The sequence below is a fragment of the Scleropages formosus genome, chromosome 5 (assembly GCF_900964775.1).
Source record: "Scleropages formosus chromosome 5, fSclFor1.1, whole genome shotgun sequence".
Taxonomy (NCBI): domain Eukaryota; kingdom Metazoa; phylum Chordata; class Actinopteri; order Osteoglossiformes; family Osteoglossidae; genus Scleropages; species Scleropages formosus.
This window is the reverse complement of record NC_041810.1, coordinates 28,904,908-29,145,992: the sequence shown is the minus strand read 5'-3', so window position 1 is coordinate 29,145,992 and position 241,085 is coordinate 28,904,908. Positions and strand designations below refer to the sequence as shown.

Here is a 241,085-nt window from a genome sequence, read left to right as displayed (position 1 = left end):
CTGACAGTTTTATCATCGACATGGTTTCGCTGTAAAAGCTCGTTTTCAGCTTAATCATATCATTTTTTCTTGGTGTTTTGCTCTGTCCAGATCATAAAATACACTGTTCGTTAACTATCCATGTAGCCTCTTGTTCCAGTCAGGGCTGTGGTGGTCCAGAGTTTATCCTGGAAGCACATGGTACTAGGGTAAAGGAGGGACGGCCTGGACGGAACACTGGTCCACTGCAGGTCAGTCACACACAAACTATACTTTCTTTCACACCCCTTGTCCCTCAGACAGAGGTGGAGACACAGTCCTGCCCATCTCTCCCTTCTCTTTCTCCTCCATGCTACATTTGAATTCCGTGCCGTCTCCCGAGCTGCAGTCTTAGTCATTGTGCTCTATCACTGCACTGATCCTCCATGGTGATTCCAGTTCCTCCAGTCCTATGACCTCTCTATGTCCTGGTCCTCTGCCGCTCACAAGACTGTCAATCATCATCTCACTGGTATCTTTTCCGATACTTGTGGCTTCCCAGTCCCCCGTGTTACTGGGCTTCATGTTTCTGATCATCCCCTTTCAGCCGATTATCTCAGTTGTCCTCCTTGCATTACCGGAAGCTTTCAGTTGGATAGCGTTTCCTTCCATGCCTTGGTCCTCATTCTACTTGACCCCTCTGGAGCCTTTGACACTGTCAACCACCAGATCTCCAGAACAGCTTGGAATTGAAGGAACAGCACTGAATGGTTGTTATTGACCAGGTAGATCGCACCAGGGGGGTTTGGTGTGCCTGCTTGTCTACCCCTAAGTCTCTGTAAACTGGTGTAAACTGGTGTTCTGCAGGGCTTAGTACTGGGCCCCTTATTTTTCTCCATCTGCTCCACTTCCCTTAGCTCAGTTGTCTCTTAGAGGTTCTCCTGTCATTGCAATGATTTATCCATTTTGTACAGCAGGGTAATATTTGCCGTATCAATTCAGGGTTAATACCTCGAGCAAGGGTATGACAGCAGGGGACACTATCCATCTATCCATACCCGGGACCTTTGAATCTAAAAGGAGCAGCTCCTACCACTATACCACCCGTCGACTCTTTCATACCAGAGAAAATGACTTAGCACTGAAGAAGGCAAAGTATAAAATACTATATCTGGACTCAGAGAAAAAAAAAAAGAACTTTTTCAGAGAAGAATTTTATTCCTACTCGTAGTTATTTTAGAGGGGGTGCAGTGGTGCAGCGGGTTTGGCCAGGTCCTGCTCTCTGGCGGGTCTGGGATTCGAATCCTGCTTGCGGTGCCTTGCAATGGACTGGTATCCCATCCTGGGTGTGTCCCCTCCCCCTCCAGCCATCCGCCCTGTGTTGCCGGGTTAGGCTCCAGTTCGCCATGACCTTGCTTGGGACAAGCGGTTTCAGACTGTCTGTGTGTGTGTGTGTGTGTGTGTGTGTGTGTGTGTGTGTGTGTCTAAGTTATTTCAGATAAGGTGTCATTACTCCAGGGGGTGCGGTGGCACAGTGGGTTGGACCACGGTCCTGCTCTCCAGTGGGTCTGGGGTTTGAATCCCGCTTGGGGTGCCTTGTGACGGACTGGCGTCCCGTCCTGGGTGTGTCCCCTCCGCCTCTGGCCTTACGCCCTGTGTTACCAGGTTGGCTCCGGTTCCCCGTGACCCCATATGGGACAAGCGGTTCTGAAAATGTGTGTGTGTGTGTGTCATTGCTCCTTATATTTCCAAATTCTTGTTTAAGAGGCTGCATTGTGTTTTTATAACATCCGCACAGGAGGATCACATGAGAGTTTATCCTCACATTTGAACTCACTTTTGGTGAAGCGCAGCAGCGCCTTCCAGTTGCACACCTCGGCCGCCTGCCTTGGGTTGCTGGCTGTTTTTCTCGGCACTGGTGACATTTCCAGAAGGTCAGTCCCCACCTCATTTGTTCGCCGTGAAAGTGGCGGCCGGAACGAGATTGGTTCATTACCTTGGCTCCCGTCAATGCCGCCCATTCACGTGTACTGGCTCACAATTAAAAAAAAAAGAAAGGCGCAGGTCGCCCGAAAGGCCAGCCCCAACGTTTGCACGATTTGAACAAAAACGCCTCTTTTCCAAACAACTAATTTGCCCAGATACCTTGAAACTCATGTTTTTGTGTGTGTGTGTGTGTGCCTTGCATGCAATGCCACTTGAAATAGTTTACAGATGTGTTTAGAAACACATTGTAGTTAACAGCGCAATTACAGTGTTTGACCACATGCGCTGGACGCAAGTCCCTGGTTACATTGCTGCTCTTCGCGAGATGTCATTATAGCAGAAATAAGACAGCGGCATGGCTTTTTTCGGAGGGGTCGCTCATGGATTGTGACATCCACAAATCATAATTAATTTATCTGTGACTTTAGGTGTTCATGCTGCGCTCCTCTGCTGGACTGTATTCTCTCACACTGTCCAGAGGGGATGAAATTGACTCCGTCGTAAAGTTCATCGGCATAATTTATTGTTGTGGCATTCTGTGTCCCTTTACTCCCCTCCGAAGCGGAACTGACTTTTCTCTTACTCTTTGCGACAATCAATTATTCATTCAATTATTCATTTAACATTTGTCTTACCTATGTATTTTTAATACGATGTAGGGTTTGTTTTGCTTTTTCCATTTTTTTTTCCCCTGGTTGAGCAGCTCAGTTGGAAATCCATACCACATAAAAACTCTAAAAAAAAAAAAAAACAATAAAACCAACCAGAAACACCATTCTTTCCCATTCGAAGCTCGCTCCTCTCCATAACAAAGTCGTTCATTCAGAACACTTGTATAACCATGCATATATTGTATAAAAAAAAAAGTCACTCAGAAAAGGTTGCATAAAATCCAGCTGTAAATGTTGCACTGTTAATAAGAAGGAGACGCATGAAAGAATGGTTTATTTATGTGGCATCAGTTGATGTAAAAAAAAAAAAAATTATATATACATATACATTATGTAATTATATATATATTATTATATATTATATTTTTCACATAATCTCATATCATCTGAAACCGCTTGTCCCATGGAGGGTCGCGGGGAGCCAGAGCCTAACCTGGCAACACAGGGCGTAAGGCTGGAGGGGGAGGGGACACACCCAGGACGGGACGCCAGTCCGTCGCAAGGCACCCCAAGTGGGACTCGAACCCCAGACCCACTGAAAAGTAGGACATGGTCAAGTCCACAGCGCCACTGCACCTGGGGGGGGCGGGGCTATTATATTTTTATTATATTATATATATAGTATATTACATTATATTATGTATATTTCATATGTGTGTATATATACATGTGTAAAACATAGCACACCTTGGTCTAACTCCGGACAGGGTTTTTTATTGGGTTTTCTTATTTACAGCATGTCGTAAACACTCTGGCCAGGATATTTGAAATGCCTAAAATTAAAAACAAGAACACCGACTCGGCTCAGGCAGGTGCACGCGGCATCCCGGCTCGCCAAGGGGAGCGGCCGTCTTTCCCTTCTCTGCCTGTGATTGGCTCAGTGGAAGAGGGAAACAGTCTGAAACGCTGCTGTTGCCTCCCTTTGGGCAGTTTATACCCTCAGGTGAATACGGGAATCCATCTCTGGTGCGGTACTCCCAGACCGGGCGGGTTCCTGAAATTTTCGTTAAATTTATTCATCCCGTAAAGAAAGCTACGACACATTCCGCGAACACAGAGCGACACAGATATACACACACAATTCTCGAAAGTCCAATCACATGAACCCGACGGCACCGTTTTTGCGGGCACACTTTAAACAAGAGTGAGTCGGGACCAACTGCGTACCTCTACTGAGTAAACTGTGATAGGATCCTGTCCCTGACACAATCTGTGAGCGCGCGGCGTACATGTGCTCAGTCATGTCACGTACGTGTGCTGCATGGTATCGCTAACAATTTTTTGACTCCCCCGAATACCGTGCAAGTTGTTAGCAGCTTGCAATGAGTTTATTTCGGTGTTCCTGTGATTTGTAGGTGCAGCGTTTGTGGGTCCATGAATATATCCCCCCCACCCCCATAAGGAATAATGGTATTCTGAGCCCTGTGTGATGGTGCCCTGCTTAACTTGGTGATTTCATAGGATGAATCAGGGCTGAATTTGGGAAACCTGCAGGCTGGCGCAGATCTTGGTCATTGGAAGGCCGGTTTCTGTGTTGCACTGCCATCTGGTGCTCATGTCATCACTGTTTCTGGTTCTTCTCGGTCTGGAAAAGCCCTCCCCACAGTACACGTCACTGCTTTGTTTATTTATCTTAAGGAATTTTCCCATGGTGGCTAATAAAATGTGATTGTTATATTATTGTACTCATCCATTTACACATTTTTTGCATTGTATCAGTTAAGGGTTAGTACCTCGATCAAGGGCGTTACAGCGGGAGATGGGGTTCGGACCTGTGCCCTTAAGTGCAAAGTGGCTGCGCTAATGGCTACGCCACCTAGGTTTCATTAGGAAAAGTGTCAAGGATGGTGCTTGTGAGTGTGATGTTGACTGGCAACCTGCATGCGTCCACCGTATGTGCTCAGGCTTTCGGCCGCAGCGTGCGGACCATCCCGATACCTTCGAACCTTGGAGTTGGAGGACAAAGGCGCCCTGAGGCACCGTTAGCGTGTTCCAGCACATTCTTCATCCTCCCTGTGGACACTCCGCAGAGTTCGAACACACCCACATTTTTCACGAATGCTTCATTTTTTTTTCACAACGGTTCGTTCACACACACACCACAGGGAGATGGAGCCAACAGGTGTCGCGTCACGTGTTCTGGGGGCGGGGCTAATCCGCATGCCGGCGCCGCCTTCAGCGAAGTTATGTTGCGCACCAGCTGCTGCTTCCCCAGGACTGCTGTCCAGCAGATATATGTCGTGCGAACGTGTGAAACTTCTCCCCCCAAATTTTTTTTTTTTTAAAAAAAAAAAAAAAAAAAAAGTTTGACAACTGCTCCATCTCACTTCCGCCTGATACTCGCCACAGCGAGCGGCCAGCGCGTGCCGCTCCCGAGCTCCCTGTCGCCCCCTGGCGGCCGCGGCTGGGAAACTGCTTTTTTCTTTTTTTTTCTTGCGCTGCTTCAAACTCTAACAGCGTCGCCTAGCAACAGAGCGCGCGCGGACGCCATAGTTACAGTCTCCAACGTTCTATAACGGAGAGTTACGAGTGCGGTACGGGAGTGTGCGCGCTCAAAGCGGACAGAGCGAGGAGAAGCTCCTCACACACACACACCTCGCACACTCCTCGCACGTAGTAGCGCAGTGGGAAGGCAGGTGACTGAAGCGCACAGATGTAAGTAGGCCAGGCTCAGGCTGCTCCAGAGCAACTGCTCACTTTTGTGCTTTTTACTCTGTACAGTTTGTGGGGAAAATCAAGAGGAAAAAAAAGATGCCGCAGAAACGGCACAAAGAGCTGAGCTGGAGGTCTGACATCGGCCACAAGCAGCGGACAGCCCAAAAAGCAGGGAAAAGGGCGTAAAGTTTTGGGAAAAGTGTGTGTGTGTGTTAAAGATATGTTTTCCAAGTACTTGCTATTCCTAACACTTTTGTGCCCCTGAACTGTCCACTGGTCACCGATACATCATCGGTCCCGGGGCAACAAATGGGGCCCGAGATGCTTTAGGGGCCGCGGGCAGCGTGATGGACCATAGTAATCCCAGGTTTGCTGGGGTGAACTGGCACAGCAGGACTGGATGTTAGGCCAGGCGTACCATGTTCTTACTGAATTTTACAGTGATGTACCTCTCCGTGCAGCAGGGTGTCCTTAAACTGCATCGCACCAGGGTAGGTGCCTCGATCAAGGGTACTGTACTGGAGCATGGGTGTGGATTCAAACCAGGGTCTTTCGGGTGGATGGTGGTACCTCTAGACTATATTAAGTCATTATAAAATTAATAATTCTGAAAAAATCTGTCATTGTCTGTACTGCTCACATTGTTACATAGCTAGAAGTAATTCCTCTTGTGAACTGGAGTAAAAATGGTGTAAAATGAAGTAAGGGGTACAGCAGGCACTGGTAGTGATGCAGTGACCGACAACGGTGCGATAACGTTACCTTCACGTGACACTCTCCATACTGCTTGCTGCATGTAATATCACAACTGATAATTATATGGAAAATTGGATGGGAATATAAAAATAATTTCCAGTAAATTATTAACGTTTGTGTGTCTGATGCCTTGTGCAAGACGACTAAGTTAATGTGACATATCTTTACAGTCACTTATTTACCCTCTCGAGGGACGGACAGCAGTGTATTCAGTGATACTTTATTTTTATTATTATTATTATTATTATTATTATTACTATTCGTGTGTAAGGCCGCGACGCAGGAACTGTGTAAGTGCGAGTGATGTGTCGGCGCGTTCACTTGTTGCGCCTCCTTTGCCCACGTGCTCTGCGGGGGTCAGTGTGTCGCGCGCGGCGACTAAGAGACGCCGACGGTGCAGTCTGGGGGGTGACGCGGGGAGCGCGAGTTGCTCCAAAGTCACTCTTATTTGTTGACCCTGTTCTTGTCCCCCCCCCGCCTCTCGTGGTCCAGCTCGACGAGGGACGCGTCGCGCGGATGCCCGCGAGCGGACGTGTGCCGGTACCCTTGGAGACTCGCGGGAGGAGCACGTGACCCGCGCTCTCGCGGAGGCGCTCGGGGAGGAGAGGCGAGGCGAGGCGAGGCGAGGAGGAGGAGGGCAGCGCGAGACGCGCGGCGCGCCACACCGGTGTTCCCGCGGAGGGACACTGCTTCCCCGCTCGTCTCGCGCGTGCCCGGCCGTCCGCTCCGTCTCGCGTGCCAGACACAGGCGCGAGCGAGCAGGCCGGGATACAAAAGTTGAGGAACTTTTTGCACATCCTCGCGCACGCCATCTTGACTCCTCTCCGGAACAAGTTTGCGGGCTTTTTTTTCCCCCCTTCTCCTTCTCCTCCCCTCAGTTCCGTCGTCAGCAGCGCTCATCGCCATCCCCAGCGGACACCACCTCCATCATCATCATCCTCCTCATCGTCGTCATCATCCTCCTCATCGTCGTCGTCGTCCTCGTCACGATAGCTGAGCGCGAGCGGGCGACAGAGTGTAGCGTGAGTTGTAGCGTCTCCTCGGTGCACCTTCACACGTCGCACACCCGCTGTGTGTGTGTGTGTCTGTGAGAGTGTGTTACAGACACACACACACACACTCCGCGCTCCCAACAACAACGACAAAGTAAAGCAACAAGTGGCGGAACGAGCGGTCATGATGAGCTCCGCGCTGCTCTAGCTACTTTCGTTCAGAGCAGATGCTCCTCTCTTATTTCTCTCTCTCTCTCTCTCTCTCTCTCCCCCCCGATCAGCGTGTCCTCGTGCCACTCGCCCTCCCGCCTGTTTACGGCGCACCGGAGGCATCCGTGACACTGACGAAGTTTGCAGCATCCGCGCGTGTCCGTGTCTCGTGCCCGCGGCGCCCCCGCTCGTCGAGTCGAGTTGAAGAGGGTCGCGCGCTGTTGCGTTGCCGCGCGTGTCGTGTCCGCTGCTCGAAATACTCCTTTCTCATCATATGACGGCTCGTGAGTCCGACATGTTTTTACAGCGCGCGGGCCCACCCACTGGGCAGCAAAGTACACTCCGAGTGTGAGCGTTTGCGCGCGCATGTCCAGGACACTCTTCACTTGCGGGTCCCCGTTACTACCGGCAACGGGTTAGGTACAGGAGCGGGAGGTGCGCGAGTGGCTGTTGATGAGGATGATGCGTTTGTCGGGGGGGGGCAGATGGACAGTCAGAGGGCGATCGGGGAGCTGGGGACAGTAGAAAAGTTGGACAGGGTCGAAGGGTAGTTGGGGACGGGAGAATGTTGGATGCAGTCGGGGAGCTGGGGGACAGGAGAAAAGTTGGACAGGGTCGAAGGGCAGTTGGGGACGGGAGAATGTTGGATGCAGTTGGGGAGATGGGGACAGTAGAAAAGTTTGACAGGGTCAGAGAGCAGTCAGGGAGCTGGGGACGGGGGAAAAATTTGAACAGGGTCGGAGGGCAGTTGGGGACGGGAGAAAAGTTGGACAGCGTCGGAGGGCGGTTGGGGAGCTGGGGGACAGAGTTGGAGGGCAGTCGAAGAATTGAGGACAGAAAAGTTGGGCAGTGAAGGAGCTCTGGAACAGTAACCTGGGGGACAGTGAAAGGAGTTGGGCCACAGCAGCCTGGGACTAATGACTTGGGGGGACAGTGTCCACACCAAGGGGACAGCTGCTGGGATGTGTTGGGCTCCAGCTGGTAAAAACAGTTTGACACAAAGTGTATTTGGGTTACCATGGAAACATCTCCATTGCTGCAGGATGTGGGATGTCTTTAGGAGTCTCCACCGGTGGACAGGGCCGCATTACACACACTCTCTCTCTCTCACGCACACACACCTGACGGGGAGTTCCTGTTCTCCAGTGAGCAGTGCTCTCTGCTGTCACAATTAGGAGACTTAATTAGCCTCTTATGTTAATTAAAGTCACTTTTCACACCTTTAATTACATTTCATTGTCTTCCGCAGCCAGGAAGTGACATAAAAGCAACACTTAACGTTTTCTCCACTCCTGCACTACTGGATCTCTCAAATAAAATCGGTCAAATTTCATGTCTAGTAACTTGTAATATTTTTATGAAATAAAGTGGAAGTATTTGTCATTTATAATAGAAGTATTGAAGTATTTGAGCCATTACAAAGTTGTACTTTTTAGGTATTTATTCTCATAAGTGCACTGTAGTGTATAATATAATGCAATCTATACATGTGCATACAATTTACACCACCTCCCTCATTATGGTATGCATAAAAAAAAGTAGTGGTGTAAGTTGAAATAGTGGCACAGTGGGGTCAAATATTAATATGAACCACTTCATGAACAAAGTCATTTCCCGGGGATGTGATTCGTCAACTTTTCTGCCTAACCTTTAGTGTAGTTTCAGGAACTGCTGGAGGTCCTTCTCCTGCACGCCGCATTGTTGTCGTTGCCGCGGGTTACCACGATGTCGCGCTCGAAGACTTGTTTTCCAGATGTGGCCTTCGAGCGTAAAGGCTTTTTAATTCAAAGTTGTCGCATCTACGAAAGGGGACAATTTCGTAGCACGCGCTTTCCAATATTGTTTGGATCGCAAGTTCTTGCATGAATTTTATCATCTTCATACTTCTTTGCAGTATTTTTCAAGCCTTATTAAAAATTAAAAAAATTTTGTATATAAATTATATATATATATAAATATAATTAATGAAAGGATCTGGCAGAACTTGGTATAAAAGGTACAATATATTACCCCTGACAAAAGGGCAGAGCCACCAGCAGTTTGGGTGGGGGGAGGAGGTGGCAGGGGGGTGGAGGTGAGGTGGGGCGGCTCTATGGATGTTGCCCCCTGCAGCAGGGTATTTACTCTGCCCAGGGTGCAGATGGACCACCTCGTGAACCTACGGGCTATTTTTAACTATCCTGTTTTAGATGAGATTATGTTCCCCCCTGGGCTTCACTGTGTGTGTGTGTGTGTGTGTGTGTGTGTGTGTGGGAGGTACCATCCTTGTACCGGACCCACATTCCGACCAATCACAAGTGTCTAAAAGTGACATTTGCATCATCTCTGTCCTCCTCACTTCTGCAGGCATATACAGCCTCTGTGGTTCCTTTGTTAAAGGCCCAGGGCTGCAAACAGCGATGTGGTTAACGCTCTCGTCAGGGTGGGCTCTGCATGTTTCAAGTACTTGTTGTTGGAAGTAATTGCGGCGTACTGAGTACTTGTTTATATGAGTTTTCCAGTAAAATTTATGGGTTGCAACTTGGGTCGCAGTGATCTGGAGTCTATCCTGGAATCATTGGTCACAAGGCGGGAGGTGTATGTACCCTGGATGGGATTCCAGTGCATGGGATCTAGCCCCTCCCACACACACACACATCCATTCACACACTAAAGTCAATTTAATGTCACCAGTCCACTTGAACTGCATGTCTTTGGACTGTGGGAGGAAACCAGAGCACCCGGACAAAACTCGCGCAGACGCGGAGAACGTGCAAGTCACGCAGACTGGGCGGGATCGAACCTCGAACCCGCGTTCTTTCGCGCCAGCCAGGTGTGACCTCATTTCCTGTACTGCGTGTTTGGACCCCCGCACTACTGATACTGAAAGCAAAACACTTTTGAAACAAAATAACGATTAAGTGTCACCATTGTGTCATTACTTTCGAGTTGGAGTTGATAGCAAAGGATCCCGCCTCCACCACGTCGTCGGTCATCAAGGGTTCGGGTCTCACGGTGCTACCGTGCGTTCGAACCGGCGGTCACACACACATTCTTGGGTCGCGATGGATTCGGGAATACGGAACGTGATCCTTCGGGTGCGATAAATTAATTTTTCGAGAGAGAACTTAATTGGGGTTAAACTGCATGACCACCTTGTGTTGAAAGGGAATGAGTTTCAGTCATGGGCTGGTAAAGAATTTCTTAAGCGGTTTCGCTTCGCAATAAACCCATGATTGAAATTCATCCCGTTGCACATATTGGTGATTTTAAATGGCCAGAAGCGAGTGTGTGAGAGTGAGTGTGTGGAGGAAAGGGGAAGTGAGCGTGGGTAGTGTGACGGCGAGCAGCGAAGGCAGCGGTCTGCCTCTGTGTTGGGTTTGCGACCTCGGTGCCGTCAAGAGCACCCCCCGGTGGTGGCACTGCTCTAAAACTAGGATGCTCAGGTTTCCTCTCGCACTTCTCAGTGCTGCTGACCACTCGCCGATATGGTAAAGCCGTCCGTGCTCTTTTTTGGCATTTACGCACTCCCGCTTTACAGTCTTTTACTTGTCTCAGTGTGATATGACTAAAGCGCAAATCAGACTGTGGATAATTGGCGAAATTGAGTGATTTCACATTGTTTAAAAATTACTTTTTCTTTTTAGAATTTTTAGGGATGCTACTCAGTGCATAAGATAAACATAATTTTAAGGCAGCTTTGAGCCTAAAGGTTGCAGGTTCAAATCCCGCCTCCAGCCGTAGTACCCTTGAGCAGGATACTTACCCTAATTTCCTCCAGTAGAATTACCCAGCTGTATAAATGGGTAAATAATTGTAAGTAGATGATCACTGGAAGTTGCTTTGGAGAAAAGCATCAGATAAATTAATATATGGAAACGTATAAGCATTACGGGTAGTTTTCTCAGTAGGCCGCTGGGCAAAATGAAACGCGTTTCTTAAACGCACGCAACTCTAAATGCACACGAAAGAATTAAAATTGGTTGAAGTTTTGTTGCATGTAGTAGCGTTGATGTCGTGTGGAAATGATTTAAAAAGTGATGCCTCTGATACATTGTAATGAGGGGTGAGTCACGAGTCACATTATCAGACGCCCCCAACCCCCCGGAACTGCGGTCACGTGAAGATGACCTGTAGGTGACAAGTAGAACCATCGGCTCAGCAACCCCCCCCCCCCCCCAACAGTGTGAGGACTCGGCGCACAGGCAAACACTCGCCGGTGTGAAGCATTGCTTTGGCGTTTCATCCTCTCTGCAGCAAGACTCTTATTCTTCTTTCAGCGTGACCACGGAACTTTTACGAGTGTGTGTTTTAACGGCTTCGCACTTCCCCTCTGGAGCAGCGTGTGGAGCCCGTGCGTTGCGTGTGTCTGAGCCGGCGGGTTTGTGCTTCTGCTTATTGGATTCGTCTCCCATCGCGCTCCCTTTGCCTGTCTTGCTGTTGTTTTGCTGTGCTTTGAGACCTCTGTGTGTGTGTGTGTGTGTGTGTGTGTGTGTGTGTGTGTGTGTGTGTGTGTGTGTGTGTGTGAGAGAGAGAGAGAGAGAGAAAGAAAGAGAGAGATCGTTGATATTGAGATCCCTACCGTTGATCTGCTGGAACAGACTGCCCTCTGGCGCCCCCAAGAGGCCTTTTTCTGGGGGAGGGACCGGAAGACGCTTTTCATTCCCTTTAGTTCATTGTGGAAAGATACTTAAAATTGTGCTTTAATACACTCGTTTATTACCATGAAATGTAGTGCTTGAAGTGGGACGTTATACAGGCGCCTTCGGATCGGTACTGTGCAGTGGAATGAGCACCCTCTGTCCCTCACAGCTGCTGAATCCCTTTCAGCAGTCGACAAGGGTCTCGGACCTGTTTCTTCCAGAGGCACTTCTGTCCTGATCGGCGGGTCTGCTACATAAACGTCCACCCTCTACTGTGTTTACGGCTTACTACTCGTACCCGAGATCCCTGGGTGCGTTTATTGTTCTCGCAGCATGTCACACAGTGTCGTGGCATAGTAATGGCGGACTGAGGCCCAGCATGGAGGTCCCTCAGAGCTGCTCATCAACGTGTTGTGTCGTGACCTAATGGAAGTGGTGCGTTCTGGGTAATGTAGTCTTTTCAGCATGCCCGGCCCTTGACAGTTCCAGCACTTAAATGATGGGGGGGGGGGTGTTGGTGTTAGAACTGGACTGGGACGGTCCTTGGGGGTCATAATAATTTGGCAGCCTTCCACCAGTTTTTTCTTTTTTTCCCTAAACTCTTTTTTTTTTTTCATCCATGGGGTCAGTTGTTTCTAGTTGTGTAGTCACCTTTTCCCTGTATTCTGTGCAGACTCCTCAGTTTTTTTAATTTATTTTAAAAAATCTACACATCACTGTTACTTGGTCTTATGACATCCAGTTTTAAATTCACTTTGTATAGCCCTTACTTAAAGGGGGTGCGGTGGCACGGTGGGTTGGACCGGGTCCTGCTCTCCAGTGGGTCTGGGGTTCGAGTCCCGCTTGGGGTGCCTTGTGACGGGCTGGCGTCCCGTCTTGGGTGTGTCCTCTCCCCCTCTAGCCTTACACTCTGTGGTGCTGGGTTAGGCTCCGGTTCCCTGCGACCCCGTATGGGACAGGCGGTTCAGAAAGTGTGTGTGTGTAGTCCTTACTTACATATAAAATATATAAATATGTATATATAGAATATACACATTTATTCCCATATTCACTAGACCGTTCATGAATGAAAATTGTGCGAATAGCCCTACAGACAGACCCAGGATGTGTGCTCTATGGGGGGTCATAACACCATCGGCGGCAAATGAGAGGGCAAAGAAGAAAAAATAGCAATTCTGAAATAAATTTATTATAAGTAAATGAATTAAAATAAAACTGTTCCGTATTTATAATTTAAAGTAGAACAATTAAGAAGTTGGAACAAAATGTAATGGAACATGAAGTCAGTCTTTCAGGTGTAGAAAGGAGAGGGAAGCTTTTCAGATTCCAGCCCATGTTTAGCAGACCGCCTGTGCGATGGAGTCATTCACTTCAAAATTGTTTTCTGGGAACAAATGGGAGAAACTAAAACTGTACAATTTTCATGTGATAAACTTTTCCCTTATGATATTACGCATAATTTAGGGTGATTTTGGGGTGAACATGTAAAGAATTGGAATTCTGACTCATAAAAATTGGAATAAATGAATTACTTAATGTGATTTTTTCAATATTCTGTCGGTTTTCGTGAACAAGTTCGTGTCTAGTTAGTGGGGATTAGTGCACTTTACGGAGCGAGGACTCTCGTACCGCCGCCCGCACGCTGCATGCCGGCGGGACTCGTCCGCTTGCGCCTCTGTTCTTCGTGCACGCTCCTCTCAGCTCCGGAAAACTTGTTGGGGTCCCGTGAGAAGAGACGGCGATGCACAGGGTAAAATTGGCGTACTCACTGTATACGCATGCCTGTTGAAGGTGGCGTGTAGCTGCGTGTTCCTCTGTGTGTGTGTGTGTGTGTGTGTGTGTGTGAGTGAGAAAGCAGTGGCCTAACCCAGAAGAATCGCTCCCTTGTTGGAGTGTTTCCCCTTGCGGCAGCAACAATGACACTTCTTATTGGGTGCGCTCGTGGGGGGCGATGCTGAGCAGTGCAGTGGAGCACACATCACATGTGTGTCTGCACTCGTGCGTCATGGATAAGCTCTGCTGCAAGATCTGGCTGGCCCTGCCTGTCCCTCCCTCTCTCTCTCTCACACACACACACACACACACACACACACACTCAGCAGCCTCCCTCTGCTCTGCAACATCATTTGCTGCCTCCTGATTGGCTGAGAGTAGCAGTCTTGGGGGAGGGGCCTCTTAATGGGCGGGGCTGAGCTGTTTGGGGCGGTCGCGGTCCACGCACTCCATGCTCTGTTTGGGTAAATTAATGAAGGGGAAATGCCTTATGATAATCGATGTTAACTATCGAAGTAACTGCATGTTTTAATTGGATTTGGTGATGTTTAGCATGAATGGATGTTTGTTTTAGAGCTTTGTTTGGCAGTAACCACCTCGAATTGCGTTTTGCGTTATGAAGGTTTTTGTTTCAGAAGCACGTTGCCCTCAGGTGGGGAAGAGTGTCCCAGAGAGGCGGAGATGCCGTTCACACTGCGACGCAAACGGCTCCACCGCGTGGCGGTTAGAGGAGCAGGCCGGCCGCATTTGAGCGAGACGCCGCACGGTGACTTCCGTCCGTCCGTAGTGTGGTGATGGGCGGGTTCGGTAGCCTCCGACAGGGGAGGAGCTCAGGCTGCCAGCCAGAAGAGACACGTGTATCCTCCTATGTCAATGGTCACTCGGTGCGGCCTCAACGTTAACGATCAGGCGTGCCTAATAAAGTGCCCGGCGTGTCCCGCTCACTTCCCCTTCACCAGCAAAATCCCGCAGAAGGCAACGGAGGGTGTGGCGGTGCGGTTCCGGCCCCCACGCGTCTGTGTTTCTGAATCACGCGCGCAGAGCGAGAGACCGCGCGCTGTCGAGCGCAAAGGCACGCTCTCCTCGTGGCGTGTGTGAACACGCACGGCGTGCTTCTTTTTTCGATGCTTTCCCTTCCATGTGTTCAGGCTCCACCCCCCGTGACTTGGTCCAACTGTGGAGCCGCAGCCAAACGTGTGTTTAATCAAAACGCTTTTTCTCTTGGTCTCCATCGTGTCCGGTGCATCCTGCTGTTAGCGCTGACATGGGGGGGGGGGGGGTCTCAGAGGAGCCAACAGCTGCTCCTGTCACACGCACCTGCGAGCACTCGCTAACGTGTGTCAGAGCGACATGCTCCGCGCCGACTTTGTGTTGTCGTGCTTTTTTTCTTTTCGAATCGGTCTTACGTTGGCCAGATGACTTTACCGCGCGCCATCTGGGTACAATCGGGGTAAAAGAGCATCTCTTCAGCCGGGTCGCCGCCCACCGCCAAGTTGCATACGCTCGACGCTCGTAACGGGGTCCCGCACGGCAAAAACACACTACGAACAGCTTATGAAAAGACATAACTATTTTTTTCATGCAACAAACTTACGATTTGGCGCAATGCCACTTTCGTTTTACATATTTCATATAAACAAATGCATATACATTATAATACAGTGCGTGTTTTATTCACTTTCTACTATGTTTTTACACACACTGATCGCGTGAACCGGTCACAACCCTCGATGAAGGTAAAAATAATACCACAAGCAAACTAGCAGATTGAACGCTAACGTTACTAATTTGTCCGGCGCTTTTCTCCAAAGCGACTTTCAGTGTTGGGCAATGATTTACCCGTTTGGCAATGGATGAAAATGTAGTGTAAAAAGACAAACTGGACACGGTAAGATTCGGTGGCGGTGTTGTTGCGCTTAAAAGTAGCCTCTATTTTGGCGCCCTGTACTCCTGTACCATGTTGCACCGTGGTGTTGAACTTGATTTTAATTAATCATAATGATTAAAAATGTTATTAAAGATTAATTTAAAGATGATCCAAGAGAAGATTACTCCCCTCCCCCCCAAGAACATGGTAATTCGACCTCCTCGCAAGAGGAATTCGCCAAACCTGGATTTCAGTGGACGCATTGAGCGCGTTACGGAAACTACTTTGCTTCGGGGTGTGTGATGTACCGGCCGGTTTTCCCGGGGGGCCCAGGGTCTAGCTGGAGAGGCGGGTGGGGGCACCGTCGGGGGACAGCTGCGCGCAGCCTCAGAGTCAACTCGTCGCACACATCCGGTCCCGTTCGTGTAACATGTTGTTTTCCATTTTCATAAATCACTAGTCCTACGTGGGGCGGGGCGGGGGGGGTGGGGTTATGTGTTCCAGGTCCCGTAAACACAAGGCGCGTGAGACCAGGAGCACTTGCGGACAGCAATCCGGTCATTTGCAGCACTTTTTATTTCTGTCCGTTTGTGTTATAGGGATTTGTATTATTTTAAGCTCAACATTCATCAACTTGTGGCCATTTGCTGTGTGCTTTATTATCTGTACAGTCAACGAAAGGATTATAATAGGCATGTACCTTGATTTATTTACTGTTTAGGTTCTCTAAAAGTCTTGGATATCCATCCATCCATCCATCCATCCATCCAGTCTTGGATATAGCTTTTAAGATAAAAAATATGCCGTAAGACTTGACATACTAATTAACTTTGATGTTCATTAAACGCGAGCCCAAAATGACTGAAAACGGAAGCACTTTCTGTCCACAAACTCATATTTAATGCCGTCCCTTGACTGATTTAAGCCACGGGCACGTCCAGGGCCCCCTGTCACCGACCACCGACAGTCGGGGACAGCAGGGGGTGAACTCAAACGCTTTCTCTTAAGGGCTCTCGTTTCCCAATAATGGGAGCACGAGGCTGTGTAACCACATCCAGACTCTCTCTAAGCAGTCTTGTGTGTGTGCGCGTGCGCAAAGAATTGTCAGAGGGGGAGATGCGGTATGAGAGATGTACAGTAAACGGGAAAGTTTTATGTTTGTTATGCAGAGCATCTACAGTAGTGAACCCACAGCCTGCTCCGCGCAGGGAACCCCCCCCAGGGACCCCCCCCGTGCAGCGCAGACCAGTGACTGTGCAGCTAAGCCCTCCCCCACTCGCCTTTCCCATGCAACACAAACACACTTAGTCTTTTACCCCATGGTGAGGTAAAGAGCGGTGCGGTTCTGCTCTCCACTAGCGAATGGGGACCGTCGAGGTTCCCCAATCTGGACAAATGGGCCCATTGTTTCGGCTGTGTTTCCGCAGAACCCCCCCGGTGGCCTTAAGGGCTCTGCATTTGATGATGGTGATACGCTGTACGTTGTTATAAATTTCACTTTGGTCGGAGAGCTAAGATGCAGTCTTGCCTCTGTTCGCAGGGATGACGCACAATAAGACCGGGCGGGAATGCGCCAGGAACTAGGTGTGGTTTCATGGGATGGTGGGCGGCGCTGGGACTGACGGGGCTGGGAGTGCACGGAAACCACACCGGCGTGCGTTCGCTTCTTGCTGCATCAACAGCAGCTCATTTGAGCATTTGAGAGCTCCGTTGTCGTCTTGGCATCGGTTCCGAAGCATCGGCTCTTTTCCGATTGGTCCGCTGGCAAATGGGCGGATCCGTGTTCCGGAGAACTCGCGCGCATTTTACCGACGCCAGGGCACGGAGGTGGACGGGTTGCAATATAGTTAGTTATAAGCGACAAACTTTGTTTCCTGCAGTGCATTTTTAAGCACTTTGCGATGCGATGAAACGCTCCCCCATGGGCCTTCCTCGAACCTTTCCTTCGTTTTCTTTACCGCCACCCTTATAGGTCACGTAGTTTTCCAGGACCATGAGCCCAAACTGCTGCCTTTGCCATCAGTTGCACGTTTGCTGTCGACAGTTAAGATTTTATTGAACTTGCGAAGGAAGATGTTGCTGTAACCTTTTTAAACGGCAGGTTAGCGATTTATACGTGTTTTTTGTGCATGTGTGCTGGAAAGTTTGTTTGACATTATGTAAATATTTACTTATTATTAATCATGTTTTTTTTACATCAAAAAGTGGACTGCTGTCTGACGGTACTCGGGCGGTCCGGCAGGAGTCACGCTGCTGGGTTGTCTTGCAACTTATGTGGCATGCCTGCCGGAAGGACAAGCCGTAGCGACGGGTGCGTTGTGCAGTGTGTCATCTTGAGCGTATTATGAGCCGGTTGCCATTAGCAACCGAGGGCAGACCCCCGGAGTAAGTGATGAGCCCTTGCGATAAACTTGTACAAAGCGTCCTGAAAATCCAAGTGCAGGGTGGTTCCTGTGGGGCAGGTTTCGGTGACGAGTGGCAGGGCTTGCATTTTAGCGAAGTACAAGCGGGGCACAAACAGGACGCAGCTAAGCCGGGCCGGACGGAAAGACGGGGAGAGTGTCAGTGAGTTGATGGTCGATCACTCGCCCGTTCGACAGTCAAGAGTGTGAAATTGCAATGGCCTCTCTCTTTGTTCCACACCAGTCCGGACGTTTACGTTTATTCGTTTATCTGACTTGCAGCGTTAAGCGACTTGCAGTTCGTTGACCGTGTGCACAGCTGGGTTTTTTTGAGCAGAAACCTTTGGGTCCGGTTCAGCGGCTCCGGTCGCTGCGTTACCGGCCGGACCTCTGAGTGCTCACTCTTTCTCGTCCCACAGAAATGGAGAAGCTCGGAGGAGAGGCGCAGCTGGAGGAAGCGGACAAGGAGTCTGCAAAGGACCGAGAGATCATCACTTCTTTGTCGGTGGACCGCATAGGTAGGGCCCGGTGCCGGAGCTCCGGGACGCTCTTCCTTTATAATGTTTCCAGTGCGAGGCAGAGGAAGCGGACTCCTGTGGGCGCAACGGGATGTTCTTCACGAACGCAAGATGAGTTGAACGTTCGGACATGTTTCCGGAGCTGAGCTCTTCGGTGGAAGGGAGGTGCATGAAAGCGGCCTCGTTTTTTTTCTCCGGGTCTATACTTTGTATGAGTGCATACCCTTTACGGCCAGCTAATGGTGCCACGCGGCAGTGGGTGGTGCTGCCACTCCAGCAGACGAATTCCGGAATGTGGAACAATAGAAAATAAGTAAAAAAAAAGAATCTGGAAAGTGTGTCTTCAAGAATTTGTGACCCTAAAATTTGCATCACGAGGCGCCTGTTGTATTTCACCGTGAACTTGGTTGTCATTATTTGACATGGAAAAAAAACTGAGGACAGGATCTGATTTTGCCGGTAGGGAAAAATGGAGATGCCAAAGAGGAACGTGGAGACCGAGAGGAGGAGGAGGGCAAAGTGGACACTGCTGACCTGTCTTCCATTAATACCATAATGTCGACCGTGATGAACGCGGGCCACCTCGACCAGGGCCCCCCCTCCACCACAAATGCCAAGGCAGCAGCCAGAAGTGCCGGACGGAGGAACCAGTCACCTAACCAGGTACCGATGATGCCACTCGTGATGGAGGGAACCAGTCGTGGCTGCCGAGTTCAGTCGTTCGTCGTTTCATTCTGGTACCGCTGGATTATGAGACACTTGAAATTAAAATACACGTGGCGAGAAAGACATAGCAAGGCTGATTTCCTCTTTTGTAGGATTGAATAGTTTGGTTATGCTCAGAATGTGGGAGCACGGAGTCCCCAACTTAACAAGTGTAGTTGGGACTGGAATTTAGTGACTTGGCCATCAAGTTTCAGTCAATAATAGCTTAAAAAAAAAAGAGATTTTCCTCCACTTATAACACGTCGTTTCCTGTAAAAAAAAAAAAAAAAAAAAAAAATATAAGGATGGATGAAATAGAGTAATTATTTTATGTTTTTTATTTATATATTTTTAATTTCTATTTTTTCATAAAAAGAGAAGTATTTTTATGGAAATAAAATACTCCATTACGTCCATTTATTTATGATTATTCACGACTTATCCAGGGCAGGATGGTGGTCGTCTTTACCTGAGAAACGGCACAAGGGTACACTGTGGATGTGACGTTACTACATAGCAGTGTAGCACTTCTGTTGTTTTTCCATTAACTTCAGAATACGTTAAAATGAAAACTACTGAAATTAAAAAAAAAAAAAAAAAAGGCAAATTTACGGAATGAATTTACTCAGAATAAAAATGTTTGTCACTTTCAACTTGATGTAAATAATCAATAAAAGCTTAAGACAGATGCGCCTTGATATATACATCTAAAGGTATGTTTACAAAAATCTCAGCAATAGCAAATAATACTCTAATACTTTTCATTTAAACATTATTAAATTAAAAAATTATTTAAATTCAATTCATAATAGTGTAGCATGAAATATAATTCAGTACTGCGTTTATATTATTATTCAGTGTTAGTAGCATTTTAACAAGAAAAATATGTGAAACTAGTTTTAAAAAAAACCCGTTATACATTAAGAAACATATTTGTGCCTTATGATGAGGTCATCGGTACAGAACCCTGCTGTTAGTCAAGAACCGCTCGCGTGAATCATGATGCATATGATTCATGGCAAACTCTACACTAGTTTTTAATCAGTCTCGCTCGACTTAGAATCTCGTCGTTCTTGATTGTTGGATATTTATGTAATGCCTTTTAACGCGCTACTCTGGAAACGTACAGCACGTACCACGCGAGCAAGCCGATGCGGGGCTGTCCTTTGTGCGTTCTCTCAATTTAATTTTTTCTGAATTCCTTGTTTTTGTTGGCAGCCTGAAGCCAAAGAGCAGCAGTGGACGTTCACTTGCCCCCTGTGTGAGAAAAACTGCCAGACGCAGCACCAGCTCACCATGCACATCCGCCAGGTAGGCAGCCACCACACACCCCTGTATAACCACGCAAATCAGTGTTTGCACCGATGAAGAGATTGAGTTTTTCCCACAATGCTTTATTGACACCCCAAAATAACAGTGGGCTGCAACAGTTCATCACGTGGTGCTGGGAAGTCCTGGATCCTCAGCCTATAACCTGAAACTGGAGGTCCTTTCGTAGCTGTTTCATCTCCTAACTCGAACCAGTGCGTCACAACCAATAAAAGCATATACAGGCACCCCTCCGTTTATTGACGGATTAGCTTCTGCAAAAAACCAAAGTTAACGCTACAGTGAGTTTAAAAATTCACTGTAAGGCTAATTAATTCAGGACACTTGTTGACAGATTGTAAGGCAGGGTATATAATGTATGGGAAAACAGTCCATTACAGAACTTTTTTTTTTTTTTTTATTATTTTAAAAATTAAAAAATTTTTTAGTAACTTCTGCAACATTTGGTCACTTTCCATTAGCTTATATTATCTGTACAATCAATGAAAACTCAGTAAGAGAAATGCCTCTTTTTTTCATTTATTAGTTTCTGTAAAAGTCTTGGATACAGCTGTAATACATTAAAAAGCTGTAAGTTCATTCTTGCATTTACTTGTTTAGCAGACGCTTTTCTCCAAATCGACTTCCGACGAACTCTAGTGTTATCACGGTGTATAATTCTTAACACTGAAATGTATCAAATGCACAACAAAATACATGGTCTCCGCACCCTCCTATTCAGTGCGCATTGTTTACGTTATTGCACCATAAATTACGTGCGGCTTTTGTAATTTGAACGTGGGGCTCCGCAGCTGGAGTGGGCAAATCATAGTCGGAAGGAAGTTCTAGAGGGGTGGGCCCCCCAGCTGCTGCAAAATGATTGCAGTTCCACTGTGCATTCCACATACACGCCATGGGGCTCAAGATCCAGACCGCACCAAGTCTTACACCACTCTTGACTTTGCCCTCGGCTTAGGGATGACTCGGTCACGGCCTTTGCCTGGCTATAACTAAGTCATCCCTAAGCTGAGCAGCGTGTGGATCGGTGACCCGTTCTTCTCGCTCCTCCAGCACAACCTTGACAACGGAACGACCGACCACTCGTGCAGCATCTGCGGCAAATCCCTGAGCTCGGCAAGTTCTCTGGACCGACACATGCTGGTGCACAGCGGCGAGAGGCCGTACCGGTGCTCCGTGTGCAGCCAGACGTTCACCACCAACGGTAACATGCACAGGTATGTCTCCCGCACACAAAATGCAGCTGTTGGACCCCCAGGATTACACCTTTTGAAATACGATGCTTTTGCTCCTTTTTGTGATATTAATTTACACAGTTATTTTACCTTACTCTTTACCTGCTTCTGCAAATGGAATTTTAAGAGAAAACTGAGTACAACAGCAGTTTCCTCAGTGATGTCAGCATGTGAGCAGCGGGTCCACCCGAGGTTCCAGCAGCTCAGGTCGTCAACCGGGGAACGCCGCTGGGTGTGCGGCCGGCATCAGTTGCCACGCCCTGGTCTCTTCTAAAGCCGAGTTTTGAGAACTGCAGAAGCAGAGTCGTTTGTCTGTTAGAACCACCATCACATCTGACCCTGGGCATCGGTCCTTAAGAAGAAACGTGGTATATATAGGGTTCGGTACTATCCGCGTGTTCAGGCATCCGCTGGGGTTTTGGAAGATGTCCCAGAGTGTGTGCTGGCAGAGCAGCTTCTCTCCCCCCCTACCTCCATCCCCCTCGACCGCAGATAAGGGGGACTTCTGTACACTGTTAATAACCACCAAGCTACAGTATCACATGTGAAACCAGGGAAGCAAAGCTGGCTGGCATTATGTAATGCACACACACAGTCTCTTTCTCTCTCTCTGACACTTTTCTCCAAAGAGACTTGGAGGTGTTAGCAGGGTAGCCTTTACCGTATTGAGTACTGTAATAATGTGAGGTCATTCCTTTTTGTGGAATGACCTCCTTTGTACAACACCAATGAGATGTTGTTGGAAGGATCCTATAGAGATGTACTGGAGTGTAAGGTACAATGTGAGGTGGAGGTTTCTGTGAATCAACTTGGAGTATAAAGGGGATTCCTTTGAATTGAAGTGGCAGTCCTTCTATTCTTGAAGCTCAAAGAAATATGGTGAGACCTTACCAGCCCATTGCCTTTCAAGTTTGAAATGCACCATTGAACAGCCTATTTTTTTCCCTATACTTAAAAGTTGATATCCCAGGTGTCAGGCAGACACTACTTCAGCCTCTTACTTCTCATCTCAAGCTGCACAGTTGTCCAGAACCCACCGTGAATAAAATGAAAACACTGCCCAATAGCATGGTAAAGCCCAATAAAAATGGAAAACAAAAAGGAACGAAAGAAATTCCAGTCTTTCAGGCAAATGTTCCCTTCATGCAAACATCTGAGTTGGGCGTGATGAGGATTGGATATCTACCACTGTAAATACTGCACAAGGTAAAAACTTAAGTTGTGTTGGTAGGCCCACAGCAGGCAGATTGGGGTAGAACTGCAGATGGGAACCTTGGAAAGTGATGGTACTGTGATGAAGTACCTTTGAGGCAGTACAGACCTCAGGGAGGGGTCAGTTGCGTGAACATTGTCAGTAGGCAAAATTTCTATCGGTTGCTGGTGAATCGGCACTTAAGGTTTGAGTCACTCAGAAGGGCGACCCGTCTTGCGGAACGGTTGAGTGCAGATCTGTTTAGCGTTCTCAGGTAAGCCCACCTTTTCAGGTCATCGCACCACTTCTTCCTTTCAGTCTCGTCCGCTGTCACTCGGTTCAGCGCAACTTTTCGCTCCAGGCTGCGATTGATTGATCGATTCATCCACATTTTCAGTGGCATGAATCCCATATTGAGCTTCAGCAATCTGATTTTGAAAGCTATTGACATTTAACATGTTTCTGTAGCCACAACGCAGAAAACAGGCTTTGTTTGTTCAACGTTGGTAGTTTCTGCTCAATACCCCCATTTGGCCACGTGCTTCAAGCTCTGGTACTACTACACATAGAAGAAGCAGCCGAAATGGCACTTTCTTGAAATGCCTCCAGACTGTGGTCCTCAGCTGGATTTTTTTATTTTTTTTTCCCCCCCACGTTTCCTCCTCTACCTCATTGACCTTTCTGAGAGCGTGATGTTGAGAAGACCGGACCTTCCGTATTGTCCTTCCCCTGAGACATTGAAAACTTGGAACAACTCTAGTTTTAAAATCAACACGGGCAGAGAAATATCAAAATCGTGTTTCTCCTGTGGTTTAAGCTGCCATCTTTGATCAAGACTACTTGACTGTCTCGTTCCTCTTTCTGCTAAACAGCACTGGAAGTGAAATAAGGTGATGTTTAAGAATCTATGCGTGTCCCTTAGACACATGAAGATCCACGACAAGGACCTGAGCGGTGCCTCATCCAGCCCACCCTCCCCCACCAAGCGCAGGCGCTCTTCCACCAAGAGGAAGTCCAGCTTGGAGGCCGACGGGGAGCGAAGAGACGAGCCGCCCTGCAAGAAGGTAGACAGTGTCTCGCCACCCTCCCCCAATAATTTACTTTCTATGTAATGCGTGGTTAACCCCAAGTTGTACCTAGTTGGTGGACCTAGCTGACCCCCACGTGTTATACTTGGCTAATGCAGGGTTAGGTTCTGTTTGCATTGAACTGCAACCTGTTTTCTCCCCAGATGGAAGAAGCATCAGCAGACCAGCAGGACTCAACCAGAAGCAATGATGCTCAGCTGCCCTGCCCCATCTGTTTCAGGACCTTTGCCTGCAAGTACAACCTGGAAGCCCACATGGAGACACACCCTGATGCCAGCTTTAGGTAAGGGCACACATTCTGGCACCCAATAAATATGCTTAGTGCAAAGCAACACTGGAGAATATCCTCTTATCATGCTGAGAAATGTTACTTATTTACCCATTTATACAGCTGGGTAATTTCAATGGAGCAATTTAGGGTAAGTACCTTGCTTAAGGGTACTTAAGCCAGAGGTGGGGATTGAACCTGCAACCTTTAGAGGTTAAGTCAGCAGCTCAAACCACTACACTACCAGTTGTCTAGAGGTTAAGCTTACCATTATTTACCCATTTGGGTAATTTTGCTGGTGCTCAATGGGTGGTGGCTCAGCAGCTTTGTCCAGCACCTCACTGTTTGGTGGGTCTGGGGTTCGAGTCCTGCTTGGGGTCCATGGCAGCTCCACATTTCACCCTGCATGTGCCTCCTAGGTCATGAGAACCATGTGAGCCACCACCCTGGGTCAGGTTTGACTTGGAGGCACTGACAGCTGTGCTCAAGGGTACTACAGCCCGAGGTGGGACTCGAACCTGCAACCTTTAGAGCCAAAGGCACCAGCTCTAACCCCTACCCTAACAGCTGGCTAGAGGTTAAGTGACTTACAATTATCACAAGCTTGCAATTTAGGGTAAGTATTTAGAGGCAGAGGGGGGGGTTTGAACTTGTGACCTTTAGCTCCAAAGGCAGCAGCTCTAACACTACCAGCAGGTTAAGTGACCTACAATGTTAAGGTTACAATGACCACAAGTTTATCCAGCTGTATAAATGGACAAATAAGTACCTTGCGCAAGGGTACTAGAGGGAAGCGAACCTGCAACCTGTAGCTCCAAAGGCATCAGCGCTAACCACTAGAGCTCATGGTATTAGGGAAAATGTAGAGAATGGAGTTATGTAGCAAAACAGTGACTGGTGAGGGATCACAGTGAATTCCTTCCTACTGCCTCATTGTCCCCCTCCCCAGTTCCCAGGCTTGTGCTTTCAGAGCCAGGCATACCCTCAATCATAAAAACACGTTCAATAACTTAAAATTCCTCACACCAGTGTAAATAATGCCTCAATTTCACAACCAAATGAAAGCGTAAGTTGTTAATATTTACACAGTAGTAGTGCGGCATCACTTAGAACATTATCAGCTCCGGATAACAACTTACTTAAAAGGACCTGTGGTATAACTTACAAAAGGCTTCACCGCACCACTACCTGCTCTCCTGTTCTTCCAAGAAAGCCATAAATGTTGGTTCTCCTTGAAGTGCCGCTAGGCTGCATATCAGGTACTTGGCGTAATTGAAGCTGTTAACTATAGTTCTGTGAACCTTCAATAGTCGCATTGATTTGTTCCCAGTCAATGTGGGCAGCAGCTGGGCAGTCTGAGCTTTGTCATCATCATCATCCTTCTCCCATTGACTCACCTTTGTTGTGCACTGTACAGCTCTTACCTTCACTCTGCGCTGGCTGCTGGTGGCATTTACTGTGTTCCAAGGCCTCTGACACTGAATCGATGGCTTTGTAATCCAAGGTGTATTTTTACACTTTCCCCATTTCACCCTTTCCCACTGCGATTTTATTGTAAAATGCAAGTTACTGCAAGGGCTATAGATACAGCACAAGGTTTCAGAGCCATTCCTGTAGGTAGACCATGAAACCACAAATATTTCCACAGGTGTTTCTTGGTACAGAGGCTGCTATGATTTGATGTGTTGAAGGATTGACTTTGTGCATTTCTAATGGAGGAGTTGCCAGCTACCAAACGATAACCTGAGTTAAACGTGAAGGAATGATGTCAGTGTGATCCAAACTCTTGTGCTTGGCTGCGTAGTCCTCAGGCTGGTTGAGTTTTAGCCCCTGGCCCTACCTCCACGCAACCAGTCCACTCGGGTTTTGGTCGGCAAGCTATTTCCCACAGCCAAGTGGGAGTGGAGTAGGGAAAGGAGCCAAGGGGAAGCTGGCCCAATGCTAGCCTCCTCCAGAAATAACTCATGCTCCAACACTCTTGGGGCCACAGTTAGACATACGGGGCCCATTAAAAGCTTAGCGGCATGAAAAAAGGTATTTGTGTCAAGAGGAAAGGAGGCTACCTAGGACTAACACTGTATTTGAACTCCCAATATTTTAGGAAGAGCTTCTAAATCAGTGCTGATCCTGTTTCATAACGGTGACAGTGGAGTCTGTTAAGTGAGTATCACTTACAGTTCCTCAGGCCTCTCTGAGCCAGTCTTCTAAGAAGAGGAGGGCCGGCCCGGTCCCAGCTGAGGAGGGTAATCTAGTGGTGAGCCGCTTGGAGGGATTAGACGTCAGATATAATCCTGGGAAATAGGGAGTCAGACGTGTCCTCAGTACACCCTCCCCTAACAGGGTCCTGTAAAAGGGAAAGCTGCTATGACGGCTTACGAACCCTCAGTTTCACAGTGCAAGCAATCAGAAAACTTAAGTACGGTAAATCTAACTTGCAACTAAATTAGCAGATTTAATACTAACTATTGGTTATAATCTATATAGTTGCCTGAGCAGTGTTAAGAGTTTGCTGCATGACGTGCTTTGGCTCGTGTGGGATGGAGACATTAAAGTATTTGTTGACCAGCTGCTGAGTGTTTCTGTTGTTGGGAACATCAAGAAATGAGCGCGAGGGTACAGGAACCCTGCCGTCTAACCCTTCCTGCGGCAGGACGATAGTGACCGTGCAAGGTGTCAGATGATAATCACCAGCTGGACCAACTCGACACTCAATGAGCACAAAGTTGCCTCTTGCGTCCTTTGCTGTGAGGTTATCGCTCACATTCCCAAAGAGGTATCTGCAGGGCTGAGAAAATCAGGGTGTAGAGAAGAATTCAGAATATGTCTGTCACTTTCATTATGCTGCATTCTGTTCTCATATTTCGATGTTTTAAATGCAGTTGGTGTATAGGATATTGGCCCATTTCCATACATACTATGCATTATAAAACATTATATGGATGCTTGGTGATAAAATTTTTTATACGGTGGTGGGATTCACTGCAGATGCCTTTCTACAGGTGCGATCTGTGCTGCGTCACTTTCCGCACACATCGTGGCCTGTTGCGCCACAACGCCTCCATTCACAAGGTGCTGCCTACAGACCGTGCAGGGAACCCCTTCATCCAGAACAACCCCTCTATCCCCCTGGGCTTCAGTGAACTGGCCTTCATCGACTTCTCCTGCCACAAATTCCCTCAAATTGCCCAGGTGAGTATTCTGGGGAAAAAGCACCAAAGCAAACACTGATCGTGGAATTGGCCGTTGCGTTAATGCCTCACATCTCCACTTGGCATGTAGGTCTGGTGCGAAACGAACCTTCGGCGGTGCTCTGGCAAATTTCACCGGTTTGTCTGCGAGGTCTGCAACAAAGCCTTCCCCTTGCAGACGGCTCTCAACTTGCACATGACCACACACGGCGACCCCAAGGAGCCAGAACCCAAGGACTCCGTGAACCAGCTCAGCCAAGATTCATCTGCGGACACAGAGAAGCTGGGCTTCATGGCATCCCTGGGTTTGCAGCCAGTATCTCTGATGAAGCCCGTCCCCTCAGAGGACGAGGTCTGGCAGGCGCAAATGGAAAGAATCCGGGTCATTCGTGTCCAGCCAACCAAATCGGACCTACCTCAGGAAGCCTGCCTGCCTCAGCTGGATCCAGCCTCACAGCACAAGCTGTCTGTGCAACCCTTCCAGAAAGGCCCAATTCTTCAACCAGACAGTGGCCTTGTTGTCAACCCCATCTGCAGTGAGGGTGGCATGGAGCTAGCAGACATTCAACAGATCCTTAAGGTGGCATCCAACCAAATCACCCTGTCACCCTCTGCCAAGGGACACTGTAATGTTGCAAATTCTGGTCATAAGCAGATGCCACAGCTCAAGCCAAAGCCCCTGGTGGCTCCCCGTAATAGCATGGCAGCCTCTACTCCACCTCCACTTACAAGTGGCCACCAAGCATTGCCAGGTTCTATAAGTCCCAACTTGCCTCCCATTGCCAGTCATTTAGTGAAGAATCCAGGGGATTCTTCTCCCACCACCTCTTCCAGCAACAGCACTTCCATGGAGACAGTGCAGATGGAGGCAGATTGCATGGGGGATGCATTGACTCCCATGGATGCAGACCAGATTAAGCAGGAGGAAGAGGAGGGCAGGGAGGCTGGCAGCACTGGAACTCCCAAGGTAGGGGAGCGAAAGACCACATACCCCTGTCGTTTCTGCAGTCAGTCCTTTGCCTTACCCGGGGTCCTGCAGGCCCACGTGCGTTATCATCTGGGCATTGCAGCTCACCGGTGTAACATCTGCAACTACGTGGCACCCGAAAAAGCTACGCTGATCCGGCACCTGCGCACGCACAGCGGCGAACGGCCATACATCTGCCGTACGTGCAGCTGTCCATTCACTGTCAAGGCCAACTGCGAGGGCCATCTTGGCAAAAAGCACATGACGAACTCGAGAACTGACAGCGAGAAGAACATTGAGTACGTGTCTGCTGGAACGGAGAACGCTGTTGATCCGCCGGACTGCGGTTCCAGTGGGACTCTGTACCAATGTTATGGGGAGGACTTGAAGAAATACCAAGCTTCGCAGGTTCATCTGCATAGCCACAACGGCTGTCTGCACAAGGTCTATGAATGCCGCCAGTGCGGGACACTCTTCATAGCCAAGAGTGCCTGTATCCAGCACCTGCTGGAGAAACACACTGAAGTTCAGGAGCGGGAAATTGAAGAGCACATCACCACCATTCTTGTAGGCACAGCCTCTCAGCCCAGTGGGCTTCCCCAAAATGGGCTGGTTTCCAGCCATTGCCCTGATCTCATCAAGGTGGAGGAGCGATGCGCTAGTGACCCGGATGAGCCTCTCGATTTCTCTCACAAAAGCCGAGGTGTCAGCAAGTCTCAAAGCTTGGATGGCATCGAGGGGATTAAACCCGAGGGCCTCCATTCTCCTCAGCTTTTGAATAACTGCTCTGTTCAACCCATTGACCTTTCGGTCTCCAAGAGCCCAGTGGGGAATGTGAAGCAAAGCAGTGACACCGTGTCTCTGGGCCCAGCCACCAACGAGATAAAGAAGGAACCTGCCTTTTCCAGAAATGTTAACGTTCTCCGTAAACAGGAACTTCAAGGCAAGTGTGAGGCCGGTAAGCCAGCAGAAGAGAACTTGTGTCGGTCGACTCCTTGCCATCGATCACTTTCTGCGACCTCCCCGCTCAACGGTATCCCTGCTGGCACTGCCCGAGCCACGAGGCTAAAGCCACTGTTGCCCAAGCCAGATTTATCCTCGCTCAAGGAGTTGCCTCCACTGGCCTCCATAGCACAGATTATCTCCTCAGTATCTGCTGCCTCCGACCTGCTGAAGAGGGACAGCATTGTCAACAGCCTTGGCAAAATGACAGCCTCCATAGGTCTCCAAGCAGACTCGGATAAAGCTGGCACACAGCCTCTCGTAGTTGAGAGCAACCATGAACCCTCCAAAGAGTCTACCACAGACAAGTCCAATAAGAGAGGAAGGAAGAAGTCCAACCGCAGCAAAGAGAGACCCAACAATAATCTGACTAATTCAAGCAGTAGGATTGACCTTGAGTCCAGTGGAGAGTTTGCCAGCGTGGAGAAGATGCTGGCCACAACCGCCGCCAACAAGTTCAGCCCATACCTGTCTGATCCAATGGTGCTGGCAAAGGAGGAAGCGAAGGAGGACCAGGACAATAGGCAGCAGAACCGGCACCAGGTGCAGCAACCCAAGGGGAAGAAAAACGCCTATTCAAACTCTGTCCAGAAGATGAACTGTCCGTTCTGTCCACGAGTCTTCCCTTGGGCCAGTTCCCTGCAGAGACACATGCTCACACATACAGGTGAGGCAGCAGTCTTTTGGGACTACGTCTCCTCCGTCAGAGTGTTACCGAGACACGCGCCGCATCGTTCATGACCTTATTTCCATTCTTCTCTAGACTGGTGCAGTGATGGCATCACATAGCCACTGCATTACCGAAGGTTACCCGTTAGCTCATCTATATTTTTGTTTATTATTTTTGAAGAATAAAAACCTGACACAGCTATCGAGTTTAATAACTGCATGCAAAGGCAGCAGAGGCAGAAGGAAAACATCCTACAGGTGCTCTGTAGAGTAGCATTTCCACTGCCATTAATTGCCACTGACTGGTACTTCTAACGGATGCTTTTTAGCCATGTAATTTATTACTGATGATCATCAGACACTAGGTACACATCATCAAAACATAATGTTTGGCGTTGGGAAGCCTGGGAAAAAAAACGTTCCAAGTGATCTCAGATGGTCGTCATTTTTTGTTTTGATCTTAGAAAATGAGATGAACGCTGCAGTGTATTTACTGTTATCAAATTAAAGCAGAAGTGTATGTCGCAGTGTCATTTACATGGCACTGCCATTGACGAGAGGTATTTGTTTCTCTGGCCTAATCTAACATACTAAAATGGTCTTTAGCATTTCAGTAAATAATTTATTTTCAGAGACATGCCTTAAATTTATGTGGTTGTGTGGCTTGCAGGTCAGAAGCCGTACCCTTGCCCCAACTGCGATGCCGTTTTTTCCACCAAGTCTAACTGTGAGCGACACCTTTTGCGCAAGCATGGTGTGGCCAATCGTGCCATGCGACGCAATGGTGCTATAACCAAGCCCAAGGATGCAGACGAGGGGTCGCCAGAGAGTGCAGGTTTGGCACAGTGCAATCCATGTAAATAGAATGGTGCTCACTGGGATCCTGCGCAAGACACTGTAGAGACCTTTTTGTATTTTGGTCTGTACCACCTTCTACGGGGAGGGCATTTAATTAATTACGTGACAATTACAGTCATGCGCCGCTTAACGTTTCCACTGAACGACTGACCGCATATACGACGGTGGTCCCATAGATAGCGAGCTGAAAATTTCTTATTGACTAGCGACGTCGTAGCCGTCTTAGCACAACGTGTTGCGTGTTCGTGCTGCTACTGTAAACAAACCTGCTGTTACACATACTATTATGTACAGTACATGGTACTTGATAAACACCTGTTACCGCTTTATGTATTTGCTATGCTGTACTTTTATCGTTATTTTAGAGTGTACTCTAAGCACGCTATGATGTTCACACGACGACGAAATCACCTAACGACGCACGTCTCAGAACGATCCCGTCGTTAAGCAACGCATGTCTGTACTGACAAGTTCTCTTAGGACCTGGGTACCTTTTCCCTCTGTGACTGCTGTCTTTCCCCAGACTCGGGCCTCCCTACCAGAGCGTGCACGTGCGCACACACATTTCTGTCAAAAAGCACAGTCTATTCACAAGCACATTCTACAAAAGTTTGATGGTCAGTCTTCACTTGTCACTTATTCACTATGGGGAACAACGATGTTATAGAATTCGCATACCAGAATCAGATCAGCCGAGTGCTGCAAGAAGGCGAAAGAACAAACCTATCCGATCTGAACTTGACGTCTAGGCAGCATATGAACCCACCACAAAATGAGCGACACGGCAACATTGCAACATTTCCCTCGTTCCTTCAGTGGCTTTGCGCCAGTGCACGACGTATGCCGAAAGCCACATGGCAGTCGTGCTGCACTGAGACTAAACTCTTCTAAAACCTGCCACTGGCTCAAATAACATGAGCAAATGGGACCACTGTTCTATCAGCCCTTTTTATTGGTCAAAATACCTGTTTAGACTTAAGACGGCATAGTGGTTAGAGGCTCCCCTTTGGGACTTGCAGGTTTGAATCACGCTCCAATGAAAATTACCGAGCCATAAAATACGTAAAAAGAAAATTGTATGTAGTCAAAAATTGGTGAAAATGTTCAGATAAATGAATTTTGTATGAAAAAGGGATATTTAATACGTGGTGTGATTTTACACTGCAAGGAAATCAGTTATGAGGCCCGAGTATGTGCGCGCATACATATGTACTATAATAAAAGCGGTGTATATATAATAGTTTTAGACGTAACGTTGGCAGTGCTGTATTGATAAGGGAGTTCAGCCAGTCGTCTTTTGTGTTCCAGAGAGCATGTCGGAGTCGGAGCTCCCTCCAGCAGAGCCTGCGGACCTTGTCGGTGCCGAATCTGCAAAGGAGACAGCGGACCCTCCGGAGCCTTTCCCCGAGGAGGTGAAGTTGCCCGAAACCAAGCAGCTCCCTCAGAACGGGGAGACGGAGGATGGTCACAGCCAGGAAGGGGCAGAGTCTGCCGACAGCAACGTGATGGACGACGATTCGCAGAGCAACCAGAGCCTGGACCTGGACTTCGCCAGCAAGCTCATTGACTTCCGGTTCTCCGAGAGCAACCAGCAGCAATCGCCAGCGCAGGGGAGTGTGGCGCCAGAAGAGCCCAAGCACTCCTGCAGGAGCTGCAAGAAGAGCTTTCGCTTCGCCGCCACGCTGGCCCGCCATGAGATGGTGCACGTCCACGAGAGCCACGCGGAGGCGGGAAGGAGCGCTAGGTTCCAGACGCCCGAGGATAGCCACAACGCCAACTCTCCACCAGAAGAGAGGCCAGGGGAAGAAGAGAGGTCGCACGAGAGGAACACGGGTTGCGAGGCCATGGGCAGCGGGGCTGACAGCGGCTCCGAGGAGGAAGAGAGGGAGCAAGAAGGCAAGAGCGACGAGGACAGCAGGGCCACGGAGCCCAGGAGCAGCGAGGCGGGGCGAGGCCCAGCCGCCGGGAACAAGGCCGATAAAAGGAAGAAGATCTGCAGCATGTGCGGCAAGCGCTTCTGGTCCCTGCAGGACTTGACCCGACACACACGCTCTCACACAGGTAAAGAAAGCGCATTCCGTGGCTCACCACACGCGGCCCAGTGATGACACGTTGGCGTGTGCACTCGCGGTGACACATGTGCTCTTGTACCTTCCCAGGTGAGAAGCCTTACAAGTGCCAGACGTGCGAACGCACTTTCACCCTCAAGCACAGCCTGGTGCGGCACCAGCGCATCCATCAGAAGCCGCGAGACGGTGACAGCGAAGGTGTCCGGCCACACGGCGATCCTGACGAGGAGGGGGCCAGGGGCCACTCAAGCAGCGAGAGTGAGTCAGCGGTGTGTGGCGCAGGGCCTGCCACCAAAAATGAAAGAGAGGCAGCGAGGGACGGCGGAGAGGGGTCGCTGGCCACAGTACACGTTGGCGAGGGGCAAAGGGTTGAGCCTCCTGCCGAGCTTCCACCGGAACCAACCGGAAGCAGCGTGCAGGATTCCCCTGGAAAATACATCCCTTCAGTGGAACCTGTCCTGGCCACTAGCGAGGCCCCTCTGGTGGGGGCTGAGTGACGGTTAAAGAGAGAGACCCTGTGCCTTGGTGCCAAACGAGACATCAATAATGCAGCCATTGAACCCGAGGAAGTGAGCAGCACCTTCTCGGTCCCGAGTGCCTTACTACTTACTTTATACCAGGCAGATTCCGTATTTTTTAAAACACACTTAAGATTATCCTTTGGCCTACGAAAAACGTGAGCATTAAACAGAATTTATTTACTTGTAAGAACCGAGAGAGGAAAGTGAAAAGGAGCATATAGTTGTATTTGTACAGGCTGTAAAAGAAGATTGAGGAGACGGGCGGAAGCACGAAACCACATTCAGGTGTTACTTAACTGGAAAGCAATACAGATGTTCATTACTGAGGTGTTTAAAACAGGGTACTCGTGTCCACCTGTTTGCACAATGAACTGAGCTCCGGGCTCCATTTGCGAAGGGCGGACCGTAAAGCAATAATCAGCATTCGCCACATAAAAACCTTCACTTTTTTAAACCATGATCTGCAGTTTTTGTTTTTTTAAACCCTCTTGGGCAGAATTTTGCCGCGTCTGGCTTTTTCTCATTTGTTACCAGTCCCTGCAGACAGTCTCCCCGCAGAGGCGACGAGCGGAAGTCAACATTTTCCGAAGCCGAGAGACACGATAGGCCCGGCGGACAGTCGGACGTCCTGGTGCCGACAGCGTGGGCTACAATCTACCTGGCTCAAAACTACCTGCTTCCTCACTGATGGATGTCTTCCAAACACTGTGTCTGAAGCCTCGCCAGATGGGTGTGGCGCTTACGAGTTTTGCGTTTTCCCTTCTCATATATAATGTAGAAAAAATATACTTTTTTTTGTGTGTGTGTGTGTATGTATATATATATATATATATATACACACACACAAAATTATATACACAAAAGAAAAAAATAGCTATGTATTTTTATATATTATACATAATTTTTATATTTATACATACTACACTCCCCTATTAAGAGGAACCTCAGAACCGGACGAAACAAACCTCAGGATGTTTGCCAACGTTCAGTGCAGCGGCAGCAGGGGTTGCTGGAATGTGAACACTCATGACACAGGAACACTGAGCAATATCCCTGGTCAGACTGGGTCAGGCCTAGCTTTGAACCAAAAAAAACGAAACGTGACACAGAAGAAACAATCATAACGGCTGAAAAGCAAGCAATGCAACTGCGGAGCGCGTCGGTGTTGTGTTGGCCTTCCGAAACGCGGGACAGTGGACGGGGAAGACGGAGAAGCAGGCCCGGGTTCGTTTCCCTCGTCTCCACGGTCACTGACGGCGTGGCGGTAGAATACACAGTGTAATAATATGCAGTGCTTAGTGAAACTGTATTGAGGTAAATGGAAAAATGGTCTCACTTGGCTTCCCGTTACCTGTCCGTTTTCCATGTATCTAATATGTACATGTGTGTTTTGTGTGTAGGCGAGGGTGAATTTCCAGACTGAATACACACTGTTATGTAATGTATTTATTGAGAACCTGCGGTGCGCAGGAGAGGTTCTCTAAAGAGAAGCCATGTATTACTAGATTTATGCTGCAGAGAAGTGAAATGTAAGAAAGATCGTCCCAGTGCCGGCGTGACACTGCTACTAGCAACGATTACTATTGATTCTTAAGCTTTACATGTGTTATTATCTAGGCCTCTGTCGCTACATATTTTGTTTTAAATGACAAATGCATTTACTCCACTTTAATTAATGTAAACTGTGAAATTCATGTTTATTTACTTATGGGTGAGTCTTAGGCTAATTTTGCATGTTAGTTTGAATTATTTTTCTCGCTCTCAGGGCTTTTACAAAACTCATGTTTTCCCTCCTGAGTTGCAAAACTTGCTTCCATTTATTTTATAAGGAATAAAACCGTCAATCACTACGTTAGCACTTGACCATAAGCACACGTGAGTCAGTAAGAAACTTCTCCTGAAACCTTTGAATGGACTCTGATACAGTTTGAATACATCCTTTAATGCCTTTTTAAATGTTTTTACTTGTTTTTTGCCATGCGTTCTGACACTAGGAGCAGTCCGTTTGACTGGACGAAGTGGCCATTTCTAGCCCCATTGGCAGTTCTGTCTTGCTGTTAAAGGGAACCTGTGCACTGCCACTGTACCTGCGCCGGGAGGATGCCGCTTCCCTAGTATTACCCGACTTTTTGGTACTCTGTTCCTCCCTCCTCTGTATTACAGTGCTTTGAATTCACAAATGTTACGTTTTAAGACATTTAAGCAATAAAGACGTGTTACGGACGAGCGTGTAACGCATTTGTGTTCCCGTCCTGTCCGTCAGACCGCGGAGATGGCCTAAAGCCTGTGTTTCTCTCCCTGTTGACTTCTTTAAAACTACAAAAGTAGAAAAGGTTCAAATCAACTTTTAATTCTGGCTGCCTTATTGCTCCTGTGTGCTACATTCATCACACGTAATTCAACAACAACACTGATTCTTACATACTGAGAATTGCATTCTTTTTATGCAATGTACTGAAGTCATGCTAATTGAATAAGACAAGTGCATTACTTTGCGACACACCCAAAGAAGGAAAACTTGCAGTATTCCGGGGGAAGTTTCCAGCATGATTTCAGATGAATTACAATAACTAAGGCACACACTGGCAGTGATTTTCAGCAATTACAAAAAAATACAAATGATCCTCGAATTAACAAAACACATGCAACTTACGATGGTCTATACAACATAATTTCCCCAAAAGTCCCAAAGCTTTTGTTGTGACATCTGACAACGACTGCTCCACCTGCTGTATGGTAACCTCGGCTGGCCACACTGCCACAACACACCCACATTTTTTGGTGCAGTTAGTGGGAATTCGAAGTTACTTTCTTAAAAATGTGCTAGAACAAGAAAACAGGTATTCTGATACTAAAGAAAGTGAGATACAGATTTGGGAATAAAGGTAAAAATAGTGCCGCATGAAAACACTTATGTGTGAAAGAAACACGTTGGGGGGGGGGGGCTTTAGTCTTTGGGTGTTTTAAGGTACAAGTAATGGGATGCTCCAGACTACCATTTGTGTTAAGGGGCTGCAATATTTTAGTGAAAATGGTGAAATCTAAATGTTGTGCTACAGTAGAACGATGCAAACAGCAAAACAAAAGAAAACACTTGCTGGAACTCTGCATTCCAAAACAAAAGATTTAATGGCTTATTAAATTTGTCAGTGTGTGTGACACATTGCATATAAAAAGGACAAGGCGGGGGGGGTGGAGGAACTGTTAGCCAGCAACTAGGAGCACAGTGCTAACCCACAGAAAGACCAAGTAATAAGTGCGTGAGAGTGTGTTCAGGTACATTCAGTATCCAACAGTTTGGGGCACAAAGAAAGGAAACTCAAATTCAACTGGCTTTCTTATGCAAACCCTGAATTGCAAACTCACACTTTCTCTTAGCGGATATGTATATATTAAGACTGAGAACTTAGTGAACTCAAATAGCAAGTAAAAATGGCACATTTGAACAAAATGAGAACAATTGTGTCATTCATATTTACCAAAGAAAAAAATAAAAGGAGCACCTGAAAAGCAGGAGGTATCAGTGCAGCCGAGGGAGCTCTCGGAAAGATGGCCCTTCCTCACGTCTCACAAGCTTCATGTCAGCCAAGTCACTGAAACGATTAAAGAAACTAAAAGAGATTCAATCAACTGAAAGACGTCCTGATTCATACTGATTCCTATCTGTGTGGCGTCGGACCACCGCCTAGGAAGAAAAAAAAAAACAAGAAAAAGGCACATGCACCTGTAAATTATGCCCATGGACAGCATCTCCCCTGATGAGACCAGTGTCTTCAAGTCCATTTTTAATCCAAGCTTTTTGAAGGTTTAGTTTTTTTGCCCATTAATTCCTTTTGTACCATTACTCTTAGTCACAGTGCTGTAAAAGGCCTTGTTAACCCTTATACTTAATCTCAAGTGGGAGGGGTTTTATCCCCGACAGACAGCGGGGCTGGGGGGCCCTTGGTCAAAGTGTTCCCACGAGGCCACACTACTGCAGGCGCTGTGTTCCACGGCCAGAGGGCGACCATCATTTGTCGGAGCCCGCCAAGTGCTTCTTCGTCCTCTTGCGTGGGGACCGTCCTGGAGACGCCTTGTCTGTTGGGAGGGGCACCACATCTGGATCAGACCATGTATTTGGCAATAAGTGCTAAACAGACAAAACATTTATCAAAACAAGAAAAAAAATTTGTCAAGTGTTATTCAAGCCTTGTCAAAGCTGCCTTTCAACAATCACCAGATAATGGATTCAGAAAACCCAGACCTAATACTTCATATCACATAAACACAATGTTGGCAGCTTTTTTTTTTTAATATTTAAATCCATGTAAATGAGCTGGTGACACTCAGCGGTGTGTGGCGCAGGGCCTGCCACCAAAAAATGAAGGCAAGGAACGGCGGAAAGGGGTCGCTGGCTACAGTACACGTTGGCGAGGGGGGAAAGGGTTAAGCTTCCTGCTGAGCTTCCACCGGAACCAACCAGAAGCAGTGTGCAGGATTCCCCTGGAAAATACATCCCTTCAGTGGAACCTGTCCTGGCCACTAGCGAGGCCCCTCTGGTGGAGGCTGAGTGATGGTTAAAGAGAGACCCTGTGCCTCGGTGCCAAATGAGACACATCAATAATGCAGCCATCGAACCCGAGGAAGTGAGCAGCACCTTCTCGGTCCTGAGTGCCTTACTACTTACTTTATACAAGGCAGATTCCGTATTTTTTAAAACACATTTAAGATTATCCTTTGGCCTACGAAAAACGTGAGCATTAAACAGAATTTATTTACTTGTAAGAACCGAGAGAGAAAAGTGAAAAGGAGCCTATAGCTGTATTTGTACAGGCTGTAAAAGGAGATTGAGGAGACGGGTGGAAGCACAAAGCCACATTCAGGTGTTACTTCAAGCGATACACGCATCTCACCTCGTCTGCTTTCCTGACTTAAACGAATACATGATCCAAATCACGTTAAACTGAATTGTCATTAAAAAAGCTAAGAATTTTAAAACTCTGCAGTTATCCTAATGACACGTGGCCTTCATTTGTGAAATTGCAACAGAACGAATCCAGTGTTTGTTGAGATGCTGCAGTTGCTCAGATGATGAACACAGGAAGCCTGAGACAGGGTTCAAACTGTCTGTATACCCACCACTGTACCTAACAGGGTACACAACAGTGAGATCACCTGAACCTTTTTCTAACCAGATGCAACACATCTTAGTACTGGCCAAACACAGAAAGTACTATCTGGTCCAAAGCAAGAAATAAGTGCTTACATCTACATTTATTCATTATCCTTTTCTCCAAAGCAACATACATCTCCGTGAAAATACAGATTTGTGCATTACATTAGGAGGAGGAGACACAGCTGCTGCCATGGGATTCTTAAGTAAACCTAGTTTGTTACTTTCACCTTGATGTACCAATGGTCATTGCACGAGTAGGTGCTTTTTTCATTTCAGTAATTAATATTAGATACACTTGGCTTACAGTAAAATACACAGTAGGGACTCCGACTTACTGATCCGATTGAGAGTCTCCTTGGGGATCCAGCTCATGTCGACATCATTGTGGCTGGACGTTCCCATCTCCACTTTGACTGCAGGTCTTCGCCTCTGCATGAAGCAGGCAACACAAGAGCGGAGGTTACAACATGAGACTCGGAGCTCACACACACCTGATCCGAGTGCTGATGCAGGATTACCTTCCGGGATTCGAGGAGCTGATGCAGACCCACAACCACCAGCAGACCCAGGCCACACAGGAATACATACATGAAGACCCTGAAGAAGAGAACATCCACAAGACATTCTGGTAAAATACCCTTGGGCAGCTAAAAGTGCCTTTGATACCAGTTTAAAACACTGTGTCTTTTGTGCTTCCACTACAGCACATTATGCAGATTTAACGTTAACTCACGTCTCTCCATCCAAGCCGTCCTCTTTCTCAGTGACAGTAACAGTCTGGTTGAAAACAGCATCCTGGAACACATTGCCCTGCCACACCAAAGTATGACAATGTGAAAATGGGGACAAACTGAATCCAAACCACCAGTTTCCCCAACACAGATCTAACTGGACCCGTAGCAATGATACTTCTTACACCACTAGGTACTCAACACGTGCACTGCAGGTTCTACAGTACATCCCGAAAGGACTAGATTCACACCTGAACCACCAGATAAGGTGACCAGACATCCAAAAAAATGACTCAGTTCACAGGAAGAGGAAACCAGTTGCTTTAATAACCAATGAAGTCCAAAAAGAACAGCATATAAATCCAGAGATGCTCCAAGTAAGTAAAATTATTTAAAGGATTATTAAAAAAATTGGCACTTAATTACTGTGTAACAACTCACGTTGCTGTCCCTGTAGTTGAGGTTGACGACAAGGCCGAAGGGGCGCCCCCCCATAGGCTCGGCAGGAATAAAGGAGTACTCGAAGGTGGCCTGCCGCTGCGGTGGCACCATGAGGCCCAGCTGCAGAGCTGTGAAGTTCTGGATGTAGAACTGGAAGTCCTGGGGGTAGCGGAAGGATGCGTCCAGAGAGTCGACGACAAACTCCTCACTGCCTTTGTTGGTGAAGCCGAGCAGGAATTTCACAACGCTGTTGGCAGGAAAATCTGGCCCGCAGGGACAGAAAAAGGTCGGTCAACATGAGCAATGAGACTGAGCAATCAGAACCACATTGGGGATGGGATGTTCGTGAGGCTTTCACTGTTACCAAGTTCAGTAAAAATGCCATATGTAAAGTCCTCCCATAGATCTCACACATACATGGATGTACTGTATAAAAGGATGAAACATCTCCATTCCCCTCTACAGAACCTACTCCCTGGAGCTTTTGCCAGTTCTAGAACAGTACAGTTACGTAACCAGTCCTTTGACCATGTTTCAATTTCTGACCATAGTCCTGGAACAGTCCACTTGACTTCCACTCCACTTAAACTATTCTGATAAGACTTAAGCTTTCACTTTAAAGAACTTCAGCTTAATGCTAATTAACTCCAGTTAGTATTGCTTTAAGGTCATGTGTTGGTATTTTCTGAGCTGTGTTGGGCATTTCATAAACAGCTCCATGAAGTATTTATATAATTATGAGCTCAGCTGGAACAAAACTCAAATGCAGAAAGGCATGCATTGAAAACTAGTGAAGTCATCCTGAGACACAGGTTATATCTAACTTCCAGTGTCACGAAATACTCCCTACAGAAGATGCTATTAAGCACTGTTATTTACCATAAATGTTGGGATGTAACACAAAGTGTTTTTTTAAGGATGGGCATTCATGAGAGCCACCAACCTTGTCCCTTGACAAAAAGGATGGTGGTGTCAGCGTGGGGTGAGGCCTTTGCTTCACTCGATGAGAAATCTCCCTCCTCTTCTTTCTCACTCATCTGAAAGCACACAGGACAGAGCTATATGAACAGTGTGCCTCTATCTTAACAAGCAACATAAACCCATGATGAAAGCATGCATATGTAAATAAAGTGTGCACATACTGTCCGTTGCCTATGTTACATGACCAATAAATTATTAATGTAAATATAAATACATGCAGCACAAGTGCAAACTGTTACAATGTTAAGCAGAGGTAGTCACTGAGTTCCATCTAAGCAGCTCCAAAAATAAATATTTAATACATGTCATGTCTAATTAAAGCTACACCTAGCTTTAACAAATCCAGTCTGCTCAGGTTTGAGGATTTTTGGGAGTCTCTAGCCTTCAGGTCTTTTGCAACAAACTTGTAACATCCACAGACCTTAAGCTGCAAATTTAGCAAGCCAAGAAGGTTTGAACGGAGAAGAATTCTAACAGGTTTTCACCTTGATTTAAATCAGATTGATTGAAGCCGTGCTCAAGGAGTATGGAGAACTTCCTCTTTAGGCATGTTAATTATTGACGTAAGCATAGGACATATCTTGTATGAAAAGATCTCATACAACTACGTACAGGAAGACCGTCAAGCTCTAGTACGTTTCCAAACAGCACAGGCTGAACCATCACCCAAATTTTCTAAAATGTTTACTGAAATCAGCCAACCAACTGAGTTCTATTATAAATTACTATTAAAGTGGTGTCAAAAAAGGATCTCTGCATAAAAGGTACAATATGACAATGGGGGTCTTACCAGGTCGGTACCTTCATCATCCTCAACCTCCGCTTCGTCGTCTTCTTCCTCCACAGCCGCTTCATCGGCAGTCTCCTCGTCTTCAGTAGGATCCTGAGCTGCCACCAAAGGGCCTGCAAGAGAACAAGGTAAAAGACATAAGGGACTTCTGGGGAGGAAAAGGGAAGACAATGGAAAAACAGAGTAACTGCTGACCCTTCCACCACGGCAGTGATCACAGAATCATATGTGGAAACATTACAGCAGCGAAACCAGAGCTAGGGGTGTGACTGTGATGAACATACAACTCGTACCATTCATAAAACATGCTAGAGGGATGCGCCGAGATGACCCCGTTTAACTGTGTTTGCTTGTTGCGAACAGAAAAAGAGCACCTGCCTACATACAGTTAACTTGGACAAATACAAATAAAAAAAAAAAAAAAAAAAAAACACAACAATGTGCAGGAAACCTTACATTCAGCAACAGAAGAGAAGGCACATTAATATCTCTTCATTTGTACCATTTATTTTACAGATTTTTTTTAATTTAACATTATTAAAACGTGTATGAAGTAGGAATTAGGAGAGATCCAGATACGGCGTGGTGGTGTTGGGACTGTAACTAAACTGAGGCACATGATGGGAAACCAACAAAAAGGCCTTATTGCTGAAGCTGGCGCCTTGCAGTCTGAAGGTCGTAGGTCCGAGCCCCACCTCCTGCTGTACTGTACTGTAGTACTCTTGATCAAAAGGTACTTACCCTGAATTGACACTGTAAAAAATTACCCTGCTGTATAAATGGGTAAATAAGGGTAAAGTTGACCATCAGTGTGTCACCTTGGACAGAGGAGTCCGGCAAATTAACGGTTAATAACAATGGTGGTATAATAAGAACAGAGTGGTGAGAGTGAGTGACGCTGACCTGACCAGACAAGTGCGCGCGCGCTCGCGCTCTCAGAGTCAAAGACAAAACTGCACACCATGATATACTACCATACGTCAACATTACCACACGGGACGGTGTCCTTTCGCGTTATTTCCTGCATGTTAACGTGCTGCACGCTTCTTATACCAGCATTTCCTTCATTTTTACTGTGCTTATAACTTCCTCATGCTGAACTAAGTCTAGTGGCAAGTTCGTCTGCAAGTTACTTCCACGAAAAACTACAAGCGCGGAGCCGACCACTGAGCGACAACGGCATCCTCGACTGTAATCACTAACTAAGCATCCCCAGCCATGTCAAAAACGTCATTCATTTTTAATATAAATCTAATTTATTTCCATTTCAACAATCCCGCGCGCTCCGGCGCAAACCGAACTGAGCTCTCTCTCTCAGCGCCTACCTCTGAGCACCACCGCTGCCGGGAAAGCGAGCAGCAGCAGCAAGAGCAATGTGTCCTGATTCTTCATCTTTTTTTTAAAAAAAATATATATATATTTTATTTATTTATTTTTTAAAAGCCTGAATTTTAAGCAGATATTTCACTAACAGCCACACACTTCCCGTTCGCCCCCTGGGCGTGAACTCCAGCCGAGCCGCGAGCTGCGCGCTCTCGATTCAAAATGGCGCCCACATCCGGGTCACAGCAACGCTTTTGGTGCCACTAAGCTTTGTGTCATCATGGCACTTTGCCACTAAACACTTGTCTAGTTCAGTGTCTTGGTGGGCAGCAAACATGGAATGTGATAAGAAATGAGTCCATAAACTCATGTGGCAGTGAAAGAAGGTGCACTGAAAGGGGACATTTAGATAATTTGGCTCATGGTGTTTATGCTACATAGGCTCTGTTATTGCCTCTCACAGGTTTTCCAGTGATACCCAACTCTTCTTCTCTTTTCCCCTAATTCTACAGATATATCCCGTCATATCGCAACTTACCCCTCAGGCATCTCTGCTTCGGTAACTGATCACCATCTACAACCCAGTCTTTCTGAAATTGACACCCCTCACCTCCCAAAAGGTCCATCCACCTATTGGGAACTACAGTATATCAAGCTGGATAATTTTCTCATCTCATGTGGTTCATTGTTGTAGAGCCACACAGGAACAATTGCCTCAAGTCTCGTTTCTCCCAACACATCGAAGCCGTAACCTTATCCTGCACAGCAGGCCCTGCAGGATCCACCGTTGTCTTACAACACACCCCATAGCTCCTGGTCCAGGCCATGGTGATATCCTTTTGGCCTTCGGAGAAAAGTGTCTGCTAAAGGTGTCAGGTCATATTTTTTCCAAATAACTAGTTCTAGACTAAGAGTGGACATGACAGCACAGTAGACTTTTAGAGAGAAGCTGAGCACCAGTTGTGAAGTTTTTAAAGTATTTGCCCTATGAAGACATCTTCCGTGCTGGGACAAGCTCTCACCACGTCCCTCACAGAGACAGAACGTGGGTCCAACTTCAGAGGTCCCGCTGTTGCCACAAAAGGGGCTGCGAGCAGGATGTTGGTACCATTTCTCTTTATAAACAAAATTCAGTTGACAGTTTTGCAATTATTACATTTTCAAAAAGAACTCCAGGCTGGCAAAGCTGTTTATTGACTCATTTCTCACATAAAGAATATTAATATATATATTTTTTCTTTTTCTCAGTCACTGGCATATTTTGAATTCTTTGTATACGTCTGAAGAAGGTTTTTAAAATAAATGACGACAGTTCAAATTTGCGGGGGGTGCGCAGTGGGTTAGACTGGGTCGGACCGGGTCCTGCTCTCCGGTGGGTCTGGGGTTCGAGTCCCACTTGGGGTGCCTTGCGATGGACTGGTGTCCCGTCCTGGGTGTGCCCCCTCCAGCCCTATGCCCTGTGTTGCCAGGTTAGGCTCCCCGCGACCCCGTCTGGGACAAGCGGTTCAGACAATGTGTGTGTGTGAGTTAAACTTTGCAAAACTGATTTTACATCAAAATTTAAATTTTAATTAAGTCGTCCAAAAAACTCAAACACAAAAGGCTTTGACTTTTGCACATTAATTTGTACTTCTTGTAATCTTTCATATTAGAATTGTTATTAAAGTGTTCATTGTGTATTGATTAGTGTGTGATGCAGATATAACAGAACAACCAAAGACTAGGAACCAACATCAACAAACCAACATCTTATTGTATTTTTATGTTGCAGTTTCTATATGTGCACATCCATACATGCAGAATTAATCACATTTTATTTATATTATTCCAGTTTGTATAGACTTATAACTCTAAGGAAACAGACCAGAGATTTCTAGTCAATAATATATCAGATGTATTCAGCAGTTGTACTGTTGTAAAATATTCACATTTATATGAATGTTTTTTCTAATAACAGATCAGCCATACTTTGCTGACTCTTTACTTCCTGTTTTTAGACTTTCTTTTATTATAGGTTGCTATCATAAATCAGGACAGAAGAATCTAAAGATCCATTGTGCCTTATAAAGGAAAAACCATAACATTTGAACCCCAACAACATCAAAATTATGTAATGCAAAAATTTTTCCTGCAAAATGAGGATTTAAATATATTTCCTTTTTAAACAGTCAAAGTAATCAGATACCAACCAGTTTAATAGTTTGAGTAGAACAGTTTTACAAAAGCTTTTCTTCCTACTACTTACTAGAAAAATACAGAGCTGTGTGTTAACAAAATAATTAACTATCTGAAGAGAACAAAAAGTTCTTTCCTCTGCTTCCTTCTACCTTTTTTTTAAAAAAGTACTAGCCATTTTGCCTAATGAAAAGATAACAAAAGTGAAACAGGCAAATTTCCCTTATCAATGTCTTGCTGTTTCTGTGCATTTTCATTCCCCTTGGGTATCTGATCAGGTGAACTAAACTCGACACTGAAGAGATTCAAATGTCTTCAAGTGAAAGAAACCTTAACATTTAGTTTATAAATATTTTCAATTGCAATGTTCTCCTAAGTATAATGATTATATTTCATGATCCATATAGGCTGTTTCCTAGAACAAGCTTGGCTACCTATAAACCACATTTTCTACTTATCAAATAAATCTCCTCAGTAAAGAAATTTGCTAATTTTCTGAAGCCCCACTGTGTAGCTTCTTGGACCAGTGGTGTGGGCCTCCATGGGACCAGACACAGACCATACGCTCTAGTTGAAACACTCCATGTAGTTGGCAGGGAACATCCCAGACTTTCCTGTTCGCTGCACTGTGCCGTACATCCAGCCCTCATCGATGGACTGGGCATTGATGATCATGTCGCCGTCCCGGAACGACACTTCGTCATTGTCCTGGGCCATGTAGTCATACATAGCTCTGTACGCTCTCTGCAGAGGTTAGGTGACAAAAAAGCATGTGGAGGAGGTATTTTAATGATGTAATTGTCCATGTACTGTATGGGGCGTAGTTTAGATGTTAACTTCACCTGCTCATAAATATATAGCACAGGACAAAGAATATGCACTGAAGCAAACAGAACAGCCCAAATGTTGCATGACTGGAGGACTCACCATTGTGCTGGAGTGCAGAGGCGACTGGATGGACCTCTCAGAGTACGTACTGGACTGGTGCAGGTAGCTGTGGCTCTGTTGGAGTCCACTTTCATGGCACTCCCCAGGAAGCACAGCGGCTGGTGTCGTAACAAAGCAAACCAAAGAAAACGAAATGAAGGCATCCCATGAGACGGGGAGGTTTCAACACGTTGTAAACTGTGCTTCAGATCAGAATGGCATGTCTCAACACACAAAATTGAAAAATACATCCTGAAACCAAAAACTCTGTTAACAGTTCTTCAATCGGATTGTATAAGGGATCAGAGCACAGTAATGATGTGTGTTCACTAGTGCGACCCTGAGACTAAGTGCGTTTCAGTGTGTGACAGTGCCTGTATTGACTGGGGCATGGAAAGTGTCTCACGTCATGGGATAAACTGTGCTTTTCCCATGCTTTTCCTACGGGCCTGCGTTATTGTGCCCGTCACAAACATGTAAAATGTTTTAAAATACCAGATCTTTAATTTTCAATAAGTTTAGTATTTTGTACCAACTGGTATTAACTGTACTTCAGAATTACACGTCTGTACCCAAGTCTCTCCTTCAGTTAATGTAATGCACTCATTCTATTGTTCTCTGAGATGTGCATTGCTTTGGGAAAAAGCGTCTGTTAGATGAATAAACGTAAAATGTAAATGTAATGACATTTAGCACCAGACCATGGAAATTTAGTGATATTCAGTCTACATTACTAATGTTTTCCATTATTTCTTAATGGGAACAGTAGCCCTACTTGATGTCATTTTACTGCAAGATACACTTTTCTGGTCCACATTCATATTATACATTGGACACCCACAGTATTTTCAACAAAAGGGAATAACTATATATACATGTACCAGGGGTGGCACAGTGATTCAGTGAGAATTCATTGGTCTGTGCAGTAAAACAGCTGTTTTCATTAGTGTCACTGTACAGGAATTTGTGCATATCGGTCTGTGACAGTGTGTACCTCTGTCCTGGGAGTATAGGGTGAAACTGCTGCTGCACTCTGACAGGCTCTTTTCCCAGAGCTCCGAGCCCAGTGAGCTCACTGACTGCTGGCACTGAGAGTGCAGGGACTGCTGGGATTGCTGGCAGCTGTAGCGGCTTGCACGGTCTACCATGTGGCAACCAGAGGCAAGCAGTGAAGCAATGCACCAAAAGAGAATAGAAAAACAGGTATTTGAAGGAGCCGAAGGTTCCCAGATAAAGCAACCAGAAAATGAGTGGAATGAATGATAGTGGGCGGCATAGTGGCACTGTGAGCACCTGGGTGGTGCGAATGGGTTCTATCTATGTCTATGAGGGCATGGGTTCTATCCCTGCTTAGTCTGTATGAAGTTTGCATCTTCTCCCCGTGTCTGTGTGGGTTTCCTCTGGTTGCTCTGGTTTCCTCCCACAGTCCAAAGACACACTGTCCAGGTTCACCCATAGTGTGTGAGTGACAGAGAGAGTGTGTTCCACTGATGTATGGATGAGTAGCCCATTGTATGTAGTGTATCTAGCAGTGTAAGTCACCACAGTGAATAAGGTGTGTGGGCTGATAACACTACATAGAGTTCATTGGAATTCGCTTTGGAAAAAAGTGTCTGCTAAATAAATAAATGTAATGTAAATATAGTGATAGAAGAGACCAGCAGTACCAGAGAGTTTGCGCAGACTTCTGGACTGAATGTTATCCTCGACAGGGTCAAAGTCAAAGATGGAGCCGGGGTCAGTGCGCCACACTTTGAGGTCTTTTAGAGAGCAGTGAGAAAGCCAGATCGATCAGAGAGAAAAGCAAACACATCAACAGACACTGAACCAGATGTACACTGGGTCTTCAAATTACAAGCACAATTGGGACCAGAAGTCTGTCATATGGATATCCTTTATTTTATTCACAGGTTATGTTCTATAAAAAACCCAGATATAGATAAAATTTAAAGTTTGTCAGAAGAATTTAATTTATTTTCAAATTTTATTTATTTATTCAATTTTCATTAGCACAGGTTGTCCTATGCAGGGTTGCTGTGCTCCAGAGCCTGTCCTATAGACACAGGGCATGAATTTGGCAACACTGTGGATGGAATGTCAGTCCACCGCAGGAATTTCATTATATTATCTATTATTTACTTGGAGAAAAGGTGAAAAATTCTCTCTTTTTGCTTTATTACCAATACAATAAATAAAAACAGAAATTGCTATTATTCTGCGTAATAGACATACAGTACAATCTCTGATATCTTAATATGGGCTATATCTGGAAGCATTCTTTAAATTAGTTAAATAAAAAGCTACGAAAACCTTCATTTATTAATTTTAAACCCTAGGCAGTAAGCATCAATTCAACGTTAATTCAATCTTGTAGCTTTCAGCCGAAAACACTCAAAACACTGGAACAAGCATTTACCAACATTTATCAAGGTTGTAGAAGTTTCTGGATATTTTGATGCTCTCCTGGTGAAATAGCGGACTCACCTATGATGGCACCAGGTCCCCGATCCATTTCCACCACATGTGGGTGCACGCCCTTGTACGCCGTGTCGACCATCACCTGGTTATTGTGTGGCACATGCTCCAGGTTGGGATCACTCGCCACTGGCACAAGTCCTCGCCTCTTTGCCCTCTCAAAGTCCTCATGATACTTTGCCTATAGAACGAAAAAATACTGTTCGTTAAACCAGACATCTGCTAGCAAGATATTAACAGTTTAAATATAGACAATAACTATGGACGATTTAGGTGACATAACTGTTGTGCAAAATTTTAAAAAAAAAACTCAGCCATTGCAGCAATATGTACTGTACATTATTCACATTATGAGTAATATAGATATATTATTTGCTGATCCAAATAGTGAGATATTGAACAGCCTAGGGGTGATTTATTGGACATAGTTCATTGTTTTCTGCAAAATTCAAGAAAAGAATTAGAAACTGTAAGGCAGCACATTCACGTGCATAAATGCACACACACACAGATATTCACACACATTCTAGAGTATTAAGGGTTCATTTGGACAGCGAGCAATGAAGGACACCTGAAACAAGTGAAATAAAAACATTATTAGAAAAAACATACAGGTTGGTGTGTTCGTTAATCAGGAAGCAGAGGGTATGGGGTTCTGAGGGCGTTTAGTGGTGCGGCAACGCCAGTCGCTGTGACCGCAGTGTAGTCCTACTCCACTCTTGATCACACCATACTACACGCTACCATAGACACTGCGCTTTGGGACTCCCTGACGCGTCGCAGCTCAAGTGTGTCCACGGCAGAGCAGCCTCGTCCCTTCATGGTGTGCAGCCCCTGCTGGTACTTCACCTGCAACGCATGGCAACAAAAGGTCACGGAATAAAGCTTCTGGTCAGTCTACATTGTGGAGGGAAGGAAAAAAAAATGCCACGGTACTGTGTGAGGGAAGGGTGACGTTATTCGAGTTGGACCACACTTGCCGTGCTGATGTTCTCCTGGTTCCGCCGGACTCTCTCCATCTCAGGGGTCACACCAACCGCTGTAGGTTGGCCAACCTGCTCTTTGTACTTGACCTGTGGTAGTGATGAACACAGGTGGAAGGTCTTCATACACCTTTCCCACATTATTCATCAAGTTAAAGTTTGAAGACTTGAAAGAGCTCAACTGAAAGACATTTTAATATGGTTTAAACAGGATGGAGATGGGTATGAATTTAAAAGAAATGGCATCTCACGGTGCTGATGTTCTCCTGGTTCTTCCGGACCCTTTCAATCTCAGGGGTGTCCCTTACAGCAGTCCCCTTGCCCATCTCCTTCCTGTACTGTACCTACACAGCAAGAATGCACAACACGATGGGCATGTGTCTGTGTTCATTCTCAAAAACATTGTCTACAACAGTATGTGTCTCAAAATTGTGAAGGAAGCTGCTTTGCACAGTTTCAGCAGTGCTCAAGGCTCATCTCCTGATGACATTTTTCCTTTAACAACCTTTAAAAAACAGAATTTGCAATGGTGTCTCACTATGCTGATGTTCTCCTGGTTCTTCCGGACCCTTTCAATCTCAGGGGTGTCCCTCACAGCAGTCCCCTTGCCCACCTCCTTCCTGTACTGTACCTACATAGCAAGAACGCACAACATGATCAGCATGTGTCCGTGTTCATCCTCAAAAACATTGTCTACAACAGTCATTATGCGTCTCAAAGTTGTGAAGGAAGCTGCTTTGCACAGTTTCAGCAGTGCTCAAGGCCCATCTCCTGATGACATTTTCCCTTTAACAACCTTTAAAAAACAGAATTTGCAATGGTATCTCACCGTGCTGATGTTCTCTTGGTTCTTCCGGACCCGCTCCATCTCAGGAGTGTCCTTCACGGCAGTCCCTTTGCCCAACTCCTCCTTGTACTGGATCTACACAGGCACAGCACAAAGAATGTGGCTAATATAACAGATAACAAAGAGAGTGATGTCCATCCATCCATCCATATCTTTCTGGCTTGATTTAGTCTAAGTCTCTCCTTTTCATACTTCTATTGTTCTGTACAGGTGGTATTACTTACGTTGCTGATTTTCTTGGCGTTTTCTCTGGCAAGTACTATTTCTGGTGTCTCCGTGACCGAAGACATGAGATTGCGCAGTAGTTTGGAGTCCCACGTGTAGCGCAACTGAAAACAGTGAAATGAGACGTGCAAACACGTCCATTCAACTCGAAGGTGCAAATTTGGCTCCAACAAAACCCCTCAGTTGTTAATGATGAATGTACATTTCCAGATATAACATGTGGTACTAAACATTTGTCTGCTTGACCCAAAGACGATCTTTAAGCAAGGTGTATGTAAATACAAAGTTATATAAATGTGCTAGAGAGACAGTTATTTATACAGTTAGCAAACACGTCCATTAGAGTGACAGACCGAACTAATGTTCCTTTGGTTGGTCTTCACCCTCTCCATCTCAGGAGTGTCTGGCACCACTGCATACGTGCCCTTTAGCTTCTCCGCCTCATCTTTATACTTCTTCTGGTATGGGGAAGAGACCATACAATAAAGACTTCTGCAAAATATACTTCAACTTAAAATAAACTTTTTGATCCTCATCCACATGTTGCTCATGAGAAGGAAATACTTCCACATCCATTTGGCTTGTAGCTTTCTTATGCACCACTAAAAATTACATCACATTCAGTATGGAATTCAATTTACATCCTAGACCCTGCTTGGTGTATTTGTCTTTGTACAAGCACTGTACCTGGCTGTACATGTCCTTTAGGTAGGCAGCATGCAGCAGTTCAGGTGTATCTGTCACTGTTCCATAGGAGCTTTCCCTCAGACTGGATGACTGCTTGTAGGTAGTCTGGGACAACCAAGCATGGCAAGTGAAAAATAATGTTCATCCATTACATCTCATACTGAACAGCAGGTACCAACCCTGACCTGGAGAGCCACCTTAATTGAAGCCAATAACACTTTGACTTTTGGCTTATTTTCCAGGATCAAATATGGAATGACATCTATATACCTTGATTACGACCAGGTTTTGTTCTGGTGACCTTGCCATAAATCAGCTTCATCATAATTTTCAAATCTCTGTATACTATGTTATATAAACCATAAGGATATATCAACAATTGACCAGAATGGATAATGCATCACATAAAATGGCTTTCTTATATTTTTTCCACTAATTTCACAGATTGTTCATGCTAAAATAACACTTGTACTATTATTTTTTTCTTTAATTTCTAAATCTGAGGACCGGCTGAACTGAATTTTTCTTCTGAATGACACTTCTAATGTCTATCTGTAGGTCTGGGTCAGCAGGCAGAGTAGTGGTTAGAGCTCACACATTGGTTTTGCAGGACCTGGGTTCGAATCCCACCTCCTGCTGTAGTCCCTTTGACCAAGGTCCTTATCCTGAACTAATACAGTAAAATGACTGAACAGTATAAAGGTGAAAATGAGTGTAAGCTGCTTTGGACAAAAATGTCAGCTAAATGAATATATAAAAGTATTTAATTTAAAATGTCCAAGATCAGGTGTTTGTGTTTACATGGAGAACCTTCAGCTTCCTTAATTGAGAAAGACTAACTGGGAATCCAGTGGAAACCCAGAAGCACCAGTGAAGACACCTACTAGTATCAGCTTCCCTAAGACTCATTTGGTTGGTGAACCCATATCTCAGATAAGTTAAACTTACTGCCTGAGGACATAAAAACAAATCTGAGCAGTTCAAGAAAGAACCACAACCAAAGTGCAACCTTTGACTTTTGGGTGGTTTGGTAGTACTTGAGACTCCTCACCTGGCTTGCAATCTGGCAGGCTTTCTTGGCCCTCTGGATCTCTGGCAGCTCAGCGCTAATCTCCATGCCTTTCCCTCGGATCTCCGTTTCCAGGTCCTTCCTGTACTCCTTCTGTAATAGAAATGGTGGTTTGTGCAATTTGCTCCAGCGTGTTTTTTTGACTGCTTAGATGGTCTTCTGAAGGACAATGGCATGAATGCAAGTGAAATAGCAGTACCTCACTGAGGATCTGGTTAGCATTTTTCACCCGAAGTAGATCTGGTGTCTCCTCAAGTCCTAATCCTGAGAGTCCCTTTCCTTTCACCTCCAACTCCAGATCTTTCCTGTATTCCTTCTGCAAGATGAAGAGCACATTGTGTAATGCTTCTTCACCAGAGAGACTAGCTTGGTGTTCTCTAGCTGACAGACAAGTATGTGGAAGTTCTTGTATGTTGGTTGACTTCTGCGGCAAAAGTTACCTCACTAAGGATCTGACCAGCATTCTTGACCCGGAGCAAGTCTGGTGTCTCCTCCAGACCAAGGCCTGACAGTCCTTTCCCTTTCACCTCGGTCTCCAGGTCTTTCCGGTACTCCCGCTAACAATGGGGCATGCAAGGGAGAAATACAGCACTCAGCCACAACAATCACCATAAGTCAATCATTTACATTTACTCATTTAGCAGACGCTATTCTCCAAAGCGACGTACATCTCAGCAAAAACACAATCACATACAATGCCAGAGTAGTGGCTGTATAAAGGCTTATCTGGGAATCCTCATGAAGTTATGGTGCATGAACATTTACACCATACATGAGCTGGAGAGATCTTCGGCGAAGTGGGTCGGGAAAATCAGAAATCTGGGAGCTCTTATTTCAAATTCAGCTTTAGATGTTGAGTTCCACAGAGAAGTATAAGCACAATAACCCCTGGAAAATCAACCCAGGTCTGTTTTGTTGGACAGGGATGGGAATAATGCAGAACCCATGAAGCATAGGCTAACACAGCCCATAAAATGGATCTTCATATTATAGATGTTTGAGCTACAAATTCCCAAAGATTTTCCAGTTTGTTTATTTATGTTTAATAGCATTTTCTTAGCTTGTCTATTTTGTAAAATGTATGTCTTTCAGAGAGTAAGCCACCTGCTTTTAAACAGACTACTGTTATTTGTAAAATGCAGGATGTGTGGGAGTGCCTTCATCTAATGCATTTGCACAGCATTTACCGTTTGTCTGATGTATTTTTTTAAATTTATTATAGCTTTGTCTGAGGTTTTCACACTAGGAGGGACCTCTATTATTCACCTTTTCATCTCAAATGAGTGGTAAAGTTGACTTTGCAATGACATAGAAATGATGTTATAAACAGGTTTCTGGTTCAAACTGTGATCGTAAGTTCGTAAGGACCCAGCGTATTACTGAGAACAAAGCAAATTCCAGTTACTGAATATTTATCATACCTATATTGAGTGAAGTGCTAATGTGAGGATCACAGGATGGTGCACTGACCTCACTCGCAAGGCTGCCAGCGTACCGCGCATGCAGGTACCAAGGCGTCATTTCCACTTCGACCAGCGCCTTGCCCCGCATGTTGTCATCATACTCTTTCCTGTACTCCTTCTGGAAGTAGGGGAAACCAGACGATTTCATTGTTCCACGAGTTATCCCTGTATGGACTCGAACAGTACCAGTCAAAAGTTTGAGTGCATTTTCCCAGAAACTGTTCTTTTTTCAAGTAATGAAGAAATGAGATGACAGGTTCTCCCAGCTCTTCCCGGGAATTCCTACAGATGGAGGACTCCTGTGGGTAGCTTGGCTCTCACTTTTATGCCCCGTTTCCCCTACAGGTATTGTCCAGATTGCCCAGGTGTACTCATGCTTTTCACTGGTGCTGTATCTTAAAGTGATCTTCTTTGCCCCAGTTACAAATACTGATCCAGTGTATTCTGTGTGATGTCTGGCAAAAACACTGACCCATGATCTGCAAGGCTACGGTTGTCATGAACCACAGTGGCAGTACCGCTGATGAAGCTGCTTGGCTTCTCCTGCACACCCACCAACTATGCTCACTCAGGACTGCCTCCAAAAGGAAGCCGGATGACAAAGGTCACTATTGACTCTTGTTCGCCTGCATGATCTTTTGAATTTCCAAAGATCAGCTCCTGGTGTGATGGTATCAGTGTTGACCTACAAGCTTGTTCTTACAAGTTTGTCTGAAGAGTATACCTTTCTGAAGCTTGCGCCTGTTTATCATTGTAAATAAACACCCTGCTCTTGGATTCACCTTCAATTCACCTGTCTGCATCATTATGACAGTTCTACAGTTGCCACTCAGCTCTTACAGTTATAATGACCAAGTAAATAAGTTTGACATTTATCATTGCTATAGAATGCAAGCAATACAACATTGAAGACAAGTACACCTTACCTCACTTTGGATTTTCTGAGCCTCCTTGCAAATTCTGTAAGATTCAGTGTCCAAAAATTCCATGTGTGACCTTCCTTTTGACTTCTCATACTGCTCTTTGTATTTCACCTGGAATGTGACAATGAAAAACAAAACATCATTCCAGGTTTCCTGTCAGTTCTAGATGCACCTGTAGAAAAGGCTGTTATATGGATAATATTTAATGTTTTTACATTTACATTTATTCATTTAGCAGATGCTTTTTTCCAAAGCAACCTACATCCCAGAGAAAAACACAGTGAGTAAAAATACAATGTGTCTGAGACCTGTGCTGAGACCCAAACAATGTTAAATATGGGTACCTCTTACACAATCAATATTTTGTTGTCTTTATTATTTAAAATTAATCAGAACTGCTTTTTCTAGAAAAAATATATATTCATGAATTACACTCAGCTCTGGATTATTTATGTATCTGCATGTTTGCCTGTGTTTGTCAGGGAATTTCTGGACAGCGAGCAGCTGCCATTGTGTTGCTTGAACAAAGAATGATGAAACTGATGTGTTTTAGTTAAAATCTGCTGTTTTGTAGCACACAGTGAGGAACAGAAACAGTACATTGCTCTGTAACTTGCTTGCATGCAAAACATGCTCCAGCTGTAGAAGGTTGGGCAGGTCTGAAAAGGGTTCATGGATCTGCTGGAGGTCACGCTTATATTTCACCTAAATCACCATAAACAGCACAGACAAGAAGTTGGAGGTTAAAATCTCTTATTATAAAATATTTCAAGGTACAACGTACAAAATATTTCAGGTTTCAGTTTTACAAGGCACTTTCCCTAAATGACTCCAGTATAAATGGGTAACTCAGTGTGAGGAAAACGTCAGTCATATGAATAAATTTCATCCTCAAGCTATTTGTGATGCAATTTAAACTCATTATTTAAGAACGGTTTTGGAGCACCACATTAGTACTGTACAAGTTGACAGAGATGCTGAGGACCCACCTGACTGGCCAGAGCGGCAGCGCTTCGGCTGTGTTTGAAGGACAAACAGTCACCTGGGTTGTACTGTGGTTTTTGTCCTTTTCGGTCCCGCTCAAACTTCTCCTTGTATTTAACCTGGGTGGGATGGGGATGAGCTGGGGATTTGGGCTCAAAGCTACACAGGCATTGATACCTTCACACCTTGCATCTGTGTTCAGCACCACAGCATACCTGGCTAGCAAGTGCGGCGGCTTCTCTTGCACACTGGATGTCTGGTCTCCCAAGCAGCGACTGCTCATTGTACATGTCCATTCTGATTTTACTCTTATAGGCGATCTGCAGCCAAAACAGCGAAACTATTTACGCACACAAAAACGTACAAATCATTTGACACACCTGTTGTTGATGTGGTCACGAGTACTGATGCTCTCCAAACAACACACTGAAAACAGCTAAACAGCTGTACCGCTAGGTAGAAATGTGGTAGGTAACAATGCGAAAAATAATTAAGTATATTGTATAGTTGTGTAATATAGTTGTTTTTCTGATGTGTTAAACGTGTCTAAATAGAATCCACAAAATCTAATTCCTTGTACATACAAGCATACTTGGCCTGAAAAGTCTTATTTTAATATACAGTGCTGTTTCAAAGTGTGTGAACTCATTATGTCCCTTAGTTTTACCATGGAATGGTTATTTAGAGACAATTAGTGTTCTCATCTGACATAATCTGTGTGTAATGACCAATTCCATATGTTGCTTTAGAGGAAATCATGTGTGTAATAGAAACACACAAGTAATGCAGGTGTGAAAATAAGTGAAGCCCAAGTTATATTGGTCAAACCAAGTTGGTAAGCAGTAGCAAGTGTGTAAATCATAGCAATTTATTCATTTTCTAAGTTCATTTTAAGATTTAACATTTAAAAGCGGTTCCGAAAATGTGTGTTTATTTTAAAATTGGGGGAGTGCAGTGGCGCAGTGAGTTCGGCTGGGTCCTGCACTCTGGCAGGTCTGGGGTTCGAGTCCCACTTGGGGTGCCTTGTGACGGACTGGTGTCCCATCCTGGGGTGTGTCCCCTCCCCCTCCAGCCTTGCGCCCTGTGTTGCCGGGTTAGGCTCCGATTCGCTGCGACCCCACTTGGGACAAGCAGATTCAGCCAGTGTGTGTATTTTAAAATTTCATTCAAGAATAATGACTGTCACTATACAGAGTTCACACACTTTCAAGTATAACTGTATATAAAAATTAATTGACCACATATTGAGCTGATTAAGGCGTTGAAACTGAGGACCAATACAAAAATCAAATGACGAACAGGTGAAAATAATGATGAATTTTTTTCTAGTGTTTGCATTGTTTGTGTAGCTTTCATTGGCAGAAACCCCTCAGAGTCGCATGCTGTGCAGCAGAGATGGCTGGAGCAGCCTTGGTTCTTCTTCTATGGCTCTTACGTTATACATCCTTTCTGATGGTCAAATCCCAGTATGCCACACCATGTGGGAAAACAAAGCTGTAAGGGGGCCATTTGCTTACATTGCTGACGAGTTTGGTGGCCTGCGTGGCACCAAGGATGTCCAGTCGATCCAGTACTTCTGTGAACTTGTGGAGCTCCTGCTTCCCTTTCCTGTATGAAAGCTTCGTAAGAAGAGAGGAGAGGGCAGCAGGAAGATCCCTCATGATAAATCGAATCAAACAATGACTACACACCGACCACATACTGACCACACACTCAATACTCTCTGTAAAACAAGTCCATGGGACATCAGCACATGGTCTGGTTATCAGCTCACCATTCCCTGTTTTCACAAGGCATTAAATCAAGTTCATTTTCCACCGTTTGTAATTTACATTTTTTACATACATACATTTCTAGAACCACATTTTTGCATGTGCACTAGGAAAGATCTGGAATGAGACGGCAGGCAATTACATCACTCTGATGCTTGTTGACCTCCAAAGCGTGGGCGACCTCCGGCAGGGTCTTCATTGACGTGTAGCTCGATTTTCCCTTTTCGGCATTGTACTTTTCCTTGTACAGTTTCTTCAAAACAGAACAGAAAGCCATTAAAGCCATTAAGATTTATTGACTATCTAAGAAATTACCAGAACTTTGCTACTGTACAACATAAGCATTCTGAGCTTTTAATTTTGTACCATGTAAGGGTCTTCAGTACAATACAGATATGAACTATGTACAAATAAGTAACCCATGAAGCAACAACTTGAGAGAAAGAAATAAGTACTGTTTTTTTTTTTAAACATTCTCAGTGGGACAGACAGCTTATTTTTAAAGGTATCATTGTAATTTATCAAATAATATTTGCTTTCTTTGTGGATTTCCTGTATTTGACTGAACAAGCAAGATGGCAAAATTCATTGTAAATCTGCATTCTTCACACATAGCGGATTATTACATTAGTGGTTTAAAACACAGTATTTCACAGCAAAGACAAAATGTGAAATATGCAAAACGAATACTCACTCACTCACAGCCTTGTTGTATTTCTTTAGTTACACTGCCGTTGATTTTTAGCATTATTGCTGCTTTTTGGTTTTTGCTTTTGATTGGCTTGCTTGACGGGACCTGTGTTTGTCTTGTCTGTTTATTTTGCGAGTGTGAGCCTTGGTTTTTTCTGCACTCATCTCCACTTCACAACAAGCCATAATGCCAATAAAAAATATTTCGTTCAGTCTGCAGCATAAAAAGATACCGAGAAACATGCTGGGAACTTACATCACTCTGTTGCTTTGACAACTGTTTGGCAAAAACAGTTTCAATGGTCTGGGGCATTTGGGTGTAAAGGCAGGTAGTATCCTTCTTACTCCCCTCTTTATAACTCCTCTGTGTAAGAAACACAGTAACATGTAAGCAGGAACAGCCATGAAAACGAATGGGGCTTCTGGGATGATTCATAATGATATTCATCGCGTGTAAAACACAATCACTAATAGCATGATTAAGCAAAGAAAAAAAAACAGCTTGGCTGACAATAGACTGTGCAGTATGTCTAAGGTATTAAAAATTAATTTTTCAATATGCCATGGAAAAAAATACTCCATGTGAGATATTTATTCTGTCAATGGAAAACGGAAAATCATTTTTCCTCTGATCAAATTTAATGTGCAAATCCTTTAATGGACTGTTAAAAGTACTTAATGCATTTCTGTGGTGTATCTTTCCATGTGATATACAGTAATAAGTCATTATTTTAATCTTATTTTTAAGACTTAAACTCTAAATCAAACCACGGTGCTAAAATTAAAACTAACAACAGAACCCTAACCAAACCCTTTCCTAAAATTAAACCACCTTTTTCACTAGTTAGAGAAAATTATATACATTAGGATCATTTAGTGATAATTATTAAAAGCTTTACACACAAACAGACCCATATTTGGGCATTGGTGCTGTTTCCTCAGATCTGCTGAATCCCGCTCAGTATTCAAGGCTCTCAAAACGCACCCCTTTCAGACCCATTTGTCCCTTGATCTCCTGACAGCTACACAACCACGCACTACTTTTTTTGCCATGATCACCTTTGTATTTCCTGTCAATTTGATATTACTGGTGTATGCGAAATATGCAAAATATGCAAAAATTTGCAATATGTGTTAAATTGTGGTATTGGCCTTTGCTTTGAAAACCTTGTGTCTTCGACTATTGTGAAAGGCACTTTTGTTTACTCTAAATTGCAGGTCAGGTAAAATATTAGTGTAAATGTGAAACTGTACCTCACTGAAGAGCCTCGAAAGCTCCCTAGCATGTAGGGTTTCTCTGGTCTGCGGCATCTGGGCGTACAGACTGCTGGCAAACACTTTCTTCCCAGCTTGTTTGTATTTACTCTGGGAAGACGGAGTAAAGACGAGGAATGGAATGCCACACTTTTTTAAAAGGAATCATGTCATTCAATTTGGCCACTGCAGCTCCTTGAACCTTGTAAATAATAAATAGTGATCAATAAATACTAGTAATGAACATAAAGGTGTAGGAGTAATAAATAGAAATATCTCAAGGTTAACCCAGCTACCACGTTTGTTAAAAACACAGTATCAGATCTAACGGTTGGCATTAAAGAAGTGTGCACGTGGCACCGCTGTCTGAGATGATGTCTCCGGAGGGCACTGCTCTGAGCTCAGCATCACCTCATCTTGTCAGCTTTCGTGTGACCCCCACCTCGCTCAGACACTGGGAGAGCTCTTTAGCGAACTGGGCCTCGTTGGTGTGCTCCATCTGTGCATACAAGCACCGTGACATCTCCTTCCGGGTGTCTCCTTTGTACTTTTGCTGAAAAGTATAAAGAATTTCCTGAAACTGGTGACAGTGGAGCGCAGTTTGAACAGGCCATTTTTAATGAAAGATGATGAAAGTTCACACTTGTCTTCTGGATGGTATGACTCAGAGAAAAACACAAAGATGACGCGTAAATTCACTAACATCTGCTTTTCCGTTGCATACAGGTAGTCCTCGACTTACAATGGGCTTCTGCTCTGCTTGTCGTAAGTCACAAGTGCTCCGGTGCTGTACTGTTTCAACCGTAAGTACATATAAAGAATTAACAAACATGGAAATTATATTGTGTTGCAGGGTGTGGCATGCCGGGGTGGTCTGAAGGGGAGGCGGAGCCGGGGACGGAACGACAGCAGCTAAACTTAATCAATGCCTTTATTTCTTTCCCCGCCTCGACCAGTGAGGGGAGAGAGCGACTCAGGAGCTGATGCCGGAGACGTGAGAGAGAGAGAGAGAGAGAGAGAGAGAGAGAGAGAGAGAGAGAGAGAGAGAGAGAGAGAGAGAGAGAGAGAGAGAGAGAGAGAGCGAGCACAAACCCCCCCCTTCGAACACCCCCACGAGATACCAGTTCCCTGTGGCCCCATTTCCCCCCCTGCCCTTTTGTCTGCTGACCCTCAGAACATTGAATAAACCCTGCCCTCTCTAGCAACCCTGGTGACTGTGCCGGCGCTTCTTTCTTGCACAGGGCTTTGTTAATTTTTCACAAATTTCATACATTATTCATAATAAAATACTAACACAGAATTTATTACATAACATTAACATAAATACAGTCCATCCATTCATCCATCTTTCATCCCACTTGTCCTAATAGGGTCACGGTGGCAGCAGGGAGAGCAGAGAGACCCAGCTGCCACTGTCCCCTGCAACTTCCTCCAGCTCAGCCTGGGGGATCCCCAGCCATTCCCAGGGCAACTGTGAGATATAATCCCTCCAGCGGGTCCTGGGCCGGCCTCGGGGCCTCGTCCCAGTAAGTGCGTTCCTGGTATATCTCTAAATGGAGACGCCCAGGGGGCATCCTTATCAGATGCCCGAACCACCTTAACTGGCTCCTCTCAATGTGGAGGAGTAGCGACTCTACTCCGAGTTCCTCCCGGATGTCCAAACTCCTCACCCTGCCACGGAGAGTGAGTCCCAACACCCTGTGGAGAAAACTCATTTTGGCCGCTTGTATCCGCGATCTTATTCTTTCGGTCATTACCCAAAGTTCATGACCATAGGTGACGGTAGGGACGTAGATTGACCAGTAAATGAAGAGCTTCGCCTTATGGCTCAGCTCCCCCTTCGCCACTACAGTGGTGTACAGCGACCACATTACTGCTACCGCTGCTCCCAGTCTGTGGCCGATCTCACGCTCCCTTCTTCCCTCACTCGTGGACAAGACCCCAAGGTACTCTAATTACTTCACCTGGGGAAAATTCTCTCCCCTTACCTAGAGGGGGCATGCCATCCTTTTCCGTGAAAGAACCATGGACTCAGACTTCGAGGTGCTGATCCTCGAACCGTTCCAGTGCGTGTTGGAGGCAACCCTGTGACGGTGCCAAAAGGACAACATCATCTGCAAAGGGCAGAGACGTCACCTTTCGACTCCCACACAGAATGTCCTCCTGGCCTCAACTGCGCCTTGATATTCTGTCCATTAAAACCACAAACAGGAGGGGAGACAAGGCACAACCTTGGCGGAGTCCAACACCCACATTGAACAGGCTTGACTTAATGCCAAGTATGCGGACACAGCTTTCGTTCCGTATGTACAGGGACCGAATGGCCCGCAGTAGTGGCCCCGGTACCCCGTACTCCCTAAGCACCTCCCACAGAATTTCCCGGGGAACACGGTCATAGGACTTCTCCAAGTCCACAAAACGCTTGTAGACTGCATTAGCGAACTCCCATGCCCCTTCAATTATCTGTGAGAGGGTAAAAAGCTGGTCCACTGTTCCACGGCCAGGGTGGAATCCGCATTGTTCCTTTTCAATCTAAGGTTCAACTATCGGCCGGAGCCTCTTATCCAGCACCCCAGCATAGACTTTCCCAGGGAGGCTGAGAAGTGTGATACCCCGATAAAAATAGGGACCACCACCCCAGTTTGCCAATCCAAAGGCACTGTCCCTGAGGTCCATGCAACATTGCAGAAGCATGTCAACCATGACAGCCCTGCAACATCCAGGGCCTTAAGCAGTTCCAGGCAGATCTCATCCACCCCTGGTGCTATGCCACTGTGGAGCTTACCAACTACCTCAGTGACTTCCACCAGGGAAATGGACTCTGACAGCCCGAGAGCCTCAGGCCCTGACTCTTGTAAGGGAGGCATATCACTTGGATTTAAGAGTTCTTCAAAGTGCTCCTACCACCTCCCGACAATGTCCTCATCAAAGGTCAGAGTTTCTTCACTCCTGCTGAACACAGCCTGAGCAAAACTCCTCCGATTCCTTCTGAGCTGCCAGATGGTTCTCCAGAACCTCTTTGAAGCTGACCAATAGTCGTTTTCCATGGCCTCTCCAAACTCCTCCCATGCCCCTGAATATTGCTTCTGCAACCGCAGCTGCTGCTGCCTTTTTCGCCTGCCGGTATCTGTCTGCTGAGTCAGGAGTCCCCAGAGCCAACCAGGCCCTAAAGGCCTCCTTCTTCATCTTAACGGCTTCTCTCACCACCGGTGTCCACAAACGGGTTCTTTGGTTGCCGCCCTGGCTGGCACCAACAAACTTTTGGCCACAGCTGTGCCTGGCTGCTTCCACAATGGAGGTTTTGAACAGGGTCCATTCAAACTCCATGTCCCCTACCTCCTCCGAGACATGGGAGAAGCTCTCCTGGAGGTGCGAGTTAAAATCATTCCAGACATGGTCCTCCGACAGTCATTCCCAGCACACCCTCGTTAAACATCTGGGCCTACCGGGTCTGTCCATCAGTTCCCTGCCATCTGATCCAACTCACCACCAGATGATGATCGGTTGACAGCTCAGCACCTCTCTTCACCCGAGTGTCCAGAACATGTGGCCTCAAGTCAGATGAAACGACTACAAAGTCAATCATTGACCTTCAGCCCAAGGAGCTCTGGTACAAAGCACACTTATGAGCATCCTTGTGTTCAAACATGGTGTTTGTTATGAACAAACCATGACTAGCACAGAGGTCCAATAACATTTCACCATTCGGGTTCAGATCGGGGAGGCCGTTCTTCCCAATCACCCCCCGCCAGATTTCCCAGTCATTGCCGACGTGAGCATTGAAGTCCCCCAGCAGGACTATGGAGTCTGTAGATGGAGCCCTGTCCAGAACCCCATCCACCCTCTCCAAGTAGGCCGAATACTCTGAATTGCTGTTTGGTGCATAAGCACACACAACAGTCAAAGTTTTTCTCTCTGCAACCCTAAGTCGCATTGAGGCGACCGTCTCGTCCACCGGGACAAACTCCAACTGTATGGCAGCCAGCCGGGGGCTTGTGAGTATCCCCACACCCGCCCGGTGCCTCTTACCTCGTGCAACTCCTGAGTAGGAGTGAGACCACCCCTTATCGAGGAGTTTGGTTCCAGAGCCAACACTGTGAGTGGAGGTGAGCCCAACTATATCTAGTTGGTATTTCTCAACCTCCTGCACCAGTTCCGGCTCCTTTTGGCCACAGCTCCTCACGGCCCCAAGTGAGGTAACATTCCACGTACCAAGAGCCAGTTTCTGTTGCGAGGGGCCGCGACGCCATGCACCACCTCGCCCCCTCCCACTGCCTGGTACACATTGCACCCGACCCCCATGATGGACCTTGCAGGTGGTGGGCCCACATGCCCCCCCCTACGATGCCTTTTCGGGCTGAGCCCGGCCGGATTACGTGGGCTGTTTGGCCACTAGGTGCTCGCCTAGGAACACTACCCCCAGGCCTAGCTCCAGGGGTAGGTCCTGGTGACCCTATTTTGGGCAGGGTAAACGTTTTTCTATTTCCATTTTTCATAGGGGTTTTTTGGATCGTGTTAGTCTGAATCTTCACTCCAGACCCGTCCGCCTTGGGAGACCCTACCAGGAGCATACTGCTCCCGACGACATAGCTCTGGAGATCCTTAGATCACGCAAGCCCTTCCACCACGCCAAGGCCCCCGATCCAGGAAGGGCATAAATACAGTATGCTACTCTAATAGTATTTGCATGCTTCACACTCATTTTCCCTTCCATTTACAAATCTCTTTTCTTTTGCCTTTTCCTTTCAGCAGCACCAGAACACTCATTTTTTTCACACACACATAAATGAAAAGCAACTGGATGGGAATCGCAAATGAAAAGTTTTGTACACAAAACCACAATCGTTGCTAGACACCCAAACACTGAGTGAGACAATAAGGGCACCTTGTGGCAGTGTGGCTCACTGGTGTTATATATCACATGGGGTGGATGTCATTGAATGTTATGATTAAACGCCAGGCTTGAAAATAATATAATAAGGTAAACCGCTTTAGTCCGAGTCGTCATAAGGCGCAAATGTTGTAAGTCGAGGACTACCTGTTTACTATCCATTGCCAAGTCATTGTGCTACTTATATCTGATGTTGATGTTCACATGGAAAATCCCACATGCCTGGACAATCACTTACACTATAAATCTACAGCAAACAAGACTGTGTGTCCTGTGCAGCCCATCCCACCACCCTCTGCCCAACCAAGGATGTAGGAAAACAGAGGAAAAGACAAACAGACATATAAAAAAAAAAAAAAAAAAACAATCGAGCAAACCAATCCACCCCATATAGTGCATGTGTTACTGTACCTCACTCAGCATTTCAGAGATTTGCTTAGCAAACTCTATTTCTGCCGTCTGGGCGAGCTGAGAGAATGTGCTGCTGGACATGTCCTCTTTCCCTTTCTGCTTGTACTTATTCTGGAATATTTAAAGAAATTCTGTAATGAAGACATTGCATGATGGCCACAGGCTATGAGTTACAGCAGCAAATGATAAGTGTATTGTAACTGTACTTAATTTGTAACACAGTGGTTCAGTCCAACCCTGAAACCTCAAAATTGTCAGCTGAAGTCCCAGCAAAGACCATGTTATTCTGCCCTGCAGGAGGGCACTTAATCTGAATTGCTCCCAGAAAATACCCATCTGCACAAACTGCAATTCCCTTTAGATGAGCATAGGAAAAGTTTCATTCAGTCTCACTATTGATAACTGTTTATCGTAAGCCAGGGTCGCAATGACCGGGAGCCTATTCTGGAACCACAGAGCATAAGGCAGGGTAGACCCTGGATAGGACTGGCCTTTTTCTTTTATTAGCTATTTAGAAAATGGAACTTTGCATCTGGGTTTTTCTTCTTATGAGATAGTCAATAGGGCAAGTTATAATGATGTGTAAACTAAAGGTGGTGGCTTCAAATCAAGACTGAGCAGGAACTCAATCTATATCCAATTGTTGCAAGGTGCCAGCACTACCCTCTGTGGTACCGTGCTCTCCATCTGTCTATGCCACTCATAAAGACATTATATAATATTCACTCTGTCACTATTAGTGACCATTATCCTTTGTCCAAGTTGGTTGCAGCATCATTATATAGAGTTTTTTTTTTTTTTTTCCCTCAAATGTAACACAATATTCCAAACCCTCCTGGACTGCAGGTTTGGACATGGGTTCTAATCTTGCTCTGTCTGCACAGAGTTTCCATGTTCTCCTCATGTCTGTGTGGCTTTCCAGGTGCCCTGGTTTGCTCCCAAAGTCCAAAGACACGTGGTTCAGCTGAACCAGTTGCTCTAATTTGCCTGTAATGTATGTATGAGACAATGTGTGTGAGTGCCCTTAGATAGACTGGCGTTCCATCCAGGTTGTATGCTGCGTGGTGCCCTGTGCTTCCTGGGATTGTCTTTGGATCATGAAAAATCTGATAAATGGTTGTAGAAAATAGAAATGTCCCAGATTTAAAGTATAAATGGTTAAAGACTTTGAAAGATGCTTGAACATGTTCCAGCCTCTGTACCTCACTCTGTAGCTCAGACACTGCCTTTGCAAACTGAATCTCAGCTGTGTCGGGCAGCTGGGAATACAGGCACACAGAGGTCTCTTTTTTCCTGTTCTCTTTGTACTTTTTCTGGAAAAATAAATTTAAAAAATTACAGTTTGAGAGAGACAAAAAAAAAACCCTTTGAAACGTTTTGAATGACACCAGATCATGTACCTCACTCTGTAACTGTGAGACCTCCTTGGCATGTTGGGTCTCCATGGTCTCAGACAGCAGGGAATACAGAGGGGTGGACACCTCCTTCTTCCCTGCTTCCTTGTACTTAATCTGGAACATTAGGCAAAAAAATCACATGTTATTAATAGCTGGGTGCTGAGCTAATGCTTTTCTTCATACCCATTCACAGAACTTGGAAAACAAAAGGAATACAAGATCACACTGATAAAAGTAGAAGCACTGAAGGACATAGAAATTCTGCTTTTATAGCTTTTGAATGGTTTAAAACCTCGAAAAGTTATCGTAGAACTTTAAGTGAGGATGATGTTATCAGGTCACACATACTGGAAATCACCATAATCCTGGGCCACATGGAGGAGATAGTGAAGAATGTTAGGAGAGGTGCTATAGAAGGAGTGCTTGGACTCGCCTGGCTCTGCAGTTCTGATGTTGCTCTGGCAAACTGGATCTCGGTCGTCTCGGGAAGCTGAGAATAGATGCTTGAGCACATGTGCTGCTTTCCAAGCATTTTGTACTTGTTCTGGTCAAAAGGAAGTATAGAGAACTTACTGCTAAAAGGAGCAACGCAGGTTGTCTGAACCACATATGAAAAATACAACTGCAATCACATAATTAATTGTAGGAACACTTTTTTTGCCAGAAATAGAAGGGAGGAGGCTGATGTAGAGAATGCAGAGCTTTTTCTTTTTTGGGGTCCCATTTTGCTGATCAACCAACATACATAAGGGAAAACTTACTAATGATTGTGATGCCATGTTGCGAGATGGCGCCAAGTTTACGAGTTCTTTATTAAATCTGCATATAATAAAACTGTCTTATAATTAAAATTTCAATCAAGTAAGGCTATCCATTCATTTTCATTAACCACTTGTCCTGGTCAAGGTCAGGGATTTGGAGTCTCTCCCAGAAACACTGGGCACAAGACAGAGGGATACCAGCCCATTGCTGGGTAGCCACAGATATTCAAGTAAATCACCTCGAATTTTCAAATAAAGTGATTTTTAAAACATTTTTTGTTCTTTGTCTTTTTTAAAAAATAAAAAAATAAATAAAAATAGAGGAAAATTAAAAAAAAATATATATATATATATATATATATATATATATATATACTGTGATACAGCAGGGGTGCGGCGGCGCAGTGAGTTGGACCGGGTCCTGCTCTCCGGTGGGTCTGGGGTTCGAGTCCTGCTTGGGGTGCCTTGCAGTGGACTGGTGTCCCATCCTGGGTGTGTCCCCTCCCCCTCCAACCTTACGCGCTGTGTTGTCGGGTTAGGCTCCGGTTCCCTGCGATCCCACTTGGGACAAGCAGTTCAGACAATGTGTGTGTGTGTGTGTGTGATACAGTGGAGTGTCTGGTGATTCCAATATTTGGTCACCCACAGTTAAAATGTAACTCCGCAGTCAACTTATTTATTTTAAAAGTGAGCACTGCATTATATTTTAGACCTCCTGCCTCGGTATATGATGGTAGATGGTGTACCTCACTCTGAATGTCTGAAAGCTTGAGAGCAAACTGGATCTCTGCCGTCTGCGGGAGCTGAGAGTACAGGCTACTGGCAAGCATCCTCTTCCCACCCTCCTTGTACTTTTTCTGGGAACGACACAAGTAAGAAAAGGCAGAAACACCAGACTATTATATCATGCACTTATGACTCTGCCTGGCACACAACGCAACACCTTCTCGTTGACTGTACCCTTTTACACAGCTACTGTTATGGAAATTCAGGTTGAGTAGAGCCTCTCCCGGGATTGGGTCAATAGCCTTCAAGAGAAGTGCTCTGTGCCCCCACACCTCAATTTATTCATTATGCAGACATTTCTCTCCAAAGCACCTTGGGGTGTTAAGCTCGCCTGGGCATGTACTCACGTCACTCTGCAGCTGGGAGACCTCCTTGGAGTGCTCGGTCTCCTTCGTCTCTGCCAGCTGGGAGTACAGGGATGTTGAAGTCTGCTTCTTCCCATCCTCCTTGTACTTAGTCTTCAAGGAGTTCATTCACAATAAGAGGGCGCACAGGAAAATAAAGTGTTTAGCATCACCTCAGACTGTGAATTCAATTTTCTGTTCTTTCATGACATGTCAAAAAACATGGGCATGTACCGGCACAGCAATTTACATCCTGCAAAACATATCAGAAATACTTCCACGTTGCTTTTATTTTAGACACAACTTACCTTGATTTACCTGACCCTGACTTATAAGAATATGTATTAAGTTATGCATCGCAGTTACCCTTATCGGCCAAAAATCAGAACTCAAGAATTAATATTGTCCACGATGCATAAGAATGCAAAGAGTGTGACGATAAAATCATCATAAATATAAAGTAAATGTGATAAACATCCAAGAACAAAACCACCAAAACTGTCTTTGTCTTGCGTCATATTCAGTGTCTCATTCCCTATGTTTGTGGGGTAGACTTCGGACCCCCCATGATCTCACACTGGATAAGCAGTTATTCATAATGAATGAAAGAAAATGTATCATTAAAAGACAAGAAACAAATATTATATGTTTCAAATATTTTTCTTTCAAAAGACATGTTGTTTTCATCGTCATACATAAAATACTCTTTATTTCTGCATTTCAATTAATGTTGTGTGACAATTATTTTTTTCCCCATAAGAAATAATGGTAATTCACACCCCCCCCCCCCATAGGGAATTCCCCCAATGGGGTTATTTCATTGAACAAATTAATATGAGGGATGGGTGTGTGCAGTTGCCGTTTGACACAGAACAGACTATGCTCTTTATTATCAGCTTCATTAAGTGCTGTAAATATCTTGCCTAATTTAGAGCTAAGATATAACAGGCATTCGGAGTCTTTCAGCTCTGCAGCCCGGCAATGAAGTGTGAGTGAAGGCAGCTGTTTGCCACACAGTCATCAGGTCAACCCGTGACCCCCCCCCCCACCTCGCTCAGACACTGGGAGAGTTCTTTAGCGAACTGGGTCTCGTTGGTGTGCTCCATCTGCGCATACAAGCACTGTGACAGCTCCTTCTGGGTGTCTCCTTTGTACTTAAGCTGAAAAACACAAGGAATATTATGAAAAATAAATATGACCGCAAACATCACACAGCGTCGTGTGAAAGTGCTTGAATCCAACAGGAATGGTCATTGTTCTTGTATAAAATATTAAACTTTGATACCTATTATGTCAGATGAGATGCTTCTCATTAAATAACCATTTCATGGTAAAACTAAGGGACACAAAGGCTTCACATACACAACCTAACAAACCGGAGTAAGAAATTGTCCAAAACTTAATAATTTTTAACAGAGCCAATAAACACGGAATTAGTGCATGGTGGTGAAAGCAACTTAATGTACCAGATCAGATACAGAAATGAACACAGAGCTGACTGACAAAATACTTCACTTCACTAGTCCTCTTACAAAAATGTTCAAACGTTTCTCTGATGTTCACCTCACTCTGTATTTCTGACATCTGTTTAGTAAACTGAGTCTCTTGGGTCTCTGGAAGCAGGGAATAAAGGCATGCAGCAGTGTCTTTCTTCCCACCCTCCTTGTATTTAACCTGGAAGACACCAAAGAAAAAAGATTACAATGCATGAAAAAGTTTGTACTGAATTATCATAGCAGTTTGTAACAAACTATAATATGTGAAGCACATGCATTATTTAATAAAATATATAGAATTATAATGATATTTTTAAACATAATTACTGCAGTGGGCAGCTCTGGTGTTTCGTTGTGCCTAACCAATGCAATGGGACATAGGTTCGACCCCCACTAAGTCTGTATGGAGTTTGCATGTTCTCTCTCCCAAGGGCTTCCTCCAGGTGCTCTGGTTTCCTCCCATAACCCAAAAGACATATAGTTGAGGTGAATTACTGACTCTGATTTGCCCATAGTATAAGTGAATGAGTGTGTGTGTTCACATTGCCTTGCACTCTGGTCTTTCGGGATAGGCTCCAGACCACCATGACAGTGGAATGGACAAGTGGTTAACAGCAATGAGTGCAAATAATTACTTCACGTTTACATTTATTTATTTAGCAGACACTTTTCTCCAAAGCAGCTTCCAATGAACTCTACGTAGTGTTATCAGTCCACACACCTTATTCGCTACGGTGACTTACACTGCTAGATACACTACTTACACTGGGTCACACATCTATACATCAGTGGAACACTCACATGCTCTCTGTGTTACTCACACACTATGGATGAACCTGAACAGCATGTCTTTGGACTGTGGGAGGAAATCAGAGCACCCTGAGGAAACCCACACAGACACAGGGAGAACATGTAAACTCCATACAGACTGAGCGGGGATCGAAACCACGTCCTCTCGCACCACCCAGGTGCTGTGAGACAGCAGCGCTACTCACTGGGCCATCGTGCCGCCACATTTATATTTTATTATCATCAGTTTATTAATAAGAAAATAAAGTGTTATCAGCTAAATTTCACAGATTATTTTACCTTCCCTGATGTTTAATTTTTGTACTTTTACATACAAGCTGTCAGTGTAGGCAAAAGTGGGTGCTTTACCTCACTCTGGATGTTGGAGATCTCTTTGGAAAACTGAATCTCAGCCGTCTCTGGAAGCTGAGAGTACAGCGGTCTGGAATTTTCCTTTTTACTGCTTTCTTTGTATTTTACCTGGAAATTTTGAACATTTAAACATTCGACAATATGTGTTACATACAGACATTTGGACTCAATGCAAAGATGGGACTCTCAAAAGAGATCATCATGATTGAAAAGTTGGAAAAAAAACTGGAGGAGCCATAAACAGATGTATTAGTAATAGCTGCAATTATTTGCTACTGTAATCTAGATATAGCAGTGACATGTGCACACACGCTGGCAGCCTTATGTACCTCACTCTGTAACTGAGAGATTTCTTTTGCGTGTCGTATTTCCTTGGTCTCTTGAAGCTGAGAATATAGAGAACTGGAAACGTCTTTTTTCCCCGCTTCCTTGTACTTAATCTAAAACAAAGCAGAGCATGTTTAGCCTCACATTGTTAAGAATTTCCCATAAAATAATTTTATGTTTCTTTATACTGTTTTTGGTGCACGTTCTTTCATACTGTATTACTTTCTCGTTCATTAATACTTTATTAGACCAAACTGATCTAAAGTGACTGTATTTCACAGATTTATGCAAGGTGATATCTGAGCCTTTGGCTTGGAAATCCGTTTACTTGACCACTACGCCACCTGTCGGCCCTGTTGGTAATGCAACATGAAATCAATTTTAGTTTTTAAACACGTATGAGAAACGAACACTTGAATATCATGCATGTCTTTCAGCTATTTAAACCAAGCATACCTCACTCTGGAGTTCCGATACCGCTTTTGCAAACTGCAGCTCTGTGGTTTCCGGAAGCTGAGAATAAATACTCACAGAAATACTCTTCTTCCCCTTTTCTTTGTATTTGTTCTAGAAAATAAAGAAGTTGGCATTTTAATTTTATACAGTAGCCAGCTGCTGTTTTATGCATCTTTATGTGCAGTACAGATGTTACACACACACACACACACACACACACACACATTTTCTGAACCGCTTGTCCCATTATAATTATTATAATTATTGCTCTATCATTGCCATTCTTTCCTGCTTCACAGGTAATGGGATTATTTTATTATACACTGCATCTTTGTGCTACAAACACTGAGTTTTGAATTTTGAAAGATATGAACATTTTCCATTTATTAATTTATTTATAATTGCATTTTATTCAAGGGTGCAGTGTCGCAGCGGGTTTGGCCAGGGCCTGGTCGCTGGTGGGTCTGGGGTTCGAGTCCCGCTTGGGGTGCCTTCTGACGGACTGGCGTCCCATCCTGGGTGTGTCCCCTCCCCTTCCAGCCTTGTGCCCTGTGTTGCCAGGTTATGCTCCGGCTCGCCCCAACCCCAGGACAAGTGGTTTCAGTTGATGTGTGTGTGTGCATTTCGTTCATTTGTTTTGCAAAATATTGTACAGTGAAAATTGCATTGATTCTGGGATAAACTCCAAATCCCCATGACCTTGACCAGGACAACTTGTATTTATGCGTCCAGCGATTAGGTGGCAGTAAACAGATTGAAATGTGGGACCAGATTAATTCAGCTCACTTCCACAGTGTTTACAGCTCATGTTTTGTGCTCCTGAGGTTCGTGATCAATAAGATGACTAATGTCGCAAGTTCATCAGTCAACAACTGGCATTAAATATGTGACAGTGTGTTTTTATTTTCCGTTCTTAAGAATTCATTTAATGTAATTGAAAAGCTAAAAGGCTTAAAAATTATTTTTATTTAGTATAGCTATATCTCAGACTTTTATAGAACTTAGCCAAATTTAACTCTATCACATGGTACAGGGAATACGTTTTATTGAATATACCATGTATTGTACTTTTTTTTGTTCTACAGATACTAAAACAAACTGAAAGTCTTCAGATGCTGAAAAACACTGGCTATATTGTTTCAACATGATAAAAAACATAATAAAAGTCCTGTGAAAGGACTGGCTCCATCCAGCGTTTCCCTCCTCACATACTGTTTCTACGATAAGCTGTGGAACATAGTGACCCTAAAGAGGCTGAAGAGTTAATGAAAATTGAATAAATAATAAAGCATATTCTAAATCCTTATAGCTTCTAATTAGTTTCTAAAACAACCCATAAAGAAATTGATGGGCGTTTGTGTTATTAAGCTTTTATTACTTGCGGCGGTGGTTGAACTTGCAAACAAATCAAGCTATGTGTCGCCAAGTTAAAAATCAAGACTTCCAGTTCCAATAGTTGTGGACCCAAATGGAGAAATCATCAAAAATACATAAAATATATTAGCCATGTATAACACTCATAATTAAGCCATATTTATACCTACATACACTTGTAAGGAAACAGGCAAGCGGATGTACGGATAATCCTCATTCAAGCTAGAAATCATGAAATAATTCACGCAAATAGTAAGACAGGACTGCGTGTTTGGGAAGCTGCTTAGATGCCCACCTCACTCTGTATTTCTGTGAGCTCTCTGGCCAGCTGTGTCTCCGCTGTGTCAGGAAGCTGAGAGTAATGGCAATTCGAAACGGTCTTCTTTCCGTCCGCTTTATATTTGATCTGAGACATGAAGACGCCGCATGTAACGCACTTTAAAATACAGTAGTCAGTGAGGTGAGAAGGCTATTTAATATTTCAGATCATCACAGATATTAAATGTTAATGAATAATGACATCAGTTGCACATGCGGTAAAGACTGGTTTGAACTCGTTGGATATCACCTCTGGTTTAGGAGGCGGCAAAATGGGACAGACTTTGAAACATGGACGAGGCGCGTGGTCCAAATGCTCACCTCGCTCTGCAGCTGAGAGACCTCCTTGGCATGCTGGGTCTCCTTTGTCTCTGGTAGCTGCGAATACAGGGAGGTGGAAGCCCGCTTCTTCCCAGCCTCCTTGTACTTGGTCTGGAACGCGGTAAAGTGAGGTCAGGTGCAGATGCAGTGCGAAGAGCAGCTCCTGTGACCCCTGCAGCCCTGGAGCGAGCCCTCAGGTGCGAGGGGAACGCAGAACCAACCTGTTCGCAACGTTACGTTCAAAGATCTCTCCACAAAGTGACCACTGCGCTTGTCTCAGGGGTTTATCAGTGTGAGTTCTCCCTCAGGCTTTATCTTCACATTCCAATTCCCCTCAGCCCTTCCAAATATAACAACTTAACCACCACGTGACCACTCTTAATGTTCCTTAGGAACTGTGATTAAGTAGCGACAATAAAGCCATAGCAAATTACAAATGTGATTTCTAAAATTATTATTTAATTTCTAATTAACTGAATTAATTATTTCAGCTGTTACATCAAACTCTTGTAGTCTTTGGCTTCAATGTTCTAATTTTCCTCCACATACAGTACATCCTATGATCTACTCTTTATTTTAGCACTGTTTTTCCTCTAAGAAAAACAGTTAAAGGATGAAGGGCTGGATGAACATTATGATATCACCATAGGTTGGCGTAGTCAGAATGGAAATTTCTTTATTTTTCAAAATGGACATAAAATCTGTGCTAATTTTGTGAAACTGTGACTTAATTTACAGGAACTATTTGATCAAAGTTCACTCCTTTTGAGAGCTGTGTATATGGACAACTAAAGCAAAGTCTAAATCATCTAAATCATGTCATTAAAACATTTTACTAAGAAACAAACAAGTGGCTTAAAAAATGAAAAGGTACAAGAGGTGTCACACTAAAATAAGTTCATTCTTGATTTTTAAGAACATTTCACACTTGTAGCTAACCCATTAGATGCAAGATATTAAAAATCACATGATCAACTGTGAGCGGCATATTACCGCTCTTCATTTATTTGGTCACAATGATGTCAGCATTGTTTTAAAGGAGTGAAGGCAGCTGTTTGCCACACAGTCATCAGGTCAACCAGTGACCGACCCCCCCCCCCACCTCGCTCAGACACTGGGAGAGCTCTTTAGCGAACTGGGTCTCGTTGGTGTGCTCCATCTGCGCGTACAAGCACTGTGACAGCTCCTTCTGGGTGTCTCCTTTGTACTTTTGCTGAAAAATATAAAGAATACCATCAAAAATAAAATAATTGAACTTTTAGCACTAAAACAAAACTGTCTGAATAGTCATGACATGTGAGGCTGGTGAACCATCCATAAATATGAATGATCCTTTCTTATTTATATATAGAATGTAGTGGAAAAATTAGTTCTATAGGTGGGGACATAAATATGGATATACTTAAATATATATTTTACAGTACTTAACTATAGCTGTAAAGATTTTTATATAACTTTGCCCATAAGTAAATTAAGGGACATCTGTTTCATTCAATGTTTAATTACACTTTCATGTATTACATTAATATATAAGCAAAGCACTGGCGCAGTGGGTTAGACCGGGTCCTGCTCTCCGGTGGGCCTGGGGTTCGAGTCCCACTTGGGGTGCCTTGCAACGGGCTGGTGTCCCGTCCAGCCTTTCGCCCTGTGTTGCCGGGTTAGGCTCCAGCTCCCCGCGACCCCGTGTGGGACAAGTGGTTTCAGCTGATGTGCGCGAATATGAAAACTGGACAAACTTATTAGACGTCAGCAAAACTGAAAGGCAGGCTTATTTCCAGTAATTCTGAGCTTAATTTTATTGTAGTTTGAAATTAATAAAAATAAATAGAAGTGTTACAGTTGCAGTGGTATTATTCCCAGAGCATACCCTGCCTTGAAACCTGTTTTCAGGATATAGCAGAGCACTGCACGTGCATTACAATACCACCGCAAGTGTGACACACGACAGTAGACAAGCACTTACAGATAAAGGACCGACGGAAATGTTAAATTATTTTTAATTTGTCCGAGCTGTACAGAATATCACCCGTTAATAAATGGAGGGACATATGTACGAGTTAGCTCTTACTGATCGTGAGTGATCGAAGTGACAGAGTTACGAACAAATTAAGTTACAAACAAACACGTTGCAATTGTGTTTGTAGCATGACGACAGAACGTATTAGTCACTCATCCGAACATGTACTTGTCACATCTTTACTGCGTCGGTTGTGATGTGTCTGTAATTAATTTCTCATCAGTGCGTGCGAAGCTGATACCGTGCTCCGTATTTCCGACATCTGTTTGGCAAACAGAGTTTCATTCGTCTCCGGAAGCAAAGAATAGAGGCTTGTAGAAATGTCCTTTTTTCCATCCTCTTTGTATTTGGTCTACAACAGAAAAATGTCAAGAGATATTTTGTTCACTATGGTGCTGCCTTCCGAGCACCTCAGCGAATACTTCAGAAAACTTTACCTCGCTCTGGATGTCTGAGAGCCGCTTGGCGAACTGAGTTTCTATTGTCTCTGGTAGTTGAGAGTAAAGAGTATTACAGGTCTGACTTTTCCCACTTCTGTATTTTATCTGGAGGGAAGAGCAAAAGAGGAAAAAAATTATATATAGATATATACACACACAAAGTTCTACTTTTAATAACATTTTCTGTTTTTGAAATTTGTTCTAAAAATATAGCTACTGATGTCCAGGTATGCATGTAGAGTATCGCACATATAGATATAGTGTATACACCTCACTGTGTAGCTGGGAGACCTCCTTGGCATGCTCCATCTCCTTAGTCGCTGGTAGCTGGGAGTACAAAGATTTTGACACCTGCTTCTTTCCCGCTTCCTTGTACTTGATCTGGAACATAATATAGAGTAAGATTGCAGTACAGTCTCTCAAAAAATCTGAAATTAAACTGCAGTTGAGCTTAACTGGAACTATGTACTGGAAGTGTTAAAGGCCTTCAGAGCAAATTCTGACTCGAGATGTAAACCTAAAAGCAGTGTTCAGTTAATATACTGCACATTTCATCGTGCTCACTTCAAATAATCTACCGAGTCGTCCACGCCGAGTGAATCGTTAACCGTTTCCTTTTAAACTGCATGCTCTCATGTTCTAACGTGTTTAACGTGACACCAAGTCAGAATAATTGTCATTTAATCACTGATGATATCCAGTGTTTTCTATAAATGTATTTGATGGCTGTATTTATTTTTACTATATTACATTATCAGAAAGAAAAACAAAAGACAACTTAAACAAGGAGTGAAGGGTTTCAGAGAAGCCAAGCACTTCGCTTCTTATTTGAGTGCGTCTTTTGTTTTTGCTGACGATGAAATATAGTAAAAATAAATACAGCAGTTTTATTTCTTGGGTCGGACGCATTTCGGCAGGGAGCTTCATTTGATTACGCTCCTTTACAAAGTTAAAGCAGTATAGTCCCCAAAACCCAGCTAATTCATTCCCATCAGGTTATAAAGTGACAATGCCTCAACGCCCCATGCAGCAACATTCATTCATTTAGCACATGATTTTCTCTAAAGCAAAATAGCATGATTACTACTGCATGTAGTATTTAGCTCACACCCCCCATTCGAAGTGACTTACAGTGGTAGATACACTACAGTAAAGTCCCTGCAATCATTATACACACTAGACCAAAACATGTCTTTGGACTGTGAGAGGAAACCTATGTTGGACGAAGGGGCATCAAACCTACATCCACCCGCATCGCCCAGGTGCTGCGAGGCCGCCACACTGCCCACATTTAGTGGTTACTGAAGTGCGTACCTATTCCTCACACTGCCATAGGGGTGAACCGACAAAGTATAATGGATCAGTAATCTAATATTTCACCTCACTCTGGACGTCTGACAGCGCTTTAGCAAACTGGATCTCTGAGGTCTCAGGCAGTTGAGAATAAATACTGCTGCACGTGACTTTTTTCCCCGGCTCTTTGTACTTGTTCTAGGAAAGAAGATGAAATACAATAAACATTGATGTGAGAAGTCTGGCAAAATTAAAGTTCTTCTTTGCTGGTCCATCTAAGGCTGAAATCGGTTGATTGTGATGCTAAGAATTTTGACTATATATTGTTTTACACATGCGAATGTGATGACTGTGCATACAGCTAGAAAATATTTTCCAGTGGGTTTTTTTTTTTTTTTTTTTTTTAAAAACACTTTCCAGATCCAGTACATGATGGAAAAGTTTTTAATATCAACAAGGTAGACAGTGATATTTATGTTGCATTCACGATAGTTTTGGATCAGGAATAGTTTGGCGATTACGGTATTGTACCTCACTCTGCAGCTCCGACATCTCTCTTACAAACTGGATCTCCGGTGTCTTCGGAAGCTGAGAGTAGAGAGAGCTGGACAAGGTATTTTTGACACCTTCTCTGTACTTCACCTGGAAAACAAAATCACGGGCAGATACTTTTCTTTCAATATGAAGAGTACAGTAGATACTTTATGGTCTCAAAGCAAGTGATCTATAGTAGTAATGTGTGAAACTGTTACTGTAATTTTACTAGTTGTTCCCTTCCCAGTTGGAGACATGCATATGAAAACCAATGGTTCCAGGACCGAATAATAGAAGCATAGAGACTCTTGGAGAACAATCTTTACACTGATGCAGCTGTATTTATGATCTTATGATGTGGTTGAAGGCTCGTCCAAATCATAAAATTTGGAAGTTAAGGATTTAGTTTTATTATATCATTATCATTATAATTATTATAACCACCACAAAGAAATTTGGGAAAGGGTCATTTATATGTATGAACTTTCTCAGTATATTGATGCTGTCTTTGTGTTGTGTCCCAGTCATCTTCAGTAAATTAGTAATGTAACAACAACAACAACAACAACAATAATAATAATATTAGGACTACTGCAATGAACTAGTGCTCTATCTAGGGTGTACCCTGAAATAAACTATGGTTCACCGCGACCCTGTTCAGGACAAGTGATTCTTGAAATTGGATTGATGGATAATAGGGATAACAACATTAATAATAATAGAAATAATAATAAGAAGTTATAGTTTTAAGTTTTCTGCTGACATTGCCTTAAGAGGCTTGGGTTTAACTGGCCTTTTAATAACCTCTATGTCCCTTTTCCCAGAAAAGGGTACAAAGTTTCACTGAATAACTGAACTTTTTGAGGATAAAGCATTAGGCATATTGTTGCTAATGCATGTTACTGTAAAATATGCAGTAAAATATATAGCCCGAACCATGTCGAATAGTACCTTCTAGACAGCATTGCCCACTCAGCAGCACATTGCATCTTTCAAGTTCCTCTCATCTTCAGAACAAACATGGTATTATTACTCATTGAGGAGCTGCCACAGGGCGTCAAGGATGCAGGTTCCAGGCACAGCAGGGTACAGACATGTGGCCGTTGGACTGACCTCACTCTGTAGCTGACGGGCCTCCTTAGCATGTTGGGTCTCCTTGGTCTCCGGTAGCTGTGAGTACAAAGAGCTGCTCACCTCCTTTCTTCCAGCCTCCCTGTATCTGTTCTGATAGATAGATAGATAGATAGATAGATAGATAGATAGATAGATAGATAGATAGATAGATAGATAGATAGATAGATAGATAGATAATTCAGCAACGCTCCTGTTCTTCTGGCAAACTGATAATGGCATGTTATGAGATGTACAACATTTTGGAGAAAAGCATCTGCTAAATGAATAAATGTAAATGTTTTATATTTCCCATGGAAACCTTCAAGATCATCATAAAAGTCGTGATGAGGAGGTTCCAGCAGATGACCTGAGCTGTAGTCTTTAGTATGAGATCCAAAACCATTTTAACGCAATCACTTTAAAATAAGATTATTTTATACCTCACTCTGGATTTCTATCAGGTGTTTAGCAAACTGAGTTTCCGTCGTCTCTGGAAGCAGGGAATACAGGCTTGCAGACATCTCCTTCTTGCCTTCTTCTTTGTACTTTATCTATGTGAGAAACATCATTTCTCTGTGATTTCTGTATTTTTTATACTTTGAAATGTAAGACCAAAAAGAAAACGGTCAATATCCTGTTCTGGGAAACAAATTCTAAAATGCAGAAGAGAAAAAAAAAAAAAAAAACTTTTCCAAATTAAGTGGTATATACCTCACTTTTTATGTCTGAAAGCTCTTTCGCAAACTGTGTTTCTGCTGTCTCTGGCAGCAAAGAGAAGAGGCTTCTAGAAAGATTCCTTCTTCCGTCTTCTTTGTATTTCGTCTGCAGATTGAGAACACAGACGCATTGCATGTCTTATGGGAATATACAGTAACTGGAATATATGTATATATTTCACTCTTCACATGTACCTATTATAATATTAGTTAAATTACACATTTAACACATATTAGTATTATAATAAAAAATAATTCATTATTATCCCTTGTCAGCAGGGGGCGCGGTGGCGCAGTGGGTTGGACCAGGTCCTGCTCTCCAGTGGGTCTGGGGTTTGAGTCCCACTTGGGGTGCCTTGCAATGGACTGGCATCCCGTCCTGGGTGTGTCCCCTCCCCCTCCGGCCTTAAGCCCTGTGTTGCCGGGTAGGCTCCGGTCCCCCTCGACCCCGTATGGGGCAAGTGGTTCAGAAAATGTGTGTGTGTGTGTGTGTGTGTGTGTGTGTGTGTGTGTATCCCTTGTTATTGGTACAATCACAGGTTGTGTCACTGTTTAAACGCATATTGCAGACCTCGCTCTGCAGCTGGGAGACCTCTTTAGCATGCTGGGTCTCCCTGGTCTCCGGCAGTTGAGAGAACAGAGATGTTGACACCTGCTTCTTTCCACCTTCCTTGTACTTGGCCTGAAAGGTAATAGCAGCTCCTAAGGTTTACCATGGAATGCGATTAAATCAGCGCAACTTGTTCTGAGCTCCAGATCATTACTGAAAGATTTGAGGAGTGCAAATTCAAAAATGATGCATTCCGCAAGTCTGGTTATAGCTGAAGGCCATGACAATGATGCTGAAAGTCTGTTATAAAGTGCTGTACCTCGCTCTGGATCTCTGACGCAGCCTTGGCAAACTTGGTCTCTGCGGTCTCTGGGAGGTGAGCGTAAAGGCTGGACGTAGCCTTTTTACCACTTTTATACTTGCTCTGTAGGATAAATATTCGCTTTATTAGTACAGAATTATGCAGTCTGTTATTCGCTTTGAGTGAACGATACTGCAGTACTTAGAAGAATTTACAACAAATATCGTTGATAGGGTGAGGTGCGGTGGTGCTGCGAGTCGCGCTGCAGCCTGGGGGGTGAGAGAAAGTGGGTTTGAATCCCGTTCAGTCTGTGTGGAGTTTGCATGTTCTCCGTGTGGATGCATGAGCTTTCTCTGGGTGCTCTGGTTTCCTCCCACACTCCAAAGAGAGGCAGTTCAGGTGAACTGGTGACTGTGAATTGCCTTTAGTGAATAACTCTGTGTGTGTGTGTGTGTGTGTGTGTGTGTGTGTGTGTGGGGCTACCCTGCGATACATTGGTGTCCCATCTGGGGCGTACCCCACCCCCAGCCTGACAGTCAGTGCTTCCAGAATAGGTTTTGGATCACCAGTACAAATATTCCTTTTACAAGAATTCAGAGATACAAGCAATTATAGTTTGTAGCAGAAAATGTGCGTAAGGAGCAGTCAACTTTCAGTACAAATACATGCTAAAACCATGTGTGTTCAAAATATTTGCCTTGGTGACATCGAGCTTCGAAGACGACAAGCAGAATCCCCTCAAATGCAGGATGTGCCGCCTTCTTTGGGTATCAGTTATCAGATTTGCATGCCAGCTCAAATGGATCTCAGCCTCTTCCATGTAATTCCAGCACGTTCTGCAACTACTATCGCTTTTTGCAAACCCTCTAACAAATGAAAATGAACAGATATGATACGATACCTCGCTCTGTATGGCTGCAAGATCTCTTGCAAGCCGCATTTCTGTGGTCTCTGCAAGCTGGGAGTAAAGGGAGCTGGAAATGTCTTTTTTCCCACCTTCCTTGTACTTGACCTAAAAAAAGCAGAAAAGTCGTGCAAACATCTAAAAGGACATGAATAGAAATGTCAGTCAGGTTAGAACTGTTGATAAAGGCTCTTCTGAGAAATAACTGTTCAACTGAGTATTTTACCTTGATTTTCAATGCTATTGATCTGAACAGCGACATTAAATTTTAAAAAAAAAAGGCAAACTTATGCAAAACATCCAGATTTAACACACAGAGCTCTGATTAAAGGAACAGAAAACAACAGACAATTGAATCATATCTGAAACACGTGTGGTATTTCGTACCACGTGTCTAATACGGTAAGACAGATTGTTGAATTGTTGGAAAATGTGTGTTTCAAATTGAACATCTTCATCCGAGGGATCATTAGTAGCTCTGTTTTTACATGTTTAGGGTGGTGTGGCACACCTCACTCTGGATCTGGGACATTGCCCTGGCATGTTGGGTCTCCTTGGTCTCTGGTAGGTGGGAGTAGAGAGCACTGGAAGCTTGTTTCTTCCCCGTCTCCTTGTACTTGTTCTGAAAACAATTACCAGAACATTTAAATTTTTGAAAGGAAAAACTGAGCCAAACAGCTTCGACACTAAATCTGTGCCTTTAGCTTAATCCCACCAAAATCGAGGGCAAAATCTAAATTTCAAAAAACATAGACAAGATGACTCCCATGGATGAAAATATCATCACAGTTTGACTGACTACATTCTCAGCAGAGTAAAAGTTTTAGATTTTTGGAGCGATGTTTGTCATTTGGGGTTATTTGTTACTAAATGAATGATTTCTGTGCCTCTGTTGTCCCTTTCTGCCTAAAGGGCCTATTTTAACCATATGATTTTTAATATTTTTTATGATAATCTATCCAGTTCATTTTTAATTGTGCTCAAAGTTGGCTGGAATAGAGAGTTTTATATACCGCACAAAGGTACCTCACTCAGAATTTCACACAGCTGTTTGGCAAACTCAGTTTCTGAAGATTCTGGGAGCTGAGAATATAAACTGTTGGAAATCTCCTTCTTTCCACCTTCTCTGTACTTGATCTAAAAATGGAAAAGGTATATATATTTTAAAAATAATAATTATAGTAACCTCTTGCTGAAAGCAGCTTAATATATCAAAAGATGACCAAAAAAATTTAAAATTCATATTACATGTGTATTTGTTTGAAAGAGCTTCTTATAATTCCTTGATGTGAAGTTACCTCGCTTTGGATCTTAGACAGCTCTCTGGCAAACAGAGTCTCTGTCGTCTCAGGAAGTAATGAGTAAAGGCTGCTAGTTGTCTCCTTTTTCCCATCTTCTTTGTACTTCGTCTGCAATCAATCAATCAATCAATCAATCAATGGCTTAATTTACAAAAGATGATTTTTGCAAGATACATGAATAAGACACAATTTTATATATATACATATATTTTTATTATTTTTTTTGATCCTTTATTCACATATACTATCTTCTCATCTGTGTCTTGTCACTGTCATTCTGTCTGTGCTGTGGAAGTTTCTGTCACCAAGACAAATTCCTTGTATGTGTGAACATACTTGGCAATAAAGCTCGTTCTGATTCTGATTCTGATTAAGCACGATGAGGGGGCATGGTGGCGCAGCGGGCTTGGCCTGTGACTGCTCTCTGGTGGGTCTGGGGTTCAACCCCCCGCTTGGGGTGCCTTGTGTCAGACTGGCGTCCCATCCTGGGTGTGTCCCCTCCCCCTCCAGCCTCGCGCCCTGTGTTGCCAGGTTAGGCTCCGGCTCACCGTGACCCCGCTTGGGACAAGCGGTTTCAGTCAATGCGTGTATGTGATAAAGCATGATTCACCATGTTTACTATTAGTATTGTATCAGGGGTAGTGTGTACCTTGCTCTGGATCTCAGACACCTCCTTGGCATGTTGGGTCTCCATGGTCTCAGGTAGCTGGGAGTACAGAGTGCTGGACACCTCCTTCTTCCCTGCCTCCTTGTACTTAATCTAGAGCAACACACACAGACACTCACTCAAATGTGAAAGAAACGGTCAGAGATGTGATTTATTATTTAATACTTTTAGTACCTGTTTGGCTTAAATGCATATTTTAAAAAGCTCCAGAGTTTACGGACAAACTGTTTAAACATGGGCTGCAGCGTATGTTTTACCTCGCTCTGGAGTTCTGACATTGCTTTGGCAAACTGGATCTCTCTGGTTTCTGGTAGCTGAGAATAAACGCAACTTGAAACACCCCTTTTCCCACTCTCTTTGTACTTGTTCTGCGGGAGAAGAGAGAAAAGTAAAATAGAATCGAAAAATATTGATGTACGTTCAGTGTAGCACTAACACGTCATTCACCTCATAAGGTACACAAAGGTACACACATTGTCTGGTCCGGAGCCTAACCCGGCAACACAGGGTGTAAGGCTGGAGGGGGAGGGGACACAGCCAGGACGGGATGCCAGTCCATCACAAGGCACCTCAAGCAGGACTCGAATCCCAGACCCACTGGGGAGCAGGACCCGTCCAAACCCGCTGCACCACTTCCCCCCCCCAAGTGTATATAGCAAAATTCAACGACTATTACAAATGTTATACCTGACTCTGCATTTCTGTGAGCTCCCTGGCAAACTGCATCTCTGTGGTCTCTGGCAGCTGGGAGTAAAGGGAGTGGGAGATGCTCTTCTTCACACCTTCTTTGTACTTGATCTGATAAATAGAAAGGATCGTAAAGGTCATCGGGAAAGAGAAAGAACGGCGATATACTGTAGCTTTCAATAAGCAGCCTGTGTCGGGTAACTTTCATGCGGTAATAAAAGAAACATAGATACCCTGATTGGGTGAACATAGGGAATCAAGGGTACCTCACTCTGCAGCTGAGACACCTCCTTAGCATGTTGAGTCTCCATAGTCTCTGGCAACTGGGAGTAAAAGCAACTAGAAACCATCTTCTTTCCTGCACCTTTATACTTTACCTGAAATACATACATATTATTATTGTAAATTTTTTTTTGTTTTTTTTTGTTTTTTTTTTTATGAAACTGACCCTTAGCTGAGATAAATGCCTTAACCCTTTGTTTCTTATTGCCCGGTAGGGTCATGATGGTCACAGACCGATTCTGTGCATGTGCTTGTCTGTGTTGCCTAAGCGATTTTGCTTCTGCATTTTACAACACAATCAGGGATAGAGTGTGAAAAGATACAAATTAAGATAAATGCTCTGTATCAGCGCATTAAAACACACTGCTGATACATATTCACTCAGATTAAGTGAGGGCGATATGAGAAATCAGAAATACAGAGGGGGAAGGGTATGACGTGCAACAATATTTCGGTCAAATTTACCGAATGAAATAAAGAAAACTGCTCTTTGAAATATGCAGAGAATCAATCAAGTGTTTTTTTCTAAGATGTATATATATGAATACGGGGGCGCAGGGGCGCGGTGGTGCAGCAGGTTTGGCCGGGTCCTGCTCTCTGTCAGCTGTGGGGTGCCTTGTATCGGACTCGCGTCCCATCCTGGGTGTGTCCCCCTCCCCCTCTGGCCTTACGCCCTGTGCTGCCGGGTTAGACTCCGGCTCGCCGCGACCCCTGCATTGGATGAGTAGTTTCAGGCAATGTGTGTGTGTGTGTGTGTGTGTGCCCCCTCCACCGGTCACGCAGACAAGAATACACACACTCACACTCCTTCATTTGTTCAGATTAGTGTGGCTGCCAGTTATTCTTGATAAAGCTTCCCTGTGTCTGATGGGGACACTAACACCCAGCGGCTATGGACTTACATCACTCCGCATTCCTGAAACCTCTTTCGCAATCTCGATTTCTGCCGTCTCTTGATGCTGAGAGTACAAGCAAGGAGACATTTCTTTTTTATCGTCTTCTTTATGTTTACTCTGAAAACGGAAAGATATAAGATGTTGACTTGTTCGGCAATACCGACAAACGTGCCTTTTTACTCAGTTACTGGACACTAAGGTACGTTTTGCACCTTCAGCTGTATTTATATAAAATCATAAGCAATTTTGGAGAAAAACACCTGCCAAACGCATACATTTAGTTAAAGATTTCAAATGATTTATATTTATTTCTATAGTTGGAAGACATTGCAAAGTATTTTATAGATACTAGAGTGTAGAGTAAATACATTACATTCAGCAGCTTATTGGGATTGGTTTCGCTGTTCAAAACATTCTTCAAAAGCACCACTTTCAGTAAATTTTTGGTTTTTGCCCTAATTTGCACTAAGTAGCTTTCGTCCGCCGCCTGACTGAGATGTTTAAACAAAGGGAGGATTTGCCTGTTTGGCAGCCTGGAGTCGGTGGCGGCTTCTCTAACAACTGTGAAGGACTGAGAATGGTTCCTGTGAGCACTGAGAAGAGTTTCATTTCATTCCTTATTCTTCTGTTTTCCATTTTTATGGTCTTTAATGGGTTTTTAACTTAATAGGAGCATTTTGCTATTTTTAATTTAATTTATGGTGGCTTCTGGGTCCATCGTGGAGCTAGTGATGGTAGATATGCGCAATCTCTTCATTGCGGCTGTAAATCATCCAGTGACTAACAGGTTCTCCTGGGGTGGTGTTACTGGGGTTCTTGTTTATATCTTTTCTTTAATCTATTTGGGTTTGGATATTTTGCCTTTTATTTTGAATATTCTTTCATGTCACAGGGAAAAGTTTGCCTGAAGCAAATTTTGAAAGATTAAAACAGTTTATCCATGTATGCAGCATGATTAATGTATAAGCAAATCAGAGCAAGTACCTTCCTTCTGGGCATAATGTATAAGTAACCACCATGTGTCCTGCAAGACCTATTATTTTGATGTCATTATGTTCAGCTATGTGAATTTCAATATTTAGTGAATTGTGCAGCACTGAAAAAACAATGTGTGTCTGGGTTTTTTTCCAAGAAATGTCTGATGTCTTCTATTTGTGTCCTGGTGTCCCTGCGTGAGGCAGTGGACACTGCTGCAGCAACACGTTGTCCAGCCTGTCTCAACAGCGGACACTGCTGCAGCAACTCACCTTCGGAAGATCTTGCACAGGACTCTGCACCTGCTCCCGCGTTCCCTGCACATCCGGGACAAACAGACACTGTTCCCTGGACTTCTCAAAGCATTCGTCCAAATTCCCCTGGAGATGAGTACACAACTGAGGCCTTCTTATGGCGTGCGCTCACATGCACAACAAAAACAAAGACTTCAGACCAAATAGGGGTGCTCAAAAAATCTGGAGGCAGCAGTGCCTCTTGTAGATCTCAACCTGGATGCAAAATCACAACATTAAAATACATGTTTTATTGAATAGAAAAGCAGGCATTACTATCTGCAAACAAGAAGCAAATTCCTCACTGTTTCTCATATTTCTGCTCTTAATTTTGGACATAAAAACTTCTGTACTTCTCCCAGCTGTAATAGCACAAGGCTTTCTCCTCATTGCCATTAATGCTGTTAGGTACTTGAATGCTGGAGCCAGTTAACTGACAAAATACAAAGCAACGGGACTGACGTAACCACCAACTTTTTCTGATGAGGTACTTTTCTATATTGACGTTTCAAATGACTCCTTCAGAAAGAATCTAATTCCTGCACTTTCATCCCCCCGGTGTGAACAGAAAGCCCTGGAATAAATCTCCTTTCTTTAGAACGTAGTCCATGAACGCGACGGCTCCTTGCGTTCCAAATTTTTGAAGATACTAGCATTTTCCAGATCATTTATCCAAGGGTAAAATGCACCTTTGCAGAAAAGAACTGCAGCACTGTGCTTGTGCAAGTGTTTGCAGCTCGTGTCTGGTGTTTGTGAGTGTCGGTGATCAATAAAATGTTGACGGACATTGCATGTGTTTACGGAATTAATGGGTCAGTAAGCAGCATTAAATAGGAGTTTAGGGTTGATTACTTTATAAGTACTTTTCAATCATTTTAAATTAGGTTTCATTTTAATGTTCAAGGTTAATTACACACACACACATTGGCTGAAATCGCTTGTCCCGAGCAGGGTCATAGCAAGCCAGAGCCTAACCTAGCAACAGAGGACAGAATGCCATTCCATCGCAAGACAACCCAAGCGGGACATGAACCCCAGACCCCCCAGAGAGCGGGACCCGGTCAAGCCCGCTGCGCCACCGCACCCCCATTCAAGGTTAGTTAAAAATGTTCAAATTAAAAGGTTTGACAAAACTGAATGAGTAGGAAAGCGTTGTTTTGAAAAAGCAAAAAGTTTTCAGCTGAAATACCCCTGAATCTTTTGTCACAACCATAAAATTTGAATTGAACAACAAAATTTATAATCTGGCAATGTTTTCAGACCTGTTGCAGTATTAAAAAAACACACACTGATTATTAGAACTGCAGTCGCCAATAACTAGCAAATTACGAGAAGTGGAAATAAAAAGTACCGCTTTCCCCAAAATCAAAATTTCGACAAATTGGGTGTTTTGTAAATAACACACCGTGTTCATTTTTATTTAATTTAACTGCCAAGTCATTTACATTTCAGTGACTATTGCTGATTATTTTGTTGGAAGCCAAATACCAAAAGATCCCCATTCACACACATTTTCCATAATGTATATGTTCTGCACATTCATGGCCATATTTACACAGCCACTGTTAGGATGATCTAAATTCAGATTTGCTAGTACCCTCTGGAAACAAAAGCTTTTGTATGTGAACATACTTGATATCCACCAAAAACATCAGTTACGGTGAGTCAGTAAACAAAGAGGGTCGTTCCTACTCTTGCACCCCATAGTCTGAGCGTGCTTCTTATGGAAAAGGAGTCTATGTCCAGTCGATAGAAAAATATTATATTTTCCTTGGATACTGTTCTTTCTGAAGTCTTCTACAAGCTCTTGAAAGCACCGCTGTGATCACACTGAGTAGTGTAAAAATACAGTGTAAATAAGAAAGGTGTGTATAGTGATTAGTTTGACTAGTCAGGAGGCACTGCTGAGGAAGGTCATGCTCAAGTTCTGCACCATGGGGCTTAACAGGGGCCTTCAGTTTTTCAGGGCCCAGACCCCCCTGTACAACCTTTGTGTTGAAAGCCAACACAGACTACAGCTCTTCCTGGCTTTCCAGTGATCAATCAGCTGATCAAAATCATTACATGGACCATGGACCATCATGACTGATTTGGAAAAAAACCAGCTCCTGACCAAAAAACAGCAAATGGTTCACACCTGTACCCACAAAACATGGTTCATCACAGTGTCTCAGCTGGGTTATTTAATCAGTCAGATGATCTTGAGGGGAGAAAGGAAAACCTACATACCCCACAGCTCCTGTAAGCACGACCGGAGACGAGTGTTTTAGTTCAAGGTCAATTGAACGTCAACGTTGACAGGTCAGACTCCTCACCTCAGGTTCAATGCTCTTCTCGTCCTTAACTGTCTCATCCTGTGGACAGCCCCCACAATCTTCCATCTTGGGGGTTCTGTGTCCACAAAAACCTGGAAGAGATGTGAAAAGGTGGCTTTGCGTTGACAAGTAAAGGTCTCCCCAGGTGGCCAACCCTGACTTCTGAGCCCCACGCCCCCTGCGGCCCCTCTCCACTCCCCTTCTCAGGGATGCAATACCAAAGCTGCCTTCTTAATATAGTCCCTACTTGGGCTTTATCTGAGCAATTTCATACTGGTGAACGTGAAAGGCATCGCTGGGCGGATGAGGATGTCGCACATAGGAAGGAATGTCACTGCACCAGTCTGTACCGGTCTCAAATATTGCGCTTTTGGTTTACATACTATGCCCAACAGTGAATGTTTTGCCCTTCAGATCTGCTGTCATATCCCTGGTTCCCTTAACCACAAATATATTAATGCGTTTTGCTTATTAGTTGATCTCTGCAATAACAATAAATTGCTCATGTTCTTGGATCCACCAACATAGTGTGCATTTCATAATACCAGCACTGGATGTTACGACAAAATGTACTTACAAGTAATTCTCCTAATGTTCTGATCTTACAAGAGCGATTGAATGAACTGGATAATTACTTGGAAGAATTGTTTGTCCGTTGAAGTTATTCCCCTAAAAGTAGTCATTAAGCTCATATTTAGTAGAAGTTTTCAATTTCAAGTCTGTATTTAATGGCAATGTTAATTTCCTGCTATAGCCTGTTCTTAGCAGTGTATCGGAATAAGCAGCATTTTTGATACAGACATGGTGTAGAGCAAAAAAGGCAAAATTAAAATGTTGCCTTGTAACTAGGTGATTTATTTTTTCTACAAGTATGCTTAGCCGGGTGGCGCGGTGGGTTGGACTGAGTCGGACTGGGTCCTGCTCTCTGGTGGGTCTGGGGTTTGAGTCCCGCTTGGGGTGCCTTGCGACGGACTGGCGTCCCGTCCTGGGTGTGTCCCCTCCCCCTCCGGTTCCCTGCGACCCCGTGTGGGACAAGCGGTTCAGAAAATGTGTGTGTATGCTTAGCCATGACAGCAACGGGCATGAAAAAATTAGACTTTTAATTCCTCTGCTCCTGCCAACTTGTCACAAGAGTAAAGAGCACTTTGAGATTCAAAAATGAGTCATGAAACGTTAACCAACTGAAGTTTAAAAAAAATTTAAATGATTGTGGAAATACTACCTGGGCTCACAGACACAGGATATGTGGTTGCCCCAAACACGGAAATGATCCACATACTACTATTTTTATGCCTCCAGTAGAATAACGTGACTGCATATGAACCATCTAGAGGCCTCTCAAAGTTCAGCAGTAGCACGGAGGAGGAGAAGAAAGACCCAGTTACACTGAGATCCTGGTTCCGACTCCTCCCACATTGAGTTTTCACAATGACCCTTTGGGGATGTAACTCATGCAATTCATGCACAGAAAACATCCACAGCACAACATACTGGACCTTCTCATCCAGGACTAACATCCGCTTCATCAGGTGAAGTCATGACCTACCATTAGGCACAAGCGGCACGTGATCTCCTCTACTGACAAGCTGTGGAGAACATTCTCCAGATCCTTGAACCCTAGCCTCTGATTTCACCATGGGAGGAATGCCGCTGGTCTAATCTGAGAGGTGCCCACAAGAGCTTTGTGGGCACCGTATGGTTTCATTTTAGCTTTATCTGAAAACATGGCATCTTCTGGAACAGCTTGGAATAGAGGCTGTGTGTCATTGTGCATTAAGTAACATAAGTTTACACAAACTTATTTGAGCAAATTAAATACCCTATAAGTTAAACAGTGCAACAGTGTTGAAATAAAGATGTTCGGTCTCGCTTAAACATGATTTTATAAGACTTGTCAGTCTGTCCATGCATAACCACACCTCAGGTAACTGAATATGACCAAACAGTTCTGCACATCAAAATATTATTTTGTGAAATAAATTCAGAATATTTAAAAAAAGGAGGGATTTTTTTTTTAATGGCAAAGTAGAACACAATGGTTCAACTTTGTGGACTATGTACCCATTTGTTGCTCTCAACTGGTGTTCCTCAGGGCTCAGTAGCAGGCCCCTTACTCTTCTCCATATACAGTATGTCTCTTCCCTTGGCTCTAATCACTTCCCATGGTTTCTCCTGTCACTGCTATGCCAACGATACACCAGCTGTTGTTCTCCTACAATAAAACGCAGTCAAATGAAAAGCTTATGAAGTCATATGTTAAGGCAACAGTGCAAGTAACGGTAATTCTATTGCAGTAAATCACTATCGAACTGAATTTTTTGATAAAGTGCTCACAGATAAGGTAAAGATGGGGTAGGAGCACATACGGGCCACAGTAGAAGTGAATTGTAAAGCATTATTTGTTAAATTATTTTTGGAACTTAGCTCAAGCTCACTTTACACTTTCATTTTTTCACTTCTGTATGAGACTTTTACTGTGCTAATGTCACATGAAAATATAGTTTTCATGTCATTGATGTAACGGGTGGCATTCTGGGGGTACACTGCAACTTATGAAAGCTGCCCTGAGAGTGCCCGTCTTTGTAAATACTGCATAACATCATTCTCCAAATTTGTATTTAGCCGAACACGTCACCGAACTGAATACAGACACAGTTTACAGAATCCTTTTTAATATTAATATTTTAAAGATTCAAATACAAATGCATACAGGTACTTTTCAGCTAAAATCACATAAAATTACTATTGCAATCAACATCACAATACAAATTTTTTTTTTAAAAAAATGCACAAGAAACAACTTCCAAGCACTGGGTGACCGTGTCTCTGTGTGTGGGGTGGGGGGAAGCGGGTGGGGCATACAGTGGAACAGAATTAAGCGTGTCCATGACAGAATGTGCATGATAGGTAGAGGGCATTGGGGTCACAGCCAAGGTATACTTGAACAAATACTTCTATACAGCTAAACCAACTTCCCTCACTATAAATATTCTTCATCCCAAAGTCAGTGCAGTGCCTTCCTCTTTCCCTACTCAGGAAATGCAGCTTCAGCCAGCTCCCAGGGTCAGCTTCACACTTTTTTCCTTTTTCTTTTTTTCTTGCTTTCTTTTGTTTCTTATTTTTTACAGTGCTCCTAGTACCTCAAAGGTCCAGCTAAGAAGTACGAGTTGTCTCAACATCGTTGGTTCTCCCAATTGGCCAGTATAAAAAGAAGAACAAAAAGGTCGTCATTTTTGTCATTTTTACAAGTGTTTTTCTTCTTCTTCTGCAATTTCCCTTTTGTAAAGTCCTCCTACACAGTGTGGCAAGTCTATTGGATTCCTCTGAACAAACACATGGCAAAAACCATGGCAAAGAGCTGGGGGGGAAAAAAAAAAAAAAAAAAACAAAAAGCCAATTAGCAGCGTGTTACAAAACTACACATTAAAAACAGCCATATAAAAATTCATTTTCAAAACAAACAAAATACAGTTCAGAAGATTATATTTACATGAAATACACCTTAAGGGGGACACTTGCAGTATTAAGAATGTCCACAAGGTATCACTAAAGCACAGAATATTGGAAAGGAGGGCTAATGGGTCGTTGATGAATTGCCAGCAATACAGGTGAGGTTTAAGTGGCGTTAGATGATATAGTGGAGGGATTCTTTTGGCTTCCAGCACATATGCACAATCAATTTTCGTGTTTTTCATTTTTTCGCGCTATTACTGCAAGTTTTGTATTGCTTACGCAACAGTATCCAGTTCACATTTATTCGTGTGCAGTGCTGTTCTATAAAGGGGTGTATTTTGTTGCAGAACTGAAACGAGGGGAGAAAAGCAGTGAGAAACGCACTTCAATGGTCAGCACCACGATGGCCAGCGCTCCAGCCAAGTAGATGTACGTCTCAAAGTAGTCCACCACAGCCGAGTAGCAGCCCTGCAGGAAAACAAAGAAACACATGCATTAGCGGTAAGGGGGAAGCGGAATCGATGAGAAGCGGAGCTCCGCGCTCAACGCTCTTGGGCTGAGTGAGGCGCTTAACAAAAGGGTTTGTCAAATTGATGGGCGGTCCCTCGCCGCCTTTTCATTAAACCCTCTCGTGTGAGCAGGGGTTGCAGGTGGGGGGAGCGGGCGCCCTCAGATGCTTCACATTGTTCCATTCTCGCCTCTCTTTATCGGCTTTTATTCCCGAGACGGCCCTTAATTGGGTCCACCGCTCCCGCAAGCGCCGGTTAAAGCAGCGCGATCCAATACCCACTCCAGACTCGAGAGAAGGCCAAAGAACCTCCCAGATGTCCAGGTGACCAAGATGGTGCATGACATCCAACTGATGGACACTTACACTTCCATCTACAGTGGGTTCCAACATAGCTGTAACCAGAATAACTAACTGTGAGACAAACTGCACAGTTACATGTACACCTACACATAACAGTACAGCAACCATATGCATATGAAAAGATTCCAGTTGCAGAACCCAATGGTGAAGCGGGCTGGCACAAAAATGAGCTCATGCTTTACACAGAGAGGCCTTGCACCTCCTGCCGCGCACTCCGAATATGAAAGGGCACCAGTCAGCCTTCCGAGAACAAAGCTGTTCCCATGACATTGCCGCTCACACCACTCTGCCATCTTTGCCATCTCAGAAGGGTCCTGCTGTTCAACAGGTCGACCGTGAGGCCCACACATTAGCTATGTGATACTTATGGGCCTCTTAATGGCCTCTTCATTATGCACTTGGCCAAAGGGGAATGGTTTTCATTTACTTGAAAAAAATGCTTTTGATTTTTTGTGGGGAAAAAAAAAGAAAAAAAAAAAAAAAAAAACATGGCAATTTATAACCAAGTGAAAAGGCTCCCAATACATATATGCTACATTAGCTAATGGCTGCAGAGAGCACCTCTTTTGGAACATCTGAGGTCCTGGAGATAAATGCAGCAAACACCGGAGACAAATCGTGAATCCTTCACATGAAATGCAGGAAGACCTTGGAACAAGTTGCTGACATACATTTCATTGGTTGCAATTACTAAATTTAAATTAGCATTAGCATTACTGTTAAGTACATTTTATTCATCCATCCTTTGGCAAGAACCACCTGTGGTTCAACGCAGGGTCGTCGTGGTCAGGAGCCTGTTCTGGAAGCACAGGGCATGAGACCGTACGCCCTGAAAGGGATGGCAGGATGGTCCGTCACACAAATATTTACATACTGAGAACAATGTAGTCACCAGCTGACCTGAAACAGGTCTTTGGACGGGGGGAGGAAACCCATATGAAAACGGGAACAACATGCCAACCCCACACAGAACGAGCTGGATTGCAGCTCACAGTCCAGGAGCTGTTAGTGCAGCAGGTTACATTGGTGGCTATCTCGCTGCCCTGGCTGCATGGAGAAAAAATGCGAAAAAGGCGCAGCTGGTAGCAGAGATGTTAGAGCTACTGCCTTTACACCCAGAGGTCACAGGTTCAAATCCTGCCCCCAGCTTTAATACCCTTGAGCAAGGTACTTATCCTAAATTGCTCCAGGAAAATTACCCTGCTGTATAAATGAGTAAATAACTGCAAGTGGCTATACATTCTAAGTTGCTTGGGAGAAAAGCACCATCTAAATGAACAAATGTGAAAAATACAGTTATCTGTAGGAAACCATACGCTATATTAAAACTATGGGAAGCAGCATTGACCGATTCTCTCACTCAGGGACATGTGAATCCTCCAGGCTGGACCAGAGTACAGACACACTCACATAGACTCTCTGCTTCAGGCAGGACACTCCTCTGACTCCCACCCACCTTGTTGTTGCGATACATCATGCTTCCCGTGAGGCACTCTTCTCTGTTGTCATACATCAGATCTCCCAGGTTACCCTTCCTCAGGCAGCAGGCCTCGGGCACCGACTCGGTGGGGTTGAGGAACCTGAAGCGACTGTCCTCAAAGTCCTCGGGACTGTTGACCCCACAGCAGTCAAACTGCAGGAAGAGAAGAACTGTTATTTATTGTTCTTTACTTCACCTGTTATGTTCTCTTGTCTAATGCACTGAGCTGCACTTTAGACATGTGGGCTGCTGGAAATACTCACGTGGTGCTTACGTCACTACAGCTGCTTCTTCATCTAAGCAAAACTCACAGAATTTCTCCGATATGGAATCATCTTGTTGAGTACAGGTAGCCCTCGTCTTCCAAAGACCTCATTGTGTGTTGACTTGGGCGTTAATCGAAAAACCCACTCGTATTGTTTGATACGAACCACTGGGACATATAAACATTTAACATGCATGAATGCTACATTGTACAATGGCCTTTGTTACGTTTATCAATTTCACACATTATTCCTATCAAAATAACATATTTACAATTATCCAACACTTTTCGCCAAAGCAACTTAACAACGCCAACGTTAAGTTACTTAAAACTATTTACGCATTTATACAGCTGGGTAATTTTATAATGAACCTAACATTTTAAATAAAAACTAAACCGGAATCACAAACAAAAGTTTTGTAACAGAGACATAGTCGTCATTAGCTGTTGTGGCTCAAAAATAACATAATAAAACGAATTTGATGGCCGGCATCAGTGCAAATCATCACAAGTACCAGATACGGTAAGTCGAGGGCTACCTGTATATAGGTCTGTTCATTTATTGTGACTGTTTATATTATTAGGGTTTTGCTTGCTTCTGAGGATTTCAGTTCCCAACATGATCCCAAACATAAAACACAGTAAACATTTGTAAAACACACATCGTGAGTGTTGCTTTAACGATTCCCACGGAGAGCCCATTTTGCGGTCCTTCTACAGAGTGATGCTTGAACGCACAACGCAAGAACAAGCCGACAGCAAGCGACTTGCCTCACCGTTGTCATGATGGCGTTCCATGTGGACGTGAACACGTCTGTGTTGTTGTACCCCTGGTAATGCCTCTTCAGCTCCTTCGTGAAGTACTCCCTGGTCAGCTGCGGCAGAGCGCAGGAGGGGAACGGACGTTAAAACCCTTAAGATGTGGCACGGGGCGGCGCTGTTCACAAGTGCCAGCGGAAATGTTACTCACGTGCTCCCGGAATACGAAGGCCAGGATGGCAGCAGCCAGCTCCGCCAGGAAAATGATGAGTATGAGCAGGAAGAACTGTTAGTCAAGGAGGGAGAGCGGGGTAGATATTAAGGATCTAGAAAGGCTCCCCCGCACGCAATGCCCCCTGCACTGCCTTGAGAAAGTGACTGACATCTAATTATACATGTCCCCTCCTGTGACACACCATGTGGTGGCTCTAAGAGAGGGATGGGCCCGTCCTCCCCCTCCCTGCCCCAGCGAGTTCACTTACGAAGAGCAGCAGACACTTGTTCTCGCGAATGGCCCCGCAGCAGCCCAGGAACCCCAACAAGAAGAGCATGCCGCCCATAGCCAGGATGACGTAGACGCCCGTGAAGAGGAGCGGGTTGGCTGCCACGATCTCTCGGAAACCGGTGGGGTCCACCAGCACCCAGATGCCCACCCCCAGGAGGAAGGAGCCTCCCAACTGTGGGACAGAGGGGTGGGGGGGGGGGGGGACATGGAAAATACCTTCTCATTTCAAAGCAAAGGAGGGAGACGTTACGTGTGGGTGAAGCACGTCTCGTACAGGGATTACTACACCGTCACCTATCTGTCCCCTCGTTACCACTTTGCACAAAGAGTAGGAAGACATCAGGAAGGCGAATGAGAAGGAGGCAGATGGCTACCCTCCCATGTTCTCTGCATCTCAGCAGAACAAATTCCCTTTGCTGTGCTTTTACCACAAATCGGGCATCAGCCGGTAGAGGGGGCTCCATAGGACAGGGATGAAAGTTTCACTCACTCTTCATCTCCATTTCTCCCCTTCCTTCTGTCGCTCTTCCACTTTTTGCTCTATATCCCTCTCTCTCCCTGTTTCTCTTACCCTATAATACCCCTCCACCCCCAAGCTCTCTGTCGCTCCCGAGGTTCCGTTTCTAAATGTCGCATTAGCAATCTGTCAGATGGTGACAGGCTCCTAGTTTCAAGCAGAGAATGGCTCACAAGGAAGATGACGCGCTGGACTTGCCAGGTCCATATAGGGTGAACTTGTGTTCCGCTAAGAAAATTTACTCAGAGCGCAGGTGTCCAGCATCAGAGGCGCTGCAAAAGGATGGTTTCACAGCCAACAGAAATCCCTCAAAAATTAAAAAACATTTCACTGTTAATATATTTCTACATGAAGCAGTGCCATTAGGCATTGATGCTAGTAATATTTATCAATTTAGCAGATTGTTCCCTCCAAAGTGACCCACAACATTTGGTTTGTAAACTAAGCTACTTACAATTGCTCACTCACTCACTCTAGTTAAGCACTGGTCCAGGTTCCTGGTAGTTTGGAGCCTATTCTGGAATCACTGGGTGCTACGCTAGAAGAGCTACGCCCTGGATGGGACGCCAGCCACAGCCCCACGCACGCACGCACGCAATTTAGATTCACCTCGAGGAAACAGACATAGGGAGAACATGCAAACACCACATAGACTGAGCTGGAATGGAACCTATGTCCAAACAGCCAAGACACGGTGAGGCAACAGTGCTACTCTCTGTGCCACCGTGTTGCCCCTCTCCTTACATTTATTTCCCTATTTATACAGCGGGGTAGTTTTTTTTACTGTATGATTCAAGGTAAGGATTTCGATCAAGGGCACTACGGGAAGCAGGGATTTAAAACCCAGGTCCTTCAAGTGCAAAGCAGCAGCTCCAATCACTGCACTCTTAACTCCCCACCTCTGTGAAGATCAGTGACACATAGGGATGGTCGCACCTCGAAGTGAACCACTTCGCTGCCATCGCAGATTACTGGCCCCCGCAAAACACATCGTACTCAACCTTTGGCGAGAGCACAAATCAAATCGTAGGGCCGTGATGCCATTCAGGGACTAAAACCCGCCCCCCGCAGACAGAGTTCCACAGCTGAGAGGAGAAGAGCAAATTCAAATAACTACCTGTTAAATTAAATTACACCACTGCTGCTGACCACAGCTCACAGCAGCTTGTGTTAGTCCTGCAGCAGTTGAATGCAGAAAGTGAGGGGAGGGGGGTTGTTGCGGAATTAAAGGCCTTTCTTTGGAGATGCTATTTATGTGACGCTGACGTTTTCAACGTTCTTCAAAGGCGAAGAAAAGATCCTTGAGACGGCAGGAATTCCGCCTCTGGCGCCCAACGAGCTAACCTGTCTTGTGTGTATCCTTCCACCCCCCACCCCCGTCTCACCACCACACCATCTCGGTTCATCAAACCATCTCGGTTTGTCGCGGCACATGCGGCGCTTCTTTCGCTTCCTCCTTTCATCTCTTCGCTTTAAAGCTGCTCTCTGAGCAGCAGGATACGTGTCTAGCAAACATCAGCGCACGTTTACGCGACCGGCGCCACTCAGCTGCTCTCTAGAGTAGGGCGACGGCGAGAAATGTGCGTCTACAGCTGTAGTGTCGAAGGTGACCGAGGGGCCGAGTCGAGGAGGACTCCAGGGAGGCGCGGGGGGAGATACTCACAAAGATGAAGAAGTTGAAGACGAACATGAGGTACTTGATGCAGCTGAGACAGTCGCCCTCCATGGCCGTCCCTCTGGCGGAAGCCTCTCCGTGCCCCTGGGGGATAGCGCAAACAGCATGAGTGACACACACTCGCATGCTCACATACCCACACAATCCTGACCGTATACGCAGAAAAACAATCTACACGCACACACCCCCACAGGCATACGTACTTACATACAAAGCAAACACAAATTCATATACAAGGACACATCCACAGGCAACAACAACCGTGCTCGTATATGGACCCATACCCTCAGACACACACACACGTGCCCGCATTTTATTATAAACACACAAAAACAATATTCTTCCTTTAAACATGCACACCCACACACTTCCATATACACTCACCTCACACACACCCCCACCCACCCACACAGAGAGTCTCTGCTGACTTGGCTTGCAGAAGCATGCAAGGCGATTACTCTTTTTTTTTTTTAGGGGACAAAGAACTGGAATGAGAGTGGGGAGCTGGGGACCACAGCCATCTCACAGTAATTATGGAGACACAGAGAAACAACTGGAGTGACAGACACACCACTTTTAGGAAGTAATATATTCGGAAATGAAAAGGATTTCTAGAATCCTTATGTAGGTTAGCAGCAGTCACATTTTCATTTTTCTGACACTTTTCTCCAAAGCAACTTACAATGTTAATCTTACAATTATTTTACCCATTTATACAGCAGGGTAATTTCACTAGAGCAACTTAGAGCAAGTACCTTGCTCAAGGGAACTACAGCTGGACACGAGACTTGAACCTGCGACCTTGGGGTCCAAAGGCAGCAGCTCTAACCATTATGCTACCAGCTGTCTGTTACCACTACCCTACCCAGTCATACCAGGTGGAGTCTCGGGGTTTTGGCATCTTTGGAACGATAGAAAAATTAGTTATAAAAACGGGACAGAAGAAGCTTATTCAGCAGTATAGGAACAATAACCCATTCATCGACTATTGTCAGCCGCTTGTAGAACGCACGGTTGCAGTGGTCCAGAGCTTATTCTAAAAGCATGGGGATAAACCTTGAATGCAAGTCCATCACCGAGAAAACATGTGCGTGCGTGCACGCATGCAGAGTAGGGGCAATTCAGTCACCACTTCACCTGAAACTCATCTTTGGACTGTAGGAAGAAATATATCAAAACACAGGAAGAAAATGTGAAATCCATTTGGACTGACCCGGATTCAAACCCACAGTCCAGGAAAAATGAAGGGTCGGTGCCATGCAATAGCATAAATTCATTCATTAGCGATTACACTTGTCCTAACGCAGTGTTAAGTTAGTCTAGAGCCAATCCTGGAAGCACAGTGTGTAAAACAGTACACCCTGGACGGCCCAGTAATAACAATAAACATAAAAAAATGACAGACACCACTTGACACAGTGCCTGGAGATGCGAGTGAGTTAATAGCATGTGTGTGTGTTCAGACAGGGGGTAGTGTGTTTCAGCTCCTCTGTCAGTGTATTTGAGCTCGTTTCATATGGATGAAAGGTCAGCACATCAGTATGTGCACATCTCATTTGTTCCTTATCAGACACTTAGCAGATGCTCACAGCATCAACACATCGGCACCATGTTCCTGTGACACTTCATATGGTTTGTGTCAGGACCATAGATGTTGTTGCAAGACTCCAACGCGGGGGTAGAGGCGACTGACAGCGCAGACGTCCACAGATAAGGAGGGCGTGTTGACCGTCAACAGGGTTCGGCGCCCTTTGCCAAGTGGGAGAGCCCGTCAAGGTCCAGCAGCCGCGTTGCAGGTCACATCAGGCCTTTCAGCAGGACTGTGGACGAGGAGATGCGTTCACAAACTGCCGAGGGCCTTGACAGTGAGCGCCGTGCAATGAGAGCGAGCACTCGCAGTGCTGAGTGGTGGTGTGCCATGCGTTGCAGTGGGCTCCTTCCTGTCTAATGCTGCGAGTGGCAGCAACCCCACAGGTAATACGGGGCAATCGCTCCATCTGACAGTGCACTCTAGGTAATTGCAGCCCGTTTGGGAGCTTTCCGTTTAATGAAGAAGGAGCTGTTTGCTAGCACTAGGAGCCAGGGTTACCGGCGGAGCGGGTTATGGCCTGGCTTCTTCCTCCGCCTTAACCCAGCTGCTCCCCTGTGGACTCCAGTTCAGGAAGAGGAATGTCCATCACCCCGGGGGGGGGGGGGCACCTATCAGTCACAAGTCCAACATAACAAATGTTCTTTGCTTTCCCCAAGTCCCAGAAGTCTAAGGTAAAATCCACCTGAACTATAGACTCTGCAGATGACACACTTTTTCGAATGCTTAAAAAAAGACCTGGGCAACTCCGAGTGGCCGAAAAGAACGCAACCGACAAAAATGCCCTTTCTTAATCCCCCATGCAGCCGCTTAGAGGTAATCCCATAATTCTCTTGAAAGCTTTTCCCCAAAGTAATTTCTCACAAAATTAACAATCCAGGTGCTCTCAGGTGTTGTAGGGGCCCTCTGCGGACCCGGTCCACCTATGCTACGGAGCAGCGAAGAAGCGGGTGGGTGCAACTGACATCACAGCTCTGTGTGACTAACTGCACCGGCTCAGCTCGCCTGTCCATCATCTCCCGTTTATTGGCAGCCAAACCAACGTGAGCAAGCAAGACCTGCTGGCTTCGTGTGTCTCTTCTTTTTCCCTTTTTTTTGTCTTCAAGTTTTTTTGTCACTTCCCCAGAGATCAGCCTGACTGCCATCCAGGGTTTAAATTAATTACCTCTTTGTGAAAGACCTAACAAGTGCTTAGGAGGTTTTAATTGAAGATTAGCATACATTACAGCTCACAGACTCAGTGTCAGAGGGGCTGTGTTCATCTCTTGTTTCCTGTGTGTATTATTGTGCTCAGAATATGGCAAAGCCAATTTCATTTCCAGGGGGTTCTGGCAATGCTTGAACTCCTGCTCGAACCTCTAAATGTGAGTTCTCTCTCGGCCCCCACATGCAGGAGAACGGCGAGACGGAAAATCCAGGTGAGGTTTCATTTTCACACTCAAAAACATTCAGTACCTGCTCTTTCCTAACACAACATGTTCTGTGGGTTTTAAAAATCCATGAGGTATGGTCAGGACAGCTTTACGAGAACCCACCAGCCAGAGGCGAGTGTCTGGAGCTCGACAATAAAACACCCAATTTCTAGAGCCGGAGTGATATAAATCAAAGTGTCACAGGGACGAGTGAGGCTCTAGGGGAAGCACGGTGCGCAGAAGTGCCATTTCCCATGGCTCCCGGAAAATGCTGCAGTCAGACGGCCATCATCGATCAAGGTGCCGCCCTGATGCCATGGCGAGTTAGCACTCGGGCCGCGTGAGTGACGGCGAACGCGGCGCTCCCCGTGCGCCACAGCACGCCAGCGTCTTCATTGAAATGCCTGCGCTTCTGAAATGCACTTGAGCGAAATGACACTTATTTCCCCTGGGACGACTAATTCAGACGACCGCTCCTCATGCACCGTGCGTTTTGCTGCAATTCTGCACCAACTCCTCGTTTCCTCACTGCAGCCCATCCGCTCGCCATCCGGTGCTGTCACAACACAGCAGTCTCAGAGAAGCTGACGCGACGGCAAACATCTATGAATAATAACACAAATACAATCTGAGACGCTGAAAAGCCTGACAAAAAGTAAGGAAGACAAAAGCAGTAATTGCTGCATGTAGCAGTCATTGTCAAGGGGCCGCTGTCCTGCTGCAGTGAAAATCACTCTCTTTGTCTCTCCTTTGTCCAAATGTCTTATATATTGGAAATTTCATAATATATGGACAGGCCTTAGTGCAGAGAATGAGAATTTACAAGCTGGAGGCCATCTCTGCAGTCCATGACCAATTGGCAATAAAACATTCTAAATATCGCTCTTCCTTTCCTCCGCAGCCAGCCCCCCACCCCCACCCCCAGACAAGACCACATACCCTGCTGCTTTTCTCCATGTAGGATAACAGTGTTTTTCTCCAAGCGGTTCACAGGTTCCCGACAAGGGGGTTCTCCACTGATGAACCACTTCTCCCAAATCGGGATAAGACCGGGTGGGGCGGAGGGACAATGAATCCATGGGAGTGTGCCATTATTCCACCAGCTGGGGTGGAGTAAGGAGTCAGCAGGGTGTTGGGGCAAAGGAGTCAAGTCTAGACAGTCACAGTCACAGTCCATTACTGGAGGAACGCGGCACAGGTATCTAACAGCGTTCCAAAGCACCTGGGTTCCAATCCCTAAAAACAACCCTGCTGTACACATGGGTAAATCATTGTAATTAACAATGTAAAAATCTGAGTGTCTCTTGCAGACAATGATCAGATAACTAATGAAAATGTGTCTACACAACCTGTACCATATTGCTGAATTAATTGCGATTACTGATCGAGTAAGAGGCGAAGCACGGAAAACACAAAGCAACGCACTCATCTTTAGCCTTTATTGCAGGAGGCCTGTGTCAACTGCTGGAAAAACACAGGGTACAGTAGTTTAAGAAGGAAAAGAGTGATACATTTCACGTCCAATGAAGGACCCTGCTATTTTACCTCCCATCAAGTACTTAATCTATTGTTTCAATAAAAACACTTGGATAAATTGTAAGAGACTTAAATAATACTCTAACACTAAGAATTTAATGGCTTTGATAGTCTTGTTAAGCTTAATCGCTATGATATGCTATGAAACCCAGCTATGATATCACTTTAAATCTCCATCACACGCTGCCCTGGTATCCAGCATCACCCCCCTTCATCCACATAAAAACTATGGAGCGCATGATAAGTTCCATAGCCGTGCTAAATCGAGAAAATAGCACATGACCCACATTCCTTTCCTACAGAAACAGTACACTCAGATAACACGCACAAAAAGTAGCTTGCAGCGTTCGGCTGGAATAAAATTGTGCCTTTATGTAAACTCCTCAGGGCGGAGCTCTGCAGACGGAGGGGCGTTGGCAGCCGATACACGCCTCAGCTGTCGTGTGACAAGTGCCAACCAGATTCTTCGCTTTATGTTGTCTCGTTGCTGCATGTCTATCGTGGGGAAGTACGGCAGATCTTGTTCACCCTCCACCTAACGCGCAACACGAGGCTTGAGCACAAACTTGCAGCATCTCCTTTAAACCTTTACTGCATTTGCTCCTTTCTCAACATTGTTTTTGCCAGTAATAGAGTATCCAGGGGCTGCACGGTGGCATAGTGGGTAGTGCTGGTGCCTCACTTCTCTTGGGCTGCATGATCGAATGTAGGTTCAAATCCAGCGTAGACTTTGTGGAGTTTGCATGTTCTCCCTGTGTTTGCAACACTTTCCTCCCAGAGTCCAAAGACATCTATCCAGTGTCACCTTACTGAGTCTAAATTGCCCTTGGTCTGTTTTCTAAAGGAAAAACAGGTTGAATAATGAAATCAAGTTTTATGACAAAAAAATGTAACACTGTACAAGACAACAGCAAAATCTGCTTTAAAAAAAATACACATACATGCAAAGGGTGACATCACATTTATTTAAAATGCAAAGCCACTTTCAGATAATGCTTTTCAATGGTTATTTACAGTATAAATACACATATGCATAACCACTTGCCATGGCAGTTTGGACACACACTCCGACACATATAACTGTTTCTGCAGCCAACTTTACAAGTCACTGTATCTAAAGTATTTTTGAAATGGGGCAACAAAAAAAAAGAAAAAAAAAAGCTGTTTGATTTCTATACCTTAGTAAATAAGTAGAGACCAAGGAAGTTCATTAACACCTGCTATTGCTCACTGTGATGCTGCAGAGCATCTCGCACCATCATCTCACACACACACACACACACACACACACACACACACACACACACACACACACCCCTGCCTTTGTCATTACTACAGAAGACTGTTTACTTTCACACTCCCTTCGGACAAATGGCTGCCCCATTTGCTCTGAATCGCAGAACCAAATCTAATTATCCAATTTCATGTTGTTAAAGTAATCAGCTTCAATACGTTTACAAAAAGAGAGACACGAGGCACCTTTCTACAAGTGAGACGTCCTCGAGCGAAGGCCCAGCATTGGCTGGATTACTCAGCAAGCTCCGCCTGCCCCCCCCCACAAGCTGTTTCACTGCTTTAGCCAAAGATCATCCCTCTCCGCTCTGCATCCTTCTACATGTTCTGGAGAAGAACATTCGACCAAGGAGTCAACCCTTGATTCCCGCCACAGGAGTTACACTCAAGCACGTTCTCCCCCTCCTGACTTCATTGTAGCTCCGCCCCATTGAAGAATCCCCTAATGCACTCGGCTCATGCTAACCTCGCATGGCGGGGGGCCCTCAAACAGCTCTGCTTTTCTCACATTTGTGGATTTCATTATTCAGCCATCTTTCATATTTCCTCAGTTACGAAACGAATCTTAAGAATAGGGGCCAGCACCCAGGAAACAAAGGAAGGAGGGAAGAATAAGTGTTCTGGAGGAGAGGTCGCCACCCCCTTCCACTCTCGGAGGCTCGCATTGTCCGCTAACAAACCCCCAATCAGGAACAACAAACCCAGCACACCACTGAAGAGGGCATTTGAAGTGGGCTGGATGCTAATGCGCTACACAGCATTGTGGAGAAGGGCACGGAGCTTGGCCGACATCAGCAGGGTCCACAGGGACCGGGACGACAGTGCCAAAGGCCCCCGACACTGCAGCCTTGCTGGCGTTTGCACACCAGTGGGCAAACCCAGAGTCACTCAGTTACAAATGCTTATGTTTTTCCCCTGAAAACTAAACGAACGAACGATGAAGTCAGGGGAGGTGAGGCCCAATGTCTCGACACGTCCCGTTATTCAGACAGGGAAAAGCTTTAGGTGTGTGTGGGTATGTAAACTGTGGGAGAGCTTCAACAGGTCCCAGAGGCAGCTAAGCTTGAACTTGAGCGTACATCTGCCCAGACGTCTCCTCTAAATGGCTCGGTTATTTAATTCAGGGCCCCTCAGATGCCTTCCTTCAAACACCGTGTACAGGAACACCCAGGGGAATGACTGGATGAACGTTACGGTTGAAGGACCTTGGACGTCTGACAAGACAGCTGACGCAAATAAGAACAATGGGCTGACTTAGAAACGAACATTTCCCACTGGAACGAGGACACGGCCTCAACGCAGGAATCTGATCAGTTCTGATTATAGCCCTGGCGATTCGCCCGCCACACGTTGCAGTTATTATAGCGAGAGGCTTAAAATTAGCATGTCACCGGCCACCAAACATGGGAGTAACCAGCTGCTAACTCCATTATTCACGTCAGGAACTCCAAAGGGACATGTTTTGCTATCAGCATGTATCGCTGATCAAGTTTCCACTTAAGGAGACCTGGAAAAGTTCAGCACCCATGAGTGCATCCTTGAGCAGAGACACTTGATAAGAGAGAGAGAGAGAAAAAAAAAAAAATTTTTAACATATTGCTTGAAAACTCCTACATACGCTATGATGTACCACACTTTACACTAGATTGGTACAATATCATTAAGCGAGTAAAAAGGTACAAAAGGGTATCCCAGAGGGTGTTTAATCCATCTGAAGAGCACATCAGTCGCCCCCACTTAGCAAATGTAGTAACTGCTCTAATAAATGCTGAATCAGACCCCCCCAAATCAAATCAACATACTGCAGCAGCATTTTTGCCCCCCCCCCCCCCCCATTTTCTTTTTAATGGTTCTGTAAGAGAACTACCTGCCTACAGCAACGAAAGACTGGACAAGTGACAATTGTCACTGCTGACAATTCTGCACTCCATGGGGAGCAAGAGATCAATGACAGTACACTCACTAGTCTCCCATGCCACTTGTGCCACTGCATGGGGCTCCTAGTTACAGCAGACAACACAACTCATACTTGAGCCAGAAGATAAGAAAACCAGCACTGTTGTTGTGTAAACGAAACCTCCAGGTTCAAATCTCTACTCCTATCGTAATACCCTTGAGAATGGTACATGACCTGAACTGTCGAGTAAAAAGTACCCAGTGATAGCATGCAATCCTAATCCTGTCTGGGAGAAAGATGTCACATAATTGAATAAATGTAAATTCAATGTAAATCAAACTGTAGTCTGAGTGGACCTGCAAACCAGGAATTTTAAGAAGTGTTTTTTTAAGTTATTTTTACAAACTGAAGTGCATGGATTCTACAGATTCCTCTATGGCAAATTCAAAATCCCTGGAAAGGAACACCATCCTACAGGTCAATTCATATGGCAACACATGCAAGGGAGTGATTTTTCTCCATTCAAAATCAAACCTTCAATCCATAACTAGCTTTTTTCCAAACTCACAGCGACCACTGGAGCAGTTAAAACTACAGAAAGTCCATTAAAATCGAAGATCTCTCTGTGCAGCCAAAAACATGACAAAGGAAGGAAGGAAATGGACCATTACTCCAAAGGATTCCCTGTATCTGGAAGAAGATCAAGGTGCAAAAGAGAAATCAATTGAAGCTCAACATGTGCACAAGTACGTTCAGGTTGCTGCTGAACAGAACATGCCATTCATCCAGGGCTTGCAACGAAAGGGGAAAGATATCGAAATTCAGCACCACACCCGGAATGTCATCATCTCCTGCAGATTTATCGCTAAATTCTCTTCTTTGTTGGAGCTTATATGTAAGTATATGTGCCTTGAAATGGACATTGAGACTTTTTTCAAAAATAAAGACTGCTTTAAATCCATCTTAAGCATCATTCTAAATGTAAACATTTCTCAAGCCTGATTCCACTAAAGGGGTGCGGTGGCGCAGTGGGTTGGACCGCAGTCCTACTCTCCGGTGGGTCTGGGGTTCGAGTCCCGCTTGGGGTGCCTTGTGATGGACTGGCGTCCCGTCCTGGGTGTGTCCCCTTCCCCCTCTGGCCTTACGCCCTGTGTTGCCGGGTAGGCTCCGGTTCCCCGTGACCCCGTAAGGGACAAGCGGTTCTGAAAGTGTGTGTGTGTGTGTGTGTGTGTGTGTGTGTGTGTGTGTGTGTGATTCCACTAAAGTGCAAGACACTACAGCTGGAGGTGAGGCTCAAATCGCCAACCTTTTGAGTCAAAAAAAAGCAGTTCTATTCCACTGCGTTACCCCAGTTGAAGACCAAACAATAGAGAAACATAATGAGGCTGGTACTGTTTCACCATAACAACGAAGCAAAAGACTCCTACAGCTAATTGAGTCAGAACAGTCTTCTACAAGGAGACACCACCTGGCACTAGGTGGACAGATCAATGTTTGACTGTGGCCATGATCTATTTCTGAAAGATCACCTGCAATGCTTTTCCTATGTATAATTCTTTGTGGTTTCTTATTGTGATGAATCCAGCCTTTCCCGGATCCTGCACCACCACACGAACAGTGGTTCGTTAGCAATGATCACGGAGTACAGTGCAACCTTTGTCGTCCTAGCAGAGAACGCTAATGGTAGACGCTGAATGGGTGAGAAGAAGCATTCCCCTAGGGAATCTCACACCACCATCTTCCCTGCCACTTCATCCTCTCCACCTGTACTGGAGAGCAGGACATGTTCACCAAACTCTAGGCACCCAGTGTTCTCCTTATAAACTAATGAAAGCAACCTTGATCTACAGTTCACAGTGGACCAATCCTGTTAAATTGTGGTGAACCATGGACTAATCCCAAGCCCTTCTGAAAGACCACACCACTATGGAAAGACATGGATTGAGGTCAACATAACAGGTGGTTGCCAACAAGCAATGTCTGACTCAGACTGGCAAAGGGCATACATTTCACAGTGTTTGCCAACAAGAGGGGACTCGGTGCTTGAACAAACACAGGTATGTCGAGACCTGCTTGACTTAGAGTTTACACAAACGTGTGAATGAGCCAACCCCTTTAATTGTCGACACTTACTTTCTCACTCTTGCTTATGGTGATCTACTGTGGCAACTCCCTTTCTATGACAGCACTGCAGCCTGTGCTGTCTGGGAATGCAGATGACAGTGGTTTAATGTTAAGTTCTACAATTAGGCCATACATGCAGCTTCCATCAAGACATGAGGAATGACAGCTTAAATTCTTCACTCTACCCTCATGTCAGTTGATGTTATTTCCCCTCCCAAGTTGGACAGTGTCCTGAACTCATCTGCACAGTGACTGTGTCCGTTTACCTTCATTCTTCACCTGGCCCAAGCTGCCCCTGGGACCTCTTCTTCAGAGGTTCACCACCATGTCACTGAATGCCAACACTTCTCCTGGAGAGAGTTCACATAGCTCTGGATTTGTTATGGATAGACATCTTAAATGCAGAAGTAAACTGCATTTAGGATGACATGATGATTGGCTTACAAAGATATATTTTGATGAGCGAAAAGGGAACAGTTGTTCCAGCATGCTTCCACCCCTCCTCCCCTGCTACACAGACCACCAAGACTGTCCCATGGCATACCCTTGTTCTAGAAATGGTGGAAAACAGGCACTGGTGTTAAATTTCACACTCAAACCCATCAGAACAAAAAACCTAAAAGATACCGATGATCCGAATAGGGCGTTCTGTTCCAGTCTGTGGCCTTTTGAGTGTTCGGCAGTGTCTGATCGAGCAAGGCATTGTAGAGAGGCTACAAGAGCCATTCTTCTAGTGCACGATGGGAAACCATCTAGCTCACCACTGCTACTTCACATAGTTTTCAGCTATGAAATGTTAAAGCAATCAGTAGGCGGTTTGCTCACCCAGAAGGAGTTTTCCTGACCTACCTTACCTCTGAAAGAATACAGAATACACCCACAGTTTTTTTGCCTTCTTAAAATGGATTAAAAAGCTGGTATTTGGAATTGCTCTCACGAATAAAAGATGTTCCAAATAGACTCAGAAGTGATTTAAAGGGGGCTGCACAGAAAGGTTTCACCCAGGACATACAATAAAGTTCCAGGGACTGACCGAGGCACGCTCATTTAGTGGGATGCTGCCGTTTCCTTGGCAACCGGATGAGCGCCGCATCTTCATCTCCAGGCCATTGTTGCTGATGGATGCAGTGGAGCCCAAAGCACTGGCATAGAGAAGACTTGAGCAAACAAACCTGAGAGGTATCACCTCACTGAAAGGGGCAAAATGAGTTGCCATTTGTTGTTTTTAAGAGTAAACCCCTGCGGACATTTCAAAGGACAATCTATTGAAAGAACAGGTTTCATGTTTCTTTTTCCTTTTTTTTTTTTTAAATCTGCGACAGATTAACATAAAGTCAATCTTGCCCCACAACCAAGTCCCTCCAAACAAGTGTTTTTTTTTCCCCCCCTTTGGCACTTTCCATAAAAGCATTATTAAACAAATGTATGGAGGAGTATTATTTTATGCATTCAGTTGGACATACATTTACTCATTTGTATGTCAGTAACTTGTTTCAATTTAATATATTTTTAAATGAAGTGACCATACATTGACAAGTGCTGTACTGCTGTGGATCACAGACTGTCTTGAAAAATAAGCATACAGTTCTTAATCTGGCATGCTGTTTTTATACATTAATTTTCTTAAATGAAAAAATTAAAAACCTGTGAATTTGCACTCTGGGAAAGCTGTTCATTCAAAACATTTAAATCAGAACAAATCCTCAGAGCAGATTTACATATTGTACCAAAAACAACAATAGAGGAGGAGATGAAAATGTTATTTAGAAGGAACAAAAAGCTCTTTTAAAATAGTGTTAAGAAACAATTATGCGAGATGCTCCCCACGCTTTGTCCTTGCAGCCTGTCAGAGATCCATTGTGGTAAACTCAGAGAGAAAGAGTGAAAGAGCCATGCTGGGGGAGGCCGGCAGGCCAGGCAGACCAAACAGGACCCCAGCTGGTGGGGGGGGTGGAGTGGGAAGGGGCTGAGGGCGCCAGCGTGCTTTCAGACCACGCCGTGTGTGTGAGTGCACCATCTGCCCCCCGAAAAACACGTCACCTCCCATCAGCAGCCATGCCCCCAGGAGGGACAGAACTCAGAGAAAGAAAGGAAGAATAAGAGAACAAGTGTGTGCACATGTGTACATCAGTCCAGATATATTTGAGTTCATCATAATACAAAGAATTTTAACAATTTTGCAGGATTCAAGATCAGTTTCTGTGGTGTCAAATTAAAGTGCAAAGACTTTGAAAATTCTTGAACACTGCCCCCTCGTCTGGTGATTGGTGGATGTACTGCCCCCTCTGCTCATTTGAGCCTCAAGGAGCCCAAATCAGAGAAGCTAGTCCCTTTTCATTAAAGAGGGAAACAGCTGGCACTCCAGTAAAGTGCTTGGCTGGGAAGTCAATGTGTGGCCCCCAAAAGCCCAAAATGCAGAAAGAGCCAACACCACACTGAGAAAGGTAGACCACTGTAAAACACGATTGAGTCACTATGGCGATACTCATTGGAGATTTGGAACAGACTCCACATTGGCAAAGCAACTTTTCATTGGCAGTCATTCATAAAACCAACTATTCCGCACATATTCTACTCCTCCACCAGCACACCTGATTCAACTAGTTCTGCAATCATCAAACCCTTAATCAGTGCAGTGATGGGTCACATTAGCTGGATTAATGAGATACATGAAGTACTTGAAGGCCTTCAAAGAGGCCTGGGAACCCCTGTTCAAGTAAATCCATGCAAAACAGATTATTAGACACCACAAAAATTTGAAACTAATCATAAAATCACCTGAGTGCAGAATTCAGTTTAACCATTCAGCTTTATCTTGCGCAACTTTTGTGTCTTACACAAAAAGAAAAAATATAAAATAACTCCTAATACAGGCATTTATAACATGTGATTGCAGTTAAATATAGACCGAAGGAAATGGGCACGCACACAGCACAACATTAGCGAGCTAAGGGCCATAATTCAGTGAAAAAAATGTCTGCTTCAACTATACTGGACATCTGACAGCACAAGCAGTTAGAGCAATACCAAAAATGTAGAAAAGACCAACAGTTCAGATAGAAATAACAGGCATGTTGTACAAATATTTAACCTGGTAATAAAGGACGGGGGCCCTCATTCGCTTTTGGAAATGAGGTTAGCAGCAATGCTCACAAAACCACCATTCCTCCGCCCTGCCAGCCTTGAGATGGCTAGTGTCACTTAACACCCTCTAGACCTACGAGCATCTGCTACCGCTGCTTCTTCATGCTAGCGAGTGGAATAAAAGACAGCAGTCTTTTCCATTCTGACACGATTCTTGTTTTCATATTATAACAGGAAGGAAGTGGGAGTTGGCCACCTCTTTGTCTCAGGAATTTTGTTGAGGAATGCTCTTTGTGTCACGATAGCACTTCTTTGGTTCGGTGATATCTCTGTTAAAGCTGCCCTCTGACCTCAGCCGTGCTCGTCTACAGGCCGTGTTCGGAATTTTAATGGCCATGACGCCTGATGCAAATCAAGCAGCAACAGAAGCCTCGCATGAGACTGACAGACAGCTCAAAGCCAACCGCAGCAGAGCAAGCCATCGCCGTCCCTACAAATACCGCTGGGACAAATGCACAGAGAATGTGTGGCATGCAGAGTGTGGAGAAACCTTGCTTTCTACAAAATATTCTGAGTATGACTTCACCTTTTAAATTTTACAGACACTGGGCTGAATCACATCGATCTGCTGACGGAATGGATTAGACACGACAGGCCTGCTGTAAATCACCAAATGGGACTCGAATGCCAAGATTACAATAATCACTGGACTAAAGGAAAAGAGCAGATCAATAATTATATAGCTAGAGAAGGCTGCATGGGTGTTGGGGAGGTGGCGGATGTTTGAAACCCGCAGCTGTATTCTTAGCTGCTAAGGATGAGTCAAAGACCAGCAGCCACCTGGATGTAATGTTATTAGTTGATGATATCAGTGAGTCGTGGGATGAAATAATTAGCAAAAAGACAACCATACCATATACACCTGCAAACGACTCTTCCTTCTGTTGGAGGCAAAGCTGATGGACTCTTCGTGTGTTCTGCCCCTCACCCTTTTTCATTAGCTGTGAATGAGAGCAAAGAACACACATGGTCAATTTTTATCTGCGGACAGTAAAACACACACACACACACACACACACACACAAAAAAGGGTTGCATGTTTTACATTCTGAAGTATGGCTTTCTCACATAATGCGCTTTAAGAATTGGCCAGAAATGCATTATTTATAAGGCACTTCCCTTAGCGAGCCAACTTGAAATTACACCAGCATTTTCCCCTTGTGAATATTTTACTTTACAGCTCGAGGGCAAAATTAACAGCGACAAAGCAAGAGCGAGTATGCTTTAATTAAACAAACTCGGAGCTGCGGTAGAAGAAGGTAAAATATTTATGGCTGCCTCTAGAAATTAGGATCTGTTTTCTTTCACGCTTAGGTAATTAACCTTTATCGCTACATGCCCACATACTTTTATTGTTATTCTTCCTGCCGTTAACCTTTATTAGCATCTGACTTCATGAATAATTCATCTAGAACTGTATTCCCTTCTAATTACCTGTAGCAGGCTCCTACTGTCACAGTTGATCTCCAACTTTAGGAGACTAACAAGCCTAAATGCATTCACCCCTCACTTTGCATGGCTTTGCCACAAGGGTTTTCCCTGCTGAAACTAATGGCATGGTAACCAGGCCTAATTAAAATGTATGTATGTCTTCGGCAGTTTAAGAAATGATTTCAGCGGCATCACCATGAACGAAAAAAAAATCCCATGAGGAAATATTCTCCATTGCAGTTTTGGAATCCAATAAAATCACAATCCACTGAAAGTTGATGATGAATTCTGTTAGTTGTAAAGCCAGAGGCAGGGCAACTTTTCACCGACTACTTCGAGGCCATGGACCACAGAGATTTACATACTCATATGAACTTAACTCATGAAAAAGGGATAGTTTGTGTTGTAGTATAATGAGATGGAGACATGCCTAGAGGCATCAGTCCTAATTTCAGAGCCAAGAGCATATCACACAAAGAAAAATTCGAGAATAAACAGCATTTGTGTGGGCCCGAGGACTGACCACAGCAGCATACTGCATCTCCCTTCGTTCAGCTAATGGTGAACTGTCCACAATGCCACAAATGACATAGCCACAGAAATGTCTCGATGAAATAGCACTTTGTTTTTAGGGCTCAGCTGACAAGTTGTTCTGTATTTACACCTGAGGTGATGCTATTGAATTTCAACATGGCTGGAAAGGGCCAATTTCAACCTGCCTTGCCTGCTTCCTGGTCATTCTGTCTGCTAAAGGGCCAATGTGCACACAGGGAACAGGCAGAAGCAAGGCTGTGCTTTGGTTTCATTCAAAGAACAGCTTCAAACAAGGGAGCTTTCCATGTCTAACTGTAACAGAGAAACATACATAATTGATATTTATGTTCTCTTCCATGTACTCGAGAAGATATGATAATGTTTAAAACAAGACAATACAAAACAGCATTTTATCTTGGATTGCTCCTTCTATTCAAAGATGAAGGGCCTTTCATCTTTGCATGTCAGATGGTCCCAACTAAAGGAAAAAGCTAGAGCAAGGGCCCTTTGACACAGGAAGTTGTGAATCCTAGAGCTTTGCTCACAACCACGGGCTAATTCAAAGTAACCTTTTAAGTCTCCGTGCTTTTCTTCATCAGAGCGCCAAGGACCTGTGTTAAGAGAGTGGTGTTAATACGTGGTGTGTTAGCGAGGTCGACAATATTGTTCTGTTACCATGGAGACAGGCACAGGGGAAAATGGAGCGGCAATAAAATCCCATTGGGTGGTGCAGGAGTGTTCGGGGAGCTCTGTGCAGAAGGTTAAGGAGCCAAACAATGAGGATGATCACCAACCAACAGAACTGGAGGTTAGGTCAAGGTCTAATCACTGAGGTTTAAACCTTTAAAAAAAATCATTGAGAATAGAGCATCTCTGCATTCTGCTCTCTGGCAGAACACATTGTTTTCTTTACGCATAAATCAAACATATCCAGAAATGCCATATAAATCATAAGACACACTGACATAGCACTGTTTGCTTTGGACCACAGATGGCAATGAACTAAATCTTCAACTGGACTGAATTCTTGATAGGCTGTGTGCATGTTGAATTTTCCCTGACCCATGTAAATGTGATGTAAACCCAGTTAAACCAATTACTGCTTAATTATCTACACTAGTTACATTGATGCATTTCCTACAATACACAGCACCGAAACATGGAATTTCCAAATTACATAGCTGCAGTATATAAATTTAAACATGCCAAATTTCAGTGACAAACAAACAAAGGAGGAAGTCAGTGCATACAACTAAAGTACCAGGAAATGAGTTTGCAATAAAATTTTTTGACCAGACTCCAGATGAAAGTCTAGGGATTGCTCCACATACGGGTTATACAAGGTAAATAAGAGATCTCCACCTACTATACGTAGTGTCTTAGCTAGGGGGATTGTGCCCATGTCACATGACCAGAAACCACAATCATTTTTGAGGAGAAACCTCCAAAGAAGCATTGCATTAGGAAGTCCTGGCAGGCTTGTGTCCACTGGGGCACGCTTGACTGCTCCTTGACCAGTCCCCCTCTGCACTTAAACACCACCCGTATTTTTGAGGTTGCTTAGCAAAAATATCACTGAGACTTTAGACGTAAGGCAGGCTCTTTCATGAACTCCAAATACACCAGGGCTGGATATGTGTGAAAAAAGTGGGTCTTTGGACTTGATGGGAACCATAAATTGGCTTTTTTGCTGAAGTGGCTGCTCCCTCCTGTCTGCCTACGCACTCGAGTCCCTCAAGCATTACCACATCACATAACTCATGCGGCCAGTTTCTTTACACACTCAGCCCTGCAGTTCATCAAAAGACGGAAGGAACGAACCAGTGCTCCTGCCCAGGTCTAACAGCAGTGCGCGGAAGAGAATCAGGATGTGCAGTAAAGCTGGACTCGCTCTGACTCTCACTAAAAATGAGGGCAGGCTCCGTGAAAACTGCTCATAGTCTCTGCAAACTTTTGTCAAAAGAAGACGAAGTTGGCTTGAGATAGCACCCAGCCCAAGTGGTGCCAGGACCCATCTCGGAGGGGTTCACACCAGGTCACTGTCCCTTTCCCCATATAGACTGATGCCTTGAAGCAAGGACGTTTCCGTCACATCCGTCTGAAATCTACTGCCTTAATTCTGCGGAGACGGTACAGACAGGCACATAACACTGTCTGGATGTAACAAAGTCTCAGATTAAATCCTTTAAAATATCCCATGCTTTGCTCCAAAACACTCCGCTGACAGTTATTAACCATTGTACAGAGGCTTCTGTTCCTGAAGTTTGTGGCCCTTTGTTTTTAACATGTTGAAGCGCCACAGCATGAAGAAAAATAAATAAATAAATTAAATAAAAATCAATACAAATGCCCCTGCTGGACAACACAAAGAGCTCTCACTTTGATTACTTTTGTTCAAAGTGGCATGATAGACGAATAGAGTCCCGGCCTTGCCCGTGATGAGAAAGCAACCCAGGAGGGTCCCTACCAGCGGCTAGTGTGACTGGGAAGAGCCCCTGCCACGAAAAGAGCGAGCTGTCTGAGCCACAATAAAAGCTAAAGGTACAGAACTTCAAATACACATACAACACGACACTCATATGCACTACCCCCATCTGAAGCCACACATGTTCATTTCAGAAAAGTGCAGCCATTTACTGTTATACACAGATACGGCAGCACTGAAAGACGACTTTAAAAAGCTGCAATTACAGGCATGGCCAGGAGAGAAAGGCCAAGCCCTCTGATGGGCTGGAGAGGTAGCAAGTGATAAGGCCCTGGGGACACAATTAAGCAAGCTCCTCTTCTGAGAGGGGTTACAACAACAGGCTAAGAACCTTTCTTTCCTCACACAGACAGATGGTTCATCATGGAGCTCTCATCGCGAAGGGCAGAACCTTTATCTCCCACCAGTCGGCTCACACCCTGAGGCTAACACAGAATCACAGCTCACCTCATCCTTCCAAGTTGTGAGGACCTCTATCTCACGGGCCTTACCATGTGTTATGGGGTCGAGTGCTGGCAGATCTGGAGCATTGCGGTATGCAGACACATTATCCTCTGGTCTATGCAGCCACCTTGGAGTCCACTGCCAAGAGGATGAGTGAGCTATAGAAAGATTTAATTTCTATGATCATTTGACGGGGCATCATCCATTCTTAGCTGCTAGCCTTGCAGTGCTTCAGAAAACAGCAAGAGCTTGGAGACGTGCTCCTCCAAGCACACTGGGCTTAGTTTGGAGGGATGTGTTGATTATTTGGACTGATTGATTGCAAGTGCAGGGGGTTGATTATAACAGGCTGGCTGTCTGCAGGTATCTGGGTCGATCGCCCCGGGTGGATATGCGACGTGTCCCCGGAGAAATGTCGTTCTTCCAGGTTTGTTTGCTTGCAGGCTGATTATCCTGGGCCGATTGATTGCGAGTATTTGATTATGGTGGTCAATTGTCACGGAGGGATTTCAGCTGAGGCCCTTACGAATGACACTTCTCTGAGTCATCGAAGTAGTCTGAGCATCTGTCTTACCATTCTTCCTCTGCAGCGATTTATCAGCCTTTCTGGTCCCTGCAGACACACTTATGAAACCCTCAGTCATCCACCGCTCACCTCCATGGCCACAAGCACCGCCCTGAGGTAATGAGTGTTTGCACACTTACACAAAATACACACACAGACAGGATAAAGCAACAGAGACAGAGAGACAGAGCAATAAGGTCTGACACCTGAATGGGGATGAGCTTCAGAGACAGATGGCAGTGACCTACTTCAGATACCACTATGTGATTTACTTGAGCAAAATGCACTCATTACCGATTTTAATTCTGCACACATTACACGATATCCATCCAGGACATTGTCCTTTCATCCATACGTAATGCGTCATACGCCCTGCTTCGAGTCTTTGAGCGGCACTCTGCAAAGCGCAATGATACGAATGCGAAACTCGGGGGAGTCACCACCATTGCCTGCGAAGTAGGCGTAGAATGGTGCAGAAAGTCCATCTTGCCCTTCTGTATCCAGGGGGCCGGTCGCAATACATCACAGAGATGTGGTCCACACCCCTATTCATCTCTGCTTCTGTCACTGTACTCATGACTCCGTATAAACGGATCTCCCACAGTTCCTTTTTCATCGCAGAGGTGTATGAAATGCTAATCTACTTAATTGTTCCTCTAATGTAAATCATTTCATAGTTGTACATTTCCAGAATACTTTTGGCTATCCAACTTGGCTCTGCAGAGTTCATGCCACAAATTCACTCATTTCCCAATGAGATGGGTACAGTGGTGCCAGGAAGGACACAAACTACACAAAAAAGTCAGCATGAGTCAAGCACACTGCAGTACAAGCACCGCATTGTGGCAGAAATGTCTCCTTAAGATGCAGGGTTTTGCTGACCACAATATAGTTTTTTTTTTTTTTTTTTTAAATCTCTCACGGAGAGAACGACCTATGGAGGATCACTAGCGGCAGTCTCTCGTCACTCCCAGACCTTCCCACAGAATGCACAGCTCTATGGGTCAACTCCTAGTACCTACGTCATGCAAGTCATGAAGGTTATGGGTCTTCACATCCCTGCATTCAAATGGGTCTCACATCTGGCCCTGATTTCAGGTCAGAAATGTAAACACAGGTGGTACAGCAGCAGTCTGCCCTGGGTCATGCTCTGCCAAACTTTCTGGGGCATATTGGGTGTTAATTTGTTGTCACAACACTGTCACACATGTCCAAAAACACACTTTGTCTTCCTGGTAAAACTGGGTGATGAACTGAAAGTGTATCGGCATTGCAGTCGGTTTTGCAATTCAGCATCATGAGGGTTGTTTTAGTCAGTACTAATTGTTCCACATTCCAGCTGTCCTAAAAATTTAAACAGCAAATATTCCAGAATTACAAACTTTTCTGGATATGTAAATTTGTTTTTAAGCCTAAGGGGACCAGCCAGTCAAACCCATTCACAACAAAGAGCACTGCAAGTGTTGCTTTAAGTGCAAGTCATTTAACCATATTTGTTATTGTAACCTGGAGAAAATAAGCGTTGACAACAATAAGGAAGAACATGCCAGCAAAAGTTAAATGTTTCAGTGCCAAAGGATGCTGCCTTGAAAGTTGGAATTCCCTTTACTATTAAACTGACAAACAGCAAGATGTCTTGCAAGTTGTGGTTACTGAAAAACATCTGCACACTCCTCATTTGACACTCGTCTCTAAGGCAGCTCACAATAGTAGATTTGTATACTACTTAGTCACACAACTAAGTCCTTTTTACTGTACCAAGTCAGTGTAAATACTTTGCTGAAGGGTACTATCACAGGAGTGAGTAGTCACACCCTGAATCTTTGACTGCAAAAATACTGCTGTCTCCAGATATTGCAGCTCTGTGCATATCTGAATATGCTGAACTGTTATAAGAAATACATCATTTTCAAAAAGTATATTCTGTTCTAATGCTGACTGATGCTTTTTTTTTTAACCACTATTTTAGTTATTGTAAACGGTTTTAATAACCTTGTATTTTGTCACTATCATTCCACTGTACTGGACAGGTCCTCGTTTCCTGCTCCTGTAGCAGGCCGCTGAAGGTGTGCACCTCCTCTCTCCACTTCCCCCTATCCTTTACCGAGCCAGGCCGACAAAACACGGCAGTAAACATTTCAAGGTAGTGCACACAGCCTCAGAGGAAGCGCTAGGTACTCCTTGGTGGCCATCTGTGCTCCGCTTCCTCTATTAAGCCCAGAAAGTGACCTTCACGCTCAGTCTTTCTGCAAAATGACAGATTTTGACCAGCTACGCTGCTGCGTGATTCAGGTTTAATGGGACACCATGACTGCCTTTGCAGAACCTGAGTCACCAGCATTATGATTACCACGATGTCCCACAAGATCACGGTGAGATGCTTGTTTTTTTTTATTACCGTGCAGCGGGTGACAGTGGACAGGAAGTGGTGGTGTCCAATAAACTGAGCGGGTTACTCCATTGCTGTTCCTCACAACGTGAGGTGGCGGAGGGGCGTCTGTGTCTGGTTCTCATTGTCCATGGTTGCCCTCACATACCTTCCCGCCTACTCCCCTCCTTCCTAGACACCCCGTTCAGCAGCACAGTGTAGCTGAACAAGCGTTTCCAAGTCTTGGAGTATGGAGAAAAACAGAAAAAAAAAAAAAAAAAAAAAATCCACAGAGAGGGAGAGGAAAGCAAAACACTTTATCTACCCTTTCAGGCCACGTAACCGGGGTTTTTAGGGTGGAGTTTGACGAGAACACTCACAAAACTTCAGTCATTGCACCGCAAGGAAAAGAAAATGAAGACCCTGCCAAAAAAATAATCAAGTGCACATTTGCCTTCAAAATTCAGCCTGGGAGCAATGTGAGCGGTCACTGCCCCCTTCCCAGGCTGGACGTTCCAGCAGGGCAGATGTTTGGAGCGCATCTCCTGGGACTTCTTGGTCAGGTGTGCCTGAAGGTCAGAGGTCAACACCCCTCTGTTGAGTTAAAGGTGTCAAGAGATCTGTGCATGGTTTACTTCCCCAGTGACCCCCTTGGTGGGGTTGTCTCAAAGCTACACGTTGCGGTTTGGTCTTATATGGAGAAATCGTACGAGGCCGACCCCAGTCCAGAGTGACACACGACCTGTAACGTGTGCAGAGCTCTATGAACTCGGTGAGAGAATGCTCAACATTTTGGCAACATCTGAGACAGTCATTAAAACTTCCAGCTGTGTACTGATGGGTTTTTTTTTAAACTGTACACCATATTGCTGTAACATTTCACGTCTGTGCTACTGAATAAGTTCTCCTAAAGAAAAACAAATGGTATAGGGAAGGACATCAGCCCTCAACCAACGAAATTCTGTTGAGTGACAACAATTGCAACATAAGGACTTGTCAACAATTGTACTTCATGGCTCCCCAACACCTGGACAGGACTACAGCAGAAATGACCTCACACCTTCTTGTTTTCTGTGGGATCTTAGTCTGCAAAAAGCCCTATAGAAAGATCAAGAGGGTTCCTGGGGAAGGAGCCTGCGGGCAGAATTAATGTTGCCCGCTGTCTGCGCAGCAGCCTCGTTTAAAAAAGTAACGGTTTACGGCTGTGTTCCGCAGACAAACGCAGCAAGAGAACTGCAGCATGTCATGAAGGGCAGTCAAATAATTCAAAGATTTCATCTCTGACTAAACTGCAAGACAGACATATAAGCAACCCGCTTAGATAAGAACCTTAAACTCCATCTTGCAAAAGCATTGAATTAAGAGTGTGACCAAATCGGTACTCTCCCTGATTTAACCATCGCACTGAAAGGCCTGGAGCCACTGGCAGATGATGACCACCAGTGGGACTGTTTTGGTAATAGGGTGGGGGTTAACAGGCACTTTTGCCCCCAGAGCCTGTCGCAAAGGGCCTTGAGTGGTGGGAAAGAGACTTTGCCTTATTGCATCACAGTAATTTATTGGGAAGTGTGGGGGCAACGGAAAGATGTAACGTGAGCCACACTGGAAGGTGTCCAAGCTGAAGTCCCTGAAGGAACACAAGTCAATGGGTTTCCACCGCGAGCCTACAGGAAGAAGTGACTGAAGATATTAGCTCACGCTCCTTGCAAAGACAAACAAACGTACTAATGGTTTGCACTCGTGCCTCCGCAGATGCTCCCTTTTGGGGGTCAAAGACCATCAACTTAAAGAAGGCAGGTATCCTGTTAATGGGCCCTGTATGCCTGCAACTGGATGGTCTTGAACCCCGATACTGTGAACACCTCCCTTCCCGTTCTGTTGAAATCGATGCCCCCCCCACTGGGAGAGAGCTCTGCACGGCTGGGAGATGTTGCTGAGCCTTTCCAACGCAAAGCACGGCCCAACATACCACACTCTGTTTGAGGGGACCACAGTTGTTGCTCCAAGCAATCGCTGTACTCCTTTCCTCAAATCAATAACATTGATTCTTTGTAGTTTTGTTAGGGAGAAAAATGCAAAGGGAACCTGAAATTGAAAAAATTTTCTTTGAAACTCTAGTCACAGGTATTACAACTTTACATTTAAAAATGCACATTAAATGCAGTCTGCTGCTGACCGCTTTCTCGGTACAATGACCAGTTAAGGAAGTAGCAATGATGAAATACAGCGTAACGTGCAAGTCATACGTGATTAAAGAGCTCGTGAACCACGTGTATCGCAGGACGCGCAAAACGGCAGCAAAGCGATAATTGAGCGACCCGATCTACCATTCCCGTACGCAGTGCCAACACGGGACCACATGGAGAAAGTGTGATCTCGCAGGGCCCACTGTAATGTAACTAATTTCATTCGCTGCCACAGCGCACACCATCTGGTTCTGTTTTTGGATAACTAACTTTTGAGTCCTCTGGAGGCAGGAAAATCCAGATTTCTTCCCTCACCGATGCCACACACCCCGCTCCGATTTATGTGGGTTTAATGGTTGTTTGTGCCTTGTGAGACACGCAGTTAAAACTGATTTAGGGGATCAACACCAGTAGCATTGTGCACCGACTCTGTTGCTGACGCTCAGTCGCTTAACTAAATAAGCATGGTGTCAAGAGAGGTACTGTAAATCGTGGCACGCAATTCCAGGCATACAAAGGGCTGATCTCTATTCAAAGTTCAGGAATAAAGAGGGATTCACAAAATCCAGATGCACTCACAAGAAGACTGGCAAACGGGAAAGAAAAATAACATTTTAGCTCAGAATACACTGAAGGCAAGTGACAGTAAGCTTTATCCAAAGGCTTCAAATAGCAAAACATGGGAAATACAGAGAGAGCAGACAAGGCACTGTAGATAAAATGAACTGAGGAGCATGAATTAAAACAAAGTGCGCCTTTTATTTCTCAGCTCTCCTACAGAGCTCATTCTCGAACCTCTATTCTCGGCCGTTTCTCAAAAGCAACACAAGCACAAGGGTGAGCCCTGCGGGTGCCATAGAAACCACATAGTTTCTGCAAGGCCTTGTGGGTAAATGGGACCTGTGCAGCAGGGGTCTTGACTTGACAAAGCGTCCAGGCTGTGACAGGACAAGGGGTGAAGACAGCTCTACTGTCTATGTGTGTGAGCGTGTGTGTAGTGGGTGGTTTCATGGAGTGTTGTTCATCACTTCTGGGAGGTTGGGGGTGGCCATCTGCTTTTTATTTAATTGAAATAAGAGTTCCTAGGCTACCGCAACACATCTCGTCTGCTTTCAGAGCATTGATTCTCTCATTATCATCATTCTCTGTCTGTGATATTGCCAGAGTGAGCGAGAGACGGTCCTTTTTAAAGATGCATCTCCTTTCAAAGCTAATCACTTTCGTAGCTGCATGTGTGCAGGCAGATATTTGCGCATCTGTATACGCACTTGTGCACTTGGAGGAGTCATCAGTTCTCCCCTCAGCATGTTACTCACACAATTAAAGCATTGGCCTAGACAGGGTTGTCATCCCAACACAAGAAAGCTACCAGCTGGCAAAAAAGCAACACAAGCAAACAGCTAAGAATGATCTGATGGGAGTTGCTGAGACTGGAGACCCAAGAATATCATTGATTGCTTCAGTTTGCTGCTGCCAGGTGCCAGGTCAGTATAGAGACACCCAACTTCACCAGGGAAATCCCTGATTATTTCCTGTCTTTACTACAAGGGGGGGGGAAAGGGAGAAAAAAAAAAAAAAAAAGTCAGATTCAGCCAGCTTCTCCTCCCTATGAACAGCTGGGATGTCCTTGCCAGCCTTGTCTTTGTTACTTCAGCCCCTCAGGGCGTACGTTCACAAACAGGTGTCTCTGATTAGGTTGAACCCGTGCTGCTGCAGCTTGCTGGCATGGAAGCAGGTGACTAATCGCTGGGACTCCATCCACAGTCACTAGTTTCCATCTCACTACCACACGCACAGAGATGGCATATGCTTGCTTTACAAGCTTCTTCCTTTTAAATGGTGTGACTCAAGTCCTCAACCTCTAAAGCACTGGTAATCCCTGTACTGAACACAACATGTGAAAGTCGGTGATCAATGGCTACCCTAAACAATGGAAAATTAATTCCATTATAGCATCACAATTCCCCCAGAGAAACACTTCACATGGCTCATAGTCACCAAGATAATAAGCAGCCAATACTGAAGACAGCAGCTACAAGGAGGATATCACATTATATGCTGTAACTGACCCATTTGATCATGCAATGGCCCAATAATGGTATGAGATGCTAAAGGGATGCACCTTCACCTAGACACAAGGACACATTCTGGTTTAATGAGCTCCATTAGGATTGATTGTCCTCATATGGAACAGGTTTACATGGCTGCCCTCAAGATTTCTCATGCAGCAGATGGTACAGCAGGACTTGAGGGCAAGAAGACAGCAAATCCTGAATGGTAAGCCATTGTTTGGCCCTTTAGGAAGCTAATGTCACCGTATTTGCTGTACTATACGCATAAAATAACAAAACTTGTCCACCTGTACATGAGAATGAGAGGACCACATAGGAGACTGCTTTAATCTACAAATCTTTGTTCCAGCATGTCATCGCAGAAAGGCGTTTCTCATGGACAGCAGAACAAACGTCTCTCCAGCAATCAGGGAAGTTTCTTCATGCTTTGTAAGGTACGCAAAGCTGGGATTCACACCTGTGACAGAATCTGGGGGGTCCCGGAGAGAGAAACCCAACCCACAGGTACCTGCCTGGGAAACGCTGCACACCTGCACCCTCTCAAGCATCAACAACATTTTTGTGAGTTTAAAATTTGGACATAAGTGGGACGAATCCGCCAAACCAGATCACGCAGACACGACAGCAAGTTTTCCTAGGGCCGAGGCATGCCGTTCCAGCCTCCTGCCCCCATGCTTCGGGGGCCTCGGCCCCATTTCCAGCACTCAGTCACTCCTGCCCGTGAGCGTGTTCACCAGTCAACCAAGCAGAATGGCCAGGGAAGTGCTCAGGACTTTCAGAGACCACGAGACGGTTTTAGTGCAGTGATCCACAAAGCTGCCAGAAAGCCACTCGCATTTAAACCGGTGGTGAGATGAAAATTTTATGAAGTTACATAAAATAATCAAGAGGCACTCTTTTGGACCTACCTCCTAATCGTTTCTCCCTTGAAAGAGTGAAAATAAGGGTTCTGCACCAAGTAGAATTAATCTCCGTTAAACTACCAGTCAATACAATAGTCTGACATCGCATCCTCTAAGGAAGGTCTAAAAAAGGTAAAGTGGATGACCTAGCCTGTTTCCAGAGCAAGAAAACAGGACATGAGCAATATCCTGACGTAGGAAAGACCATCACCTGATTTGTCTGTTAGCACTCAGCAGAATTTTCTTATTATTGTTCAGATTTTTAAAGGTCCACCAGCAGGTTATAGACAGAATTGGTGTAAATAGGGGCAGGATTGGTAAATAAGGATATCTAGTTAATATGTGAGGTATGACAGGTTTATAGAGGTTGATATACTAGAAGTGAGGTGTTACATTCAGCAAGATGGTATCCCAAATGTAGATTTACAGATGGTTGAGTGAACCATTTGTATAAAGGCACGGCTGTTGCAGGTACACAGTAGGTGGTCTCCAAAAGTAAGCAGATGAAATGTGGAGGAGAAGCTGAAAGAAGTGTGGGTCCCTATATAAAAAGCAGATTATTGATTATAACAGAGTGAGTGAGTTGCCAAAGCAAGGTCTAGACCATAATTACCAGCAGCACCCAAAACACTGCCACCATACAGCATGGCTCACTTTCCTCCAGCAAAGCTGAGATGAAAAAGGTGCAAGACTGGAGGTCTCGCCTCATTCGCTGCACAGTGGGCTCCCTCCAGGTCAGCATGGGGCTTACAGGCAGGCTCTGGCCCGTCTCTATCCTGCGTTCACCCACGTTTTTGCGGTTGGCCCAGTACTACTCCCTAGGACTCCAATGATCCTGGCTGGGGAGAAATCATTAAGGCGGCTCGCAGGTGAAGCCTGTCCAACAGAGGGCTCTTAATGAGCCGTTGATCAGTCCCTGGGTGTCTGTCTGATGCTGGAGAGTCAGGCGGGGAGCCGGCGTCTCTAATGGACCGCTGATGAAAAGCACCCAGGGAGACAGTGCGATTATTACCTCGAGGGCGGCTCTGGAGGAGCTCAGGCCCGCGCAAGCCCTGGTGGAGACGTCGGACAGGAGGGGGAGGGAGCCACTGGGGAGAAAGACTGGATGAAGGCAGTCGAGCCCCTTAAAAGTTGAAAGCGTCTCGCTCTTGAGAAGCCAGCATCTCGCAATTTTTACAGTAGTATTAAAAAGGGAGAGCCGTCTTTATCCACAAAGTAACAAGGCACTCCACGGCCCCGTGACAGCACGGCGCCTGCCTTCTTAATGCTGCAGTTTGCTGGTTATATGGCCACTGTAAATGGCTTTGATAAGTCTGATTAAATTCAGAGCAAGTGTTAAGAGACTAGCGCGAGGCCAGCACATATTTACACCAGTATTTGCATGTTATTTAAATATTTGTGCATATATTTGCTAAATGAAGGGATTGATCAACATCTACAAGATTCAGTGGCCCACTTATGTCTGACAAAATCTACTGCACTGCAATCTTTTTATAAACTCAACGCGAATGGTGCTAGCTGGAAATTCCTCTACTGCCAATGTTTGTCTTCCTGGGGAAAAAAGAAAAATCAAAGTACTGAACAGTAAAGCAGTTTTCACAGCTGAACATTGTCAGACAAATGTTCATATGTGTAGCTAAAAATTTAACTTGCTGTCACATTATCATAACGGGGGAATTTGAGCAAGGGTCTTTGGGTTCTTGCATTTTTGCTTTATGAAAAATTTAAGAAGGGCAAAGTGAGAAAATAACTGCACAGGGACTAAAAAGTAGATTTTGCTTTGTTCATTTCTGAACATCAACAATTAAACTGCTATTTCAAAGAAACAGGTTAGAAAAGTGACCCTTTCCATTTCTATTTCTATCACTGCATCTATATTTCGGTACACGCATCTGTCACCGTATCCCAACCACCACTCAGAATGTCAAACCATAGCAGGCTGTTCATTAATGAGCAAGATGCCAGATTTGACACCAAACACGTGTTGCGGCTGTGTTGATTGATGGTTGGTTAATTGGTTTGACTCATCTGATGCAGACCCATCAAAACAGCCATGCGCTGTAGGCCTCTGCAACAAACGCACGCGGGAGGCGCAAACAGTCCTTCCTTGAACATTTCTAGTTGACCGTCTCCTCACTTGAGCTGCAAACAGCCACACCTCTGCACATTTCATAGGTGTCACTTGGGTATTCAGTGGTTCTGGTTCGAGAGACCGGGGCTACACAGGAAATCAGCCTTCCCTCATCTGCAGGTACATCACCCGCTATGCTGTCGCACACTAAAGACAAGCTTATTCGTCATTCATGATGGATGCGTCAGGCTCACTGCGGCATTCCACTTGAATCCAATTGATCATTGCATATTCTACGGGTCCATAGCTGTCTCAGCAAAAAGGTCGGCTAGGTGCGCAGTTACAGCGGAATGGATAATGATATAGGCTTGCCGAAACAGGTACAGAGGTGGATTTCAATGTGACGAGGGCACTTCGCCCCCCAAGAAGAGCTATAATAACAGTAATAGATAGGTCTGGGGAACTGCATAGAAGGAAGAGACGCACTTCTCACAGCAAAGAAAGGTCTTCTATATAAACTTGAAACTGAATGGATGGAAGCACAGTTGAAATAAGTCACCTGATCCAAAGGGGACGGAGCTTTGTTGCAGATTACAGAGCAAACAGTAAGAAGGCAGGGGGTCTGGGGAACTACGTTAAGGTCAACAGAGTGCCGTTTCACTAAATCAACCTTTCCACGACCACAACCCCTCATTTGTGCTGGGAGGATAAACGCTGCAGCCCCAGGGGTCGTGGTGTGACAGAGAGAGCAGGTCCCGAATCGGATCAGTACCAGCCCATCACCGGGGGTGGCAGAGTCCATCTGCTGCTGTCTGGATTCGAGCTGAGTGACGAGACGGGAGGCTTCTGGGCGAAGAGCAAAGCCAGCTCAAGGACGCAGCAAACACGTCGTTTACCCCCTCACCTCCCCAGGGGCAGATAAAAACGGGCACAAGAAAACGGCCTTTCGCGGCCCCTCTGCGATACTCTGGGGCAGCCAATTAAACCACTGCGCCGATTCCCCGCTCAGACAAATTCTCCATTTTGAGCTCCAGTTGTGGGCGAGCGCAGCTCCCAATTACAGGATATCAGTGAAATCAGTGTCTTGCCTGTAGTTAAGTCTGAATCGGGTTTCTAACAGCAGCTGTATCAGTTGAGGGAAATAACAGATAAGGAGTCACTGCAGGGCATGTAGTCTTAAATTGACTTTTAAATTGGCACAGCAGTTTTTTAACACGGTGATAACATCCGCATACAGGAAGAAAAATCCTTGCAGAGAACGTTAGATAAGTTGCATTTCAGTGCATTTTCTTAAGCACAATTACCCAGCATTAACTTTACTACTGAGAATATCCTCAGCGTTGAGGGTCTTTCAGGTCGCTGTATGCATTTCACGAAGTTCCAAGCTCCAGCGCACTGCAGTATTTCACATTTTATGCAACGGTCATAATAAATGATGCCATTAAAACAGCCAAAGAGGATCACAGATGAAAACCTTTTGTTGATAAGTGAACATATTGCATACAGTAAAGCCTAATTTCAATAAAGCACTGTGCTCGCACATTCTCTTTGGGGTGCTCATTAACTAATAGCTAGATATTTCTCCTGTTATGCATAACAGACGGGTCAGATTAGAATAACTGAGAAATCCATACGAGACTAACTGTTAAGGACTAATGAGAAGAACTACAGATGGACCTGGAGTTCTGGGACATCATTAAAAGTCACCCCGTTGGAGCTGTACTACCTCGCTGAAAATCACAAGGTTCAAAGATTATGTAAAACAACTTGTGCATCTGAAGGTGGCAGTTTACAAAGCAGCATATTTCCGCAAGGCAGCTAAGAATGCAACAGCTCAGCCCCACCTGGGACTTGACCCCACTGCCTTATGGCTTCAAATAGACATGTTGCCATATTTTCCACCATGCAACATATTGAACATGCTGGGTAAGGTATGCAGCAGAACTAACTCAAACCAGTGGTACTAGGTCAGGTAGGCTACGCTGAGCCATCGGTCGCATTCTAGTTAAGAGTTCAGCTTAAACAAAGCCCCGGGTGCACACCGGGTCGGCTGCAGCAGCGTTAAGGACCACAAGCCTTAAACCGCAGGTTAATCCAGGCGTGACAGTTGGGAATGAACTCTTTGGTGCACATGCTTGGGGACCTGCACTCAACCTCTCACAGAGAAAATGCAGCTAATCTACTTAATTGTGGAGCAGGGGATTTAGGCCCCGACGCATCCCCGCACAGACCCAACACCGTTCGAACACATTCAGGTAATCTTGCTGCACCCAGATCTCTCCGCTCACACGTCAATCAGGTGCTGCCCGCTCCAGTCTGCTCCTTTTAAGTAGCTTTCAGGGTCTTAACTAATGCCTAGGGATGCATAGGAATAGATAGGAGTGGATAAAGGTTCCCAGTGATATTAACGGGATTTATCCCAACATTGGGTTTGCTAAGGCCGCCAGCTCTTCTGCAGCAGTTCTATTAAAGCTAATAAGGGGCACAGCGCATTAATAAAAAAAAACCCACCAGGAAGCAGGAGGTTGGGGGGGGAGGAGAAATTGTAGGAAAACATACGGCATGGTTTTCCCACATAAAGCATGTCACTAGCTCCAATAGCTTACGAAGTGCCTTGAAATGTATTTCAGTGAGTGCTAAGCCTGTCCATTGTTGGAGAAAATTGCCAAAGCGCAAGATAAGCAAAAAGACTCCTTTGCCGACCACAACAATGGGTCTGTTTCCTCAAGATAAAGGGAAAGAGTACCTGCTCCAGCATTAGGACTTCCTGGTTGTCCACACTGTCCCTGTGCATCTTTCTTGAGCTCAATTTGATTGACCAGTGATGGCCAGGCTGATGCATTATAAGTGATGCTGAAAGTTGCCTTTAGTGCAAAAAATTAATTTAATTAATGACATTTTAACTACCTCCTGGTGGCATCCAAATTACTCAGATGCCCCTTTGCAGCTTTTGGCCACTAAAAGATTGCTAAAGGATCAAGAGGGGTATTGTTTATTGCAGCAACTGGGCTAACATTCTAAAAGCACATCTACGCTATCAAGAAAATATGAAAGAAAGAAGACGGTGTTTTATTGCTGTAAGAGAGTGTGCTCTTTCTGAGACACCCAAGATTTTTAAGAACTATTGGCCCCAGCTGATGGGAAAAGGCTACACATGGCCAAGCAATTTATCATTCCAGATCTATCATGTTTTAAACACTGTCAGTTTTATTTTCGCTACAAGGAATACATGGACATCATATCAGTCGACTGCACCCTAAGGTCAAGAGGCTGAATTGTTTACATAGAAGGTCACTGGGGCTGTGCGTCATCATCTCTGGGGTTCATTAACACATGCACCATTCAGAGTTTACTGTGCCAGCTAAAAGAAATTTTTCAATTCCACAAAATACTGCTGAGAGACAGAAAAGTTTGCTCATTACTGTTAAAACAAACCCTAACCGAAGCACATTAGAAGAAGAGTCCTCCAGAAATCGAAAAAAAGCTATTTTCTCATAAGGCTCACAGAAATTGCATTTAGTTCCTGGATCTCTACGGACTGCCTGTGAGGCGTGAAGACACGGAATACATTGGGCTGGGAGTTGAGTAATGACCTGGCTTCGCTTCCCCCCTCACCTCACAAAGCTTGTCAATACGAGCAGAAGTTGGGGTGGGGAAAGCTACCAGAGTCAATCAGAGCCGTGAAAACGGGAGCGTAGCTCAATGTGGCCCCCCTGACCATTCCACTTGCCATCTTATCACTGAACATTAACACTGCTGGGAGAAGCAGCTCCAACCAACCCAGTGACCTAGAGGACCACAAATTCAGTTCACCTGGTTTGGGATGTAATAATGGTGGGGTTAGAACGACAAAAATGAACATGCCTGCAAGGGAGTCGGAAAAAGAGTATCAACAGCTGTTGTCTGTCAATGAGATTCTAGAAAAAAAGGACTGATGCCCCATTGAATAATAAGATATGAACACTAAAGAAAGAGTGTGTGTGTGTGTGTGTGTGTGTGTGTGTAATTGGCCTTGGGACCCCCACATGGAAAATTTAATTTTTACTGCGAGCCTAGAAAGGGGGGAGGGCATATTCTGAATCAGTTCTAAGGAGAAGTAAACACATTGTTGTTCTCCACTACAAACCCCAACTGTTTATGCTGGAATTCACAGCACTGAGTTTTCGGGAAGCAGATGCGATTGGTACATGTTTTAACCCAGAACGCAGGCAGCACTGAGGCCAAGAGACTGTGAACAAACCCAAGGTTCTGACCATTTTTCACCAGAGAACCTCACTGAGGATCACACAAGAGCATTTAGATAGAGCACACACACAGCAGGTCACCTTGAGTCTAAAGTTAATGGAAACTGAGCACTTCCCGTATTGTTGTTTTGTCGCTCCAAGGTCAAGAACCAGCAAGGTTAAGTACAGCTTGAAAATGGGCACAACATGTTCTTCCTTGTCTTTTAACATACTGAAGAAGAAAATTTCTTGGCACACAGGAGAGGTTCAAAACCCAAGGCAATGCATGCAGTCCTCCACTCCTGCAGGATTACCGAGACACCCAGCCTTGTCTCATTCAAACAAATCCCACATTCTTATGTCTGAATGGCCGTTTGTTTTCGGCAATGCAGAAAATGGATCCAATGTGGCAAAGCAACTAAACCATTCTGCTGCCATTGAGGTTCGTAAAGTGTTAAGTGAAGGGAAGATATAGTCGTTCAGTACTGGCATTCAGTCATTCCCAGACGGCAGATGTTCTACCATACCCAACACTCTATTCTATGGCAAGATGAACACTAATCGCTAAATGGGGAACAAAGAATCCCCCCCCCCCAATACCCCCCATGTGCACTTCTCAGCAGCAGTTCACCAAGGGGTTCACCAAAGAAATACACAATCCGAAACGCAGCTGAGAGGGTGCCGTTACAAAACAGGCCCTTGCCAAGCACGGGATGATGTGTTCCCAACCTGCCAATGGAAAAAAATGAAGGATCACAATCTGATGTTCACTCAATCACAGCAACCAGAAGTTCTTTCCTTCCATCTTAACACCTTGCTCCATCCACAAGGTTATCACATTAACCACTTTAAAACAAGGTAATTACAAGTCACTTAAAAATGTTCTAGTAAGATAGGCAGTACTTCACTTTCCCTGCAACTTTCAGCACATAGCTAATCATTTTACCCTGGCTGTGACAAAGATGGGTCCTAAGGGCTTCTCATATATTTCCTCAAGCCCGCTACAGTCCACAGCCCTTCAGCTTAGGTGATCTGCGTAGTTAATGACTCCAGCCGAGCCCCGTGTTTTCATGCACAAGTGGTTGGCTAATTGAAACCTGATTTGGCTGCGAACAAGTGCGGCGATCTGCGGAATTTAACTAAGGGCAAAGGTGGAAGCTCTGCGCGAACAAGCGATTCCACTTACAAAACTCGCTCGCTCAGAAATCACTGCTGGAATGCTTTGTTTAAAATCTCATCCAGCCATTCATTAAAAACAGCAGGGTAGCTGGGTTATGTCATCCGATTGCAAAATCATAACATTTGGCTATTTGGTATTGATGCACACAAGTATCAAAGCCACCTGACATTATAGCTGTTGGGTCTTCATTTTAAGACCTCTGGAGAACAATCAAAAGTATTCCTTTAGTACTGAAAATTACACATTAGAACTTTCCATATAAAAAATGGGCAATAAAGTTTCTTCTGAGGCCAGTCCCCATTTACTAAAAATCTACAAATGGCCAACTCCAGCGCACAAAAGATTCACAGCAAACACCTTTCAGTGTATATTGGCGCACTGAATTACATAGAACCAAAGCCACAGACAATAGATACAATCCTGCCACCACAGAAAAGAGCCAAACTTCAGACAACTTGAACACATCCTAGTCTGCCTGGGTCCAAGCTACAGCTCTACAGTTGGGAATGAATACTAAATGCAAAAAATTTGCCCATGATATTCTCAAACTTAGACTGCAAAAGGGCCTGCACAGATCTGCACCTCCCTTCTGCTATAGGTTCAATATTAAAATAGTGACAGTCTTTGGCCGTCTTTTTTAGAATCATTGTTAGTTCAAAAGATGACAAATGCTGTGTGGAAATATAGTATGTATTTACCATACCGCATAATATTATTTATTACCATACCGCAACACTCACAGCCTGGGATTTGTCAAAGCTGATGGACCGGCTTTCCTGCATCTCAGTACATTTGGAAGATGTAAATAAATGTGTTTAAAATCAGTTGTAAAAAGATGACCGAGCCACCTTCGGCCCGCTGTGTTCGAGTCCACAAAGTAGATGTTGGACACCGCCGGAGGGTGTTGTTTACGCGGTCAAGCCAAGGGGTTCGAGTAACTCCCGCACTCAGTAAAATCATGATCGCATTATAATGATTATTATAATTTATTATTCCATTAAATACTGTGCGCAAAATCTGCAGCGGCACCGAAAATGTAACACGGACAAATTACACGTGAGGCTAAACACGCAAAAAAAAAAGAAGTCACTTAGTAACTGGGGGTACATGAAGTGTGTGCGCGCGCGCGCCTGTGTGTGTATCAGAAGTGCGGGACGTCGCACACTTCCTTCGCCCCGCCGCACACAGCTCTGACAGTTACAAACGACCGAATGTATCCACACACACTTTTACATGTGACCGTCCGCTCGTGCAAATAGGTATTTATCGAGTAAAAAAAAAAAAAGCCAAACATTAACACGTTCCAGCAAAAAAAGAACGTCGTCAAAGACTGAGATTTAGACAAACTCTGAGCACTAGACACTAGTGTTTGCGAACGAGCTCAGTCTGAGGTAAAAAAAAAAAAAAAAGGAAAAAAAGAAAAAAGAGACTCTGAGGTAAAAAATAACACGTGAACCAAAAACATGATGACATACATATGAAGAAAGAAAGGAGGAGAAACACTAAGCACAAAGCTGATAAGTTTTGTTTGCCCGTTTCGTTTGTTAGTTTTTTGTTTTTTTTTTTTTTTTACCTAAAATCCTACGACTAGCTCGAGCTGCGCAGCATCCGCAAGGAGCGGGTCCTCTTCTTCGAAACGGGGAGTGAAGATGAAGGGGATGAGACTGAGAGGGTGAATGTCCAGCGGGAAACACCAGCGTCAACCCTCAGAAGATAGATTCCAAAGCCCGAGAAGAACAGACCCTCGCTCGCTCACGCCTCCTCGGAGTGAGACGGGTACGAGATGGGTCTCCCAGCGCTGTCAGGACTGCGAAGCCACGCCCACTGCTCAGCCCCGTGGGCGGGCACAAAACTTTAGACCACGCCCACTACCAGCCCCTTTTTAAATAAATAAGAATATTATTTATTTTTTCTTTTAGCTGAGGCTTTTCTTCACAGTGACTGACAATGGCAAGCTCTTAAAATTATTAACCCATTTTTACACCTGGGTAATTTAGTATAATAAGTACCTTGCTCAAGGTTACTACAAGTGGAAGTAGGATTCTCACCCTGCAACCATTGTGTCAGCAGGCAGCTGTTCTAAGCACAATGCCACCAGCTCCTCTCCCCCCCTTTGTCCACCTTTTTGCTCCCACAACCCCACGTGCTTTGATGCCACAGAGCTGTCAAGACCAAGGTCCTCTGCTTCCAGGCTTGTAATAAACAGGGTAAAGTCATTAATGACCTTCCAAGAGAGTGAGAGTGTTTTTCCCCGCACTGGAATGGTGCCAGGGGGGATGGAATTGTTTTCCCTCCTCTACCCACCCCCTCAGCCACAAAACCCCCACAGATGGGGCGACTGATAAGAAAATGGTGGAGAGTGACCTCTCTCCTCCTCCTCCTCCTCCTCCTCCTTCTCTGTGGGTCGTGACACTTCACATCCCTAGTGACATGTGCGATATCTCCACCCTAACACACAGAGCCCCCACCTCCCCTCACCGAGGAAACCATCAAACGGATAGTGAACTGCCGTCGAAGCATGCTGAGGAATGCAGCTGGTGTGTGTGCTTATCTGGTGTAGGGACACACCAGTTACTCTAATTACTTAGCAGGGTCAATGGCCTGAGTAATAAAACAGACACACAAAAAAGCCAGGAGTGTCATAAAAAGTATACTGGACCTGAGAGGAACGCTTAGACCACGCCGTCGCAGCACACCATTTACTATATTCCCTTGCAGATGACAGGATTGTTCCGCCTGTCCACTCTTTCCTATCTCTTGATCTCTCAAGGATATTCAGATTAATTGCCACGGCTACGTTTGCATTTCAGCCGACACAGAGGCATCTCACACACACTCGAACACACACTGATCTCCCAGCGGAGAGTTTTGAACAGAGCATGCCCATCTCTCATTGACTATAATGTCAGCTTGAAAAGGGGGGGCAGGGCTGCGACCCTGGAAGCCTGATGGGGAGATGGGGGGGTGCAGACTGGTGGAACATTCCCCAAGGCTGCGTTTTGTCTGCCACAAAGACAGTTATTTGGGACTTTATCTGGGGATTTAACCATTGCAGTGGATCACACGCCAGGCTGTAAAACATCCCTGAGATGTAATCATAATGTATGTTTTGCGCAATCTCACCCCGAGGAAATTACTGTTTTGCCACGTAGCAGACGGCTCTTTATTATACAGCTGGGTATCTTGCAGCTCGGGCTCGGGTTCTACACCTCTTTGGAGACAAGCGTTTGCTAAATGAATAAATGTCAGTGCAAGTATTTAACACACAGACACAATAGAAAGGTCCCTTCCTTGCAGTCCAGCTGTTAAAATACTAATGAGCTACACTTCTAATGGGCTACGTTACCTCTTCTTCTTATTAGTATTATTATTAATAACGTATTTCAAGCTTGAGTTTGCCATTCAGGGAAAGAAAGGTAGGTAGCTAGTGGTATCTGGATGCCCAGAGGATGTATTTTTCTTACCTTCTTTGTATTGGGAGTTTTTGTTTTCCTCTCCTCACCTGTCAGCTGGCTTATCCCAACAGTTATAACTGCTGCGTCTCTGTATTGCACCTTTAGAGTATTTTGTACCGTATCCTGAACTCTGTTCACCACTTGGTAACAACCACCATCCTGGTTAGAAGTAGTTCTTTATAATAATAAATTCGAATTTAGCTGACAAGAACACTTTATATAGTTTAAAAATAAAACTAAGAATTACAAGTAAAAGAGGGTATGAAATTTGCAGTCAAACAGCTTTGGTTTTGTCTGGAGTTTAGTATGCGCTCCTGCAAACTCATCAGTGGTGCATGTGGAAAACCGTCCTGGCCATGTATGTAGGACTGGGACGGTGGGGGCTGGGGGAGACGCCCACATTTGTGTTCCTCCTCCAAAACAAACACCAGAGATTAGATCTCTTAAAAAACAAGGTTGATCGTTTGAGGAACTGTAGCCACGGTATAAAATAATGGAAAAAAAAACAAGGCTTTGTAAATATTTAACATTAATAAAACCCTTTTCAAGCTATACTGTACTTAGAAACATTGTGGTAAACGGGTCTGGCGCATACGAGAATTGCAGGGTGTGGAACTAAAAGCAAACGTTTGGATTTAAAATCACTGCTAATTTCATGTTTAGGCAGAGCACAGACAGAGCTGGTCCCTTTCCTCTTTAACGCAGCAAAACCAGTAACATCTTTCCCTTCAAGGAAAATCAATTAAAAGAGGCTGTAGGTTTTCGCCGTCCATCCAAACACCCCTCGCCCACGTGATTCACAAGGCTGACTCGACAGCGGCTCGACGTTGGCATGATTGCCTTCTCTTTTCCCACCGTCAGTGTAACCCATCCCCCCCACCCCAGAATGCCAGCTTCCCAGCTTCCCTTGGCAGTCTTAATCTGTCAACAGACATAAAGCAGTGCTCCGGGACAGGCCGTCGGTCGCCATAGTGCAGCCTGTCCGTTCCCACCCTTGTTGACATGCAGAGATGTGGGATACCACAAGATACTGTGCACATCACAGCGATTCATTGGGGAGACTCAGTCGTCTGCCTCGAGATCCTGGGTGGGCTGGACCGAGCAGAATCCTCATTGTCTTTACGTTCTCATTATGCTTTTAGAATTAACAACAAAAAAAGCTGAATTTGCATACTTCCCGCGTGTCATCGTTCCATCATGCTCGTCCGCCTCCCCATTATCCCCGTCTCTTGTCATACTTCAGGCTATGTCACATTATTTAAGAATTCATTGCAGAAGACAGGAAAGACAATGGAAGAAAGTATGAGCCGTAAGCATTATTATTGACAGACAAAATAGCCGTTAATTTCGGCAGGCTCTTCTTTTTGTAACGCACCTTCACCCAAACTGTTCTCTCTCAAATCTTTTGTGTTCACTTGTAGCCTAGCAACCAATTAGGCCTGTCGTTAAAATGACTCGGGACACTGGCGCTGGATGAGCTGAATGTGCACGATCAGGGGACACAGCACATGGAGAAGTGACGCCATCACAGCACCCAACAAAGTCTTTGTCTTCTACATTAAATTTACATTTATTTATTTAGATGCTTTCCTCCAAAGCAAGTTCTGATGAATTTGATGTAGCGTCATCAGCCAACACACCTTATTCACCATGGTGACTTACATTGCTAGATACCCTACTTACACTGGGTCACTCATCCATACATAAGTGGAACACACACACACACACACACACACACTCTCTCTCTCTCTGTCAATCACACACTAGAGAGGAACCTGAACAGTATGTCTTTGGACTGTCCTTACACTCAGACCGGAGTAAAGAACCCAGTAAAAGCTGTTAACTGCAACAAGCTCTTCGTTAATGGAGCCAATGAAATTTTGACGTTAATATCCAAGAGCAAGGCAATTAGAGCTTAACCTTAAAAAGCCACGCCGCGCGCATAGGCATTCTGCACAGCTTTTTTATTTTAACTGTCCTGTCCTTAAAGAGGAAAGCCAAACTCCTTTATCTGGGGAAAAAAAGAACTGATATTCCCAAATACCCGTCCTGGGTATGTCTCCTCCCCCTTCGGCCTTGGGCCCCGTGTTGCCGCGACCCTGCATGGGACAAGCGGTTGCTGACATTGGTTGGTTGGTCATATTCCGATATACTTACCCTCGTAAAAACTGGAATATAAAATTTTTTGCTTGTGCTTATACCCAAGTTCACCTCTTTCAGTGATGTGTTAGCCTGGAACAATCCTGATATTTCACCCATGACTTTTGCTCAGTTTACCAGTGGTCTGCGGTGGGAGCAAAGGCATCTGCGATGAACTCCCCCTCCCGCCCCACAGGCGAGAGCAGAGGGACCGAGGGGCCGAGAGGCTGATGTGCTGTCACAGTAAGTCCGGGGTGCAGCGCTCTGGAAAATGCTTGTCGGTCAGCCCTGCATTATCAGCAACAGAACAAACCATGCGTACAATGCCCAGCGCCCTCCCCCCGTCCAGCTCTCGTCCGGCTCCCGGGATGCATCCAGCTTACATGTCCAGATACGACTGACTTGTCTTTTTCCTGAAATACATCGCTATACTTGAATGCGATTGCGACGTCCCACTCTTATGACAAACTTTAAAGTCCGCTGTGGTGGACAACAGCCTGAGCCGCACCCCCTTGACACTGATTGACAGCCCCACCTGAGCGAGAACTCATTAGGGGGAAAGGAGCCCAGATGTGGCCATTTAACTGTAACTGAGTCTTAAGAGAGAAGGGGGGTGTTGTGGTTGTCGTTTCTACGTGGAGTTGGGCGTTTGGTTTTCTAGCTGCTCGAGATGCTCGCGGCTTCATTTCTGTTTGTACTCGAGCGGACTCCTGCACTTTTCTGCGTATAGCGCTGATGACTGAAACATATTGAGGGCATGGGAAATGGGAGGGTTCTCTAGATCGTAGCAAAAGCTGCATCTCCTAACTGTTGAAGTTACCAAGTTAAAACTAATGTGGGGCAAAACAAACCACTGGATTCCAGCACCTTCCCCTGTTATCAGGTTGTACAAATGACCCTGCACGGGGGGTTATATTCATAAAGCAATGGGCGGGATGATTAAGAAAAACAACGGTGCTACGACTGCGATTTGTATAACCCAGCTGTGAATGGTTCTATGGAAACATCATGGCCAAATGAGCTAATATATAATAACGATGGGACGAAGCCAAGCAAGCTGTGCTGAAACGACCCAGCCTGCGTTTCGTCCGCTATCGACACACACTCCGAACGCTGGATTACTTTTCACCCTGCGTTTTTCACAGCGGACAGTGCGTCTGACCTAGGACTGTGTGTGTGCTAGCAGGGGACTAATTGCAGATGCATGATATCAGCAGTAATACAAAGCACATTCACTCCAAGGTTTTTCTCCATGCGTGTGTGTACTAACCATCCTGATATGTATATATAATGGAGGTGACGTGTGCTGAATTTAGAGCTGGTAAATGGATAAATGTACATTGCAGGAGTGGTTTGAAACATATTGATTTATATCTCCGAGTGGGGATTTCAGTTGCCCTGATTTTGTCTATTACTGTCTAAACCAGACCTCCGAGGAAAGGAAACACAAGATTAAAATGCAACCACAACCGAACCGCCTCTAGACGTAACCCTCAACTCGCCAACAAATCGCATTACAGCTAGAAGTGTAGTTTAAGAAAGAGCGCTGGTAATACGACCGTAATCTTAGCTTGTGACTTTGCTCACGGATGCACCGTGTAGGCGCTGTGTCATAAACCTTTACTCATTGCTTTATTTAAAAAAAAAAAAAAAAACCAAACAGTAGGAGGGTCTCGAGGCAGACAAGCTGTCTTAATTCCACACACCGTCTCTTAGGAGTGTGATTCAGCCGTGAGTAACAAAAGACAGAGGGCCTGGTTCGAACTCCTGGCAATGAAGAGCCTCCTTGGTGAGGGAGGCGAAATTAAAACCTGCTGCTGTGGCATCAGTAAAACCTCGGTGACCCTTGTTTTCCTCATGCTAGTCTGTTGGTAATTGTTAACTGTAGTGACTTTCGCCGAGAAAACATGGTAAAGGGTCCTGCTCCCACGGTGCTTCCTCCCCAACTGAGTATTTCTTTCCATTTATTTTTCTTTCTGCCACCGTATGACAAACCAGTGAGCAATGGGAGTATTCACTGACTGGATTTGGAGGTGAAACTTGCCAGTTGCTGCTTGGATACCAGCATCTCCTTAGCGACAAGGTACATTTTTTTTTTTAAACATGTATTCATTTAGCAGACACTTTTGTCCAAAGCCATGTACATCTCAGCAAAAATACAATTTGTGCATTACATTAAAAGAAAGAGACATGGCTGCAGACATGTGATTTATAAGTAGACCTAGTTTGTTACTTTCCACTCGATGCACCCATGTTCATCGCTTGAGTAGATGCATAAAATGCAGGATAGATGAATCCTGATAATTTTTTTTGTAGAAGGTTTTTTTTTTATAAGAAGGTACACAAAAACAATCACATACAATGCCGGAGTAGCGGCTGTGAAAAGGTTTATCTGGGGGTGATCATGAAGTTACAGTGCATGAACATTTACACAATACATGAGGTGAAGAGATCTTGGGCGAAGTGGGTCCGGAAAAGGTGAGTTTTCAGACCCTTCTTGAATGTAGACAGAGTTTCTGCAGTTCTGAGTGAGAGGGGGAGGTCGTTCCACCATAATGGAGCCAAAACCTCCGGGTTTTACTTTTCCTGTGCGGGACCACAAAGCGAGCAGAAGTAGATGAGGGAAGGGGTCTAGCTGGGGTGTAGCAGTTGATCAAGTCCTCTAAATAGCTGGGAGCAGTTCTATTGATGCATCTGTAGACAATAACCAGGGTGTTGTATTTGATTCAGGCAGCTATATGAAGCCAGTGCAGAGAGATGAGTAGGGGAGATACATGGGAACAATCTGGCAAATCAACACAACATATGCAGCAGCGTTCTGTAAAAGCTGCAGAAGTTAGATGGCAGTAGCAGGAAGGCCATACAGGAGAGAGTTGCAGTAGTCCAGACGGGAAGTCACCATGGCCTGGACAAGTACTAGGGCAGAGTCAATTGTGAGGTAGGGTCAGATCCTACGAATATTATGCAGGATGTATCTGCGGGACACGTTTGTGGCTTCGATGTGCTGAGAGAAAGACAGATTCGCATCAATCGTTACTCCCAGACTCTTAGCCAAGGAGGAAGGGGAAATGAGTGAGTTGTCCAGTTTGATCAATAGATTGTGTCAGGAGGACAGGACAGCTGGGAGGTGAAGAATCTCTATTTTGGAGAGGTTGAGTTGGAGGTGGTGATCAGACCCATGCAGAGATGTCTGACAGGCACGCAGCAATTCGTGCAGAAATGTCTGATGCTCCAGGTGGAAAAGAGAGGAAGAGCTGGGTATCATAAGAATAGCAGTGGTTTTTGAATCCATGGGAGGCTATGACCGGGCCAAGGGAGGAGGTGTAGATCGAAAAGAGAAGAGGACCTAGTACTGAGCCCTGCGGAATACCGGTTGAGAGAGACAGAGGAAAAGAACGGGAGCTCCGCCAGACCTCTTGATAGGATCTGTCAGATAGGTAGAAGTCAAACCATCTTAGTGCCGCTCCTTTGATCCCAAGGTAGCCAGCGGCTTCATCTGGTGCTCGGCGCAAGCCTTCTCGTCGGTCTGAGACAGCCACCCACCTTTTCGATAGGGTTGGTGCACCGGTGAAGAATGTACTTGCCATGTGTTTTCAGCAGGGATTTACCACCTGAGTGAGGAGAGGATTTCATTAGCATTTTTAATTGCAATTATGAGCAATAGTAAGCCCGAATGCAGCCGAGCCCAAGAGGCAGCGCGATATTCAATACTTGCGGGTCCTTCTATGGACCGTTGAGTTTGGAAGGTTCCTCTGTTTATGATCATACACCATATGTATGATGTATATATTGTATAGCATCGTGTATGAATGCGGGGGCTCCGGAAAAACTCTCGGCTTGCCTGATGTTACCAACCGGCCCGACGGCAGAAAGTGAAGAAGTGCGCTTGCAATCAGCAGGGGAATTTCCTACGTTCTTTGCAATGAGAAAGAAAGGCGTAAAACGTTTTAAAAATAGAGTGAAACACAAAGCCTCCTTGTCAAAACTGCCAAAACCAAAAAAAGAAAACATTTAGCATTTTTACTTCAGTGCTCATCTTGTAGCCCCTGGGGCTTTGCTGTTTGTACCCGCAGATTGCCGTAAACAGTCTTGTTGCAACACGACCGCAGGACGGGAAATAGCGGGAGACGCAGTGAAAGCGCGAAGACCGATGGGGCTGCAAACGACCCTTTTTGTAGGGGTGGGTGGGGTGACTACGTGATATCAGCTGTATTCCTAGCAAAATGCATGTCTCAGAACTCCCCAGGGGCCTCGGACAGCAACCCCAGCTGACACTTTGGCGTGGGGGTGGATGGGTGGGGGGTCACGACATTACGGCCCTCCTCAAAAAGCGTGATCGGAGCAGGGAGGCGGGCAATGATTATCTCGTTTAAAGGTAGAACGTACCGCAAAATACTGTGCACGTCCCATCAGCACCCCCGCCACTGTCTATTATCACAAATCAAACAAGGTGCTGATGTTAAAGAAAGGGAATAAAAAAGGAAACGCTGCCAAGCGAAAATTAAGTGGCTGACTCCAATCTGCTATCGTATTAGTCAGAATATTACATGTCTATTACGAGATGATGCGATAACTAATGTGCTGCTTAGACATACCGCCAGCTGAGAAATTAGCATTGATTTAAAAAAAAAAAAAAAAGTAGGAAAACATGGAGCTTTAGGCCTATCTGTTTGATACCCTGTTTAGATTTCAGAACTGAGATTTGTGCAGTTTTAACAATCTGTTAACAAAAACAATAAACACGGAGCTGCAATCATCCGTTTCTCTGTCTACTTTGGTACGATGTGAAAAAATGAAACGTAGTAATTGTTCATCCATCAGTATTCAATAACCATTTGTCCAACACAGGGTTGCGGTGGTATGGAACCTATCTTATTAGCATAAGGTGCGAGGGAGGGTACACACTGGACTTGATGCCAGTCCATCCCAGGGCAATGTCTCTCTTTCTCACACACAGGGTAATTTTAGAGTGATTAGTTCACTCTAAAGGCATGAAATACATGGCTTTGAACTGTGGGAGGCAATCAGAGCACCTGGAGGAAATTCACATGAACAAGAAAGTAAATCAATGAAACTTTCATTAAGGTGCGCTGGCCCACCACCACCCCCAACCCGGCTACGACCCAGAGGATCGATGTCCCGAGAAGCCAGGCTCTCCTCGGCCATTGTCAAGGCGTGGGACACAGGCAGATGTCCTCTCGCTAGCTGTCAGCACGCATTCTGTGTTTATCGCTCCCGTGGCCTGTGCCCTGAGAGTCCATCTTCCTGCCATTCTTGTTCGGTTCTCGGAGCCAGCCGGCAGCTTCCTGCCATTCTCTCCACCGCGCTCGGCCTTCCTGGCAGATTAACTGCGTGCAGAAAGCGAGGTGCCAAGGAGCCAGAGTCCTCCTGGTGCCACGAAGCAACGGCACACGAACAGTTAGAGGTTCCTCCGTCTTGATGAAATCAAATTATGATAAATGCACGACGACACCGAGCTCGGGGCGCTTAAAGGCGCCGATCGCAACGCGGCGCCGGGCACGCGTGACGCCCCGTGAATCAGGCGTGACACAAACAAACGCCCCACTGGGACCCATCTGCTACCCTGCGACGGGCTCTCTTCATCCTTTCCCTGGTCCAAAACCCAATGGGCACACAGGTGTTTATATAACATGCCGTTATTAATGCATTTGACTGAGGGAGGAGATGCGAGGAGATTAGAGGAGATGTGGGCGGTTGAATGCGCACCAAACCGTCAGCTGGAGCCTTTCGGCGGAATCCTCTACGCTCCGATCCCGAGAGGGAGAAAACATCTCTCGGGTCACCGTGACTCCTGCGCCGGGCTGTCGTTCAACAGGTCCAGCCTAAGCCACGATTTCCCCCGGTTGTCTGCGAGGGCCCAAATTCCCGAACGAACAATCGGGTTTTTGTCGAGTAAAAACGGCAGCTTGGCTTTACAAGAGGCAGCTGGCTTACTCTTTGAAGGGTTTTTTTTGGGACGCAAAGAAGGAATTCTGTCGGTAAAAGCTCCCGACAGCCGTGAAATTCCGTCAACTTAAACGTTCGCGTGAAACCCGAGCGCCCGCAGATCCGGAACGCCTTCTCCCGACAGCCCGGCAAGACGGGAAGGGCCGTAAAGCGCCTCGCGCCACGCATTCCCATTATTGCTTTATTCCTCTTATTAAAATGTTTACCCTGCAGAAAACACAGCTCTAATTACTCCTAACAATGCTGGCACATCTGCCGCAGGGAGGCGTTCAATTATTAATATATCTTCCAGTCTCCTGGTGGTGGAATGACAGTTCGCAGTGGGGGAAAACTGGAACAAATTACTGCACAATTCTCCCGCGCTCCGAAACGATTAACGGGTTCCGCCGAGGCCAATATCGTACGTTCGGTTCGAGGAACGCGCAAAAAGACGGCTTTCCGGGGCCTCTCTCTTTTTTTTCGCTTTCAAAGAAAAACAAAAAGAGGAAGAAAAATTGCGTTACCCGCCCGAGACATCATCCTCGGCAGGAAATTATCACGCCGCTCAAGCAAACCGCTGTCTTTCTGCCGATTACAGTCAGGCGACATATTTTGCCTATTATTGTGGCTTTTCCGGTCCGACACACAGACCGGTGCGGAGGAGGATCTGCGGAGGAATAAAAGCAGCCCTGCCGTCACGTAAACTCAGGGGAGAAACACACCGGCTTTCGATGCTAGGCCACGTCTATAGACACCCCCCCCCCCCCCCCCGGCTTTCAGACGAAGAGCACTTTAATTCACACCCATGGAGGATTATAGAACGCGTTTAAAATAGTAATTATGGCGGGAATGGACTGTAAAATTGTAGCAAGGGGGCACAATGAGTGACAGCGCTGATAGAGGGATGGAGCAAACATGCAAATGGAATAATCCCCCCTCCCCCCAATCAAGCCCAGAGAGCCAGAATGATTTCCTTCAGATGCGAGCTCTGCCTCTAATGCAATCTCCTATCGAACCAAGAGCGGCGCGGGAACTCGGGGGATAAGCCGCTTTTCTGCCCTTTGTAGAGGTATAATGAGGCGTGGCGTAGGTTACATAAACCAGGGAGGGAAAAGATAGAGCGGAAGGTGGAAAGGGGGGCGTACGGGGGAGATGGAGCGGGTTAGGACAGGGTGCGAGATCAAAAAGTAAACAAAAAGTAACCTTACTTGAGCAAATACCAGCGCGCGGTACAGAAAATATACAAAAGCCAGCCGGGCTGAGCCAGGAGACGCGGCGCCTTGGATGGCAATTAAGCGTGGGCCCTGAACACGGTAAATTTCCAGGGACAGTTTGATGGACGCAAAGGCTTGAAGTGTCCCCTTTTACCTCATATGGCCTTTTCTTCACATTCTCTTTCTACGGGGAAACTTCTGCACGTAAGGAGAGGGCAACAAGAGCAGCTTCCCCAGACGAGGAGGGAGACGTGTTTTCGGAGCAGCCGCCGTACGTTTTCTTCCTTTGTCTTCTGCGCCGCTGCTTTCTGCGGTCACCTCTCAGACCCCCCAACCCCCAACCCCGCCACCCGCACCGAAACCCCAGGAGCTGTTGTCTGGGGCGTGATGAGAAGCGGGGAAGATGCGCTCGGCACCGCGGGACTCTGGGAAAGGTCAAACCTGCGCATTGCCCGAACGCCCGTGCCTGTCCATAATGATAAGTCCCCGTCCTGCCGAACGTCGGCGGAGAAAGCGTAGCGCGGTGGCCGCTGCCCCCGGAAGCGGCCCCGAAGGAGAGGGAGGCAGAGCGGCGGGCAGGAGGAGTCCTCCACGTGGTCGCGCGAGCGTGGAGGGAGGCCCGAACCCTTCAGACCCCATTCGACACAGGCGGCGGAGCGAGCCGAGCCGCTTCCGTTCTCCTCGCTGCCAGGTAAACTCGGCACTACCCGAAGTGCATAAATATTTATAGCCATCAATAATAAAATCCTGCGCATCCCCCCCTCCGTTCTACCTGTCACACCATAGTGTTAGTTTTCGGGGGGGGAGGAGCACCTAAGGCACCCTGACAGTTCCGTCGCCATGACGACAAAGGCTTTGACATCCGGCAGCTCGTGCCACGTCGAGTTCACGTCTCCCGATTGCCCGAGATGGGGAAAAGTACCGTGCGCGCCAAACCCGGGCAGCGCGATCCCTGCATACCAACACGGCCTGCGAAATAACGTTCCGAACGTACTGGATGCGCGGGAAGGTCACGGCGCGGCGGTGCTCAACGCCGCGCGGGAGTCCGAGACCCGTTAAAGGAGGGATTCCTTCCCCATTCCAGGTCCGCGGTGTTATCAGCTCTGAGACTTTGCAGAAGCGCCATCAAAAATTTCCACGTTCGCGTTCCCTCGGCTTAAATCCCCTCGGAAGCTGAGCTCCGAAGGTATATCTTTACGAGGTGCGCGAGATTTAAGGCCGTCAGGAACAAGGTGCCTGGGAAATGTTGACAGAAACACACACAAAGGGGAACGAAAATACGTGCGCCGTGGCTCAGGGAAGCGACTCGGGGAGCCTGCGGAGTCTCTTCGGGAACGGGGCCGACGCGTCTCTTGGCGGCAACAAAGAGCCACCGGGCGGGACAGATCGCATCGAGGAGCGTGCCTGGAAACAAAAGGTGAAGCTTGACGTGGCGGGCGCCTGCGGATTATACGCACGCACACACACACACACTGTACACGTGCGTATGTACATAGGAGGCTTCTCTGGAGAAAGCGGAATTTTCAAAGCGTCAAATCCCTCTTTGCGAACGGCGCTCTGCAGCATGGAGATTACAGGTAATTGGTGTCGGCGCACGAACGAGAGATACGTGTCAAAACGGCCGCGAACAAAAGGAACGGGGAGCCTGAAATAAAAAGTTTGCTTTTTTTTAAAAAAAAAAAAAAGCCATTTCCATCATCCGTACTTCCGCGTTTCTCACCTGCTCTCCTCTCTTCCTGGCCCGAGCTTCCAGAATTAATTGAAAGGTCCCAAGCAAGAGACTCCAGTTTTACTTATTTATAACGAACACCGGTTTCGTTTTACGTCGGACCCGTAAGTGCGGCAGAGCCTGTCGGGGCCGCTTGGAGGAAGCCGTGCCGGTCGTCCACCGTGGCGAAGCAGTCGGTTGCCGCTCCTCTGATCTGAATCTATCGCAGGAGTGATAGAAAGGAGGAGTGAAAAGTGGATTCTCACACGTATTTGTTCATTTATCTCACACTTTTCTCCAAAGCAACTTACAGTGTTTATTCAATTTTTTACCCATTTATACAGCTGGGTAATTTTACTGGAGCAATTTAGGGTAAGTACTTTGCTCAAGAGTACTACAGCTGGAGGTGGGACTCAAACCTGCAACCTTTGGCCCTAAGGGCACAAGTGCTAACCACTACACTACTAGCCGCCCCAGGCCTTGTGACATAGGGCTCCGAAAGGCGATCGGACAAGCGCGCGGCGCCGCCTGGAAAAGGGCAACGTGACGGCACTGGGAGAGCGGGACCCCAAGCGGGACCCCCAACGCTCTGGGAATCGCACCACGGACTCGGTGGAAGGCAGATCCGCCCAGTAGAAGAGCGGGGTCAGGAGATAATGTGGATTTTGATGGGATGTGACATACCCGGCTCCTGCGCCGTTCCTATAGAAGCGCCGATGTATGCATTGTGTCCCGGGGTCGAGCGCCACCGCTACGCCTCTGCCCTGATGCGACATGACAGCGATCCGCAGGAGAGGGACAGCGGACGGGCAGAGGGGGTGGGAGACGGAGTGGAGGGCGTGGTATTTTGTGGCCGAGACCCCGATGCCGCTAGTCGCGCCCCCTCGCGGCACCCTGGGAAGGAGCGAATGCAAAGGCTCGGGAGAACTCGACCGAGGACTGACGATACAGACATGTACGCTGAAGCAGAACAGATGGCAGGGCCATTAATGGGGGTCATCACCTGGACCCAACCTCGAACCCATCCTGTCCGAGCGTAACGGGGGAGATGAGCCGCCGCACGACCCCAAACGAGCGAATGACTCCTAGACCCTTGGCGTCGCTCCGAGAGCTTTCGATATCAGCGCAAAGGGTTTCTAATTATTGCCATAGAGGCCCCAGTTTGAAGAGGATCTCTGGGAAAAGAGACAACTGGCCGCGGACAAGGGAAAAGGGCATTTTACGCCATTAAAAGCCACCGTTCAGACCTCGTGGAGTCCATCGCAGATACCTCGGGGCTTTAAGTTGATTTACGCTCCCTTCCGCAATTCATGATATGAGAGGGAGTGGGGGCCCTCACCTCGGCCACCACCAGACCCAGCACAGGCATTCCTCCTCCTCCTCCTCCCTGGACGTTCAACCAGCTGCTAAGACTCAGCTGACCTTGAGGGACGAGAGCAGCGCTGGGTGGAGCTCGACCTCCACCGCCGTGCTCACGATGCCTCCCGGCGCTACCGAGTCCGCAGGGCGTCAACCGCAGAGCGTCCCGATGCAGGGTGTCCGGCCGTTCCTCCCGGCTCCACCCAGCGTCCAGCTGTTGTGCCCCAGTTTCACCCCTCAGGCTCCGGTACCATCTATTTTCCTCCCTTCCCTTCTCTCAAGATCACATTGCACGTGTTTTTAAACATCACCACACCCCTCCCGCCTAAATCCTTCTTTCGCTCTGCGACAGTCACCACAGCTATGCCTTCCGACACAAAGGACGCTGGTTCGAATCCTAGCCGCTGCTATAGTTACCCTGATTAAGGTACTTATTTAGCCAAGGCTTTTTGTCCCGAAAGCAACTTAACACCAAGTTACTTACAATTATTTACCCATTTGTACAGCTGGGTAACCTTTACTGGAGTAATTTAGGGTAAGTACCTTGCTCAAGGGTGCTGCAGCCAGAGGTGGGAATCAAACCTGCGACCTTTGGCTCCAGAGTCAGTAGCTGTAATCGCTACGCTGAACTGATAGGGTAAAAATTACCCTGCTGTACAAACAGGTAGCACAGCGCGCGAACTGAAAATTTTGTTCCGGCGAAAAATCAGGAGCTATATAAGCGTGTAAACGTCTGCAAAGAAACGGAGTTGAGAGGCAGGGAAAAGCATCAACGCAATGAGTAAATGCAGCGTAAATGTAACGCCCAAGAGGCGGCAGGCCATAGGCTTAGCGACCCACAGAAACGACTCCCCGGACTGCGCGTCGCCATCATCTCCCTCGGCGACGCGGCCCGAGGCAGGCGACACACCCGTCTGGCTCTCTCTTTATGACCACTGCGGTTTTATTTCGGTCCTTCTGCCGAGTAGCCCGGGTGCGCGGCGCCTGTCGGCCGTGCGCCGTCACCATCGCGTCAGCGTCCGGAGCCGCCGCCTGGGGGCCGCGCCAAGAGACCGCTGCGCTCGTCGCCGGGTTGGCCGAAGGAGCCGAACGCCATCTCCGCACACCGCGAGCAGCGGTAACGGCTGGCGGGATTTGGCCCGAAAAAAGCACGGCCGTTATTCATGCCTGCGTCCTGAAGTTACAAAGAGGACAGGCTATTTTGAGCACTGCTGAGACAGCGTCACGGGTCCCGTGTCTATTTTCTTCAGAATGACTCACGGTCACAGTTTATTTGAGTTGAAGACGTTTTTTTTTTGGTGCTTCGTATCTCCGGAGGCACTGCAGCGGAAAGAGATGGGCCCCAAGCGGGAACTTGCTCCGGACCTCCGCGTCACTTTCGCTTTAGTTCTTCGGGCCCAGGAATGAGGAGGCACGCAAAGTCCGGGCACAGCTCCTCCAGCAGATGGAGTCTGAAAGAGGCCCGTACCTTATTCACCGTGGTGACTTACACTGCTAGATACACTAATTACAATGGGTCACTCATCCATACATCAGGGGAACACACACACACTCTCTCTGTCACTCACACACTATGGGTGAACCTGAACAGCATGTCTTTGGACTGTGGGAGGAAACCAGAGCACCCGTGGGAAACCCACACAGACACGGGGAGAACATGCAAACTCCACACAGACTGAGCAGCGATTGAACCCATGTCCTCTCACACCACCCAAAAGCAGATAATATTGTGGCATCGCTTAGCTGGACTAACTCCATCATGGCAGCTGATGCGATAACATTGCGACAACTGATTGTCAAAAGCGTTCAACGTCAAACGGCGTCATCTGCCTTCTCGCCATCTTGTACCCCGAGGTTGCTTTTCGCAGGCTACGGCGCGTGGATCGCAACCTCAAATCGCCCCGGGTGCAGGAAAAAACAGCGTGAGCTCCAGGACGGCAACACCGACGTCCCCAGAGTACGATGGCGATGTAAGCCGCCCTAAACAACTGCTGCCGTGCCGCGTGAGCTCTTCATAACGACGAGGGGAGCAGGGGCAATAAAAAGTGACGTTTTCAGCGGAGTCGCTCCCGCTTCGCCTCAATCCTCCGCAAAGCGGCTTCACTCGCAATCCATCGGTTTCTTTCCGCCCGCTGCTGCAAGGCCTTTAATACTGTGGCACACAGCACTGTGGGTTTGGATGGGGCGAAGGAGGACGCGGAGGCAGCGTTCGTGACGAACAATGTATTCGAACGCCGGCACAAGGGAAATGATGCTCTCGGTCCGAGGACCCCGTTTCCTCCAGGACCTGCGCTGGTCCTGCTGTACGTGGATAATTTAGTCAAAGCTGGATATTACAGTCCTCCCCAGAAAGTCTACAAAAAGCATATTTTCCTCATCTAGTTTCTCTGTCCAACACGAGCCAGTGAGAGACAACCAAGGACGATTGGACCCTGATGTGGAGTTGGGGCCGACGAGCAAGCTGAACCTTCTTCTCTTCAAAACAAGAGGCAAGGCGAAGGGTGGAATTGGAAAGGCAACCAAAACTGGAACTTCTTGCCTCCGAAATGTCAAGCCCTCCTCTCCCCCGCAGCTGCTTGGAGTCTGCAGGAACAAATCAGAGTAGCTAAGTGGGGGAAAGATGGCTGCAGGTCCCGGATTGAGGAGAAGCGATTCCGGGAGTTGTGCATCAGCAGCCTCTCTCGTTGGGTCTGGAAGACAGGAGGACTCTAGGATGAGGGCGGAGATCGGCAAGTCCTGCCAAGTGTCTAAGAAAAAAAAGTATGTGAAGACACTCTGGTGGAGCCATTATGAAGCAGGGAGGAAGCTTCATGAAAACACCACCTCCCAGAGAAAGTAAGGTTAGGCCTCTCAGATCTCCGGAGGAAACTTCGCCGCCGTCAGCCCCTCCGCTCGCTCGATGCAGGGTCGGTTGGGCACGAGCCAGGACCGAAGCCAGGACCGAAGACGTTTCCGCTTTCTCGGGGGGGTTGCGGGGTTGGCGAAGGGACAGCGCTCGTCAGAAGCCTCGACTAGGCGTCCGACCGCGCGGCGGCGGAGCAGGCCGTACCAGAAGACGAGGGCTCACAGATGGCCAAGAGCAGACGTCGACTCCCCCCAACACGGAGGCTGGATCTGTCAGACCCCCTCCAGATCACGCACCACCCGTCTTCCAAGTTCATCCACCTCCGGAGATTTAACGCGTAGCAGGCCTGGTTAAAGCTCACGATTCTATGCAAATTATCTGCTTATGCGCACACACGCGCACACACATACAGATTTTGAGCGGAGATGATGGATGACACCGCAGTTTGACCTTGGGCATTATTATGGGGGACTACACTGCGGGGGGGGGCCGAGATCACCGTTTAATTTGCATTTTTTGAATTAATGTCGGAAAGTTACGAAGCCGTCAAAGTTTTCATGAAGTTAAATGCTCATGAATTTCACATTGACCAGTTTGAACTGGCCACTCGTGACGTTGGGGGGGATGGGATGGGATGGGATGGGATGTTTGGGGGACGTGGAGGCGGAGCAAGTAAAGCTGGTGCTCACAGCTCCTGAGATGCTTGCAGGGTGTGGGGTTTGAGTCCAGCTCGGGGTGCGTGGAGTTTACGTGTTTGCGCACCCAGACACGTACATGGAAGAACGTCCTCGCCAACCGCTTCCGTTCCCCCCTCACCGTGGAAACCGCGCCAGCGGTCACGACAGTTGGGACTCGACTCAGCGGCAGTTATCCACATTAGCGGATCGTCTACCTGCGTGAGATTCAAGATCTGTCCAGGCATGAGCCAAAATGCGCTCATCCCAGAGGGCTGTGGGCTCAAGGTGGGTCACGGCACCGACCCGCTCTTGCAGTCTGGAGCGTTGCCTCTCACTGGCAGACAGCACAACCATCTGCCTGTCAAACTCACGGCTCCCTCGTGTGCTTTCTGTGGTGGCGATCAAACTAGCCCTGCTCTGAAGCCAAGTATCCTATTGGCCCCTGGGGGGGGGGGGGCAGTGATGGAGACCCCACCCCACTGGCAAGTGGTTCAATTAGCAAAAGAGGATGTCTACTCCACTTAACTGCATTCTGCCCTTTTCTGCTTCCGCTCTTTGCCCTCCTGACTCATCAAAAGCGAGGAGAGAACAAAAAAAAAAAAAAAAAAAAAACAGGCACCATAAACAAGGCAGAGCGCTGGAAGAACATTGTGAGCTGGCTGAACAAAGGCTTCTGCTCTACTGCTGTCGCTCCGGCAGTCCTGTGCGCGCCGCGGAGGGGATTTAAAAAAAAAAAAGAAAAAATCTCACTTTGACTCTTCATAGTAACATTTGCAGCTCTCTGGTCCCGCAGGACGTTAACGGGAGTCTTCCTGAGCTCACGTACCGCTGTTGCAGCAGAAGACCCAATAAATGAGACTCAAGTTCTCGTCGGTCGCGGAGAAAGACGAGAATCCCCAGTAACGCACACAGAGTCCGAATCTGCTTGTCCTAAGCGAGGTTGCGGCGAACCGGAGCCTAACCCGGCAACACAGGGCGCGATGCTGGAAGGGGACACACCCAGGACGGGACGCCAGTCCATTGCAAGGCACCCCAAGCGGGATTCGAACCCCAGACCCACCCGAGAGAGGGCACTGGCCAAACCCGCCACACCACCGTACCCAGCAATCCCCACTAACGCAGTTTGCTTTTGCACATTCGGTCATGTCCCGTTGTGTCCCCCCATTAGAAAACCTCCCGCACTGTAAATTTCTCTTGCTGCCTTGTATCTCACAGTATCCAGGCAGCATTACGCCCTACTGGCGTTCCCAACCCGGCCCCATCCCTGCACGCGCTCCCAGAGCTCAGCGAGCGAGGAAAAGCACAGGCGGGTCAGGCTGAGGGCGAGCAAGAGGCGAGCGAGGGGGGTTATCCATCTCGAGAGCCATTCCTCCGTCCTCAACGTCGGCGCCCTAGTCGAGCGCAGCTCATCGGACAGCTCTCGGCGAGAGAGCGGAGCCAACGGCTCGGCGAAGCAGGACAGCCTGCAGCTCCACATCAGCGTGTGCCAATGAATATCATTAGCGCCATTCCTCTAATCAGCCTGCCCGCATATTCAAATCAACGCCGAGCCAGCTTTGTTCGCCTCCCCGATTTCATTTCGTTTTAATTTAGTTGATTAAAACTCTTCGGCAGCCCCCCGTTCCGCATTAAAGCCGCGGCGCGCCCCGGGGAGCGACGCCGGCACAGATCGGGACGTCTCGCCGGCGAGGCCTTGTTCCAGATTTGATCGGCGAAATCCCCGAAAGTTCCATCTGACGCCAACGAGGCGGGAAGCACTTCGAGAATCACAGTCGGGATCGTTTTCAGCGCGGCTCAATATTTCCGCGGCGTTAGGAAGCCGCGGCGGCTCGCAGGTGTCTCGGCTTTCCAACGTAAGCGGGAAACTTGAAGCCTCCGGACCCGCTGACGGTTGTCTGCTGTCCCGAGAGCTCCGAGCGCCAGGACAGCCGGGCACTTTGCACAAATTCTGCCAGCTCTGCGTCCATTCCGCTCTCGGCTTTCAAAGGCTGGAACGCGAGAGAGGGAAACGCCCGTTGTTGCTCTTGTGGATCCAGCAAACACCACGTTCTTGGTTTTCTCTCAAGCTTCTGCTAGACGTCGCTTTGGGGGCTTCCGTATTTTCTAAGAGCATAGCGCTAGGAAAGGCAACGTTCCCATCTAGGAGGATTTCTTTTTTTTAAAAGTCCACTTTTGTTATGTTTAAAAGCACACATTTACCAATACTCCTGTGGTTACTAATGGCAAATACCGTCGACTCACGTTACATGACAAATCCCTGCAGGAACCGTCCGAGGTTTTGTTCCACACAGTGGCTCAGCCGTTTCCTTGCGATTCTACTTTGGCCGCATGAATAGTCTTTTCTGCGATGCCCCCAAACGAGATACTTACCCCGAAAACACAAAACCGAGTTTAGCATATTATGTGTCGCACTGTTACCAGCGTTCGCTTCCTGTTGCGACGGACTTCATAATAAAAAAAAATTTTAAAAAAAGTCACCGATCTCATTCTTCGCAGCTGATCTTTTGTGTCCCAACGTCCGGCAGCATTTTTGGCGTTTGGCCAGTGCTGGAGGGAGGGCTGGGCAAGGGGACTGGACACCCTGACCACGCTTTACACCATGACTCCCACACAGCTGCAGCTGGACGCCCCCCACGAGGAAAGACACGGCACCGCGTTGTTCGCGCCGAGTATCAATGGCTGCATTTTCTGCCTGGGGGACGGTGCGTTTCAGACCTGAACGGCACCCTCGGGGGGGGGCGTTTATTTACGGAGAGGCTCGACACGCCATAGAAAAGGCAGATGAATACAGCTTCTGTACTTCGCACAAAGTTGACATTGATGCTCCCGGCGAAGTGGCGCTCCTTCTCCGCAGCCCCAAGATCTCCTTCCTCCCGGGCGCTTTGAAACGATAAACTAATGAGTCGCGTGCAAGAAAGTCGGCGCAATCAGAGATCGCTTCACGGAGACTCCATATCGCACCGCAGAGGATTCGCACAAAGGCCCCTCGAGCGTCTCCTCACTCCGCTGCTCTACGGCGCATTCGATCGGCGGTCGGGTCCCTGCGAGAGAGATAACGGGGGCTTAAAGGCCGCCGGATGGATTGCGTGTCACCGGTTGCGATGAAGCGCTCCGATATCGGGAGGTTTATTTCCTCGCTCAAATCCTGCGGCGACTGCGGTCGTCGGGCATCTCGCTTTCGCCGGAGCGCCATCCCCTGCCGTCAAGTGCGGGGAGAAGAAGCTGATGACAGGAGGCTACTGCGCTCGCCTCCAACACCTTGATGGAATTTCACGGTCGCGTTCCTTGGCAGGATGAGCGGAGTGGGACGTTGGCCTGATGGGATTAGTCCCACCGGGGGGGGTGGGTGCACGGGGGGCTTATGGAAAATGAAGCCATCTGGGCCTGTGGAGAGAAGCTGTGCCTGCTGTCGAAGCAGAGGCGACGTCCTCTCCCCTCCTCCTCCCCCGAACTCTAACACGGTCCACCTGTCCAGCACACCCCCAGGCCTGTCCTTCGGACACCTCGCCACCCCTCCGCACAAGCGTGGAGGGACACGCGCGTTTCCATTATTTAGAGCATCTCGGGGATTCGCCGCCCCCGAGGAACCCGCGCGGTGCCGGTTGAGCACCGCTTTGCTGAGACGCGGAGGTTCCGCACGATCACGCCCACATACCGAAACCTCAGCGCGGTCAACCCACACGGTTTGAACCCCGTGTTCTAGACACGATGGCTTTCAGCTCCCACCAAATGTCTCAGCTGCGAGGCAGTATTGACCCTCGAACCAGGTGCTCGATTTCATGCCGCTACGGTACCGATGTAGCCGCATGGCTCGACCTTTGGACGAATTAGTCACGTGAATCGCAGTGCCGGAGGCAAAAGGGCCGCGGAGGTCTGCCGGCACACCGCGAGAGTAAAAATACTGTAAAAATACCGCAGCTGTCCTGCGGAGTGACCCTGCCTCGGAACCCCACCCCTGAGGAAGCGCAGGAGAAGATACGCTTGAAAGGGAAGCCATTTGAATGCGGTTCACCTCCGCAAAGAGCCGGGGCTCGCCCGAAACCCCGTACACGTTGCGCCTGTGGGACGGACACAGTGGAAAGGGGGACGTCGGGGTGTTAAAATTGTATATATTTCTGCTTAAACCTGAACAGACGTGTAGATGAGATCCTTACGCTGCCGGTCAAATCATCTCAAGTCTGATTGCCACACAACATAAACCATGTGCAATGGGAGGGTTGTGGTCGTGACATGTGGTCACAACATGTGGTCACATTAGCAGGAAGCGAAAGAGGGAACGGGGAGTCGGTGCCTGAGGGGGGATGGGTTTTAAACGCAGTCGCACTGCATCAGCCCTGCGCCGTTTGGCGGATTCGCACAGTGCTGCGTCAGCTCTGCGACCGCTCAATGCCTTTTTGTCGATGGCGCGATGGAATAAACCGGGTCGTGATGCAGCCCAGACCGTGACAAAGGCATGGAAACAAAAGGAGTGCAGGGGGTCGATTGTCCTGGGTCTCCGCACCGAACGGTGATCAATGGCGGTGATTAATAGCGGCTTCGCCACTGTTTTAGGGTGCGATTAATGGCAATGGGAAGACCCCTTGCGTCCTGCATGGACTCACGCTGGTCCCGCCGTGCGAGGGGGTGTGGTCTTTCGTGACACTTCCTATCCCCGATTAGCGACGCTCCTCGTTTGCGCAGCTCACGAGAGACGTCGAGCCACGGTTCGGCCCGCACGTTGACCGAGGTCAGCAGTCGGGTTCGAGGACCGTCGCTCAACCGGGAGCTGGATGCTCGGGGGTCACATCGTGAATCACGCACCTCCCGAAAACAGGAAAAGCACGAGGGGGGGGGGGTGGAGCCGGACGGGCAGGGCCATTGTCGATGGGGGGGGTGAAATAGCGTGAACAGGATGCCAGTGCTTGACGGACTCCCCTCCCATCCCGCCTCAGAAGCGGCTTCACTTCCTTGTCAAATTATCGCTTCGAGGTCCTCGAACCCCACAGGAACCGGTTCGGCTGTAAGCACATCCTGCCGCGTAAACACCACAGGGGCCCCCAGCTGCTGCTCTCGCACTCGAACCCTAACGCCGTCTATATCCAGAGGCCCTTAATTACCCGAAGGCGCAGAGATACCTTCCTGCTCGTTTCCCCAGGGTGCGAACTTGCGCGCCCCTCGCACGGACCTGTAATGACTCCCTTTAGCGCCTTCGTTCCGGAACCTTCTCCCAAGGTGGATTTCACCTGAATGGGACCGTCGCCTCTCCGCAGGACCGCGGTCCTTTAATCGCCCTGTTCTCGAATGCGCGTTCACAGAATGTCCAACTGCACAACCCACCTGCTGAGACACTTTAAATTTACCACATTTACTACAGTAGACGGACAGCCTAACAAATGCGATCACTTCCTTTACAGCCTAGCCGTAACTGCGGTAAGCTGTTCCCGACCCCCTTCATGACCAGGGATGGAAGGTAGAGTTGTACTCCGAGTCCCTGGGTTCTACTCGAATGACTTGGGTTCGAATCCTACCTCCCGCTGTTGCGCTCATTCTTACCGTGAATTGTTACAAATTACCATGCTGTTAGTGGGTAAATAACTACGTTGCTCAGTGTATAACACAAAGATTCTAAGACACCTTGAAGGGCGCATGCAGGTAAATGAATGAATATTACTGTGGTAAAATACTGACCAGCTCACATGTCCTAGAGGGAATCCTAGACTGACACACAGCAGCGGGATTTCGCTCCTCGACAAGTCAGTAAAGTGTCATTAATAATTAACACATTTATTAATTTGTCCAAAACAGGTCATTCACAATTATGTGGCAGAAAGTGAAAAACGGGGGCAAAACGGCACTGTTACTGTACCTAGTACTGAACACTTTATCCGCTTGTGTCACTGACCCCGAGCTGCCATCTCACAATCTCTCTCTCTCTCTCTCTCACACACACACACACACACACACACACACACACACACACACACACACACACACCAGGGTGTGTCAATACCGGTTTAATCCAAATGTCACGATGGGGAATTTTTTCTCTCTTTCAAATCCGCTAATCCTGCTGACTCAGCAAGACCCCCCCGAAGCAGTGTACCCTGAGCTTGGACGGAACACGGTAAATAACCCCTCAGATGTAAATCCTGGTAACTGCATGACGAGCGGTGATTAATTTAAAGTTATGTTTTGGTCCTGCTCCGGTGCTAGTCCTAGTTCAGTCCTTCAACTCCTCCAGCGCTGCTCACAACAGGAAACAAAGTTGGAAGTTCAGCAGAAATAAATCTTTTATTATTCCTCCCATTAAACACCCCCCACTACTCCTTTGCAAAGGTTCATCCTTAAGAATTGTCTTCTCATCCTGCCCCCTACTGGATATGCAACCAACAGTCATGTAAATGTAATTAGAAAACACTAAATATTCATTTTAAATATTTGAAATGCACTCAGCACAGGGAATAGCGCTGCCATCTTTGGCCCCAGAGGTTGCAGGTTTGAATCCCACCTTGAACAAGGTACTTACCCTAAATCACTCCAGTAAAATTAACCAGCTATATAAAAAGGTAAGTAATTGTAATCAAAAATGTAGTTTGTACAGCAGCAGTATAATGTCTTTACTGTGTTTACACACCATCAGTAGTGAACCCATCTTATCTGGTCTTTTTTTTTTTTTACAGTAAATATTGGAGTAAATTCAAATATATACAGTACCTTTGGAGCATTTGTATGCTTGGGCAACCCGGACAGGGGTCAAAGCAAAACACCCCAGAAGTGCCCCACGTCTGATGTGCAAACACTGATTAAACCACCATAATTTACCCACTTTAATAAAAATGTAGTGAAGAACCTTTGTGGGAGCTGCGCTTTAACCGGTTACCTGGGCATTTCTGGGCTGATGGCGACACCTGGTGGCGCCTCCCGGTACTACAGCTTCTCGCCGCAGCAGCGCAGCCCACTGCTGTAAGAAGGGTTCCTCAAGCAGTACTTCAATGTTCCAGACTTTCATTAAACACACAGGACACATTGTTCAAATCCATCTACATTCAGAATTTACAAATACACACACTAAAGAGGGGTTCTCTAGTTACTTGAACAGGGGAAAAACATTTTATCCCTCCCGAAGTTATTGTAGTTTCTATTCCATTTAGTCCACTTTTTATCCAGGGCAACTTCCAATGCCAAGGCTGTATTTGTGATTGCATAAATGTTGGTGAACCTGAATTTGAGTAATCTCAGATGTGTATAAACATACATACACAGTCTCACACAAAACATATTGCATTTCTACAGGGTTAAACTCAAGAGGCAGTTACTTAGGGTGAGTTTTATTGTTCCACTTACTGAACAAAACATGGGCAAAAATGAGGAATCACAGCACAAGTGACATGATACATATGGACTATACATTTTAATTAAAAAAATTAAAAAAATTTACACTGAATTTTTCCGTTTCAGTGCTGTAACTTTCTGTAGAGGAAAAAAAAAAATCCATTTTAACTTAAGAGAATTCCTCGCCTTAAAAAAATATTCCAGACCAACATTCAAAAAAAGGTATGAGATTATAAAATTGCTTCACCCATTTTTCTATATCAAAACTTTTTCTTCTATACAGAAAAGTCTGTCCCTATAAGTAGCAAAGAAATCTGTGATATAATTAAAGAATAGCGACCGTAGTGCTGCTTAATGTGGGAGGAGTTTCAGTTGCCTCTATACGTCGAGGAGTAAGGGCCAGGAGGTCAAAGTACCTACTGGGGAGGGACACTTCCACAAGTTTAATCGAGATTCAGTGTTTTGGGATCAAACCCACAAAGGAACCTGAACGTGCGCCATGTGCAGGCCTTTGCTGCAAAGGGTTCTGGGAGATCTGCAGGGGGTGATGGGCTCCAGCCAGCAGGGCCCCCGCAGTCGGAGCTCCGGTTTGCTGACAGTGGGGTTATCGAGCGAACGCTGCGCCCAAAGAGAACAATAGTGACTTACAACAACACATGACTGACCACTTTCACCAAATAAAAAAGCTGACAACACAGTCTTGTCCACAAAAACACGTTGTCCAGATTCTCAGTCAGTCATTTCTAACCTACAGCAGATATTATATTTATATACACACATACACACAAAATTGTGAAAGAAAATAGAATCAATACTAAAAACACAAAAAAGATCATGCAAAAAAATAATAAATTTGGCCAAAAAAAAAAAAAAATATATAAAAATAAACAGGTTGGGAGAGCAGCTGGAGCAGAGTCCAGTGGCTGAAGGGGGGCAGAAGAGAGGACCGAGATGACAGGACTACGAGGGGTCACTGCTGACCAGTCGGCAGCAAGTCATAGATTTGCGTGGAATACTTGGGGGGGTTGCTGCTGTGAGCTCATTCCTCCATATGTCCACCTCCTTTAGCCAATGTCCTTACCTGACCGACCCCCCCCCCCCCCAAACCTCCAACTTCAACTATCTGATGCCATTTTAAGGTCTTTCGAGCTCCCCCCATAGCCCTCAGCTCCCCCACCATGGTCACCATGGAGACTCGGGTGAGCTTCAGTCTCAGCATCATCTCAAGTCCCACTAAAGTGCTCACAGGAAACCAGGACAACGGGCTAAGGGAAGCAGAACAAAGTAAGAGAACAAAGTGATGTGTGTTCAAACACACCCATCTGCTGACCTCTGAGGAAACCAGGTCTGCGCCTCAAGGTCACGGAAACGTACGTCATGCTTTAGAAATTTAAACTTTTCAAAGATTTTCCCCCTATTTATATATATATATATATAAAAAAAAGAATTTTCATTCCATCCAATAATGAAAGATATAGTTCAATGGCACAGCTTCATGTTCTGTCAACAAGGGTCTGAAAGAGGTCGACCCAGTACGGCGCAGCGATGTCCCAGATCTTCAGTTCCAGTGCTCCCGACCAACCCTCCGGTACAGCGAGGAGGGCTGGTCGGGATGCAGGATGTCTCAGGATTGGGAGGCCGGGGGCGAGACAGAAGAGGGAGGCGGTGGGGACCAGCATTCAGGTGGACAGCTCTCCATCCTCAGCATCAGTACTTGGGCACTTTAGTGTAGTCCTCCTGGTGGACGTTCTTGCACAAACACAAGGACAGGATCATGCCCAGCAGCTGAGGGGAGGGAGGGGAAGGAAAAAAAAAAAAAAAACCCACACTAACAGTCAGGTGGACACACTGGTATAAGAGGGCACAACACCTGCATTCCTCATCAAGTGGGGGAAACACACACACACACGAGCTCCTCATGAAGATGTATGAGGAGCACAAGAGGTTGCAGCTATTTGAAGAGAGGCACCTAATGAGGTCAGAGATTTCTGAGAGCAGGGTGTGGGACACAGAGCGCGCAACAGTGTGTGAAATGTAGGACAGCGTGTGTGGGGGGGAAGGGGGGGTGCCCGACTCCCGATGCGGAGCTCCAACGCACCTCGATGACGGCGATGCCGGCGCAGATCCCCAGAATGACCCCCAGGTTGTCCGTGACCCACTTCTCCACACTGTAGGCGCAGCCCTGGGGATGGGAGCACAGTGAACTCGATGCTCCAGTGGAGCAACTCGCTCCTCGCACACCTTTCCAACACCTCATACAGAGAACCTTCCGGATCAAGATGGAAGTTGCTTTGAAAGCAGCTGGGCCGTTTCACACAGCGTCGCGCAACCCCCCTCCGCGCTGTTTGCACCAATCGACCACAAAAAAAGCCATACTATTAATAAATATATAGCTGTATCAGTTTCAGAACATCCACACTGAATGTCGAACACCAACAAGATAAGAACTGCTCATATCATATATATGAACTTATATAAACCAGTAATACTGAACTTACAAAGGTAACACTAATTTTACTTATATAATATGTAACTAAGTACATTTTTATATTTTCATCTAGCACTGCCACGGGAGAGATGAGTCATAAGCGAAAAAATAAAATCCGCAAAATTAAAAATATTTTATTTTAAACATGCTCACACGGTAAATCAAATTTGGGGAAATTATTAACACCACAATGATTTAGTTCATCGAGTCCAAGTGACCACGTATTTCTACAAAGGGCCATTTGTGTCCAGCAAGTTGCCTACAGCGGGTCTAACGGAACTGCGGCTGAAATCTAGAGGCCAGTTGGCTGATTGGGCAAAGTGGGAGTGAGGGATTTACCGTGGTATACACAGGCCAGTTTGGGCTCTCGCAGAAACCGCTGTGCTTATGTGGGGTCGAGTTGGTACTGTGGGAGTCCAGACAGGAGCAGGGGTACAGCGTGTGCGAGCTGTTCCTGATCACTGCGTTCTCGCTCCAGTTCCCCGGGCCGGCCCAGCCACAGCAATGCATCTGCGAGGAGATATGAGGGGAAGCGGAGAAGAGTCACATCTGCTGAAGGGCACGGGGGGGTAATGGAGGGGGGTATTTCAACAATCCGCGAAAGTGAACCAAACACCCTCAGCTTTTTCCAACGAGCTGTCGAAAGCAGCTGACACACAAGGCTAAATCAAAAAAGGAAAAACAGCACCAGTCTGTTGTTCATAACTCAATTTGTTCATAACTCAAAACTCGGCACCACCATAAGTCAAAATCAATGAAAAATTAACACACATCTCTCCACTTATTGACTGGTAACGTGCTCCATGACAAAAGCTTAGCAAAGCAGTAGAGAAAAAAAAGGAGGGGAGGAATCTGCCCTGCGAAACTTGCCGATTCAGGACATGTGGAGTTTTATTTCATTCTGTCACAACGGTTACCGAATACACCAAAGGTTTGCGTTTGATGGGCACCTTTCCTCACATCTACAAAAAGGTCCACACACTAAGCCCAAGACAACAACGCGGGCAAACGGAAACCCCTCTCGGCATCCAGTCCACGGTCCGGTCCAGAGAGTGGAACACAGTCACGGTGAGAAAATTAAGCCCACGGTAGAGGCAGAGGAAGTGGCAGGAGCTCGAAGACAAGCAGGCCTGTGGAGCACGGGGGCGCTACCCACCCATCACCCTGTACCGATCCAAAATGAGAACCACCCGTGGCATAACCACTTCTCCGAAACGTCCACTGGACCAGGAAACAGGTACCGCTCAGGGTCAGAAGAGGTTTACGCACCGGTCCAAACAGCAGGAAGACTGTTAGAGACACCTTGAGGCCACTGCTGTCCAGGTGAGGTCATGATACACCAATACAGAGCATGAGGTCTGACACCATCACATCGAGACCAAATGCATCTGCATGCCATCAGTACCAGGGCTGCTATAACCAGGGGTGACAAGGGGACGATGCCTCTCCACTGCATCTCTCCATAAGCCATGCGGAGCAGCACATGATGGCGAGAAGTAGACTTTGAGCAGATTATGGAGGAAATATTGGTTCAGAGTTTTGCTTTGAGCTCAGACTAGAGTCCAACTGTCTCCACCTCGGGCCACTGAGACAGATGGTGCTCTATGGCCTGCTTTCCCATTCATTTTTAACACGCTTGGCTCACGAGTGACTGCTCCACACACTCCTTGCTTTTCCATGCCCCGAGTTTGGAGAGAGAACTGGAGAAGCAGAGATTTCTGCACATGAATGTCATCTTTTTTTTCCAGGGGGAGGGGTCGGTTGGGGTGTTTAGGAAAATGATAGACAGTGAGACAATGGCCATGCTCTTGATTGAGAATGGGCTCGAACCCCCTCTTTACCAGTACATCAAACACTGCCTCTGTGGAGGAATTCACGTGAGACACCCCCCACAAAGCAGCAAAACACCAGTGCTAGCTCACCAGCTGAACTGCGACCAGAAGTCATTTAATTCAGTTTGTTCATAACTCCAAACTCACCATTAATATGGTTACAATCAGTAAAAAGTTCATACAGATGACCCTTGAATTTTTTTTGTTTAAATAGGTTTAGTTCTGTAAAAGTTTAAGATATAGCTAAAATAAACACTTTCCTTTAACTCCGAGCAACAAAAATATCCGAAAATAACGTTACGTCCTCAACGTCCTGTCCAATACCATGTTTCGGGAGGGATGTGTCGAAATATGAGCAATGTTCCATGTCTTGTTATTCTCCATCAACACATTCACATTTATTCATTTAGTGTTAAGCTACTTACAATGATTTACACATTTATACAGCTGGGTAACTTTACTGTAAGAACTGTAAGAGGGTAAGTACCCTCTTGAAGGGCACTACAGCTGGAGGTGGGATTCAAACTTGGAACCTTTGGGTTATTGTTGAATACGCCACTTGAGTGCTCTTTACTGCCATCTAATGGCCCGTTTCAGACATGCAGCTCACTTTTTGCAAGTTGAGTACTTCACACGACGGCGGCTCTGGGCTCACCGTCTTCTGGATGTAGTCCCAGGCGACCTCCGTGCTCTTGTTTTGTCCTGTGTAGTCCACAATGATCTTGTTCACGATGCCCGACATCTCGTTCTTGAGCTACAACAGAAGATTTTTAAAAAGTTAATGGGGGGGGGGGGGGGCACTGGCAGAAAGCCGCCATTCGTAATATTCATTCACTTAGCTGACGCTTTTCTCCAAAGCATCTTACAACATTAAGGAACTTACTGTGATTTACCTATTTATAGAGCTGGGTGATTTTACCAGAACAATTTAGGGGAAGTACCTTTCTCAAGGGTACCACAGCTGAATGTGGGATTCTAACTTGTGACTTTTGGACCCATAGGCAGCCGCTCAAACCACTACACCAACAGCTGCCCCTGTTAATTCTGAACAGCGGGGAATTTCACCCCCCTTAGCAATTTGGAAAGCGAAAGTGAGGGAAGGGGAAAAAGAGCGTGGTCCTGGAATCAGATCGGGGGCTTTCCGAGTAGATGGGTGCTGTTGACCGGGGGGCGTTATTCTGAGGGTACATAAGGTTTCTGACTCTTCTGAGAAAGGGTGGGGGCTGACACTACGATAAATCCCGCAAATGGAATGTTTTCACTGGGTTCAAGGCTGATTCATACAACGGTGGAACTGGTTCATCAAGTCACATGGAGGGGGGTGTTCACCTAATCCCTAGAGTCGCATTCAAAAATCTTCGTCACACACCTGCAGCCACCAGCGGAACTCGAAAGCACAGCTTCGGGACCAAGTCTGTCGTCACACAGCGGCTCCCCACAGAGACCCTCAGCTGCTGAAACGCATCTTCCTGCTGCGCGCACGAGTCTACTGGAGCAGCTCAGGAAGCGGTCGTTGAAATCACAGCGCAGTGACTGCCCTCACGGGGGGCTCCTTTCCAAAGCCCACTTTCACGGAAATAAACAGGGATTGTGTCGGCGCCCGGGGGGGCAGCTTGGGGTCTTTGCTGCACCGTGTGCAGTACCAGATGCTTCCCTTCAAAACTCCTGGGGGCGGCACTGGTTTGGGGAACGAGCTCTTCCTGTGCCTCCAGGCCTTGGCAAGCAGCCGTCCCCCCCCCCACACAGTTTCCACCTTGCTTGTCTGTCTGACAACCTTCCCATGCCAAGGCCTTTCTCAGGAACAGATCGCTGTGAAAACCTGACCTGCAGGGGGCACTGATGACTGCTGCCACAGCAGCTCTTTGCAATTGCAGGAGGGGTTCAGTAACAACATGCGCTTGGTTACAGTAATAGTGAGCTGCACCCACCCCCGCACACTCACACCGGCACCCTCCACACAGCGGAAAATACGATATTCACCTTCCATCACACCTTCAGCCTCCACTTTCCACCCTAGCCCAGCCCCATCCCTGGTCACCCCTCCAGGTTGTCCCCGAAACTTACGAGGTCCTGCTGGAAATAGATGAGCACCGCAGCCGTCACCTGAGCGATGAGGAGCAGCAGCAGGCAGGTGAAATACTGTGGAGAGAGCATGCGGTAAGTCTTGGCCACAGGTTCCGCCAATGACAAGAGCCCTCCCTCCCCCCCGAGGCTGTTGACATAGATGATTAACTGGAGATAGGGGAGAGGGTGGAAAACACCTGCAGTGTGTGAGTATGTGTTTCACTTTTGTTCTTATTCTGAAATTTGCCCAAAGAGATTACAAGTTCTGCACTCAGCATCGTGGGCCTCAAAGACTCCAGAACAGTCACTGAACCGTCATCGTTACCTCATTTTTCCCCGAATGCGTCGAGGAAAACTGAGTGTCAAGTGTTTGAGACATGTGACCATACAGTCATAACAGAGTCACACAGCCGGGGGCCTGTGGGGTCACATGAAGAGACGGAGCAGCTGGTTAACTCGACCCACCCACCTCCCCAAGGGAAAGATCGGGATGAGAACCTCAACTGAAACGCCTTCCTCGACCCCACTGGCACCAACATGTAATGCGTAGCGTGATGGTGCGAAGACGCCAGCGCAGCTGTGCTTCTGGAGGAGGTTTCCGTGGACCGGGTTTTTCCCCCCCAGTGACTCACCAGCCCCAGCAGGCAGCGGACCTCATAGATGGCACCCAGGCAGCCCAGGAAGCCCATGAGCATGGAGAGGGAGCCAACGCCGATAAGGATGTAGCAGCCCACCTTGATGGAGGCGGATGACTCCTCTGTGGGAGGAACAAGGCGAGAAGCGGTTAGCAGCTAAGCCCCACCCGCCCACCCACCGCATCTCGACGGCATGCCAAAATGCCAAAACCCCAGTTTCACACGCTCATTCCACAGGTGGGTATGTGGAACGCATTCTTCGGCTTCCTCAGCTTCTTTCCTTCCCTGGTGACGGAGCTGCCAGGGTGTCATCCTGCCTCCAAGATGCGGCGAGAGTTCACCTAAAACCTGGGTCCGCAACACAACCCCCGCCGCCAAGGAGAACTACAGCAACCGTCACACAACCAACTCCCCTAGTGGTGACCTTTGGTACTACACCAGGCGGATGAAGCTGTGAACCGTAGTGAGGCAGCCAATTGCGTTTGCGCTCAGGGCTGCATCACAGCTGCTCCACACACGCAGTAAAAGTGCGAAGTTCAAAACCAAAACATCCTGCATCACATCCATACTCAGCCGTTATTCATCACCACACTGACTGAGGCATCATCGTTTGCAGATAACACTCAGCCCACTTCTGAAAGCATGGGCACCATGCATAATGAGCACCAGTCCTTTGGGGGGGGGGGGGGGGGGGGGTTTAAGACACTCACTGGAAAGCATACAGCCAGTGTGTGGTTTGGCCTGCAGTCCACATTTGCACTGCAGCCTAGGTGCATGACCACAAAGGCCCTCACGTGGGCACACGAATACATCCAGTATGTGGGACCAACAACACACTGTGGGTTGCCACCGTCTCACACACACACTATATATAGGCACACTGCTATGATACACATAACCAGTGTTGGGTAAACACAGAAACTACACCACCCCTTAATATGTAGAAGTGTAGCAATAACTACCGCACCCATTCAGGTGTGTTCATCATGAAATGTCAGGAATACTGAACCCCCTCCCACAAAAAGGTGGTGCAGGACTTTCATGTGTCCTCTTCCAGATCAGTCTGGTAGAGTGGTGTTGATATCATCACAACCGTAGGAGGATGCCCCATGCCAAGGGTCAAACCTCAACGCCAAGGCAAGCAGCCCTTCACAACAGGCCAAGTGTACAGCATCACCACGGTAACGATGCCCATTTGTTCTCTGAGCAAGTTCTTTTTTTTTTGTCCAATCTGATTTGTACTTGAGAAAGAACTCAACAGGAAGAGACTGAAAAATAGGCTGTAGAAGTTGCGTTAAGAGGATATGAAGAGACATGCGAGACCATTTACGAATTTAAATGGCACGAACAGTGGGGGGGTGGGGATGAATTTCCCTCGTAACCAGCCAGGCTCAGTAAATTTCCCCTTGCAGACCATGTCATTTCATCATTTATCACATACGTGGTGCAGATCAACCAGCTTGCGCCACTTAAGGCTCTACAGCTTAGATTTGACGACAGATACCACCCAGTGGGCAAGGAGCTACTCCATGGGTTACAGCCTATACCTTTGCTACCCAACACTCCATACAAAGGGACTATATCTACATATTGACTACTGGCAAAGAGTTCCAACCAGCCAACAAAACCCAAGCATGAGGCAAAGAGCTCCAACCAGCAGGCAATGAGCTAGAGACTACCCAACATCCACCCTACAGGCTGAGCATCCAACAGGCCACCTGGCAGAGAGAACAGTGGTTCAGTCTCTGCATTAGAAGTACAGCCTTGAACCTTTATAATGGCTTCAAAGAGATGACACAGTCTCCATTTACACACTAAGTAAAACTCACTGTTACTGCAATGGAGCAGATAAGAGATTACAAAACATTCAAAAGGACAGAAGATTAAAAGATGGCCAAAAATGGGGAGGGGGGGGGAGAGAATTGTCAGGATGAACCCTACAGCCACCCCACAATGGAACAGCTGGGTGTGAATAGTGCCTATTAATAATCTTTACTAAAACAACAAAGAGACCTGAGCAGAAAGTGAGACACGTAGATCCTCTGAGTAACCATCCTAAAGGATTACGCAACTAACGAAAGAACCCCTGGTAACAGCAAAATAAACACGCTCCTGTTTTCAAGCCTCACTGCAGATCACAGATGGGCTGGTGTCTTCAACCAACATTAGGATCCTATCAGTTGTAGTCTGGGTTATCTTTTGTGAACAAAGCAAATCGCAGGAAGCGTCCAATCGCTAGCTGAAACGGCAACATTCTAGGAAGGTGATCGGACCCCCCACACTAGTGGTAAAATGACCCGGCAAACCCAGCGGACTCAGAGGAAAGGAACAAACGTCTTAGATTCAACCTGAAGTGGACACCTCCTCCAAGATTTTGTTACACGGTGCGGGTCTTACACGTAGACCTTTCGATCTCAGTAAAGCAACATCCTTACAGCACATGCACACTGTACGGTATTGCCCTCTTACACATCGAAGAAATTCGTAATAAAAGGAAGGCAAAACCAGCAGTCAAACATACACGGCCCATTCGTCCCCTTTTAGGACCCGTCTATCCGCCGGCAACTTGGAGACACCAAGTTTGCCGCTGGGGAGAACAGCGATGGGAGTAAAAGTGGAGGGAAACCACCTGTAGGCCAAGGCTGGAAAGGATGACAGTGTTGGATCCAAAAGGTGGCTCCTTCACCCAAGGGCGAGGATTTCTGTGGAGCGACGTTTGGCACGAAGCCACGGGCACCAAAATCCTCCCGACATCACACACCGCTCGCTGCCGTGAAATAGGACGCAGCCTCCCGCAGGTTTACAAAAACCCCATCCTCAATGGCCAGCAGAGATCTCCAACAAAAAGTTATTTTGGTCACATTTGACAATATCCCACATGTAGGTTTTCAGCCAAGAGAAACGAAGGACAGATGTGCAGCACTGGAAGGTCAAACATGCACACGGAGCCCTTCGCCGACCGCAACAGCGTCAACATCATCTCAGTTCCTCTCGTTTCCTTTCGTTCTGGTCAGTCCTGACACTTTTGACATGAGAAAGTTACCAGGGTGCGCAGCGCAAGGCAGACACTCACGCAGAACGGTGACGAAGCTCTTGCTGTCCAGAAGAACCCATAGCCCGAAACCCAAGACGAGCAACCCGAGGAGCTGTGGAGAAACAGAAGAGGGAGTCAAAACATGAGGCGACAGGAACACAAATTTAACCAACCAGATCAGAGACACCAGTGAGGCACAGATGAGTGCATGCATGTGTGTATCTTTGTTTCTGAGAAGGAAGTTGCTGTGGGGGTCCATCAACACCTGGGCCCAACGAGGTTTCTACACAGCCACAACGTGAGCACAGATGCATCTTCTGGGAACTCCTTAGAGACACCACGCTACTCTGAGCAGCACTAGAGTGTTCGTGGCACAGGTTGTCTACAGACCCGGCACCAGAAGAAAAGCTCCAGGTGCCGTGGATTCTGCAGAGGCAGCCACTGTGAGGGCCCCTCAGGGCAGGGATGGGCATTGCCACAGTAACAAGCCTTTAATGAGCCCCCCTTCTCTCTAATTAGTGGGTTATGGAAGGAAAGGCGGCTGATTGGCTCGTGATGGAAAACCGAGGTGGGGTTTGTTGCCGGAAGCAGACCAATCAGGTTGCAGATCTCCTTTTAAAGGTTCCGGAAATCCTAATTAGCGGGTAAACATTTATTAAACTGGAGCCAGTTCCTCTGTGGTTTACACTCTATATCTATCTATGGCCGCAACCCAGGGTGGCGCTTCAGAGGCACGTTGCCACTACTCGTCTGGTCTCCATTAGCTTCCCTCCCCCACCCCGATAAACAGCCTTGGGACTGGAATAAAGTTCCCACATCACAGCATCCGCACCAGCGTCACCGTTCACCGTGCAGCACGTGAGCGACCCAACTGGCTCGGCGATACATCAACAGCCTGGATGCGTGCGTTTCTGAATATGTAAATTAATAGCGCCGATGTCCAATGATACTGTCCAGTGGTAAACTGGCCAGTGTAGTGCTATGAATTTAAATATTCAATCAATACTGCCAAGAAGTTCAGCTCTTTCAGTAAGTGTATGTGTATATGAGAGAATACAAATGCACATGTATGAGTAAAATATTTCGCTATACCACATGCTGTAGGTGTATCAGAGATGTTCTGGGGACTTACGAAGAAGAGGAGGTTGAACAGGAACAGGAAGTACTTGGTCGCCTTGAAGCAGCCTTTCCCCATGGCTCCGACTCTGCCGGTGAGAGATGGGACACATGAGGAACACGATCGAGGAGCTCAGGACGGCACGTTAAAGCACCGGACACACTGCACGAAGACCACATTAGCGTTGGTTGTGCTGTCCAGGCTTCCAGAGGACGTTTCCCATCCGACACCAACGGTGGAGTAGAATGCAAGCTGAGGGATCGCTTCAAGAACAGGATCAATATGGTCTTTTAAGTCCTCACTTTTGTTAATGCTTAAATCCAACACTCCAGTTACGGCCTACAGGACCATCAACGGATCTGCTCGACCCGACACTGACAGGACCCGATCGCTCGCTACGCCCCAACCACACTGCTCCACCTCTGCACACTTTGTGGTTCCACACACCAGAGGTCCAAAAATTAAAAGCCTGGATGTTCTCAGTTCTTCGATGTAGTGTAACGAGCTCCCTCTTAAGACATGCCTTCTAGGGTCTTGTCCTTCCTTATTTCCTATCTGCTTCAGCACCTTTCATTACATGATCTGTTAAAAAAGGACTCAATTCCACATACAGCTACTCACATAATATCTGCAGGGTAAATAGTGGTATTAGTCTAACTGAATAACTCAACAGTTGCTTGCCCATGACCATCTCTCCAAGCGTTGGTGAAATGCACTTCTATTCACATTTTTTTTTTTTTTTTTTTTTTAATCTGTTTGCATGTCACTTTGGAGAAAATCATCCAAACAAACAACTAAAACCAGCTGAGTAATATTCATAAGTGCCTGGGTTCTTCATGAATGAATAATATATATATTTGGGAACTTGTGACACCATTATGCAAAGCAACTATGAATGTTAAGCCTGTGCACTATAATAGCTAATTAATACAATGATTTATCCAGTTATGCAGGGTACAAGCAGGGCACCTTGCTCGAGGGTACTACAGCAGGAGTGGGGATTTGAACCAGGGGGGTTTCTTTAACTGCAAGGTGATGCCTCTAACCACTGGGCTACACTCTGAACCACCTTCATTGCGCCATCACATCATAACTCGACTCCCATTCCAACGACTTGCTATCAACTAGTCGCACCGCTTTAAACCACAGCTGGATGAGCCGCGACCCCAATTGAGGCCCCGTAATGTAGGTTACTGTAACAGAGCGGGTCGCCCGGCGGGACCACGAAGACGCCGAGTGCTCGGCTGAAGGGGGTCGCGCTCCAGCTGAATGAAAAAGGGAAGGAAAACAAAGCGACAGAACTGGGTGAGCGGGTGGTGGGCAGGTGGGGGTGCAGTCGCGGTCAAACGCGAGGATGCGAAGGACCGGACACAAGGGAGGACAGATGAGAGCCGAGACCCAAAACCCAACATTTCGTAGGCGGTCAGATGACCAGGGACTTCGAAGCCTTGATTGAGGGGGTCAAAAAGACACAAGGAGCACGTGGGACACTTACTATGGTCAAAGTCCACACACAGGAGTCCAGAACAGCAAGTTAAAATTGCCCAGATGGGTCTTATTTAAAGACAGTCCAGGTGTGCAGAGAACAGAGGGTTCACTTCCCCCGGTGAAAGCGAAACGACAGTAAAGACCCCCCCCCCGACAGCTCAGGCAGCCAAAGGTTGAACTCAGGGTAAACTTCAAAGCCCTAAACCAAGGAGGATGGGCCCGGCGGAGCGCTGCTAGGGGAGCGTTGCCAGGGACGACGTCACAACACACCACGTGCATTCTTACCGCGTCTACCGCTGACCCACCGGAGTTGTGGGGGAAAACAAAGTGTCTCAATGGGGTTCTTATTTACATGTTTATTTTTAAACTCGTGCTACAACACACGTGACACTGTGCCCCTCAAGCTGAGGGGGAACAACACGACGCCTTCACCGCGGTATAAAGAGCTTTGCCTGCCGTGGAGTCCCGTTTTCGCCGATGGGATGTTTTTACGTTCGTGGGAACTCGGTCTAGGAGCTGACCGAAGCAGCAAAGGAGACATCCAACACGCGCCGGATCCCAGGCCGCACGCTCTGCCTCGGGAGCCAGATTCAAACCCATAATTCCCTGAGCCAGCGGACAACATGAGTCACTCGAGTCCCCCAGCAGCTCAGTCTCTGTGGCCTTGGTGACCGTTTTTACCATGAATTGTCCCTGCAGGGGACATGGTGTGTGTGGGAACGCGCTGCGGCGCCTCTCCGCTCTTATCTCTCCTTTTCCCGTTTCTGTGTCACGATAGGTCTGTCTTGTTCCTCTTTCCGGTAAAACAACAACACTGCCCATGACATACAGAGCACGTCGCTGAGTTATGTTGTAACAGCACCTTCATGGCATTGAGAACTTTGCACATACCGCTCCGCTGTGCACACTCGCTTATTTGTGAATCGCACGTAAATAAGTCCTTATCGCCCGGGGGAGTTGGGGGGCAGGGGGGTGCTGAAATGCCCCAGTGTTTGTTTCGGTTGTTGGTGACATGTGGCGCACATCCAGAGGAAGGGCATGTAAAGGCATTCGTTTTTCAGCACACTGAACCAAAGTCCATGCTCTTGCTCTACAAATGTGTGTGTGTTCATCAGTTTGAGACAAACAACAGTTGGGGGGTGGGTTTTTTATAAAAAAAAAAATAAAGTTGCAAAATTAGACTGATTGTGACGGGAGCACCCCCCCCCCCGGTGCACACAAGCGTGTAGTACGTATGGTAAAGGGGCAGGCGGTAAACACGGCGAGATCCTTCAGCGCGCCAAACACGACAGGTTCGAGGTGCCGTGGAGCTCATCACACACTCACCGAAACCCAAAGAGTCACATGAACACACTCGATGTCAGGTTTACACGCCTTGCTGGTAGATGAGCCCAAACGAAGCTGGCTTGGGACCGCCTGCATTCAACCCTCCTCCACATTCTTTAAAGCATGCGCGGCATTTGTGGTTTATAACAAGATAAGGAAAAGTTTCATCTACGCAGTCGCTGACGTCGACCCTGAACGAGGGCTTCTGGAGACGCTGCACTTCTACTTGCAGTAAAGTACCGTCGCTTTTACCGGAACATTACGTTTATTATAGCTACAAATACGTGAATTTTTACACTATTAATGTATTGAGGGAATCCTGATTGATTAAACATCTATTGATTGAAACTAAGAAGTAGAATCTGTATTTACATCTACTCGTTAATCTGACACTTTTCTCCAAAGCAACTTCCAATGATCATCTACTTACAATTATTTACCCGGTTGTACAGCTGGGTAATTTTACTGGAGCAATTTTAGGGTAAGTACCTTCTTCAAGGGTACTACAGCTGGAGGTGGGAATTGAACCCGTGACCTTCGGGTCCAAAGGCAGTAGCTCTAACCACAATCCTACCAGCAGTCCCTACAAGTTACAGACAAAACAAGTTCTGAACGCCCTTCCAGTCCCAAAATGTGCTGGAAGTTGAGGAGCGAGTGAATTAGGAAATTCTCTGATGTTGGGTCATTTCCTCGAGATATGAGATTTCCGGCACCTTCCAAAGTGTTATCAGCCTCTGCACTCATTGGTTACTATTATGTAACACTGAATTCGAGACAGCAAAATGTTTCAGCTCCCCTCAACCCCAGAAAGAATGTCTAGAATGTCAAGTACATCAAGACCGACACCTCAACAGTTCTTGGAACGCAACTCTTCCCTGAGGTTGACACCCTTAAACCCGAACAGCAAACTCTGCATTTCCTCAGCTTTTCCAGAAGTTTCCAGCGTGCGAAGGGGTATTCAGTACCCAGCAGCAACCCGGAGTACACCCCCCCCCCCCGGCCTGATCTTCTCACCTCGCCCTGAGAAAGACAAGCCTTGCTTTGATTTCCAAAGCACAACAAGGGCCGCTTTCAGCCGCACTTTTCACGGCTCACAAAGGAGCAACTGGACACAGCGAGGACGCCCCCCCCCCCCCAGCTCTCATTCTTTGCACCACAATAACCCCGACAGATTCATTTTCAGAACTCTGACCGTTTCCCTTCCCAAGCGTCGAGCTTGCCGATCCCCTTCAGGATAAGTGCGGTAGCTGGAGCCTCCAAACGGAGGGAGACAACTCCGCTACGCCCCCCGATAAACGTTTCAAAGTGACAATGTAACTGGACTTTCGCCTTCATCTGAGAACTTGCTTCCTTCAAAACTGGACTTCAGAACCAACTCCACATGTGCAGAACCATCAAAACATCGCTTTTCTTTCCCGACAGCTTCCGAATAAATAAATATTAAAAGTACATGATATAGATACAATAAGGAGAAGGGATGTGAAAAAACATTAAATCACGGCCAACATCATCATTTACTGAAAGAAATTACCATTTTTTACTGTGGGTAATTCCAAACCCACCCATATTTACCAGGTCTACATGTTGCTGGTATCACTTGGTCTTCCCTGAAGAAAGAGTCTCACACTACAGGTCATCCATCTACAAAAGTTTTAGCTGAGCTATGATCCACTAAAGGTACATTACCCTGGTGCATTCACCGTGAAGTAATGCCAGTGAATATAAACCGCTATTACTGTGTTCACTGCAGTAAAATGATAGCGAAACCACAGCAGGGACGCCGAGTTCAGAAATGTCCCTCATCCAGATACCGTTGGGGAGAGAGCGGCAGAACTGTTTACAAAATACCTGCACTGATCTTGCCTGTTAAGGACTATATGGGCTGAGAAGACATAACAGGGATATCAGAGAGGTTGGGGGGGGGAGGGGGAGAAACTCAGTCATTCCCCCCGATCACAACCGGTCTGGGCACAGTAAGGGACCGAGTAAAATTAACTTTTACCGCTATATTACAGCGAAGTGCCCTACGGTGCCTGTGGGCTGTACTGACTGAGGCCAAGCAGAGGCAGACACCTCTGGGTAGGGAAGTGCTCCCACCTTGAAAGACATTTAAAATCTTGATCCGGAGAAGACTTCAACTTCATCTCAAAAACGACAAGTTCGTGATACTGACACAGCAAGGAGAGAGAAAAAAAAAAAAAAAGCCAAGCCATAAATCACAGCCAACAGCCAAATTACCATTTTTACCCCCTAACCCATTGGGACCGTGGTCAGTACCTGAAAACGGTGGTCAAACAGCTTGTTGAAGCCAACGGTAAATCGAGCACCTGGTAAACCATGCGTAAATGACACTGTTGCTGCAATCGGAGAAAGTACACAAAACGGGTACGAGTTACATAAGGGGCGGCGATTCACAAACGCGTCCGAAAAAAAACGCCCACGCAAAGCAAAACCCACGGAAACTTTGAGAAACGGGGACTGCCAAGTACAGCTGGTTGTTTTCTAGCACAAACTGAAGGGAAAAAAAAAAAAAAAAAAACAGAAAAGCGTGTTCCTAAATTAATGGCAACCATTAATAGCCTCGTTCAAACACCGCAAACCGAAAAAGGGAGCTCAGGACGGCGGGGGGGGGGTTTCGATTAGTTCTGTCAGTCCACATGTGTGTACAAGGTCACTGTTGAACATGGTGGGCCACTCAGCATCTCTCACACACGCACACACGCATCTAGGAACACATCACTAGCTCTCACCGTGCTTGAATTTAACACCTTACAGTTCCTTCCCTGGAGCTTTTGGCCAAAAGGACGTGCGTATCACGGGGCGCAGCAGATCCGGGAGGGAACGGGGTTTTACAACACGTCTGACGCTGAGCGGAAACACCATCTATAGAGCAGCAGGGGGCGTAGCAGCTAAAGCTATAACCAGAGGACATGGATTGAAAGCCTCACTCCTCCACCATACCACCAGTCAAGGTACTGACCCTAAACTGACACAGTAAAACAACTGGATTATTGCAATAACTTCACACTAAGTCCCTTTGCAAGAAGGTTTCAGCTGAGCGACCATGTGTTGTGCGACAAGTACAATACTAGAGTAATACATGCAGAGCAGTGTAAACTGCATAACACAGTGACCCACGTTTCCGATTAACTTCTGGCTACCCACCTCCAACCTCACAACCTTTTAATTACAGACAAGAGTCCGAGATCAGAGCAGCAGCCCAACAAACGACACTTCAATAACAATTTAGCAGCCAAAGCCAACAGGCGCTCGTTTCCTCCTGCCGCTATTGGAGGGCCGCAGCGACTCGGAACCGCGGGTAAATAGGCCATCTGTAAATAACCGGCCCGGCAGAGAACGCACGTCGCTCCACTTCTGCGGCGCCCCGCAGTACGGATCGAGGACGGCGCGGCCTACTCTTCAGCATCCGTCCGCAGTGCATTTCGCTTTCGTGTAATTACAGCCCATCAAGGGTCTCGGTAAACTGCGGCGAGGCCTTGTCTACGCGGGAGGTCTACGGAGTAGAGTGCTTTTAACGCTCCTCAAGGAGGCACCTATCAGTTTCGGGGAAACAAAGAAGAGCAAGTCTTCGCAGAACCCGGCCCCCAGAATCAGAGTACGGTTAAGAACCGAGGCCGATATAAACCGCAGTATGATACCATTTGATACCGAACACATAAGTTTATTATTTCACCTTCTCGCTCATCCGGTGCACTGGTTAAAGACATGCACTTGTACCCAGTAGGTGTTGGTTCGAGTCCCACCTCTTGCTGCTGCTAGGGGCCACTGACCGAGGTACAGGCATCCCTGCTTCGAGACACCAGTTACAGACCCGAAAAGCATCCAATAGAGATTATTATAGAAGAAGAGGAAACAATGTGGGGTGAGACTAGATAGTTGGTCTTTAATTATACTATAATCAATAAATAATAAAGGCAACCGGCTTGGACCCAAAGACTGCAGGTTCGAATCCCACCTCCAGCTGCGGTACCTTCGAGTAAACTCCTTACCCTGAATTACTCCAGTAAAATTACCTAGCTGTAAAAAATTGTAAGTAGATCAACACTAAGTCGCTTTGGAAAAGCAGCAGGTAAATTAATAAATGTAAAATATTTGCTGCATTTAAAAAAAAAGAAAAAAAAGAGAGAAACGGGGCAGATCATATTCCGAGTCAGTTCGGATAACGGTGTCAGATGAGGTATAAATAAATTACACAGGAAAATAACGACATAAATAAAAGCAACCTAGAAACAAGACACAACATGATGATGTAAGTAAGGAGACAGAGTTTTCTCATACCCCGTCCGACCTGTAAAGTCAGTTTTGGGACTCATTCTTTACCACAGTAAAAACAACCCTGCAGGCAGACAACGCAACACGGAGACCCGCCAAACAAAGCGGCCGAAACAAAACCGGGACCTTCAACAACAGCTGGTTTCAATTAGAAGATCGCGGGTTCGAATCCCGTCGACCCAGCAGAAGCGCCACATCAGCACGACGACGAGGCTACAGACAAAAGTATGAAAGTTTCCACACTCGGCTACAAAGAAAGAGAAACTTCCGCCGACCGACCGTTTCCGTCGGAAGGCACGCGCGGTTTCTCGGGAGCGCGCGCTCACCTGCTGGAAGAGCTGGACGAGAACGGCAGAAGAACTCGACGTCTTCTCGATAGAAGCGAAACGGCAACGGTGTGACCAGGACCTGAGACCATCCAACGATAACCCCCTCCCCTTAGCTCCGCCCCCAACTCCGCCCCTTAGCTCCGCCCCCAGCTGCACCACCGCCAGCGAACGTCTCGAGCGCGCTCCATTTTAACCGTCTGCGTTCCGACACGTAAAGGACGCGCTAACTCTAATTCAAATTTCTAAAAGAATTTTACACGCATTTACATCTCAGCTTTAGTTTAATCTCCGAGGTCTGGCAAGTCTCGAATCATGTAGAGTTTTCTACCGTTCGTTAACTGCACAAGAGGGCTCGCCTCTGAAAAGACAGCGTTGAAAAAGCCAGTTGAGTCTTCTAACTTCCGTTGAAAAGAACATCCCTGCGCTTAATTTGTTTTATTCTACGGGACTGATGAAGCCTCATTTCTACAAAAGCAGCCCTTGGAAATATACACAAAACACACTTTCTGTCGACATAGTATGAACATGAGTGGGAAAAACCCAAAAACAAGACAATATTTTCAAGAGGTGACAGAGTGTGTGAGTGACAGAGAGAGTGTGTGTTCCGCTGATGTGTGGATGAGTGACCCATTGTAAGTAGTGTATCTAGCAGTGTAAGTTCTTGGGTGCTCTGGTTTCCTCCCACAGTCCAAAGACATGCTGTTCAGGTTCCCCCATGTGTGTGTGACACAGAGAGAGTGTGTTCCGCTGATGTGTGGATGAGTGACCCATTGTAAGTAGTGTATCTAGCAGTGTAAGTCACCTTGATGAATAAGGTGTGTGGGATGGTAACACTACATAGAGTTCATTGGAAGTCACTTTGGAGAAAAGGGTCTGCTAAATAAATACATGTATGTAAGAAAAAAGGTTAAAAAAAGGTACTGCTTGAGTTACGAATTTTTAAAATAGCGTATTTTCATCATATTTGCTTTTATAAATTCCTGAATGGTGGGAACGCGACCTGTACTTACACACGCAGCCGCTAGGTGTCAGCAAAGTGTGCCTAAACGAAACCCAAGCATTATGTCGTGTAATTCATGTCATTTCTTTTTCTAACAGTCCATTTACATTACATTTACCCGACACTTTTCTCCAGAGCGACTCACAATGTTAATCTATTTACCCATTTATAAAGCTGGGTAATTTTACTGCGGAAATTTGTAGTAAGTACCTTGCTCGAAGGTACTACAACTGGAGGTCGGATTGAAACTTGTGACCTTTGGGTGCAAAGGATACAGAAAATACCCAGTACAGTCAGGAGACAAGCAGAGTTACCATAGAAACAAGTAGAGGAGATGAGGAAGACAACACAACAAACATCGACAACAGGAAATGAATATAAGTTTGTACATTTTCATCAGTTTTAATTTTACTGGAGCTTAAAACACCTTCTCTGTTGTGAAATACACTTTAGTTTACTCCGAGTTGTAAATGTCTTTCTACTGAATGACATCTACTAAATGCATACATGTAAATGTGTTTATTTAATATAGCTATAATCAATATTTCTAAAAAACCTAACCCGTTTAAAAAATAAAGCCCTTTTGTTGATTGTCGGCTGCTAATAATAGTGACTGGAGTTGTGAACAAAATGACTTAATAGACTTCTGGCGTTTGTACGCTGAGGAGACAGTGAGTATACCGCTTGCTGAAAAAAAATATTTTCCTTCTAGTTGGGTTTATAAATACCCTTTAGACATCAGCAACAGGGACACAGCTCTCCAAGTGATGCTATCTGAACACCTCCTACGGGGTGCGAAGCTGCTTATCATGACAGCAAACCACAGCACCATGCCCCCCCACCCAGGGCCAACCGATGTGGATGGGTGACTAACATGTTCAAAATTACAGAGCATGATGAAACTTATGCAAAAGCCTCCGTGATCAGGCACAATTTCCCCTGCCGCGGCATGTTCTTTGCATAGACCGCACACTTGTGGTGATCATAAACAAAGTTGGATTGCACAAGAATAGTTAGAGGCAGGGAGGGGAATCAGTCACAGTGGGGGGAAACATTCGTAAAGTGTACCGTTTACATTTTGTTATTGATAATCCCTTTAGTAGAACATGGGGAGAGATTTGGCAGGCAGGCTGAAGATGCCTGAAAAAGGACCCTGAAGGATTGAGTCAAAGTCTGTTGAAGAACTTTGGTTGCCACCCTGATCGTGAGGCCTGGGGCTGGTGGCACCGCCCTTGTGTGGTAGAGAGATAAACGATGGCACCTGAAAGGAGAGGGGAGATTACTCAGGCAGGGCAGCAACACGCTCCAAAACACAGCGAGAGCACAGATCCAGCAGGTCACACACTGCAGGAATCTTCTGCACTTACCGCTCACTGTCCCTAATGAAGTAGACCTCAGCCTTGGTAACCACGTGGTCATGGTGATCTGCGTCCTGCTCCCGCCACTCGAAATTTACATTCCTCTTACTGCTCACCATCTCTGAATAAACCTGTAAATCTGCTCTGTCCCATCCCAGTCTTAGCACACGAAAAACACACACACGTAATGCGTGAACATTTACGCTAACGGAGAGGCGAAGAAACTTTTTAGCTGAAGAACTGAACACAGTTAATGGAAGTCTTGGCAACTTTTCTCCAGCTTGCCCAAGATTTCATACCTTCTGTAGCAGCTTTATAGTGCTGGGAGGTGATATACAGACAGCACACTGCTGCTGCACTTCAGGGTAAAGCAGGAATGCAGGTTGATGTTTGTACAACAGTGCCCTCTAGGTGTCCACCGCAGAACTGCAAGCTAAGTGAACAGATGTTTTGTCTCAAAGCATCCAATGTTTAATGAGAAAGGAATGTGGTATGAAAGGACCCTCACTCTGTTACACAACTGTTTGTGTTTCAGTTTTCAGAAAACTCTGCGGAGAAGCTAAATGAATTCATACTATATAAGTCTGAGTTGAACAATGAAGAGAAGGACACTTGGAAAAAAAAAAAAAAAAAAAGAAAATATTTATTCTAGGGCATACATACACAAAATTTAAGTTGATGTTTCCAAAAGTAAATACAGTATTTTCATCATATTTTATTTCCCCAAAGTCAAACAAAACAAAGCAACTCTAGAACAACAACCCTCCTTTCAGGTTCAAGATGAGCATACATGTTTAAAAACCATTTTTGTGAAGCTTTTATACATTTTTGTCCATAGACAGAGCCAGAGTGGAGTGGGGGGTGGTGGTGGTCATTGTCGATCCAACTGAGGTGTTGAAATGGCCGTGTTGCTTAGCAGCACCATAATCTTGTAGCAACATTAGGAGAATGCCAAGTTATGTTTTTTTTCTTTAGCTGCAAGAAGGCTGTAAAAATAACCCTGGGCTCACAGACATGGATCTCAAAAGCAGTACTGAGAAAGTGAAATGTTCTGCTCACACAGTTTCACTCAGCTTTGTATCTGATGAACAGCTCCATTACTTCAAGCACACCTCTGGTTAAGAGGCCTCAAAATCTTCCCTTTTCCTGACAGCGCTGCTGAGAAAACTCTCCGTCTTGAAAGGGTAAGTTGAGTACCGAAGGTTTCGCATATCAGATATTTCAAGTCCTCCTTAGGAAACTACATATTGACGTGTACTGCAAAATTACAGCTTTTCAGTGCAACGCAGAAGGCCGGAGCACACGACATCAAGCTGATATGGTAATTAAACGCTACAAGGGAGATAATTACTGCTTTGCGCACAGAGTTAGAAGCACAAACCAAATGCTGCATCTCTGAGCACAGTGCCCTCGCTGTACAAAGGGTAACATGCGTCCTGCATTGTAGGGCAGATGAGCCAAACATCTCCCACCGGTCATTATCCTTCAGCTTTCACCAGCAGCCTTTTAGCAAGCGATCGGCAGAGCACAGCGACTCCGGCCACGTCAGCGGTCAGAGAAGGAGCTTGCTGGACAACCTTGTTACTGTCGAGTATATTTAGACTAACTGCTCTCAGAAGATGCAGCCTTAGCAAAACCAAGTCCAGTTCTACCGGAACATGGAAAACGGTGCTGTGGATCACTTGCGTTTAATCTTATTTGTGCACCGAAACTTTATTTAAGCACTAGAGGGACTTCCCCAGGCATTTAGACCACCGGCTTGTCTCAGGAAAGCAAGTTTGTAGTGACTGGAACCTGGCTTTGAGTGAAATACTGCATCTAGGCAACGCCGGGCAAATCAAATGAGGAGATGACGTTTCACTTTAACTGCTGACGGCCGCTAAAAAATTAATACATATATACATACGTAGTGTGCTGTAGCTCGTATATATAAATCACAGAAGTCCCAAACAGTCCATACAAGAGATACAGCTTGGGTAAAGAACCTGTGGATCACTGACTCATTGTCATTCATTCATTCATTCATAGGTAGCTCAGCATTTAAAGACTTGGACTTGCACCCTGAAAGTCGTTGGTTCAAGCCCCATTTCCTGCTACTGCTGTAGTACCCTTCAGCAAGGTACTTACCCTGAATTACTCCAGTGTATATACCGAGTTATAATTTAGGATCATGCGTGTTAATTTGTTTCATATAAGAGCGCCAGCTAAACAACAAATCAACCTCTTTCAAAACCATCCCACAGTTCCAAGCCACTTTGCATCAAGAGAAATGTACTATTATACCACACTTGGATTAAGTTGCATGCTTTTTTTTAAAATAAAAAAAAAAAATAAAAAAAATAAAAAAAAACCAGACTTAAAGTACAAGAGTATGAGACACACTTGGTACAGAGCGCAGTAACAACACCCATTCAACAGGTGGCGCACTACATTTGTGCAACTCAAAAACAACATTTTTTATTCCCGGCTCTAATAAAAACTACAGCATGAAGGCGGTTAACTATTTACAATATTGATAGCAAGTATCAAACTACCTTTCCGTCATCGTTTGTACTTCATTTAAGGCAAGACTAAGGATATGCGTGTTTGGGGAAAAAAAGATACAGCTACATCAGTGGAAAGAAACAGTGAGGTTCAGTGAGCTACGGCGTACATGCTCTGTGCTTTGTAGTGTAATATTTAGGATGAGGCATGTGCATTTGCCTCCAACCATGCTGCTTAAGACGCACCAAATCGCACTCGACCACGGATCCCCGACAGCGAGCAAACGCATGCGTAATTTAGATCCGAATTCTAAAAAATAAAGACTCTGGGACACAGGACTAGCATCCGAGACGCACGTCACTCAAGTCTACCGTGTTTCCTGCTCTCTTTCCCGCTGCCTGCCGTTTTCAGAAAAACGCTGTTTGACAGGTTTGTCTGAAACACGGCTGCTCAAGTGCAGATTCCTACAACTGTAAGGATTTGAGACTGAGCAGGAAAGGATCAATTTTTCTGAAACTCGCAGGACACCCTGCTATTAAAGTGTTTGGACACCTATCAAAGTCTACGTTTAAATGGTTGTGCTCAGTCAAAACTGGATTAAGATGCACGATCATAAAACGAAAAGGTATTTTTGCGCTTTGCTCCCGTTTTCCCAAGCTTGATTTGCCTCCGTTCGATTTTCTTTGAAACTCGAATGTTCCCGATGAGGACGGAGTGCGATTTCATTCATCGAGCGGCAAATTCACCGCCAGCATAAGGCCGTGCCCACGTGTCCCAAGGAGGCGAGTCCTTAACCGAGATGAGACCTACGCCTCGTCCTACGGCAAACTGTCGGAAGACACAGCGTGGAGAACCGTGGCGCTCAACGTTTGTTTCCATCCAGTGAGGAGTTCCTCAACAACAGCACCCTTAGCGACACAGGTATGTCCAGCAGCAGCAATGGTGACCTCAGTACTTCTATTTAAAAATGAATCCATCTGGAGAAACGCCTCCATGCGAGTCGATCCAGCGAGGAACAGGAAGCAGACTCGTCACAAGCGGAGTCTGTCACCCTTCTCCGCGAAGTACACGCCGTTCCCTGCTTTCAACACACATTCCCGAACATAACACACATACTGGCCCTCACCGTGTGCTCACCAGTTATACAGAGTCGTGTAATTTGGCGCTAAGAAGGTGCCTCCCAGTTTAAAACTGAGAACCACTACATAATCGCACATTTGCAGGCGCTTCGTATCAACATCAGGTAAGTATTTCCCCCAAATATTTTGCTTCCATTTGGTGAAACCACAGTCCCAAACGTGACCTACACAAAGAACAATTCTGTATGTTTTGGTAAACAGCGTTTTCGGCGACATGAACGAATGGCAGACTACTGACGAAAACCACCTAACCACAGTGGGACTCGACTTGGTGCGCTATCCCCTGACTAAGATGAACTGCAGCGCCCACGTTAGCGGTTGGAGGGGGGGGTAGTTTCCATGGAAGAGGCCAGGTGCCGATGCCTCAGATGACGCAGTACCCAGGCCCCAGACCACCGAACCCCACAACCAAACTGCACCCCAGACCCAAACCCGCTCCCCCCACCCCCCAACTTCCATCGGAGTTTCTCGTGTGCCTCAGATCTTCTTGGATCGGCGTCCCAGGTGGTAGTAGTATGCGAGCGTGACGACGAGGAAGAGCACTCGACTGAGGAGGAGGAGAATGGCGGCATTGGATGCCGAGCCGATCTCCACGAGAGTCACGGTCATCACTGCAGCAACACAGGGGCGGTCTGGTTAACATACATCCAAAGCTTTGCCTACGAATAATAATTAAAAAAAAAGATAAAAGGAAAAATCAAAGCATGCATGTTTCGGGAATTGGTGCCCTCTACTGGCTGCGCTTTGAAAGGCAACAGAAAGTCCGCATGCAGTGCTACGCATTTGCCACTAGATGGGAGTGTCGTCCCAGAGATCTGGAATAATTGCTGCGCCAGCACAAGATCTGAAATTACTTTTCAATCAAACAGGATTAACGTGGTGTGTATTTCTTAAGAAAGCTGACGGGAGGACAGATGAAAGGTACGGTACTCTGCGGAAGGACTGAGACACACCTAAGAACTGCACTGCGAAGTAGCAGGCCTCCATCAGTAGGGTCCACTGGATGATGACCTTCTCTGCGGTGTACAGCCCGTTCCACATGATTAGAGAGATACCTGCAAGGAAACGCACTGTTCACACAAGAGTCTCATTCATTACCGAACGTCTCCAATCATCACAAAGGCTGTTAGACTCTCCAGAATCATGGGTCTTCTTGTGACTCGTGACACTCGGTCCTTGACGATCTCACACCGATACCGCACATCAGAACCTGGATATATCAGTATGACTGAAGTTGCTCTTTCCTGGTTCTCACTTATGAAACAGCTCACCTCTCCCACCTGCTCGTCCCTTGCAGCTGACAAGCACAGGACGTGGATAAACACCCCTACCTCTGCAAAGCATCATCTGCCTTAAAGACCATCCCTCTCAAGTGTCCTGCCATCCTGCTGGTTCCTTTGCCAAATCAAAGTAACAACCTGGGTAGAAATACACCTAGATAAAGAAAGATATTCTGCAATTTTTCAACACAACGAACGCAGAGGAGCCGGTGACTGACTTCAGGAAACAGGATACGGCTCATGCAGCCATCTACATTGGAGGGGACGTTGTAGAGAGGGTCAACAGCTTCAGATTCCTAGGGGTCACCCTCACTGCCAAACTCACATGGACTGAGCACACAGCATCAACCATAAAAAGGCCCATCGACGCCTCCACTTCCTCAGGCGTCTGAAGAAAGCCAGGAAGTCCACTACAGTCCTCACCACTTTCTACAGGTGTGCTGCGGAGTCCGTCCTCACAGGGTGTATTACATCCTGGTGTGGCAGCTGCTCCATACAGGACAAGAAAGCCCTGCAGAGGGTGGTCAAAACAGCTCGGGAGATCATCGGCACACAGCTACCAGCAGTCGAGGACACCTACACCACACGCTGCCGCAGAAAGACGATGCCCATCATGAGAGACCATAGTCACCCCACACGGGCACTTTTTTCTTCTCTGCCATCTGCAAAACGGCTTAGGTCTATTCGAACCCGCACTGCTAGGTACGGGAACAGCTTTTACCCCAGTGTTGTAAGAGTATACAACACCCACTAGAGTTGGACTGTTCCCTCCAAGCACATTACTTGCATTGTCACTTTAAGTATTCTCAGTTTCAAGTACTCTGGCTGCCTATTCTTATTTATTGTTACTGTTATTTTTTGTCATTGGCATTATTTCTTATTGTTTTGTGCAGTACTATCTACTTTTTTTTTTTTATTCATAGTCTGTGGAGAAGCACTCAAGAATTTCATGGTACTTGTACTTATGACAATAAGCCTCGAACCTGAACACGCCATCACTCTTCCGCACACACGAGGCTCAAGGGGAGTATTCGAAACGTGACAACTTGGAGGAAATTTTCCAAGTACGGTAAACCGGGGGGTAACCGAGCGCAGCGCAGCAGCTGTGAAATTCATACGTACTTTCCACACATCGTGTCCACTTGGGGGCACCACAGGACTTGGCAGCACCCCGTGGCCCACACGAGCTCCAGATCCCACCTGCAGAGGCAGCTGATTTCGCACCTTTACCAAGCTGGCTCTCCCGGGGTGTTTGGCACTTCCCGCCAGCACAGACCCCCACCACAGCGCCGCCGCTCTCTGTGGCACCTCCGAACCAGCGCCGATATAATAACTGTTTACATCCCCAGTCTAATTCCACTCTCCCAAGGAGCAGAAACAGGGTGGTGGAAATAATTGCCTAGCGTTCGTATACACACACACACACACACACACACACACACACACACACACACACACACACACACACACACACACCCACCCACCCATTCTAACAGTTGCTGCCATCAGAAAGGACAGAAAAAAAGACAGTTTAATGTATAATGAAATAGGAGAGCCACGTGCAGCATTTTTAAATCGCAGACTGTTCTCCTCGGCACATCCTACGTCTCAAGCACCCTTCCCTACCCACAATTCCAGAGGGTTGCTCTCACTTCAAACATACGGTCTGATTATTCCCAGACCAGCGACGACCCCCCCCCTCCCATATGACAGCTGCAGCTGAAACCGCGTATGATTTCCAGCCGCCACCTTCGGTGCGAATGCATATTTAATCGAGAGCCGTCACGAGCCGAGGTGAAAGCGACACAGGGGATTTACAAAATGCTGGTTAAATTTTAAACTGCTCTTTAATATTGATGGCGGGCACCATCAGATCATTTCCTGGCTCCCAGTTCACTACGGAGGAGTGTTTTTCTAAAAAGACCTCAAGAACATCTTTCATTGTGAAGCTGGACAGAAAACTGGAGCAAGGGGGTTGGTAACCGCGTGCGCGTGCACCAGTGCGAGTTGCACGTGGGTACGACGGGGGGTCCTTACTGAGGACAGCTCCTCCGTAGAGGCGGATGGAGATGCTCGTGGTGGGCAGCTGCTCTTCCAGTACAATCTCGGACAGCTGGTTGGGGAAGGCGAGAGCCTGCAAGAGATGGGGAGAGCCCTTCACAACAAGTCCACGGCAGCCCCCCCCGCCCGACCCCACCCCATCCGGCTCCTCCCTGCCCAGATTTCCCAGCCAATCTGATCCTTTCCAGCTCATTTCAGACCAAACCTTTCATCAAAAACGTTCAATCATCTCAACAACGTGTAATCATTTCCGGTCCATTTGAGACCCAACACTTCTCCAATATCGCGAGTGGCTGGCAGAAGCGCTCCGGTGGCGGGATGTGCGTTCCGCCGCTGCGCTCTCCGGCAATCCCGCCGCTTCCCTTGCACGCTCACAATAACGCGGCGGCTCGCAGGAGAGATGCCACTCGCTGAGGCGGACGGGATATTAAATTCATTTTGGCGCTTTCGGCGATTCAGAACGTGCCCCTCAGTACTGGACTGGCTGTTCTTTCTAAAACAATAAGCAGTTATGCAAATACGTTCCAGTCTGTAGAGTGATTAACCATATTTCAGCACCCTTTTGATATTCCGAGTGGACTCCGGAACGTACGAGACGTTGCATTATTCATTTATCCGACGCCTTCGTCCAAACGAGGTACAAATGCGGTTTGTTTACTAAGCTACTTACAGTGTGTGTGTCCAGCTGGGCGAGATCCAGAGCAGGGATTTGATTCAGGGTCCTTCGATTGGAAAGCAATCCCTGTAACCACTGGGCCCACCTACTACCACGAGACATGGGGAAACGCTTCACCGGAAAGGTTCTGAACCGATCTCAACCGAGTTTACTGTGGTAAGAGCGGCAATGCTAGGTGGACTCAAACTCGTATCATCAGAGGATCCACGATCCGTTTATTCATACCGGGATCACGTGGGTGCAACTCACCATCAGCGCCATGACAGTGAACGTGACTGCCGAAATGAGGATCCACACCCTGCAACAGAAACATCACTTTCAGAGCCTCCGGCATATTATTATTCATACTTACTCCTTTCCTTGACACTTTTCCCTAAAGCGACTTAAAATGTGAGGTTTGTGTACTACGCTACTGACAATTTACCCATTTGTACAGCTGGGTATGGACAGGCTCATCAACACATTTACATCAATTCATTCAGCAGACGCTTTTCTCCCAAGCGACGCACATCTCGGCAAAAGTACAATTTGTGCATTACGTTGAGAGAAGGAGACGTAGCTGCAGACATGCGATTCTCAAGTAAACCTAGTTTGTTTCTTTCCACTTGGTGCACCGAAGTTCATCGCTCGAGTAGGTGTATAAGACACAGGATAGATGAATCCTGATAACCTTCCTACACTTTATTGATTTACACATTTGAAGTTCAATGATGAAATACCTTAAATACCTTACTGCTGGAGAGAAGAGTTCCAGACATAAGACTCTCAATAACGCTTTCAGCGCCTGCCGCGAAGGCCCATCTCCCCACGTAGATGTTCTTACCTGAGGCCGACAGGCTCCCTTACAGCAAACTTAATTTCATTGCCCAGCATCTGGCTGATCTGTTGGGGAGGAAGGAACATTTTCAGGACAAGCACATGAGAAAGAGCAGAAATATCGGGTCAACCAGCGTTAGAAACCGCAGACCCCTACCGCGTCTTCTTATTATTATTTTTATTTTTTTTTAAGTGAACAGCACCAAATCACAGCACCTGCTGTATTTTTCCCACCATTGAAACATCAGACAGCATTGGTACCGCTGAACGGTTTCGGCAAAACACACGTACGCTCATTTACTGTTCAGTGTCCACCTGTTTTTAATCGTAAATGGGCCATAAAACACAGGGCGCGGAAAGAATCGTATCTTTAAATTAGACCAAGTCAATTTTTATCAGACATTTTTCCACAGATGGAGATGAACGGGGTCAAGAGCTCAATCAAAACGTACCACGTATTAATAAGGAGCTATATTTAGCCTGAAAACCTGACTAGAGAGCAAACAAGTGGCACATCATAGCCCTCCCCTTACCTAGTCTCCCTCGTAATTTTTTTTTTTTTTTAACCCAGAAATCAATTTACTGCCTCATCTGTCTAGTACGAACGCACTGTTGAGTGCGCAGTGGGGCTCGAGCAGCTGTTAACAGTGCACACGGCTCTTTGTCACGCCACTGAGGGAAGGGACGAGCGAGCGGCTCGGCGGTACAGAGACTCTCGCCGTGGCCTAAATTATTTCTGAGAACATCACGTATTTACATGCATTCATTTAAATGACACTTGTCTCCAAACTGGTTTACAAAGTTGAGCTGTTGAAAAATGGACCCATTCATAAAGCTGTGTGATTTTTAGTGAAGCGACTCGGGGCGTTACCTTGATCAACGGTACTGCGGCAAAGGGTGGGATTCAAACCTGGTCCTTTGAGTGTAAGGGGGCAGCTCTAACCACTACTCCATTTGCAGCCCTACACATCTGAAGGTTGGTATGACTGCAACTGGGAGCTGAGGGTGTACTATGATACAGGGCCACGGTGATGATTCTGATGGACTGCCGATACCCGTGAGATCCACGATGATGATGATGAAAGTGAACCTATTTAAGTCTGGGGTGCACATAGTGATGATGTTGATGTTGTATCTGAGAAGCTCAATGTAACAGACAGTGAATACTGGAGATCCACAGTGATGATGGTGGTGGTGAAGTACTGTTTTTTTTTTTTTTTTTAAAAAAAAAAGTCCATCCTGGTGCTGATGGTAAAAAATCGACCTGGAAAAACAAGGAAGTGCTACGGTGATAATGTTTTACTGGTTTTATCTGGGAGATCCAATGTGATGGAGATGGAAGTGAACAGTGAACGCAGGGAGTCCATGGTGATGATGATGATGGTGGAAATGGACCTACCTAAACCTGGGAAGCTCATAGTGAGGACGGTGTTGAGTCGGTTGCATTACATGATAGAGAAGGAAGTAAGCAGTGTGGTTCAGCTCCCCAGGAGACATAGTTGCAGAAACATGCAGAGTGAAAAGAAGGAAAACCCAGTGATCAGATGGGGAGGGACTGCTACCGCTGGGTACCTTTGAGGATCCATGCAGACGTGAGGGATAACAGTACAGAACAACCGTCGGAGTGAGGAAAAAAGAGATCTGGGGGTTTAGAAAAGGGAAGGAACTACAGATTTACCCGAGCATCAGCTCACCATGATGTACTCATTGTGAACATCACAAATGACTTTGGATAAAAGCCTCCGCTGAGCAAAAGAAACGCTTAACAGCAGCGGATTTACTCTCAACTACTTGAACCTTGATGTACCGATCTAGTGTGAATCCAAAACACCAGATGGTAAAACACCGCTCAAGCTGTTCCCAACAATCAATTAAAAAATGACTAAGCCACAATCCTTAGACATGAAATCCTTAGTCATCCTTAGACGATATTTACTAAACCCCCTGACACAAGAGCATTTCAAAATTAAATCTTAGGCAACAGTAGATACTATTTCAGAAACTTAGGCAGGGAAAATATAGTTGAGTGTTTGGTTGTTTTTAAAGATTTGTTTCCAAATGGCTGGAAATTAATTTCAAGCTCCACTTGGGGGGGGGGGGTTTAAAAAAAAAAAAAAAAAAAACACAAGATGTTCAAATGTCATGGTAGGTTAAAGTAAAGCAAATGAACATGTACGTATCACTGAGGACCTCACATGGTCCTCTCGCACCGAGGCAGTGGTGAAGAAAGCTCACCAGTGCCTCTTCTTCCTATGAGCCACCACATCCAAAAATCATTCTACACCTGCACCGTGGAGAGCATCCCGACTGGCCGCATCGCCGCCCGGTACGAGAACAGCGCAGCCCTCAACCGTAAAGCTCTGCAGAGAGTGGCGCCGACAGCCCGGCACATTGTCGGAGGTGAGCTTCCCTCCCTCCGGGACATCTACACCCGGCGGCGTGCGAGAAAAGCACGGAGCGTCATCGGAGACCCCAGCCATCCGAGCCGCGGACCGCTCTCGCTGCCGCCATCAGGCAGACGGTATCGCGGCATCAAACCCCACAACAGCAGGCTGCAGGACAGCTTCTTCTTACAGGCCATCAGACTGTTGAACCCTAACAACTAATAACGGCACCGCACGCACTACTCGCTCTACCGCCCATGCAGTGCGCCTACCATTCACCGCCAACACTGGATATTGTATATTTTATTACGTGGATATATTGTACACACTATACAGGCATTTATTGTCTATATTAAATATTTTTTGCGGTCTGTACATCTCTAACTTATGCCGAACAGCTGCGGAGAACGCACCTAAAATTTTCACCACCTGTACGCTTGTTACGGTGAGCGACAAAGCGATTTGATTTGTTGAAGGTTCCTTCGTCAGTGTCGTATACCTGAGGAGGGATCTCAAGCGACCTTTCGCCTCCAGCGACACGACATCAGCGGAGTCATTAGCATGAAAAGCTTTGCTACCATGATCAGTTATCAATAACCGCTTATCGCGATCTGAAGCCTATTCCCGAAGCATATGCCGCGTGAAAGCGTACACCCAGGAAGGGATTCCAGGCCATTCATGCATATGCACACTACATGCAATTTACAATCAACAATTCACCTGAAACACATCTTCGCACCGTGGGAGGAAACCCATGCGAACGCAAGGAGAACATGCTAATCCCGCACAGACCGAGTGGGCTTAAAACCCATTTCTGAATCTACCGCTAAGGGGTGGGCTGCGGAGCACCAGTCCTACCTGCTGTGCCACCACGTTTTGACATGCTGTATTTCCTCATCAATCTGCATTCTTGGGAAATTATACGTTCCAGGCTGGAGTGGATTCAGATTCAACCAAGAGAGCAGGCTTTGGACATCGCCACACCTCCAGATGTCTCGGGCACGGGTCGATCGGTCGGGCCCCGTAACTCTGAGCGGAGAATGTGACGGAGAAACAGCCCGAGTTCTATGGCAGATAACGGCAGCGCCCCCTGTTGAGAGCAGACGGGCAGAGCAGCGACATGGGGACGCCGGGATTGATTTCAGACAGCTTACCAGCGCTCCACAAACAGGCACCTTAACGACGAGGACGGCAACCAATTAATTTTTACACCAAGCGGCAGCACAAATGTAGAAGCTATCCATTAAAATGTTTTTCCCTCCAGAAAATGGTGGGAAAATGTCAACAACTGAAACGGAATAATTGATTTGTGGCTTAATTAGCAGGGAGTACTTTGTAAACATCCGCACACGATGACGCACAGCGCTCACAGGTGGTCTTCTCAAGGTATCCCTTCGCCTGATCTTGCATTTGCGTCAATCGGGTTCTCCTTTTCCCTAACAAACGCCATCAATAGCATTTTAAGAGCATTCCTCTTACCACGTTGAAGTAGATCGCATTAACAACCACTTAATTTCCCAGGGTTACCTGCTGGCGTTTGCTTAGTCAACACCAACTGCCCATCGGTAAGCAGGCGTCGTGAAGGAAGAGCGTCACATCTATATATCTCTTCCAGCAGAGGCATTTTAATGCATGCTGGAGTGTAATGTTCATATTTTTTTTTAAAATTAAGCCCTTTTGTGTCAATTGTATCAGCCGTGAAATGGGATGTTGCGGCTGGGGCGCGTACCAGTTTTGGGTGCCCAATCCAACCCACGGGCATCTGGGGCGATGCTTCGTACGGCCGCTGCCAGGACATCTGGGTGTTCTACCAAAGCTGAGAAGAGGGTACCATGTCACTGGAGGGGCTGGGATCCCAAGTGGTTTCAGCAGCAGTAACTGTGGGATGGCCAAATCACTTAAGGACTATTTTGCGTAGGAGGGTGGAGAACAGAAGGTAATGGGAGCCTAATGGAACTAAAGGGAAGATAACGGGGTTTCCGAAGCAGCGGGAGACTACGGATTGCTGTCGAACGGGACAAGGCCCACCCCACCGCACAGATGCCTTTATGTATTTTATCTTAGCGGGAGTGACGGGGGGGGAACCCTCACTCCTTACCTTTCCATGATATAGCTCTACAGCAGGTTAATGTAGATGCTTGACCACTAGGAGGCCTTTCTTCAAACCATCGCACTGCTCAGTGGGGTCGCAATAAAGCGACTCCACTAAAATCCACAAAAACAAAACTGTTCCGCTCTCGATTTTTCCTGCCGGTTGCTGGACGAGGGCCTGCGTTTTCACAGGAACATCGATTCAGCAGGAATGCCTTAGTCATTGGCAGCAGTCTGGTGGGGTTTGAGGAAACAGCACTGTAGGAAGAGGACGATTACACATGGCTCTGCTCTGGGGAGAGTAAACACGAGCGCTCCACGTGCGCGATGCGGCCAGGAACCGTCCACCGAGGAACAAGAGCTCGGAGGCGCAAATCAAAACAGGCGTTCTGAGAAACGGGCGCACGTCTGCAGGTTGCCAACAGCAGCCGCACGTAAACAAAGGATTACCGGTCCCGCAGAAATCCCGCTTTAATTTTCTTGGCATTAGCATTCTGTTAATTCTCTAAACCCTTGGCCCCCATAACTCCGCCCACATCCTAGGAGACGTAAGGCTGGACTACTGCCAAAATTTGCGACCGCCAGATCAGGCCAACGAACCACTCAGCAGCACCATCCCCCCTGCAAGTCAAACAAGCCAACGGTACTCTACTGTGGTTCCTGAGCCTTTGTGTTCACATTACTAGAGGACTGTGATTTACAACAGATACTATTGGTGAAATACCCCACTCCACACTGAGAAAAGCCTTCCCACACGTGAAATCCTCAACAAAAACCAACATAAGTGGAAACCCAAGGCCCTGGAGAAGACTCTGGTCTTCTCTGCCCTCCTCAGAGAACACAGCAGTCATTTCCCTGCCCTGCACAGGAAGAGTGTGACGGTAAGCAGAGCAGGAAAAGCCGAAGGGGTGTGCGAGCTCACGGGGGGCAGCTTCCGTCGATTGTTTACAGGACCATCCGTCATGCCAGCCGTGTCAGCCACTCTTCCCCCTCGGGGAGCACAAAATAAATAAATAGATAAAAATACAGCACCGCTCTCACATGGAGCTGATTTAACAGAAAACAACAGGAAAAAACAACAAAAGGAGAAGACGTATTGACCGCTCCCATGCGGTAAAGTACGTTAACTGCTTTGTTGTTCCAAGGGTTAAATTGTAGTTGGCTTTGAGACGATTCCCTGCCGAGCTCCCAACAAGAGGCACAACACAGGCAGGATAAACTGACAGTGTAATGGGGGTCCACAGAGGTCATCAGCACTGTTACACAGCATCTCAGAGCATGTCTCAAAGAGTCGGCCAGATCTGGGCAATCTCCAAACACACACTAAAACGAAAAAGCTGTGGATTTTGTCTAGACTTCAGCTCATTTCCTGTTACACCACTTCTTTGTATTATGAACAGTCAAGTTATGAATTTTTGAAGATAAACAACAAACCAGAAAATGTTTTTAAACTTAATTGTATTTTCTTCACTTGCCAAGATTCTGAAAAACTGCTTGCTTCAGAGCAAAAGTAACGTGTATTTATGCACCCAGCCAACAGATGTCAGTAAAGAGCACCTGAATGGAAGAGGATCGCGATTACCACCGTAACTCATCTGCGCTATGTACCATTTATAACTCAGTGAACAAAACGATGAGGAACTTTGCTACTTTTAATGGGATTAAGCGGTTAACAATCAACACTGAACAGGAGTTTGTGGAGTCATTGTATTTGTAACTGGTCTACAATGGAGACTCCCAGATTTTTAAGGACACCTTCTCCTATTTGGTATCTTTCTCAAGAATGTAGGTACGCCCAGCTACCTGTAACCCAGATGGAATGGCCTGCCGCTGAAGTATGCAGTGGAAGCCATGCTGTATGAACCTGGTGAAGATCAATTGTGCCACCAGCAAAGCAGCCCCAGATCATGACACTGCTTCCTCCATGCTAGACAATGGGAACCACACAAGCACAACTCATGCACTTACCTTTCCGTGCCTTACAAAAATTCAACAGACTCAATTATTTCAAATTTGCCCTCTTTAAGTCCATAAGACTAACTTCCACTCCAAATGTCCGGTTTCTGTTTTTTTTTTTTTTTTTTTTGGCCCAGGCAGGTCTTGTTTTAAGTACTCAATGTATTCAAAATTTTGACTGTCTATAATCAGTTCTCCTTCTGAAGTGCTGCTTTATGATGGATGGCAAACCAAGATCCATGCTGGCAAAAGGTAACGTCAACACCATGCTCAAACTAAGCTGAAAAAATACAATGTGGGGGGAAAAAAAAACCCTTACATAAACCTGGGCAAGTACATCTCGGCTATAATCCAACCTGCAAAAATAAGAATATCCAATGAGGGCTGAGCCAGTTCAGGGTCGAGTTCAGTACAAACCTCCTGCAGTTCCAGGAACAGGTCTCCTCCAGACTTCTGCCTCCTGCCCAGGACGCAGACCATGAGGAACCATTGATTGGGCATTGTGCAGGAAAGGACCAAAAGATGAGCGCGGCAATGCCGTTCCAGCCGGCTGAAGCAGCTATTTTAAGGAAGCTGCTAACTACACATTAGCACTGAAAAGCCTTGCAGTCAATGGAGGCCCAGGGCAGAGACATAGCTCTCTGGTCAAGAAGAATCCCCTTTCCCCAAGGCTGGGTGCCTTTCCACAGACTGATGGTAACCAAGCGCTAGCACTAGAAGAAGTTCAGGTTCGAATGGAAAGCGTTGTGTGTTTACTGACCTTCGACCGATGCACCTCGCCGTCATCATCTTCGCCCCCAACACCCAGTATCTTACGGGTCTTCAATCGACTAACCAAGTCGGTCTGACTGTGCTTCTTCATGAGAGGGGGGTGAGGTTTGGCAGCCATGATGGAGGAAGGGGGGGGGGGCAAGGGAAGGGTGACGATGTTCAGGCCTTTTGATGTCTATAGAAGAAAAAAAAAAAAAAAAAGAAAGAAGACAAGCTGAATGAAAAAGGCTTAAGAGAAAGTACTGGCATCCTTTAAGAGAATGGGAAGTGCACTATCACACTCAAAACCCCTCTAATGAGTTGCAGAGGGCCGAAGCGCTTGCGTTTGATGGAATTAAATACGACCTCCCACACAGCCATCTCCTCCTCGGACTCTCTGCATCTCTCCGCCCAACTCTAAATACTAATGCATCTCTATTAACCCTAGCATCCGATGTTCTCAAGACTTCAGAGCTGTTAAACTATTCAGCAACTACAGTCCTGCAAAAACCTCCACTGCAAAGGAACTCAGGTCTGTTTACTGTGTAACAAACATCTGGGGGCTTCTTGCTTCCAAAATACCACCTCCCCTATGCCGCGAAGTATAAAATTCAGAACGCTTTGGGCTGAAATTCTAAAAGATGAATCTAAGTAGTCGGGCTCTGTAAACAACCAAGACCTGGAAGCGATAATCACAGCGACCGGCTAGATGGCTAACTAATCTCAGAGACTAATGTCTTTCCCCGCACAGAGCCCTGTGTACCAAATTGTGTAAACGACGGTGTAAACACAACTGTCGGTTCTCTTCAAAAGGTTCGGGATTCAATGTCGAAATCGATGACTGTCAACGGTGCAGGGGATGCGGTCCTGTTTGATGTAGAGCCCCAAGCCTCCTGCTAACATCGAGCATCCATCGTGTGGATGTCCCCTATCCCGCAGAGTCGCCAAAGGGATTAAGGATGAAACGGAACTCAGCTGGGTGCCCGTGTAAGACGCATACAAAGGGGTTCGTGCTTAACCACTACACTCAAGAGCTCGCTACAGTCTGAATGGAGTCTCAGATGTTTTTTTAAAAAAAAAAAATAAAAAAAAAAAGTCAATGATTCAATTTACAAATAAAGGAAAGACCAGCTGCTGGGTGATATTTACGTACTCTTCTGTTCTACAGGATGAGTCACCCGAAAATCCATTTTAGCTCCTCTGGCAAAGCGAGAGAAAAAAGTTTGTCAGAAAACATCCCACCCGTCGACACTGTTTACCAATAGATAGTGCACTAAACTACTAATTAGGCCAGAAGACCCATCACAGCACTATAACACATTTATACTGGAAAATAGGCGATATTTGGCATTTAAGAACAACCTGTGCTGCATGTGCGATCCACAGAAAAGACCATTATTTGATGACGAAGAACTCTGAACCGGTGCGTAGGTCCAGGCTGCAGATTACCCGGAAAGGGGCGCGACCCTTTTAATTACTTTTCTTCCAGTTAATGAATAGACAGTCAGCAAGTGGCTCAGATGAGCGGGATAATTGACACACTCCATCACAAGGACTCATATTTCTATGGCTTTGGGAGACCCTGGTAAAAGGTCTTTATAAACCTTATTAAACCAAACACTGCATTTGGAGCTTGTCTGACATCAAGACCAGTGTGAGAACAGAATATTCATACAATAATCAAACCGGTGAACTCAATAATGTTGGTAATTTATCTAGCACATTTCTGTAAAGCATCTTAAACTTCAGGTTTGTATACTAAGCTACTTACAATTATTCACTCATGCATGCAGTTAGGTACATTTTATCCTTGTTAAATTTATTTTTATAAAGTGCCCTTCTCAAAACGGCAGAATAGAATGAAAAAATAAATTAGAAGAGAAAATCAAAACTGACCACAATAATAGAAAAATCTCAGTGGGTCCAAGTACCGATGGCTGCCCGCCCCTCCTGACCATTACAGTGTTACATGGGACCAGTAAAGCGAGTGTCTATAAAAATTAAATAACCAAAAACTCAGAGTAATGACCTTCAAAAGTTCTACACTGGAAGTGAGGCTTGAAACCCAGACCCTTTAAAAAACAAGGCCACCGCTGTAATCACTGCATTACCTCCTGCCCCATAAAACATGACTCTCCCTATAAGCAAACGGAAAGTCAGGACGCTTATCACTACACTAAGGAGGAAGACGTATCCATTACCGTAATACGAGTTAAGGGTCGCGGCACCATTTAACCAGCAAGGCTGTAGCCATATGAGACTGAGCTGAACTGGTCACGGTCATGCATGCTAATTCAAGGTATGGAAATTCCACGACGACACCCAACACGCCGACATCCCGCTTCATAATCAGGTCAGAAGGAGCAGTAACTGGGAAAGAAGTAAGGCAGAAATGACAGTTCGTCTGACAGTAATCCAGGATTTACACAGATATGGCGGCGTGATGAAATAACGTGCTTCTCAAATACCAGAACGCTGCATTTAAACGGAAAACAAGTTATGAAAAAGGGCAGGCAGTCTGAAATTGCAGAGCCCACACACCTTGCATTTCAATTTATCTATTTAAAGGCCCGTGAACCTCCGACAGAGATAAAGGAGAACGAGTGCTCGCTGTCAGAGGCGACAGGCTATCGGCGCATGTCGAGTAGGACTTTGAGCGCTGATACGAATGCCATCGTGGGTTTCCTCTCCGCCGCTTAGCCGCAGGACGCTATGGGAAGCTGATGGACGTGATGGGAGGCTGCCGGGCGACAGGGAGGCTAGATAAGTGAGGAGACGGGACGGAGCCAGCACCCCCACCCCATCAGTCTGAAACGGTGGGTTCCAAATATAGAGACAGTTTTCAGTGGATGAGCAAAAGGCTGGTGGGAGGTTTGATAAACTCCACGGCATACCAGGCCCCGTTTTCAGACCATGATGCAACAGCAAGCGGCGTTTAGCAGACGGAAAAAAACTACAGATGAACAGCGCAGTGCGCGTTCTTATTCCTCCCGTGCTGTGACATCACCACCTGGTGACGTTTTAACAAACCCGGTGAATCGCAAAAGCTGAGCTTTTTGCTGGTGTCTCATCACACCATCGTTGCTTTAATCTGAATTCCGATTGATAAATATTTCAACCGTAAGATATATCATTAGGGCGGCACGGTGCCATACTGGCTTGGACTGTTGTCTCGCAGCACCTGGGTTGTTTCGGTGTAGATTTGAGTCCAGCTCAGCCTGTGCAGATGTTGCACGTTCGCCTCGTTTCTGTGCGGGTTTCCTCCGGGCGCTCCAGTTTCCTCCCACAGTCCAAAGACGTGCAGTACAGGTGAACTGATGGTGTTGAATCGTGTGAAAGAAAAAGTGAGTGTGTGTAACTGTGGCTACCCTACAATGGACCGGCAACCTGGCCAGGATGTAGGCCCCCCGTGCTTTGCCCGGTGATTCTCGGATAGGCTCTGGCCCCCCGCGACCCTAACCTGGACAAGCAGTTAGAGAAAGTCAGTGGGTGTGACGTATCGCTTAAAGAACTCAAATTCATCAATACCGCAAAAACAGCAGAGACGGTGCGTGTTGTGTACTCAGGGGCACCTGAAACAGCGGTACTCTGAAAGTTGCCAAATGTGTGAAATATTTACTGTGACAACCAACCACAGAAACCATGGCAAAAATGCCTGACAGCGGTATCGCGGTTTGCAAAGTGTGAAAAACACGGAAGTCCCGTCTAAGTGGAGTGTAAAGGGGAGTAAATTTTGCACACTTTTGCGCACATCCGTTACACCGTCGCTTTGGTGCTACCTGGTGCATATCTTCTTCAGCAGGAAGCCAAATGTTCCTCGTCTACTGTGATGCTGAGGCGGTTGCCTAGCAACACCCAATGGTACAACTCTCTCCATTCTTTTAAGGACCGATGCTTAAATTATGTGCAAATTCTATTTGAATGTGACCATCTCAGCTCCTATTGGAGCTGAACGTTCAGATTGTGTTCCACAGTCATTCCAGTGCCCCCTCTCACTACTTTGTGGTACGTGTTTTAGTGCGATTTCCTTCAGGACAAATTAAGTTTTCGCCCATCTACATCTGTCTATAAACTGAATTTTAAAACTCTTGATTTAATTGCACAAAAAAAAAAAAAAAAAAAAAAAAAAAAAAAAAAAAAAAAAAAAACTTCCTTGCAAATCAAATAACAGTTCTGCTTTTGTAAACCTCATTTTCACATTCAAAATGCAATTTCTCACCACTTTCTTGATTCATCTCTCCACAGCCTTTCTGAGACCGGAGACAAACCGTTAAGTACCAAGCAGTAAAGATTACACGGACCGCACTGCGCGACCCAAGACCCTCACAATGACGCATGTTTCTCTCTAGTGACTGTACTATACTGCGAATTAAGAAGAAACAGGAATCCCCTTATTTATTCCATTACGACTGGTACTGGATGCATTGTGGTCTGCGGGGGGTTCATCTCCGCTTTATGGTGTACCATAGAAACGAGCGAATCGATTTCCAAAAATAGGAATACGAATTAATAAAACGGAGAAGAAAAACAGCTTGCGCGGGGAGGAGAGTGATGCTGGAGTTCGTGCAGTAAGCAACAAATAAATTCAATCGCACCACAGGGACCCGACACGGTTCGCCGGAGATTCGGCATACGGAGGGAGCACGACTTCTACGGCGGAAACGACGCGATGAAGACGTTTAATTACATTTTCACGACCTCCTCTTGCACGTCCGTGTTTGAGATATTCCTGCGTCATGCGACTTCTCTGCAAAAAAGGTCATGGCTTTCTCTGTGTGTGTTGGGGGGTGGGGGGGGGGAGTCTTGCGCATACATGAAAACACCCGGCGATCAGACAGCAAACAAGAGAACTAATCATACATGCATCCCTTTTATGAATCTCCCCTCTTAACCAAGGTGCTAAGCAAGTATTTCCAGTGCCCCGGGTCCAAGCGCACCCTCAGCCTCCAATTCCGGTGCTGCTAACGGCGTGCGTTTAGTCTGCTGCGCACTTTGGTCTCCAGCTAACGAAGTTATTCCCCCACGCAAATGCTTGGCCTAAAATGATTACAGTGGAGGAGGGTGGGGAAGCCTCGGGGATGTCAGGGCTCCGTTTCCCAGCAGCCCCAGCCTCCCCCTTCCTATCCCCACAAGCAGCAACACTTATCCTGCGAAGAGTGCTCACAACAGGAACTGAGCTGACAGCATTTGCAATGCAAAGTGTGGAATCAAATTTTTAATTGCATCAGCGGCACAGTGCGTTCTAAAGGCATCATACCGAAGACCACAAGTTGGCTATTATTTTATCTCACCCCTGCGAGGGGGGGTCGTTTATGCCCACACGGAGCCCCAACGGGGCTACCTGCTCCCCACCCCTTCCACAATGAGCCATTACTACCCATAGCCTCAGGTCGGGAGCAGATAGGCTCGGCCCCTGCCGAAACAAAGTGGTCCCCCACCCGGATGTATGGTCCATTCACAATGAACCACTGCCGGTCCCTCACATTAACATAAACCGCCGCCCATTTCAGAGCGCTGCGGTGTGACAAAGGTGGGAAATGTTCTCTCCGGAGCAGCAGGGATGACAGTTAAACATTTGCTTATTTTTCTGAGAGCCCACAGAGTATTTTAACCCCGAGAAACCAGAGCGACCGACGTCTCGGTCCAGCGTTGACAGTTTGCGCATTTTCTTGGCCCCTCAACCCCGAGTAAACAACCTGACAGTAATATATAGTAATTGGAAACTTCCTCTTACATCTTAACAGCAACTTATTGGATTTATGCAAACCGAAGGATCCCTGTGCGCCAATAGCCTGGCTTAACACCAACAAGGGCACGGCAACCACGAGAAATACTAGCCCGAACGCGGTCAATGCTGAACGCCCCCAAACCCCATTTTTCTTATCCCGAGCTGGCAGCTGGATTTCCACAAAGCGGCAGAGGATTTGAAGCACGTTCTGAGGAGGTGTAGCAGATTTAATTCAACATTTTGCTGGTGCCCTTAAAGTGGGAATTCAGACTGTGGGGTTTTGCACAGGAAGCACCGATGCGTCGATGGCGTTGCTGCACGACGCGAAAATTAACGACTTGTGACCTGTTCTCGCGCTACCTTCAGTACAGTGCGTCATGCGCTTCTGATCGAAGGGAATTAATAGCTTGCACACGAGTGGTAGATTAGTTTAAATTGAAAAAAAGAAAAAAAAAAAAAAACCATCCTCGTGCAGCCGTGCTGGGCTTCATCCTACAGAATGTGAGGCATTCGTGAGCGGTGTGAACAGGCTTGTATTTATACTTTCGGATAAAAAGGTAACCCGGGAGCCTTTGCCAAATGCTTCTGCGGAGGAAGGCTGCAGATTTCAGGGTCTGTCACATCGACTTAGCCGAAGCGAGAGGCAATTAGAGAGGCCCGGGCCGCCGACACGGGGAGGACGGCGGCCGCCTCGGCCCCGATGCGCAACCGCGCAAAAGCCGCCGGCCGCCGTGAGCCACGCAAGCCTCATTAGCAAGAAGCCAGCGTGACCAGTGCCTTTATACGAATTCGGTACGTGAGCGACTCTTGATGTGCGACAAAATGGTGTGAATGGAGTATAAGGAGGCTTCGCAACTCAGCAACCTGAGCAATAGGCCTCCGCAGCATGTAAACAAGTAGCTTTTTAACCAGTCATACACATAACAAAAGCAATTGGGCAAACAAGAGCAGGCATGATGCTGGAGAAATGTTCCAAGGATGAAGCAACCTACCTGGAAAAACTACTCCAACTGGCTCCGGCCCAAACTGTTTAATAGAACTTGGCACACCGGCATGCAAGGTTCAGTTGGAGGTGCCGGCCGCACGTCTCCAGGGTAAACCGGCCACTAAACCAAGCTAGTTCGAGTAAAGCCTGTGGAACCTGCAGCCGGAACGCCGTGACTGACTGCATCATACAACCCGAGAGGCCGAAAACACTGCCGGGAGCGAAAGTCTGCTTCGGTGAAAATGAGAGGAGGAGGACTTTGAAACAGGATTTGGGCATGCACGTGGGGGATCTCCACATAGAACAGCTCAGAACCATGGAGACAGGCTGCGTACACGCAAACACGTACATATATGCATAAACACAGGCTCACAGTCAACAACCAAGAACTGGAAACACGGTAGATTACGCTGCTGGAACAACTCCACCAACTCTGACTTTGACACAGAGCCCTGCCACCTTCTTCTCCGCCCCCGCAGCCGCCCACCTCTACCCCTCACCGCCTCCCGCCACCTCTACGCAGAGGCATCACTATAGCGCCCACGTTATTCCTAACAACAATCTCCGAGCTTCCTCGGATAAACCTCGGGCTTGCCTCACACATTACAACACCTCTTCCCTCTACTTCCTTCTACACCCGACAACTCTTTAAACAAGCCCCGAATCGTTAAGGTCATCATTAGCAAAACTGTCATTTTCCCTTGAACCCCTTTTTCCTTCCTAATTCTGGTAAAGGCAGGGAGGGAAATAAATGAATAAAAGAAGCATCCGCTTTCGACAGACCAAGACTTAAATCAGCCCCGAAGACATGACGAATGAGCGTCAGAGGCAAACCGGTGATGACGTTAACGCCTTGTCAAATTTCAGCACGGCTTCAGAGCAGAACGTGCCAGTCTAAAGGAATTAAATATGTTTGCAAAGGTTAAATAAAAGGTGCCCATAACTGCGAGAGCACTGGAGTATTAAACTATTTCGTGAACTTCCTTTAAAGGCGTGCTGCAGCCGACGCGAGACAGCGGAGAACAAAAAGCTGTTGTTTTTCAGGCTGTTTCGTCAGTTCGGCTCCTGCTGCCCCCTCAGCGGACGGTCCTCTAAGATCTTATCCTCAGACGTGTCTCTCCGACTCGCTGACAGCTTTACTTAAGAGTCCCCTGGCTGGTGGATCACAGCCAGCCCAACCTAGGGCCCTGGGAGGGGGGGGGGGGAGTCCTGTTCTAGAAGTCCACTGCAGATTTGTCCGTATCATCTAACCCCCTTGCCCAAATGCACGGACACAAGCAATCAATAAATCTTTATTAGTGAGACAGCTGGTGCTTTTTCTCCAGGGCAACATAAGATGTTGGGCTTGTATCCTGAGCTACATTAATGTTTCACCCATTTATACAGCTGAGTAATTGTTACCCTATCAGTTCAGGGTAAAATAACTTGATCAAGGACTGTAGGATGAGAGCTCTAACCACCACACCACCTTCTTTATCCTGAAATCCGCCATTTAGAAAACAAGAAAACCCTTGTGATTATGGGAAAACCTTGGGAATTATAGGACAAGGCAGTCAGTCCCACTTTGCAATTGTGCTATGGTCTCTCTCGACAGTAAACTGCCATTCCTTGACTGCCTCTTTTGAATAATCTTTCAACCTAGGAAGTCTCCGATTACGAGTGTATGTCAGAGCCTCGCTAAATAGTCGCAAAAAGGTAGAGCACGAGGGTCCTCTCGTGGGTTAACCTGGACGGGCGTTCACGTACGCAGCTATTCATTTAGGCGAAGGCTTGTTTTAGTGGAGAAAGGGAAAGTTTACACAGGACAGTGGTTAAGACTGGCAGCAGCAGGCACACATCTGCAAATCCCAGAGCAGGTGCCATTTACTGTCCTCTTCCAGCCAAAATAAGCAGCAGTTCTCCAGCATGAGGCACATTTCTGATAGTCTCCCAAGAGAAGAGAAATTCCAGGCTCCAGCAGCCATGTCTCTCCCCAACTCACAATTCAGGATGACAGGGTTGACAATCCTATCAGATGGGAGAAAATGCCACCATCTTTCATCGCATATCATGGTGACAACTGGCAGCTGATCATGAGAGCCTCAAAGGAGGTTGGTGTAAAAGAGCTTGAGGTTGCTGGGGAAGGGTATGGAGCCCACAGGCAAGTCTTGCTCAGTTCTGCTACGTCTCTTGAACTCATAGAGAGCGCAACCATCCTTCAGACACAACTAGGGGGCACCTCCTTCGCGGTACCTCTCGTTCATCTCGTTGGCAATTTAGCATGCTAAAGTAGCGCAGAATATTCACAGGAAAAACAGGCAGGAACGCCGAGACGCATGTGCGCACGCACAAGCACAAACGCACGCACATATTCGGCGTGCCACCCTCGCTCGCTACAGCACAGAAACCCTGAGCCAATTTAAAATGCTTTTAATTCCAGTTTCACAAAGCGGCCGCCGACACATTAGAAACGATCCTCCCCCATAGCGTCGGCTAACTCGAGTTAAGAGCATGTCTCCGGCACCCAAGGGAAATCAGAGCATTGCAACATCAGAGGGAGCAGCTTGAAGCGACAAGGCCAGGATTGCGAAGAGGTGAAGTGGGTCACCGGGCTTGGCTCGCGCTTGAGAGACCCTGCGCTGTCCATTAGTTAGCAGGCGGCTATTTAGTCGGTATTTATGCCACCATTCTAAACAGTACTTGACTTCTAACCACCTGCCTGTGTGTCAACGCAGGCTGCACTGGTAGAATGTTTAGTGCGTTTCTTCACAACAGCACACATACAGTCTTGTGTCGAAGCAGATCTTGACTGATCCGGTGCAAAGCAGGATTCAGGAGCGGTCGATAAGAAGCTCAACACCGCTCAACATTCACAGACTAGGAGTTTGAGCAAGTAGTCACAGCAAGGGTGTGGTCAGCAACTGCTGTTACACATGACAGTTGAGTTGATCACCAAGCCCAAGCTATGAATGTCTTATCAATTCACGGCAGCGGTTGACTCCTCAGTGCAGATTCCTCCATATCAACAGCCACGAGATCCCACAATGCAACAAGCTGAATGTTAAAATATCATTTCGGATTCAGCGTGCCACAGCGACAGGTTAGGGGAAGTCACTTTCACAAATTTAGACTGGGGAAAAAAATAAATAAATAAATAAAATTATCCAACCTCTAAAATGGGCAGGATCAAAGAATGGGGGAAAACTGACACCAAACAGCCACTAAATGAGGCTATCAATTTCTGTCAAACTCCTTACAGCAACAAAAGATGAAAGGCTACTCTAATGCTTCCATTTACTCTTCAAATTATAACTAAGGGAGGCTAAGCTAAGAGGAGTTTTTTTTTTCTTCCAACAATCACGTCCTGCCCCCTTGGCTTCCCATTCATCCAAGGAGGCACTTCCTGGTTGCTAGGCAGTCCTCCCCGTTGCACGGCACCAACAGGAAGCCTTAATGAGGAAGCAAATCCATTATACTGAAGGTATTTGAAAGATCATCAACACTGAGTCACAGCAGGGGGTCTAATCACCTGTTAAAGGCCAGGTGCAGGTATGGAGGTTGCCACGCTATTGTATGAGCATAATGGAAGGCGAACAAAAGCCTAACCCAGTGCCGGACTTTGAGAGGAGACTTTTAACCAATGGCCAAACTCACAACAGTCATTAGGAATTCTACAGCCCCAAAGAGCAAGGTCGCTGAACTCAATCGAAAAGAAAAACACAAATCTGAATCTTCAGTAATTAACCAAACAAACAATAATGTACTCGCCTTTCCATGGCACAAGTTACTGGATGCAGCATGTTGCCGGAGGATCCAACACGTTCCTACTTTGTTTATGACAGAAACTATACCAAGGTACATGCAAGGTGTAATCATCACATTTGCCTCCTTTCACTGCTGGCACAAAATCCATTTAATTTCAATCGCACTTCTTAAAGCGACTTATGAGTAATTACAAAATATTCTCAATTAAACTACAATTATACCCCTACAGTTTAATACATCCTGCCTCTGTGCCTCAAGGCTCCCTTTGCAGTGCATTCAGGATGCTGTTCTGCTTGTTATCACTCATTATTTCCCTTTGCTCTCCTGAGAAAAGTCACTGGAGGGTAGAGAGGAGAAGAGGGGGGGAAAAAAAAAAAAAAAAATCAAAGTGACTCAATGCCAAGTCTCTGGCATGTAAAGCTAATGGGGCAATGGGATGTAAATAAAGAGGGAGGTGGCATGCTAAAGGACTGGCATTTGGGAATTATCTGTACAAGGTCCCCCTGGAGATTGTTCAACTCATCACATGTGTGACTATATCTGAGGATCTGAGGTCACAGGACATACCAGGCTTCTGGAATCTTCCACTTCAGCTCACATTTGCCTTGTTTACTCTAACAAAACTTGGTCAGACCAACCCCAGGAAAACCCAATTAAACCCGCGTTTGATCGAATATGTTCTTTCCCAAATGGACACAGGCAGTAAAGAATAAATCATGACTGAGGAGCACAAGAAGAACAAAGAAACACTGGCTCACCCTGACAGCTGGGCCAGGGAACATAAAGACGACAAGCGATCTAGGTTAACCCGACACGGACAAGGGGAGAAAAAGAAAAAAGGAAAATGACCGCTAAGCCAGATGCAGTTAAGAAAGAAGTCAGGTCCCAAAATATACATATGGACTAGATGAATAATAAAGTGAAAATAAAATCAGGATGACTCTCAAACACCAGAAACATTTGCTTCTGCGCAACTGTTAACGATGACACAGAATCTGAAAATGGAAAGCTTGCTTTACACTATCCTATAATGCCTCTTCCAAACTGCCCATTTGTAGGTGCTCAGATATGGCCACTGCACCGTTTTCATTTGAACAGTGTCCACAAAAATCCACTGGTAGCTTGATCATAATACAGACTCCTGGTACACCTCGATAAGCTCACATACTGTGGGTCTTCATAAATAATAAAAGCAGAGATTCTTTCTACAGGGTCTGCATGTCTTGAGTTTCGGCTTTCGCCGTTTGTGTCACTTTTTCCTCCCTACAGTAGTTTGTACATTCGTATATATTTGAGAGCACATTTGCCTTATGAACATAAATTGCTCACTTGAGATCATTTGCTTTTATCCAGTGTTTTCCATTACATTATCCTATCCTCAGTTACAGCAGACAGGAATCCATGGGGTCTTCAGAGATGTCATGCACCTAATGTTCATTTACCTTCATATGACTGACTCCTGATTAGTGCTTTATAGGGTTATACAACATTATACAGAGTTTATGAGAAAGCAAAACTTTAACCAAGCTTTCCCACAAAACACTAAAATTCCTAAATTGAAGTCTCATCTCAAAAAGGACCAGTCTATGATGCATAATAAAACGTAACTGGGCTGAATTCTTGACATTCCTTGTGAAACACTATGACATGCAGTTCTGAAAACGGCATATTCTGGAAAACGAGCTAGAACAAGGCGTGCTGCTTGGGCGAGACACGGAGAAAGAAGAATCTTGGCTTCAGAAGAAGAAACCTCTCAAGACTCAAAGGCATAGTTTCAAAGGATGCAGGAGCCCACCAGTAAAAATAAATTTTAAACAGCCTTTCTTTTTCATGTTAGCACTTAAAAACCTTACTTTAAACTAGCAAATATGACTCACTCCTTTCATCTGTGGAACATCACTGGATGCTAATACATTTTTTGACAAGTAAACAAAATAAGACCAATAAAAAAAACTATAGTAATATACATTTATCAAGACATTTTCTGACTGATTGTACACTTTCAGATATCTAATGAAAACACCCAGGTGCCTTCAGATATCTGGAATCCAAACTTCTGATGAAATGGACTTTTTTCTTTTTTTTCTTTTTTAATCCAACAGGCTGTAAATCTGGGGGCTGACTGTTAGTTGGGGATGAAGGGAATTCTGGTCCAGCCCTTTGTCTCAAACTGCTGCTCAGTTATATGCCACTCCCCCCCACCGCATCCCACCTTGGGGTAGGCTTCGTTGCCATTTTACTACCATCAGCATCTGCGGTGTTTACGTAACAACTGCAGCGCAACTGCCTGGCCGCTGGGGACCCAATTCCACCTCCCTTCAGCAACGGCGAACAATCAGGACTCCCCCGCTCTACAGCGCTCTGAATTATTAAAATGTGTCTGGCGCTGAAATGTGTTGCACGGATCTCATTACGCTCCCTCGGGGCTAATTAGGAGAAGACCGAGGAAGAGCAGCTTTGCTGGAATCAGCCCAACGGTGTGGCATCGAGCTCGGAAATGCGGCGTAACTTCCGGTCGCCCACAGACAACCCTACATCCAACACCATTGTTCTGACACGGGCTGTCGGTGTAGCGCGTGTTCTGAAAGCACGTAATTGGGCTGCACTCGGAGAACTCGCACTCTGCTGCACTTGAAGCTGTGGGAAAAAAAAAAAAAATCATTTGAAGCCTTATTGTGAAAGGGCTGCCACTGCTGCTCCCTAACGGCAAGGCGCAGAGGGCAATACAGCGTAGCGCAATGTAATGGTCCCGTTAGATACCGGATGGGATAGGCATTCCAACTCTTTCACAGTGGGGCCTTCTCCAGTCTTCTGTTTTCTAAACAACTGTCCTACAGGGTAGCAGGGAACACAAAGTGATGATCTAATCCTCATCAGAAACCCATCACTGCGGCACGATGGCCTCCGCCCCCACACCAAGATTACAAGGAGCTGGCAGATTGTGTCTCAAAACGGACTTGCCATTACACACCTAAGTGGCTCACTTACACTGTCAGCAGTGCAGAGAGAAGGTTTACTTTTGCTCTTCCTGGGGGATATGCTCCAAGAGGCCTCCAATTTTCCCCAGAACTGCTCAGCAGAAAGCATTAATCATCTCTGCAAGTACATGCACACACCTGGGAAGACAACTTCTCAACACATCAAAAAGTCCTAGAGGCTCATTCAATAACTAACTGGTGGTCTGGAGAGAACTGTGACAGACCTAAGAGTTACTAAGGCTCCGGATCTACCTTACGCCTTTTCGCTCTTATTTTTAGAATGCGGAACAGCTGGAAAATTCATTGATTTCTGCCTCTCAGGGGGACCATGATGGTGACTCAATTAATATTGCAGTGCTATGAAAAGTCCTTTCTACCATTTCTATATGAAGGGACAGATTAAGACAATACGGCTGCTCTTATTGACGGTATTTTAGATCCATAATGGGCTAACGTGACTTTAGAAACATTGAATGTATTACTAGTGAAGTCTTTTTTGATGCTTAAAAAGAATTTGAAACAGAAATCCTTCATCCCCTGCAGGTAACTGTAGAAAAGTAGAGGCCATCCTCAAGAAACAGGTCTAACCCCCAAAGGAAGGAATACCAATCCATCAAGGTTAATTCCTTCAGTAGTTCTACAACTTATGTCATAAAGTTAATGGAAATACAGTAAACAGGACACAAAACCTTGGTGGATTTCCAGCCATCAGATTAACTTTTACAGTTATCCTGCAAATATGGAGGCTCCAAATCCAAAGACTTCACACATCCGGCTTCAGACCTGAGAGTTAATTTTTTGGTTAAAATGTCATGACTACCTAACTATATTCTGCCCTCAAATTTTATCTGAACATTAGTAAGTTCCTCTGCATACATCTTTATGATTCCATGTGCAGTGAAAAAAGAAATATAGGACAAAGAAATCATTCAACATAGTCATTCTGGTAGAGTTATGGCTACAAGTCATCAAGAATGTCCTATGTCCCCCTTTACCGGTAGGTTTTACCAATCAGATATTCGAGCTGAACCTTTGACTTTCTTACAGAAACGATGGTTGTGCCAAGTGTCTTCTCATACATTGTAAAAGATAGTATCGGGTTGAAGTGATATTGTTATTCAGGAGGAAAATATTAAGTGGATTCTAATGACGACTTGAAGTTGAACAGAGAGCACTTTTCATATGACCGTCAACCAGCAGATTCACAGAACTTGATCAGATGACCTGTGATTTGTTATGGAGTGAGGATGAGAGGATCACTTTTCAGTGACACCCACTGAAGTGGCAGAGTAGCTGGAGATGGGAAAGTAATGACTGTTGTGGAGGTTAAAAACCCCCACTCTTCCACTCAATACAGTGAGAGACATCCTTCATATACCTACATCAGCTAGTATTCCAACAATGTCACAAATTCATACAAGCATCACTGAATTTAAAAAGTATGCTTATAAGGTCAATGGAATTGCATTCCTCATAATTGTTAACCATCTGAACCTCGTCTTTGGGTACTATAGGCATTTACAACTGCATTTTTAATACTTACTGCTGACATGAACATCTGTGCTAAAAGTAATGGGGCCATGTCAAATTATAGAAGGTATATCCTTTCAGGCCTTGACATCCTTTTACTTGAGTACAACAAACCGTAAACAGGCACATAAATAATGGTGTTTTGCGTCACTAGAAGGTAATTACGGGCTCCATCTTGACTGCTGGGTCAGGAAGTCGGGCATAAACAGTACATTCCTCTGGGTAGATCTCAGTCCTTGCTCAGTCCTCTAACATTCATGCTCACAAGAGGTCACGGCTCCAGCTTCTACAGTGCATCGCTCACCATTCAGCAGCTGTTGGCTACACATTGTTAGCCGTTACTGAGAAGACAATAGAGACAGTATCTAGACAATATCTCCGGTCCAGGAAGCTGTAAAACACACAGGGTGGGAAATGGGGAGAGCTGCAACAGGTGGACGGAGCAGTGATGTATGTCCATTGTTAAGCACACACAGGGTTGGGAGTGGAAGTTCAAAACCAGACCTACTCATAACTAGAATGGATTATCATAAGTAACACTGTTAAACAGTTATTACATGACTATACAACAAAAAAAAACCTACTGTCAAATAGACCAATGTTTACCACTAAATGTGGTACAGTGTGGGGGGCAGCGAACACATTTTTACAAATCCACTTCAAAGAGCCCTGGACAGATATTTCGATGCCCAAGCTGGCACGGTTGTCAAAAGCCACATATACTAGTAGGGCTCCAAGATGCCAGCCACTGAGGAAATCCCAAGGGAGAGTGCACCACAGCCTTGGCTTCCTGTAGGGCCAGGATTGCTGTGGGAGGAAAAGATGACTAAGTAGACTAAACTTGGATGAGCAGGGTAAGGGGGAACCAATGCTGAGGAATCACCACAAAAGGCAATGGACAACAGTATCAGATTTCCCATTGCATCCTCAGTGATCCGGCTCTCAAAACCACTCAACTCCCCAGTATTATGTCTATGCAATAGTCAGCCTGCATTCACTCACCATTCAGAAAGCAAGTTGTAATGCAAAATAATAAAGGAACTGAGAAATGGTACATTGGAGTCATGCCAAATTACTAAGATGTTTGTTTAATTAATGACAAAGCAAAAGAAAGATTTTTTTTGGAGTGGGCCAATAAAACCCATCAGAAAAGCTATGTTTTAGGTCAACCAAAATTCCTTCATACACCCAAAAAAAAAAATGCATTGATAAACTAGGCAGGAGTGTATTTGACAAACCTTCCTTCCTGGATAACAGATTACCAACACAAACAGATTACCGATCACATTCAGCAACAAGGACTAGTACATCAGGAAAGTTCAGATCTTTTAAAAATCCTTTATAAGAACATCCACCGAATGAGCAAATCAGCCTGATGAAACAGGAATGTTACGAGAATTCATTTCCACTGGGAGAAGGAATTCGAAGAGGGTAGACGATGCAAATCATAGAGTAGCAGTCCTTAACTGTAACCTAAACAGAAAGCCTTTGCCACAGAGCAACGATGTGAATGTCAGGACCCTGAAACGTAGGTGGGCGAGGCCACCAGGGATGTACTGCAATTACTATTAGACGGGCACTGTGACGCAGAAGCCGTCAGAGCTCACGCACTCTGTGCTCGTCCACACATGCGCAGCGAAACAAAATAAGAGCGAGCCACAAAGCCACCCATTCTCACAGGTCGCTCACACACACACACACACACACGCACACACACACACACACACACACCAAGAACCAAAAGCCCCTCTGGTGCCACACTTCCTGGTGATTCTTTTGTGATAAGTGCAATCTGTGCTCCTGCCACTTCAAGAAGCCCTATCCAGAAAACATCCTCTGGGGGGTCAGTGACTTCACATGGCACCATTAGCCAAATTACCGTCACAATAAACAGCACAGCTTGAGGGCTCACAGTACCAACGTCAACGGGTGACGGAGAGTTCCGAGATGACGGGAAGCCATGTCCGTTATCACGATAGAAATTAAGTCCTAATGCACACTCCTTGGGCTTCGATGCCTCAGTGGAGCAATACGACACGACACCACCTTTACGAACGTGCGCGACAACACGTTATTGTGATCGCAGTCTGCGGCAACACACAAAAAAAAAATTTTTAAAAAAATCGGTCATTTCAGGAAACCGACCTCCCTGTTTACAGCCAAAGTATACACCGGGGTACAGTTCAACGAGTGCAGAGAGGAACCCGTGACTTGAAAATACAGACAGGGCTTTTGTCATCATCTTGTGACGCCCCAGGTTTCTCCAACACCTCTAATCAAACACACAGAAGAACATAAAATAATGGAAATGTATAACGTAAACGAGAAGGAAGCTCGCGAACTGCAATACTCACTTAGATCAGTGTATTCTGGAACACGGGGGCCGTTCTTTCAGCGACTCCAGGCCACGGTCGCCGGCTCTCTGAAGACAGCGGTCGTCCCGTGGAGCGCGGTATGTCAGCTAGCGGTCGTCCGCTAAAAAGAGAGGACAACGGAGCGGGGAGTGGAGGAGAGGGGACAACAGAAGACGAAAGTTTCAGGGATCCTGCAGGTCGGAGAAAGGCAGCTGTGCTGCCTGGCAGTTCTCCGGCTCCCAATCTGGGAAGGATCAGAGTTCGCCAGCCTGGGTCTGAAAGGAGGCGGGGTCGCAAGTACATACAGAGGACTGGTATATCACCGGGGTGTCAGGGCGGGCGACCGCGAAGAGAAGCAGATCAGGAAACTGCTAAGCGCTGGAGCATTCTGCCACTGCTTCACCCTTTTCTTCACCTCGTGTCACATCGCATTCTGCTTGCCATCAGCTAACCCCGCTTCCATCCTGACTGTACATATCACATCTCGGAGCAAATCGGGACTTTACAGCAAACGCAACCACATTGCGTGGTCCCCAGACACGTCCCGTGCGCCCGAAAGCCGCCCTTTACAGCCTTTACATCCATAAATCAACACTGGGTATAGTGCTTTCCGGTGGATCCATTTCATCATTTTAATACAGGGATCTGTACGGCGCTGAATTTTATTCTCCCCTGTGTTGAACTTAAGGGGGGGGGGGAAACCATTAAAAAAGGCACTGGGATAAGCTGCGGATACAGATCGGATTCCTTGACGTTGCCACAAAACACCATTCGTTTGCAAACGCGCTCGAAAAGAAGCTTTCCGGTGAAAAATTCCCTCATTAACTCGGGCGTTTTAGTACGACGAAATTAATTATTCTTTAGCGGTGGAACGTGAAGAAATGAGAAATGTATATCAACTACCGCTGCAGGAAAACCTCCGGAAACGTGCGAGCGAGCAGAGCACGGCGAGATTCTTGAGCTTGTGTGGGATGCGGCCTTTCGTACGCATACCGGTTTGTTGCTGGAACGCTGTGCTGGAAACAACGGGCTGGTCTGAAGCCATTCCTTTTTCGCCTTCTTCAAAGTTAGAAGGCTGCAGCCTGACATGCCGAAATGCCAAAGATCTGAGGACCGCAGATGCTCTGGAGAAACCCAGCGCCCTTTGCCCTCGAGTCCTCTCGGCAGCTGCACCACACCCACCCTCGCATCCCTGACCTCTGCCCTCTTCCCATACCAGTGACATTACACCGGCTCGCAAGGTCGGCTCGCAGCGAATCGCAGCGCTCCCCAAACGCTGGGGAGCAGGGAATGAGCAAAAACCCCTTGTTGAAACGAGAAGAGATCGCGTCACGTCATCGGATAACTCGACTCAAGTCGAACGGCCTAGCGGAGAAGAGGTGTCGGCCTCTGTGTTTCCGCCCCCCTCTCAAGATCAGCAGGGTAAACGAAGACAAACGTGCGAATTGCAGAGCGCGAAGGCTTAGAGTTACACTTGGAAATCAGAGACGAGCCTTTGCGACTCCTGCGCTCACCTACCGTAGCGGCATCTTCCGTACAAACCCCGTCTCCTCGCCAACGCCCGCGATGCTCCCGCCAAGCCCTCGGATGTTTCTGTACGGATTTCAAGAACCTACAACGTGCAGCGAGAGGCCGACAGCCGCTAACGACATCGCAAAATTAAAGGAAACGCGCGGAGAGAATATTTGTCGACGACGGTTTGTCGACTTTAAAGACCTTTTGCTCTCCTGGATATCGCAGCGGGTTTTTCAATTGAGACATCAGAGGGGCAGAGTTTCAAAGACAAAAGCGGCGTGGGGCTGCAGAGCCACACTGGGGGAAGCACGTGAACAGACATTCGTGCCTTGCAGGAAAACCCCAGACTGCATCTGCAACGAAACCCATTGACCTGTTGACACCGACGAGAAATTAAACTCCAGGCATCAAAGATCAGATCGCTGCGAAAGGCTTAAAAAGGGTCTCGGCCCCACCCCCGGTAGAGGTTATAGAGAGTCTACAGTTTCAGATGATCGCGGAGGACAATGTTGGACCAGCCTGGACAGACAGCTGCTGAAACTCTCCCGTGTTCGGCCTAAAGAGCGCCGTTCATTAATTTGACGGGCGAGCCAGCGAAGAATAAACGCTAGACTTAATCTTCCCATGTAGGAAGAGAACACGTAATTGCTGTAATTGCAACGTAGATCTTCCATCCAATGCGACTTTTTTTTTTTTTTTTTTTTTTTCTTTCCACGTTGTCGTCTGAAATGACTTGCTGACGGCAGCCAGTCGGGTATTAAAGCTGATCTGGCAAAAAAGAAAAAAAAAACTGAGCCGCTTGTCGGCTGCATTCATATCAATTTACCACCTTTGGACAATGTTTAAGAACAACATTAAATGAACTTCAGATAAACAGTGAGGCTTCCCCCCCCCCATAGCTCTTTTTCTGGTCTGTATTGAAGGAAAACGCACAGGGTTATCCTCGAGATAAGGGGACTTTGTAAATGTAAAAAAATTAGATAAACATATACAAGCACTCAATATGATGGTTTCTTTGTTCCACTGTACTAATTATATTTTCAGATCTTTTTTTTTTTTTTATTTCAGGTTGATAATCTCCTCCCTGATTTATTTCACATTCCAGGGTAAATTATATTTTGTCCCGCTCCAACTCTTAAACTAATGAATTTGTGCTTCCGACACACCATCCAGGTGCCTCTGATTAATTACAAGAACAAACAATCGACAATAAGAACTCAACAGTCCTTGGGTGCCCAACGCTGTCGCAGTTCATTAACTGCACTTGACCCCCTCCAAATCACACTTAAGTATATTGAAAAACAAAAACGACAAAAAGCGAACTCTACTTTAATAGACTGATGGCATCTGAGGTCTTACAGCCCCACACGGGATATTCATGGACAGTCTGCATCAGCACATCCCGAGGTGACCTGTTCGCCTTCAGACGCTGAGCTTCGGTACGTCGACCTCCGAAACCTGCAGCTACAAGCTTACATCTCTTTGCGAACACGGTGTTCTTAAACTTAAAGGAGTACCAGGAGAAGAAAAAGCCGTCAAGAGTCCGAAGGGCTCCCGAACATCACTGGGTCACTTTGAAAGAGCTGCCTTCCAGGAACACCCACGCTAAGGTAGGTTCTATGAACAATGTCAAACACAGGCCCCAAGACAGAGTCATCCCTTCACCCGATGACAAAGTGATGCATACTGACAGCATAACCCAAGCCACGAAGATGACTTAGAAATGAAGGCATAACCGTTCTTCCAAGTAGGCCTGTGGGCAAGTAGTACTTCCAGAAAAACGCCCACAAAATGAGTCTATTCGCATCTGGGTTTGAACGAATAGAAGCGGCACGGCTTCACATAGAACACCGTTAGCTCATTCAATTCATACCCTGCAACGCAAGCAGCCCCCCCACTCCTTCAACACAGGGTGCAGCCTCCGGATACTCTGTCCACGAGCCAGCGCATCATCCATATCGACGTTGACACAACATCGGTCCCTACTTTCTTTATTTGCTCCGCCAACCCTTTTGCCCAAAGCAACACGGGCAGGTGAACCGCAGCAAAGTAAGATTTCTTAAGAATTCATGGGGAATGCAAAATGAAAGCTAAAGTAGCAGAAACACTGAGTTAAGGTGCAGGATAAGTGGGTGAGTGAAAGGTCAAAATGTTCCTCTTTTCCAGGATGCACCAAGACACACTACTGGAAAAGCATGCATAGCAGATCAGATGGACGATGTCCAATGCAGACACTGGAGTGAGGTCTGCCAAGGTGGGCCAGCCAGGAAGGAGGAGCAACCGATGACATTCAGGCCAGTTCAACAGGAAGGAATCGCAGATAAAAGTATTACTGCGCCCAGTGTGTCACTGTCACGCTCTGGTTTATCGTGCAAGCCGAGACCCCCATCCCCAAGGTATCTGCAGCAACTTTGGCTCACGTGCCATTTTAAAGGAGGCCTTACATACTGCAAGAGCGAAGGCAGTGCCACTGTGAATGACAAGCACTGTGTAATACCTCTCCCGCGACCAGATTCCTGGGACACCAAAACAATACACCCAAAATAAGCCCAAATCAGGTCTCCATCATCCTACGAGTACCGCGAAAATGTAGCCGACGAGCCTTACCAATCACCATGGCAACGGAATTGGGGGGGGGGGGGGGGAGTATTGCTCCAGGCCACTTTGTGAATACCTCCAGTAAAAAGGCTGCAGTATGACAAAGTAACTTATGAACAGGGTCAAAAAAATCCTTTAAAAAATGTCCCCCACGCTAGACCAACTACAGAAAGATATTTCCCTGTGTGCGTCTTGAGAATGGGGCAAATTACAGAACAAAAAAGTACAGCTGGTTGGTTCTACTGTAAAAGAGAGCTCCTCATAACGGAATAAAACTCATCTGTCCAAATGTGGAAAAACTGCAGACTGCTCAGGTTGCATCTAATCCTAAGCAGCATTTAACACACACTTAAGGCAAACACCGCTGTATTGCGACTGCAATATTTGGAGCGTAACCAAGAAGTACAATAAACAAGAAGAAAAAGGCACAGCGAAGCAAAGGAGTGGTCACTTAAGCGTGGCCTCCTGCCCTTTGACACAGATCCGTCTGGGAATCGGGACAAACTGAACTCCAGGTGTATGACAGCAGAGGCACGTCATCACCTTACATGTCCAGAGACATGGTGTTCAGGTTCAACCATAGTGTGTGAGTGATAGAGAGAGTGTGTGTGTTCCACTGATGTATGGATGAGTGACCCATTGTAAGTAGTGTATCTAGCAGTGTAAGTCTTTGGGTGCTCTGGTTTCCTCCCACAGTCCAAAGACATGCTGTTCAGGTTCCCCCATAGTGTGTGAGTTCCACTGTTGTAAAGATGAGTAACCCAGTGTAAGTAGTGTATCTAGCAGTGTAAGTCACCATGGTGAATAAGGTGTGTGGGTTGGTAACACTACATAGAGTTCATTGGAAGTCGCTCTGGAGAAAAATGTCTGCTAACTAAATAAATACAAATGTAAATCTCTGTCTCCTGAATTGGTCCCGCTCCACTACAAGTGCTTCCGGCTTGCCAGGGGATTCAGAGACTTTTAAAGCAGAGGAGAAGGCACACAATGGATCCGGAATGGCAAAAGGAAGAGACTGGAACACCTGAAAGCGTGCAGAGTGGAGCGTACACTGCACCACAACGTCTCCAGGGTGGGAAAGTCAGTGATGAGGAGTTTATTGTACTGAATGAAGCATGAATAAGATCGAGGATCCAAAAAGCCTTTGCTCGGAACTGCCACTGTGCCCAGCTCCCAAAGGACCTACCTCTTATTCAATACTGAGATATCCAACAAAATACTAAAAATATTTCCTGATTTTTGGTATATCAAATGCATGCACAGTCACCATCTCTCTTAAATAAAGAGCATTTCCTAGTGTGTTATAAATGATCCGAACTGTTAAGTTACACACATCACACATACACAAAAAAAAAAAAAAAAAAAAAAAACCACACTGGTGTCAGTTTTCAAATAGTTGACCGCCAGCTGCAAATGTGCTCTTTAATCATGTAAGCAAAGACAGCCTGCTTATATCTAGAACATCTGAGCAGGACAGAGTGCCTTAAATGGCAGCAGAACAGCATTTACTCATGAAATATAAATAAACCTCAACAGAAGATAATCAGACGTAGCTGCAATAACAATGAAAAGTCAAGCACCGCATGCAGAAAAGTGACTGTCAGTTGGGCATAAAGACAAGCTTCTCGAGGGGTACCAACCCTGGGTGGACCATGTTTTTTGTAGAGTTCACCAGGGTGGGGAGAACAGAAGGTAATTATTCCTAAGCCCTAAAAAAAAAAAAAACTCAGAAGTAGATTTCCTTAGGTTGAAATTGATAAAAAATGAAAAGGAATAATGTCACAGCTGTAGAGAAAGGCCGAAATTTGATGTTACCGCTAAGAACGAAACCTGCATCAAGAGACTGCATGGAGTTCCTCACTCATTTGTGAACGCTCATGTCCTTCGTAGGATGTGTGACGTGATGTTTTCCCCATCAAGGTAACAGAAAGGCTCAGCACAGGTCGGCGAAATGAATTCATCGGCCGAATGAACATAATCGATGAGGCTGTAGCTGTCTGCCCATTTGCCGAGACAGTCCTCAAGCAACTCTGAATCAGAAGTTGTTAAATTAAATGTTGCAACTATACCGAAATACCTCAGAAGCAGGTTCCCAACCATCTCTCCCACCCGCGACGTTAAGTGAGCATCACCTTTACGGTTAACGCTCAGCTATCATCAGAACGGAGCAGCTCATAAAGCTTCGCATTTACCTTAGATGTTTTTCTCCAAAGCAGCTTCCAATGGATACTATGTAGTGTTATCAGCCTACACACCTTATTCACCATGGTGACTTACACTGCTAGATACACTACTTACACTGGGTCACTCAGCCATACAGTGGAACACACTCTCTCTGTCACTCATACACCTGAACAGCATGTCTTTGGAGTGTGGGAGGAAACCAGAGCACCCAGAGGAAACCCACGCAGACATGGGGAGAACATGCAAACTCCGCACAGACCGAGCGGGGATCGAACCCACGTCCTCTCACACCACCAAGGCGCCGTGAGACAGCAGCGCTACTCGCTGTGCCACCCGCTGTGCCACCGTGCCGCCCGATTAAGTCCATTCAGTTTAGCGTGTTTTCAAAGCCTTTGACAAAGGTCTTTTCTAATGTTTCACTCCTATAAATCATTAATCACTTTTTTTTTTTTTTTTTTGTCTGATTTTCTGAAAACACGACTCAACGAATTTATTATAGTTTAGTTTGTGGCTCCATTCACACCCGATGTGTTCCTACAGCACATTGTTGTAACAAAGACTGTTGTCCGTCCGTGTGTTTAAATATGATAATCGCTGGAAATGAATTGAAAGGCGCTGCAGCTGCAGAGTAGACACATCCCCAAACCGCCACTTCTGCCCATTAAAATCTCCACTCTGACTGCGCTTCGTGCGCTTTTCTCTGTTCTTTTCTTCTTTACAACATGACTGTGACAACAAGCCGACGAAAGTCGACTGGACAAGCGATGAACAACAGGTACGGTGAATAAAACACAAAACAAGAGGAGGACACGTGACGGGTACGGGGACCACTCATTTCCACTGATCTTTAAACAAACTATCACAGAAACAAAACAAACGTTTTAATCCGGTAACCAACAAATTACCAGTAAATTACCAATAAAACTCACCCGCGAGCTTGGAGCGCTCCCTCGCACTGGTCCCTCTCCGCTTTTCCCTCCAATGTGAAGACCGCGCAGCAGGTGAGAGGTTCGAGCCTCATGTGTTCACATCGCTGTGGTTCGCCGTAGGAAACACCCGATAATTCGGCGGACCGCGCGCTTTACCGTAATGCGAGAAATAGACTGAAATACCGTAATACGTAGACTATGCACGGCTCACGTTATGCCTTACATAACAGGCCAGCGTGTTTTAGACAGATCCTCTTTGAAATCAAGACTTTATTTTAACAGTTACGTAGCTGATGCCTTTGGACTCCAAGGCAATTTATACTGATAATCATCAACCAATGATGTGACCATTCATACAGCAGGAAATTCTTACTGAAATAATTCACGGTAGGTGCCTTGATCAAAAGTAGTACCGCAACTTGGGACTTGAACCAAGGACCTTCTGATTACAAGGTGTACAGCCTTGCTGTTTTTAAGTGTATAACACAAGCTGGTGGGAAATAAGTTAATAGGGCATTTGGCCAAAAATACTATGTGGCACATCACTGATCAGGTGGACACCTTCTAAGCATCCAGATAAACTGTCCAACTGTCCTGTTTTCGGAGCTCTGTAGATATCCCTCAACAGGCTGTTTCCTGTCCACATTTCATCCCCCATGATGCTGCTGCCATTTGCTCCTCGCTGCGTTATGCAGTTTGTGTCTTTTGGACAATGCATCACAGTCTGTTCTCTTTTATTGCTGATACTGCATTAGGTTTCCTGCTATATACATTGATTATTGCCAGGAAAATATAGCAGTATAATAAATCTTCACGTCTTTCTATGACTTGGCGTCTTCTTTTAAAATTAGATTACAATTGCTTTCTATCTTTATTGCATCCTCTGTGGAAATAGGACTTACTCGTGCACTTTGTTACAGCCTTGACTATTTAATGCGCTGAAATTCATCGTACTGCACTGTTTTCATCCAGTGCACCACAATACAGTATGTGGCAGCAGGCAACACAGAGTCTTACACCTCTGTGTTTCTCATACAATAGAATGATTGAATAGGTGACAAGATTTCCATCTGCTTCAAAGGTCAACAGAAGCTCAAAGCCACAAGTGGAGTTAAAATTCCTGTTTAGTTCAAAAAGGGGGGAAGGGGCTAAAGACATCCTGGTGCTTGGTGCTTTTTTTCTCCATATATATATAAAAACTACCTGAAAATACAGCACTAGTACACAATGTATCATGATTCAGTGGAGCATGTTTTTTCATTCACGTGTGCGCGATATCCCAAGTTAATCGACACACATGGTCTTTCATACGCACTTCCATAACTAGCAGGGTGGGTTTTGGCACATTTGGCCCCCTGCGAGCGGACCGGAGCAGTCAGATTGCCGGCAAAAGGAGAATTCAGGGCAGTGCATTTCTCCCACACATATCTTCCAGCAAGAAATACACCCCTCAAGCATCTTTCTCTGCCCCCACCATCTACTCAGTTCCCCCAATGCAAAGGGAGATCTCAATGCAAGGAAAATAAAAACATCAGAACTGAGCAAATTATCCCAGATATTAATTGTAATTGCACTGTAAATCATTCAGCTCCTTCCCTCCCATCCCCTGATGTTTTGTTTTCATTCCTCAGTATTCTAGTTTGCACTAAACACATCTGCAGTCTTTTTCTTCTTTTTTTTTTTTTTTTTTTTTATAAAAGTCAGGTGTACCAACAGAACATAGTCACACTTATCAGTGTAAATGTTTCAGGTACACAGAGCACTTTACATGAACCTCCTGTGGAAACACACCAGATTTCCAATGCATCTGTTTTAGTCTCCCAGGACAACTCCCCTTAGCAAACTAATGTTATCGCTGAATAATATTTGCAAATGGTGCACTAAAAAAAAAAAAAAAAAGAAAAAAAATGTTAATGAATGGAACAAGAGAGTACATCCAAATTTGGTAATAATCAGCAATTTCAAGAACCTGCTTATATTTCATCACAAACTAGGAGCGGAGCAATTTAAAACATTCTGTGCATCCCCATGAGCTGGGAGCCAGTTCATTTCAGGGACCAAAAAAAAGCAACTTATTAATAATTCTGGCCTCAAAAAAAAGCAGTGGAATGATGGTACTTCAGAGCAGAGGTGTAGTTTGGATGCTCTGTGCTAAAAGAGCAAGGGAAATTTGCTTCTGTCTATTATAATAACAAATTTAAAAGAAAAAAAAAAGCAGCCCTGGGGCCTCACAGGCTGTTGCAGGTGATTAGGTGCCTTTAATAAGGGCGCCAAATGGGCTAACGAGGGAAAACACATTGAGGGGACCGCATGTCATCCGCCAGAGCCGAACTGAGGGTAAGTAGGTTCCTGCCCTGCCAGAGTAAAAGCTCCAGCTGAGCGACAGCTGTGGCGTTTCTGTACTCATCTACTCCGAAATGAGCCAAACCATTAAAGAAGAGCCAATCACCTCCTACAGCCATTGCAGACTCACACGCTCGCATGCTCTTGCACACTTGCAGCAAATGTAATTTTCTTTCCGACTCCCCTGCACATGCATTAATCCACGAGCGTTTCAGTTGGTTTGTTAACGGTGGCAGACTAGCCCCGAGCGTGAGGGTGTTGCGTCAGGTGGTCTGATGCGGTGGGGGATGCAGAGCTGTGGGCAGCCTGTCATCTTAATTGCCTATCTCTATTCTTCTGCCTGTGTCGAGGATAATGCTAAATATACAGCTGATGATCAATGCCAAGACGTGCACCTTTTATACATCTGTTACCTCCAAGTCCATCTCTAACTGGGAGGCAGCTGGTAGCATAGTGGTTAGATCAACTACCTTTAGACCCAAAGGTTGCAGGTTTGATCTCTGGCTGTAGTATCCTTGAGCAAGGTACTAACCCTGAATTGCTCCAGTAAAATTACCCAGCTGTATAAATGGGTAAATAATTGTAACCTTAAGATTGTAAGTCACTTTGGAGAAAAGCATCAGCTAAATGAATAAATATAACTGTCAGAGACATACACGCTACAGGCCGCCTCTTTACGAGAAGCTCATTTTAGTTTCTGAGACCACACGAAATAGAGGAGAAACGTGGCAGATTAAGACGACACAGATAATTTAACACGTGAACTTCCCAGGGACATTTCATTAGCAAATTTATGCACACACACAGAGCAATTCCCAATGGCATGAGCAACGCAAATGATGTTCTGCTGCTAAGGTCATCGTGGGTAGATTCACAGGAAAAGCAGCAACAGTAATTGGTCTCGTATGTTAGTTTTCAGGGAAAGGGAATAAAAGAGGAAAGAAAAAGGGAGACTGGAGACTGTATTATTTCGAAAGCAAGTGTAAAAGAGTACCCGCCTGAACGCGAACAGAACCCGCGTGCGCACGGAGAGACAGTTGTGTGTTGCTTTCTCTGTCGGAAAAGAGTCACAGAGCAGAGGTCACTTTAAAATAGACGATATATAATAGTCCCTTAGCTTCAGCATGTCAAACAAAGGCATCCCTAATAAAAGTCTAACAGCTACATGGGTCTATTTAAAAACAGCTTCACCACAATTTGCCGTTACCTTGGACATAGAGCGTCGAACTGCTCCTCTGAAGGGAATCCCTGTGCGCAGAGGAGCAGCAGTAGCGTAAATGTCGCACCAGGAAATTGTGGGACTGTTACCGTCTCTTCTCAGCCACTTAAACCTGAATGATCCTTCCCAGCTCCTGCTTGGAAGACAGGTCTATTCTCCTTTCCAGCTCCATTTCTCCTCCAGAACAATAAGTGTCTGCTTCTTCCAGATCAATGAGCCTGGTTGACGCTACAAGCAGCAAAGTTGCTTTCGGCCCTCTACGCAACAGGCTGTTGAAGAGCTGAGCTCGTGTCTACTTTCCCTTCTGATCCACCTGCTGGGCTTCATCTTTCCATTAAGCCATTCTCAAGTTGGGTCTGTGAAACTGATAGAGATGCCACATCCCTCCTAAGGGCTTCCATCATGCGGAGTTGACACTGACCCTCCTGCCATCTACATGGCTCTTGTCACTCTCTGAAGGCTGTTAAGCAACAGGCCAGAGATAGGTTCTGAAAGTGTGTGTGTGTGTGTGTGTATGTGTGTGTGTAGATGGAAGTTATGGATGTTGTTATACACCAGATACGTGCACCAAATTAATGCTATTTCCTTCCTATAAGACATTAAATGGAGGTGAGAAATTTATGCTAATGATGCAGACCTGCACATGAGTTTGTACTGTGCTCTTAATAGGCTGGAATACGTATGAATTATCATCTGGTTATCGCAGTGAATAAAATGTGTTGGCAGGAATATTTCAGCAGCATGGGGTCCCAGTCTTGATCTGCATCCCTTTGAGAAAATGTGCTGCCAGCTGTTGACATTAAGATCTTCCAGCGGGACTCGGGGGCCACACTGGGCATGCTTGACAGTGACATCCAGCCACTGACAGTCGCTTTTCAATGATGAAGGGAAGTGAGGTCACAGGCTGCTTTCACACAGGTTTCAACATCGTGCCCAGGACTTTGAGAGAGTCCTATTTTCTCCCATCCACACATTTAATTGATTTTTCCACCTCACACGTCATGGACTGTAGTCCACCCTGTTGTATATCAAAAAAACTAAACTAACGGAGAGGATAAAAACTTTCTTCCATAAATGGCTTTAATTAAAAACCATTTTACTTCTAGAATTCAAAGAGCTGAAAGGCACTTACAGGTTTGTTAATCAGGCCACGAAGTTAATTGCCTTTTGGGTGAAGCGAATTTCTGGGAGAAACTTAGAAAACAGCACCATTACTGGGAAAAATTTAAACTCCGGAACAATGTATGTGGGTTGTCACACCAGGTGTTTATCTAAAAAGGAATTAAATTCATTTATTGTTCAGCACTGATATAACAGTTTCTATTATATTTTAAATTTAATTGAATTTAATGTCCCCACATTTATTCCATTTTAGACTAAGCTAATAAGGTCTTAAAGCACGTTTCAAAGCCAATTCCACATGCCTCTGTGAAGTCAAAGTTACTGCATCATAGGATAAATATTTCATTCAAAATCTGCTTTCCCCCAGAGACAATGGTTCCTTTGTATCAGGTATAAATTAATTTCCTCTTCTGCAGAGCACAGAGCGGCATTTAAAGGAACAGAGCTCATATTTAAAAAGCGATTAAAACAGATGGTTAATGCATATTACCATCCTGTAGCAGTTCACATCCCCTGTGCCTTGAGGGGCTTCTCAGTCCCGTGGCTGATTTTTTTTTTTTTTAATTATTTTTTTATTACATATCAGAATGGCTTTGCACGATGTTTGCCCCATTATTAGTTGTTCATGAGGTTCTGAATGCAACCGAGGGCGAGAGTAAAGATTTGACATTAATAGAGATTAAACGGAAATGCAGAAAGAAAAAAGCAAAACAAGAGACTTGTAAATATGTGTCCAACAGGTCTCAGCTATCAGAAACACCCAACAGACAGAAAACTGTTAGAAGATAAATTTTGGTCTAATGCAGAGGCTATTAAAAAGCACTTGGTACACAAGAAACATCTATAACGTTAGTCAAATTGTATTGTATATTGCACCCGTCAAAGTACATCATCATCTCGCTTTCTTTGGGTATCCATGTGAAAGTCAGAGGAGCATCTGAGGTACGTGAAGACCTAAAGCTTCAGCAAACAACTGTCCAGCACACTGGTCCTGCAATCTTCCCCCATTTAAGACCAAGAGTCTGCACTAGACTGTGGTGCTTCTGGGAGCGTGTCGTAAAACACGTTATGAGTCAGCAGGACCTGGGAATAGGGTGTTAACTCCAGTTTTCATTAAGAGATGTGGTTATCCAACAAACAGCAGTGAGTCAGACTAGCACTAAAGTTCACAGCCTCCACCTGCCTGCCTCAGCTCGACTCTTGCTCATGCAAATACAAGTAGCTTGGCCACCAGCGTACAGCTGGACAGGAAAACACTCAAAAGGTGTCAACAATGCAAACCTTAATAATGTGATGTAGGAACATATTACTGGGGCTGGATTGAACACTTAAAATGCACAGACAAGAATGTATGCTTTAAAAAACTGCAAACCCAAGCCATGCCAGTAATTTCCTCTAAGCGTCAAAATAATCCTGTAAATTACACACCTCCGCACAACTGAGAATTACCCTAACTTTGAATACGTGGAAGAGAGGGCCATTAAACACAGGACTTTTGTGGCTAAAGGAAAAAAAGGAGCCGGAAGCTTTTTGAGTTTCCCGTAAATCAAATGAGTGGTTTGAACAACAAATCTGCAAATGTCATTTTTCTTAATTTTCAATCAAATGTTTTACTTTTTTTGCAACCTGCGAACATGAATGATCAGTTGGTGGTACAAAGTCGTGTAATGTAGGTATTTTCTGAGTATTTCTAGAGAAGGTATGAAAGAGCCTAAAGTTGATAAGGAAAGGAATAAGAATAGAGTTTAAACTGAGCTGGGTTCAATGAATGAACAACTTCAGGATGAAGCATGGATTTCTAGATCATTCATGGGTTTCAAAATGGAACAAGGATTTTGGCATGGTAGGACTTTCAAGATGAAACGTGGGTTCCTAGAGGAAGCATGGGTTTTGAGATGTAACATGGATTTCAAGTCAGAACATTGGTTGCATGGGATCGAAGATGGAATATCGGATCTGGTGGAAAGTATGACTGTGACATGGTCTTCCCTTTTTGAGCAAAGCTACAATATTTTTTTTTTTAAAAAAATGTATGTTTTTCGAGAAACCGGATACAGTGAAATCACTCCACATATGTTTACTTTGGTGCTCAGTGCTTTTCCAACAGGAAATACATGAATAGTTATTGGCAGGCATTCTTCCATATTAACAATCTGTAAGCCATTATACATTACTAAAAAATGATACATATAAAAAAATTCAGAAAATTTTTTTACATAATAAACAAATCTATATATAAATATAAATAAATCCAAGTCTTTAAAAACTAAAAAAATAAGCCTAATGCAATTAAAAAAAAACTTTTCATAGGTCACTCAGTATCCCTTGCAGGTTATGGCAGTCAAGCGGTACATAGTGCAGTTTCACCCCCTGAACCTCTCTTAGTCAGATGGTTTGAGTCCTACCTATTTGACAGATCCTATGAAGTGGTCTGGCGGAGCTCCTGTTCTTCTCCTCTGACTCTCTCAACTGGTGTCCCGCAGGGCTCGGTACTAGGTCCTCTTCTCTTTTCGATCTACACCTCCTCCCTCGACCCGGTCATAGCCTCCCATGGATTCAAAAACCACTGCTATGCTGATGATACCCAGCTCTTCATTGCTGCCTGCCTGTCAGACATCTCTGCATGGATGTCTGATCACCACCTTCAACTCAACCTCTCCAAAACAGAGACTCTTCACCTCCCAGCTGGCCTGTCCTCCTGTCACGATCTATCGATCAAACTGGACAACTCACTCATTTTGCCTATCTCCTCAGCTAAGAGTCTGGGAGTGACGATTGACTCAAGTCTATCTTCCACTCAGCAGATCGAAGCCACAACCCAGACATCACATCTGGAATACTGCAACTCTCTCTTGTGTGGCCTTCTTGCTACTGCCATCAAACCTCTGCAGCTGATAGAGAATGCTGCTGTATGAGTTGTGCTTCATTTGCTAGAGCGCTCCCATGTATCTCCTCTATTCATTTCTCTGCACTGGCTTCCTATAGGTGCCCGGATCAAATTCAAGACCCTGGTTATTGCCTACAAATGCATCAATGGAACTGCTCCTAGCTATTTACAAGACTTAATTAATTGCTACACCCCAACCAGACTGCTTCGCTCATCTACTTCTGCTCGCTTGGTGGTCCTGCACAAGAAAAGTAAAGCTCGGAGGTTCTCGGTTCTGGCTCCGTTGTGGTGGAATGACCTTCCCCTCTCACTCAGAACTGCGGAAACTCTGTCTATATTCAAGAAGGGTCTGAAAACTCACCTTTTCCAGACTCACTTCACCCATGATCTCTCAAGCTGTGAGAATGTTGTAAATCTGATGTAAATGTTAATGCACCATGACTTTATGATCATGCCCAAATATGCCTTTACACAGTCGCTATTCCTCTATTGTATGTAAATGTTTGTGTACCTTTTGTTAAATAATAATAATTTAAAAAAAAAAATAAGAAGGTGATCAGGATTAGTCTATCCCGAGTTTTGCGCACCTACTCGCGCAGTGAACATTGGTGCTTAAAGTGGAAAGAAACAAACTAGGTTTACTTAAGAATCACATGTCTGCAAGTATGTCTCTCTGCTAATGTAATGCACAAATAATATTTTCTCTAAGATATATGTCGCTTTGGAGGAAAGCGTCTGCTAAATGAATAAATGTAAATGAACACCCTTCGCTTACTGGAATTTGTTTTAAGTTTAATGAGGAAACACTTTTTTAAAAATACATAATTATACTGATTTTTAATCTTGCAATATTCTTTACCATGCAATTCTGCAAAAAAATCAAGTTTATACGTGATAAGTGACTGAATAGAAGTTCCTGTGGTATTGCAGAACACAAGTCAACGCTAAAGAGAAGCCATTGATTTTTACGGTGCTTCCTCCTAGTCATTACCTTGATGAAACCTAAACGTTACTAAGACCACCATTAATCATCATAAGATCCCATGACCTTTATCTTCAGTGTGTTGCTCGATCAGTTTGCCCAATACCAGGGTTACAACATGCCCTTTTGCAAGAGCAGGATCAAGCAAGATTTTTCATATTTAACTCTGGCACTTTCCTCCGCCCACCTATATTGCTGTCAGTTTTTATTTAAAGACAAACAAGGAGATTCAGAAACAAAGTAAACACTATATTATGGCAAGACAGTTTACATTTTCATAGTTGTAAAGACAGTGGCAACAATAAAAGTAACATAAAAATTAATAAGACATCCCCCCAAATGGCAATTTATTCTCCATCGTATCTATAAAGTCAATACAGTTTGAGTAATGCTCCGATACGTAATAACACTCAAATCAGTTGCCAGCACAAGGATCATTAACAGCAAAGTAACAGTGTGTCCCAATATAACTGTCAGCTAATGAATTTATGCCTTCAGTTGCCTGAGTGGGTCTTGCACAAGGCCATCATTAAAGAAGGTCTACAGCAGAGGCCTACAGCACAATTAAAAAGTGAGTTGTATCAATGGAAACAAGGTGAAGCAGGATAGTGGTGGTTACAATGGCCACAAGAAACATCTCCTACAGTAAGCGATGAGCAACTCTTGCTGTTAGGACTTACCGTCCCGTCATTGTTTACGACATGCTGCAGGTAAAAAAGGAAGTAAGAGGCAAATCAGAAGCACACAAATTCCTTCGAAGCTGTTTGGCAAGCAAACTGAACCATTTTTTGTATGACTAAAATCACTGTTTGAACTGCTTCAAACAACTAGAGAAGTGGAAAATTCTAGAAGATGAAAAATAATAAGTCCATCCCTTTTACAGTTATATCACCTGCTGCTCTGCATGCTACCCTAGGCAGTGTTCCATTTTCAGCAGTGTCACTTTATATAATAGTTTGAACCCTTGCTGGCATCCCAGAGGGACAGCTGAACCCTTGCTGATGTCCCATGGGTCTACTGATCAGCCCAAAAGAAACAGATGGGGTGACAGAAGAGCACTGTGGGACGAATATGTGTCATGTGCTCATACGCATTTTTAAAGACAGTTGACACACATCGTTCAAACCAGATGGAATTTTCTAAACACAGAGCTAATTACAGTCTGCTTGTTAGCTCAACAAATGGACAGCGCTGGCTCAGAGGCAAACGTTTGCCGGTTCCTTTTCACATTCTATCAAAAAAAAAGTGCCGAGGTCATCCAGGTGGGAGACAAACGAGACATTCATATCTTGCCATAAAAACAATATTATACATTTTCTCCTGCAAAGACAGATCCCATATGTTTTAAAATGAGCTATACTGTCAGTAGTGTTGTCCTTCTGGATCAGAGAATCACAGTCCAACTGTGTGACAGTGTGAAAATGTACTGATGTATAAAAATATTGTTTTTTTTAATGGCATTCATCCATAACTGTCTGCACAACTCTAATTTAGACTCATTCACAATCTTATTGTCACATCCCACGGGGTCACTGCCCCTCCTGGTCAGAGGCGGCGCCACTCAGTGCCGCTAGCTAACGCTCACCTATCACCTCACAGTCTCGTAGGACATGGAGGTATAAAAGGAGCCAGCGGAGCAGAACTAGTCGCGGATTCTTAATCAGCAGTTCTCTTGTGCTTCGTTGGCGATTGGTAGTCTCTTGTTCCCTCAGTTTGTTTTCTAGGTGTGCATGTTCCAGTCCCGAGTGCCCGTCCCGTCAGTTCCTGCCTCTTGTTCTTCAGTCCTGGTCCATCGTTCCTGTCCGGTATTTCGTCACGTCTCAGGGTTGCGGTCAGACTCACAGATTAGCGTTTCACTGTTCACCGTAGTTCCAACACCGTGTGTGTTTCCTGGTCTCGTGTTTCTTGTTTCACTTCCACCGAGTGTCTTACAATACTCACCGTACACGTCTAACCTCACACTGCACGTGAAGTCATTATATATTTCGTCTGTGTTTGGACGTAATAGCAACGCGCGTCCGTGTCGGACTCCCGTCCGGACGCTACAGAAGAATCCGCCTGCTAATATGACTTCAGCGGAATGGCGTGAGCTGGCGGATCTGACAGAGGCGAACCAAGAACGGCTCCTGGTTTGCGCAAACGCCGCTAGCCGCCTCACAGATCAGTTGGAGCAGTTGACACGACTCCTCAGTCACGGTGGGCGGGGCGCCGATCCGACCAGTTCGCAAACGCATGATGATTGGCGGACATGTCTTTTTGATCGTCTTTATGCTTCCTCGGGTCCTCGCGCAGAGCCCACGAGCCCTGTGCAGACCAATGGGATCAGCGCTACTGAGCAGCTGTCCGTTCCCTTCCCGGAGGCTTTGCAAGGTAGTAGAGGTGAGAACCAGAATTACACAGAATACTCAATCTCCAGTCCAGCCTCTCTGTTCCCAGGGCCCTACTCTCCAGAGTCACCCCCTAGCCCAGACAGAAAGACAGAGAGACAGTTCTTCCCCAGCACCAAGAGTTTTCAGGTGCGTTCCAGGTCTCCAGTGGAGAAGACATCCAGCCCCCGATTGTCAAGACCACTCTCTCAGGAGTTCTCGCCGGATTACCGGAGCAACTCCGGGTCCAGCCGGACCCCGACGCCGCCAGGGCAGCAGGTGCCCTACAGCCCTGTGGACAGTGAGCCGGCTCAAGCACGCAACCTTGTCAGCTGTGCAGGGCTCGAAGAACAGTGCGTCAGACAGGGAATAATACGACTCAGTAACGGGCGTTTGACAGAGGAGGAAAGGAGGCGCCGTTTTCTGCAACGCTTGTGCTTTTACTGTGGAGCTGCGGATCACGTGCAGGTTTCCTGTCCAGTGCGGCCACCCCGTGGATCCCAACGGACCGACTTACTGGTGAGTGATGTATCTCTCCATACCTCCCTGTTGACATTACCAGTTACAGTATCCTGGGGTTTCCAGCAGCAGCAGACGGAAGCTATGGTAGACAGTGGCGCTGCAGGGAATTTCATGGATCATGATATGGCCGCGTCCTGGGGCTTGCCCTGTGCCCGATGCCCCAAACCCCTGGCTGTTAAAGCTATTGATGGCGCTCCAATCGGGTCGGGGCGTGTAGAGCAGCGCACAGAGCCCGTTACTATGCAGGTAGGGCCACTCCATAAGGAACAGATATGGTTCTATCTGATTAAGTCCCCTGATAACCCCATTATTTTGGGATATCCATGGTTATGCACCCATGACCCTATTATCTCTTGGAGGGAGGGGAAACTGCTGTCTTGGGGACAGCAGTGTCCCGAACACCTGGAGACATCTTGTAACTCCACATCCATAGAGAGCCCTAATGCAGATCTGCCCCTGCAGCTTCCAAGGGAGTATGCAGATCTAGTGGCGGTGTTTAGCAAACACAAGGCTGCAGAACTGCCTCCTCATAGACCTTGGGATTGTGCTATAGATCTTTTTTCGGGCACTACACCCCCTAGGGGGCGGGTATACCCTCTTTCTCAACCTGAACATCAGGCAATGGAGGCTTATATAACGGAGGCACTAGAAGCCGGATTCATCCGGCCGTCTACCTCTCCAGCTTCCGCTGGCTTTTTCTTTGTTGAGAAAAAGGACGGGGGTTTGCGCCCCTGTATTGATTATCGGGGGCTAAATGCCATTACTGTGAAGTACCCGCACCCCTTGCCTCTTATCACGTCGGCCCTCGAACAGGTTTCCGGTGCTACCATCTTTACTAAACTGGACCTTAGGAGCGCATATAACCTGATTCGCGTTAGGGAAGGGGATGAGTGGAAGACCGCCTTTAGCACCGCCCTCGGCCATTATGAGTACCTGGTCATGCCTTTTGGCCTGGCGAATGCACCTTCCGTATTCCAGGCTTTTGTTAATGAAGTACTCAGAGAACTAATTAATCGCTCAGTATTAGTGTATCTGGATGATATCCTGATCTTTTCTCGGTCCCGTGAGGAGCATATTGGACATGTCAGGGAGGTGTTGCAAAAGCTGGCAGCACATAAGCTGTACGTGAAAGGGGAGAAGTGCCAGTTCCATGTGCACTCTGTGGATTTCCTGGGGTACATCCTAACACCCAACGGGGTCACGATGGATCCACAGAAGGTCTCGGCAGTTCTGTCATGGCCCCAGCCAAAGACAGTAAAGGACCTGCAACGGTTCCTAGGTTTTGCGAATTTCTATAGGCGCTTCATAAGGAACTTCAGTTCCGTTGCAGCCCCGTTGACTGCTCTGTTAAAAGGAGCCCCTAGGCGCCTGACCTGGACTCCTGAGGCGAGTCAGGCCTTTGAAGACCTAAAGAAGCGTTTTACTTCTGCCCCAATCCTGAAGCACCCTGATCCCAAACTGCCCTTTATTGTGGAGGTTGATGCATCTGAGGCCGGGGTAGGGGCAGTGCTCTCACAGCGCCAGGGAAGTCCCCTGAAGCTCTATCCATGTGCGTATTTCTCACACAAGATGTCGCCTACTGAACAGAATTATGATGTAGGAAACAGGGAGCTCTTAGCCATAAAGATGGCCTTAGAAGAGTGGAGACATTGGTTAGAGGGGGCTACGCACCCATTCTTAGTGTTAACTGATCACCGGAACCTGGAGTATCTGCAGAAGGCAAAGAGGCTCAATTCCAGACAGGCGCGGTGGGCCATGTTCTTCACCAGGTTCCGTTTCACGGTGACCTATCGTCCTGGCTCCAAGAACGGCAAGGCCGATGCCCTGTCCCGTTTGTTCGAGGTATCGCCTCAGCTCTCCCCACCAGACACCATCTTGTCCCCGACGCAGTTTGTGGCTCCTATCCGTTGGGCTTTATTGGACGATATCCAAGCAGCCCAACGTCAAGAACCCGGTCCCAACGAGCAGCCCCAAGACAAAGAATACGTCCCGTCCACTGTTCGGTCCGAGCTCCTACACTGGGCCCATGATGGTCCAAGTACAGGACACCCAGGGGTCAACCGAACCTTGAAGCTTCTCGCTGAACGCTTCTGGTGGCCATCCATGAAACAGGACGTACGAGACTTCGTCCTTGCCTGCACCACATGTGCCCAGGCCAAGGTCCCACGGCAGCTGCCAGCAGGGCTTTTAGAGCCACTCCCGATTCCCAACCGTCCATGGTCCCATATAGCGGTGGACTTCCTTACTGATCTTCCGTGTTCTGATGGAAACACCACCATATTGGTCGTCATAGATCGCTTTTCCAAGGCCTGTCGACTGATTCCTCTGAAAGGTCTACCTACAGCCCTGGAGACCGCGGAACTGCTGTTCCAACATGTCTTCCGGCTGTATGGCCTGCCAGAGGATGTCGTCTCGGACAGGGGACCCCAGTTCACCTCAAGAGTCTGGACGGCCTTCTTTGCCCGCTTAGGAGTCTCAGTCAGCCTCTCCTCTGGTTATCATCCACAGTCTAATGGGCAAGTGGAACGCCTCAACCAGGAGGTTGGACGTTACCTGCGGAGTTACTGTGCTCAGAATCAAGCGGATTGGAGCAGATACCTCCCCTGGGCAGAGTACGCCCAGAACTCCCTGGTCCATTCGTCCACAAACTTAACTCCTTTCCAGTGTGTGCTCGGTTACCAGCCTCCGCTGTTCCCGTGGACGATGGAGACCAGTGGGTTGCCAGCTGTGGACGACTGGTACAAGAGGAGTGAGTCGGTGTGGGAATCCGCACATGTCCGTCTCCAGGAGGTGGTATCCCACCAAAAGGAGAAGGCCGACAAAAGGCGTAGGACTGTATTGTACCAGCCAGGGCAGAGAGTATGGTTGTCCACCCAGGATCTCAAACTGCATTTGCCCTCGAGGAAGCTTGCCCCCCGTTTCATCGGCCCCTTCAAGATCCTGAAGAGGATCAACCCGGTTTCTTACCGTCTTCAGTTGCCCTCGCATTATCGTATCTGTCCCACGTTTCATGTTTCGCGCCTCAAGCCCCATTGTGTTTCCGCCCTGCAGAGCCCAGCAGTTGCTCCACCTCCACCGTTGGATGTGGATGGTTCTCCTGCCTACTCCGTCAGGGCCCTCTTGGACTCCAAACGGAGACGGGGTACGCTGTACTATCTGGTCGACTGGGAGGGCTATGGGCCGGAGGAGCAGTCTTGGGTACCAGCACGGGACATCTTGGACCCAGCTCTTATTGAGGACTTCCATGAGTGTCATCCAGATCGGCCTGCTCCGCGACGGCGGGGGCGACCGCCTACCCGCCGGCGTTCTGCGGCTGGAGCCGCCCCTGGAGGGGGGGGTACTGTCACATCCCACGGGGTCACTGCCCCTCCTGGTCAGAGGCGGCGCCACTCAGTGCCGCTAGCTAACGCTCACCTATCACCTCACAGTCTCGTAGGACATGGAGGTATAAAAGGAGCCAGCGGAGCAGAACTAGTCGCGGATTCTTAATCAGCAGTTCTCTTGTGCTTCGTTGGCGATTGGTAGTCTCTTGTTCCCTCAGTTTGTTTTCTAGGTGTGCATGTTCCAGTCCCGAGTGCCCGTCCCGTCAGTTCCTGCCTCTTGTTCTTCAGTCCTGGTCCATCGTTCCTGTCCGGTATTTCGTCACGTCTCAGGGTTGCGGTCAGACTCACAGATTAGCGTTTCACTGTTCACCGTAGTTCCAACACCGTGTGTGTTTCCTGGTCTCGTGTTTCTTGTTTCACTTCCACCGAGTGTCTTACAATACTCACCGTACACGTCTAACCTCACACTGCACGTGAAGTCATTATATATTTCGTCTGTGTTTGGACGTAATAGCAACGCGCGTCCGTGTCGGACTCCCGTCCGGACGCTACACTTATACAGGAAAAATATTGACATGCAGGAGGGATTGCCGATATGTATGTCCTCTTCATCTGCAACATTTTCAAAATGGAAATAAGTGAAATTAACTGTTTCACTTCAGGAGGCAAGCCATGCCTCTCTTCTCAAAGGAAGTAAGGTGAATTCTCATATCACTTGTCATTACTAAATATTCTAACCTGTTGAGAAATGGCAAAAATCACCTCTAACGGTCCCCTGAACATGGCACAAAGAGAACTGTTATAAAGATATGTTGCAAACAACTGCAGAAGAAATACATTATGACTTGAACATCAGATTTGTCAGGTACTCTAAGACTATGACCTTCACCTGTTCTAACTAGCTTTATTGGGTGTGTTCACTCATTAAAAGACATGCGGTTATCTTTCAGACCCCAGAGTGGGGGAGGAAGGAGCAGGTGTTAACAAGACTATTGCTGTGCTCAGCTTTATGTAGCATGATTGGCTTTCAGGCTGTAAAGGCACATTGTCATTTTTCTGTTGTAGAGGCATGGTTCAGTAACCTAAGTCATCGAACCTTATCTGTGCCAAGAAAAAGAAGACAGAGCATTGGGGTTCCATCTCTAAGACTTAAATAATGTGAGCATGCTTGTCAAAACAAAAGAAAAGAATGACAAACTGAATCACGCAATTCATGGACAGTCATGAAATTCATAAAGCGACAACATAGTAAAAAATAATATAGCCACAGCAACTTAAATTGTCTTTGCTGAACTTGCCAAAATATTTAATGAATAGAAAACAGCTTTGCTGTGATAAAATGTCTGACTAAGAACATCTTTCCCTTTGAAAAAAAGAGTTACCACCAGATACTGAAACCAGACTGCTCTACTAAAAGTCTCTGTTTGCTATTGCCCTGCGATGGACCAATGTCCCATCTTGGGTTTACCCTGCACTGGAGAAGGGGTTACTGACTGACGGACAGATGAGTTAATAATACTGTCAGTTTCTTTGGATGAGAGCATCAGCCAAGCACCATATTAAAATGAATAATAACTGAAAAAGATGGAAAAGAACTGTCAAAGAATGTAATTAATTTTCAATTCATCTATCCAACAAGGAAGCACGTAATGTGGCGTTCCATAAAGAAATCTGTAAATCTTAGGGAAGGACAGCAGTCAAATGCCAGACACATGCAGAAAAGGCAATTTCACAGTAGCCCTTAGTCTGTTGTAAGCCCTACTTGGTTGAAGACAAGATGCATCAATACAGAAGGAAGAGCTTTTCTGTTATGAAAGTCTGATACTTCAAAAAGAGCAACAAAAGCTTTAAAAATTGACAATTCCTTCGCATAACCAGAACAACAGAATGATGATCTTTTAAAAAAAATGGTCAATAAATGTCCCGGGGTCTGTCTGTATGTCAAAGTTCAAACGCCTTTCATTTTTCCTCTACAAGTTGAGCACCACTGGGTAAACTTTGACCGCTAACAAAAAAAAAACAACTTCTGAATTTTTCAGCATGCGGTCCCCCTGAAAACCAAAAGAAGATAAAACATGTCTGTGGCAGCTTGTCGCTGGCAAAGAGTCAAGGGAAAAAGTATTTTGCAGCTAAAAATAGTTGGCTGCTTCTTTGTTCTTTAAAGTTCTGGACTTAATAAATGGAATTTGTTCTTGACTTTGTATTATTTTTTGCCCGTACAGCTTTTGACCTAGTCATGACTCCTCTTTTTTTTGCTAAAGATTCCCATGGTGTGGGTATATACTGTACAGCCATCAGATATAATCATATGTTGGGCAGTAAAAAATCTACTGTATTTACAGAATTCACACACTGGAAAAACAAGGACATTATTTTCAATGCTGTGATGTCCTACAACCAAAGGTGAACTTACCCATATCCACAGAGAACAATGGAATGGAGTGAAGGGGTCAATGGAGTGAAGGGGACAAATCGATCAAACTGTACAACTCACTCATTTTGCCTACCTCCTCGGCTAAGAGTCTGAGAATGACGATTGACTGCAGTCCGTCTTTCTCTCGGCACATTGAAGCCACAAACCAGTCCTGCAGAGACATCCTGCATAATATTCATAGGATCCGTCCCTACCTCACAATTGACTCTGCCCAATTACTTGTCCAGGTCATGGTGACATCCCCTCTGGATACTGCAACTCTTTCCTGTGTGGCCTTCCTGCTAATGCCATCAATCCTCTGCAGCTTCTATAGAAGGCTGCTGCACAAGTTGTGTTTGATTTGCCAAAGTGTTCCCATGTATCTCCTCTACTCATTTCTCTGCACTGGCTTTATATAGCTGCCCAAATCAAATTCAAGACCTTGGTTATTGTCTACAAATGCATCAATAGAACTGCTTCTAGCTATTTACAAGACTTGATCAACCGCTACACCACAGCCAGACCCCTTCGCTCATCTACTTCTGCTCGCTTTGTGGTCCCACGCACGAAAAGCAAAGCACGGAGGTTCTCGGTTCTGGCTCCGTTGTGGTGGAATGACCTTCCCCTCTCACTCAGAACTGCGGAAACTCTGTCTATATTCAAGAAGAGTCTGAAAACTCACCTTTCCAGACTCACTTTGCCCAAAATCTCTCCAGCTCATGTATGGTGTAAATGTTCATGCACCGTACATGATCATCCCCAGATAAGCCTTTTCACAGCCGCTACTCTGGCATTGTTTGTGATTGTTTGTTTGTGTACCTTATTATAAAAAAATAATTTTTTTGTAGGAGGTTATCAGGATTCATCTGTCCTGCGTTTTATGCACCTACTCGAGCGATGAACATCGGTGCATTGAGTGGAAAGTAACAAACTAGGTCTACTTAAGAATCACATGTCTGCAGCCATGTCTCTTTCTCTTAATGTAATGCACAAATTGTATTTTTGCTGAGATGTACAAAAAGCATCTGCTAAATGAATAAATATAAATGTACAATGGGCAATGGACAAAGGAAAGAGTACCACATACTGAGGGCATAGATCATTTTACCTTTCAGGAGTACTTCCACCAAGCACAACACAAGACCCTCAACAATGCCCTTCAAACCAGCTGCTGGGTCACAAGGAAATGCCAGAGGGTTTCCTCTGCTTCACCCCACAAGTTCCTGGTCTTGAGGGCACAGTCATGGGGAGTGATGCCTAAATGGCAGCTCCAAACAACTGAGCAGCCTTTCTCTACTGACATTTTTACACTCAGGGGACAGTTAGATCCCCTTCTATAAAACCCCCTGTGCTGGCATACAAAAGGCCCACCCGTCTTCAGAAGTTTCTGGAAAACTTCAAAAGCTTCACTACTTTCCCCCGAATGACCCGCAGGGAGACATGACCAACCAGAATTTCACCGTCACTCACTATCCTCATCTCAAGGTACATGTTTCCTTTTGGGGAGATGATTTACACTTCACGCAAGCTCCACTCTTTATCTCAGATGCGGAATTTTTGCACGAGGGGCTATAATCCCACCTCGTTTTTTAATCTACTCGGTGCTCCTCAACAGTCACACTTGAATTTGCCGACATATTTAAAAACAAAGATTGCAGATTCAAAATAAATCCACACTGCAGAGAAACAAACATCCTTGGGATACCGTGTACCAGAGTCCCACTGCCTTAAAAATATATTATTTTGTTCTATGGCCTCCTCCTTGAGGAGGAGACTCACGTCTTCAGTGGAGGCATCTGAACTTGACAGATGAAGGAAGGCCAACAGAACAAATGATCCTGAAATGGAATAGAGGATGAATGGCTCCTGGAAGCTGTGCTGCCGGGTTAGGCTCCGGCTCCCAGCGACCCCGCCTGGGACAAGTGGTTTCAGATGATGTACGTGTGATGTGTGTCTGGCTCCTGGAAATGCGGTGAAGTGTGTGAAATACAAATGGATTTCTGTGAGTGTAAACTTGCATTCACAGTGGGAGTACAACCATCTACACTCTACATCTGCCTCTCACCCAGCTTTCATATCAACTGTGAACCAACTGGTTCTAATCACAACTTCATCACATATACTGCTTACACCTATGCTTTCCTAGAAGTCAAAGAAGTAAAATTCAGTATTTATTAGACAGAGAACAAAGAGATCCAAAGCCATCACATGTACTTATGCACTAAAAAATCAAAAATGTGCTGCAAATGAGACAGTGCTAAACAGGGAGTTATGAAGGAGCTGTACTAGAACTGAATATTGTGTCCTGAGATTGAAAGGCCTGTTCTACAAATGTCCGTCAAGCAGAACACCGATGAGAAAATGTACTTTATCATGAACAAACACAGCTCCTCAACATTTGTCAGACTCTCCTGGCTTGTCTCTTAAGGTAACTTTCTTTCCTGTCAGCAAATGTCTCTTGGTCTGCTACATAAATGTATGACAGCTGGGTCTGCCCCTATTTAATTATGTTCATAAATAATTACAATGTTGAAGCTGCTGCTGCTGTGCAATTAATTTGGGAGTTTGTGCTACTCCAGATGACAGACTGATTACAACTTGCAGGGCAAGAGGCGGGGGTGGGGGGAGATTGGACGGGTATGGGCTGAGGGTGGGGGGTTAGGTCTGCTCTATTATACATGAGATGATCAGAGTAAAATGCAGTAAGGCAGAGAAATGGAGGCAACTGGCCCAATGAAGCTCTGGCCCCCAGGCTGCAGTGTTCATTTAACGCAGCACATTGTTAAACACGAGATTCTGCTTGGCGGTTCTTCAGCAAATACCTCCCGGGAACCATGCAGGAACAAAGGATGTAGGTTGCCTGTGTGCTGAATGGATAGAGAAAACATGATCTTCCTCTGTGTGATGCAACTACAATACGGATGGGAAGAAAGACGGCAAAACGGAGTAAAACAGAAAGTAAGATCTAGCATAGCTGAGAGAGACAGAGAGAGTCCACCTCGAGACTCAGCAAATTTTTCCATGTCTCCATTGCCACGCCACCTCTAATCTGTGGCTTTTTTCTGAATTCACCAATTTTCCAGGGTCAATACACATGAAATCTTTGTGGCTCTGCATAACTTACATCTGCCCGCCAATATTCTGTCTTTGGGAAGAGTTTCCACCCAAATCATATCTCTACGTAGTTCAACTCACATGCTCTGCACGTCTTTAACACTGGTCTCACACTGCATTGTACCACGGTAAAGGGCAGCTTTGTTCACCCAAGAAGAGAGCAATTAGAAGACTGGGAACAATAACGATTTGTCAGGTGCAAATCAATATCACCATTGATGGTAAAGAGCCTCCTGTACCTAAATATAAAAATTCCCATCTTGGGTCCAGCGTTCAGCAGTAAACATCAGTGTCTTTTTCAGTTTAAAATGACTGCAGGAAGGCTATTTCAGGAAACTGCACTACAGCTAGGGAGAACTACATGTTCTTCCTAATTTATGTACCAATCTTCTGCATCCTCTGATCTTTTTGCAACAGCTCACTCACTTAATTGTAACTTTCAGCCAAAAGAAAGACAGAATTTCAAGAACCTGCCTCAAAGCTAGACAGGCAGGCTCTGGGAAGTCTCTGGGTTTAAAGATGACAAAAACTGATGGATACCACAACCATCCATAACCATGACTTGCACGTATACTTGGCAGCCCTGTCTTCACTTACCTCTGATACCATACACAAGGAGACAGCATCTGACATGTGTGGCAGTAGGGTCACAGCATCCTGAGAGAAGATTCGTTGATACAAGAAGTGACCGCATAAACAGCTTTGGCAAAAATAATGCACTTATACACAGAATTGAAGCAAATGTGAGAGATGGAATTCCTTGGGAATGAGAAAGACATACTGGGCCTATAGAGTTGCTTTCATTGGACATGCTAAATTATCTTTCATCAACATTACCGGGCACAGTTCACACGATCAAGAAGTAATCAAGACGCAATTGAGAAAGAAAGGGTGACGGGCAGAAATATCTCAAATGAAACCAGCAAACCAGATGGACTCCCACAACAAGTTACAGGCGAATGTCTGATAAGGAATGGAATAACTTCCACAGTATAACTAATCATTGTGGTCCACTTTTCTAGAATCCTTCACTGGAGAGACTACAGAGCAAAGCTTTGAGAGATAACAAAGGAAGGAATCAGATCAGAGATCAGAAGAGCAAATGACAAAGCTGGACAAAGTCTGGGACAGATGGAAACCAAGAGAAATGAGGGAAGTGGAAGGGCTGCGAAGAAAAAAAAAGAAATGAGTAGGGGGGGCTGGAAAGAAAAGTACCTACAAGTTATCATACGGAAGAGAGAACATTGTTCTGTAGAACCACAGACCACAACACCATGGAGAAAAGGTATCGGCA

General features: G+C 46.1%; 7 protein-coding genes across 7 annotated transcripts; 1 reads left to right on the top strand and 6 right to left on the bottom strand.

Moving 5' to 3' along the window:
- Positions 1–5,142: 5,142 nt before the first annotated feature.
- rreb1a (ras responsive element binding protein 1a) lies at positions 5,143–34,313 on the top strand. The gene is made up of 13 exons (XM_018765658.2): positions 5,143–5,270; positions 6,519–7,048; positions 18,312–18,410; positions 18,874–19,073; positions 20,334–20,426; positions 21,495–21,658; positions 23,791–23,932; positions 24,100–24,239; positions 27,224–27,413; positions 27,504–30,048; positions 30,721–30,885; positions 32,217–32,969; positions 33,068–34,313. The coding sequence occupies exons 3-13, from the start codon at positions 18,314–18,316 to the stop codon at positions 33,472–33,474; spliced, it is 4,896 nt and encodes a 1,631-aa protein (XP_018621174.1). The 5' UTR covers positions 5,143–5,270; positions 6,519–7,048; positions 18,312–18,313; the 3' UTR covers positions 33,475–34,313.
- A 49-nt stretch (positions 34,314–34,362) lies between these two features.
- LOC108942114 (translocon-associated protein subunit alpha-like) lies at positions 34,363–43,122 on the bottom strand. Its single transcript, XM_018765225.2, has 8 exons — positions 42,922–43,122; positions 41,597–41,709; positions 40,769–40,862; positions 39,826–40,088; positions 39,387–39,463; positions 39,172–39,250; positions 38,989–39,082; positions 34,363–37,575 (listed from the first exon to the last, which is right to left on the bottom strand). The coding sequence occupies exons 1-8, from the start codon at positions 42,986–42,988 to the stop codon at positions 37,508–37,510; spliced, it is 855 nt and encodes a 284-aa protein (XP_018620741.1). The 5' UTR covers positions 42,989–43,122; the 3' UTR covers positions 34,363–37,507.
- A 2,153-nt stretch (positions 43,123–45,275) lies between these two features.
- Positions 45,276–80,150, bottom strand: LOC108942217 (nebulette). The gene is made up of 49 exons (XM_018765370.2): positions 80,121–80,150; positions 79,545–79,655; positions 79,274–79,384; positions 78,834–78,944; positions 77,718–77,828; positions 77,274–77,384; positions 76,164–76,274; positions 75,891–75,998; positions 75,695–75,805; positions 74,539–74,649; positions 73,437–73,547; positions 73,093–73,203; positions 71,424–71,534; positions 70,970–71,080; positions 70,638–70,748; positions 69,547–69,657; positions 69,033–69,143; positions 67,987–68,097; positions 67,600–67,710; positions 66,526–66,636; positions 66,096–66,206; positions 65,898–66,008; positions 64,696–64,806; positions 59,836–59,946; positions 59,394–59,504; positions 58,396–58,503; positions 57,592–57,702; positions 57,195–57,296; positions 55,893–55,997; positions 55,683–55,796; positions 55,294–55,398; positions 54,697–54,804; positions 53,778–53,888; positions 52,748–52,864; positions 52,507–52,623; positions 52,290–52,400; positions 51,239–51,343; positions 50,905–51,009; positions 50,551–50,655; positions 50,309–50,401; positions 50,018–50,110; positions 49,731–49,823; positions 49,477–49,569; positions 49,241–49,345; positions 48,506–48,677; positions 47,689–47,781; positions 47,016–47,162; positions 46,022–46,140; positions 45,276–45,838 (listed from the first exon to the last, which is right to left on the bottom strand). Exons 3-49 carry the CDS (start codon positions 79,352–79,354, stop codon positions 45,662–45,664), a joined length of 5,229 nt encoding a protein of 1,742 aa, XP_018620886.2. The 5' UTR covers positions 79,355–79,384; positions 79,545–79,655; positions 80,121–80,150; the 3' UTR covers positions 45,276–45,661.
- LOC108942157 (nebulin-like) lies at positions 79,618–83,998 on the bottom strand. The gene is made up of 10 exons (XM_029251932.1): positions 83,960–83,998; positions 83,530–83,640; positions 83,255–83,365; positions 82,603–82,713; positions 82,331–82,441; positions 81,816–81,926; positions 81,302–81,412; positions 80,419–80,523; positions 80,081–80,231; positions 79,618–79,655 (listed from the first exon to the last, which is right to left on the bottom strand). Exons 1-10 carry the CDS (start codon positions 83,996–83,998, stop codon positions 79,618–79,620), a joined length of 999 nt encoding a protein of 332 aa, XP_029107765.1.
- A 7,409-nt stretch (positions 83,999–91,407) lies between these two features.
- Positions 91,408–133,488, bottom strand: tspan18b (tetraspanin 18b). The gene is made up of 9 exons (XM_018765792.1): positions 133,274–133,488; positions 112,093–112,180; positions 98,234–98,329; positions 96,031–96,225; positions 95,760–95,834; positions 95,566–95,664; positions 94,501–94,677; positions 92,558–92,641; positions 91,408–92,078 (listed from the first exon to the last, which is right to left on the bottom strand). The coding sequence occupies exons 2-9, from the start codon at positions 112,093–112,095 to the stop codon at positions 92,031–92,033; spliced, it is 777 nt and encodes a 258-aa protein (XP_018621308.1). The 5' UTR covers positions 112,096–112,180; positions 133,274–133,488; the 3' UTR covers positions 91,408–92,030.
- A 24,846-nt stretch (positions 133,489–158,334) lies between these two features.
- LOC108942366 (CD82 antigen-like) lies at positions 158,335–177,067 on the bottom strand. Its single transcript, XM_018765683.2, has 9 exons — positions 176,958–177,067; positions 169,540–169,612; positions 168,447–168,519; positions 165,371–165,495; positions 164,739–164,813; positions 163,330–163,428; positions 161,182–161,352; positions 160,453–160,536; positions 158,335–160,139 (listed from the first exon to the last, which is right to left on the bottom strand). Exons 1-9 carry the CDS (start codon positions 177,047–177,049, stop codon positions 160,062–160,064), a joined length of 870 nt encoding a protein of 289 aa, XP_018621199.1. The 5' UTR covers positions 177,050–177,067; the 3' UTR covers positions 158,335–160,061.
- Positions 177,068–179,972: 2,905 nt separating this feature from the next.
- Positions 179,973–219,623, bottom strand: LOC108942387 (tumor protein p53-inducible protein 11-like). Its single transcript, XM_029252177.1, has 8 exons — positions 219,501–219,623; positions 212,275–212,395; positions 194,966–195,151; positions 187,782–187,840; positions 187,208–187,256; positions 186,259–186,355; positions 183,895–183,996; positions 179,973–183,552 (listed from the first exon to the last, which is right to left on the bottom strand). The coding sequence occupies exons 3-8, from the start codon at positions 195,092–195,094 to the stop codon at positions 183,419–183,421; spliced, it is 570 nt and encodes a 189-aa protein (XP_029108010.1). The 5' UTR covers positions 195,095–195,151; positions 212,275–212,395; positions 219,501–219,623; the 3' UTR covers positions 179,973–183,418.
- Positions 219,624–241,085: the final 21,462 nt, after the last annotated feature.

Bases quoted from the DNA above. Each gene is read 5' to 3' on its own strand.
- LOC108942217 (XM_018765370.2), bottom strand. From the start codon at position 79,354: ATGTCTGCAAGCCTGTATTCCCTGCTTCCAGAGACGACGGAAACTCAG. The intron at 52,401-52,506 runs GTACTGCTATTT...TTTCTATTACAG, and splicing joins CTAACCAGATCCTCAGTGAG to AAGGAGTACAGGAAGGACCT. The intron at 49,824-50,017 runs GTGAGACACCAT...CTTGCTGTGTAG, and splicing joins ACCAGGAGAACATCAGCATA to GTACAGTACAGGAAGGAGAT.
- LOC108942366 (XM_018765683.2), bottom strand. From the start codon at position 177,049: ATGGTCTCAGGTCCTGGTCACACCGTTGCCGTTTCGCTTCTATCGAGA. The intron at 165,496-168,446 runs GTGAGTGTCTGC...TTCCTCCCACAG, and splicing joins GAGCTTCGTCACCGTTCTGC to AGGAGTCATCCGCCTCCATC. The intron at 160,140-160,452 runs GTGCGTTGGAGC...CCCTCCCCTCAG, and splicing joins CCGGCATCGCCGTCATCGAG to CTGCTGGGCATGATCCTGTC.
- rreb1a (XM_018765658.2), top strand. From the start codon at position 18,314: ATGGAGAAGCTCGGAGGAGAGGCGCAGCTGGAGGAAGCGGACAAGGAG. The intron at 19,074-20,333 runs GTACCGATGATG...TTTTGTTGGCAG, and splicing joins GGAACCAGTCACCTAACCAG to CCTGAAGCCAAAGAGCAGCA. The intron at 24,240-27,223 runs GTAAGGGCACAC...GCCTTTCTACAG, and splicing joins CACCCTGATGCCAGCTTTAG to GTGCGATCTGTGCTGCGTCA.
- LOC108942157 (XM_029251932.1), bottom strand. From the start codon at position 83,998: ATGCAGTTTGCCAGGGAGCTCACAGAAATGCAGAGTCAG. The intron at 80,524-81,301 runs GTATCGTATCAT...TTTATCCTACAG, and splicing joins TTGCAGCCATACAGAGCGAG to AGCAAGTATAAAAGTGGTAA. The intron at 80,232-80,418 runs GTACAGCACTTT...ATTACCTTTCAG, and splicing joins CGTCAGAGATCCAGAGCGAG to GCCAAGTACAAGGAAGGTGG.
- tspan18b (XM_018765792.1), bottom strand. The intron at 96,226-98,233 runs GTGAGTATCTCC...TCTGTCCCACAG, and splicing joins TCTTCAACTTCTTCATCTTT to TTGGGAGGCTCCTTCCTCCT. The intron at 94,678-95,565 runs GTGAGGCAAGTC...CTCTTCCTGCAG, and splicing joins GGAACGCCATCATGACAACG to TTTGACTGCTGTGGGGTCAA.
- LOC108942387 (XM_029252177.1), bottom strand. From the start codon at position 195,094: ATGGCTGCCAAACCTCACCCCCCTCTCATGAAGAAGCACAGTCAGACC. The intron at 186,356-187,207 runs GTGAGTTGCACC...CATCTCTTGCAG, and splicing joins TCACTGTCATGGCGCTGATG to GCTCTCGCCTTCCCCAACCA. The intron at 183,553-183,894 runs GTGTGTCTCAGT...GTGTTGCTGCAG, and splicing joins CTTCGCAGTGCAGTTCTTAG to TGATGACCGTGACTCTCGTG.
- LOC108942114 (XM_018765225.2), bottom strand. From the start codon at position 42,988: ATGAAGAATCAGGACACATTGCTCTTGCTGCTGCTGCTCGCTTTCCCG. The intron at 40,089-40,768 runs GTTGGTGGCTCT...CCTGCGGGCCAG, and splicing joins CCTTTTTGTCAAGGGACAAG to ATTTTCCTGCCAACAGCGTT. The intron at 39,251-39,386 runs GTGAGTTAACGT...TCTCTTCTTCAG, and splicing joins GACGGCTTGGATGGAGAGAC to GGTCTTCATGTATGTATTCC.